The 288,358-nt window shown below is 40.0% G+C and overlaps 1 protein-coding gene and 1 long non-coding RNA gene across 11 annotated transcripts in view; one reads left to right on the top strand and one right to left on the bottom strand.

Moving 5' to 3' along the window:
- Positions 1 to 19,412: 19,412 nt before the first annotated feature.
- TPD52 (tumor protein D52) lies at positions 19,413 to 236,011 on the bottom strand. Of its 10 annotated transcripts, none has more exons than XM_073892922.1 (9): positions 235,639 to 236,011; positions 158,118 to 158,233; positions 152,713 to 152,861; positions 151,073 to 151,174; positions 149,976 to 150,002; positions 141,668 to 141,709; positions 140,139 to 140,187; positions 107,573 to 107,754; positions 19,413 to 20,722 (listed from the first exon to the last, which is right to left on the bottom strand). In XM_073892922.1, the coding sequence occupies exons 1-9, from the start codon at positions 235,655 to 235,657 to the stop codon at positions 20,557 to 20,559; spliced, it is 852 nt and encodes a 283-aa protein (XP_073749023.1). In that variant the 5' UTR covers positions 235,658 to 236,011; the 3' UTR covers positions 19,413 to 20,556. The 10 variants fall into 10 exon arrangements, with proteins under 10 accessions (XP_073749023.1, XP_073749022.1, XP_073749018.1 ...); XM_073892921.1 differs by lacking the exon at positions 235,639 to 236,011 and adding an exon at positions 213,679 to 213,727; XM_073892917.1 differs by lacking the exon at positions 235,639 to 236,011 and adding an exon at positions 172,410 to 172,634.
- A 19,672-nt stretch (positions 236,012 to 255,683) lies between these two features.
- LOC141372736 (uncharacterized) overlaps positions 255,684 to 288,358 on the top strand; it is an 823,585-nt gene continuing 790,910 nt past the window's right edge. The window contains exons 1-2 of the long non-coding RNA XR_012378138.1: positions 255,684 to 255,922; positions 256,365 to 256,908. This is a non-coding gene — a long non-coding RNA (uncharacterized lncRNA). The remainder of the gene's footprint in view (positions 255,923 to 256,364; positions 256,909 to 288,358) is intronic.

Raw genomic sequence — 288,358 nt, forward strand, 5'->3', positions numbered from 1 at the left:
GACGCTGGAGCGTGGGAGCGCGGAGGGAGACAGTGCCCTTCCGCGGCGCAGCGAGGCGTGCGGCGGGCGCTTTCCTGCGGCGCCAGGGGTGCCGAGGTGACGGCGCGGCTGTGCGGCGGCCGCTCGGCGGCCGCGGCTCACGCGGGGCTCCCGTTGCCGGCAGCTCCTCCGAAAGGGCCTCCTCCCCGTGCACCCTCCCCGGGCGGCGCGCCGCCGTAATTGGGCACAGGGGCCTTTTTCAGAGTCGCTCAGTCGGTAAATGAAACGTCAGCTCCCCTGTGATCCCGCGTGTGGGGGGCGGCGGCGGCTGCCGAGCGGGGGCGCGAGGCCGGCCGGCCGGCCGCTGCTGCTCTTTCACAGCCCCGGGGCCTGCGAACCCCGCGGCCGCTGAGGGCCTCCGTGCCCGTCCTCGGGGCGCGCCCCCGCCGCCTCGGATCCCCTCCCCAGTGCTCGGGGGCGCCCAACCCACGCCACGGACTCCTGCAGTCACTTGGCCGGGCGCAACTTGTCTGAAACCCAGAGGCCAAGATGAACCCCGGAGAGAGAACCGTAGAGGGGATCCCCACCCAGGCGTCTAAGTCAGCCTTCGGGAGATAATAACATTCATTGTCGCAGGTGATTAGATTTTCCCTTTATAACGTGCACCTGGAGGGGGGAATTTTCACCCAATTCATTCAGATCCTCATCCCTTCCTCTGAATCATTCCATCGGAAACTGGCCGAGCAGGAGCACGCTGGTCAACCTTCGAGCCTGCCCCGCCTCGACTATGGCTCCCAGTTCGGGGATCAGTGAATTGCCAAGGACTTTCCAGTCTATCTGCGCACCAGCAAAATAGCTTCTTTCATCATTGCCCTCATTCCGCTTCAGGACAGGGAGCTTGAACTCTTGGGAAAGACACGAGGTCCTTGAACCTCTCAACGTCACTCACTCTTTGGGGCGCAAGGGGTCACGACTAATTGCTGTGTGGCATCTGGACTTGCTAACCTGGGTGATGACCTCGGCAACAGGGCATAGCTGGTAGGCCTGAGTGAATCGGGGCTCCCATCCCAAATTGAGGCCCCAGACTCTGCTTCACCTAATAACAAGCACAGGGCGACACCTCTTACTTCGTACCCACCACGTGCATTTATTACCTCATTTATTCCTCACAACAGTCTATTTTATGGACGGTAAAGCGAACTTCTGGAGGTTCACAAGGTTGCCCAAGCTGCAGTTAGTAGGTGTCAAGTTTGTCTCCGTGCTCAAAAGGGTTCCACAGACTTGGGCTGGATAAAGTAGAATAAGTCTTGGATGTGGCAAAGCAGCAGGGAGGACAGAAGGGGAAGCAAGAGGGGAGAGGGCGTTTTATTTTTTGTTAGACATTAGTTTAGAAACGCAGCCTTGTAGAAGCAATATTCACATTCTCACTAGGACCCTGCATTAGCTTTTTCCTCTAAAGGATTTCTCTCAAAGACTTGAGGTTTTATCCGGCATCAGAGGCGCTTCTGTTTCTTAAATACTCAACAGGGAGGATCCCTGTTTTCATTTTTTACCCAAGACTCAGATAAGCTAGGTGAAAAGTGTGAAACTAGTTGTATTAGTCAGCTTGAGTGCCATAACAAAATACCATAGACCGGGTGGCTTAAACAACAGAAATTTACAGCTATGGAGCCTGGAAGAATCAGATCAGTATGCCAGCACCGTTGGGTTCTGGTGAGAACTCTCTTCCTGGCTTAACTGACACCTCTCTCTTCTCCTCGTGTCCTTACAAAGGCAGAAAGAGAACTCTGCCGTCCTCTTCTCATAAAGTCTTGTCAGATTAGGACCCCACCCTTATGACCTCATTTAACCTTAATTACCCTCTAAAGACCCTATCTCTAGGTACAGTCACACTGGGGGTGAGGGCTTCAACATACAAATTGGCGGAGGGGAGACACAATTCAGTCCATAGCACTAGTAATACTGGAAAGGCTAAAAATTCAGCATAGTTCCCAACTGTGGTACCTTCAATAGCAACAAACAATTAGATATTGATTAATGCATTGATATTAATGGAAATGGGGTAGGAGTAACAAGGAGAGAACAAAAATCATGCCCTTGTTGCTGCCATAGAATAATTTTATATTTTGGAATGCATGACTCAATATTCATTATTTTGCATATACCTGAATTGAGGCATGGTGCCATCTTCTGGGTCTGATACCATGAGACCATCTTCAGAATGGAATTGTATCGCAATGCCTTGGACACTTCAAAAATTAGAACTTCTTTCAGGAAAGTCAAAGAAGATCTACTTTATAGAGAACTGTATTTGAAAAAGTTTCTCTCATAACTAGAAGCAACTTATACAAATATTTTTACAAAGTTAAATCATTTCTTTAAACAATTTTTGTTTAAGCCAATGTATCAGAAGAATGCCGTTTTGGTATGGTTTTCATTTATTTGAAAAACAAGTCCAGGGAGTCCAGATTGATCAGGAACTTGATTACCTTTCTCCATATATGAAAGAATAATCCTACTAAGAAGGCTTATCTTGGTCAAACATAAGGACAACAGAGCAATGATTTCCTATTCACTTTCTAGTAACATTTGTGTGGGTTTGGTTAATTGTAGTGAAGAGCTAGGAACTGAGGACTGCCAAGTTTTAATAAAATTCCTCTCTTGACCTTCATGCCTTGAAAAGAAAAATGATGCACTAGACCCAGAGTGGTCATGCACAAGACGAAATGACAACGATAGTACTGGCCTAAGGAATCGCCTCCTTCTGCCAGTAAATCCTTTGGTCATTTACTTCTTAGTATGAATTTGTTTTCCTTTTAAGTGATGGATTTACAAATCACTATATGTTCTATAGTAGAGAGGGTTTCTTTCCACGATCCAGGGCCCCTCTGAAAACGGTCATTAGATCACTGGAAGGTTTGATGGGATAGAGCAAGAGGTGAAAATAGGGATAATTCTGGTTGATTGTGCCAGGCTTCCTGGATAGCAAGCATGGGGGTGGGGTGGGGAATTGATGGCAAGAGGATTAGGGCTTGAAAACTTCAGGACTGGAAGGCATTTAGTGCCCAGTGGGAAGGGGAAATCAGATTTCAGCAGGTGGATAAGGAGCACAAAAAGGGAATTGGAAACTAGATTTAATTTGCTCTAACCGGACTGGGTCTTGGGTGCGGGCAGCAATCTCATACAACAAACCTGAGATGTGGCCGACTCTTGGTAGGAAGGTTCATGTGGCCCACAGTACTATCAAGTCAGAAATAGAGGTCACTAAACTGCTATTGCTATGCATGACTGAGAAAAAATATTGCTCAGAAATAATTAAAACTCTGCATACTATATTATAACAATTCCACTTCCCGGGTCTCTGGGCCATCTATACCCCTAGGTTTATACATTTATCTTTTGTCTCAGTAGATAGGCCCTATTAAGCCACATTTATTTATTTATTTTTAAAGATTTTATTTATTTATTTGAGAGAGAACAGAGGGAGAAGCAGACTCCCTGCTGAGCCGGGAGCCCGATGCGAGACTCCATCCCAGGACCCCTGGGATCATGACCTGAGGCGAAGACAGACGCTTAACCGACTGAGCCACCCAGGCGCCCCAAGCCACATTTATTACTGGGAAGTTTAGGCTCTAGTTCTTGACCAGCAACTACAGATTAATTTTTTTAAATATTTTTATTGTGGTGAAATATACATAACATCCTAAAATTTGCATTTTAACCATTTTTAAAGTGTACAGTTCAGTGGCATTAAGCACATTCATATTGTTGGGCAAGCACCCACCATTCACCTCCAGAACTTCTTCATCCTCCCAAACTGAAATTCGTACCACTTAAACAGTAACTCCTCATTCTCCTCTTCCCAGGCCTCTGGTAACTGTTGGTTTACTTTCTGTGTCTATGTATTTTACTATTTCAGGTATCTCAGGGGAAATAATACAATATTGTCTCTTTGTGTCCGGCTTATTTCACTTGGCACAATGTCTTCAAGTTTCATCCACGTTGTAGCCTGTGTCAGAATTTCCTTCCTGTTTTAAGACTGCGTAATATTGTACCTATATACCACATTTTGTTTATCCATTCATCCATAGGTGGAAGTAAATTACCTTCTAACAAGAACACCAGTACTTACTCGTAAAAATGATACTGCGTTTCAGAATAGGGCACTTGGAAGATTATACACTTACTCAGAGATGACTTGTATTATGAGCTAAATTGTGTTTCCTCAAAATTCATATGTTGAAGCCCTGACTCCAAGTACCTCAGAATGGGACGGCATTTGGAGCTAGAACTTTTCATGTGGTTAAACTTTTCATTAGGTTAAAATGAGGCTGTGAGGGTGGGGCCCTAATCTAATCTGACTGCTGTCCTCATAAGGGTAAAGAACTTGTACTCACAGAGACCCCAGGGATGTCTCCGACCAGGGATGCAAGTGCCGGGGAAAGGCCCCTTGAGGACACAGCAAGAAGGTGACCAACTGCAGGCCAAGGGACAGGTTCCCAGGAGAAACCAACCCTGCCAACACCTTGATCTCGGACTCCTGACCTCCAGAAGTGTGGGGAAATAAATTTCTGTTGTTTAAGCCACCCAGCCTGTGATATTTTGTTATGGCAGCCTTAGCAAACTAACACAACTGGCTACAAAAAAAAAACCATTTTGGTTTTTATGGAATGGCCTCCGCATCAGTTTGAGGCCATGCACCCAAACCAGCCTCATTACTTTATAGTCACAAATAATATTACTCTGCTTGATCACTTGGGGGAGGGGGTGTTTCATCATATTTGGCTTTAAATGGCTTTTTGACTCTTTAACAAAAAATCAAGTCCTCTCTTAAAGGATAAAATTTCTTCTACTGAGGATATTCAAAAGAATGCTCTGCCAACCTTCAAGGAAATTCCTAAAGGAAATTGCTTTGAGCAACTGAAATAAGCATTTGTCTACCATGGAAACTTGCATCAAAGGATATACCGCTCATTAAGATATGGATGTTGTTATATTTGCTAAAGAATCTGTCACTTGACTTTATATTTCTGTGTCTTCTATCTAAATATGAATGTGCATTTGGAACTTGCCTCGCACTTTTTCTCCAAAAGCTCAAGCTCTTCAAAGAGTTCAATGACCTGACTCTTAAACCAAAGCTTCGGAGCCTTCTGTTTCCTTAATCCGCAGCTGGATTGCTTTGATACTTTGGTCAAAAGTATCCAGCTTTCAATGGTCTCAGTTCCCGGGTAAGCTCCAGTGTAGCCCTCTCTCCCCTGCCGCCAGAAGAAACAAGTAAAGGTGGGAGTCATGGCAAAAACACTGAAATGATAAGGAGAAGAGAGCAAGTCCTAGGAAACTAGGCTTTTGTGTCTTGAGGGAAAATAACTGAGTTGGAATTGGAGACCTTGAGCCATTATATGCACCTAGCTTGGTGGAGACTTAACATTTGTCAGACACTTTCCAAAAAGCTTTCAGTTACATTCTCCTATGCAGTTATTTTACTAGGAAAAAGGAGTATGGAATAGGAAGGTATCAATCTCTAAGTCTACTGAGGATCCTTGTCTACAAATATCCCATTGAAAAATTCTCAAAACTGATACCAACTAAGAATCATTTATTTTTCTAAAAAACAAAGTCCTATTTCTTGCTGGGCTAAGCTTTTGAGGATAGTGCCTTTGTCATCTTTACGTAGTTAGCATAGCATTGGGCACCTCATGGCACTCCATAAATGTTGAATGAATGACCAATAGCCCTTCGGTAAGGTCTCAGTTTCTGTAATTCCAAAGTCCACTATCCTCTGTTGTGGTCCTTATTTCTGTCTCATTCCCAGTTGATGGGCTCTCATTCTGTCATCTTCATGTGGAAACCCAAATTTATAGCAAAACTTTGCTCATGGCCAGAATAGCTTTTAGCTTCAATACAGCTCTGAATTTGAACTTGTAAGGTTGGTTAGGGTTTATGAAAAGTAAATGGATGCTACATAAGCCTGGGTCTGAGTCAGGTGGAAATGGACTTGGACTTGGACTGAAGTTCTGTTGTCTTCTTGCTGACCATCTCTCACGCAGGTGAAGAACACTGTCTTGGCCAAAAGAATCCAGATTAATTTTTTTGCTTCCTTAAATTTTTGAAGTCAAATGGCTTTAAGGTACTCCTTCAGACTTCAGATGGTTGATGAAATCAGATTAATGCATGAGAACTCCTACTGCATAATAACAATTCTTTTCATCAGAAAGAGATGAATGGACTAAAAGACCCATTAAAAGAGCTACCTTTCTCTCTCACTGTCTTGGAGCTCAATGGCTGATGTGAAATTCAAAGAACTCATTCCACTGTTACCCCAAAACATGCCATATACAAAATGACTATATGTGGACAGAGACGAAGAAAGATACCCCTATACAGTGAAACAAGTTTGAATTCCCCATCCTTAGGAAAATGCTTTTCCAATGAACCCTCATTCTTTCGGGAGACCACCATGCAGCCTGGCAGGTGGGGGTGCCTCCTTTGTGAACACCAAAGCCCTAAGGAACTTCTTAACTGTGCCTGAACTTGGCAATCATGCCTATTGTGAATGAACTTTCTTTTCTGAAGACCAAGGAATGCAATATGAACAATTTACCTTTTTTCTTCAGGAGCTATTTTATTCCTCATTAATGGCAAGAGAAAGGGCTTATAAGGGCCCTTGACATGTAAACGTCTAATTAGGAAACTTTCAAAGCGTACATCATCTAAAATGCTCACAATTTTTTTTTAAAAGAGAAGAAAAAGAAAAAAAGAATTTAGCATTATACTGCTAAATAAGTCCTCCAATAAAACAAACTTCTTATTTGTACATTCCACTTGAGCTAGGCTGAGCCTGTTGCTCTCATCTATTAAGTTAAATGTTCATATTCTCATTTGGAACAGTCTTGGGATTTTATTTATTTATTTGACAGACAGAGACACAGCGAGAGAGGGAACACAAGCAGGGGGATCAGTCTTGGGGCATGGAGTATTTATTCACACTCTCACTGTTTTAACTTGGGTTTCCCTGAAGGAAGGGCTGATATGAGGGTTTGTGTGCAGATGAGATCATTTGGCTAATCCTAGGGAGGAGAAGACAGATCAGGGAGAGTAGGACAGCAAAGGCGGAAAACACCCTACTATGGGAAGCAGGGGCTTGATTCCTCCCGAGGACCACCTGAGAAGCCCACTAAATGCCTTCCAGAATTGTCTTCTTGAAACCTAGGAAGCAAGTCCATATATCCATCGGCTCCCATCTTATTGGTCAACGTCATCCTCAGGAGTGTTAACTTCCTGATCTATCCAGATGCTTGGGCCAAGCCAACACTCATCAGTATCTGTGGTGCCACAGGGTAGAAAGCACAAATATGTGATATATTATCTATTGCTGCATAATAGATAACCCCAAAGATTAGTGGCTTAAAACCACAAACAATTATTATTTCACAGTTTCTGTGAATCATCAGGGATATAGGAGCAGCTGGGTAGTTCTAGCTCAGGGTCACTCATGATGTTTCAGTCAAGATGTCAACCTGGGCTTCTGTCATCTGATGGCCTGCCTGGGGATGGAGGATCTGCTTCCCAGATGGTGCATTCACATGGCTGATAGCAGAACATCTCAGTTCTTTGCTAGCTGTTCCCAGTAGGCTTTATTTACTCATCACATGGGTCTCTCCATAGGGGAGAGGTGCCCGTGTGTCTTTACAGCATGGCAGCCAGCTTCTCCAAGAATGAGTGATCCAAGGGAGCAAGCAGAAGCCACAATGTCTTTTCTGTCCTAGCCAACAGTATCTGTGCTATTGGTCACACAGACCAAACTTGACACAATGTGGGGAGAGACTATATGAGAATGGGAATACAAGAAAGTAGAGATAATTGGGGGCTATCGTATAGGCTGGCTATCATATACCCATATGTGGGTAAGTGCTTAAGGGGCACTGTCAGCACAAATTGTGCCAAAATCCATACAGAAGCATCCACCGCAACAACAGCTGCAATAATACATGAAGATGTAAGTCATGGCAATCCAGATGCCTGGCTGAGCTATGCCTACTTCATGCTTTTTACCATTCATACTCAATCATTCCCTTGGCTCCTCAAGTTCAACCCAGGAGGATGTTCAGTTAAATGAGGATTTCAGAAAATACTGATGGGAAAAGTTAATCTAGAGTTCTAAAACACAAGTACAATAGATGGTATACAGCTTGGATTGATTAAATCATTTAAAAAGTTTATTTCTTGGTTGTCTTTCACCCCCAAGCCATAACAGACAGGCTACAGAAGCCAACGCATGACTGTCTGCCTTTTAACAGGGGAACAGAACAGATCAGATGCTCCAGTTCTGTGGAACAGGACAAGATACAGCCCTAAGTGAAACTAATCTGTGTTAAACACAAACGTCAATCAAATGCATTCATCACAAGAATATTCATTTTGGTTTAATTGCAGTTAATATTACAACAGACTTCTTTGGACTATAAGGGAGGAAGAACACATTCCCCAAAGTCATGATTTATTAAAACACATGTGACAAGGGGCCCTTGGATGGCTCATTTGGTTGAGTGTCCAACTCTTGATTTTGGTGCAGGTATGATCTCATGGGTTGTGGGATGGAGCCCTCCATCAGGCTCCCTGTTCCGCAGGGAGTCTGTTTCTCTCCTCCCTCTCTTTCTGATCCTGTGTACTCTCTGTCTCTCTAAAATAAATCTTTAAAAAAAATCTTAAAAAAAAAAGAAATAAAACACATGTAACAAAATGATTTTCATGGATATAGAAAAAAGCATTTCCAACCATAGAGTAAGCTAAAAAAAAAACCTTAGGTTGCAAGGACAACTAATTGCCCATCCAATATCCATACTTCTCTTTTTCCTTATTAACAGAAACCAATTTTGATGCCCTGCTTAAAAAACACTTTTCCTCTTCTCTGGCAACTTGGAATGGCCATATGACACTCTTCTGACCAATACAATTCATGTGAAGTCTGTTGGAGTTCCAAGATTTTGCTTTCCTGATACACACATTACTCCTACCCCTGCCTGTAAAGTTGAGATAGTGACTGACACTGGAGCCCAAGTAGCCACCTTGCAGTCATGAGGGAAAGGCCTAGAAAATCATGGAGACCTTGGGCCACCAATAGCCAGCCACTGGTTAGCTTTGTACTTGTGTGAGAAAAAGAAGCCACTCCATGGCTTTAGCCACTGTTGTTGGCTTTTCTCTTACTTGCAGTTGAACTCAATCCCTAGTGAATACAGCTCACACAAATATTTTTGGTTTATCCCTAACCAAGTGGTAATTTTATTGTACTGATTGTTAAATTTTCAAATTTTTCATTATCTTCAAAGAAGCAGTTTCAAAGTCATCAACTTTGTAAAACCATCATTGTTGACTTAGCCCCATGATGGTCCTGACACCTCTGCATATTAGCATTTTCTTCAGTCCTTGCAACAAGTTATCACACACTTCTGGGTCTTCTCATATAGCAGTGCTTCTATCTAGATATCTGACCCCTCTTCCTATTCCCTATTTCCCCTCTCCCTGTCCCATCCCCAATTTCCCCTGATTCCTCCAATCTAAACCAAGTTACGTTCCCATGTAAACTGAGTTTTTCTTTCTGGAACTTACCAAATTTATGCTTATATATTTATTTTTGAGACTAAGTGTACAATTATCTGTTTCCCCACTCAAGTGTAAGCTCAGGGAGACCAGGGCCGTGTTCCCCTTGTACTCCTCACCCCCAGAATAGTGCTAGATGAAATGTTATGTCCACAGTGTCTTTCAAGAAGCCCCTGGAAAATCCATAGTGGAGAGCTCTAAGGACTTATAGAATTTTTAGACATTATCAGAGATGATCCCCATACTGGATTATGCTAATTTAAGCACTTAAGCTTTTCTGCTTGTTTCTCATTTTTTAGAGAGCAGGAATGGGTCCAGGGATAGCAACCTCCCCCCTCACAGTGCAGGCGAACTTTCACACTGTCAAGCCAAACAATAGAGTTTCCAGAATGATAGGCCAGGTTCTAATCCTTCTTAGTTGCCCTAAATGGAGGAAAATACTAATTGTCCACAGTTAGAGGCAAGAAACTCTTAATGCTTTTTTTTTCTCTTTTTTTAAGGGCTGCGTTTTGAAGAGGTAAATACAGACTGGAAAATATCTGTTTACACTCTGGTGGCAAAGCAGGCATCTGGAGAGCATTTAACTATGGTGATACTTTGCTCCCAAGTAAAGGTTCTGTTTGTTACAATATGACACAAAGTTATTTGGCTTCTCAGAAAGGCGCCATTCTCCTTCTGAGTTCTATACAAAACGGAAGGCAAGATTTCAAGATAAGCTATTTTGAGAATATTAAACCAGCGGCGAACCAAAATGAAAAGACCAGGACAAACTGGAAAGAAATCCAACAAGTCATAAGAAAACTTGAAAATATAATACCCGCTTGTAAAATATATTACCGTTTGCTGCTTGTTCTATTTGTTTCCTTTAAGCACTTGCTTCAGTGGAAATGCCTATAGTGAGTCCTGCCTACCCAGAAAGCTGGTTAAGCCAGACCTGTCTGGGGCTTGAATGACATGGCAGCAGGAAGTGGGATAAGAGAGATGGGGAGCTAGAGAGAGGTTGGCTGGAGGCATTTCCAAGCACAGGCTACACTGGGGGATTCTGCAGCCTCCGTAACATTAGGTCAGCTGGAGACAAGGGTTCTGTAATATCTGGGTACCTATATATCCAGATTACTCAGGTCCCAAAGTGGTCAGGTAGAAGGGTTTCTATTGCACAAATATATCTCTGACTCAGCAGATTTAATTGAAAGTACAGTTTTTGTAAGTTACTCATTTGCTATTGGAATTAGGATATAAATCCTTAAAAATTAATGTTTTAAATTACTAAATAAAATTAATATAAAAGTAGACTGAGAAAGGATACAAATAAACTTAATCCTTTAGTCATGATTTGAGAGATATCCACGTTAAGGGTGGAGGGAATTATTACATATATATATATTTTTTCCTGGTTTTTAATGTAACCTCAATACACTAAAAGTACTGTGAGAAAGTGTCATTTTTAAAATTCATAATACTTTTCCATGCCTTCTAAACAAGATCTTTGAAAGTTTACTACTAAGTTATCTAACACAGAGGCAACCCATCATAACTCACCAGGGGCGCCTGGGTGGTGCAGTCAGTGAAGCATGTGACTCTTGGTTTCGGCTCAAGTCATGATCTCAGGGTTGTGAGGCTGAGCCCCAAGTTACTGAGATGCTCTCCCCTCTCTCTCTGACCTTCCCCCACTCATGCTCACTCTCTAAATAAATAAATAAGTAAATGATCTTTAAAAAAAACTTTAAAAAAATAACTGACTAGAAAATATCAGAAACATGGAATTAATAAATCTAAGATAGAGAATTACATACTTTGGTACCTTCTGTATCACCATAACAAGGGTAATAGGTTTAGAGCCAGAAAAAAGGTGTTACTTTGCTAGAGACAGAAATATTATCTTTGAATGTTATTCTACTGGGAAAAAAAAAATCTTGGGGCCAGAATATCCATCTGGAAGTGATGACTTATAATTAATGTCACTTTCAAGTCCACAAAAAACAAGGTGTACTGGTGCCTTCACTTATCTATTCCTTGGGGAATCAGCCTCATAAAGCTGAACTGGAGGTCAGAAAAATGGGTAGCTTCCAGCATAGAGCTTACACTGGTGCTAATAAAGTACATATGACTGTTGAAAATGTTTTTTAAATCACTGTTGCTGTTTTAACTATAACTTAGAATGAACATCGCAGAGAGCAGATCTACTTCTCTGTTCTTAAGTCCTAATAAGTAACTAAATGAACAAATCCCTAGAACTTTCCCATGAAAGTACACGCAAGAGGGCTAGCGCCCAATGTTAGATGATTGAGTCTAGCTGGGCCTTTGTCATAGTTTCCATTGCTTGTGTTTTCATCTTTAGGTAAATAGAAATCTTTCACCTGTTATGTCACAGTTTAATCTGCGGGGCTTGGGCTAGAAGAAACAGATGGAAGTGATGGAAGTTTTACTGTGTGGACAATGTGACTATTCACTCTGTTTGAGTGACACTGTTTTGTGTATATACATGGAGAAAAGTTTAACAAGCCATCACTTACTATGAGAATGGGGGTGTGTGAGTGGTTCTCAAACCAAAGAGCAGAGATTATCTCTTTGTGAGGACAAATTTGATTAAGAGGCACCCCTTGTCCACTTTCTGTGGTACTAGACAGGGAGCCAAATGTTTAGCTTCAATGTAACCATCTTTCCAGCATCCTTGAGGAAAAAGCTGCCTGTCAACACTTGCGTAAACAATATCTATGAGTGATGGAAGGAAAAGAGCTCAGAGGCAGGAAAGCAGTGGGCATTGAAAGTCTGTGAGACCTGCATGCAGTTCATGAAAGAACCAGAAGGCTAAAAAAGGAAAATGGAATTCTATGCCTTCCCTTCTTTGGTCTCCTCAAACTTCCCACAATCTTTAGACTCAAGAAATTCTTTCCTGGCTGCAGTGAATACTCCAGTGTTTGTACGAACAGAGAGATAAAAGAGCACAGTTAACATAAAATAATGAGGTCTCCTTTTGAGTTACACACACAGTCACCTCCTGTTCCTGCCCTGTAGGTCGGCAAAATGCTAAACGTGGAGACACAGGCCCAGCAATTAGCTTTTTGCTATAAAATTACCAGGAGATATGAACCAGACTAAGATGGATACTTGAAATCTGTATGCATGAAATCTGTTCATGTAGCATCATCTTTTAATTTTTGTTCAAAGCTCTCAAACAAAGTGGGGAAACATCATTTACTCAGAAATCATGGGGTGGCAGCAGAGGTGAGGAGTGAAGTGGGTGTGAAGACTGGAAGAAAGGAAGAGAGAAATGGGAGCTCATCTAGAAGATTTGTGCCATCTCATTGCTAAAGATGTCCGCTTCCTACCTGAGGGAGAAGAATTTGCAAAACAATTAATCTTCCTCTTACTGACAGATAATCTTGTACAATTATGGCCACTGGATCAAGCAAATTACTCTCAACAAATATTAATGAATATTTTCTCTGTATTTGACACTGTTGGGCACAGAAGATTTTTTAAAAAATGAGTAAAAAGCAATTCTTTTCTTGGAGATATTTACAATTGATTAGGAAAGCATAAATGACCCTCTAACAGATAAATCTACGGAGTACAAATTGGCTTCAAAGTAGAAATAATCAATGACTCCAACCATTCTTTCATCTACTTTTTTATTTATATACTTAAGGTCAAGGAAATTGTATTAGGACACTCTTAAAAGTGATTTTAAAAATAGTCTATTTTCTTGTTTTCTCTTTCTTCCTAAAGCCTTTCATTTCAGTGATAAACTGAAAACAACTTTTAAAAAAAATCTTTTTATTTATTTATTTGAGAGAGAGAGATAGCGAGATCAGGGAGGAGAGGGAGAAGCAGGCCCCCCGCTGAGCAGGGAGCCCAACACCGGACCCAATCCCAGGACCCCAGGATCATGACCTGCGCCGAAGTCAGACACTTAACCGACTGAGCCACCCAGGTGCCCCTGAAACAACTTTTAACATCTAAAACACAGCCATAGTTCTGAAAATAATGGACAAAAGGCTCTGAAATAGAAAATAGATATCACAAAATTTATGCACACATCTACAATTTTACACAATTACTCCCAATCTTCTTCCAGACTACTGTAAGGCAAGCTTTTAAGTTAGGCACAGAAAAGCACACAGACACTAATAAAAGTGGCAGCTGACAGCAGAGAAAAGAGGTGGCAGAAATGTTTAAAGCCAACAGAAGAACTAAAAAAAGAATAGTTGTTGCGAGTCAATTACTCTATGACCCCAAATTAGATTAACACCGATGAAGAGCCGCAAAGGAAGAACTAGAAGCAGGTATACCAACATGAGCACAAAGTATCAGCTGATAAGCAAAAGGGAGGTAATAGGTAACAAGTTATAAAAAATTCAAAGAGCGCCAAGTTCTGGGGCCATTCAGTAGGAGCTAGTGGCTCTACCCACCTTAAAAATCCCTAGGAAATCACATCATCATGAAATTGTTTTCCATAATGGTAGCCCTGAGTCATCAAGGAAGGCTTTAAATCCTGTTCGGTATTCTCTATTTTAAAAAGCAGGAAATGTTTTGGGGACAGGCAACTGAGTAATACGTTTTAGAGTTTTATAGGCAAGATTTGGTTGGGTAGACATTTACATATTCCTTAGCAGCTGAAATCTCTCTGATTATGCAAGTCTGCAATGTTTTTTTTTTTCAAGATTTTATTTATTTATTTGACAGAGAGAGACACACAGCGAGAGAGGGAACACAAGCAGGGGGAGCAGCAGGGAGAGGGAGAAGCAAGCTTCCCGCCGAGCAGGGGGCTCTATGCGGGGCTCAATCCCAGGACCCTGGGATCATGACCTGAGCCGAAGGCAGACGCTTAACGACTGAGCCACCCAGGCACCCCTGCCATGTTTTTGATCAAGAAAATTTTTAAAGAATTTTTCTCTGATAAATATTGACTGTGCTATATCATTAGAAAAATATATTATATTTTCCATATAGCCCTATAATTATTTTTAAATAACCTGACCTATACTGATAAGGATAACAAGATCCTGGACTTTTGGCGGATATCATGATTAAATGAACTTTTAGGGGGTGGGAGGCAGTGCTGTGGGATGGGAGTGAGTGAGTTTTGCATGCAGGAGGGATGTAAGTAGTTATGACCAAGAGGACAACTCTGAGATTAACTCATTTCTTCACTGCCCTGTAGTAGAACCCTTGCTATGATCTCAGGATGAATAAGGTGTAGTACCCTTGCCACTGGGGAGCTCGTGGTTTATTTAGTTGATGTACATTGAAGATATAAGTAAATTCAGGAAAGGTTTAGATTAATCTATGAATGGTAAATCCAGATTTGCATATTTAAAAAAAAAAAACAACCCAGGGAGTTTGAAACAAATCCCCAAACTTCTGAAGCCAACATTAATGGAATACTATGAGACTTTGAAACCACAGGCTGGTAGACCATTGGGCTGACCCAGTATTGCATTTCTTATATTCATATCATTTGGTTTTTAAAAATAAATACATATTTTAGTATAAATTCCTAAGGGAAACATGCAGTTTATTTGAAAAGACTGTAACTTTTCCCCATGTGTCTTTTAAACTAGTTACAAAGAACTCAGAGATGCTCTGAGCCAAGGGATGTAGGAAATTCTGTGAATAAACATGACTTATTTTACATTCTCACACCTGCATTCTACATATAGGAAATGGAAAAACGGGATTTTAAACATGGGATTTTAGCCTCCAGGTAAGGAACTGTATGGCTCCTGAAATCATCCTGTGGACAGATGGATCTTTAGAAACCAAAAAGTGGCTCAGATTACTACCATTTACTTCACAAAATTGCCTGCTTGAACAAACAATCCAACTCTTTTACCATGCTCTATAAGTCTCAAATCATTATGGTTTGGAAACAATGCACATGAGACCGTGACAGCAATAATTACTTCAAATGAATGAATAAAAGAAAGCAAGATATTGTGTTTTTTCCAGGCAACATTTAAATGCAAAATCTTTCATTTTAGATGCAGTAAATACCACAGAACCCAGTAGATAAAGATGATGTCCCAACTCTCAAAACCATACCAAAAGGAGTGGGAATGCCACTCAGGCAGGCGGCTGAGACAAGGACTGTGGGTAAATGCTGCAAGCTCATCATTGCTCAGAAATAATGGTATGTCTGAGTTATGTTACTGCCTAACTATCTTTTAGATATATTTAGTGATGCCTAATATACTAGTAAATTTCCAAACAGAACCACAAAATGGATGACAATTTAGGGTAATTCCATGCCTATAATTTTGTTTTTTTTAAAAAAAGTCTGGTCCATTAGTCACTTCTGTCTTTGTTTAACACCTTTCCCTTTCCCTTTCACCCTCTGGTGCAGGTGTTAATGAAATTTGAAATGACTAATGGACCAAAAAAAGGCCTGGAAAATCTATCAAATGGATATTATAATCAGCCTCCACACAATCTAACTTAAATGTTACTTGATAGGTGTAGAGCAAGAACTAGAAAAACCAGAAAAGACATTCCACAAAAAGCAAAAAGGAGAGTGATCATAAAGTTCAATTCTCTGGTAAACCAGAAATTAAAGACTTACTCACGCGAGGTGAATTAACATTACAATGGTTATCTTCTGAATAATTCTCTAAGCCTGCCTCAGGGAGGTAGGAAGTCACCTGTCATGGATGCTTATAGACCACCTGAGAAAAGGCTGTAATGGGCAAGGAAGACTCTACAGTTTCCATGGTTCTTACAGACACAGATACACGTGTCTACAAGACACAGAGCTCACCTCTAACAAAGAGCTGTAGCTAATTAGATAAGGCTTGCTCATCCTTATAGGACCCTAGGTTCTGTTTTGGCTTTGTTTCTGCCCTCCTGCCTCAAGACAGAGATCAGCTTCTGCTTTCGTCAGTGTTCCCTCAAGCATCTCTAGATGGCTCCAAGTCAAGGTCCAGAGAAAGTTAGGCGTTCTCTCTCCCCTCTGTAAGGTCCTGTTTGTAGGGCTGATTTCCTATTCCAATGCCATCTCCCTCCACATGAAAGACAGGGCCTGTCCTAGGGTCTGAGCAGGATTTGCATTTTGGGAGAAAACAGTAATCTTCACCTCTGTTGCGGAGAGATATATAGAGGCATGGGGTCATTATCTTATGTTCTCCAAACCCCGTGGCCTCACCTGTGGTGTCTCGTCTCCCCCTTCCACCACAAAATCTCTGTGCAGTCAGTTCATACTAGCGTTTGCGAACGTCCAAGTCACCACATATTCTGCATGCCGTTCCTATTGCTGTCTCCTTTCTCCCTAGCACCTCTCCATCTATATAGATTCTACACAAAATGCTTTCCCCAGTATAGGCCAGGTTTAGTATTTAGAAAGAATTTCAGGGACATACAGAAAACATAATCTATTTTTCTAAGGTTGTACCATGGTCATTTACTAGAGAAAATTCTTTTAACGTTTTATTGATCAAAGACATAAACTCTTGATTAATCATATTTCAGCTGCTCAGGAATATGTAAGTAGCTACACAGCCAAATCTTGCCTGAAAATCTATAAAACCTTGCCCCTTGCCCCTTTATCCCTCCCAGACCCTTCTCCCACAGTTGCACTTCCTACTTTTGGCCCTTGCTTCCCAGAGGACCGGAGTGGACACAAACGCTGAGATCATCACTCTTCATTTGTTTGGCATGATTAGTTGACTTGTAAAAGGAGTATTGACTTGATTCAAATATTTACCTTACTTTAATAGTAAAGGAATAAAGATTGTTCGCTGGAAACCGATTTTCTTGGAAATCTCAACCTGGGTGATTTTAATTAGGTGACTGATGTCTGGGGGGACTGATTCTCTAGATTAAGACCCTGAGGGAGGTTTTCATCAAGGCTGCAAAAGGAAGACATGCCATATAAAGAAGTGAAGCAAGAAAGAATATTACACGCAGAGGAAACTAGAGATACAATACAGGCTGCCAGTAGGATGGTGGGGTCAAAGCATAGGAGTGATGTATAGCTTTGCCTGAGTTGGGCTGGGAAATAAATCAGTGCCTGACATCAGACTTCTCATATATGTCTGGTGTATCCGTTTTCTAGGGCTGCCGTAACACGTTGCCACAAATTGGGTAACTTTAAACAACAAAAAATCATTCTCTCACTGTTTGGGAGGCCAGAAGTCTGAAATCAAGGTGTCATTGGGTTGTTCCCTTTTTGGGACCGCAGATGGAGAATCTGTTCTAGAACTTTCTCCTAGTTTCTAGTGGTTGCCAGCAATTCCTGGCATTCCTTAGCTTGTGGTAGCCTAACTACAATCTCTGCCTCAGTTGTCACGTGACATTCCCCCTGTGTTTCTGTGTTTCTGTATCTCTGTGTCCAAATCTGCCTCTTCTTATAAGGACAACAGTCATATTACATTTAGGACCCACTTTAATCCAGCATGACCTCATCTTGATTACATCTGCAAACTCTTTCAAAAAAGGTCACCTTCACAGATTGAGTGGACATGAATTGGGGGGAGGCACTATTCAACCCAGTATAGCTGGGAACTTGAGTGATTAAAAACTAGCCTTTAGATTGGTGTCATAAGAGATGAAAAGGCATTTTCACTGCTCTCTTTATCACATAACCCATATCCAATGTTAGGAAATACCACTGTCTCTACCTTCAAAATATATCGATTGCAACCGCTTTTCACTGCCTGCATTGCTACGACACTCATCCAAGCTGCCATCACCTCTCATCTGGATTACCTGCAAGTCTCCTCATAAGTCTTGCTACTGCTGTTTGTCTTCAATCTACTCAGAAGGATCCTGCTATAATGTCAGACTATATCCCTCCTCCACTCAGAATCCTTAAAGACCCTCCATCTCAGAGTAAAGGCCAAAGTCCATACCAGGACCTACAAGGCCTCTCCTACTCTCCAGGTTCATCTCCTGCTCCTCTTACTCTCAGCTACTAATGGCTTGCTCCCTCCTTAAGCTGGGCAGGCACAGTCCTGCCTCAGGGCCTTGGCACTAGCCATTTCCTCTGTCAGAATACTCTTCCCCAGAGACTCATGTGCTAGCTCCCTCATTTCCTTCAGATATTATTCAAAAGTGAATTCCTGGAAACTATGGTGACAGATATTAACTAGATTTATTGTGGTGATCATGTCACAACATACACAAATATCAAATCATTATATGTTGTGCATCTGAAACTGATACAATGTTATGTGTTAATTGTACTCAATTAAAAAGACAAGTTCGTAGAAGAGTTTTTTTTTAAGATTTTATTTATTTATTTATTTATTTGAGAGAGAGAGAGAGAGAGAGAGAGAGAGAGAGCACATGCAAGAATGGGGTGGGGCAAAGGGAGACAGAGAGAATCTCAAGCAGACTTCCCGATGAGCATGGAGCCCAATGCCTGGGCTTGATCCCAGCACCCCAAGACCACGACCTGAGCTGAAACCAAGAGAGTCAGATGCCCAACCAACTGAACCACCCAGCCGCCCCAAGGAGAGATTTTTCTAAATACTATTATTATATTACATATTATACTAATATCAGTGGAAAAATAAAAATTATACATTACAAAAAAGCAGATTCTTCTGTGAGGATTTCCATTGACACTACACTTAAATTTCAATCTGTCACTCTGACACCTCACAACCCCATTCCCTGCTTTACTTTTTTTATTGATATAATTAACATATAACATTGTATTAGTTTCAAGTGTATAACATAATTAGATATTCCCTGCAGAATGATCACTACAATAAGTCTAGTTAACATCATCACCATACATAGCTACAAAATTTTTTGTCTGTGATGAAAACTTTTGAGATCTACTCTCTTAGCAACTTTCAAATATACGATATTAACTATAGTCACCATGCTGTATATTATATCCTATGACTTATTTATTTTATAGCTGAAAGTGTGAAGTATGTATTTTTTTAACCACCTTCATTCTGCATACCCCACTCCCACCTCTGGCAACCACTAGTCTGTTCTCTGTATCCATGAGCTCTTTTTTTTTTTCCTGACTCCACATGTGAGATAATATGCTATCTTATCTTTCTTCTTCTTGTTTCATTTAGCATAGTATCTCCAAGGTCCATCCATGTTGTCACAAATGTCAAAATTTCCTTTTTTTAATAGCTGAATTTTATATACACACATTTTCTTTATCTATTCATCCATTGATAGACACTTATGTTGCTTCCACATCTTGGCTATTGTAAATAGCGTTGCAAAGAACATGTGGGTCCAGATATCTTTTCAAGTTAGTGTTTTGTTTTCTTCAGGTAAATACCCAAAAGTGAAATTGCTAGATCATATGGTATTTCCATTCGTAAATTTCTGAGGAAACTCCATACTGTTTTCCGTAGTGGTGGCAGCAATTTACATTCCCACCAATTGTGCAAGAAGGTTCCCTTTTCTCCACATCCTCACCAACACTGGTTATTTCTTATCTTCATGATAACAGCCATTTTAATAGGTGTGAGGTGATCTCACTGTGGTTTAATTTGTATTTCTCTAATGATTAGTGATGTTGAGCATCTTCTCATGTACCTGTTGGCCAACTGTCTTCTTTGGAAGAATGTCTATTCAGGTCCTCTCCTTTCCCTGCTGTATTTTGTCCTTAGCACATATCACTGTCTAACACACTATATATTTTACCCATTTATTTTCTGTTTCCCTAAAATCCAAGGGAAACTCCACAAAGCAAGCAAACTTGTCTAATCGGTTTACTGCTGTTTTGAATAGTGCCGTGCACATAGCAAGCACTCAAAACATATTTACTGAATGACAGAATTTCTTAGAATAGTTTATATTACCCCAATCAAAGGGAAGAAGGGGTGTAAAAGGGAGGGGAGGAGGCGAGAAACAGCTAAAGAAAATTCTAATGAATAAGAGCTATAATTATAGCTTTCATTTATTATGTCTTCTTTCAATCATTTATTCACAATTTTCTAATTGCATTCTTGATGAGTATCTGGGTTTAACAAAAAAGGAGTGAATGCACTAAGCAAAGTTTGTTTCTTATTCACGAGGTTCCTCTTTTGATTTTGCATCTTTACTCTCCTGGACTCCTAAGAGAATTGCATCCGCTTCTAGTATAGTTGTATCTGCAGTCGCTCCCAGGAATCTAGATGTAAGTTCAAGATCTAATAGCCGCAGTCGGACTCTGGTTCCCTTCTGGTATTTCCTAAATAGTAAGAAAAACAATTCCATGAATTCTGCATACACAATATGAACAACTAGTTTAAGGTAAAACTCAAATTCTAATTTTAATGTGGTGGCTCAAAATAAAGGAGGTAATACATCTTTTTTTTTTTTAAACTTTATACCAGTATCTGAGAAATAGTTGTTTTTGACAGAAAAGTAATTTAGATGTATCAGAATTTTTATCTTAAGGTGACTTTTAAAGATTTTATAAGCAAAATAAAAACACAGTCCAAACCAAAATTCAAACAAGTCAATTCTCAAAATTGACATTTATTTTAATATGTCATTCATTTTTTAAAACCAGAGAGTGAAATCAAGGGGAAAAAAAAGATTTTCAGATACTTTTTTCTTCTAAAGTTAAAAATCTTCTTTTAAAGTAAAGGAAATTGTACAAAAGCAAAATGGGAAAAAGTCAAAATGTGAAGCTTAGCGCTGGGGCTTGACCACACTGTAATTAGTGTAATGACAGCCATAACATGCACGATGGCTCACTTTGGTCAATAAAATCATATTTTACGATACCAAATGAAAACCTAAACTCATCTGCCTTCTTCCCTGATCAAGTATTTTAAGAGTATAATACCAACATTACGAAAAGGCACAGGAGAATGAAAATATTGCTACTGATTGAAATCCAAAAATCTTTAAAGATCTAAATATACAGGTATACCTTGTTTCATGTGCTTCCCTTTGCACTTTGCAGATACTACGATTTTTACAAAGATTTGTGGCAACCCTGTGTAAGTGAATGTATTGCTGCCATTTTTTCAAAAGCATTTGCTCACTTTGTGTCTCTTTGTCGCATTTTGGTAATTTGCACAATATTTCAAACTTTGTCACTATTATTTTATTTGTTGTGGTGATCTGTGATCAGTGATTACAACTGGTTGAAAGCTCAGAAGATAGTTGCAGTTTTTAGCAATAAAGTATTTTTTTAATTAAATTATATGCAGCTAACCTTTCAGTAGGGTTTGAACCGCACAGGTCGACTTATATGTGGATTTTTTCCAAGAAATACCGTACAGTACTATAAATATATTTTCTATTCCTTATGATTTTTCTCAATAACATTTTGTTCTGTTTTTTTTTTTTTTTTTTTTTAGAGAGAAAGAGTTAAGTGCAAGCAGGGGAGGTGCAGAGGGAGAGGAAGAGAGAGAATCTTAAGCAGGCTCCACACCCAGAACAGAGCCCGAGGCAGGGCTTGATCTCACGACCCTGAGATCATGACCTGACCTGAAACCAAGAGACAGACACTTAATTGACTGAGCCACCTAGGTGCCCCCAATAACATTTTCTTCTCTCCAGCTTATTTTATTATAAGAATACAGGATATATAATACACATAACATACAAAATACATGTTAATTGACTATATTATCAGTAAGACATAGGACTTCCAGTCAACAGTAGGCTATTGGTAGTTAAGTCTCTGGGGAGTCCAAAAATTATACACAGATTTTCTACTGAATGGGGGCTAGCGCCCCTGTAACTACTTCATCGTTCAAGGGCGAATTGTACATTGCTTTTTTAGACACAATGCTATTATTGCATACTTAGTAGGCTAAAGTATAGTGTAAACATAACTTTTATATGCACTGGGAAACGAAAAAATTCATTTGGCTCACTTTATTGCAATATTTGCTTCCTTGGGGTGGTCTGGAACCAAGCCTGCATTATCTCTGAGGTATGCCTGTGCACTTTTATTCTAAGTTAATTTTAAAAATTAAATAATTTTACATAAATGAAAAGTAAAGAAACACAGTTCTCCAAAAGTCACTGGAAAAGGAATTTTGTAGAACATATAATGAGTAGTCTCCACACGATGTTTGATTAGGTGTTCTGAAGGAATTTATAAATGGTCCATTAAGTAAACATGAAGGCTATTCAGTTTTTTTTTAAAGATTTTATTTATTTATTTGACAGAGAGAGCGAGAGCCCAAGCAACGGAATCTGCAGGTAGAGGGAGAGGCAGGCTCCCCACTGAGCAGGGAGCCCGATGCAGGACTCGATCCCAGGATCCTGGGATCATGACGTGAGCCAAAGGCAGATGCTTAACCAACTGAGCCACCCAGGTGCCCCAGGCTTCTTGGTTTTTTTTAAAACACATTTTTCTTTCTGATTGTAGAAGCAAACGTTCTTTTGTAAAACTGTAAAATAGTGAAGTCAGTCATATTTTCGAGTCCTTCTATATGTATATTTACATGTATGTATACATGAGTGTGTATTTGACAGCACAGATCTTACTTTCTATCTTTGTTTAAAAATTTGAAGAGATATCCTAGAATATTAATTGAGGCATAGCTTTATATTCTTAGAAAACAGCAATTATAAGACATATTCTATATGAATTAACCACTGGGAAAATAAGGTTAGTGCATAGACAAGGTAAGACTGAACACTATTTTCTATATTACTTGGAACTATACCCTATGTTATAACAGATTCTTTCATTTTGTCCTTACAGCATGACTCAGAGTAATTCAACCAATCAGCTTTGATTCATGTTGACCCCTCCTCCCCTCCTTTCCTGCAACATCCAGTTAGCAAGTTTAGTTTATTTCTTTAACAGATATTTCTTGAACTTAACCCTTCAAGTCTCATCACCCCTTAGCTGAAGCTTGAGGTCTGATGTGATCTTCTCAGAGCCCACATTTCTAGCCCACTTCTCAAGATGGGTTCCATATCTTGGCCTAATGTCCACTCCCACATAGTTCTATTCCTCTGTCCCTCTGTACCTTTGCTTCTATTGCCAGCACTGCTTGAACTTCTCATCTATCCCACTGATTCTTAAGTTCTAGGCAGAACTGGTTACATCAAATGCAGCTCCCGAGAACCTTGATATTCTCCTTGTCGTAATGAAGAGTCTGTCACTGGAATTCCCATGGAAGAAAGAGGTTCTGCAGTCATAGACTGAATGTAAATCTGAGCCCTGCTACTTACTAGTTGGGTAATCCTGGGTAACTTGCTTTCTCTGAACCACAATTTCCTTATCTACGATGATAGTGATTCCAACTACTTTGCAGGTGAAGGTTAAATGGGATAATATGTTGAAAACACTTAGCATATGACTGCAAATGTCAGCGCCCCTCACATACTTGTGTTGGTTATCTGTATAAGTCTCTGATTTCTCATTAGTCTGTATGCTCCCCCAAGATCTGGCACTGTTATTTATCTCTGTATCCTTCCAGTACTGATGCACCAGGTACTCAAATGTCTGTCAATAAATTAATATGATAAAAGCCACCAGATCACCAATGATCTAGAATTTCTATTTTCTTGGCTTTAGCAGCTATGTGGACTGGCACATCTACTTAACCTCTCTGAAATTTGCCTGGCACTGTGCCTAGCATATAGTGGTTAATAAATGTTAGTTTTCTTCTTCCATTGTTCAATTGTTGGCTTCTTTCTTTTTACTTAGTTTTAGGAGTATTACTCTTCAGTAGATTATAAACTAATCATGAGGAGATGAACAGTGACTTTTTATAAAAACAGTTGAACATGTCACAAACACTAGAGACAAAAAATTCTGGGCAAAGTCATAGTAAAGAAGAAGTTTGCAGTATAAGTGGTCTGTAAATGATAAAAATCTCCAATTAAAATAAAAACAGAAACACCATGAGTGCCCAGTATGCTTGGTAACTTATGGAGGGCAAAAGTTTGTTCCCATTTTTAGATGTGGTGGCCTTTTTTTTTTTTTAAGATTTGTTTACCTCTTTTAAAGAGAGAGAAAACGAGTGGGAGGGGGAGAGGGAGAAAGAATCTCAAGCCGACTCCGCACTGAGGACAGAGCCCGATACAGGGGTCGATCTCACAACCCTGAGATCACTGCCTGAGCTGAAACCAAGGAGACGACACTTAACCAACTGTGCCACCCAGATGCAGTAGCTTTTAATGATTTTAATGCTTTGCCTTCATCTCTAAAAAATATGGAAATTCTGGGAATTACCCAGTGAGATGGAAATGGGAGATGAAAAGCAAACTGCAGGCCTTTATGTGTGTTGAAAGAATTATCCAAATATATGCATTGTGCACTACATAAAACAGAACAAAACAAAACCTTTAAAAGATTCTCTTATGCTATCTAGAGTAGCTGTTTCTACTTTTATGGTACTTCATTTTTACTCTGTATTCTTACAGTTAATTCCATGTGTTATCTCCTTTATCAGACGATAAGATCCTTAAGGGTGGGGATTTCATATCTGTCTCTTACAGTACCATGACGATATTTCACATAATGTAGCCTTCTGAACAGTGGTTTTCACACTTTCCAGTATATCAGAAACACCTGGGGTACTGGTTAAAATGCAAATAGAGGGAAGCAACCCTGAATATGAGGTGGCAAATCTGAGGTGGAACTTAGGAATTTACCTTTTTAGCCAGCTTCTCAGGTGATTCTGACTCAGGCTCCTCTGGTCACCACTTGAAAAAAATCTGGCCTAGAATGATGTTTATTATATACAGTCAAGTACAGGAGAACAGGACAGTCTACATAAATACAAAAGGCCAGTAAAATGAGGACCTGTGACAAAACTTTGTGGCCACCATTAACAAGCTTCAAGAGTAACAGACGTTTTCCATAAGTGGCGACAGTCTTCTAGGGTAATTTAGATAGGTTAAAAAAAAAAAAAAGAAAAGAAAGAAAGAAAGAAAGAAAGTCAGGAATGTATAATGGAGAAATGCACCTAAAAAGAGTTCCCTGAACGAAGCCCACTGACGGCCTGGAGTGGGGCTGCCACCCCTGCACTCAAGACTGTCCATTCTGGAAAATCCAGGACATGGAAAGGTCAGCATACTTCTCCAACAGAAATAGCAGCATACAATTAATATGGAGTTTATCCTTGCTTTAACTTTGAAACACTTTTTAAAGAAAAAAAAAAAGTAATGTATTTCTGAGAACTCCCATTTCTTCCAGTGTAATTCGAGGTGAACCTTCAGTATTGTAGTCTTTGATAATCACTAGTATTACTTAGTCTTCCCATTTGGGTTTCCATTGTTCCACATTACAAGATTTAAAATGAATATGCCAGGGACACCTGGGTGGCTCAGTCTGTTAAGCGTCTGGCTTCGGCTCAGGTCATGATCTCCCAGGTCCTGGGATCGAGCCTCTAGTCAGGGAGCCTCCTTCTCCCTCTCCCTATATGCCCCTCCTGCCTGCTCGTGTTCTCTCTCTCAAATAAATAAAATCTTTTAAAAAATAAACAAAAAATAAAATGAATATGCCAGTAAACTCTTTTCTCAGATTGTTTATGCAGCCTTTTTTATTTATTTTTTTTATTTATTTGACAGAGACACAGCGAGAGAGGAAACACAAGCAGGGGGAGAGGGAGAGGGAGAAGCAGACTCCCCGCTGAGCAGGGAGCCTGATTCGGGGTTCCATCCCAGGACCCTGGGATCATGACCTGAGCCGAAGGCAGACGCTTAACGACTGAGCCACCAGGTGCCCCTATGCAGACTTTAAATGGTCACTTTATTCAAAGATTTTGGCCTATGTATAAAAATCCAGAAAAGGCAATGTAGTGACTGAGAACATGGACTCTGGAGTCAGAGAACTAGACATGTGCAGTTTTATCACTTATAAATATATAACTCTGAGCTACTTTATCTGTTTCAGTGTCCTCATTTGTAAAATGGGAACCCTTGTCCTAGGTTCTTGTGAGCATGAAATAAATTAACACATGCTGAGCCTTATAAATGCTCATAAATGTTAGCTATCCCCCATCACTCACCACCACTCCCAGCATCATCATCATCAACACAAACCCAGTAAAAACTGATCCTCTATGTTGGAGTGATGCGGAGTACAAGAGCACTTTCACAGTTACAATGAAATCAATAAAAGATTCATACAGAAGGGAAATTTGGAGGTGGGTTTTCTTCCCATATTTGCTTTGATTCAAATTTTACTTATTTTAATGGTACAAGCACTCTTCTTTTTAAAATATATAACAAAAATGTTCTACAAAAATGAAAACCATTTCTTTTGAAATGAATGTTGAATTTCCAATAAGGATGTGAGGCAAAATAGCTCTGAACAAAAGCAAGTAAAATTCAGAGAACTACAGCCTGAACAGTCCGCATTTCCCAGCACTGACCACAACATAACTAAAAACAAGAAAACCACATATACTGTCAGTCACAACAGGGTCACGGTGATTTATCTACTCATGTACTTTCCTTCGGGAGGGGCTCAGGAGGACTGAGGAGCAGCAAGAGGTGTCCCATTTTACCTTTCTGCTATCTCTCTGCTTCATTAACTTTGGGTGGACTTAAGCCTTTTATGAATCTATTTGTATTTTTAGCACATACCATTTCTTAGAAGAGGAAGACAACAATTTCTATAGATTCATTATTTGTTCCTCCAAGAAGCAATCTTTAGCTTCATTTTATATTCAATAGTAGCCTTAACTTCTAAGCCAATCAATCATCCCTTTTCATGATTTTTCTAAACCCGAATCTGTCTCGTCTTCTTTTTATAATGGAGTTTTATTATTCTTTTATCTAGTTCTTCCTCATTCCTTTGATTGTATCAATGGACTCTTCTATAAATTGCACAGATACCTATAATAAAATTTTGCTACAATGTGAAAGGGGTTCACAGATTACCTGAAGGCCAACCATGGACCTGTAAGATTAAGCAGCCCCGCTCTAGATTTTAAGTCTGTTTATCTTTCTTGAAGGAAAAGAAATGGGTTCTCATTTTATTGACACATCATGGCCCTGTGATAATTACTTCTGTTTTATTTCCAAAGTGCTTCGTAAGGAAACCCAGGACTTTACTGCACAAGCTCATGGAGCTAATGCTCAAAGCCATACAAAGCCATACAGATTTATTTTCTAATGGATATACAAATCCATAATAGGGGCGCCTGGGTGGCTCAGTCATTAGGCGTCTGCCTTCGGCTCAGGTCACGGTCCCAGGGTCCTGGGATGGAGCCCCACATCGGGCTCCCTGCTCCGTGGGAAGCCTGTTTCTCCCTCCCCCACTGGCCCTGCTTGTGTTCCCTCTCTCGCTGCGTCTCTCTCTGTCAAATAAATAAATAAAATCTTAAAAAAAAATCCATAATAAATGTAAAGAAAAAATTTTCTTTTATTATTCTTGGTCACTTAATTAAGTCTACCCTAATTAGAAATGAATAAGGGCAGGTGTTAAAAGAAGAATTAGATGCACAGCATTATGTTTTCAAATTAAAAATATGGAAGAAGAAAGATAAATCAATAAAAAGTATCCAACAAAAAACAGGTTTAAGATGATTATCTTAAGAGGCTGGATGGACCCACTGTCTTGAATATTGGGCCCACCATAAAGCACAGGTTTTCTAAAATGTGTTGGAAATGCTTAGAGGTACTTTTTGGTTGTCACAATGATCAGGGTGACATTTAGCAGAGGGTGGGTGGAATGCAGACATTTTGTAATATACAGAACTCTCTGCACAACAGAGTTGTCCTGCATCTGTGCTAGACACTGATGTGGGTGGAAAACCTACTTTTAATTATCTAAGCCTAGAACTATATCTGCTAAAGATAACAAGTTATTTTTTTAAATCAAAGTTTAAGTGTACACTAAATTTCCAGAAGTGTGATTACTGTGTAAATGAAGAGAAGACTGACTTTGTTCAGAATGTTCACTGTTTCAGAAAAATCACATCACCATAAACAACACCGCCATTTCATTTTTGTGTTTTTGCTACATGTGGTAAGTGTATCTTCTTTGTAGTTTAACCTTTGGCCTACTCTTTGCATTGGTAGATCAGTCCCCTCTATACCCGCCATCTAAGATACATGATTTATGTTCTTATATTTCATTGAAATGGACTGATAAAAACTTAACTAAAATATCAATAATACCAAACACCACAGCCCAACATAACTTTTTGTGATAACAGAAACACTTTAGATAAGGCTTGAGCACTTGAAATATGCTAGTGTTGAGTGAGGAACTGAACTTTTAAATTATACTTAATTAATTTAAATTTAAATTTAAATTAAAAAGCCACATCACAGTGCTGCTCTAGACCATTTCAAATTGACAAGTAAGCATACTTGTCCCACAATTTATAAATACACATTGTGGCAGAAAGGCTAGTTTTGCAGGAAAAATAGCATTCCAAAATAATCTGTTATAATAAATACCAGTAATTAGATTCAGCAATAATAAAGTCAGATACCTGTTTGCCATTACTAACCCCTCAAACATTTCTCTCCTTTCTGTTACCTTTTGTATTCTTCCTCAGTTCCACGTGTGACATTGTACTAGACCCATAGGCAGCTGAATTGTCTTATTAGATATTTTGAGGTTGTAGTTAAGTTCTCCATAAAGATAGCTTCCCCCATATTACAGGCATAAAATTAAGATACATGGAAGTAAAATCACTTGCCTAATGCTACAAAGTGGTATGAAAGGATTCACAGATTTTTTTTTTCCTCTTCCTTTTCTCAAGTTCTCAATTACCTGTGACTTCTGGCAAGAACTATAAACTTAATCCCTTTAGGGGTGGTAAGAATTTACCACTTCATATAAGCTTATAATGTCCTCCCTTTTAAATAAAACATAGAACACACTGTTGTCATCTGACTCATTATTTTGACTGCTCCCCCATTAGAAAAATGATGACTTTCAGTGCTAACAAATAATAATATCAAAAAAAAAAGAAAGAAATATCTGTGGCTTCATGCAATTTTGTTTCTTTTTTTTCCTTTTTTTTAATTAGGAAAAACATCCCAGATATTATTTTTCAGAAATCTTATATTTCATAATAAAACCACTGAATAATACTGCGGTCCTGAAAGGCAAATAGGATGTCTCCAATGAGCACATTCAAAATAAAAATAGCCTGTGTTTTTCTACTGCTTGTTGTGTTTCTTTCTTTTAACTTCAAGTGCTTGCCTCTGACTGATCTTTGTGAACTCCAGCCTAAATGGATTCAATCCCAGCCTTCACCAGGACTGCTGTCTTCCACTGTGTGCTTTCTCAGACCATATGCTGTAGTAAATGAGCCTGCATGGCTGAGCTGTTTAGGAAAAGGGCAATTAAATCTGGTTTTGCATTTCTTTATTAAGGACATGCTTTAAAGACTTTCCTTTGGAGAGGTTTTTGACATTCTTTCCATAGACATTCTTTAACATCTGTCAGTGCATGCTAGTGATGGTTCTCATAGACTTAAAATAGAGAGGATCCCTGTGACTAGTTCTTTGACATAAATATACTAATAATACAAAGCTGACAAATATAAGGCTTGGATTAAACCTCAGTATCTAAAGGGAATATTGTGAGGAATTCTGACTTTGCTAGTCAATTTGGCTGTCTTGCTGTAATCACAATTCTCAGAGGTTTTAAAAATAGTTCTTTTGAAATCATTAGACATCTATGTTTTTATTCCAATGAGTTAAAATAGTTTAGAACTTTTTCTGATTTTCATATAATTCTTCATTTAAAGTTTTAAGACTTTAGAAGTAAATTTTTTCTTTTCCTTTTTGAAGAGAAAAAGTTAAAATATTTCTACTGGTTCAACTAACACCTATTTGATTTCTTCTAATTTATACAAATGTTCACAGTAACACTGATCTATATGTGAAGCCAGCAACTTGTCCGTGTGCGTGTGTGTGTGTGTGTGTGAGAGAGAGAGAAAGAGAGAGAGAGAGAGAGCACATGTGGAAATGTGTGTACTTTGTTCTTCAAATGAACTTTGTGGACATCAATTTCCTATCTTTAAAAAGCACAGTGTTATGGGGCGCCTGGGTGGCTCAGTCATTAAGCATCTGCCTTCAGCTCAGGTCATGATCCGAGAGTCCTGGGATCGAGCCCCACATCAGGCTCCCTGCTTGGCGGGAAGCCCGCTTCTCCCTCTCCCATTCCCCCTGCTTGTGTTCCCTCTCTGGCTGTCTCTCTCTCTCTCTATCAAATAAATAAGTAAAAAAATCTTTAAAATAAATCAATAAATAAAATGAAAAGCAGTGTTAGAAAAGATCTAAGATCTTTTGCAGTTCTATGATTTTGTTCTACTTTTATACAATGTTAAGTATTTGAAAACTGATATAGTGTAAAATGACTAAGTGCAAAACATATATACAAAATGCAAGATTTTAATAATCTTTATTAGCTATGTAAAATATATAAAATGTTATTATAGCCTTAAATATTCAATTAACAAGTGAACCCTATGCAAACTACTTGGTGCATTCTGGATTTGTCTCACTTTTCCAAAATACCATCTGCCATGTTTCTCTGACCTATCTGGTCTATTGCTTCTTTCTGTCCAATCTGTCAGATGTCCTTCATGATTTTCTCACCACCATATTATCCACACTGTTATTATCAAGCACAGTAGCTATGGTTAATAAAATGAAGGTAGAAAGTGTTCATAAAGTTCTACAGCTCTCCAATATTTCCACTCATTAAAATTTAAAATGCAGGAGCGCCCGGTGGCTCAGTCGTTAAGCATCTGTCTTCGGTTCAGGTCATGATCCCAGGGTCCTGGGATCGAGCCCCGCATCAGGCTCCCTGCTCGGCGGGAAGCCTGCTTCTCCCTCTCCCACTCCCCCTGCTTGTGTTCCCTCTCTTGCTGTGTCTCTCTCTGTCAAAAAAAAAATTTTTTTTTAAATGCAGCACAAATCTTAAGTTCTAATTTATTATCCCAGGTCATCAGAAGATGTAAATGGGAAACAAAAATTATTATACCTAGAACTTCTGCTACCTGAATTATTGCCAAAGTCCTTTGAAAAAAACTAATGATTATCCCTTAAAAAAAAAAAAAACAAAACTAGAGAGCGAATGTGCTTACTTGCTAGGCCAAAATAAACAATGCAAATCAATTGGCAACTGGAAACCTACTTGCCATTGTGGCCACGAGCAATGGATAGTGTTCCTAATACCAAACTGCATTCTCTCCAGTTGCAATCGTCCTACATAAGGATTTTCATTTTTTTCTGTAATTCAAATATAAATGTATGATTTTGTTTTTCCCCTTAACCAAGTTCTTTTTAACCTTTACTATGCCAGCTAGTATTCTGTGTCACCATAAACGGAAGTTTTGTCTCATTCAAGCATTGATTTATTTTATGCAATGTGAAAACGAAACATCTTTAAATTATAATAACTTTACTTTTTAATGTGGAATATGCATACAATGTAATATATTAGATAGAGAATCAATAATCTTTTCTCAGAGCTACAAAATAAGATGTATCAAGATGTGAGACACCTGAGATATGCTGATGACTCACGCTGGGATCAAACCTGGAGCAAGTACTATGACATCGAAGCAAAAAGCGATATATTTTGGGGTATATAATTTTTAAGCAAATATATGTATTTATTGCCAGAGAAAAGTTCTGTCTGTGTAGAACAGAGGAAGGAGTATGAGCTTCACATAGTTTCACAGAAAGATCTAGGTTTGACTGTGACTGAGTACAGGAAACTTACCTTGAATGGACTGTTAATTTGTCTGTAAAAGGAGGCTAATATATACCACCTGGCAAGGTTGATGTGAAGCTTCATGCATTATAAGGTATGGAATGTGCCTGGCACATAATACATACTCAATAAATACTAGCCATTATGAAATTCACTACATTCAGACAACTGAAAGGATAGTAACGTCAAATATTGATGTACAGAAGACACTAGAACACTGTTCAAATGAACAAGTGTAGAAGCAATCTTCAATGTATATAAACGAAACAAAAGGAACATAAAACTCATTGAAGGCATTCTTCTGAGTTTGAATTTGGAGCTGAGGGAAGGGGCCAATAAAATCCAGAAATTACTTTACAATTTACAGGGACAGATTTGTTGACTCTACCGGGAGTCAGAACTGGAAGGCATAACAGAATTGCTCCTGGAAGCTTTTTACAATTTTTTCCCTTTTCTTCTCTTTTCTTTTCTTAAAAATACTTATGCCAGGGGTCCAACCCAGACCTACCCCATCAAAATCAATGGGGTAGAGCTGGAGATTTATGTACATTTGGGAAAAAGCCCCTCAAAATGTGTTTGGTCCCTGACCTTGTTCAAAAAGCATTGGTTAATGTGTTCCTAAGTTAGATTCTCTGAGTCTTTGTCTCAATCAAATTCCAAATGAATTGTTCATGGTAGTTTCTGGGCCAAGCTGAATCTTGCCCAATTCAAGCTTTAATTTCCTAACAAGTGCATGCAGTACAGATATTATGTAGAAGGTCAAAATTAGAACTGCACTTTTAAATGTCAAATATAAGACGAGCAAAGTTGTTTTGCCATTATGAATACTGAAGAGATTAATATGTATTTTCATCTAAACAAAGGCTGAATCATTTTATGTTAGCTGTATAAGATTTACTGCAGTTAAGGATGTATTTTCATGACCAAAAGATTTTCAAAATCACTTCCACAGTGCTTGAAAACCTAACACTTACTATCATATACAACAAGAGTAAATTTAGCTCAAAAATTACCTTATGGCAGATGTTATCTCCTCATTACCTCAGCTCTAAAACATCTTTGATTATTTCCTCCACTGGTAGAACCTCTGTCTCCAGATTCCTAATTCTCTGCACTTTTGACTACATTAAGAGAACAGAAGACTTCTAAATTCATTGTTCCAACCCATTTTCAGAGTTTCCTTTTTTCTTTTAATCTTCTATCTCTCTAAATTAATTACTTATTAAATAAGTATTGTTGAATTTTCAACAAATACCTACTCAACATCTTTATGAGGTAAGGGGATACCAACAAGAGAGAGAGAAATATCCTGTCTCCCCCCCCCCAACCCACAGAGTCAAAAACAGAGTGACGAGCTATACTCCACCTTGGCGGGACATAGAACTACTTTAGCAGGTTGGTCCTGATTTCTGTGCCCTTTCAACAAGAGATGAGACTATCAGATGCCTTCTGGAAAGCCAAATACTTAAAAGACGATTATTGCAGTAGCTTATGTGGGCTGGCAAGGGTGAGAGGAAAATCTTTTATACAAGAATTGGACCCATACTGCAGATTTCACGCAATCCAGAGTGTTTTAAATTTTTAAACAGTCTCCAGTGTAGGCCAAGAACCAGTGTCAATGAGGAGAGAAGATGGAAGGTACAGGGGCTGGGACATAAAACTCCTATCACAGACCAATCCTGAAGTTAGGCTGGTTTTAAAAAGACTCTCAGACTTGGAATAGAGCTTGCAGTCGACTTGACAATGACAAGCCTTGGTTGATATTTGCCCTTCACACCTCCAAATCTGGGCATATTTATTAAACACTCTAGTTCGTGCCCTTTAATTAAAAACTGAGGTCACAGAAGCTTGGAAATAAAAAATTGGAAATTGGAATTTGGAATTCCAATTTGGAACTGGAATTGGAAATAAAAAAGAAAACTAACTTTAGTTTAAAGGCATTTCAAGTGATAAGGTGGTTTTAGATTAAGTTCAAGCTCAATAAAAGTCAACAACGTGACTTTGCTTCCCCCAAAAGTTAATGGAATTTTCGGCAGAATTAGTACAAATATATATTCCACATAATAATCACAATCTCCTTTCACTTCTCTGACCATATCTAGAGAATTGTCATCTATCTGGGCAACACAGTCATAGGGTCATTGTTATTTGGGGTCTATCCCGAAGAAGAAGGTAAAATAATGTTATGTTGAATGATGAATTAAGGGAAGGAAAACATGTAGCAGGTTGAACAAAAGAAAACAAAAGAATAGAAAGAGGACCTTAATTACATGAGTGAAGAATCTGAAAAGCTTTAATATTAAAGAGGTCACAATATTTATTTTGTGCATCTATTTTGTGTACCTCCAAAAAAGAGAAATAAGAAAAATGGGTAGAAATTATAGGATGGCCAACTTAGCACACTTCAGTTTACCATGAGGAAGAACTTCTAACAGAGTTGGCCGGAAAGAGAATCGGTTGTTTTGTGTATTAATGGAGGAAATCACAGGGAATTTTTTTCCTTCTGATTTAAGAAATTGTTTCTGAGAACACTGGTATCTCTAGAGTGATTCTGCTCTAAATGCTAACAGAGTAAAATATTGTCGAGTCAAAAATCTTGGAATGGAATTCTGCAAAAAAAAAAAGAAATATTACATACTTCAGAGTCTCTGAATCAAAATCAAAGCACCTATTTATGATTAAAATTATAAATAAAAGCTTTTTTGTTTGCGTTTGCTTTTATTTAGTAGGAGGCTGTGATTATTTCCTTGGGGTTAGATAATGATATTATTTTGAAGTTCTTACTACCCAGAATACAACATTCAAAACATACTAAACTTCCAAAAGAACAGTGTTAGGTTAGCATTTTGACTAACATTAAGTATCTTTAAATAAATTCTTATGCTTTTAAGGTAAAGCAAAGCAAGACAGAATAGTGACTTAATTTTTCCCTTTACAATAAAAAGGGATTAGTGGTCCTTAATAAGAAATTCTTAACTTCGGGGAGTCTGGGTGGCTCAGTCGTTAAGCATCTGCCTTTGGCTCAGGTCATGATCCCAGAGTCCTGGGATCGAGCCCACATCAGTCTCCCTGCTTGGTGGAAAGCCTGCTTCTCCAAGCTCTCCCACTCCCCCTGCTCGTGTTCCCTCTCTCTCTGTCAAATAAATGAAATCTTAAAAAAAAGAAATTCTTAACTTTGACAAGTACTCAGTTCTCCTCTCAAATTCTATTTACCTGCATCTAGATTCCCTTGCCCATGTAAATGCACTTCGTAAATCAGTGCCTACAAAATGGGAGAAAAAAAAAAAATCTCAAGATCCTGAAGCTTTTTAACTTGCCAAGAAAACGTGAATGAGTGGCTAAATTCTGTTCAGAGAACAAATGTCATGTCATATTAATAGCTAAAGAAAGCCATAGTTTATCGGTTTCCTGACTAGATAACTAAAACCTTGGAAAACAAACTGACAGCGTTTAAGAACAATTCTGTTTCCCAATTTTCTCATTTTATGTGAACAATTCTATGATCATTATGCAATCTTGGGCAAGGCTATTTCTTTTGTGAAATGGGAATCACCATAGTACCCTACCCTACTAGGATTTCTGGTGAGACTGTACAAGAGAATATGTCCTCACATGGCCCTTCCTCAGTACACACGGAGCAAGTATAACTAGCTACTTTCTGTCACAATTAATGTAGGCCTGGCTGTAAGGTTTACTGTGGCTGGCAAACTGATGTGTCAGGGGGCTGATGCCTGTTGGGGACGGAGAGCAGTTGACAAAAAGTTTCCAAAGATGCCCTGTTCATAGAAATTGGATTTAACTTTTGATGGATGTCAATCAGCTAATCTACTAGATAGGCAATAGCAGCTGGACTTTTGAGGAAGTGTGTTTCTAGACCCTAGAGGGCCTCTCTGTTGAGAGCAGGACCCATGTGACTAAGCACATGGGAACAGAGGACGAGCGCTGAGGGAGACGGGCCTGGCATGACTGCTTGCTCTGGATCTGGTGCTCCAACCTGTCAATTTTTCACTGGTTTATTCATTCAATATGTATTTCTTAAAAGCCCATCTGTGGCAGGTACTCTTCTAGGTGCTGGAGTAGTGTTTGAGACAGGGTTCCAGCACTCAGAGAGTTTACACTGTGGTAGGGAGAAAAGGACAATAAACAAACCAGATAGGAGTAAGTGCTGTACAGAAAATGAAAGCAAGGGGATATGACCGAGAGGGGTGACAGCAGCCTGGGTGGTGAAGGAAGGGGTCTCTGAAGAAGTGACATGTAAATGGATCCCCGAATGACAAGAGAGTCAGCTGTGTGAAGAGCGGGGTAGAGCAAAGGCAGAGGTACAGTTGGTTCAAAGGCTCACAGGTAAGACAAAGCTGGCATGACTGAAGCAGCAGAGAAAACCAGCGTGGCTGGAGAGCCCTGGGTGACAGGGAGACGGGTAGGAGCCAGAGGCAGAGAGGAAGGCAGGAAGGAGGCCAGACAGTGCTTCATATACCAATGTAAAAGGTTTGGGGTTTATTGTAGATGCTCATGAAGAGCCCAAGTAGAAGGGAAATGTGTGATCAGATTTCTTTTTAAGACCACTCTGGCCGCTCTTGGGAAAATGAACTGTAGGGGACAGGGATGGAAAGATGCTGGGTGGGAAGGGCTCAAGGGCTAATCAGGAACTTATCCACGGGCAAATGCATTGCAGGGGGATGTAGGCTGTGCTGGCATACTGAATTGCAGACTTATAACAACCAGATCCAGCTCTATTGATAATACTGCCTGTCTTGGCTATAAGTCATTCAGGACCACGGTAGAGCTGAGCTGATTCTTTAATACACTGCTTGTATTCTTCTTAGTTTAACAAACATTTTAGGCAGGTGCGCAACCATCTATTTCCTATCATAATTGGCATAGGCCTGGCTGTAAGGTTCTCGGGGGAAGGCCAACTGACTTGGCAATAGAGTTGGATCCTTATGAAGACAGACAGCAGTTGACAGCTTTCAAAGATGTGCAGTGGGATCTAGGGATGCAGGACTTTCAAAATTTTCTAAAGCAGTAGTTACTCCTGCACTTACTCATTTATATATGTGTGTCTTAGTCTGCTTGGGCTGCTATAAGAAAATACCACAGGATGGGTGTCTTATTAAACATCAGAAATTTATTTTCTCACAGTTCTGGAAGCTAGAAGTCCAAGATCAAGGTTCTGGTTAATTTGGCTTCTGGAAGAGACTGTGCTCCCAGCTTGCACACTGCTGCCTTCTCACTATGTCCTCACATGGCCCTTCCTCAGTGCACACGTAGCAAGAGAGCACTCACGAGTCTCTTCCCCCTTTTACAAGGACACCAATCCCGTTGGATTAGGATCCCACCGTAATGATCTCACTTACCCTTTATTACTTCCTTATGGGTCCTATTGCCAAATATAGTCGCATTTAAGGGTTAAGGCTTCAACATATAAACTTTGGGGGAACTCAATTCAGTCCATAACAATGTGTTATTGTCATATGAATTCCTATTTGTATGAGTACATGCAAATATCAATTTGAAACATATATTTGTTATAATTATGTACCACACAGATACTCAGGATATGAAGAATAAGTGTGATCTTAAGGAGTTTAGGAGACTAGCAAGAGAGACAAACAACTACAACAAAATATGGAATACTACAGTAGAGGTATATATAAATACAAATAGTTCTATTAAGGAAAACATGTCAGGGAGCGTAGGGAGAATAACTGGTATTTATATTAAAGTTTATAGAGTAAGTGGAAATTCACCAGTGAAGCAGACAAGAAATTCCAAACCTACCTCAAAACCCAATTTCTTTTTTATTTTTTAAAGATTTTTATTTATTTGAGAGAGAGAGAGAGAGAGAGAGAAAGAGAGAGAGAGCATGAGCAGGAGGGAGGGGTAGAGGGAGAGGGAGAAGCAGGCTTCCCGCTGAGCTAGGAGCCTGATGCCGGACTCCATCCCAGGACCCTGGGATCATGACCCGAGCCGAAGGCAGTCACTTAACCGACTGAGCCGCCCAAGTGCCCTCAAAACCCAATTTCTATGAAAAAGGTCTCCCTCTGACTTCCCTAGCCTGAAAATATATATCCTTTTACTGAGTTTCAAGAATAATTATTGTTTACATATTTAAATCTTTCATTACCAACAACTTTGAATGAGTGCATGCCTTGTTTTCTAACTAGAATGTAGGTTGCTTCAAGGTAAGGATCATATCTGATGAATCCTTCAACAGAGTAGGAGCCTAGATAATAAAAGTTGCTTTGATTTGATGAGACTAAAGGATACAGAAGAGAGCTTAAATGTGAGAATCGGAGCTTCACAGTCAATTAGGTTCTGACTCCTCACTAAATGAAGAGAATATTACTGGTTAATTTCTCTGGGTCTCACTTTTTTCTGGCTCTTACAAGCTCTAAACCTCCACGAACATACTAGTTCAAACTCTTATTCAACAACCCCATCTAATTAGGGGTGATTGTAAAGGTTCCAGTCTCTACTACTTTTGATAGTCTCCTTTCTTGTTCAGACTTTATATAACAACTAAAAGGCCACAAAAATTCATTCAATATTATATTTAACATAAAAGGGTAACTAAGAACAATTCAATGATCAATCCTTAGGGTTTAAATTTGAACCTTAAAGTACGGTGAAAATCTTTGTTCACATCTAGTACAGCACAGCTAATTGTCCTACTTCAAGTAAATTACAGAGACTAGGACAGGTAACACCGGCAAGCAAATTAAAAAATACTAACTTTTGCTTTCTAGCGATTAGATTTAAACGTAAACATTTCACAATACAGTATTTATATATAAACAAAAAATACTCTAACGCTAACGTAAAAACATTTAAGTTTTGCACTTTCTATTTTGTAACAAAACCTTACCTAAACGAACAAGTGGGCTAAGAAGAAGCAACTCAATTAAAAAGTATTTTCTTCAACAATTCTGAAATAGACTAGTAATTGTAAAAATGAAAGAAATTAAAAAAAAGAAATAGTTCCATTTGAAAAGTGGTTACAGTTCTAACTTTATAGTGGCAAACTCCTTTGTTAGATCACATTAAATAAATTGGTTGTTAAAAACTAGTGCTAGCAACAAGTAATTCTGATGTCCAAGTATGGGACAGGCTCCATGACCACAAAACGATGCCAGTTCTACCTTTTAAATAGAGTTTGCCAAGAGGAGTGTGTTATTAGCCAGGCTTGGGTGAAACAATCCGCTGCCCACAAAGCTACTTTAATGTACTGTCTCTATTGAAAATCACAGCAATCCAACAATACATGACGATACTTTCCCATCACTGCAGCAATTCCCACCACAGGCAACACTTTGTCTCCAACAAAGAAGGCTCACATTCTATGTCTGCAAAAACCCCAGTCCTGACTAGTACTGTATGGCTGCCAAGAGGAACATCTGTGTGCTCCACAGTACACACAGCGCTGGCTCTTTTTTCCTCTGTTTTCTTCTTTTTTATTTCCTAGACAATAAACTTTGTGATTGCTTGGTAAGGAAATTGTCTTTCATTCCTTTCCTCTTCCTTTTATTTATTTGTTTGTTTGTTTGTTTAACATGACAGGCAAACAACTACATCTGCCATCTATTATTACTTTGAGTCCGAATCCTGAACACATAGTAAAGTTAATTTGTTTTCTGATTTCATTTGATTTTAAGACTTGTGATCCTCTGAAAATTGCTGACTTTAAAGCTGAGATCCCTAATAAAAAGAAGCCATTCAATTCTCAGAATATTCTAGAACTTTATTTATATTTAGAAAGTCATAAACTGAAATAAAATATGAAAGAATGGCAATATAGTCTCAAGAATAAAAAACGTGTAAACTACACATTCCCTATAGAAAACTTACAATATAAGCTGTTAGTTCCATAAGAATATTACATTTTGGTATTTTATACCACAAAAGACTTCTGTTATGTTGACCTTTAGCTCAAATCAACATTTGGGCTTAAAGAAGTAAAAAAAAAATTAAGGCACACCAAGACATAAATGAACACAGAATATAATTGGGAATTTCCCAGAGATAAAGGACATGTTAGACCCCCAACTTCTATCTGCTCCCTAAACAAAAGAAAAAAAATGCTCAATTTTATTAATAATCAAATGGATGCAAATTAAATCTAGATACTTTTTGTATTGATATGATTAATATTTGAAAACGGAATACCTATGTTTGCAAAGGAACAGGCTAGCTGGGATTTTAAACCAGTACTACTACCTTTCTAGAGAGCAATTTGGCAATGAGTGTTTATACCAGTTGGCCCAGAAATTTTACTTTTAGGATTTTAACCAAAACAAGTGAGAAGAGATGGGCATCAAGATGTTTACTATAGCTTAAGAACAAACAATTTAGAAAGAGCCAAGTATCTAACCAGAGCAGATTTGTTAAATAAATTAGGATACATCTCTACGAGGAATACTATACAACCAAGAAAAATATAGTTTCCGAGACTATATGATAAAAGTATTTTTACTGTATAGTTAATAAATGAAAATAGGTTATAAAATATGAGATATGATGGCAACCCACCTTTTAAAAAATATGCTTGCTACGGCGCCTGGATGGTTCAGTCGGTTAAGCATCTGACTCTTAATTTCAGCTCAGGTCATGATCTCAGGGGTCGTAAGACAGAGCCCCGTATCAGGCTCCATGCTCAGCAGGGAGTCTGCTTGAGATTCTCTCCCTCTCCCCTGCCCCTCCCCTCACTCACAAAAATAAATTAAAAAATCTTTTAAAAAATAATATCCTTGCCCAGAAAAAATTAAAATGTTACTAATAGTATTATTCCATGGTGATATGACAAATTTCTCTATTTTGTAATAAATATGCTCTTAGGTTCAGAACCAGTGAAAAGCCCCTAAATTACTGCCTTCTTAAATGATGCCAAAATGTAATTTATTATCATTAATAATAATGAAAATAAAGGGTAACTCATTTCTTCTTAAAGATATATTATATGTTTGGGGTGCTGGGGTGGCTCAGTCGGTTAAGCATCTGCCTTCAGCTCGGGTCATAATCCCAGGGTCCTGGGATGGAGCCCTGTGTCAGGCTCCCTGGTCAGCGGGGAGTCTGCTTATCCCCTTCCCTCTTCCCCTCCCCCCAATTTGTGCGTGCGCGCACTCTCTCTCAAATAAATAAACAAAATCTTTTTTTAAAAAGATACCTTATGTGTTTTCAAAACCTGTTCCACTGAAAATCATATAAAACTTCACATGAAAGCTATAGCAAGAGACAAATAGGAAGAGGGAATTAGTACTTAAGGGACTGGGAATGGAAAAATCTCATAGTTTATCATTTTAAGTAGTAGTGGACAATCACACAATTATAGTTCAGAAAGTTTAATGAAGATAGAGCTGACTCACACTCCTTTACATAGCCTGAAAGACCAGTCTGTGTGACGTGCATCTCTCAGTTTTAGTAGACTGAAACATCAACAGATAACTATAATTTGTGTGTGTCATTACTGACAGAAATGGAGTAAGTCGAAAATAATGAAATTTTTTATTTCTTAAATCAAAGACAATACAGAGTGTATTTTTACCTTTCATAGTTTGATAGTGCCTTACACTATAAAACTGGGTTAGAAAGGAAATCACTTTCTGCTTTTTTTTTTTTTAAAGCTATTCTCTAATACTTTACATTTAATATGCTTACTCTCCTCTCACATCTTGCATAGGAGCCAGGAAGCTACAAAGAGAAAATCTAATGAGTTCTGAAACCATGTAAAATGTGGACTTGATCACTTGATTTATATTGTTCTTTTTCCATGACACATTTTGTAAACTAGTATTAAACCACATAGCTGTTTGTGATTCTGCTAACCTGTCCATGTATTTCTTTTGGAAAAAAATAAAATAATTTTTTTTAAATGGCCAAAAAAAGTGTTTCCAAAGCAGCTGTTAAATAAATGAGAGAGACAGAGCTGTACTCTATTAAGTGATACTGATTTACTACATGGTGTTTAAAAACCATCACCAGAGGGATGCCTGGGTGGTTCAGTCAGTTAAGCATCCGACTTGTGATTTTGGCTCAGTTCACGATATCAGGGTCCTGAGACAGAGCCCTTGTCAGGTTCCATGCTCAGCAGGGAGCCTGCTTGAGATTCTCTCCCTCTCCCTCTGCCCTCGCCCCACTGGCACTCTCTCTCAGGAAAAAAAAAAAAATTAAAGACCATCACCAAAAAAGCAATGAAAAAAAAGTACCTGGTTTGTGATCCGGATTTCTCCTCACTGTATACAAGCAGAGTTTGTGTTATATTTTTTTAAAAAGATTTTATTTATTTATTTGACAGAGAGAGACATAACGAGAGGGAACACAAGCAGGGGGAGTGAAGAAGGAGAAGCAGGCTTCCCGCGGAGCAGGGAGCCCGATGCGGGGCTCCATCCCAGGACCCTGGGATCATGACCTGAGCCGAAGGCGGACGCTTAACGACTGAGCCACCCAGGTGCCCCTATTCATGTTATATTTTTAAAGTATTCTTATTATAGAAGCCAATTAATCTGTTTCCTGTATTCAGTAGTATACCACCAAATCATGTTCATAAATGAAGGCAAACTAGACAAATGAAGACCTGTCAACAAATAATACAACTTTTAAGAATGTATAGACTCCTTCTGATTTAATTACTAAATAAACGTACTGTGGGGGAATGCTTGTCTATCAAGTGAAATGTAATGCCATATTACCAAGACACAGGTGGGGGCTATGCCATAGATACACATATGCTTTCACTGAACATTGAACTTTTTTTTAATGGAGCTTTATTTAACTCCTACTATTTACATGCTATCTCACTTATCTCACACCAACAACTTTAAAGATAGATGTTACTATCACAATTCTCCAAGTGGAAAAACTTTCCCGAAGTCATACAGATAAAAAAATAGTACAGCTCAAGATTCAAACCCTGATCTCTCTGATTCCAATCTGTGTTCTTTTCACTATGTTATTGGGTCAAGAGAAGTAAAATGATTGAATGCTAACATTATGTGACACGTTATGGGTTGAAGTTTTAGCAGTGAATGCCACCAGATTACAAATACTCTATTTGTTGCCAGTGTTTCCTCTCTCCCCAAAGACACTGGTAAAGTCCATTTGTTCAGACAAGTTAAATCCAAACTAAAGTGTTTGACATAAGAAAACTGGTAGAGGGGAATGGGGGAAAAAAAAGAAGAGAGAGAGAGAGGGAGAGAGGGAGGCAAACCGTAAGAAACTCTACCGAGGGGTGATGAAAGGAGGTGAGTGGGGGGATGGGCTGAATGGGTGATGGGTATTAAGGAGGGCACTGGTTGTGATGAGCACTGGGTATTGTATGTAAGTGATGAATCACTAAATTCTACTCCTGAAGCCAGTATTACACTGTATGTTAACCAAGTAGAAGTTAAATATAAGCTTAAAAATTTTTTTTCATAAAAATTTAATGAGAATTGATAGGAAACTGGACAATTTTTTTTTTTTTTGCAAATCTGTCAAAAAGATACATTAATTGGACTGTCAAGTTATGACCTAATTGATTTCTAGAGAAGCTGGACTATCAGTTCAGTGATATAAATGGGTTTTCTGTTTGGGGAACTCTGATACAATCATACACATAAATTAAAAGAAACAAAATAGTGTTTATATGCATGTACAAATATTAAGTGAAGCCAACATTTAACATAAAATCTGTGAGTGGAGGACTCTTTGGATATGCCGAGCCAGCTTATGAGAGTGGGGAGGAGCGTGCTGGGGTGTTCTGTGTTGACTATTGCTTTGACTTTCCGTTTCTACCCACATGTACTAGCAATCACAGTTTCAGAGACACTTACTGAAAGATCAGGGCAGAGTTTCTCTACAAATTCCTAAGAATGGATCACTTACCTCACCTGATTTCACTAATGACTTTCATCCTTCCCTTCAAGAAAATTTTGCTCAGACTGAAAAAAAAAAAAACTTTTGTGGTTACACCTCATCCTTACACATTTGGAAGCAGACACACTCCTTTGACAAAGTTTTTGCTGGCTGAGAGACATATTGATTACTTAAGTATCATCATGATGCAGTCATGCAATCAAACATTTCATATGTCATCAATCAGCCCATTATTTTATTGATCCTTTTGCCTACATGATGGTTTTAAGACAAAAAGTTTACCTAATCAGAGATACACATACTTACTTTTTGCCCTTTTAGATCGCTGTGACCATAACTGCATGCAAAAATTTATTGTGCATGCAATAAATTATTTTTGTAATAAAAATAAACAAAAAATCAGCTTAGGCTCCATCATCATTAAGAAACTGTTACTAAGTATTCTTTTAAGGAAATTCTTTTTAAGGAGGACACCTTTTAGTTTTCTGGTCTCTCCACAATGTTATCAATTCCTCCTGCCATGCTGGAACGGGCCTCAATTTCCCATATGGCTTTTATTTTTTTTTTTTAGTGTTCCGTGATTCATTGTTTGCATGTAACACCCAGTGCTCCATGCAGTAGTGCCCTCTTTAATACCCATCACCAGACTAACCCATCCCCCCAACGCCCTCCCCTCTAGAACCCTCAGTTTGTTTCTCAGAGTCCATAGTCTCTCATGGTTCGTCATCTCCTCCTCCGATTTCCCCCCCTTCATTTTTCCCTTCCTATCTTTTTTTTTTTTAACATAAAATGTATTATTTTTTCAGAGGTACAGGTCTGTGATTCCCACATAGTTTTTAGAAGTACTCCTCTTTGCTGGGAAACCAAATAATCTTATTAAGAAATACATGTTAATGAGGGTTGATGAAGCTCTTTATAAAAAGGGCCAGAAACATCAATTCTTCATTTTTAGCAAGTACTTGAAGTAGTTGGGGGATGTACTGAAGGCTGATTTTGGGGCCTCATCCGCAGATACTCTGTTTCTTTACATTTGGAGTGAGATTAATGGATTACATATCAAGCAGAAATGTCTGGTAAGAAGATACCAGGTTCTAATTCAGAGGCTCTGTGGCCACTGCTTTTAGAACGCCACATTATTTTCAGATTCTTTCCTCTGTTTTGGAGAGCTGTCATTACAGGAGTCTTATTCTAGACAAACTACTTCTAAGGTTTCTCTTATATAGTATGCTTTTGACCTCAGTCTTGCAGGATGGTTATATACTACAAAATTCTGAAAGAACAACAGACAAGTGATTAAGAAGCCCTGCCTTTATTTCACAGCAAAAGCAACGACACAGCAGAGCCTTTCTTTCTTCACCATCTCCAAAGGTGCGTGTAGTTTTCCCACAGTATCGGATTGCTGGTCTAGGTACACACACAACCTAGGTGATAATTCACTTAGATTTAAAACTACTTTTTTCAAAACCGACTTTTCCAAACAATGCATCATCTACGTTTTAAATGCTAGGTGAAATTCTACCACCACTCTCAAAAAAAGGGGACAAGGAGGTGCATTGTATTGGACAAAAGAAATGGAGGAAAGTATTGACAGTACAAGCAATCTACAGTACCCTTGGGTAGAAAGAATTGTTGAAAAGAGTTTTCTCACACATGAAAAAGCAATGAAGCTCACAACATTCATTATATTTCATGATTTTTGGGACCTAGTACTGAAATACCTGAAATGAAGCCATCGTTTGTAAATAGGTATAATCCCTTCTTCCTACTAATAGACAAATCAGTGATATAAACCTATGCTTAAAAATAAAATTTAAATTTTAAATCAGATTAGTGAGATGCTAGTCTCAAGATGCTAGAAAAAAATATGTCTTTGAGAAAAAGTGAGACATATAATCTTTGGTTGTTAATTTATAAATTTTTCTTAAGATTTTATTTATTTATTTGAGAGAGAATGAGAGAGAGAAAGCACATGAGAGGGGGGGAGGGTCAGAGGGAGAAGCAGACTCCCTGCTGAGCAGGAAGCCTGATGCAGGGACTCGACCCAGGGACTCCAGGATCATGACCTGAGCCGAAGGCAGTCGCTTAACCAACTGAGCCACCCAGGTGCCCCGTTAATTTATAAAGTTAATCATTTAGAGAAATACATGAAAGGGGTGCCTGGGTGGCTCAGTCGGATGAGCCTCAGACAACTGATTTCAGCTCAGGTCATGATCTCAGGGTTGTGAGATCGAGCCCCATATCAGGCTCCATGCTCAGAACAGAGATTGCTGGAGATTCTCTCTCCCTCTGCCGCTCCCCTGCGCACACTAACTAAAATTAACTAACTAACTAAATAAATAAATAAATAAATAAAATCTTAAAGTAATACATGAAAATCCTCAAATCTTCTAGTCCTTCCTCAATACCAAATGAGGCAGTATAACATCTTGATCCATTACACCCTCTATTCTTTCAGATCACCAGTTGAAAAAAGATGCTCAAATAGTACAAAGATGTAACTACTATTCTATTTTCTCTGTATATAACACATTGTGTTTGTATAAACGTAAAGCCAGAGATCTTCAACATTCACTTCCCCACACTACACAACTGTTAAGAAAGACATCTGTGGAACAAAACAAACTAAATGTAGTATAAAAATTATATTCCTGAGGCTCTCTGATAAGTCACCTAGTCAAACCTCCTGCCCTTAGTCCTCCTAAATCAACATGCTGCTTATAATGAAACACAGCTCTTCCAAGATTTTAGACTCAACTTTTTAAGTCAAATTTAGCTAGCATGATTTTGAAAGGTTTGGTTTTAAGTGCTAAAAAGTTAAGTTCAGGGGAGCCTGGGTGGCTCAGATGGTTAAGCATCTGCCTTCAGCTCAGGTCATGATCCCAGGTTCTGGGATCGAGTCCCATGTCAGACTCCCAGTTCAGCAGGGAGTCTGCTTCTCCCTCTGCCTCTCTCCTCTGCTCGTGCTTTCTCTCTGTCTCTCTCTCTAAGTGAATAAATAAAATCTTAAAAAAAAAAAAAGTTAAGTTCATTACCAAAGATAAGTCACTTGGAATGAAAGAGAAAACTGTTTCAAGAATTTAATCAGATCTAAAGAGAAGGTAGATATATATATATCTTCCATTTTATTATTTGGCATAATTTATGACTTGAATATTATAAAATAGAGAGAAAGAGATTAAGATGAAAAACATTTTTCATGTTCATGCTGATGCTAATTACTTTGACCAGCTGCTATGGAAGAAGGCAAAGCATATGGGGCGCCTGGGTGGCTCAGTTGGTTAAGCATCCAACTCTTGGTTTTGGCTCAGGTCATGATCTCAGGGTTGGGAGATCAAGCCCCGAGTGGGATGGGCTCCACGCTCTCAGTGCGGAGTCTGCTTGAAATTTTCTCTCCCTTTGTCCCTTCCCCTGTGTGCATGCATTCTATAAATAAATAAATAAATAAATAAATAAATAAATAAATAAATAAAAATTTTTAAAAAGGTAAAGCATAGCATAGTATGTGCATTTAACTTATTTTAATGTGGTCAGCTGGCAAGGAAATTTGTTAAGGAGGTTAATAAGTAAGCTAAATCGGATAAATCACCTGGAGATCTAAGACTCAACTAGTGCACACAGCTTCCTACTGAGGTGACAAGATATCTGAGCACAGTGAACTTAAAATTGCAGGGTAAAAACTAGAACATATTAGAGTTGCTTGAGGAGGTTCAAGGACTATATTTTAATTCCACAGGAAGTGGGTAAACAGATAGCAACAGAGTCCACACTGACTCCCTGGCCGATCCAGGCTGCACACTCAAGGCAGCGTGGTGGGAAAGGGTGGAAATAAAGTCCCATTTTCCAGAGTCACAAGTTGTCAATAGCAGGAACAGTGCTTTATGCTTACCTCAGGGATAGCTCAGTTTCCAGACCTGCCTATGCTCAAATTAAAGACGTGACTGACATCTCTGGGATTTGGAGGATGAGGGCGAGTCTCAAAATCCCAGAATTATCCCCAAATTTCTGGCTAAACGACCAACTGCACACAATGTCTGCATCCATCTGGTTCTGTAACACTAGTTTCTCTCATGAAATTTCTGTCAACAAAGCTGAGAGGACCAGTCCTGGAAGCCTAGAGTCAGAGCTGCTACGAGGTCAATGTGAATTTACCCAACAGTTCTCAAGTGTGTTCCCGGGCTTCATCAAAACTGATCTCCGGACAACACTAGATCAGTATTTGTGTACTTTTATCATTTAAAGTTAATTAAATTGGTCTTTTAAAATATTAAACAATTAATAAATATTCTTAAATTTTCTAATAAGCTATTATAGCCATGGTTAGTATATGAAAAACCCCTCATATGCTGTCCACAGATAAAAGGTTTGACTGTGTAGCCCACCTTTGAATAAAACAAACAAAAAACCCACAGTTGTATGTCCCTGTCCTAAATTAGTCAGGAAGGGGAGATTCTGAAAAAAAGAGAAAGAAAGAGAGAAAGAGAGAAAGAAGAAAAGGAAAGAGAAAGAGAAAGAAAAGAAAAGAAAAGAAAAAAAGGATACCAGGAAACTCAATTAAAACTACTTCAATATCCTTCCATTAATTATCTATATTTTTAGGAGGAATCAATAGCCCCATTTCATTTGAACTGGCCAAGATCTAAGATTAAAAGACTTCCCCCTGCCAATTGTCTTTTTCATACTTCTGTTAAATTTTGTTGCTAATACCAAGTGCTATTTCCCCAGCTGTGAAGTCAGACGAGCAGCTGCCTTAGCAAACCATGCCAACACTACACCAGTACATAAAGACAGCTGCCTTGCCTGTCCTTACAGATGAAAGAAGAGTGCTAAAGGCCTAGAAAAATCTCCAGTACTGGCAATGGCTGCGAAGGCAGCTGCGTGCCCGTCATACTGTTAAAGAGTGTGCTATGTGACAACAGATACAAGAAATGAAGAAAAGAATAAATACAACTAATTTTTATGGATAACACATATTTCCAAATTATTTTATTTATGGCATATTACATTATTTTTGACCATTTTATTTTTAGATTCCTCAGCATTCTATGCACAGAAGCAAAACCTTACCATATATAAACACTTATATATGTCCTAATTTCTACTTTAACAAACTAAGCAATAAAGCATCTTGAAGATTTGTACCCAAAATTTTAAGTTACTAACAGCAATTGATTTTTCTAACATTAGGATTGTTATAAAGCTTCAAAAATCTGAGAATCATACCAAGATACAACAGAATTTGAGGCTGGCAATGATCTGGTGGGAACTAACATTTCCAAGAAAGACTGTTTTGTTTCATTAAAATGGACCTCTTTCCATACATTCAGAATGGATTAAAAGCCTACATAAAGTTTGTAGGCAGATGATATTTGTACTTCTCTTTTAGGAAATATTTTTACTTAAAAAAATACTGACTATACTTGATCATGATGTCTGCGACTTACTTTGACATATTAAAATATATACATTTCAGAGGGTGGTCAATTGTAGTCATAATAAAAAATCCATATTCTAGGGGTGGCTACTATAAGTGCCTCTGTTGTCTGTATTTATGTAGACAACTGAACCTTGGCTAATTACTACATTAAATCTCAGAGAATGTCTCATTGGTGAAAACACTGGGCTGTAACTAGCATGAGTATTAAAAATAGGGCCCCATTTTTTTAAATAAAAAGCATCTGCGAAATATGGACTGGCTAAACAGTATTTTAACAAACTTGCCCCAGCCTTTCATAAAAAAAGCATAGGAATCCACTGGAGCTGGATACTTTTCCCTTATGGATGATGCCCCCCTTTAAATTAAATACTTCTCTATCCAGCCATGAATGTGGAGGATTCTATTTGCCAGCTGCTGGTATGAAGAGGGCAGAATTTTCCCTCATGTGACCCCTTTTCTGCCATGTTGGTCAAAGCCTCTCTGAGGACTCAGAGATGGGGTTTCCTCAGGTTCCAAAAACTGCCTTGTGCCTGCTTGTTAATATTTAGCTAATAAATCTCTATATATGTGTCCGTATGTGCAAAAAATTTGTCTGATACTTGCTTTTAGAATTTGTCTTGAGATTTTGCTAAAAACAGGGCATGACCACACTGGCTTAGGTCAGTGTGGAACAGTAGTAAGATATGTATTAAACACTTAAAAATAACCCTATTTAAAGCCACGATCTTGCCAAACACAAAATTTCAAATAAACGTATGACTATTACTATCAAAGCACATTTATTAATAGTATAGTTAGATTGATCTGCATAAGAACATATGACTTTACACCAAAATGTATAAAGCACAGTAAGTTTCAATGAAGCCAGTATATAATTTTGCAAAGTCTAGCATCCTGGTCACGTGGAAGGTCATTCAGAGATCTGTTCTAGCTTATTAGGGAAAAGAATACATACACACACACACATACACACACAGAAGAACTAAAGAGATGATAAAGCCTGGCCAATAAAGCAATATATTTTATAAATATTAGAGAGAACTGAGAAGAATAAACAGCCCTTAAAAGAACACCTAACTATATGTAGGAAACTTGGTATACAATAGAGAAAGCATTTTGGGGCACCTGGATGGCTCAATCAGTTGGGCATCTGACTGATTTCAGCTCAGGTCATGAGCTCAGGGTCGTGGGATCGGGCCCAGCGTCAGGCTCCGTGCTCAGAGCAGAGTCTGCTTGAGATTCTCTCTCTCCCTCTGCTCCTCCCCCCACTCACACTCTCCCATTCTCTCTAAATGAATGAATAAATAAAATCTTAAAAAAAAAAACAGAGAAAGCATTTTACATTTGTGAAAGAAAGAATGGGTTATTCAATAAATCATACTAGGAAAATTGGCTATATATCTGGAAAAAAAAATTAGGTCCCTATGTCAAACCACACATAAAAATAAGTTACCTAAGGGGTACAGGATTTCCTTTGGGGTGATGAAAACTTTTGGAATTAGACAGTGGTAATGGTTGCATAACACTGTAAATATATTAAATGCCACTAAATTGTATACTTTGCAATGATTAAAATGTTAAATTCTATTTTTTATTACAATAAGAAAAATAAGTTGCAGATATATTACAAAATGAAAAATCAAGCTTTGAATATAATAAAAACAAGGGAAATATCTGTTTGACCTCAGGGTAAGAAAGGCTTTTCCAGATAAGACACAAAATACTATTATTCCAGCTGCATAACAAAATTACCCTAAAACTCAGTGACTTCAAAGAACAACAATCATTAATTTTGTTCAAGAATCTGAAATATGGGCAAGGCTCAGCACGGACAGCTCACCTCTGCTCCATGCCATGTCACTGGGATGGTCTGACTGGAACTAGAGGATCCATTTCCAAGGTGGCTCACTCATGTAGATGGCAAGTTAGTACTGGCTGTTGGTTATTGTCTACGTGTACCCTTCTGCAGGGTTTGGGCTCCCTCACAGTATGATGGCTATAGTCTATCCTAAGAGACAGGAAGTGGAAGAGGCCGGTTTCTTAAAGCCTGGGCCCCCACATCTGGCACAGTGTCACCTCTGCTATATTCTATTATTCAAGAAATCATTTAGCCCAAATTCAAGGGGAGATACAGACTCTCTTGATGGAGGAATATCAAAGGGTTTGGGGGCCATGTTTTAAGACTACACAGCAACTCATAAAGGAAAAGATAGCAGAGCTGACTATATCAAAATTTAAAACCCTTGCATGACAAGTTACTGTGAAAAAGGTAAAATATGAGATAAATTGAAAAGAGGGAATTTGTAACACATGTAGGGAAGAATTAATATGCAGAATACACAAAGAACTATAAATCAGTGAGAAAAAGGTAAACAAATAAAAAATGCATGAAGACTATGAACAGTCAATTCATGGGAGACGGACCTCAATAGCCACCAGACATATGAAAAAGATGTTTAATATCACTTTATAGAGATTAGGAAAAAGCAGATCAAAATATCCCACATTAGACTGTCAAAATAAAGTCTAAAAATTTCCTCAAGTTTGGTGAGTACGTGAGAAGATGTGGACCACCATAAACTCTGGGTGTAAAATGGAGTAAAAAGATTAGAGCACAATTTGGCAGTATCTAATAAAATAGAATATGTATACACAGTCTTCAACCCAACATTTAAGTTTCCAAGTAATAATAGGCAACAAATGCATTTGTCCCTGGAGACATGTATAAAGAATGCTAATGTTCATAATGTTTATAAATAATTAAAGATTAGAAACCACCTAAAGGTTCATCAATAGGGAAAAGTATAAATAATAACTGGGATATATTTATGGAATGGAATTTATATTGCAGTTAAAATGAATGAACTAGATCTCAATGTAGATTCTTAGAGTTCAAAGACGTGTTGATCAAAATGTTACAAAGTGACACAAAATTAAACACAAACAAAAACACATATAAAGCAATATGTATTCTTCATGGTTATGTATACACATAGCAAAAATGTAAGAACCTGAAGTATATGCTACATATTCAAGATGGTAGTCGCCTCTGGAGAGAAAGGTAAATATAAACAGTACAGGGAAGCTGAACAAAGTAAAGATACCAGAGAAAACTAGCTGTTCATCAAAGATTTGTATGCTCTCTTCGTAAGCTGTTGCCAGGAGGCCAAGGATTTTATTTCCAAGCCCCCTTACATCTAGATGGGGTCCTGTGACTTTTCCTCACTAATGGAATATGAACAGAAATGAGGCATGTCACATGAAGACCAAGGACCTTAAACAGTGGGAGTGCCTTCCACAATCTCTCTTTACTTTTCCATCTGCTTATTACGCATGAGCACTATGACCTTGGGAACCATGTGCTGAAGGTGGTAGAGTCCTAAAATGGAAAGAGTCTGGCTCTTTATATCCCCACATGAAATGCCAGCTACCAACCAGGAATAGTTACATGGCAGTGATTATGTGAGTGAGAAATAGTGGTTAAGCCAGTAGAATTCTGGGATTTGTTTCAGTTTAGCTTCACCCAACTATATAAAAGGGGACTTCCATTTTTTTTAACCTACTGATATCTGTTTCTTTGATTAAAAGGAAGTCTGAAGTAAAATCACCACCACCACCACAACCACCACCATCACCAAAAGGTCAGAGTCTGTTAATTCTAGGTGGTGGACATTCAAGCAGCTGTTACACTACTTTCTGTAGTTCTGCAATTAAAAAGAAACTTTATTAAGAAAGATTCAAAAGAGTTGGCCATTCCTCTAATATTTTATAGGAACACTGTATTTTTATTGCAGTTTACATTTCCAGGGTGGCATACTCCTGTTAAGTTACGTTCTCTGCTGTGGCTACCCCAGTTTCCCCCAGATTGTACATAAAGCTTTCATGTCAAGGATTCAACTCAATGCAAATGTGTAGCTCCAGAGCTTTCCTCCTTTACTTCCATGTTTATTTGAATAAGTGTAAAAACCACATTAATTGTTAAAATAATGAGTGACTTAACCATTTTTCCAAACTACATAGAAGAAACTATATGGTCTAAAAAGCTATGAGAGAATAAAAGAAAAAGCAAGTCCATGCATGTAATCCTGTGCAAACTAGAAGAAAAACAGCTAACATTTAATATATGCCAAGTGCTATTATGTCAATATTTTTAATATTAACTCATTAAGTCCTTAAAACAACTCCACAAGGTACATTACTGTAAAGCCCCATTTTACAATGAAAGTGAAAGACAGTAGATGAGAAATCTTCCTAAAACTACTAAACCTAATTTGTGTTAGGGACCAATCCAAAAGGGTCTAACAATTTCAAGACCAAATTTCACTTAAAGATTCTTAAGATGGAAATCTAAAAACCCTCCTTGACCCTAATTGTTCCATTTTAAACACCAATTCCATTGCTTACTATTTTCTAAATATTTCATGAACTCATTCTTTCCTTTACATCCCAATGTCACTGCTCAAAGCTAAATCATCCAAATATCACACCTTGACAATGGCAATAATCTGTTACCTCTCTTTTGGGCTCATCTCATTCTTCTTCCACCTGAAAATTACCAACTAGATCTGTTACTTAAGTAATCTGTATAAAATGCTTACCAGTGGGATTTAACCATATTCTATTACCTTACTTCTCAGGCTTGTTTTGAGACTTAGAGCTACTTAACACATATAACAGAGTGCTTGGCACATTGTAGAAACTCAAGAAATGTTGATGTGTTTGAAAAGCAAGAATTATCAACCCTACTTTATAGAGGAGCTAAGCAGTCCAGAGAAGTTAAATAATTGAACTGAAATAACTTGGTAAGTGGCAGAACCAGGTTTGAACCCAGGTCTGTCTAGCTCCAAAACATATGTATTTCCATTATAACCTCACTGCTTCCTAAATACTTTTTCCCAAATTAAAATTTCAAAAATAAATTTCACTGTAACTTGAGGAGGTAATGAAAATCATGCTGTTATATTTCTTTTCACATTTAGCAACAGAGAGAAGCTTTTTAATAATGAGAAGTGCCATTCTGGCCAATGTATTTAGAAAACAGAAATAAAAAGCATAAAAATTAGGAAGGGGGGGAGATATGTTTTGTTCACAGATGATGGTGGCCCTGGAAAATCCAAAATAATTAAAACAATAAGTAATACAAACTATAAATTTAGGAAGGCAATTAGATACAAAATTAACACAAAATCAAGCAGTCTTCAAAATACGCAAACAAAAATTAGAATAAGACACCACTGGCAATAATAACAACAAAAAGATAAAATACCTGGGAATAAACATAAAACACGTACAAGATCTCCATGAAAACCAACCAGCAGACTCTGGAATGAACTTGTTTTTAAAAAAAAATTATTTTTGGATTGCTAGCATTTTGTTAAGGGTTTTTGCATCCAAGTTCATGAGCGATATTAGCCTGTAGTTCTCTTTTTTGGTGACACTTTTGTCTGATTTTGGTAGCCGATACTTATTTTCTCGTATCATTACGAGCTGGTAGAGAGTGGGAAATCAGACAGGACAGGATAAGCTTGCTTGTGCTTGACAATCCGCAGCAGAGTAAAAAAATTACATCGACGAATCAGTATAAAGTAGTAGTTTGGTTGAACTCTGGAAGCAAAAACAAAGCCCTAAATTTTAATACAGATCCTGTCACCACAATTATATTTTATGAAATATTATCCTTGAATTCTACCTTCTCAGGTATCTCTTAAGATCAGATATTATATAGTATAATAATATGTATATTATAGTTGTTGGCGTAATATATTTACATAAGGGCTAGTTCACCATAATTGTTGTTCTCCTCAAATGACAAAACAATCATTTTTTATGGCCCTCATTTTGTTGATGGGAAAATGATTTGTCAACAAACACCAAGTCTCTGGGATGGGAGGGAGGCTGACTTAATGGAATCACCAACTAGAAATAAAATACTGGATATGATCATAAAATTCGATTCGCATTTCCTTATTTCATCTTCTTGATCTCACTGTTCTACCCCAAGGGTACAACTATAAAAGTTTTCATACTTATACATTCTTTCAAACAATACTTTTATATTATCAATAAACATTTGCTTACTTAATTTTTTGGTGGTGATCTTTACTTTTAAGTAGCTTGAATTAAACAAAGTCCCTGGTCTTCAACGTATTTCTCTAGCGGCCTTTCTCAACTGGGGTTCACCAGAGAATTAAGCCCTACAGAAAATAACTTCAATGACTTTCTTCTCAATTCTCCCAAGGATGATAAGAATAAGAAGTTAATTCATTATATAAAATGTGTTAGGACATTAGGGCATAATTCTCTAGCAAAACCTTTACTGAAAAAAGTTACCTGATAATTCTTTCAAAATGACCTAGGTAATATAGTAATAAGATTTATCTGTAAACTGTAATATATGTAACAATTATTAAATGTCTTAGATATATGAGTGAAAATAAGAATAATTTCACAAAAATCTAAAAGCATCTTTACTAATATAGTTAGAATAAATGTCTTGTGCTATCTGAAGTAAAATTTTGAGTGTAGGGTCTTTTCCTTATCAGACTAAATGACAAGTGTTAACCAATGTTCAATAAATAAATCTTTGCCGCTAACCATCCTGGAGTAGGGCGCCTGGGTGGCTCAGTTGGTTAAGCGACTGCCTTCGGCTCAGGTCATGATCCTGGAGTCCCTGGATCAAGTCCCGCATCGGGCTCCCTGCTCAGTGGGGAGTATGCTTCTCCCTCTGACCCTCTTCCCTCTCGTGCCCCTATCTCTCATTCTCTCTCTCTCAAATAAATAAATAAAATCTTAAAAAAAAAAAAAAAAAACATCCTGGAGTATCCAATGTGAATTCAGACATCTGCCCTTGTGAGTTGTACTTTGGGGCTAATATTCCAAACCACTACATTTTCTCTGGTCATGGTATCTTACAGCAGACACTGTTGATTCCCAACTTACACCTACTCTTCTCTCTCACTTCCATTTCTTCCTTTCTGACAAAGCCCCATTTTGTTCAGGAAGCCACCCTGGTATTTGTCAGGGTGGCTGGCTATAGTCCCAATCCCAAGGAGATCTTAGCACTGGTTTAGTAAGAGTATGACCAGTGCAGTCACTCAGGGCCTCATACACCAAAAGGCCCTGTGCTTGGGGTTTAATGCTCTGTGGTCGCTGACCTGAAATTCTTAAGAACTTTATCTTTGCATTTGTGTTTTATAAGTGAAATATGATGGAACAATGGTGCATGGACTGGAGCCCTGGCTTACATGTGGTCCTCAGCTACCTTCTTCCATCCCAAGACGGGTGGGGAAAGCCCATGTTTCACTGTCACCCACAGTCCATAATGGGGGCCTGAGCACATGCGTAGATTGGACACCTACTCTTAAGAATCTCGGTGCAAGGAGAGTAGGTGGTCATTCCTACCTCACGCTGATGGTGCCATGTCCCATGGGTTAACTGGCTGGCACCTCCCATCCATGCACAATAGAGGTATCTCTGTGCATCCTGGCAGGCAGGCAGCAATCCCTCGTGGTTGCCCTCCATTGTGGACTGGGGTGGTGGGCTCAAGGGAAAAGTAGATTAATTTCCCTACCCCCTGGCTTGGGCACCACATTTTCAGTTTGCACTGAACCCTGTTAATTTTGCAGTGAGCCTTAGAAGATAGTGTCTGAATCAGTCATGGTGGTCTCTCCCCCAGTCCATGACTGTTTTATACCTAGGCATGTGATGAAATTTGGCCATAATATATGAAAAAATATCTGCAGGGGAAGTTCTAGGAAAGTTTTCTTACTCTTAAAGAAGACACAAGAAAGACAGGCCTGCTTTTCTGCATCTGTAAGTTGTCAATTCTGGATGTGATACCTGACATCCACTGCTACTTTGTAACCATAAGAGATCAAGCCTGAGTATAACCTCTCTGTGTAGGACAGCCTGGTTAGACTAGAGTTACAAAGAGGAGGACCCAGGGCTCTTTTCACAACTAAATTACTGCCCCACCTCTGGATTCTTTGTTATGTTGGTTAATAAATTCCCTTATTGTTTAAGATAGTTAAAGTGAGGTTTTCTGTTAATTGCAGCTGAAAGCATTCTAAATGCTGAAAACACCTTGATACATATGATAATATACTTTTAATAGTAATACAGATTTCAAAAGAACCTAGCTTACCAACTTTGGAAAATAACTGTCCATCCCTTTGACATGTTCCCAGCCTCCCTTTCCCCAAGTGAATTTTATATATTACATAGCCCATACTTTAAAATCAAACCATTTAAAAATACCCACTTTCAAAACGTGTTAAGATTATTTTCAGCAGTTTTTAGATCACAGATAAAATTTTATTCATTCAAATTGGGATATATTATCATGATGGACTTAACATGGAATATTAGAAAGAAAACTACATTTCTAGTAAGCCTACTTTCTTTCTCTTCCTACCCAGCCTTCTAATATCCAGCTCATCATCAATGAGCTACATACCATATAAATGGAGAATAGGAACAAACATATTTCCATTGGAAATAGAAATGTCACCACACCCTACTTGGCAAGAGAATGACATTTAATAGTTTTCATGTAGAGGTAGAAATGTTTTTCCTATGGAATATTCTGGTGTCAAGATTCAAAGGGACTGGGGAGCACCTGGATGGCTCAGTTGGTTGAGTGCCTGACTCTTGATTTCCGCTCAGGTCAGAATCTCTGGTTGTGAGATCCAGCCCCGCGTTGGGTTCTGCACTCCACAAGGAGTGTTTGAGATTCTCTCTCTCCCCCTCCCTCGCACAACTACGTTCTCCATCTCTCTCTCACAAAATAAATAAATAAAACCTTAAAAAATACAATAAAAAAGATCCAAATAGGCTGGAACCTCATCACCACATGGCAAAATAACCATCATAGAAAGTGCACCAACAAAGACATCCCAGTTCTCACTAGTGGATTTCTTCCTACCTCCTCCATGGGGAGTTTCTCTGCTATAAGAACCAGCTGTTCAATACAAGGATTGGGCCTCTCTTGAGAGCTGACTAGTTCTGGAAGACAAATTATCTATTCCCAGATAGTAATAAAGAGAAGACTGAATAGTAACAGTTACAATTAGATAAAATTGATAAATTTGTTAGGTAAAGCACACAGGAGCAAGCCAGGGACAAAAATTTCATCGGATTTGGGAGGGGGCATTATAATCTCTTGCAAAAAAACAAAACCAGTTAAAACACATGATTACAGCTTTCTAGGAGATAACTTTTGGTAGTGAGAAAATTATTAAACATTCTTCAGAAGCCACGGAGCTGAAGTCAGTGCACTAACAGAGCAGCTGTTGGTGCAAAGGGGGTTCCTGTTGTAAGCCTGTTCTGACCTCAGATTCAAGCCTGAGAACCTGTCAGAAAGGTGCTCTCACAGTAGAAGACAACAAACAGCAGCTGCTTGCACTCGCAGGCTGCAGCCATTTCCCTCCCTTGTAAAAAACACAATGTCCCTCTGGTTGTGGATTCATGATACAAGGCGTTTGCGCAGTCCTCACTGCTGCAGAGGACAGTGAGTTTTCAATTCCATTAGTACACTGCTCCCAAGGGCAGGGTGTCTACCAGACTCTCTTCAGGATTTGGAGCTGCATCTGTCTGTACAGATGCATACAGTTCTAGCTATAGAGTAGTCAGAGGTAAGAGAGCTATCCTTTCCCAGGTTAGATCTCACTTACAAACTGAAACAAAAATGACTTTTAAAATTCCTTTCAGGACAACTGAGGAAAGAAATGAAATAAAAAAGGTTGACGGAGAGGTCAATCATATACTATAGAGAGCCAGACAGACTGATACATATAAAGAGACAGATATCATCAATTTAGAGAAGCATGACAGAGACATGCTGATACGTCCTTTTCATTTTGTGATGGTCATTTGTGTAACAGTGCTATATGTTGAGTATATTCTCCCCAGTGGCAACATTTCCAATGGTTTCTCTCTGATCCATCCCTTTTATACCTGCCAGTTGAAGGTGAGAAAGTCATGATGAAGAATAATGGAATTAACATGCTTGTGAATTCTTCTTGATACGACTACACAAACCTTTTACAATGCCTGACCCAGAATGGCCGCTCCATGGGTGGTTTCACTGCTACCCGTGCCCCCCGCCCAAAGTCGTCATTTCTCTTGTCTTGTAGGCAATAATGCTATTAAAAATACCTGTGGAGGGGCGCCTGGGTGGCTCAGTTGTTAAGCGTCTGCCTTCGGCTCAGGCCATGATCCCAGGGTCCTGGGATGGAGCCCCGCATCGGGCTCCCTGCTCAGCGCGAAGCCTGCTTCTCCCTCTCCCACTCCCCCTGCTTATGTCCCTCTCTTGCTGTCTCTGTCAAATAAATAAATAAAATCTTTAAAAAAAAATAAAATAAAAAATAAAAATACCTGTGGCTTTACTTCTTCTACACTGATTGGTGTTACATATAGTAGATGGTTAGTTTTATGTGTCAATCTGGCCAGGCTCTAGGACCCAGTTATTTAATCAAACACTAATCTAGGTGTTGCTGTGAAAGTATTGCGTAGAGGTTGGGTTAGCCGCCAGTTTATAATTACCCTCAAAAATGTGAGTGGGCCTCATCTAATCAGCTGAAGATCTTAAGAGCAAACCCTGAGGTTTTCTGAAGAAGAAATTCTGCCTCAAGATCAAGATAAAGTAAGCTAGAGAAAAAAAGGTAATTAAGAAAATCATAAGGAAAAGACATATATGATGTCTTTTGCAGCATCAATTCCTGCATCAGTTTTCAGCCTGCTGACCTGCTCTGCATATTATAGACATGCCAGTCTCCACAATTGTGTGGGCCAATTCCTTAAAATAAATCATCTATAGCTATATCTGTATCTCCAATTGGTTCTTTTTCTCTGAGGAAGCCTGACTCATAGAGATGGTAACACCAACTTCTATTTTGTGAGTGGACAACCTAAATTTCCAATCTATGATGGGTATCCTGTCAGGGCTGGGATACTGATTCCAGGTGCTGTAAGAGACTCAGGGGCATACAGGCTCTGGTCTCATGGGGACTAAGTTCACTATCCTAAGGTTTGATGAAGGTTGGAACCTTTCATGCCTGACCGGCAGCTTTACTTACTGTGCCATCTCAGCTGGATTCCCCCTGGCTGGAAAACTGCAGAGAAGAAGGGCCTTTCCTTTCCCTTTTCCTCCATATCCTTTGCTATATCTGATTCTAATTAAAGCTAAAAAGTATATATCATATACATATGATAGGTACATATACATATATAAATATTATATATCATACATAAAAATATAGATCATATTTAAATAATAAAAATGTTATATATAATTATATATAAATATATAAAAATAATATATAAATAATATATATCATATATATTTTTAATTTTAACTATATATTAAATATACATAGTTATATATAATATACACTTGACCCCTTGAACAACACCAGTTTAAATGGTGTGGGTCCACTTATACGTGGATTATTTTGATAAATACAGTATAGTATTGTATATGTCTTTTCTCTTCCTTACGATTTTCTTAGTTTTTCTCTAGCTTACTTTATTGTAATAATACAGTATATAATACATGTAACATGCAAAATATGTGTTAATTGACTGTTTATGTTACAGCAAGGCTTCCAGTCAACAATAGATTAGTAAAGTTTTTGGGGAGTCAAAAGCTACACACAGATTTTTAGCCGCATAGGGGTTGGTGCCCCTACCCCTGGGCTGTTTCAAGAGTCAACTGTATATATTTTTTATACTTTAATTTTTTAAAAATACACACACACAAAGTGTGGTGCTTTTCTTTCTTGAAAATACAACAGGAAGATATATGCAGCAAAACCTTGATTATATCAAAAACTTAAAGGATGGGGCCCCATTTAACTGAATTTCCTGGGTTACTAGAAAGGTCTACTTTCTTTGTTGGGCATATTTAAAAATAGAAGAGGAGGAGGGAAAAGCAAATAGTAAAATGATTTAAACAGAAATATATGAGTAATTACATGAAATGTAAAAGGTACAATTAAAAGTCAGAGATTGGCAGACTGGATAAACAAAGCCCAAGGAAATGCCGCTAAAAGAGTAACACTTTAAATAAATATAAGACACAGAAAGGTTGAAAGTAAAAGCATGGGAAATGATATACCACATGAATGTTGACTAAAATGAATCTGGTGTAGCATAATGATAAAAGACAAAATAGACTGCAAGGTATGAAGCATGAGTAGAGATTAAAAAAATATTTCATAATGACAAGTAGACCAATTCTACCAGTAAAAATGTTCTAAATTTTTAGGCACCTAATAATATACCCTCAAACTATGTAAATCAATGACACAAATAGAAAGAGAAATGGGCAAATATACAAACACAGTAGCTATTTTATCAGTACCTAACATACCAAGCAACTTAAAATTAAGTAAGATTTTTTTTAAGGATTTGAAGATCTAACCGCAATAAACAGTATTTTACCAATTGACATATGCAAGCCACTGTGCCCAACGAGTTAAGAATACACATCTATTTTTCAAAAGTACATGAGACATTTTCCAAAGCTGACCACATGCTAGGCTACAAAGTAAATTTCAATCAATACAACTATAATATTTAAGATACTAGGGTAATGGTGCAAGGACATATAAACAGACCAATAGTACAGAATAGAGAATCCAGAAACAGACCCACTCACCTACAGCATTTAATTTCTGAAAAAGGCAACATGCACAGAACTAGAGAAAGGAAAGTGTTTTAAAATGGTTCTGGGGGGGCGCCTGGGTGGCTCAGCTGTTAAGCGTCTGCCTTCGGCTCAGGTCATGATCCCAGGGTCAACAGCGTCTGCCTTTGGCTCAGGTCATGATCCCAGGGTCCTGGGATCGAGCCCCACATCGGGCTCCCTGCTCGGCGGGAAGCCTGCTTCTCCCTCTCCCACTCCCCCTGCTTGTGTTCCCTCTCTTGCTGTGTCTCTCTCTTGTCAAATAAATGCATTTTAAAAAAAAGACTTAAAAAAATGGTTCTGGGTAACTGGGTAATCATATAAAAAAATAAAATTTGACTTCTACCTCACACCATACTAAAATCAATCCCAGGTGGATTTTAGAGCTATATGTAAATGGTTAAACAAGGAAACTTCTAGACTATATAATAGGATCTTCTCTTTCAGAGTAAGGAAGGATTCTTAAACTGAAAACAAAGATTACTACATACAGAAGATGAATACATTGGGCGCCTGGGTGGCTCAGTCATTGAGCGTCTGTCTTCAGCTCAGGTCATGATCCCAGGGTGCTGGGATCGAGTCCCACATCGGGCTTCCCGCTCCACGGGAGGCCTGCTTCTCCCTCTCCCACTCCCCCTGCTTGTGTTCCTGTTCTCGCTGTCTCTCTCTCTGTCAAATAAATAAATAAAATCTTTAAAAAAAAAAAAAAGAAGATGAATACATTGAACTACTACCTCTATATACCAAGATGCTGTTAAAAGAGTGAACAGGAGAGCCACAGATATTTTCAACCTATATAACCAACAAAGCGCTGATATCCAGAATATACAAAGAAATCCTACAAATTATTTTTTCAAAATGACAGAAAATCCTATAGGAAAATAGGCAAGTGGCTTAAGTGTCACACACATATACACAAAAAGAATTTCAAAATGGCCAATAAATATATGGAAAGTTCTCAACCTCGAGGAAATACAAATTAAAACTAAAATGAAAAAACACTACCATCCACCAGAGTGGCTAAAATTTTAAAGACTGGTAACAACTATGTGAAGTAACTGGGACTCACATTCATTCCTGGTAGGAGTATAATTGTTATAGCCTTTTTAAAAAAACCATTTGGCATTATCCTCTAAAGTTGAATATATACATACCCTATGATGCAGCAATTTTACTCCTATGTGTGTGTGCACAGATACACTAAAGACCATGTACAACTTTAACAGCAATAATAATCAAAATAAGAAATAACCCAAATGTTCATCAATAAGTTATGGTATATTCATACACTAGTATATTATCCAGTAACAAAAATGAATATACTACTGTCATGCACAGCGACACGGCTCGTCTCAACAGGCTAGCAAAATAATCTAGATATAAAATATACCTACTATATGATTCCACTTAAATAAAGTTAAAAACTATGTATGGTGATTAACATAACAATAAAAAATTAAAAAAAATAAAGTTAAAAACTAGCCAAATTAATCTACATTATTAGATGTCAGGATAAGAAAGATTTTTGCAAAGGAGAAAAGAGGTAGTGACTGGGAGAGGGGCACATGCAAGTCATGTGAGTAATTTCCTCTTTTTTTAAATGGGTGGTGGTAACATGTGTGTTCACTATGGGATAATTTGTTAAGCTAGATACTTAGGATTGGTACACTTTTCTGTATATATGATATTCTTCAATTAAAATGTTCAAGAAAAGAAAAAAAAAGAACAAGAAGAAGAAGTGCCAACCAAAATTAATAACTACTCTGAACAAGCAATTTATCAATGAAAAACCAGCAAGCAGCTCTCACTCCAGGTTCCTTACATGGTGATAATAGTCAGTCGCTGGACCTAAAGTCATTTCAAAGGCTTCCTCTGACACAGGCATGGCAGGTGATACTGGATGTTAGCTGGGCCCTCAGCTGGAGCTGTCACCCACCTCTGTTTGGCCTCTCCACATGGTCTGGAATTCCTCACAGCATGGTGGCTAAATCACAAAAGACAAAAAGCTAGGCGAAGGCTGCACTGCCTTATGACCTGGCCTCAGAAATCATGTCACTTCCTTAGTCACCTCCACTGCATTCTGTTTCTGAAGAGTAAAGCAAGCCTATATTCAAAAGGAAGGAAATTAGACTCCACCTGTAGATGAGAGGATCATCAGAGAATTTGTGGACATGTTTTAAAATCACCACAGTCTGACGCCACTCACAAATTATTCACATTCCTCTCAGAAGCGGAATGCACTCATTCCCTCTTCCAAGATCTTCACAAAGTCTCATTTATAATGATGGCACCAGACTATGGTTCAAGGTCCAAGACCTTATCATCTAAATCAAGTCCAGGTGCAGATGAGGCTTCCTGAGTATAGTTCCATGGGAATAGATCCTTTATTACTATTCCTCTTGATATGAAGATCTATAAACTAAAAAACCATATGCCTGCATACATAAACGCCCAACATGCAATGGTGGGACAGGCATAGGATAACTGCCAAATACACTCTGTTCTACAAAGGGGGAACCAGGAGGCACATAGCAGATTCTAGTCCACAACAACTCTGAAATCCAGCCAATATTGCCAGTTACTTGCTTAGGACTTGGTCTTACTGTCTGGGAATGAATGACTCTCTAGGGCTTTCCTCTGCCCTAGGAGTTCTTGGTTTCATCCTATGAATGATGCTTCCTTGTTCAAAAAGTGTAGCCTGCATTTACAGCTGAGCAGTTCTCTCGGCATGCTTCCTCTCTTTAGAAATTCAGGGATCCAAATACATCTTCATTTTAGACTATTTCTGTACCTTTTAGTCAAAACTGACAGTGCCTTCTTCAGTACAATTCTCTTAAAAACTCCGTGAGTTTTCTATGAGTCATTTTAGGGGCTCACTCCATTATACCAAAGTTAACACCCACAAATCTTGTTGAGATTAGCCCTTCTCTACCTTTACAACTGCTATGGAAAAATGTCCTTGAAAATATTAGAAGCTCTATTTAATCTCTAATGAAAGACAATCTATGAGGCACACCCTTAAGATTTTTAAGATGGCCCTTTTGAAAAAGTCTGTAAGACACCACCTTAAATCATTTTGAGGTCTTGACAAAGGGTTTTACAGTGACATCTTTAACTTCATCTTTAGACCATGTTTTCCTGAGAGCACCCTTGGATTTCATCTTTGCCCATAGCCATTTCTTAATTTTAGATTCATCTACCATCCAGAGAGGCTTGGAATGAGAAAATAAATTTATATTTGAACCCAGGAAGTCCTAGCTGATTCATATTTAACATCTTGTTTTTTTAGTTCATTTCTTTTCTCTCCTCATTTTATTACAGATAGGGTAGAAGAAGAAGCCAGGTGGCACTTGTCACCTCTGCCTGGAAATCTCCTTAGCAAGATCATCTGATTCAGTAGGTACATTTTCTACTTTCCATATTATTGCAGGTAATTATGTTGCTAAGCTTTCCTCTAATGTATAACAAATTCCTCCTTCCCTTCAACTTCCAATTAACATTTAAGCCTTCCTGATGCCCTCTGGGCTTCTGCTAACATACCAAGGTCCTTATAGCTTCTGTCCACTGCCTGGTTCCAAAGCCAAAGCCATATTTCTAGGTTACTTTTATAGCGGCATTCCACTTCCAGGTACTCAAATCTGTGCCAGTTCTATTGCTATATAAAAAACCACTCTAAAACTTAGTGGCTTAGAATAAAAACAATCATACAGTTTATAAACCTATGATTCCAATCAAATTTCAAAACAAATGTTTTGGTTGAAATATTTGTTTTATGTGTAAAGCTGACATTCCATAAATAAGGATGACAATTTTTTAGTACTTCTTAGTTATTACTGGACAGTATTAAAAATATATTTCTGAAAATTAAGAGTAGCTAACATTTACTGAGTGCTGCTAAGCCTTTCAGCCTCCAGTTTTCCAAAAGCAAGCAACATAGGGTCAATGCTGCTGGAATGGGACTCAAGAGTTCTACATTTCAGTCCTGGTTTTACCTCATATTATCTGACTTTTGACAAAATTTAGTTTCGTCATTTAAAAAATAAAATGCTGTACTGAATAATTCCTAATTTCTGTGCTTACATTTGGTACTTATAAATTCATTAGATTAAATAATAATTAAACAGTTCTCACAGCTGTTCCATAATGAATTTAGCAAAGCCTGTAAGGCCCTTGGTAATGGGGCCTGTGCTTGCCTTCCTGGGCAGCTCCCCTCCTGCCACAGCTCCTGTCACATGAATCCTGAGCTCAGAGGTGACCTGGGCTACCTGCAATTCTTGAACGGTCTGGGCTTGTTTTGTTTGTTTTCATCTGGCCCCTATGTCTTGGCATAATCTATTCATCTCTCTACCTAGAGGATCTTTTCTCTCTGGCACATTCTCTTTTCCCTTCAACTTAGACCAAAGTCCTCAAAGAATCTCAAAAAAACACCTTAAGGTAGAGCACAGCACTTTCTTTCCCCAACCCCCAAATGCTAGTCAGCTATAAAAAGAAGAGCCATACCTTTACAACATCAAGTATGATACTGCCACACTTTGTGGCATGCTTTTGCTTTTGTCCGTCCCCTCTATTAATGATGAGACACTAGAGGGCAGGAACTATACTCTGGTCATCTCTGTACCTTCAATATCTAGAATAGTATCTGACATAGACTAGAAAACCAACAAATATTTGCTAAATAAATACATTTTAACTCTCTTAAAAATGTAGCCCAAGAAGCCACAAAGGCTATTAAACAGTCAACTTTCAGGACTATACAGATTAATGCTGTTATATTGTGGGTACTATTATAAGAGATTAAAATCAAGCTAGGTTAATGGTTTAGTTCACATATTTAACATATTTACTACTCTCAAGTAGGGTACACTTTGGGAGAGGTTATACATTTTGCGGATATTTTTAGAACAGCATTCTACTTTCAGGCACTAAAATCTATGCCAGTCACCTGTATAAGAAACCACTCCAAAACTTGGTGGCTTAAAACAAAAACAAGCATATAGTTTACAAATCTATGATTCTAATCAAATTTCAAAACAAAAGTTTATAAGCACAGAATATTAATAATTTTTAAAAAATTATTAATTGAAAGTTCTTCCCATTACTACAACTTTTTAAAACTCTTGAGATATAATTCACATATCATGAAATTTACCCATTTAAAACATATAATTCAGTGATTTAGTATATTCACAGAGTTATAACATTATTACCACAATCTAATTTTAGAACATTTTCATCATCCCAAAGAGAAGCCCTGTACCCATAACAGTCTCTCCCCATTTCCCTCTTTGCTGGCCCCCTGGCAATGACAAATCTATTTTCAGTCTCTATAATTTGCCTATTCTGGACATTTCATAAAAATGAAATCATATAATATACAGTCTTGAAGACTGGCTTCTTTCATTTAGCATAATGTTTTCAGGGTTCAGTCATGTTGTATTACAACTTCTTTATCTTTTGCAATGTTTTCAAAAGTAAGAGCTAGAAGAGAAACAGGTTATCTTCATTTTTGAAAATCTCCCCCAGTTAGCATAATATGAAAAGAGATCCCTGAGTGAAGGAGAAAATCTTGAGATTTAGAGGAACTCAAGAACTGTTTTAAAAATAATTTTTAAAAAACTTCCACTTTTGGGGTGACTTGCTGGCTGGCTCAGTTGGTAGAATGTGCAACTCTTGATCTCAGGGGTGTGAGTTTGAGGAGCCCCATGTTGGGTGCAGAGATTACTTAAAAATAAAATCTTAGAAAAAAAAAAAAAACTCGATCACTTTCTTGACAAATGCAAAAATAAAGACCTAAATGTAAGACCTGAAACCATAAAATTTCTAAACAAAAACATAAGCAGTAAACTCATGGATGTCAGCCTCAGCAATATTTTTCTGGATATGTCTCCCCAGGCAAGGGAAACAAAAACAAAAATAAATAATTGGAACTACTGTAAACTAAAAGGCTTTTGCACAGCAAAGGAAACCATCAACAAAACAAAAAGGCAACCTAATGAAGGGAAAAGATATTTGCAAATGATCTATCTGATAAGGGGTTAATATCCAAAATATATAAAGAACTCAACAACTCAACACCAAAAAACATGTAATTTGATTAAAACTGGGCAGAGGACCTGAATAAACATTTCTCCAAAGAAGACATACAGAAGACATGTGTACAACAGACACATGAAAAGATGTTCAACATCAATAATCATGAGGGAAATGCAAATCAAAACCACAAAGAGACACTACCTCACACCAGTCAGAATGGCTAGTACCAAAGACAGTAAGTAACAAGTGTTGACAAGGATGAGGAGAAAAGGAAACCCTTATTTTGTTGTTAAGTTACCAGCTTTACTGTTGGTAAAAATGTAAATTGGTACAGCTACTATGGAAAACAGCATGGAGGTTCCTTAAAAACTAAAAATAGAAGTACCATACAATCCAGTAATTCCACTTCTAGGTGTTTACCTGAAAACAACAGAAACACTAATTTAAAAAGATATATATGCCCCTATGTTTACTGCAGTATTATTTACAATAGCCAAGATACGGAAGCCACCTAAGGGTCCAGTGATAAATGAATGGATAAAGAAGATGTGGTATAAATACACAATGGAATATTAGTCAGCAACAAAAAAGAATGAGATCTTGCCATTTGTAACAATATGGATAAACCTAGAGGGTATTATGCTAAACGAAGTAAGTCAGACAAAGAAAGGCAAATATCAAATGATTTCACTTACACGTGGAATCTAAAAAGTAAAACTAACAATAACAAAATAGAAACAGACTCATAAATACAGAGAACAAACTGGTAGTTGCTGTGAGAGGCGGTAAGGGAGATATGTGAAATAGGTGAAGGAGATTAAGAGGTACAAACTTCTAGTTACAAAATAAATAAGTCTTAGAAATAAAAAGTACAGGATGGAGAATGTAGTCAACACCGTAAAAACTTTGTATGGTGACAGATGGTGACTACACTTACCATGATGAGCATTTTGTAATGTACATGACTGTCAAATCCTGTTGTACATCTGACACTAATGCAATATTATATGTTAACAATACTTCAATAAAAATCAAAATTGTTTAATAAAAATAATTTGTATTGCTAACTAATTTTACTTGTTACACCAAACAGTTTTTAAAAGACATTTACTGAGAGTCACTAATTGATTCAGTTGAGTTTTTCTTGAATGAGAAAAGGGAGGCTGGAGACTTTGCTGATGAGCATATATCAACACAAACTGATTTAGAGAATGACAGGTGCCCTGTTATTCTATCTACTCTGTCCACACAGCTAACATAATAACAAATGCCATGTGTGCTCTACACCACAGACACTGGATTCTGTTAGTATATGGAATCAGGTGAATTCTTCTTAGATCTTATAAGAAATGTTACATTTAACCCCCAAGGGCCTACCAAAACTAGTTTGGATTTGCTCAGCTCACTTGACTCAAGCAAATTACACAACGAAGTTAATAAGGGTTCACTATGAGTCTTAATACCAACACTGCCTTCAGCATAAACATGGGGTTACAATCTAGTTTTGGAGACTTATGTGAGTTAAAGAAATAATACAAGGCTGTCTACAAATGAGTACCAAAATAAATGCATGGTATGAACAACAGCAGTATGCACCTTAGCAACTGCAGCTACAAAACAGACTTTAAAATGAAATGCTTTTCTATTTTCACATGTAGGCATATAAAACATCAGAATGTACAGGATCATGTTATTTTAATGCAACAAAGCTTACTGAACTAAGAACATTCTATTGTTAACTTGACTTTAATTGTAGCAGTAAATCAGCTCCAAAATACTGTTATTAATTTTCTTATGGTAGTGAAATAGTACTATATTAAGTAATGCTTCAAAAAACAGGTCACTGGATAAGTGCTGGAAATCTTTGTTCTACAAAGGCTATAAAACATGAAAAAAATTATTATTCTCAGGGAGATATTCCACCTATTTTTAAGAGTTATGGGGAAAATTGGCTTTTCTAAATAAAAAGACTACTGAAGCTTTTTCTAAGAACTACAAGACTTTGTTGCATATACATAGTCCTTTAAAGTTGGATTTCATCCTGAAAGATTAAAGAGTACACCTCTAAATAAATGGGACAGATGGAGGTTTCTAATACAAAATGGTTTCCTCTATCTGAAATAATTTTATCCAGAAAAACTTTTCAGCAGATATAAATTCAAGCCCTCAGCATACAGTTTGGTTTTTGGTTTACAGATTACTATGGAAGCTTTATTCCTAAAAACCTGAGTTATGAGCCATCCAAATAGGAAATTGATTTATTTTACCTAGTAAGACACGTAGAAAATATTGAATTACAATCCTTGACCTTTTGGATTTGTAAACTTCACAAAACTAGTGTATATATGTTTTTAAAAGAATATATTTATCATGTTTTATTTCAAAGGCTCCTAATCTTATGACCAATATTATCGATAATAGCAACAATAAAATCATAGTACTTTCCTTTCATGAAAAAACACGGAGGCTAAACGTTGACTGATTGAAACTTCTCCACACTGCCAAATCTCCCCATGGATCCTTCCCAAACTTCAGATCCTGACAACATCCTGCTTTACAGGGAACACTGCTTTCCACACGGTGCAGTCTCAGAGAGACGACAGGGCTTTCCTCAGTGGGTTTAAACTAGCCCTTCCTGAATGGAGCAAAGCATTGAGCAGTGAATCACTACAGAAGTCGTGCTTGATGACAGGTACTCCTGCCTCCTTTTTAAAGAGACAAATACAATAGGAAAGCTGGATGGGAAAATGCCTGGCTGCTTTGTCCCTTGTCTGGACAGCCTCTCACTTTCCCACAACAGGTAGGCACAAGCACAGACTGCTGCTGAATGCTCCAGACCTTGCCAAGATGCTGAAACCCACTGGTTTCTGTGGTTGTCCCATTTTCTACTGATCCTGGCTCTTTGCCAGAGCCTAATTAAGCCACTGAAAATGCCGGATGGTTAACCCTCTCTGCACTACACCCACCTATAATTATTTGCAAAGCACTCTGATATGCTTTCACTTTTTCCAAAGATAAAGGTATGTACCAGACTGTACCAATGTACAATGCGGGGGAGAGTGTGCATGCAGGTACCCAGAGTCCAGGATTTGCTACCAGTACTGTAAAAGATGAGAAACCCAATACCTGAAGCTAGCGTTCAGAAAACTGCTCCAAAATATATGTGCACTTTGGTTTTATTTATTAGGGTTTGGAATAAAGTGCAAAAGAATTCTATATTTTAATCATGTTTAATCTTAGGGAAATAATTTTCCATTAAGAAAAAGAAACCAAGTATTTGATCCCAATGTCTGTGGTGAATCCTTTTTACCATATGAACAAAACATTCTAGAGCTTTTGAAATTCCCAGAGCCACTGCTGTTCATTAAAAAAAGAAAGCACCCTTTTAAGATGTAGGTGCTTTATCTTTTTTACAAAATGAAAAGATCAAACATAAAACCTTATTTGTAAGCAAAGCAATACTGTCTCTGGGTCTCTTGCTAAGATCAACAGCAAAGAGGATGAATGAGGGGAAGCAGTGACAATGGTCAAAATGGGTGAAAGGAAGCTCTCTGTTGAGGCCAGCCTTCCCTGATTGCAATCTTCAGACCCAAGGCCCATAACTCTGTTTAACTACTATATCCTGAATAAAAAGTTAATTTTGCTCTAGTGAGAAGCAAGTAAAGTTACAGAAGAGGAACGCTAAGTAAGCTAATTAAGCCCATACGATCTGATATCAGGGAAGACCTGTATTTGAAGATAATTTAAGAATTTATAAAGTGGATTTAGGAGAAACGCAGGAAACTGATTGGTCAGGCTAATTATTTTCTCTCTTTGACAACAGGGTATCCACTATATATACAACACATAGTTAAGTAGTTTTTTCTCATTCTAGATTCTCGAGCAACAGACATCTGCTACAGATGTTCTGCTTTCATCTTCCTGTCAACAGTGAGACAATTTTAAATGGACCAATTTTAGCTATCCTGTGCCAAATTCATATTCACATTTTATCCCAATAGCTTTTCCCCCTTCTTGTGCTTCGATTACGTGTCCTTGCAATTCCTATTATTTTGTAGGAAACCACACCAAAGTTGCCTGCTCTCCCTAATAACTATGGTGGATACATAGGAATATTCCTATCTGATGGGAGACAGAAAATTTCACACCTGTGCAACACCACAGGATGGCCAAAACAAAAGAGATGCTTAATTAATTGCTGGCCAAGAGCCACATTCTTTCCAAATCAAGGCTTCTGCAAGATGGCATATGGTTTGTTATTTCTCACAAATATGAAAAGCCTTTTGAAGTGATTATACTTGGTATCTGTTAAAATAATTCTGTGTATGAAACAGCAGCATGAAAAAATGAAAAAAAAACCTATTTGTAAAAAAGATTTCATTAAAGAATTTGAAATAGTTTTCACTTCTAAGGGTTAAGACAATGACTGGCATGCATTTTAGTAAATATTTTAATTCCACATAAGGTTCCATGTAGAAGATGCCGAATTTACTTAGAAAACTAAAAGAAAACATTTTTTAATTGGAGGTAAAACATATTTAGTATTTGATTTTTTATTATATTACTTATTCCTTTAAATCTAATCACTATGCCTTTTTCCCCCCCAAAATTGTGCTCATGGTGAGGATGGTAAAAAAAAGAAGGCATTTAATCTGAGTTCCCTGAGGGTAAGGGTTTTCTATTATTCATCATTGTATCTCCAGGACCTAGGATGCAGGAGGTGATGACGAACTGTCGAACTGTCGTGTCGGCCTCTGAATAATACCACAAGCTCACAAAGAGCCCAGCGCAACCAGCCCTAGCAAACTCTGAGTGGCACACGGCAAGAAGGCATGAGCTGAGCCCAGTTTACCAGACTCTGACTCAAAACTCGGCATGATCCGGGCACTCGGGCATCCTGAATGATTGCTCACCAAGGTCCCAGTGGGATTTGTAACTATCCACTTAATGAGCTACTGCAGCAAAACCTGAAGAGATAGAAAGTGCCAAAACATAAAAACCTTCAAGTTACAAGGTCTTAAAATTGTTTTCCTTGATCTCCTGCATCAGATGCACTCCTGATATCCTCATAATGCTACTAGTAACAGTGAATTAGAAAAACTAAGGCAACAGACTTTATTTTTTAACTGCACCCAATACCTAGCACAGACTCTATCACCTACCAGGATTTTAATAAATTTTGTTAAAACAAAGGGTGGAGGTGAACGAAAATATATGAATAGCGTGCTCTAGTGGTAAATGGATTTTCATGGCTGATGGGAACAAATTTCTAAGAATTTTGTTCTTCTACTAACAGAAAAGTAGTGCTTCTCCAGGACTGACTTATTCCTAACTTTTGCTCTTTAGAATACTGAAACTAGGGGCGCCTGGGTGGCTCAGTCATTAAGCGTCTGCCTTCGGCTCAGGTCATGATCCCAGGGTCCTGGGATCGAGCCCCACATCGGGCTCCCTACTCCGCAGGAAGCCTGCTTCTCCCTCTCCCACTCCCCCTGCTTGTGTTCCCTCTCTCGCTGTGTCTCTCTCTGTCAAATAAATAAATAAAATCTTTAAAAAAAATTAGAATACTGAAACTAGAAAGAATAGGCTTTATTAGCATAATCAATTGCCAAAGGCTCAACTCACTCCAGTGTACTTGTCATGACTGGGGACCGTGAATCTCTTGCAAATACCATCCCAGGCTGGGAGAGCAGAGCAATGAAACACAATGGGTAAAATCAGCAGGTGAGCAAGCAAAATGAAGTTATGAGAGGGAAACTTTTCAAAGTGACTTAGTATGATGATGAGATCATGTAGGATGGAGACATAAAAATTTTCTTTACTCCTTAAAAGCTAAAACTGAACCAAGATGACCCAATCTGGAGTCATGGGAAAGCACTGTGTTATCAAAGGAAAACAGATGCCAACAACTGTGGCAGAGGCTATTTTAAAGTATCACCTTGTTGATCTTCGAGTCCTCCTAATCCATGATCTATTTTCAGTTAAAAATCATTAATGTCCAGCATCTAAGAACCTAGGCACAGGACAAAAAAAACACGCATATTTCTTTCCTATGGGGCGGTAACCAGATGTCAGTAGCTGCAGCTGTGACTATCTAATTACCTGTTTGCATTACCGGAGACCACAGTTTAGATTTAATAGGTCAGATGACAATGCAGCAAAATGCATTTAGCCTATGATTACCCCTTTTCAAACATTCTCTCACTCGCAACTTCGACCCTGGGAACATAGCAAGCACAGACTTAGGTCAATAAGAAACACTGGCCAGCACAATAGGCCTTGCCTCAAACAGCGCTGTTGACAGACACCAGCACAAAGGAAATGAATAGAGTCCCCCTCAGTTCTCACACAGAGCGAAGAATGACTCAGTGTACTGCTGCTTTGGTGCTCTGTTTGTACAGTGTATACAGCTTTTGTCCTCAGCCACTGTTCACAGCTCAATGGGGGCTAAAGAGCCGAGGAAGTGAAGGCGGAAGAATGCTCCACACTCTTCCCTGTGGCCAGCACTTGTATCCATATGCACATGACAGGTCAAGTGAGAACTGGAAAGTCACTAGATAAAACTCCTCCTATCCCAGCTTCCATGAGTAAAGTGATTTCTGAGTTAAAATACAAAGAAGGCATTATTTAGAGTGTCTAGAATAGTCATCATTAGTCTGATACTAATATAGTTATCGATCGAATTATTGCTTGGCTTTTTCTGTTCTGTCATTTTTATCTTTCAATGGCTTCATTAAGTGCAAGGAGACATCAGGACTGGGTTAAAGTAGGGAACTCAAGTAATACAGATCAGAACTCAACAGAGACCACTGGAACAGGGCGAGAAAGCAGGTGAAAAGGCGAGAGATCCAGGCAGGGTGTCCACAGCATTAGCAAGACTGGCAGTGGCATTTCACTCCTTGTATATATAAATATCATATTGTCCCAAGTAGATACACAGCTCTCTTTATGCCTACTTCCCAAGGTAATGGGGGTATAACAACAAAGAACCAAACCCAGGGATAAAACAGAATTCTAAGATAATTTAGTGGAGACCATGAACAGACAGCTTCCATAGGCTTAAGACTGGTCTGCTTAATACTGATTTACCTAGCTAGCTAAAGCAAGGGACAAGCTCCAGTGCTGAGTGAAATGTCATTGCCCTAAGCCAAAACGTGCTGGCAGAACTGCATCTGCATTTAAGTGGACATGCTTTGGAATTACAGTGTGTTCAAATTCTAGTTCTGCCAATTACTGCTTTGTGACTTTCTATTACCCCTTGATATCTTAATATCTGCATCTGTAAAATGGGATGTCCACTCATTTCTTTACTCAAAAAATAATTATTGAGATGATAACAGGACCCATTTCACCGGTTGCTGTGAAGAGAGAATAAATTAATACACGCAGGATACCTAGAAGAGGACCTGGTACCATGTAAACGTTCGATGAATATTGCCTATAGTGAGCATAAGCCCCAGTTGCTATTAGCACCACTACAACAATTTTACAAGTACTACTAACACTGCAAACACCAACACCACTCCCGTAGTGAGGTAACTGCTACATTCACAACTCTACATGAAAATTCTTACCAGATGATTGAGATCACTGATCCTTGAGTCCCTGACATTATCCCCTTTACCCAGAGGTTGTTTTTAGTTGTCTCTAGTAAACAGATAAATTCAAGCTTTCTGGATGCTATACATGTAACACATATAGGACAAACCTATTAATATTAAAACTTCTAAAAATGTAGACGATAAGAATTTTCCCCCAAATCTACATCAGTGTACAACCCAATGATTATTATAAGAGGAGAAAACAACAGCAAACAGCTGCTTGCTATTCCAGGGGCAAGATATTCTTCTAAGTGATTTACGTAAGGCACTATTATTTTTACAGTGACAAAACTGAAAGACACGGCATTAAGCAACTCACTTAAGATTACACTGTTAAATACGCAAACCCAGGCAATTTGACTTCTGATCTTGTGTTCATAAACACTACACTACACTGTCTCATTAATATTCTTATGACACCAGCTCTAACAACTTGCTAAGTAGTACTATCATTCTTAGAGTTAGCAAAGAACTCACTTTCTTAGAAGGTTCTGGCATAGAGTCAAGCCGTATATCCACAACAGCCTCATAATGTGCTGTGAATTAAAATATGCTTAAGATATATCTTTTATCACTTCTGAACAACAGGCAGTTGCTGACCACAGCCAGGCTAATAGGAGTCAGAAGTAAAATGCTTTGTTTAATTGCTTTCATAATTCTTTATCACCACACAACCATAATTAGTTTCATGCTTATGAATTTAATCTTATATGTTAATTATATCTGCAGTGATTCTGAGAATGCAAAGAAGTTAATTAATGAAAAAAAAAACTACCTTGAGGGTAGATGCTTTAAGCATATAAGTAATTACTTAAAAGGGAAAAAAAAAAAGTCCCCGTTCCAATAAATTTAGAATGCCTCCCCATGTTTAAATCTCTCATGGTACTGGTCAATGGAACATCAATACCAAGCAAGAACTTAGAAGCTGAAGTAAAATTTTGCGCCTATTTAAATAAAGTTCATTCCATGTGGCTCTGATTTAATTTATTCTTAAAATCGAAACCTATAAACATATACAAATATTCGTGAATGGTCCCCATTACAATTAAATTACAAATAAAGGTAACAGACTTCCATATCTAGCAGTATGTAACATCAAGTAAACTGACCAAAGCTTCTGCTAAAAAGAAATAAACATAGTGGTTTAAATACCAAAAAACATTTTCTTTAATTGTATCATTGAGTCGGTAATTTAGAATTGATTATAGAAAGGCAGAAAACGAAAAGAGAGCTGGAACTCAAAGAATAAACAGACGACTGAAGTCAGGTTTCATAAAACGTGAGATTCTTTCAACATTTCTTTGGTACAAAGGGTCACTACATAGCTGGGGGAGGCCTGTGGGACAGGTGAAATAGGGGAAGGAGATCAAGAGGTACAACGTTCTTATAAAATAAGTAAGTCATGGGGATGTAACAGACAGCATAGGGAATATAGTCACTAATATTGTAATAACTGTATTGGGGACTAGACTTATCATGGGGATCAGTTTGTAATGTATAAAAATACTGAATCGCTATGATACACATCTGAAACTAACAGGATATTGTATGTCAATTATTCTTCAACTAAATAAGCAAATAAAAATAAAACACAAAATAAAAAAAAAAAAACAAAGGGTCACTACATGACAAAAAAAGGAGAAAATTACCCAGAAGATAGGGAAATCCTAAACTTGTATGAAAGTGGTGAGATAGCCTCATTACAAACAGTAAAAATTGAAAGACAAGACAAACCCACCATCAAAACTGTTTTATAAATGGAATAAGTTACAGAAATTGACCAGACACAACTTAAAAAAGAAGTTTTTAACAAATTTCACAAATTGGTGTTACTTCCTGTGATCACAGTATAATGATGCTGAAAATTAATAATAAAAAAACCTCACTTGTTTGGAAATTTTATATCTGTTTCTATATAACCTATGAGTCAAAGAAGAAATAATGGAATTTAGAAAATAGCATGAAAAATACATGAAAGATACGTAACTTAGGAAAGCTCAAATGTACTACGTAACAGCCTAATACACACTAGCAGAGCACTTTGAATTCTTGTGACTTATTTAATAGCCTGCAGTTTGGCTTTAGTTCTCTTACTGTCTAAAAAGAATACTTGGTTAGCACAGTATAATCATGTATGCTATGTATAAAAATGTGACCAATTATTTTTTATTATAATAAATTCTATTCTTTTTTTTAATTTAAATTCAATTCACCAACATATAGTACATCATTAGTTTTTGATATAATGTTCAATGTTCTATTCTATCTCACTTTCTACTTATTAAGAAACTTCCTCGGGGCACCTGGGTGGCCCAGTCGGTTAAGCATCTGCCTTCCGCTCCGGTCATGATCCCAGGACCAGCCTGGACGGGCTGCCTGCTCAGCAAGGAGTCTGCTTCTCCCTCTCCCCCTGCACTCCCCTAGCTTGTGCTCTCTCTCTCTCTCAAATAAATAAATACATAAAATCTTTTTTTTAAAAAAAGAACCTTCTTCAACTAGGCTCTCCCAAAGTATAATTTGTGTAAGTTTGGCATCTTAAAATTTTCTATCTTGAAGGTATGCATTTATGATTTTTTTTACTCCAATGTACATACTCTTTTCTAAATATTGCTGAGCAATTACACAGATGCATTTAAAAGCAATCTTGATTCCTGAATGCTACAGACTGAATATTATCCCTTCAAAATTCATATGTTAAATCCTAACGCCCAAAGGTGATGGCAATAGGAGGTAGGGCCTTTGGGAGGTGATTAGTTATAGTGTAGAACCTCAAGAAGGAGATTACTGACCTTATAAAAGAAACCCCAAAGAGCTCCCTTGCCCCCTCAGCCATGTGAGAATATACAGCAAAAGACAGCCGTCTCTGAACCAGGAGGCGGGCCCTCACTAGATACCAAATCTGCTAGCACTTAGATCACGGGACTTCCCTGCCTCCAGAACTGTGAGAAATAAATGTTTTATTTAAGCCACCCAGTCTGTGGTATTTTTGTTAGAGTAGTCCCAATGGACTAAGATACTGAGTAAGTTCCAATTTCTCTATATTCACAAACTGGCTACAATACTTGGCAAGAATCATTTGAAAATAAGAAGGAAAAGAACAGGAGCGCCTGGGTGGCTCAGTCAATTAAGCGTCCTACTCTTGATTTCAGCTCAGGTCACCATCTCAGGGTCCTGAGACCGAGCTACTCGTCAGGCTCTGTGATGGGCATGGAGACTGCTTAAGATTCTCTCTCTCTCTCCCTCTCCCTCTGCCCACCCCCCTAAAATTAAAAAAAAAAAAATTAAATTTTTAAAAAAGGAAAAGAACAGTAAAATTCAGAACGCTGAATTAAGTTTTAGAGACATACCAGATATGTACCTGAATTTAAAAATTTGTGTTGGAATGCATACCAATGCATTTCCCACTCTAAAGTGCTCATTCTGATAATGTTCAATCCAAACACTTAAACTGGACTAATAATATGAAGGCCTGACCTTCATACATGAGTGCCTTAAGAAACCCTAAAGCAGATTCAACAAGGGCTGGGCCCAGAAACTGAGAAGCCATGAGAGACTGGGACAGTGATCACTCTCTCTCCTGATTCTCACCTCTCTTGGCTCATGTCTGCATAATTCTCTCTTTCTTTGAACCAGCTTTCTCTGTGTTCCAGTCTGCATGGCATATAGTACGGCTGCTCAAAGCCCTTGATTTTATATGGTAGAGCCCCACATGTGAAGAGACTAATTATCTTTCTCTTGTTGCCAATTCCAAACTCCAGAGGAAGAAACTTGGATTGGTTCCAGCTTGGAATACCTACTCTGGTCTCATTCAGATGGAAAAGGCCGCATCGTTTTCAACATGGCTGCTCACAGACCACTGCTTCAGTGGTCGGGAGGTAGCAAAAGGTGCTGTTATATACTGGAAACTGCAACAGGCACTCAGGATGAGCAAGAAACAGGTGCTATACCCCCAAGATGCTGCCAATTCTTCCTCTCTACTTTCTCTACATTTGGCTAGGACAGAGAGATTCTTCTGAAAGAACTGCTAATAAGCCTCTTCTCCCTGCAGCCTTTACTAATAGCCTGAGTTTTTATTTCCCATACTAAACATTGTGCTTTTGCCTCAATTCACTTAATTTGGGATACATACTATCTATAATATCATGACCGTGCAGATTTAAATGAGCAAAAGTTAGTATGGCAAGATGATTTTGCTCATCTCTCAGGTAAAGAATGATTATCCACCCATTTGCTCAGCCTATAAATCCTAACATTATCCGTTATCTCTTTTCTATCTCCTTCCTGCTTCATTATCACTTCTTTCTCTGAAACATCCTCTTAATCAGTTCCCTTAATTTTATCAACAATACTATAATCTTAAGTCAAGATCTTACTATCTTTTCTGAATTTTTAGTATAGCTTCCTAATTGATCTTCCTGCTTCTAAATCTCCAATATGCATTTTACTAGCTTTGATAATTTCCATTTTAAAGCAAAACCCTGTCCTTGTCACATCCCTGTTTATAAGTCTCTACTGGTTCCTCACAGCCTATAGCAGAGCTCCTAGGCATGCCTGTCCATCAGGGCAACCCAGATTCCTAGTCCTCATCCTAAACTTTCTGAATCAGAGTCTCCTAGAATGGGGCTTAGGAATTTGCCTTTTCAATGAACTCCCCACTTGGTTCTGAGGGAACCAGCCCAGCATCAATCTCGGGATTTGTGTTATGGAACTGCTCTATAATATAAAGTCCAGCCCCTGAATAGAACAAAAGTCAATTCACAATCTGATTCCAACCTATCCCCTTCTCTTCTCATCCCCTGCAATTCTCCCTTCCTGGCCTTTCTCTCAAAATACAACCCTTTCACACTGCTGGCTATCCATATATCTGCCGCCTTCTCCTCTTCTCTCCTTTGGGAACTTCTACTCATTTTTCAGGAATCAGCTCAAATGTGACCTCCTCCGCGAAGCCTTCCTTGACTACCTCTAACATTTACTCATTCTTGATTATTGGGGTTAAGCGGTAGTCTAGTGTGATGGTTAAGGGTACAGGCTCTACAACCAGACTGCAAATGTCTGAATCTAGGCTCTGCAAATTACTAATGAGCAAGTGAGAAACGTGGCCTGAGACAAGTTATTCAACCTCTGTGTGCCTTCGATTGCCCTCACTGTAAAACAGGAATAAAAACAGTGTGTGTCCAACATAATTGTGAGGGTTAATGAGTTAATTCATGTAAAGCAGTTGCCTGGATTGTAGCCATTGGTCATTAAATATTAGCTTCCTGTTTAAAACTTATTCCTATCTCTTAAGACTATGAACAAGGCTTTTATATTAAGCCAATCAATTTAAGAATTTTTTTTCTTGGTTGTGGTACAAAACTAAAAGAAAAAAAGTAATGTATATATAAGTTTCAATATAACTTCTTTTCATTTACTTCTCGTAAGGTGACTAAGGATGATGTACTAAACCTATTTAAGAAAAAAAAAAGTCCTTTATATGGGAAATCTTTTGAAGTCATTCACTAGGGAAGCCGAAACAACTTGGGAATCTTAGATATCTATTTGAATTTCAAAAAAGAAAGGAAATATTGATACTAGCTTTGGGCCATTATTTTCCAAATGTATAGAAAAAGATCTGAAAAATCTGGAATGAAATCTTACAGAACAAAATTTCCAAAAGCCAAACTTTTAGCCAAAAACATATTTCAAGAAATCCTGTAATTTTCAAAATAACAAGAGTATAAAAACTATTTATGAAGCTTGCTTTTTCTTTAATTACCAAAGTAATACTTGACATGAAAAGAACAGAATGAGAGAAAAATTTGGTTGTCTACAAATAAGAAAAACAAATTACAGCTGTGCAAGGTGAGAAGTAAACAGCAAAGCTAATTTTGTACTCAAATGCAAAATGAGCATCTTCTGTAATGTTACATCATTACTAGACGCATTCCTATCTATTTTTCTTATTCTGCCTCTAAAATACCAGTTAAGAAAGGGTAGAAACAAAAGAGAGTGAAATTAGCTCTTAAGCAGAACGTATTCCTTCCTTCAATAAATATTTACAGAGCACCTACTATTACACATGCTTGGATACAGCAGTAAACAAAAGGGCCAGGCACATGTGAGGCATTCCTATGCTGCTTATCATGGGAACAACCGCTATCTTCCAACAAGGTCAGCAACATTTTGCATACCTTATACACTACCATATAAGTCACCATCAGTGACTCCAGAAGAGAAAACCTACCTTGTTCCCAGACCTTCAGATCATGGGTTTTAACGTAGGTTCATGGGTCCCTAACAGTTAATGGGTGGTGTGTTGGGGGAATCTGTGAATCCCCTAATACTAAATGCAAAATGTATGCATGGACATACATTTATAAATCTTCCTAGACAGACAATGTGCCTCAGTGCACTCTCAAGTGGGCCTATTACCTAAAAGAGCAAAAACATAAGTTCTCGGTGTAGGAAAATTCCCAAAATCTGTCCTATTGAAAAGGCTGCAGCCATATACCAACACTAAGAACACTTGGCAAATTCCTCCTCTGACATTTTGCCGCACAACGTTCAACAAAGTTACCACTGACAAGTTGTGTTTGCTCCTCTAAAGCCTGCCCTTTAATGTTTTGAGTACCAACCATCTAGTCAGTCTCTTAGACAAAGACTTCTTCTAAAAAAATTGTTTATAGAACTTGGGCTCCAGCAACTCTTGCAATATAATCCTTGTGTATAACTGCACCACAGAAAAATAACTCCTTAATTTGTGGTTAGAATAACCACTGCAGAACAACCTATAGTGGGTGGCATGAAACTATCACAATTATAAAGTAACCAAGCAAATAATATACTATGTCTATAACAGATAAAATGTTATAAATCCAAAACATACATTGCTATAAATAAAGTCTGGTTATTTGCTGGGATACTCTGACTAACCTCCCAGCTACAAGGGCTACTCTTAGCATGTTTTATGAAGAAGTAACTAAAGCTATTACACAGTAGACTCAGTGGCACCACATGTATTGTTTGGGCTAAAAAATGAGGTAAATGCACTGTATAGTAATGTTGGGAAAACGCTGCCTTTAATATAAACAAACAATGGACTTTCCTTTAGAAGCCATGATAAGGGAGAGGAGGACAGCAGGATCAGTCCTACTAAACCAGCATGCCTGCAATTTGGGTAACCATTGAATAAGCAATCAGTGTGTGTAAGTGCATATTTGTTGACAGCTATAATCAGATCATTTCCCCCCAAATTAAAATCAGAGTTTTTAGAGTTGGGAAGCCTCTAAAAATCAACAAGACAACAGGATGAGAACCACAGAGGGTACATGACTTGCTCAAGTTCACAAAGCAGAACAAAGAAACTGCATCTTTTGACTCCCTTATGTTGCCATTCTTGCACGGAAAAGTTCTTCTTTTACTTCCAGTTTTGTTTTGTTTTTTTAAGTAATCTCTACACCTAAGTGGGGCTTGACCTCACGACCCTCAGATCAACAGTTGCATGCTTTACCAACTGAGCCAGCCGGGCACCCCCAAAAGTCTTTTAAAAATTAAAATATAATTCACATACCATAAAATTCACCTACTTAAAGTAAGCACTTCAATGGCTTTAAGTACCCTCACTAAAGAGCTGTGCATCCATTATCACAATGAAATTTTTAACATTTTCATTGCTCCAAAAAAAGTCGGTATCTCTTAGTCAGCACTCCCTTAAGTCCCTCTCCCCATCCTCCCACTCCGAAGCAACCAACTGGTCTACTTTCTGCCTCTAAAAATTAGCCTATGCTGGGACATTTCATACACGTGGAATCATGCAATATGTGATCTTTTGTGACTGGCTTCTTTCACTTGGCATAATGTTTTCAAGGTTCAGGCATGTTATATCGTGATATATCAGTACTTCATTACTTTTTATGACTGAATACTATTCCATTTTATGGACCCATACATATATATCAGTTCATCAGTTGGTAGACATCTGGGTCGTTTCCACCTTTTGGCTCTTATGAATAACCTTGTTTTGTTTCTTTTGTTACATACTTAGGAGTGGAATTGCCAGGTCATATGGTAACTCTAAGTATTTAAGCAATTGCCCATCTATTTTCCATAGTGGCTGAACCACTTCACACGCCTGGGTGGCTCAGTTGGTTAAGCGACTGCCTTCGGCTCAGGTCATGATCCCGGAGTCCCGGAATCGAGTCCCACATCGGGCTCCCTGCTCAGCGGGGAGTCTGCTTCTCCCTCTGACCTTCTTCCCTCTCGTGCTCTCTATCTTTCATTCTCTCTCTCTCAAATAAATAAAATCTTTAAAAAAAAAAAAAAAAGGTTCTTGTTTTAAAACCACAACAGGGGCTCCTGGCTGGCTCAGTCGGTAGAGCATGCAAGGCTTCATGTAGGGGTTGTTAAGTTCGAGCCTCACACTGAGGCTAGAGATCACTTAAAATAAAATCTTTAAAAAAATCATAACAATCAGATCATAAATACAAACTCCTTGTTTTCTGCTAACAGGCAACTGAAGAAAAAAATAAATGTTTTTTAAAAACCACACACTATTAGTACATGAAATTCAGATGCAGAGTTCAGACAGAAAGACAGCTTTAAAAGGGTTACCATGTAGTAAATATTCCCTTTATTATTTCAGCCATATGAAAATGTTATACATGGGCTACAGATATATGGCAAACATTCTAAAATATTGGAAAATCTTAAACATGAATAAAAAAGAACAGATTGAATTTTCTCAAAACTAAATAAGAATTTATCTAATTAGGTAATATCTACATACTTTCATTCATTAGAAGAAAAAAACTATTTAAGAAGGAAGATTGATGGGTGATCCACAGTGCAAAGTAAATGCTATACGCAGATTTGGAAAAGAAAATGAAAGCTAGCTTCTACAACTATTTTGTATAGATAATAAAGAGTTATTGTCCCAATGGATTTGTGGTAAGCCATTTGGGAACAACAACTTTATAAACTATGCTGTAAACTATATATTCTGGACAGTAGGGGCTTTGCTTCTCTCTCCTGGGTGTGCCTCAGGAAGGCTAGGGCAAGTTAGCATCTAGGAGTACTAAGTGTGAAGCACAGATTGGAGGATACTTTGATCAAGCATCATTAACCCCCATCGGTGTTTCTGCCAAGCACAGACCAGAACTTTGGTAACGGCAGCAGGCAGATGAATGGTGAAGAGGAAGGGTGACAGAGCAGAAAGAGAGGGTGAAGATCCTCAGAAGATACAGGCAGCTGGTACATAGAAATCTGAACTTTCATCACATTCCAACTCCAGCCATTTTGTCCTTTCTTGTCAGCAGTGGTTACAATCTTCCATAATTGCCTCTGGCCTCACCATTACAATCTCTGAACAGCACCTACCCAAGTAAGAAACAGTTTGTATCATAACCCAGCTCCCTCACAGAGATCCCTTTCCACACACATATTCACACAACTAAAATAAGTTTCCCAAAAGCAATAGTTTTGCTCTGTATAGTGCATTCTAATATTTCCTAATCTATTTTACTAAAAAAAAAAAAAGCAGTGAATGACCCAATACATAGTTTATCAAGGACAGTATCTCAAAAAAAAAAAAAAAAACAAACCCAAAACAAAACAAAACGATAAAAGGTTTCCCCCCACTACACTATGCAAAAATTTGCCTTACACCATTTCACTTTTACCAAGACCTACATTAGTACCTGCTTTCAGTAACTAAAAGAAATCTGAAGATTTTAGGGGCACCTGGGTGGCTTGGTCGATTAAGCGTCTACCTTCTGCTCAGGTCATGATCCTGGAGTCCTGGGATCAAGTCCAGCATCGGGCTCCCTGCTCAGCGGGGAGTCTGCTTCTCCCTCTGCCCCTCCCCCTGCTCGTGCTCTCCCTCTCTCTCTCAAATGAACGAATGAAATCTTAAAAAAAAAAAAAAACCTGAAGATTTTCAGTTTTATGAAATGGTAATTGCTTCCTCACTTAATGCCATCTTAGCTTACAAAAGGTTTCAAAGAAACAATTTGCATTCAGGTAGCAGGGAGAAACATGTAATATAGTCAAGACTAACTTTGCATAGCGGCAGGCAATGACAACTATGTCACAAGTGTCACCTGGCCAAACAGTGACTTCAAGGAGACAAGAGATTAACATGCAAAGAAATGTGTATCTTAGGAACAATGAAAGAAAGTAATAAGAGTTCAGTGAATATTTGCAATTATTATGATGGGCTGGGGGGTAGATGACTTACTACAAAATAAATTTCAAATAGTTTAAAATAAGTTAAAACTATAATATAAAACTATAAAATACTAGAAGGAAACATGCCAATATTCCCATGGAGGCAATGGTCTAAGTATGACAACCAAACTAGAAACTGTAAAAGGAAAAAAAATACATAAAATTAATTATATAATAAAAGAAAAACTTTGTATGGCAAAAGTAACCAACAATAAACTGAAAGTAAATAATTTCAATCATTACGAAAAGGGGTATAAATTAATAAAGTGATAAATCCAAAAGGTTAATGAGCAACTGGAACGAGCTAATGAAACCAGAATATACAATTCACTTCAGAATTAAAAAAATGGCAAGACGTTCATCATTGCCTCAAAAATGCAAATTAAAACAATGACATAAGATTTTTGTCTATTAGACTGACAAACATAAAAAATAAAGTAGCACGCCTAGTATTAAAAGGAGAAATAGTTACTTCGTGGCAAACTGGAAATATGCATAGATTTTTAAATAAGGTATTTCCTTTCTAGTTCTCTATTCCAAAGAATTTAATTTAAAAAAAATCAGATAATGATACCAAGGTTTACGAACAGAATTGTCACCGAAGTATTGTTTATGAAAACAGTAAAAACTGAAAACAACATCAATATATATAGATAGGGGACTAATTAAATAATTTATAGTAATGGAAACCTATGTAGTCTTTAACAATTTTATGACATATTTACAGATCTATTGGGGGAAAGTAGTTATAAAATGGTATTCAAAACTAAGATTTTTCGGGACGCCTGGGTGGCTCAAGTCATTAAGCATCTGCCTTCGGCTCGGGTCATGATCCCAGGGTCCTGGGATGGAGCCCCGCATCGGGCTCCCTGCTCTGCGGGAAGCCTGCTTCTCCCTCTCCCACTCCCCCTGCTTGTGTTCCCTCTCTCGCTGTGTCTCTCTCTCTCAAATAAATAAATAAAAAATCTTTTAAAAAAATAAGATTTTTTAATGAACTTTTTTACATAGATATTAAAATATTTTTACAAGGTGATCTTTGTTTTCTTCCATTAGTTTATCTTAATTTGTATTTTGCAAGAAGTGTCAATTACTTCTATAATAAACAGTATTTTTAAAATAAAAAGATGAGGGGTGCCTGGGTGGCTCAGTCTGTTAAGCTGCTGACTCTTGATTTGGGCTCAGATCACAATCTCAGAGTTGTGAGACTGAGTCCTGAGTGGGCTCCATGCTCAGCAAGAAGTCTGCTTGAGATTCTTTCCCTTTCTCCCTCCCCCTCTGCTCTCTCTCTCAAATAAAGAAATAAATAAAATCTTAAAAAAAAAAAATCAAGCTCATGTACATTTATCAGGAAGACACTATAATCCCAACAGATAAATAACCTAAGTAAAGAAACTGACAATTTAAAAAAAATACTGTTAATAAACATATAAAGTGTTCAATCTGTTTGCATAAGACTGAAAAATATCAATAACCTTTAATCACAGTTATTCCACTTAAATCTTTTACAAAAAGATAACCCTAGAAGTCTTATTATCCATGAAGATGTCCGTAGCTATGTCACTTATAAGAGATAAAAAGAGAAGAAACAACCTAAATATTTAATAAACAGAAACACTTAAAGAAATTGTCTTCTATTCAGTGAGATACAAAAGCATCCTTTCCAGTGAAAAATGCCAGGCTATAAAATTGAGGAACTCATGATTCAAAATTCTGTGAGAGAGTATGATTAAAACCATATACAAACAGAATAAAAATCCACATCTACATGGAATGACAGGAAGGATTGGTGGACCTATGAAGGTTTTTGTTTTAGAGTTTCAGTATTTTTTTGATTGAGATAATTGAAATATAACATATTCGTTTCAGGTGCACAACATAATGTTTCAATATTTATATATTGCAAAATGATCATCACAGTAAGTCTAGTTAACACCCATCACCACACATAAAAAACTGGGCCTATGAAATTTTAAAATCATCTTACTTAGGGGATTTCCCACAGATTTTTGTGTGTGTGTGTGTGTGTGTGTGTGTGTGTGTGTGTGTGTGTTTAATGAGACTGTGTTACTTTTACAAGTTGAAGCAAAAAAAAAATTAGTAACAGAAATACCAACATAATATAATTTTAGCAATTTGGCTTGATCATTGAAGAATATTAGCTTTGACACTGTATTGATTAATATATAGAGTAAGTGAATTAAAGTTTCAATCTAAAATTAAGAAACGGGATGCCTGGCTGGCTCAGTTGGTGGAGTGTGAGGCTCTTGATCTCGGGGTTGTGAGTTCAAGCCCCATGTTCAGTGTAGAGATTGCTTAAAAATAAAATGAAGAAACCAACAGAATTAACTGGGTTTGGTTTGGTCAATAGTATATCTTTGTAATAAACAAAAGAGCATGCAGTAAAATTAGAACAAAAACTTGCATAAATTAAAATGGATTTTTCAGTAAGATAAAATTTTAATGTAAAAGAATACAGTATTTGTATTTAATATTTATAATGATAAATGTATAAATACTTCTTTAAACTTTCCTTTTTCTTATAAAAATGCAACTAGAAATATTTTGCTTGGTTAATTATCCAATTAAAAAAATGAACCTGAAAATAAAGCTCTACACACTGAATTGTAGACAGACATATCACCATGCCATTAGTTAAAAATTTGAAAGTCAGACTAGAAAGGTCAAACAAGTAACAGTCCATCTGTTTTATTAGTCAATGACAGTTCATGGTTGACAATGATGTGGCTGAATTTAGCTTAACTTAGATAAATATTACCTGATAACATCTCTGGTAAGATGATTGGTAGAAAAAAAATCAGAAAATTGTGGCCTAAGATAAACTATGACTTACAGTTAATTATGTTTCTTAATTATTTTACAAAAGATTATTGCAACAAAAAGTTGTTGAAATGTAAAAAGCGATACGTAGAGGTATACTGCATTTGATAAACACGTCATTTAAATATTTTAAAAGAAACAGAAAGATCTGTCTTAAGTGGAGACCGTTCAAAATTTCAGGCTCACAGTGAGCTCTGGAACAGGTCCGGCTCCAATCCAAACTCTGCGGTGCACCTGCTTATTGACTCTGCCTCAGTCTCATACCTCGCTAGGCCTCAGGCCTCTTGCCTACGAAATGTAGATAATGTTGCCTGGCTCAAAATGGTACTCTATCTTATCCCTTTTTCCTCTACAAAATTCAGTGTAACTTACCTCAAATATAAACAAGACAAAATAAAAGAGTAAGCAATGGTTATGTCTCTGAGGACTGAATAGAGAATCTGAATTATGACCTTAATTTCACCCACTCTTTACCCCTCCCCCATCTCTGAAAAAACAAAACAAAAATAAATATGCAGTTTCCAAGAATTGTGACATAATTTTATTTTCCAGAAAATGAAATCAGTGGATAACCACCCCTTAGGAAATGAGCATAGAACAAACTCATTTACCATGAGTTAAAACATAATAATTAGAACGGAAAGAGGCAAAAACTTATTACTTTAATTATGTACTATGGCTTTTCTTTTTACTGTAGAAAAGTTGAAAAATGTTATCAGAAATCCCCTGAAACAAACATCTTAGTAGTTATTTCTAATACACAAAGCATTCGGTCACTAATTTTTGTTTTGTTTCATATTTTTATTTGAAGATAGGGAGAGACACATAACCTATAACTTCAAAATTCAGCCAGCCTAAAGAGGTAAATAATTTTTATTCTGTAAAATACAAAAGTTTACGAAAAAAAACCGTACCTATATAGGTGTTGGATAATGTTTATTCAAAATGTTTGTAATGTGGGTGTCTTGATTTTTTTTGAGGGGCAGAATTGGGGAAACAGGCCTCCGAAGTGCAGTACAGCTAGCTCTGTAGCTCAGTTCTGCCGCTCAACAGCTGGAGCTCAGGCAAAGGAGCCCAGCCCGCCGGCTTAGGTAACGGGAGAGTTACTCCCCGCTTCTCCCGGGCAGCACTGCACTAAGAAAAGATTAAATGCTTGTTTTCAGAGCTTTCCCTGCAGCTAGGGAGGGGCCAACTTATACAGGTCTGATCAAAGAAAGGTTGGCTCAAGTCTGGAAGAGATTTCTAAAAAAGCTTTTGTTTTCCTGATAAAAAAGAGAAGCTAACAGGCCCACCCCATTCTCTTCCTTCTCTGGAATACAGATCTGTTATCCAGCAGTCTTACTGCACCCGTGATTCAGTAAGTGTGGAGCCCGTGCAGTGCCGATGTGGTCAAGTCACTGAGGCAACCTCCAAAGCCATCAACATCCAGAATTCTTACACAAGAAAAGTAAGTCTCTATATGTTTAAGCCACAGGTTGTCAGGTTTTCTGCTATGTGCAGTTGACACAAGTCCAAGTGATTTGGAAAGTCACTTAAATTCTGAGGCTCACTTTCCTCATCTGTAATGTAGGTGTAATGCTATGTATGTATAGTATCTGTCTGATATGTAGAGAAGGTTCAATGTCAGCTGCTGATGAGGATGATGATGATGACGAAGACGATGACAACTTCATTTAGTTCTCATACCAACCATTTGAGGAAAGTCCGTCCTATCAATTCATTCATCCATTTTAAAGACACGAAAATTGAGACTCCAAAAGTTAAGCAACTTGCCCAAGATCACACAATTAGTAAGTAATATGGCCAGGATTCAAATGCAGGAATTCTTATTTCAAGGCCAATGAGCTTAAACCACAAAGACATTTAGACGTGCCTAAACATGGCAAGAGCTAACAGCTGATAATTACTGGCTAAAATGATCACGATAATATTAGACAACTATGAAGATAAGCAGATATCTACTAATTTCTAATTCTGGAAAATAATAAATGCTCATTGAATTCAACATTAGTTTTATTTTTCTTCCTAACAGTTCTTGTTATTTTACTCAAACAGGAATACTTAAACCTCCTTGACGAATGTAATTTTGTTCCTTTGTAACACCAGTGGAAAACTAAGAACAGTACATCTCAACCAATAATTGCAACACCCTTCTGTTAGCTAAATGCTTAATATTTATGGCAAATTTATAATCTGCAGGGCACTCTGCCAGACACTTAAAAATTATTTTTGCCAGAAGATATAGCATGTTTGTTTTGTTAAAGTGACTTAAAGATTCCTTTGAGAGAGAATTCTGTAACAGTTCTAAAAATTAGGAAGTGGCTGCTACTATAATCAGCCATCACCATAACCACCATCATCACGATTACTAACATATATAGAACTTATATCACAAATTAGCATATCCTAAGCTTTAATTCTGGAACATTTTCCTTCAAACTTCAGATGTTTCCTTCACTGAAACAAATGAAACAAAGAACTTAAAAAATTCATGATGAGGTACAGTACTTGAAAAACAAGCTAAATTCGGGGCGCCTGGGTGGCTCAGTCGGTTAAGCGACTGCCTTCGGCTCAGGTCATGATCTCGGATTCCCGGGATCGAGTCCCGCATGGGGCTCCCTGCTCAGCAGGGAGTCTGCTTCTCCCTCTGACCCAACCCCCTCTCATGCTGTCTCTCTCTCTCATTCTCTCTCTCAAATAAATAAATAAAATCTTTAAAAAAAAAAGAAAAGAAAAGAAAAACAAGCTAAATTCAAAATTAAAGTTTCTAAATAAATTACATTCAGGAAACAGGCAGGCTAAAATATTTGCAACTGCAATTAGGAAAAGATATTTAGTTTCTGGATTAGATTGTGAGATTTAAAGAGTTTATGTTTAGCTGTTAACTTTCAAAACCAGTTTGGCACATCGTATCATCCCAGTAAATAAAAAGTAAATGTAGTGTAAAGGCCAAAACAAAATGGACGGTGAGTAAAACAGAAGTTCTGAGGTAAGGTTACCTCAAGCAAAAATGCTGAGTCTCAAGATACATACATTCATAGCAATACATTCCTGAAGTCAAATAACTTCAAATCCTATATGCCACACTGAAAGAGGGATAGTTCTCTCTACTACATGCCATAACAAGTAACTGATAATTCCATTTTCAAAAAAAAGTACTGTACATAAAGAAAAATGCTTTAAAGGATAATAAATACATCCAGGAAAGAGTCGTTGCTTAATAAATTCAAAAATGACACAGTCAGTAGCATACAATCCACATGAACATTATAATGTGCTCAATCAGTACTAATTAAGGATTTAATTATACCTATTTAATACTAATTTGCATTTTAAAAAAGAACACAAAGTATTCTATTTTAGGTCCAAAATTAAGGTTCTGAATTAAAACTTTAAAAGAAATTTAACTGTAGTATATCTATGAAAATATCTTTCCTTAAGAATTAAAACAAACTAAAAACAAAAGCGTTGTATTTTCAAGTATGGGACTATGTTGAACCTGAATTCCTAATTTACTCACAATTAAAATGAAAGAAAAAGGGATACATATAAATGGAGACATTTATAAGGGTCACTCATAGGCATATAAAGTGTTTTTCAATGATGATCCAGAATTAGAACCACGGCCTCTTGCCCTCCATCCCTATGTTCTTCCTGGTATTTGCCCTGCTCAACTTCCCTGGACATGCCCCAAACTACTGTATCTCCTCCTTACCATCTTTCTTCCCTAAAATTTTATGAAGCACTTTTAGAGGAATGTATAAAAAGAACAGGGAAACAGAAGGATCACCAAGAATATGAAGGTATATGACAGTTTCAGAAAAGGGAAGAGCCACTGGTGTTGACTGAGAGCTTGAGCAAACTGTTGGAGAGATGCCTGGGGTACTGCCAAATTTAAAAGGGTGTTTTCAGTTAGTAGGATGGTAAAGGCAGGCCAGGGGGGCTGACCTGAGGTATGAATGGAAGTCTGGAAAACAGGGGCCATCTCGGGGACAGGGAGGAATAGAACAACAGTCTGAGGGGGGAAACAAGGTAAAACTGTTCCAAATTTTATCAAATTCTCCAGAAAAGATGATTTAAGGTAAAGAATAGGAAATCGAGGGATATTAAGCTGAATCAGATATTCAACTTTTTTACTTAAAAAGCAGTAATTTCATATGGATTAAACTAACGTCTGAACCTGATCTCAATAAAGAAGGAGATAAGGTTATCTGCCTGGGAGGTGGGGGAGAGGAACCAGAGGCCCAAGAGCGAAGAAGGTGAAGTAATGAGAAATCTTCTAAAAGTGAGTGGAAGAATTCTGAGAACTCTGGTCGAAGTTGAACAATATGAACTTCTAACCTGGCAAGGTTACACTACTTCTCCAGGAACTCATCTGTTACCGCTAAATCTGTATTCCACTTTCAGAAATAAAACTGTTTCAGTTCTAAAACGATGCCTGAAGCTGAACACCGCAAGGTTTCTTCACATCAGTCCCTCTTCCTTAATGTGGCACAAACACAAATCTGCACTGATGCTGTTGCCTTTGTTCTGGGGGTTTTTTGTTTTGTTTCGTTTTTGCTGATTAAAACAGAAGATATAGAAACTTACTGTCCAGTATGAACTTGCTAATTCCAGGTCTACTGTTACTCTACAGCCTAATTTTTCATCAATCCAATCCCACATGGCCAAATATCCACAGAAAGCCCGCAACATGTTTAAAACAGAGCTCCATATCCTGCCCTGTGAACAGCAACTCTGCCCAACTTCCTATGCTGTGACCTCTATTTGTCTAGTCCCGCAGGCTGGAAACCTCAAGCACCAGTCATTTCTGTGAACAGTTCCTCCTAGCTTTCCTTTCCCATCTCTCCTCACTCTGGGCCAGCACCTGCCTGGACTACCATGACAGTCTAGAACTGTCCTTGCTGCGTCCATTCCATCTCGCACCTCACTGTGGGTGTCATCACACAAAAATACCACTTCCCAAATGCCACCCTGCTATCTTTCCATTGTCCTAAATTCTTAGCCTGAAATCCAGAGTTTTCTATAAGGATCCTTGCCTGTGTAGCAGAGCAAGTATTTCATTACCCTCCTAGAACTTCATCAAGCCATGGGTTCCTGACCACTGTGGTGATTTTAAAATATGTACACATATTTTGTACACAATTCCCTCTAAAAGGTGGAGTCTAATTCCCTTCCCCTTGAGTGTGGGCTAGGTTTAGAATAGAACAGAATAAGGTAGAAGTGACAATGCATGACTAAGCTATAAGAGGTATCACAACCACCTCAACCTTTCTTAAATTATTCACTCTGGGGGAAGCTAACTACTATGTTGTGAAGACACTCAAGCAGCCCAATGGAGGGGTCCATGGGATGAGAAACTAAGGCCTCCTGCCCACAGCCAGCACTAACTTGCCAGGCACATGAGGGGGCCGCCTTGGAATCATATCCTCCAGCCTCAGTCAAGCCTTCAGAGGACTGCAGCACTAGCCAATATCTTGTCTGAACTCCATAAGAAACTCTGAGCCATAACTGTTCAGCTAAAACTCTTCTGGATTCCTGCCGCACAGCAATTGTGTGAGGGAATAAATTTTTATTGTTTTAAGCCACTCAGTTTTGGAGTAACATGTTACACAGGTGGATATAACTAACACGATCTTGCCAAGCTCATTCTCAATTCCATGCCATTACTCATGCTTTTCCCCCCACAGATGTCCTTTTACTATCCATCTCCTAACACCCCTTCCCCTATCCTTCAGAATCTAGCTAAAGTTTCCTCTCTTTGAGGAGGCCCTTTATTTAATGAAACCATTTCAACTTTCATTTCTCCAGCTTCTCTTCTGATTTCTGTGCTCGACCACATCATTCATGTAGGCATTTATCCCTGTATTTCTGTGTTACCATGCTCTATGCACCCTTCCTCCCAAAGACATCGTACAGTTCATTCAAACTGCATTCAGCACACTGTAATTAAGATACTCGATAAATATTTGCTGAAAAAATTAACAAATCATACACACACACACACACACACACACACACACACACACACACACACACGGGAAGTGTATTTGATCAGTATAAAGTAGTGGTTAACAGTATGGAGCCACACTGTCTCAGGTCTGCTTACTTACTAGCTGCCACCCTTGGGGAATGACTTAAAATCTCTGTAGCCTTTGTTTCTTCAGTGTTTTTTAAATGAAGATTCTAATAGTATCTACCATAGAGTAATAAAAAGATTAAAGAAAATAATACATACAAAACTCAGTAATGTGCTAGCAGAGTGCTTAACAAATGTTAGCTATTATTGCTCTTATTATTAACCACAAATTACAGAATACATACTGAGATCCTGGGTCCCTGAGAGTTTCTAGATGTTATAAAGTGGCAATCTAAATTAATACAAAATTCTACAAACTAAAGTAGAACTCACACTTTCTATTTAAGATAGCTTTTAATTTTTCTAAAGTCTATTCTTAAGTCAATAGAACTACAGCCTGAACCAATTGTAGGGAGTGCAGCCTTGACTTTTTCTCCTCTTCATCCTATTAAAGTATTAACTTCAAAGCTTTTGTGGGAACACTTAATTGCTTACATTCCTTAACAAGCAGCCACCATAGTAGTTTCCAGATTCACTTTTAACCTTTACAGTCCTGGGGAAGCATATATGGCAAACTTATTAGACATTCAATTTACACAATCTCTAGACTAATACAGCTATTCATATGTGAATATGCTATACGAAGCAAATCAATTTTGTACATCAATCAAAATAGAATCTAAGAGAACAAATCAATCCAACAGAACACCGCTATGCCATATATCTGAGGGGGGTAAAAAGAACCTCTAATGCTCTTCATTAAAAACATTTTTTTTTAACTGAGGTATAACTGACATATATAACATATCAATTTCAGGTGTACACATAATGATTTGATATTCGTATATACTGTGAAATGATCACCACAGTAAGTCTAGTTAACGTCGTCACCATACATAGTTACGCAAGACATTTTTTTCCTTGGTGAGAACTTTTAAGATCTACTCTTAGCAACTTTCAAATATGCAATACAATAGTATTAACTATAGTCCCCATGACTTATTTATAACTGAAATTTGTACCTTTTGACCCCCCATCACCCATTTTGCCCACCCCCTACCCCCTGCCTCTGGCAAACCTGTTCTCTTTATCTGTCAGCTTGGTTTTGCTGTTTTTAAGTCTAATGCTAATGCTATTCAAAAGCCTGACTACATGTGTTTCATGAACTTAGAACACTTCTGGGATCATAATTTACACATATTCTTAAGGCTTCTTACTAAAAAGTTAAATATAATAGATGCTCTTTTATCCTAAAAAAAAATAAGCAGAGTTCTGTTAAGAAAATATGATAGAATGATTTTCAATCACAAATCTATTTCAATCAAAATGTTCATACTTTTTAATTGTGTACCATGTCCGCTGGAATAAAGAGAACCACTTAACTCAAAATCTTATTTTCTCTTTTCCCCCACCAACACATCTTGAAAACTTCAGTCTTTGAAACATTCAATATCCATCCCACTCTTTATTTGACCCTATATATCATACAACCTGAAATAGAAACAAAGACTGGGAAATTAGCTCGTTTTTTCCACCTTAGTGTCAAACAAAAGTACAAATAATATTCAGTGCACGTGCTAGTTACCTTAGAACTGCCAATCATGCTTGTTTTGAAACTCTTCAGTTTTCAGAACTGTCAATCATGTGTGTTTTGATAGGGATGCCAATGTAGAAATAATGCTTTAAAAGACATGATCTTCATTAACACATTAATAAATAGACTTCATTTGTAAAACTGGACTTTAGGATTTTACAGAAATATATACAATTCTTGAAAAATCAAAATTAAATAACAATGAAATAAGATTTAGAGAATTTGGCTCTTTAACCAAAAATATAAGCATGGCTTAACCACAAGGATTTTATATTTCAATAAAAAGAGAAATGTTCCTTAACCGATACTAATCAGAAGTATGACTATGAGTGGGAATGAGAGAATCAAAACTGACCTAAATCTGGGCATTTTAATTTTTATTTTTCAAGCAGACAAAAATATCAATATAATCCATTCCCCTTCTACTTACCCCAAACAGCCAGACTTACTATCTACCTAGTCATTCGTGTCTTAAATCAAACACCATTCAAAACTTCTACTTCACTATCCATACTTAGTCATCAAGACCTGTTTCTTCTATCTCCTAAATTGCTAATGAAAGTCTCCTCTTCTGACCCTCAGACTTAATTAACATTCTCATCACTTCCTTCCAGAAGCTTTTTTATTGGCCTAACTCATTTCATTCTTCCAATATATGTTCCACACCACTGCCAGAATGATCTCATTGAAACACAAACCCAGGCCATGTTTTTTTTTTTTTAAAGATTTTATTTATTTATTTATTCATGAGAGACAGAGGGAGAGAGAGAGAGAGAGAGAAGCAGAGGGAGAAGCAGGCTCCCAAGGAGCAGGGAGCCCGATGCGGGACTCGATCCCAGGACTCTGGGATCACGACCTGAGCCGAAGGCAGATGCTTAACCATCTGAGCCACCCAGGCGCCCCCCAGTCCATGTTTTAATGGCTCTTTATCACTTTCAGAATAAAGCCCCAATTTTTTAAAATGATATATAAATCCCTTGAAGATCTGCCTCCTGCCCATCTCCCCACTCTCTCATTACTTCTCAACTTAAGCCAACTAATCCACCTGAGTTCCCAGAAAAGCCAGGCTCTCTCACTTAAAACTTTTCCAAGTGCAGCCATTTTTTGCACTTTGTATCTCCAACCCTCGTCCTTTACAACTCAATTCGATTGCTAGTTCCTCTGGGAAACCTTCTCTGACAACCTAACAGAATCATTGATCCCCTCTTCTCCATTCCTGTAGGATACAGTAAACAGAACTTACACAGTGTAATATATATCGATTTACTTCTATATCCCCCTGACTGAATCATCAACTCCCTGAAAGCAGGCACTGTCTTTAATCTGAACATCAACAGCATTAAACACAGAGGTGACACATGATAGCTGCTCGTTAAATGTTTGCTGACTCAGTGAAAAACTGCACCATGACCTAGTTTATTTAAAAATAAAATGAACTGATACAGAAGATGTGATATATGGAATATGATTCAGCCATAACAAAGAATGAAATCTTGCCATTTGCAACAACACAGATGGAGCAAAAGGGCATTATGATAAGCAAAATAAGTCAGAGAAAGACAAACACTACATGATTTCACTGGTATGTGGAATTTAAGTAACAAGTGAGCAAAGGAAAAAAAGAGAGTAAGAGGGAGAGAAAGAAACCAAGAAACAAGACTCTTAACCAAAGAGAACAAACTGATGGTTCCCAGAGCGGAGGTGGGTGGGAGATGGGTGAAACAGGTGATGGGGATGAAGGAGGGCACTTGTGATGAGCACTGGGGGATGTATGGAATTGCTGAATCATTATATTGTACACCTGAAACTAACATATCACTGTATGTTAACTATACTGGAATCAAAATAAAAACTTAATTAAAAAAATAATAAAATCAACAGCTTAATTCTTGAGACTGATAAAATGTACTACAGGTACAATCCAAGCCAATCAAACTAACCAATGCTATATAAAACAATACTTTAGGTTTAATAATGTTCTTAAGGAATTTACCCATTTACTTACAAATTTACTGTAAGAATTGATACCATCTCAAACAGTATTTGAGGTCCAATAATCCCATCTTATTTTCACTAATGTTCCTACTGGAGGTGTTAAAGTCTCAACCACAATAAATACTCATGTCCAAGACACTCAGCATGTTGACTAGTTCAACAAACACTGTCCCGAGATGTGACAATCCCTATCAAAGACATCAGTGAACAGGCCATCAACAAAGACAAGACCCCAACCTAGTTACACTTCATTTATCAGGAAGTTACTTATCTGGTGACATCAAGTCTCCACAGAACTCAATGAGAACTAAGCAGAGGAGTTTAGGAGCTGCCAAAATACATGTTGAAGTCCATGTACTGAAAGTACATACACTTTACTTATAGAAGAGGCTGAGAGGTCATACTCAAATACTAACTGCTCTTATTTTAAGCACAATGAATTTGGTGGGCAATTTCCTGGGCATCAGAATATTAGAAGAAGAAAATTAAAAAGTTCAAAAAAAGCTAAAAATGGAGACACAGGTGCAACAGCAGAGAAAGAATAATGACATCTAAAGACAAAACACAAAAACTACAAAAATTGGAGGGTTGTGTAGCTAAAAAGCAGTAATTCTATATATTTGAATTATGATACAACACAGAAATTAATGTTTATAATTATGACCTTGGTTCATCAAAAACAAAGACCAAAAAAACAGGGTTAAACTACTTTAAGTCTGACAAGGTTCAAGGAAAGATGACGTATTTATAAAAAGAATCAAAGAGTTAAAAATTGAGTAGTACATGTAAAGAGTCAACTTTCTACAATTTGAAGAATAAACTTTTTTGAAATAAAGCATTCCCAAGCCAGTGACTCTAAGTTATGAATCACTGTCAAACATTAACCAGCTCCTGTGACTACAGGTCTCACCATAATTACGTTACACATCCATTCTGAAACAAAGCCTGGACCCACTGGTCATTAGCTTATCAGTGGTGACACTATCCAAACATACTAGATCATGGACACCACAACCAAGGATATTTTAACAGGCTACCTACCATTCTTTAACAGACCTCCATCGAGACTTCCCACCACACTGTCTTCAGGGTCCCTGGTATAAAAACTGATATGTGAGACCATTTTAGGAGGGTCCTATGATACTTAGTAACTATATGTTGTGGGATCTAGAGGGCAGCACAGTAGAGTGAAAAGAACATTCCAGGGCTGTGTTGGAATACACACAGCCTAAGGTTTGAATCCCTGCCTTATTAATTACCAGTTGTGTCACTGCAGCACATTATGCTTGGAGACTCACTTTCTTCATTTAGAAAATGGAGAAAATATCTCCTCCTTTTTTCTTTTAATTTAAATTCAATTAGCCAACATACAGTACATCATTAGTTTCTGATACAGAGTTCAGTAATTTATCAGTTGCATATAACACCCAGTGCTCATCACATCATGTGCCCTCCTTAATGCCTGTTACCCAGTTACCCCATCCCCCCACCCACCTCCCCTTCAGCAACCCTCAGTTTGTTTCCAGGAGTCCAGAGTCTCTCATGGTTTGTCTCCCTCTCTGATTTCTTCCTATTCCGTTTTCCCTTCTTTCCCCTATGATCCTCTACGCTATTATTTTCCACATATGAGTGAAACCATATGATAACTGTCTTTCTCTGATTGACTTAATTCTCTCAGCATAATACCCTCCAGTTCCATCCATGTCAATGTAAATGGTAAGAGTTCATCCTTTTTGATGACCGTGTAATATTCTAGTGTGTGTGTGTGTGTGTGTGTGTGTGTGTGCATGTGTGTGTGTGTGTATACCACATCTTCTTTATCCAGCTACTGTGGACACGGCTGCTATGAACATTAAAGGGCACTGGATCACCACATTTGTATCTTTGGGGTAAATACCTAGCACAATTGCTGGGTCATAGGGTAGCTCTATTTTTAACTTCCTGAGGAAACTCCATACTGTTTTCCAGAGTGGTCATCAGGCAATACGTATAGAGTGCCAATGTAGGTTTTCAAAAAACTAGCTATTATGTTTATCAGATGGGAATATGGAAAGGGAACAATCTTAATTCACACTAGGACAAATTTTGTGAAATTGTGTGCTGTGTTAATAACAGAAGGAAAAATGTCTAAAGAAAGGGCAGGCAGGTTTCACATGATAGGAAAGTGCTTTATATTTTTAAGTCACAGTAGAAGGCCTCTGACTTGTAGGTTGGCTCATGGAAAAGTAGGTTAAAGTGAGAACCCATTAAAAAAGCATACATATACACTGTGAAGACATTAGTTTAGCAATTAATGCAAATATTCTGATAGAGGTCCAGGCCTTCTCGCTGAGGAGAGGTCCACTCACTGGAGCTCTGCACTGATTTCTTTATATAAGCAATACACTTACTACAATGTCTGGGATTACCAGAATCAGTCACTTTACTTTAAAGCCAAACAGGAACAGAAAGGCATTTGGAAAGCAATTCCTTCCAGATTTTTATGATTACCCCTCCCCATCTTTATGGTTTACTTGCCCAAACTAATTCAATAGTAGTTTCTTTAACAACAACAACAAAAATCCCTTCTTTATGAAGGTCTTTCCAAAATATTAAAATTAACTTTCTTAAGAACAAAAGCACTCTCCATACTCATATTTTATGCATTTATACAATAATCAAAAAATTACTTACCAATAATATAAATAGACTTTGGAACAAACACAACTAACTAGCTTTAACTAAAGATATAGCTGAACTGGAAGAAGCAAAAGTACCAGATATAGTAGAAGACCACCAATTTCTAATTTTCCAGTTAATGTTGCTATCAGTCAGTGGGTTTGAGAGAACAGAATGTTGATTAATTTATCAAGTCAGTTAATTCAATGATAATTGCCAAAGAAGTTAATGCCTGAGTCATTCATTCTAATTTGTCATAATCTGATTTCTGATTTCAAGTCACAATCTGACATGAAAGAAAAACAATATAATGGTTAAAACTTTTAAGGTTGGTATTGTTAGAATTAGGCCCCACCCACACCTCCAAAATCTCTGAATTTACTTATTTCTATTTTGCAACTCAGTCTAAGTAGATCACAATACTACTATTCATGCTTAAATACCATAGCTTATACTCTGAATGTTACTATTTTTTTTAAATAGTTGTTTGTTTGTTTTTTTTTAAGATTTTATCCATTTGACAGACAGAGACACAGCGAGAGAGAGGACACAAGCTTGGAGTGGGAGAGGGAGAAGCAGGCTTCCCGCTGAGCGGGAAGCCCAATATGGGGCTCGAACCCAGGACCCTGGGATCATGACCCGAGCCGAAAGCAGACGCCCAATGACCGAGCCACCCAGGCTCCCCTGAATGTTACTATTAATATAATGTCTTTCTAGAATTAATTTTCCTTTAAAAGTGTTTTTCAAACGTTTTATTTTTTGGGGGTAGGAATACGACCATTTCCCCCCCACACTTTATTTTTAAAGATTTATTTATTCATTTGAGAGAGAGCACGCGAGTGTGTGAGTGGACTGGGGGAGAGGAAGGAGAGAGAGAATCTCCAGCAGACTGAGCATGGAGCCCGAGGTGGGGGCTCGATCTCAGGACTCTTAGATCATGACCTGAGCCAAAATCAAGAGTCAGACATTTACTGACTGAGCCACCCAGGTGCCCCCTGACTCTTCAAACAAAATGTTCCCAGAATTATAATATATAAAATAATGAAGGTAGAGCCACTCTGAAAGTAACTTCTAACTTCCCAGCTACCCCCAGAACAGTCTCTGAAGCTTTTCTGCAGAACTCTAGAGCTTCTTGGGACAAAGGATGAAAAGTGTTCCTTTAAACTATAATCAGGGATGCCTGGCTGGCTCAGTCAGTAGAGCATGTGACTCTTGATCTGAAGGTCATGAGTTCAAGCCCCATGTTGGGCATAGAGCAAGCTATAATCAAAAACAAATACTAAAACAAAAAAGTTATAGAACTTATTAAAAGGATATTACTTAGCTAATTAGAATATTCAGTTAACCAAAATAATTTCTGATTCTTATCAGCTGCTCTAAGTTTGAAATACCACCAACTATATTAAAAGCAATAATGAAAGAAACAACAAGTGTTGGCGAGGATGTGGAGAAAAAGGAACCCTCGTGCACTGTTGGAGGGAATGCAAACTGGTACAGCCATTGTGGAAGATAGTATGGAGGTTCCTCAAAAAGTTCAAAATAAAACTACCCTACGATCTAGTAATTGCACTACTGGGTATTTACCCCCAAACACAAAAAACACTAATTCAAAGGGATATATGCAGCCCTATGTTTACTGCAGTATTGCAACAGCCAAATTATGAAAGTAGTCCAAGATAGATGAATGGATAAAGATGTGGTATATACATATACAGTGGAGTATTATTCAGCCATAAAAAAGAATGAAATCTTGCAATTTGCAACAACATGGATAGAGCTAGAGAGTATAATGTTAAGTGAAATAAGTCACTCAGAGAAAGACAAATACCGTGATTTGACCCACGTGGAATTTAAGAAACAAACGAGCAAAAGGAAAAAAAGAGAGAGAAGAGACAAACCAAGGAACAGACTCTTCACCATAGAGAACAAACGGATGGTTACCAGAGGGGAGGTGGGGGGATGGGTGAAACAGGTGATGGGGATTAAAGATTACACTTACCGTGATGAGCACTGAGGACTGCAGAGAATCACTGAATCACTATATTGTACACCTAAAACTAATATAACACTGTATGTTAACTATACTGGAATTAAAATTAAAAACTTAATAAAAAAATCTTAAAAATAATGAAAAAATTAAAATATTTTGCTAACCTGGGTATTTTATTAAATTTGAGTCATTTTTCTTTGCATTTAATTAAACTGTCCTAAAGTAGAAGAGATTCAATGACACAACAGTAAAACTGAAGAGAAAAAATATGGTTCTCAAAAGGGATTTAAAAAGCAGGTCAGGTTGATGAATGATGAACAAATTATGTAAATATCTACATCTTATTTGTAGTCTCTTAAGTAAATGTATCAAAGCAAGAAGTTCTGCCATTATTCAGTTACCCTCCTAAAATCTACTCAGAGGCAGCCTGACATCAAAGAGGTAGAGAGCAATGTGTCCAGCCCAAAAAGCTGTTCTATCTAGTCATATAATCCAAATTTGTAAGTATGAAAAGGGGATGAGCAGAGACCTAGCTGGATCTCATTACTTTCTCATTCAGTATTAACAACTTTCTGTCACCTAGAAAGGTAACAGGTAAGATCTAAATAAAAGTATTTCCCACCCACCATTTGTCCTGGATACAGGTAGAAAAGCAAAGTAACTGAAACACTAATTATGCTGATCTGACACTTTTCTATAATTCTTTCCTTTTTTATTTTGGCAGGAGTGAGAAGGGGGAGGGGCAGAAGGAGAGGGAGAGAGAATCTAAAGCAGGCTCCATGCACAGTGTGGAGCCCGATGCAGAGCTCAATCTCACAACCCTGAGATCATGACCTGAGCCGAAATCAAAAGTCAGACACTTAACCAACTGACCCACCCAGGCGCCTCAATACTTTCAAAGCATAAGTGACAGGTAGCTATAAGAGACCTAGGGAAGGGTTTGGGAAATAACCTAAGCATTTCTACATATAGAAATCAAGAAATTTAATAAATGTTCTGTGAAAAGCATAAACCTTTCCATGATGAATTAAAAACTGGACAACAAAGGATTTGCTCAGACAGAAAGTTTCTCTCCAGAAAACAATGTATGCAGATATAGAGCTATAATTGTTACCTACATAGCCATTAGGGTATGTATACACATAGAGAGGAAGGGATTGAAAGTCACCGAACTATTCAGTTCAATTCTTGGCTAAAGTGAACTACTCCCCTCAGCACATTAGAAATAACATGACCAGTCTTGTAGGACCAGAGATGAATAGAACTTAAGCCTTGACTCGTTTATTATTAAAAAGAAAAAGAAAAGCACTCTGAGGGTATTTCAGACTTTCAACAATACAAGTAGAAGTCAAAGCCCTTTCCTAACTACTATTATCTTCTACCCGCCATTTTGTCACCACAGTATCCCTTTTTACCCATGTAATTACCAATTTTTTAAACTGTTTTGTGTACTTTTTTACCATATATTCTCCTTCCCTCCAGTAGAAGTTGTTGCCTCAGCTTCATGAGAGCAGACAGAGAGCTAGTCTGACTAGTTTACCAGCCCCTACAACAGTGCCTGCCAAACTGAGAGGTCCAGTAAATATTTACAGAATGAATCAATGAATGGATGAACAAACAAACAAATCAACTCCTGCGCCATAAGACTGCCCCCTCTTCATGATCCTCAGTCATGAATATACTGATTCTGAGTGATTTGGAAGGTGAAGTGGGAGTCTCTGGTGAGAGTGATTGGATCCTAGGCAGTTAGAGGGAAGCAGCAGTGGAAAGGTTAACTGTTGCAGGTAACTACAAAACAAAGAGATGTAAGCATTTAACTCTGCTAAGTACATAAAAAAAGACTCTAATACAGTGACTGCTCCACAGGCTAGACAATTTACTTGCAAAATTATTATGAGCCATCCGTCTGACCCCAAACAAACAGTTGTTAAATAGATCGCTTTGCTGGCAGGAATGCATGTGGAGGTGAGGGCTTCAAGCACATAGTAACTTCTGTAACAGAACATGTGCTTCTATGGTATTAGTTGTCAATGAAAAATTAAGACAATAAACGTTGCAACAAATTCAAGTATTTAACCATTTAAAGCTATACTGTACATAAAATAAATTCAAACCATATTACGGCACTTACTAGAGAAGTATCTAGTCACGAAAATATCTAGTCACGAACACTGGTACTTAAAATTCTGTGACGCAGTAAGTATGGCCTGAGAATCAAATCAGACATTCTAGTCTCTAAGGCATTCTGTAATATTATGCTCAAAAATATAACATAATGACAAAACTAATGTTTTAAAATTGTAATGAAATGGGAAAAAAGAACAGTATACATAAAAGAATATCCACAAAGAAATAAATACCCATGAAATAAATATCATAAAATTCCTTCCACAAACGTAAGGAAACGTGTATACTACACTTGCAACTTGTAATAAATCTGACTGAGCAGGTGAAACATTCATAATTGAGCAGAATTATCTGTAAAATGTATTTTTTGTAAAGTTAATACCTGATGTTCTGGCTGCAAGTTAGGTCAGCTTGTAAAAATAAAGACGGCCATTGCACCTGGGTAGCACCCATGGGAGCATGATGAAAAGCTTATCCATTGCAAGGAAGAGATGAGAAGATTTCTTTGCATAAAATAAAACAGTACTTCATTTTTAAATATAGAAAATTATATATTTTTCTATTAATGAAAAATGTTCTGCCACAGCCACTACTGACAGTATCCAAGAGCTTAGGCTGCCTCTCTTGAAGGATAACTTTAGGACCACAAATCTTCATACTTGCCTCCTGCATAAACCCTCCTCAATAGGAATTCTTGAGGAATTCTATGATGATAGGATTTCTATCATCATTAGTTCACAAAAATCCCAATCACTAGGATTTCAAGAATAGTAATAATAGTAGCATCTGTTTATTATATGCCAGTCACTAATCTTTAACTTTACATACAGTATCTGATTTAATCCCTTTAATGACCCATTACACAATAGACAGTGTTAATATCTGCATTGACAGACTTATTCTACTTAGAAATTTCTTGAGTTCTTACTATTTTTGACTAAGCGTGTATGTTATTCGATATATCAAGACAGGCTATCTTGAGCCATTACCTCTCAACGCCAGGTAGCATAAGCAGCCTGTTTTCTTCCCCAGGTATGACCTGGTTCATGACACTTACCTTGCAAGACACTGTTTAGCTTGTGATTATCCAAGGTAGAGGTGTGCTGGAGCCAGACTGCACCACCTTGAGGGAGCTGACTGTGTACACATATTCCCAACTCTGCATTCAGGGACATTACACTGGTGACTTAAGATTGGCCACGGTGGGAGTATTTTAGACCACAGAAATTGGCAAATCAGGGCCTTTTTTATTGGAGAACTAGTTATTAAATATTCACATGCCACTGATCTGAGGAAATTTGTATTAAGTTTGTTGGGTCCAATTCAGATTCAGGAAGAATGAGTTCATGTCTCCCAATCATTTGAGTCCAGTTATCAACTGGACCTCTAGATATCCAGAACTCTCAGCACAGAGGCAACCCATTTTCATAACTGCTCTCTTAGATCTAGAGCAGATTCTTTCACTATTCATTTCTACAATATGACTCATTCTTAAACATCACAAACTTCTTAATCACCGTAATTCATCCTAAGATGCCACTGAGTACTAGATTCACCATTACTTTATGTACTGTTAAGAATAAAAAACATGGTCAATTAAATCGACATAACATCAACTCTAAGATACGTCCCGGTACCAGAAATACTGAAATTTTTAAAATGGGCACATTAAAAACTGATGGGGAAAAATCATTTCTACACTGCTTACTATTGTTTTCCAATCCCAGAATCTTAGTTCCAAATCTCCTTTCACTCTTGATATTCTACTCCTAGCTCCCCCACCTTAATGGTTTCCCCGTGCATACTTATACTCACAAATAGCTTCATTTATAGCTATAAACAGAATGAATTCTGTTCTATAATAGAAAAACTTATAATCCCGAGAGTAGATACAAAATAAGAAAAGAAAATGATAAAGTGTCGGAATTTGGTAGCAGGAGAAGACAGGAGCGTGAAGAAGTAGAAAGGGAGGCTTCTCTGAAAAGCAGAAGACTGTGGAACAGAGAAAGAGGCAAAAAAGGTTATATGTAAAATGCCCTGAGCAGCATGCACTACTATAAAGCTGGTTTTAATTTTATGTTGGGGAATAGTTTATTACCAGGATGAACATCAAAATCTTCCCCAAAAGCGCTCTCACTGCTTTGAGAAGATATGAATCTAGCCTAATGTGACTAAAATGACATGACATGAATCCCACCTAACTTCCCTAACTAGCATAATGAAGAGAAATAAAACATATTTTGTCTTTTAGCAAATCACCAATTAAAGTTCAATAATACTTTTGAGGTATCTCAACTTTTATCAACACTCTTAAAACATGTGGAAATGATTCTACTTACTCTCCATCCACTTCTGGTCTTCTACATACACAATGAAACTTGCCACCAAAATCTATATAAAGATCATTCTCCACAATATGGAAGATTTGTCCAATGACGAGTTTATCCTTGGCAGGTCCCATCTGTGTAAGAGGAGAATGTCTCAGCATAGATGCAAAGGATTCCACATTTTTTGGAGAGCCCTAAAAAAAGAGGAGAGATTTATATGTATATTATTCAAGATAAAGGTATATGATAGATACAATAAAACTTTACAGGGGAAATTTTTAAAAGTGAATGTGCTGTATATTTATATTTTGTGGCAATACGAAAAAAATTTAAATGGGATTTTGCTTTAAAAAATTAGATATACTCTTCAACCTCCTCTTCCTCCCTTTCCTTCTGGAAGAGGAAACCAAGAACAGTGCTTAGTGATGCTGATGTGGTGGCTCAGAGTAGAATCTGGAATGTGAGCAAAGTAAGGAGCATCCTTAGACAAAACCTCCTACCATGGACACAGAGGGAGATCAGAGTCTGAGCATGTGAGTAGGGCATCCAAGAAAGTGATTAACTTTATTCCTAATACTGATCATCTGGGGGCGGGGGGGAAAGCCTTCAAATTCAAGTTTAGTGGGAGTGACTAAATAGTATGGAGATTCCTCAAAAAATGAAAAATAGAATTACCATATGATTCAGTAATCCCACTACTGGGTATTTAACCAAAGAAAATGAAAACTAATTTGCAAAGATACATGCACCCCTAAGTTTACTCTAGCATTATTTACAAGAGCCAAAGTGTGAAAGCAACCCAAGTGTCCAGTGACAGATGAATGGATAAAGAAGATGTGGTATAAATACACAATGGAATATTATTCAGCCACAAAAAAGAATGAGATCTTGTCATTTGCAACAACATGGCTGGAACCTAGAGCATATAATGCTAAATGAAATAAGTCGGAGAAAGACAATTATTAGATGATTTCACGCAAATGTGGAATTTAGTGATTTCACTCATATGTGAAATCTAAGAAATAAAACAAATGAACAAATAAAAAAAGAGACAAATGAACAAAAAGACTCTAATAAAGAGAACAAACTGGTGGTTGCCAGAGGAAAAAGTGGGGGGCAGGGGGAATGAGTGAAATTGATAAAGGGGATTAAGAGTACACTTACCATATGAGCATTAATGTATAGAATTGCTGAATCATATCACATATCCGAACTAATGTAATACTATATGTTAATTATACTTTAATAAAAAATAGCCCAATAAGAGGGTTTTTTTTAATTTAAATACAGATTAAAATAAAAGTGATTAAGGATCCTTCAATTACCAGGGTGAACATGAGTTCTTGTTATATAATATTTTTAAACAGTTTTGTCATAATTTTCTTCTTTTTCTTGTTTTGTGCTGCTCATTTTCTAGGAGTCTTTTTACATACTGAATTTACTTGAGGTATGACTTAATATAAAATGCAGGCTCCTTACTTCTTTTCTTTTTTAACTTACAAATTTTTTTCCAAACACACACTTTTTCAGAAATCCATGAGTATAGACTTGCACCTTCTACTCATCTTTAATTTGTCTGGTGTGGTATGTGCATTCTTTGGGTCAAACTAAGGGAAGTACTAAGTTTCTGTTTGTGAGAGCTAATTACAGGAGAATACTAACAATTTAATCTACCTACATCCTATATTTGGAATAAGTTTTACATCTGTTATTTCAGGGAGAATTATTAAGAGTCTGATAGTATGCTTACTTTACAAACTATAAAACCATATTTATGACTCATTTTTAATACATGTAGTACTTCAAGGATTACAAACTCAGATGCCGAGTAATAATATGCCGAATAAATGCCGAATAAACTCAGATTACAAACTCAGGCTGGGTGGGGACTTGGTGAGCAGAGAATATGTGCTAGTCTAAAAGGTACAGCCACTACTCAGCTCCAGCTGCAGCTGCAAATCGAGTCCAGTGTTGCCACATCTTTTGATTCTCCAAGAAAAGCCAGAAATCCATGTATTAACATAAAATCCCCAATTTTTCCATGTTTATTAAAAAAAAAAAAAAAGCCTTTTATTTTATCAGTCTGGTAAAATACACTTTGGTCCAAAGACCAAAGGCTTATGACCTCTGCCTCAAGGTAAAGAAAGTCAAAACATTTGGCTGATGCCAAGTCCCTTAGATGCAGGAAGGAGGGCATGGCAATGCATTTGTTTCAGTGAGTTGAAACACACTGGGAAGGAATCCTGAGCACCTAAGTGTCCATTTAAACCAAAAACAAGTCAGTAGATCTAGATGCCAAATAGAGCTGAAAAGGTAGCCAGGAATATTATGCTTTGAGCCATACTACTAGTTTTATAACTCCACAGGGTATAATATTAAAGGTCCCTAAACAAGCACCTCGAAAAAATAGTTCGTTCTTGTAGAGAGCCAAGGATGAAACACACTCTATGCAGACACAGGCTATACGAGTTGCCCTCTAGAGGTAGCGCAAACAGTCAGACCAACCCAGCGGTGCCAAGAGCAGCTACTGTGACACTCCATTCATAACAGCTGCCCCCAGAGCAGCTGAAAAGAGCACCGCTCAAAGGCAAAGCAGAGTATCAGCTTCTGGGTCTCATCCTGCTTGCAGTCAAAGAGGGTCCTTCCCGCCTCTTCCTAGGACCTGCTTTCCCACTACCCCACCCCTATGGTTGACAGTTCCTCCTACCTCTCTCTCCTTCCTTCTCCTCCTCCTCTTCTCCCCCCACCACATTTGGAAGACTTTCAGTTGAAGCCATGGTCTAATTAAAACAGCCTTAGATGACAGGAAGATCCAGTAGTAAATATAATAGTTAAACATTTATTGAAAATAACTTAGCCATCACTAGGGCCTGTTCCTAAAATAACATAATCTCCTTTATAACTGTGAAGAAATGTTTAGCTAAGATTAGTACGACAGTAAAAGGTATTTCCTCCAAAGTTTTAGGAAATAATTGTTAGCAACTAATTATTTAATAAGATCTCTTAAGACTTTTTAGTAAATCTGTTGTAAAATATTTGTAAGTTTCATAAAATTATTATTTTTATATTGAAGTACAATCAACTTATAATATGATGATATTATAACAATTTCAGGTATACAACATAATGATTTGATATTTGTATACACCGTGAAATGATCACCACAATAAGCCTGGTTAACATCCATCACCATATATACTTACAAAAAATTTTTTTTCTTGTGATGAGAACTTTTAAGATCTAGCCCTGCTCGGCGGAGAGCCTGCTTCTCCCTCTCCCTCTGTCTGCCGCTCTGCCTACTTATGCTCTGTCTGTTAAATAAATAAATAAAAATCTTTAAAAAAAAAAAAAAAGATCTGGTCTCTCAGCAACTTTAAAATATACAACACAGTATAATTAACTATAGTCACCATGCTGCATTCCCTTGACCTACTTTGTAAATTTGTAGCTTCTGACCACATACACTCCCCCAACCCCCATCCTACCTCCGGCAACCCCTAATCTGTTCTCTGTATCTGTGAGCTTTTTTTCTTACGAGCTTTGTTTTTGTTTTTTGTTTGTTCAGATTCACATATAAGTGAGATTATATGTATTTGTCCTCCTCTGTCTGACTTATTTCACTTAGCATAATACCCTCAAGGTCCATCAATGTTGTTGCAAATGGCAAGATTTCCTTCTTTTTCATGACTGAACAATACTCCGTTTTATATATATATATATATGTATGTATGTATACGTATGTATATATACACATCACAGTTTCTTTATTCATCCATCAATGGAAATCTAGGTTGTTCCCATAGCTTGGCTATTACAATGTTCATGCTATGAACATGGGGGTGCATATATCTTTTTGAGTTAATGGTTTTATTTTCTTCAGATAAATACCAGAGATGAATTGCTGAGTCATATGGTAGTTCTATTCTTAATTTTTTTTCGAAACCTCTGTACTGTTTTCCACAGTGGCTGTAGCAATTTACATTTCCACAAACAATGTACCGGGTTCCCTTTTCTCTACATCCTCACCAATACTTGTTATTTCTTGTCTTTTTGATAATAGCTATTTTAACAGGTAAGGTGATATCTCACTGTGGTTTTGCTCTGTATTTCCCTTATAATTGATGATGTTGAGCATCTTTTATATACTTGTGGCTCATCCATATGTCTTCTTTAGAAAAATGTCTATTTAGAATTTCTGTCCATCTTTGGGTTTTTTTGCTATTGAGTTATATGAGTTCTTTATATATTTTGAATATTAGCCTCTTATCAGATATGACTTTTTAAATATTTTCTCCCATTCAGTAGGATGCCTTTCATTTTGCTGATGGTTTCCTTCCTCTGCTATAAGAAACTTTTCAGTTTGATGTAGTCTCACTTGTTTATTTTTGCTTTTGCTGTTTTTGCTTTTGGTGTCAAATTAAAAAAATCATCACCAAGACCTATGTCAAGGTCCCTACTACCTATGTTTTCTTCCAGGAGATTTATGGGTTTAGGTCTTATGTTCAAGTCTTTAATCCATTTTGAATTACTTTTTTGTGTATGCTGAAAGACAGTGGTCGAGTTTCATTCTTTTGTATGTGGCTATACAGTTTTCCCATCACCATTTCTTAAAGAGACTATCCTTTCCCCTTGTGTATTCTTGGCTCCTTATCATAAATTAACTGAATATGTATGTGTGGATTTATTTCTAGCTCTCTATTCTGTTCCATTGGTCTATGTGTCTTGTTTTTATGCCAATAACATACTGTTTTGATTACTACAGCTCTGTAATATAGTTTGAAATCAGAGATTATGGTGTCTCCAGGTTTGTTCTTTTTTTTGAAGATTGCTTTGGCTATTCATGGTATGAATAATTATATTTTAAAAGAGATTTTAAATTCAAATAGTAATAGAATGCTATTGTTTTTTGTTCCATTATTTTTGCCTACACTTTGTTACATTTTACAATGGAAGTCAATGTATTTTCAGTGAGTGAAACAGTTTTACCACAAGCATAAGACCCCTGATTAACACCTGAATTTGCTTTTAAACTGTACACTTACTATTCTGTTTGGAAGCTTTGTCAAGTAATCAGACAAAGCTCTCCTTCAAAAATCATAATCTAGAACCATTTCTGAATTCATCATTTACTTGTCAGTGTCTTCTAAAAACAATAACTGTAGCAACTCCCTCAACCCACTTTGACAACAACATTCTTAGCTCCTCTTATGCTGATGCAGACAGCAGAGACGGTGGGCTCCCTGTCACCCACTGGAGCTTAGTGTCCAACCCTGGTTACTGAAAATGTTTCTATAAAGCTCATTCACAGAGTTATCATAGCTAAAGCAGGTACCTTAGAGTTGACTGCTTCCTTTAAGAATAGTCACAGGGCTCAGATTTCCTAAGTATTCCTGTTATTCTACTGTACCATTTTTTCCCTTTGAGGCCTAAAAGTTGAACAGGACTGTCCAGGTAGAATGTGGGAAGGTGAAGGGATTACAAATATAGCGAACAGTATCACTTTAATTTATTCATTTATCAAATGTGTTCAGTATTGAGTGCTTGTCATGTACCAGGCTCTAGTCGAACCTTGATATAAAAATATGTGAAATGGTAGGGAAATAAAGAGTTAAACCAACATGACAACAGAGATTAGAATCCAAAAAGTTGCTGTAAATAACTGCTACCCTCACAAAGGTATAAAGAGTCTTGTACCATAGGGTAAATGGCATCAGACTCAAAAGAGGTGTGTCATTAATGGGGTAACAGTACTTGCTCCTTGTTTTTAAAAAAAAACAAAACAAAACTTTGACAGCACTATGCAAGATGGACCAGAGAGAGTGGAAAAAATGAAAAGAGAACTGTTGAGAGGCTCCTCCAATTAGCTAGGACATAGATGATAAAGGGCTTATGCTGAAGCAGTTGCCATAGAAATATAGCAGAAGGAATAAAGAGCTATTTACTGGGGCGCCTGGGTGGCTCAGGTGATTAAGTGACTGCCGTTGGCTCAGGTCATGATCCTGGAGTCCCAGGATCGAGGCCAGCATTAGGCTCCCTCCTCAGCAGGGAGTCTGCTTTTCCCTTTAACCCTCCCCTCTCTCATGCTCTCTCTCTCAAATAAAGTCTTTTTTTTTTTTTAAAGAGCTATTTACCAAATAGTACAGCAAAGACTTGATCTCCAACTGGCTACAGAAAGTAAGGCAGAAGGGCAGCCACGAATGAGGTGTAAGAGGAGTGCAGTAAAAGTAAGAGAGTAATAGGTTATGATACCTATAACATTTCAGGGAATACTGGCTCTCTGGTAGGTAGTTAAAAATAATCGTGCAAAGGGGTGCCTGAGTGGCTCAGTCGGTTAAGTGTCCAACTCTTGATTTCAGTCAGGTCATGATCTCAGGGTCATGAGACCCGAGCCCTGTGTCAGCTCCTCACTCAGTGGGGAGTCTGCTTGAGATTCTCTCCCTCTCCCTCTGACCTTCTGCGCCCTTCCTCCCCTGCCAAAATAAATAAATAAATCTTAAAAAAAAAGAAATAATTGCACAATTTATATACATACTAACATAAATTTACACGTTTATAGTGATATTATATAAAGATACAAGTTCTTCAAAATAAATATATCAGATGCTAACTGCAATAATTTCTATATAGGACTAATTTTTCTTTATATTACTTGTTACAGAATATCTAGAACAAAGTCTATGTATTACTTTAAAGTTTCAATGTATATTAAATATATATAACTTTCATGCATATGAGGACATTTAATATATAGCTTGGAATTAGAGGCTATTAGTGCCAAAAGAAACATGAAATATCAACTACTAGTCCAACTGCCTCACTTTACATGTGAGTACCATACCTGCTATTCAAAACTACATAATATGGCTAAACAGTGATTCTCTTTTTTTTACATTTTAATTTTTTATTGTTATGTTAATCACCATATATTACATCATTAGTTTTTGATGAAGTGTTCCACGATTCATTGTTTGTGCATAACACCCAGTGCTCCACGCAGAACGTGCCCCCTTGAATACCCAGCACCAGGCTAACCCATCCCCCCACCCTCCTCCCCTCTAGAACCTTCAGTTTGTTTTTCAGAGTCCATCGTCTCTCATGGTTCATCTCCCCCTCTGACTTACTCCCCCTCATTCTTCCCCTCCTGCTATTGTCTTCTTTTTCTTTTTTCTTAACATATGTTGCATTATTTGTCACAGAAGTACAGATCTGCAACTCAACAGTCTTGCACAATTCACAGCGCTCACCATAGCACATACCCTCCCCAATGCCTATCACCCAGCCACCCCATCCCTCCCACCCCCCACCACTCCAGCAACACTCAGTTTGTTTCCTGAGATTAAGAATTCCTCATATCAGTGAGGTCATATGATACATGTCGTTCTCTGATTGACTTATTTCACTCAGCAGGAGAATAATTATGCTAGATAGGGAGAAACAGAATTACAAGAGGAGGATGGATAATCAGTTAGTGTCTGTCTGTCCCTCTCTCTGAGATGAGCTTGAGCCACACCCTCACAGATGCTGGGAGGGAAGTGGAGAAACAGAAAGAACCTGGGACCAAAGGATGCCTTAAAGGTTTCTAGTAAGACAGAGGTTGTCTGACCAAAAGATAAGGCATGCAAGTATACACATGGAACTGTACTTCCAACCATTCTGGGATATGGGATACTTCTAAAACTGAATTAAATGCCATCTTCTAAGATCCTATATAACACAGTATTATACAGTTTCTTTCTTTTAATTGAAGTATAATTAACATACAGTGCTATATTAGTTGCAGGTGCACCATGTAATGATTTGACAGTTCTATACATTACTCAGTGTTCATCATGGTAAGTGCACTCTTAATACCACATATCTATTTCCCCCACCCCCACCCACTTCCCTTTTGGCAACCACCAGTTTGTTCTCTGTATTTAAGAGTCTGGGTTTGTTTGGGGGTTTTTTGTCTCTTTTTTTCTTTGTTCATTTGTTTTGTTTCTTAAACTCCATATGAGTGAAATCATATGGTATTTGTCTTTCTCTGACTTATTTCACTTAGCATTACATCTTCTAGTTCTAGTATTATGCAATTTCTTTAGTAACAGTCATCACATTTAAAATCAGAGTTAAATGTTTGTCTTCTTTGCTATACTTCAAGATGGAAAAGGAGATATCTGTCTTGTTTACTACTAAAAAAAGTTTACATAAGTATATTATCTTAGTTCCTGGAAGACAAATAAATAGGATGGATGTATTTCCTGACTATTCTAAAAAGAACCTTCTGAAATCAATCTTCATTATCCATGGCACCATCCCTTTCTGTTACACAAGTTCTAATGTTTAACAAACTCAATAGTCAAAACATGTTTTCAGGGATCTGCTATAAAATGCACTGCTATTTACTTTCACTTTTTATTCTAACTTTGCGCAACAAAAACACAGGGACAACAAATAAATAAAGTCCAGAAGAACTGCCCAGGACAGGAAGTGGCTCATAAATAGGCACTCAAAAGTCCCTACGGTAAGGCTGTGAACTCAAGATGAGACTACCGAAATGGTTCCACAGGAATACAACTGTAAGAAGGGTTGTCTAAATTAATTCTGAGCTATCTGGGGTTGGTTCTCTTGATTCAATCTAAAGGCACTAGTGATCCCATTTTCACAATAAGGGACACTGTTCGTCCATGGTGTACACTGGCAAAGCAGTTTCTTATATTAATATCTGTAGACACCTATAACCAAGTGCCTATAGAAGGCAAGGCTTTGTCATGGGAAGTAACTTCTGCCTCATATCAATTAGGGTAAAATACAAAAGTATAAAGTTTGCTGTTAAGTGAACTGGAAAATGATAACTTCAGGGCTTTAAATTCCCAGCTAAAGGTTAACATAAGGGATCTGAAAGCATCTATAACTGTCCTAAAAGAAATCTTTATCTCCTTTAGCCTCAGGCCTGAGATTTAAAAAAAAAAAAACAAAAACCCGCAAAGTCTAATTCTGCCAATGGCTGAATGACAAAGCAAACTGAGTTCCCAATTTCACAGACTCTCTAGTTTTAAAATTGGGGCATTGATTAGGAAGGTGGTGGTGAATCCTGAAAATCAGAATGGGAATATGGGCAGATGCTGAAGAACCTGCAGACCCTAAGCCCCTAAACTCTGCCAAGTATCCTTTGCTGGTAGAAGAAGCCCTTCCATACCAATCTGAGGAGGTTAGTCTTCCCTTTCCTGAATTACCTGCAATGGTCTACCCTGAGGTAGTTGCAAGGGCTCATTGATCCTCCTAAGCACGCATCTCTCCCACTTCTCATTGCTTGTAGACCTGCACTGTTCGATACGGTATTCACTAAACACATGTAGCTATTCAAATTTAATTAAAATTAAATAAAATTTAAAATTCAGTTCCTAAATTGCACTAGCCACATTTCAAATGCTCAAAAGGCATATGCAAACAGCCCAGATAGTATAGGAGATTTCCATCATTACAGAAAATTCTATTGGATAGCACTAGATCTATCACCAAATTCAACTCTCAGCAGACCCCAAGGGGTGAGATACAAAGCATAGTCCATGAAGAGGTACAGTACATACCAAAAGAACTGCATGATTTTGTTAATTTATATCAATATAAACTAAGGATCTGTAGGGGAATGGATCCTAAGCATACTGAGTCAGAATGAAGGGAAGACAGTATTGCCTTGGACCAAATTTACTAGTATGGGCTTACTCAGCAGAGATTCAGATACAGTAAGTTAGCCTCAGAGGCTAGGCATGGCTTTTAATAGTTTGCTTGGTTGGCTAAATCAAACCTGAACCCAAAAAAAGACTACACTATATGAAGTTGAGATACCAGAACTTCCTTAGTATACCACAGAGGAAGGTATCCAAATGCCTGGAGAAAATAATAGAATGTTGAAGTGGATTTATCATTTATGACCTTTTCACCTAGCCCTTACTGTGGTCCCTAGCAGGATCTATAAGATACTCAGTTCACGGAAGCTAAGGGGTGAGGGGAGCATCAGCTTTTCTGAATTGCTGTGTGGTGACTATTCTCCGCACTAGGACTGATTGGTGGCAACTGCTTCCAGTAACAGCTCTCTGAATTCAGTGGAGATAATGAGATCATGGTATTCCAGGAGTCAGGTCAGGACTTAACAGCCAATAATATGATGGGCATGGTTATCATAATTCGAGAGTGCCTAAACAATAATCAAAACAGTCTGACTTGAAGAGCTCTTTGGTGTTGGCTGATTGATTAAGGTGTCCCAGAAATGAAATAGATGGGAAAACTCTATAGTTCTAATGAACAGAAGTCTGGCCTACATCACCACAATTGACTGTCAGGGCCACTCAGCAAATTCCCAAACCTGAACAAATTCTCAGACACTGAGTCCTCTGAATGAAGAGAAGATCATGTCACGTTGAGGAAGGATCATGCGACATGGCTAAAAATTATTTTTTAATTTTTTATTAACATATGTATTATTTGTTTCACGGGTACAGGTCTGTGATTCATCAGTCTTACACAATTCACAACACATAGCTAAAAATTTATACTGCCAATCTTCCTACTAGCTGAGAGTGATGACTATTTACCAGGGTGTCCACTGGGGAAGGAGAAATAATGATACTTTTCAAGGATTACATGAACTGACATAACTCTTCAGACTCAATTTGCTTCTAGTCAGAATAGAGGCTTATGGTGGGGGTCACATGATTAATGGGAGTTTTAGCTCAGGCCCACCCCTTGAACTCACTGTGGTTATTTCTCCAGTTCTAGAATGCATAATGGGAATAGATTTACTCAGCAACTGGCAGAATGCCCACCTTAGTTCCTTAATCTGTGGAGTGAGGGCTATTAAGGTAGGAAAGGAGAAGTGGAAAATACTAGAACTTCCCCTGCCTACAGAACAAGTAAATTGAAGGCAATACTACATTCCTGGAGGCACTGCAACGATTAGTGCCAAGGACCTGGAAGATGCAGGGTGGTGATTTCTACCACATCCCCACTTAACTTGTCTATGTGGCCCTAAAGAAAACAAATGGATCCTAGATAATGACAATTTTTTATCACAAACTTAATCAGGTGGTAAGTCCCACTGCAGCTGTTGTTCCAGATGCGGTTTCATGGCTGGAGCAAATCAAATACCCTCCAGCACCTGGTATGTGCTAACTGATCTGACAAATGCTTTCTTTTTCTAGATCTGCTAGTAAAGACTATATACCTCAGAGTTATACCAATTTACCAGTTGTGTGTCATAAACTGGTCGACAAGGACTTTGCCATTTCATTCCACAGGATATCATGTTGGTCTATTACACATACTTATTGGCCCCAGAAGCAGAAAGTTGCAACTACCCTAGACACATGTATTCCAGAGGGTGGGAAATAAATCTCACAAAAATGCTGGGCCTTGGTGAAATTCCTAGGAGGCCAGTGGTCTGGGACATGTCGAGATGCGCATTTTTTCCACTAAGAACAATGCATAGTACTTACTGGGTCTCTTTGAATTTTGGAGGCAATAAAATACCTTATTTGGACATTCTTCTCCAACTCTTTAAGTAACCCAAAAAGCTGCCTGTTTTGAGGAGGGCCCAGAATAAGACAAAGCTCTGCAACAGGTCCAGACTACCAGGCAAGCTACTCTACCACTTGGGCTTTATGACCTGGCAGATGTGGTAGTATTTCAAGTATCTGTAGCAGAAAAAGATGTAGAATGGAGACTTCAACAGACCTCTCTCGGTGAATCATAATGCAGAGCGAGAGTGGTCCTGAAGGACAGTGGTAAAAGAAAAGCCTCCCGATGGGCAGAACTTTGAGTACTGCATGTGATCTCTCTGCCTGGAAGGAAAGACAGCCTAAGGTACAGGTCTATATTAATTTGTGCAAAGTGACGAATGATTTTGCCGGATGGTCAGGGATTTGAAGGCATATGATTGAGAAACAGATGACAAGACAAGGTCTGGGAAAGAGATATGTGGATAGACCTCTCTGAATAGGCAGAGTGAGAAAATAAGTCAGTCACATGTAAATGATTTCTCTAGCAGAAGGAATCTTAATAATCAGAGGATGATAACCAGTCCTGTGGACGTCAACCTCTTTCGCCGGCTATTCCTCTCCCCCACAACTGGGTTCAAGAACAAAGCTGCCACAGCAGCAGGGATGTGCTGTCTTAGTGGTAGGAGGGGTATCTCAGCATGTCCCAGACTGTTAGCCAATGAAAAATTTCACCAAGGTGGCAGGTCCCTGAATTTCTGCGGAATGGAGGTTATGCATGGATTCAGAAACGTTGACTTCTACTCACCCACGTTGATCTAGCCACAGCCACTGCTAAATGACCAATCTGCCAACAGCAGAGACCAAAAAAAAAGCTTCCAATATAGTATCATTCCCTGAAATGATCACATGGCTACCTGCTAGCAGGTTACACTGGGCCATTCTATATAGAAAGGAAAGTGATACAGTATCACCAGAATAAACACTTACTCTAAATATGGATTTGCCTTTCTACCCACAAAACTTCTTTCAAAACCACCATAAACTAAGAGAATCTCTTATTCATTGTCATGGTATTCCACACTTCTAACCAAAGAAATCATTTTACAGGAAATGATGTGTGATAATGGGCTCATCTTTATGGAATTCACTGGTCTTACCAGTGCTGGGCCTGACAGACTAGTGAAATAATCCTTTCTTAAAAATAAATAAACTTTCTATTTGAGATCATTGTAAATTTCCATGTAATTAAAAGAAATAAGACACAGAGATCCCTTCCATCCTTTACCCAGTTCTCTCAAGGCTAACATCTAAGACCAGGTAAGATACCACAACCAAGAAACTGACAACTGATGCAATCCACCAACAGTATTCAAATTTTACCAGTTTTATATGCAATTACTTGTATGTGTATTTAGTTCTACATAATTGTATCATATGTGAAGACTCATGTATTCACCACCATGGTCACGTTAACAGGACAGTTCCGTCACTGCAAGGATCCCTCGTGCTGCCCTTTTGTACCTCCCGATCTTTCTTCTAACCACCACCCCTATCTCTAACTCTTAGCAACCACTGATCTCTTCTCCATCTCAATAATTTTGTCATTTCAAGAATGCCATAAACAGACTTAGACTATATAATCCTTTGGAACTGGCTTTTTTCACTCAGCATAACACCCCTGAGAGTCATTTAAGTTGTTATGTGTATCAATCGTTTGTTTCTTTTTACTTCTAAGTAATATTCCATGGTATGGATGTACCACAGTTTGCTTTAATCATTCAATAGCTGAAGAACATCTGGGCTGTTTCCAGTTTTTGGCTATTACAAATAAAGCTGCTATAGACATTTATGTACAGGTTTTTATATGAACATGAGTTTTCATCTCTCTGGGATAAATACTCTGTGAGCTTGTGTACACATATCTCTTTTGGTAGAACCCAACCATCTCAATTTGGGTAACTGGCCAGAGAGGAGCTGCTGAACTGCTGACTCCAAGAATGGAAGTCCACCACTCATCCGCCGGTGGCCAAGAGTAAAGTGCTTTAAAAAGCAAGGCAAGGGGCACCTGGGTGGCTCAGTTGGTTGGGCGTCTGCCTTTGGCTTGGGTCGTGGTCCCGGGGTCCTGGGATGGAGCCCTGCGTCGGGCTCCCTGCTCAGCGGGGAGCCTGCTTCTCCCTCTCCTCTCTGCTTGTGCTCTCTTTCACTATCTCTGTCTCTCTCTCTCAAATAAATAAATAAAATCTTAAAAAAATAAAAAAACAAAAAGCAAGGCAAAACCCAAAATGAATCAACTATTAAATTTTATTCCCAAATCCCTACAAACCAGGCTCCACTCAACTGTGATAGTTTATTTCTTTTATTATTTAATGCCAACAGATAAAAACAAACTTAAGGGAACATAATCATGTTATAAAAATTATTATTAATAAAGGGGCGCCTGGCCGGCTCAGTTGGTAGAGCATGTGACACTTGATCTTGGGGGTGTGAGTTCCAGCCCCATGTTGGGTGTAGAAATTACTTAAAATAAAAAAACTCTTTGGGGCACTGGGTGGCCCAGTCGGTTAAGTGTCCGACTCTTGATCTCAGCTCAGGTCTCAATCTCAGGGTCCTGAGTTCAAGCCCCACATTGGGCTCTACACTGGCTGTGGAGCTACTTTAAAAAAAAAAAAAAAAAAAAAAGGAGGAAAAAAGTCTTTTTTTTTTTTTTTAAAGATTTTATTTGTTTGACAGAGAGAGACACAGCGAGAGAGGGAACACAAGCAGGGGGAGTAGGAGAGGGAGAAGAAGGCTTCCTGCCAAGCAGGGAGCCCAATGTGGGACTCGATCCCAGGACCCTGAGATCATGACCTGAGCCAAAGGCAGAAGCTTAATAAGGACTGAGCCACCCAGGCGCCCAAGGAGAAAAAAGTCTTAAAAAATGCTTTAAAACATTTTTAAAAATTATTATTATATAATTAAAAGAGCAAATTTTAATATAATCTTTAAAAGAAAAATAAAACCCAAACACCTTAAAAGAATAGAGATTTCTGAGCAAAAGTGAGAGTTAATAAAGATATACAAAGTTAATGCTGACTTGGGAAGTCATAAAAGACTCTCATAGGGTATGATCAGATCATATGACCACCCATGAAACAAACTATATACAGGATATATTCAAAATATATTTATCTTTTCTTTTAGGAAATGTATAGTATTAATTATAAGTATATTATAGGTGATGACTTTTCCCTAGAGATTTATACCTACCTCAATTCACTCTTCCATTGTTTTTATATTAACTGGTAATTTTCTCTAAATATGCTTTGAAAATGTTAGACTCCACTGTGAACTAAACATTTCAAAAGATTTTTCTTACTAACTCAGGGATAACTCACCTAGAATTTCATAATGTAAAAACCAGCTGGCACCACAGCTAAAACCATAAATATTTTTCAACATTCCTTTACAAAATTCATTTTTAAAACATTGGTATAATTCTTAAAGTTGTCAATATAAAACAGTGAGAAAACATAAGTTTAAATAAAATACAGAACATTGCTACTATATGAATATACTAGGCTTAAAACTTACACTAAAAATAAGAATTTTTTCCTTGATATTATGACAAATCCTTTAAATAAGTTATATTTTGGATTTTTCCAGTATTCTGAAAGGACAAAATATCTGATTTATATCCAGCATCTTGAAATAAAAAATATCAATAAGAAATATTCATGAAAAAGTGAAAAATAACATTTTTAAAAATCTGCATGAAACGTAATATATTGCTAAAATAAAACTATAAGCGGTCTTATAACATCAGTATTCTACATAAACAAACTAAAATAGTAAAATGTTATTCTTTACCTTAAAAGAATAAAATGTTCTACTGTGTGGTCTCGAAAACTCTTACAAACCAATTTTCAATGAGCTGCAAGTCATATGCTACCCTCTACCGTTAAGAAACAGTATTAGTCACAAAGCAGAAAAACAATTATTTGCTTAACTATTGCCACCTTGTGGCTATAAGATAGGTCATCTGCTATTGCAGAGCTTCCGATTGGCTTAACAGATTCTACAAATCTCTATTGTCTAAGAGACATAAGAGCATCAGAGGTTTTAAAGTACTTCTTTAAAAAAAAAAAGAGGAAAAAGTATCTAAGTTAAAAAAATATACTTAGGGCGCCTGGGTGGCTCAGTTGGTTAAGCGACTGCCTTCGGCTCAGGTCATGATCCTGGAGTCCCGGGATCGAGTCCCGCATCGGGCTCCCCGCTCAGTGGGGAGTCTGCTTCTCCCTCTGACCCTCTTCCCTCTCGTGCTCTCTATCTCTCATTCTCTCTCTCTCTCAAATAAATAAATAAAATTAAAAAAAAAAAGAGTCTTTAAAAAAAAAAATATATATATATACTTAGCAAACATTTACCTGGTCCTCTATACATAAGAATGTTGTTATGTTGGCTACTAAAATGAAAGGAATTGGTCCCTACCCTCAAAAACCAAACAAATAAAAAACTAATTGAAGAGATAGCTGCACAAACCAGTATTAAAGGTAATAAACCAAAGAAAAACGAAATGGATAAGTGAGCATGGGATGAGTATGGCACCTACAAACCCCCATACCGAACAATGGCATTTGAGGTCATTTAAATTTGAGATCCCTTTAGCTAGTAGCTTCAGTGCAATCTTAGGATAAGTGTTTCATGATGAACTGCCCTTGGTAAAATTCCTGTCTGCAGGGGAAGGTTCCTTTTGAGGATAACTTCCGTAGCTCTTACTGAGTATCACTTACTTCTGAGGTGCCCATACACATAACAAAGTTGGCACTCTAAGGATAAGAATGAAATCAATGGGTAAAACTTCAACCTATATTGTTGACCATACATACATATTGTTAAATCTAATAATAAGCCATCTAAGATACTATAACTGTATAAGTTTAATTCCAATATAAATCAACACATATATATTCAACTCCTAACTTATGTAAAGAGTGAATAAAAAATGACCCCTGATCTCCAGGAACTACAATCTAAAAAACAGGCTAGAACAAGTTCTTAAATGACTTCAGTATAACTTAAGAGTTGTGTGGGTACCATAAAGGGAATATAAAACAAAGCTCCATGACTTCCAAAAGGAGTTTCGTCTGGTTGATGAGATGATAAACACCAATGGAAGAGGTGATTTTTATAATGGAATTTGCAGGCAGAGAAGCTAATTCCAGGGGGAAAAGCAAAGACAAAGAAACAAGGATTTGTTTGGGGAACAGCGAAATATTTATTTTCACACAGAAAAATTTTTGAGCAGAAACCATATATAAATGAAAATTACATAGAACCCCAATATATATGACATAACTGTAGTATTTTGTTAGGATAAGTCTATTTTATGGTTCAAATTGATAGCATTTACTTATTATGAAGTCAAAAAATGTGAACATGCAGTTATTTTGATAAAAAGCACAAGTTGATATCAGCGGTGAGGAATAAAAACCCCAGGTCCCAATTTCGGAATAACAACCCTAGTTCCCAATTTCTCTATTTTGTTTTGAGGGCTCAATATCAAGAAATACCCCACATGGGGGGAAAATAATATCCCACATGGATAGAGGTGAGTAAACACCTCATGCACTCCAAGTGGGAGTGTGGTACAAACGGGTTTTCTCTATCAAAACTGAAACTGTCTGTACACTTTGACGCAGCATATATCCCATAAGTATGCAAAAAATATGTAAATGATCACTGTAGCACTGTCTGTATTAAAAAAAAAAAAAAAGAACAAAACAGAAAACAACCTAAAGTTCATTAATGAAGGCCTGGTTAAATAAATTATGCTACACCCATACCATGGAATACCAAGCAATTTTTTTTCAATGAGGTATACACGCATTATACATAGGCAATGAGGAAAAATATTCAAAGTTATACTTACCTGAAAACAGCAATTTTCAGCAGCAGCAACTAAACTATACTGAGTGCTTATTAAGCATCAGGGACTTGTGCTAAGTGTTTAAATAATAAATTCATTTAATCTCATAATAACTTCATGACAAAGAATTTTTACAAAAAAGGAAACAAAGATATACAGATATTAAGTAATTTCCCAAGAAAACACAGCTAGTAAATGACAGAACCAGGATTCAAACTGAGACTATCTGAATCCAGAGCTTACACACTTGAACAGTAATAATATAATTCAAAACAGTACCAACCAATTTGTGTTTGGGTGTAGAGATTACTCAAAAATAAAATCTTTCAGGGTGCCTGGGTGGCTCATTCGGTTAAGTGTCTGACTTTGGCTCAGGTCATGATCTCAGGGTCCTGGGATTGAGTCCCGCATTGGGCTCCTTGCTCAGCAGGGAGTCTGCTTCTCCCTCTTCCTCTGTCCCTCCCTCTGCTCATTCTCTCTCTGTCTCAAATAAATAAATAAAATCTTTAAAAATCATATCAAAATAAATCAAATCTTTAGGGGCACCTGGGTGGCTCAGTCAGTTAAGTGTCCAACTCTTGATTCTGGCTCAGGTCATGATCTCTGGGTCATGAGATCTTGCCCCATGTTGGGCTCCGCAATGGGCAAAGCCTGCTTAAATTCTCTCTTCCTCTCCCTTTACCCCTCCCCTGTTTTCTCTCTCTTTCTCTCTCAAAAAACAAAAAATAACCATCACCACTACCACCAACAAAAAATACACTCTCAAGTTATTCCCTATGATCTCCTTATTTGAGGCAAATAAAGTTTCTTTTGTGTAACAACTCCAAACAAAACAAAACAAAACAAAACCAAAACCAAAACCAAATCATACACATTCTCCAGCCTGGAAAGCGAAGAAAAGGAAAGGGGGGCTTTTACATTTCCCATTATAATCTTCAATGCTATTTGAATTTCCTTTTTAAAGTAAGCAAATTTTTTTTATACTTTTTCAAAAATTTTGACCATACAACAGTGAACTTGATTCATCTTGCAAACTAAGGATACTCTCCAATTAATTAGATCCAGAAACTTCAAAAAGTGGAAGTTTCTTCACAAAGTTGAATCTCTTTTAACACCTCACAACTGCTCATATTCTTCATCATAAATATGTCAGAAAAGCACTAAAAACTTCCAATAGCACTAAAATTAAAACTAATGTGGTATTTTCAGTTTCATTACCCTTAAAATTGTTTTTGCTCAATTATTATTCTGGATAAGCACACCTAACTGATATGCCTGAACCTGTACTATTCTTAGCTATACAACTGTTTTTGAGCAGTAACACACAGATCTCAACTCAAAGACAACACAGGCAAAATTAATAACACAGGAAACAACAAATGTTGGTGAGGATGTGGAGAAAAAAGAACCCTCTTACACTGTTAGTGGGGATGCAAACTGGTGCAGCCACTCTGGAAAACAGAATGGAGGTTCCTCAAAAACTTAAAAATAGAACTACCCTATGATCTAGCAATTGCACTACTAGGTCTTTACCCAAAGGATACAAAAATACAGATTGGAAGGGGTACATGCACCCCGATGTTTGTAGCAGCATTATCAATTATAACCAAGCCACTGAAATAGCCCAAATCCATAGACTGGTGAATGGATAAAGAAGATGTGGTATATGTATACAATGGAATATTACTCAGCATTCAAAAACAATGAAATCTTGCCATTTGCAAGGACATGGATGGAGCTAGAGTGTATTACGCTAAGCGAAGTCAGTCAGAGAAAAACAAATACCATATGATTTCACTCATATGTGGAATTTAGGCAACAAAACAGATGAACATGTGGGAAGGGAAGAAAAAAAGAGGAGAGAGGGGAAGGCAAATCCTAACAGACTCTTGACAATAGAGAACTGAGGGTTGATAGAGGGAGGTGAGTGGGGAATGGGTTAAATGGGTGATGGGTATTAAGGAGGGCACCTGTTATAAGTGATGAATCACTAAATTCTACTCCTGAAAGCAACATGCTAACTAGAATTTAAATAAAAATTTAGAAGGAAAACAAACAAAGCCCAGGATAATGAAGTTCAAATACGCACTATGTGTACTATTCATTCATTCACCCATTTGGCAAACATTTATTAGTGCCCATTTATTACATCAAGCACTGTGCTAGGTGCTGGGGATATAACAGAACAAGACAAACAAGGTCTCTATCCTCTGAAATTTATATTCTAGTGGGGAAAAAAGCCAGGAAAAGCTTTATTCTGAAGTATGCACACGTTACTCTGAAACCACAAGCTAACATACTAATGATCACAAATGACCTTAAATTAGGATTAAACAGAATGGCATGTGCATGTTTTTTTAAATTAAAGTTTAATTATTATTAATTATTTAGGAAAGCAGTGGATTTCATTCAAAGGACTATGCAATCCTGGAAGCATCTCTCTCTGTGAAACTATTCTCAGAAGGCAGGAGGTTGGAGGAGAAATGGCTGAGGCCACACAAAGCTAAAATGTACTAAGTTAAAGCTTACTCTGCAGCAGTCACCAGACTGAGAGCATTTCAAATATATTATTTCATGTAAACTCCACCATAACCCCAGTTAGAGTATTATGCCCACTTTGAGATAAGAAAGCAAACTAAGATAGGCCAAGTAACTTGCCCAAAGTTAACTAGTAAGATCGCTGCACCAGTCTCTGAATCCTGGCCTTCTGAAACGAAACCTAAACTCTATAATCTCTGCACTGGACTGGGTCCTGAATGGCGGCAGGCTGATGATGGAGAGATGTGTATTTAATCTTGTAGGCAATGTGAAGGAGGGCTTACAAGATTCTCAAGCAAAGCAAAAAGAGCATCTCATTAAGTCTGATTACAGAGCCCAACTTTAGGAAGATAATTCTGTCCACTGTGTATAATGACCCAGATCAGGGAGTCAGTGGCATCAATGAGTAAAGGGATCCACATACCTGGAAATGTTCCGAAGCTAAGAGCTCTCAGAAGGGAGACTATAACCCAGCCTCCTGATACTCTCCTCTCCAGGGAATTTTCCTTCTTTCCACTAAGCCGAAATATTGAAAAATTTTGAATATGTGAACCACATGTCACAACCACATTTTTTTTTAAAAATAGGCTCCACGCCCATCGAGGAGCCCAGCTTGGGGCTCAAACTCACTCTGAGATCATGACCTGAGCTGAGATCAAGAGTCAGCAGACTGAACCACCTAGGCACCCCACAATCAAACACATTTAACCTCCATCTAGTAGAATAATGTTTTCTAAACTGTGTTAGGCAGAGAACAACTGCTCAGAGAGACTATTCAGCGTGAGCTGGACTGAACAATTTTAATAGATGTCCTGGGACTTCCAAGAAACACTCCAGCCTCCTCTTGGAAAAGCCAAAGAGAAAGGAAGGCAATGGAATCCTGATCAGGCTCAAATACCTTGGTTGTTTCCTTCAGTAAACAAACATTGCTTACCACGTGAAACCCCCAAGTATGATCACCATATGGCATTTCAAACACTCTACCTATGATGTTATAATTTCACACTTGCCACAATTAACTCAGCAGATGAGAATTATTTTCTGGTAGTTTCTGAATGTGTTTGGAATGTGGTGATAAGGCATGCAGGAAGGAGTATAAGTGAGACATGTTGGAAGATGAGAAATAAGGAAATCCCTTACCTATAAAAATATTTGGGGGAAGGGAAATGTGAATTATATTTATACTTTTCCTACTTTACCGCACTTAATCCTCAAAGCCATCCACCAAGGATGGATTAGTCAGTTTCAGGTCAGTCACCAGCATCCTTTTAGGACTTTATGACTTCTCCAGGTAAGGTAGACAAAAATGCCCCCCCCCCAAATATGTCCACATCCTAATCCCTGGAATTTGTTATTATGTTACCTTCCATAGCAAAGCAAAATTAAATTGCAGATGGAATTAAGGTTGCTAATCAGTTAACCTTCAAACAGGGAGATTACCCTGCATTATCTAGGTGAGTCCAAAGTAATCACAAGAGGCTTACAACTGAAGAGAGGTTAGAGTGATATGATGTGAAAAGGACTCAATCTACTGTTGTGGGCTTTGAAAATGATAGAAGGGGGGCAGTAAGTCAAGGAACGCAGGCATCCTCTACAAGCTGGAAAGGCAAAGAAACAGATCCTACCCAGAACATACAGAGATGAACAAAACCGTTCCAACATCCTGATTTTAGCCCAGTGAGACATCAATCAGACTTCTCACCTACAGCACTAAAAATAGTAAATCTGTGTTGTCTTAAACCAGTAAATTTGTGGTAACTCGTCATGGGAACAAACAGAAACCTAATACAGCAGGCTTCTTCTAATCCTTGGATTTTAGAAAAATTTTGTCAATAACAACAATTAACAATTACTTATTAAATTCCAGGTAGTTTTCTATAATCCAGGACACTACCAGTCTGTGAACTGTTGGGGGCTGGTCTCCAAAGAAGTAAGTACAGAAATTGAGAGCGTTTATTTTTATATAACTTAACATTGCCAGACATCCAATTTCATGTCTGCTGAATCTAATAAAAAAAATGTGACTCGTATTTATGTCTATCTCTTCCGTTTCACTTATCTAGTAATTTTATCCTATTTTACAAAGTATTGCCTGAGACATGTGGAAACTCTGTCATTTCCAGAAAAGGAAAGCAAAGCACTGACAGGTTAAACGCTTGCTCAACTGCACAGAGACAGTAATTCTCTTTCACCTATTCACTGTTATTAACAAATATTTATAAAAAGCGCTGCACGCCAGACACCAAGCTCCACGTTGGAACTTCTGTGTATGAAGAAAGTAGAGGGCAGAGAGCCCAGCCTTTCCCGGTGGAAGTCCAATTCCTCTCTGAGACCCAGGGGTCGCCCTAGACCGCCTCACTGGCAGCGCTCCCTGCTGGTTTCCCGTCCAGCACTCACCCAGGAAGACGTGCGCAAAGGAGTGTGGACAAAGCAAGTCCAGCACGTAAATGCCGCACAGAAGTACAACAAGGAGAAAAACACCAACCACTAGCTCTCTGCGGACTAGCCCGCTGCAAGGCCAAGACACACCCCTGATCCTAGCCCCACCCGCAGGCCAGGCTCCGCCCCACCTCCACCCACCACGCCGGGGCCCCCTCAAACCCCAGCCCCGTCTATCGCGTCTCTGGCGAGCTCCCGCCACTCACTGCCTTCTGCCCGAGCTCCGCCTTCCGGGACAGCTTCGAATGCCGCTCCAAAGCGCTCGCGAAGCCGCCTTGGCGCATTTTAGGCTCTGTGGAATCGGAACTCTCACTCCCGGAGCTACTCTCGGTGCCTGAGCCTCGACAGGGCCGAGAGAAGAGAAACACTCGCAGGAGATGGCTCTCGGCAGTTACGGCACGGGTCCGACACAGCGCCGCCATGACGGCTCCGCAACCTCTGACCTTGGACCTCTCCGCAAGCGCGCAGGCCACGGGGCGGAGCAACGAATGGTCCACCCACTTGCCGAGCGCTGGCGATCCCGGAGTGCGATGTAGTCGGTGCAGGGGACGGGGTAGGGAGGGATGGTTAAACTGAAATCGGTGAATTAAATCGTTGGTGCCTAGGGGTCACCTACAGGCAGCGATCTGCTAGGTTTTTCGTGGAAAGTGTTTTTGACTTGCAGGAATTTCGTTCCTCAGAGCATCGCTTGGCCCTTGTCCTGCCGCAAATTTTAGTAATGCGACACTTGCTAGCCCCGCCGCCCGGGTTTTACCCCAGATGGCCCCAAGATTTGTTTTTCGGGTCTCTGCTCAGATATGAGGCTCTCCGTGAGTACCTTATTTAGAATTGGAACCCCACACTATCGGACTCCCCGGGTTTCCTTTGTACCATTTAGCATTCTCAATATTGCTATATAGTTTACCTTTAATGTTGTTTTGCGTCTGCTCTCCCGAATTTGTAAACTCCTTGCTGTTGGATCCCTGACACCGGACACACAGTGGAGTTCAATGAATGTGTGTGAAATCCTGGATCCAAGTTTGTGTTTTTTCGCCTCTTCTGAGGTCGGTCCACTGATGTTCAAAAGTTAATCTTTCTGAGACGTTTTTGTCACCTGTAGATAGCTACAGTTCCTTCTAAGTAATTACATTTCGGAATGTGCCTAAACAGACACCACCAGAGACCCCCACCCTCACTCATTATTTTCTCCCTTTTCCTCAATGTTAATTCCCAGAATTCGCCCACCCTTTCAAAACCAAGCCTAACATCATACTTTAAAAATGTTCACAAACTAAGCTGTCCATCGATCTTCTATCAGTTTTGTATTAATTCCTCAGCAAGCCCCTTTACAGTTCATTTGCAAGTACTTTGATGGAAGGAATTTTTATGTATGACCACAGCCCTAATTTTAATAGTATCTAACTACAGATTTTAAGTCTTTCTGATGTTCTCATCAATTGCGTGGTTAGTACACAGAAAACAAGAAGTGCATTAACCTTGGAATGGTGCATAACTGAATGAATCACATACAATTTATTACTACTAGCCAACTGTGGGGTAATCGTTACAAACTCAGTAGGGGGCTTAAGATAGATTCTAATCCAGGGTGTTCTTTCTTGGCACTTAAGCTGTTTATTTCATTTAACCATTAATGATATCTTACCTGAGACATTTTTGCCTTGTTATCTGTGGCTATTGCTACTTATACTTCCCTTCAGGAAAAAGTGGTAAATTTGTAAAGAGCATTAGCCAGTGACTTCATGAACCCTTTAGTTCTAGTTGACTGTAATCCTGATCTCATGCAAACCAATTTAATGTTGATTTGGCTTCCTCACGTGTAAAGCCAAGCCATTAGCCCCCCTGCTAAATTTTAAGTGCTTTGTAAATTTAACTAAATCAAAGCTACAGAACAAATGGGATTACTAAAGTCCCAGCTCTAAAATTAAATAGATATATTCGTGTCCTACCTTAGCCAAATGATAAATTCCTTGAGGATTATGACAGTGGACATTTTGGGACAAATCCTGAGGTTTTTAATGTATAAAAGTTTGTATCAACTGATTTCAAGTTTGCTTAGTTCTTTCCCTTGGGTAGAACATTAGAAGTATGAAATGAGAGGAACTGTAAAGGACTGGGCAAATCAACAAGGAGATATCTACACTTTGTCCTAGCCTGTACGAACACCAACTGTAACCATCAGCTCTTGATGGCACCTTAGGGATTCTGATCCTGCTCTACTTGCACTACACCTTCCTTCTTGTTTTATTAAAAATACAATCCTTTTTCCCCTGTAGCTTGCAAATTGTTAGTACACTTTGTAAAAATATTAGTAATGGGGGATGGCAAGGAAAGTGAACAAAATACAGTTCAAGTCCTGGCTCCACCTCTGATGGCTGTTAATCTCATGAAATGGTTACACTGCCACAACCTTGAGCAAAGACTTAAGAGAAATGAGTCAAAATGCCCAACACTTACTGAAAGCTTAATAAATAGTGGCTATTAATGTCTGTGTGGAGGTGACCAGGAAGTGATTAGAAATTCCTATTTTAAAGCTTACATGAAAACCTAGAAAAAAGAAGAGGACTAGGGATACACTGAGGAGATAATAGTATTACTCTAAAGATACTCATCTCTATGGCTGAAAGGACTAAGATCATTAAGGAGATCATGTGTGGAAGATCAGTAGGGACAGGCAGTAACATTTAAGGAGCTGGAAGAAGAGAATATCAGAAAATAGTCCAACTGGAAAATAAGAATAGAGAATTGATCCGAGAAACCAAGAAGACCAAAGCATGTTGAAATGGAGAGTGTTAAAGCAAAAGATCATACCCACTTACAAATATTCCAACAACAAAATTGTGTTAGGTTTTTACTGTATGCTAGGAAAACCACCAAATTAAAAGAATCACACTACCAACTAAACTTATTCCGTAATCAAAATTGTATATGAGAGTTGGCAAGAAATTTAGTCACCAAGTAGCATTTATATAAGTATGAAATCCTGGCTGGTGATAGGTACATGCAGGCCCTGCCCTCTGAAGGCTTATAAACAAAGAGTTCTTTCTGCTCATTCTGATTTTGGTTCATTTTGATTTCAGAGTCTGAATAATATGGAAATTATCTGTATAAGGTATGCAGGTTTACTTAAAAGTGATACTGCTTTATATTAACTCTAACCCAACACAGTCTCTATAATTAATCCAATTACAATGGGACAGTCCCAAATTAATCGCCAAATGTTTCTTCGCTCTGGGCAAAAAAATCTGATTTTTCATCTGAGTCTTAAGAGCTATAAATAAACACATGTAATGTTGACATAGGACCGTATGCAGCATCCCCTCTATATACATAAAGCAAAAAGTCACTTACAGTCAACATTTAACTTTTTCAGTTTTGATACACTAATTCCATATTGCTACTTATGGGGGTTTTTCCATATCTAGGATATGAAGTGTCTGGAGAGAAGTTGTAATAATGGACTCACCTCTTTCCTTGACACATAATACATACAAAAGAACCCATACCCAAATTACATAATTTTTATTGTTTTCAAATACTATACAAAAAAAAAAAAAATACAGTGCGCACTTAAACAGATCCAGAAACCATGATTCCAAATTAAAGGTGTTTTTTTTCTTCTCTATTTCATAGTTTTGAATTACTAAAAGAATAATCCAGTGAATTCTCTCTTCCAATGATTACTTTGGCCTCATAAGCATGAGAATTCTTGCTTTATTTTCCACAAACTCCATAAATTGAAGACAATCCTTTGTAAAAAGGGATTAATTTCAGGGATTATTTCCTTCTGTCACACTTCTTGTTCACTTAAACATCTGAGATTTCACTCTCAAGTTACTGTTTTCTTACAGTGTCAGACACAAAATTCAACAGAGTGACCAGGAACTCTCTGGTATTTTTAATAATTACTATGTTCCAAATTTCTTAAATATCTGTGAATTCATATTGAATCTTCCACAAAGACTATTTTGAATATTTCAAGTCCATGTGTTTGTTTTTCTAAATTCAACCTCTCACTATTTTTTACTACTACTTTTAAGATGCAGAGTACTTCGCAAAAGATTAAATCATTTAAAATTAAGTATAGGTAGATATCTGGAAAAGCAATTCTCCCAACTTCTTTCACGACCATCACCAATACCCACATACTCCCATCCCATTTTCCACTCCTTATTCTATCATTTCTCATTTTAAAGTAGAGATCTGAATATATTTCACTCAGCTAAGGTTGAAAGACAGGAACAGGGCAGGACACCCAAGAAACAATGTGATGAAAAGATGATTAAAAAAAAAAAATGAAAGACTAGTTGGAAAAAATAATTTAACAGTTATGATGAGTAACCACAGTATTTCTATAAAAAGACAAATTTTTACAGATCCAGTCCTCCAGGACAGCTCTTCAACAACTGGGGCAACTGCCTTAAAGCCTCTTCAAGGAAATAATTTATACGTTAGTCTGACACCATTAAGCAGTGATTTAAAGCAGATAGTAAAAAAAAAAAAAGTTTTTTGCATAGACACCAGTTGATTATTTAATACAATTAAATAATTGTTTCCAGACCATTGGTCTCACAATAAATATTGAGACCTATACTACTGATAGACAGAATTTATTAGGCTTTTCACATTTAATAGAGCATATTTTCAGTTGCATCTAAAGTGCTATAACAAAAGCTCTAGCAAATCAAGAATGGCAGCATGTTACTCATAACAATCAACACTTGTGGCTTTTCAAATTTGGTTTTCATAAGATAATTTATCCTGAAGTTAAATCTAGTCATGCTTTAAAAAAAAAAAAAAATGCCTCAGGTCACTCCAAGCTTGGCAATTAACATTTGGCATAAACAATGCTAAAACAATCACAACTTGATAAATAACAAATACAACATTATAGGCCATAACTATACACAGAATAATGAAAAGGTAACAGTGATGAATAAGTAGCTATTAGAAGAGAGTACCTTGGCCTCCATGCAGATACTTCTAGAGGCTTTGGTTCATTCAGCCCTGCCATTTTTTCAAAGTAGGGGGGGCAACGTATACAGTATTATTTTATAATTTCTAACACATTGAAAACAAATAAGTAGAAAACAATGAGTTGATTTTCATTAATGCATTAAATCCTCAGGAGTTACCTACCACCAATCCCTTAATATAAAATCTTTTCAAGTTACATTAGCCATACTTCGTGTGCTTCTTTTAAAATGGTGCGAAATGAATTAAATGAAGACAGCAACGTCTCCCCTAACGTGATTGATTTTAGCATTTTTACAGCTACTGAGATCTAAAAAACATTCAGGCTTTTGAATGGAACAGGTGATGAGAGTGTTCATATTTCAACCTGCTGGTAATTACAATATGCCTGATTCAAAATGTTATTTTGCAACTTACTCTGAAACTAGAAATTCAGTCTTATGAAAAGTAAGTTGAGAGAAGTGGCATAATAAATATACTGAAATGGTTACTGTCACAAATGGTGACGAGGATGTGAGGGTTCCACTCTCAAGTTACCTAGGACTTTGAACCACCGCACACGTTGTCACTTACCAAACTGTAACAAATTGGATGTAGAGCTGATTTATTTAGTCTGCTGTCTTCAGACACAAAAGATATACCTTCTATCAGAACAATGCTTATTCAAAAATATTTTTTGTAGCTGGTCGTTCTTCCCTCAGAGGTAAAGAAAATTATGCCAAAACTTTTAATAACCAGGATTCAGGAAATTTTAAAGAAAATTTTAGTTAGTAATCGAATACACAGAGGTTCAAGAAGGAAACAAAATCATATTGAAGACAAAAGATCAAAGTGGCATCCCAGATCCAGAGCAATTTTGTAAAGGAGGAAAGCAATTATGATAACCTGAAGCTCCTGAGATCATTCTAATGAGGAACCCCAGGGATTACCTGTGTTTTTATAATGGTGTTTCCTATATCAGGGCCCTTAAATGCACATTAAAGGGTGTTTCCGAGGAACAGAAGTGAACATACTTTTATTTTGTTCAACCCACAAACTATTTGGTCAAATGAATATGTAAAGCTAAGTAAAAGCACATCTGGTGGAAATTCACGGCAACAACTGTTGACAAGATGTGCTTGGATCTTGCTTGCAGCATCTGGCAGTGGGTAGCAGAACAAAGGTAAGAACCTCATGGGCTCCCCTGCGTCTGTTCTGGAAGAGGCTCCGGGGCACTGGCATTTGCAGTTGAATTCAAGACTTCTCCAAAATCCCCGCCAGCCGGCTTGGTTCCCCCTACTTTAGACTTTAAAAAAAGTTCAAAAAGGACGAGACATCATGAAACATAAACTCAGCTGACTCTGCAAAATAGTCACTCAAATTTTACTTTGAAGAACAAATCGATCCAGAACCTAATAGCCCAGTGACAATCATATATGTACAGAATTCAGTACTGTTGCAGTGTTTGGTGCAGTTTAATAGAAAACCGTGTGGGCTCCTCTGCGGAAATATGCAGATTGGTAGATTCTACCCCTCCTCTTTTTTCCCATCTGCTCATAGTTCTTCCCAGAAAAATCTGTCCGAAAAACTTCTTAAGACCTATTATTCTAAAATATCTATTGGAAGTCTCTTTATATTTGGATAACACTTTGTATTCCATCAGATTGTTCACTGCTACACTCATTCAAGAAATACTGAATACAACAAAGGAAAGATATCTGTTTTTCCCAGTTACAGTGTAAATTTCTTAACCCGCTGCTACTTAAAGTGTGGTGCAAGGACCCCCAGACGGACTCAGCGTCACCTGGGACGTTTGTTAGACATGTAGGATCAGACCAACTTCCCCACGCCCATCTACCGAGGTCTCCAGGGGCTTCCTAGACAAGGTATAGTTTGTAAAGCACTACTCCAACTCTGGCCTGAAATTCTGTCAATAAACATGTGTCTGCATGAATAGGTCTGCCTTATATTTGTATCATACTTTATGCTTTTCAAAACCCTTATTATGTCACTTAATCCTTAATATACCTATGCTCTCTCTGTTACATCTCCTTACTGACCAACAGGAGAGCTAACATTAGGAAACCAGTCAGTAACCCACAATGCAACTCACAGTAGGTTTAACTTGACCCTGCTCGTAGTTCAGTCTTAACTGACTAGCCACAGACACATTATCAGTTGGAATTTAGTTGAAATTTTTTCTCACTCGCTTTTGGTTTCCCATCCGAATCTTTGAATTATTTGGAAAATCTGCATGACTTGTGTCTACTGTATATTTATTAAATTTATTAAAACACATGTCTTAATTAGAGGAAAATATTGTCTTGCAATTCAACATGTCTAACACTGAACTCTTCCCACAACTGGTCCCTTCTCTATTCTTAAGACTTTATTTTTTTTTAAGATTTTATTTATTTATTTGACAGAGAAAAAAATAGCGAGAGCATTAACACAAGCAGGGGGAGTGGGAGAGGGAGAAGCAGGCTTCCCACCGAGCAGGGAGCCTGATGTGGGGCTTGATCCCACGACCCTGGGATCATGACCTGAGCCGAAGGCAGATGCTTAATGACTGAGCCACCCAGGCACCCCTTCTTTAAGACTTTAAATGGCTGTAGCACCTACCTAGTTGGCCCAGTCAGATACCTGGGAGTCATCCTTGATCCTTCCCCATCTTGTGCCACATTCAATCAATCACTGACTTTTGGGCTGTCGTTTCTAAATTCTAAATCTCTCTCAACCCATCACATCAGCACTACTTTAATTCATTCCACCACCATCTTTGGCCTGGATTACAACTCCTTCCTCCTAACTAGTCTTCCTGACTCTAATCTTCCTCCCCTCAGATCTGCAGGGCACCAGTGATCTTTCTAAAATGCACAGGATAAACCACCCACATTGCTTAAAATCCTTTAAAGGCTTCCCATTGCCCTAAGTCCAAATTCTTTAGTGTGGCCTACCCGTTGCCCTAGCTTCATCTCCTGCTCACTACCCTATAGCACAGCGAAGTTCCTGGTATTCCTCAAAAGAGCTCCAAAGCTCCAAACATTTCCCTCAACCTAAAGGCCTCCATTTATATTACTGTGTCCTGTGAGAAGCCCTCTCCTACCTTCCCTCCTAGGCTAGGTCAGACATTCCTGGTACTGCTCCCCACTGCATCCCAGAGTTTCCCAGTCATGGCACCTTACCTCACTTTATTTTCTTGGCCATTAAACTGTCTACACATCTTGCATAAAGGGTCTCTGTCTCTTGCTCACTGTGGTATCTCCAGGGCCTACCCCTGGCACATGGCAAATGCTCAATAATCAGATCAATGAATCAATCCAAAATCTAAACCTGAAAGTACACGTAGACCTGATGTTTAATTGAATATGAATGTAATTTAGCAAAAGTATATCCCAAGTGTACAACTATATTTTACAGCCCTTTGGGAGGATATCTGTTCCATAAACTTTACTTTTAAAAATTATAAGTTTGGGGCACCTGGGTGGCTCAGTCGTTAAGCATCTGCCTTCGGCTCAGGTCATGACCCCAGGGTCCTGGGACCGAGCCCGGCATCAGGCTCCCTGCTCGGCGGGCCTGCTTCTCCCTCTCCCACTCCCCCTGCTTGTGTTCCCTCTCTCACTGTCTCTCACTCTGTCAAGTAAATAAATAAAATCTTAAAAAAAAAATTACAAGGTTTTATCTGATTGGCACCTAATCATGTTTCAAAAGCCAAGTTTCACCACAATTTATAGACTCTATACTCAGAGGGAGAATATATAGTAAATGACCAGGATGTTTCTCCTCATCTTCAGTGTCAAAAGAATACAGCTGTCTGGTTTTCCAACCAGTCATTTCAAAAACTAATGCTTAAGGCAGACTTCAAGGAGAGGATTATGACAGACCTCAAACAGTGAGAACTGAATTATAATAAGCCTTGACTTCTACAATGTACCGTTTGTTTTCAAATACATGACCAGGCATTAAAAAGAATAAAGCAGGTCTCATACTGACCTAAAAGAACGACTAAGATATATTTTTTGCTCATCAAATATGTATTAAGTAGCTTCAATGTGCCAAGGACTATTCTAGGCCCTTGAGAAGCATCAGTGAGTAAAAACGGGTCCCCATGTCTGTGGGATCATTGAGCACGTATGCTAGTGGGTCTGAATGAACAAGTTATAGGACTGTGTGTGCAGTATGATTCCTTTCTGAAAAAATGTTTATACATTTAGGTATTAAGACAAAAGGTGTGTATTCGTGTTTGTGCAAGAAAAAAGCTCCAGGTCATGGGACAGTGTTTGGTTTTCTTTCTTTCCATAAGCATCCCCTGCTTCTGCAATTTAAGAAAGATGCATTTAGAAATAAGTGACTCAGTTACAGTTCTGAAAGACTAAATCTGAATATTTGTTTTTAAGCAGATTTATATAAAGCTTTTAAAATAATGCTTTAATCCTTAAAAACATCTATAGTACTTATCAGATTTAGTTGAAGAAGAAAAATACTGGCTTTGCACAAACTCTGTAGAGAAGGCTGGGCAGTGGGTGGGAACTAGACAAACTTTCTGGTCACTTGTGATCCTAAGAGTTGATGATTTTATAATTTTGAGTATAATCTTGAAAATAATACAGTGTACAAATTAATAAAGCTAGTCATGGAAAAATGCCCACCTTCACTGAAATCAAAGCCATCAAAAAATAAAACCATGAATCATCAATAATGATCACCATGGCATCATCATCTTAAATGTTTAAACAAACATCTTAAAGGACTGAACAAACAATATCTGTCATAGGGTACATGCAAGCAACCATTAAATATAATTTTGAAGAAGAATATTTAATGGCATAGGAAAATGTGTATGTTGTATTTGGTTCTTTCTTAAAGCACAAAGGTGTAGTCCTACTACATACATATCACTGACTGTAGGTGGTAGGACCAATGTTTCTGTGTGTTATTTTTTGTGCTTTTATAATGTTCTTGTTAATTTTCGACAATAAATTTTATATTAAATTTTATCTGGTTATAAAAGTATTTGAGTCGCACAAAGTTCTCAAGTACTATAGTGCTTTTGAAATTATACATTTCCTTTCAGCATTTAGCATCTGCCATGCTACAACATACACTCAAAAAATTGATTAAAAGAGAATATATCACCCATAATAATGTAGAGAATAAGGTTATTAAAGCTCTTTAAATACTTTTAGAAAGAAAGAGTAATGAGAATAATTTACCCACAGCAACAAAATTTAAGGTACTAAGTAAGACATCACTATTCATCTCTACTTGCCTTTAAGTTTTCAACCTTTTCTTCAAATGATTTGAAAGTTGGGGAGTTTCTATGGAGAGAAAGAAAAAGAGTTATGTTACAAACACTTAACAAAAACTCACCAGTTTTGCAAACATCATTAGTTGACTGTATTCCTCTTCGCCATTTTTCTCAACGAAGAGACAGATATATTTAACTGTACATATGTGTGCAGGCATACACACAAATTTGATTAGTAAGATGATCAATTTCTGGTCTAAGATTTCTACAACAATGCTTTCAGTTCCACAAACAGCCTGTCTCAGACATACAGGATAACAATGTCAAGTACATGTGTGAGGAGAGAGAACAAAGGCAGGTAAAATATCAGTTCTGTCACTTCAACCACCTAGTCATGCCACTTTAATTTTGGTGAAGGTACTATACTCTAAAAGTCAAGTTTAAATTCCCACGTTGCCTGGCAAGAGTCCTACACAAACCCATATCCCCAAACAGGACAAGCAGACCACGTAAGGTTCCATAAACAGGGATCCTGGTTCCCACGGAGCAGCATTAGAGCTGAGGAAAGAGACACCAAAAGGAAGGGAGACACGAAGAAAGGTGGTTTTGTCTGCATCACAAAGCTGCCCCAGCCGACAGAGCACTCTGAGCCCAGGCAAAGCCTCTCCCACGCCTTCACATCCATCCATATTAATTAAGGAGGATCACAGCACCTTTGTTGTTCACATCTGGGTTTCCAAAACTTCTAGACTATTCACCTGACCTCAAATATCCTTCCTATTACCTAGATGAAAAAGGTGAAGAAGGGAACAAGGGGTTTCCTCCCTCCCGCAGTGGTGATGGGCAGCCAGTCACAAGGGGGGGGGCCCCAGATGCATCAGTAGCTCCTGGGAAGCTGTTGGCAATGCAAGTTCTCAGGTCCCACCTCAGGCCTACAGAAATCAGAAACCAGAGGTGGGGCCCAGTGAGCAGGGAGTTTAACAAGCTCTCCAGGTAGTTCTGATGTATACTGAAGGTTAAGCCAAGCATATATTGTTAAAAATTCTCTGCCTCTCTAGAGAGGTTAAGTGCGGTAATAACATACACCACTTGCACGTGTTTCCTGATGAAAGTGGACTGTGGAATTAAATCACAGTTGGCTCCAAATATCACAACGGGATGAGGGAAGTAGAAACGGAAGAAAAGTGGAGCAACTAAAGCTAATGCAGACAGGTGTGGTGGGACACCTTTTACACAACCTGGGGAAAAGCAGCTTTATTAGATGAGTCGTGTTCACTTTTTCAATGAAGCAGATTAAAGATATGAAACAATGTTATGGGTTTACAAAATGCAATAGAGATAATTCTTTTTTTTTAATCACAAATCTTTAATGGATCTCTTGCACCCATCTTAACATCATAGGAAGAGCGGCTGAATACTGACACAGTGTGGATGCGCAGCTTACTTAGAGCAGAACCCCAGGTCCCTACTTCAGAACAGTTCAAGTTAAACATCTAAATAAAGAATAAGAAAGCATAAGATCAACTACATTTTGTAAAAATATACTTTACCTCATAGCAGGCATGCTAATTGAATGCTGAATGGAGCGGATACTAAGAGGCAGCATTAAAAAGAGATAGACATGAAGTTAGTACAGTGATTAGATGTTACAAAACCTTGCTTTCTAGGAGCTTATTCTTTGGGTATCATGAAGACTTAGTCTACTTTTTGAGGTGGAGGGGATCAAAGTTATTCCAACATTATTTTTATTTTGAGCCAATTTTAAAATTTTTTTAATTTTTTTTTAGTTTGTTTATTTATACAATCTCTACACCCAACATGGGCTTGAACTCATGACCCCAAGATCAAGAGTCACATGCTCCACCAACTGAGCCAGCCAGGCACCCCCTTCATGAGCCAATTTAACCCACATAGTTAATAGAACTAATTATTCACCCTTGTATTTTATAGCACTTTGAAAACTCTACAGTACTTTCCCCTGTGTCTATAGGGCTTCTAGCACCAAGGCTCAGAAGTTAAACGATTAACCAAGGTCACAGCAGAATCCAGAATGGAACCTGGGTCTTCAGGACTCTTTAATTCAATGTTCACCGCCTCCCCTCAAAAAACAAAGCACACACAGGCAAACACACGCACAAGTGAGGCCAGTGAAGGGTTCCAGCAGCTGCCTTTCTCCCACAGATTTGTGATCAGACCAAAATAAATCACCTATTTGACGACTTCAAGTGAGATTCTTAGATCACACCTTAGGAGTAGTATCAGTTTTCTAATAAGAGACACTTGTACTTCAACCCAATTAACTAAATGTTCTTAATGCTCATTCAAATAACATTTGGCCCTTTGTTTTACTGGGACCAACTTCTTTCTCTAGGGCAATGCAGTTCACCGACCATTCAGGTTCAAGGCTATCTACTCTCAGCCATCTCCCATAGAGACCGCCTCACAAGATGAAAGCACTTTAATTTGGGGGCTCACAAAGTCACTTCACTGTAAATTGATGATAATGGTTGCTGTCCTTGAAATATTCTGACGACTGACAGAGAGTTTTTGGTAGGAAATCTTTCCTTCGGTTAGGCTGGACAGTCCAAGGTATTCTCAATTATATTTGAGTATTGCGTGTGTGATTTAGTTTTCTCAAAAAAAAAAAAATCAGTTGTTACAAATGACAATGTGTTTCAAGAGAAGCTCCCCCATCTAGTTTTGCACTAATATGTAATGACATGGGAGTATGATCTTGATATAAATCAAAATATGCTGGCAGTTCACATAGTCAAAATAATTGGTAAAATATTTGGATATCTTCATACTTAAAGTCGTGCATGACACATGCAAAGATCCATATTGCTCACCAGTCTCTGTATACCATAAGAGTGGTAGATACCTTGGGTATAAGACTATTCTAGGAGGAATTTGCTAAATCTTTTCCTGCTTGATCTACTGCAGTGGGCCAGATCCATATTTGAAGGCTAGAGATAAATTAAAATCATCCTTCTTAGTTTACAATTCTAACTGTATTAATTACAGTAGTTTACAAGAGTTTAGACCCTTCCAAAGAGTCTGTCTGCATAATCACATTTCCACAGCCGCTTTCATCATCATCAGTGATAATAACTGGATCAGTAGAGCTCCAACCACCACAACTAACCTCCTGCTCATCTATAAATTGTTTGGACTGAATGAAAAGAAAAAGAAAAAAAAAAAAGAGGACAATTAAGGTTCTTATCCTGGGATTTTGTAATTAGGACGCTAAGCCACTGGTCAGTTAGTGGCTAAGTACACGAGCTTAAAAAGTTATGTAGGCTTAAATGTTGAGGAAGACCTTTTTTGGGACCAGGAAGGGCAAAGTTGCAAGGAAGCAGAGGAAGCCAGTTCCCAAAGAAAGGACTAAATAGAAGCACAGAGAGAGGTAGAGGAAAGGAAGAAGAGATGACCACATGGGGAGTGGGGGGGGGGGGCAGGGTGGGAGAGGAACAGTGGTTTTCTTGGTTTCTGGAAGCAACCTTGATTTCTACCAGCTTTCCAATCAGCAGGGCGAGTCTGGGTGGATCCAGGACTTGCTTCCTTCCCTTCCTTGGATTCCAAAAGAACTCTCTTTCTGTGCACCACATTCCCCTTCTTGGGTCAGCTAATTTACACAATATTTTGCTCCCCATAACCAAGACTCTTCTCTAGAACATTCATTTTGGCAGAAATTACCAAATTCTGGCAAAAGAAGAAGAGTTATGGCTGAATGTGTGATAAACTGCTTTTTCATGGGACTCACAGACTGAATTCAACAGTATCAATAAAATGAAGAAAAAGGTAGAGAAAGGGCAAATTTCAGAAATCCATGGTTAATTTTTAGCCACTGTCCCTAAGCTCCCATGTAAAAGCTCATTCCTTCCAATGGCCATTTGGGGAGCTCTGTGCCCCCTGAACCAGCATACAAGCTAGTTAAGAGGGAACGGGTCAAAGGCAAAGCGGAAGAAATAATCATAAAATGCATTCTCAATGCATCAGGTTGACCACAGGAAATTCAACATCCAGGGCACAAGTTACTTCAGGATTATCCTACAGAAGAAATCAGCCCTGGGGTCATAAAGGTTGAAAAATGGAATTGTAAACGTCACCTGGAATTATCAGGGGATGGAGAATGGAAACAAGAAGGCAGTGGAGAGCTATGCATGAGTTTAATCAAGGGGTCTCCGCCGATTCGGTAAGAGATAGATGGTAGTGGAACATCAATGCAAGGAGACGTCAGGAAGAAAGGGGAAACCGACAAATAAGGCAAATAGGAGAAAACAGTAATACTGGAAATACAGATAATATTTTAGATGTTTGATTTTACAGAAAACCAAGTCAGAAGTTGATAATTTGGGGCACTTAAGTCATTAAGGACCTCACAGGCCCCAACAATTCCTGCAACGTGACTTAAAGAAGAATGTTAAAAATGATCACTCTGAGGGATGCCTGGGTGGCTCAGTCGGTTAAGTGGCTGCCTTCGGCTCAGGTCATGATCCCAGGGTCCTGGGATCGAGTCCCACATGGGGGGGGGGGTCCTTGCTCAGCGGGGAGCCTGCTTCTCCCTCTGCCTGCCTCTCCCCCTGCTTGTGTTGTCTCTCTCTCTGACAAATTAAAAAAAAAAAATGATCACTCTGAGAAGTCTAAGAAACAATGTAGTATCTCTTGTAAAGGACTTTAGGGTCCTACTTGCTAGTGCTGAACTTCAATTAGCAGCAAAGACAAAGTGAAGAATACACACACTTAATGTTTACGTGGGAATACATAAGGAAAAGCAAGGAAGTGGTAACAATAAGCTGTTTATTTTGGGATAAACACTGAGTTGAATTTGGTTGTGAGCACTTTTCTATGTGTTTTATACTTCAGAGTAAGATTCAAAATACACTCACTGAACAGAGAACGAAATCAAATTAATACAGATGCATACAAAGTGCGGGTCTCCCTGCATTTGAGGTAGCCATTTTAGTAGGGAGAACAAGGAGTTCCTAGCAATTTCAAGTCCATTCAGTTATTTGTGAACTTTTCTATAATCCATATGTATATGAAATTCCATTTTGTTGGTGACTAGTTTGTAATTCAACTATAGGGCAGCTGTTCTTGCACTTCTATCTTCCCTATGGAAAGTTACACAAAGCTTCAACTTGCCTCAACTTACCTAACTTCTCCAATTTCACCAAAGTTTAAATATAATACAGAAAACTTCAGAAGCAAAAAGCCATGTTGCTGTTGGACCAGAACCATCTCTAAGAGATATATTGTGAGGATTAGTTAAAACCATACAGCAAATTTTGTTAGAATTTTTCCAGCTTGGTTGGTAACCCTTAAATAGAGTATCAAAAGTAGGAATGTAAATCTGCATTCCTCAAAACACTGACCAAAAAAGAAACCACTCACTAAATGCTTCTCTACTTTACACTTCCTCTTACTTTAGAAAAGTTACTCTTTTTAAACGCTGAATGGATTTTTTTACATTTTCCTTGTTTCTTACACAGTTACTTGATCTCGTCACCCCTAATCACTATAAAGGAGGCATAAAAGGAGGGAGGAGGAGGGAAGGAACAGGTGGGACACACAGAAAGAAGGGGAAGGGTGAACGGTAACATGCTTACTGTGTACCAGGCGCTCTATCTGTGTATTATTATTCCGTTTTGCCCTCACAATAATTTCTTGACTGAAAGTGATAAACCAAAGTAACTGCCGGGCAGTGCCTAGAGAGGCATATTCTTCAACTATCGTTGCTTTGGGGAGGCAAAACAACGCAGAGAAGAAGAATGCAGGCTCCAGAACTAGGGTGTTGCCTGGGTTCAAATCTCAGCCTTCAGCCACTTAGCTGTGTGACCTTGGGGACGTCACTTAATCTCTCTGTGGCTCGGTTTCTTCATCTGGGACAATCAAAAAAACTAACAGCACCTACTTCAGAGGGACTACACAGAGCCTTGCCTGGAACATAATTTTTCACCATTATTACTACTACTACAGATGACTTTAATGGAAACACACATTAACATTTATTTCACATTAGATTATATTCTTTAAAACTTTCACATTGCACATTTCACATTGTTGTTATTTCAGTGGCAACTCGAACCACACAGCCCAGACCAGAGGCTGGCACGTGGTTAGCGTTCAAACAAATATTTCTGAATGAAAGAATGAATAAATGAACAACTGTGGTAACTAAAATTAGGAAATATGGGCATGAGAGGTAGAAAAGTTCAATAAAGCTTCCCAAATTCTAATCAAGAAGTACTCTCTGAAAGAGAAGACGTCATTTCTTTTCCCATTAAGTGGTGGAAATTTTCAGCAAAACAGAATTGTCTGGAGTAACTTTAATGAGCCCAAAACAAACAAAAAATATGTAGAGGTTTATATAAAGAAATAAACACATAAAGAGGAGAAACTTCCTTTGGAAATAAAGGCAAAGTTAATAAGCACTTCCTCCTAAATAAATCAAAGGTACTTGACTAATGAGGCTGCTGAATTATAACACTAAAACTGAGGTTTAACACTGGTACCAAGGAAAATGAGGAGGCTCTTTCAAAGTTTCTCTCAAAAAATTAAAGGCATGAGTCAATGCTCAGCATGTACGTGTAGAAAATAAGCAAACAGGAGAGGGGTGGATATGAACAGACTACCTGGTGGGGCGGGGCGGGGGAAGCTGGCTGTCCCCAAAAGGCCTCCCAGGATATTCTCATTACGCTGACCCATGTCTGGCCCCCAGACACCTAACTCTCAGGGCATTCAAAACAGATCTCTCTGTCTCTCTTGTTTTCTCTGCTTCCTCCTCCTCACACACCCACTTGAGGTGTTAGACAAATATCTAAATCCCAAGTGCCAATTTATTAATTGACAATGTGGCATAAAAACTGTTGCCGAGTCTAATAATTCACGTCAGCAAATCATCCACAATCCTGTCAGAGAGTGAAATCATTGCCTCAAGCTTGCTGGGTAAGCATGGACTCAAAACAAAGGATATTTGACAGGATTAACCAACTATTTCAAGCACTTGGCAAAAGAAGCCTCTCGCATCCATCTCCATGGGAGCAAAGGCCTTGCTGGGACTGAAACCCTCAAAATCTACTGTCCAAGCTCCCTCTCCTTGGACTGTTTCTGGGGCCAGTATTTGCTCCCTTGACTCAATGATCTAAAAGATGTGGTCTTTCTTTATATAGGTTTTCTATTATGTATGTTTTTATGTATTTCTATTATCTATGTTTTCACATATTTGTATGATATATGAATACATTAAATCAAATTACGATCAGGGTTTCTTGACCTAGAAATGATTTAAGTGTCTTTAGCCAACTTTTAATCTGTGAGAATTATAAAATTTAGCTTTCAGAAGATAATCTCATGTCTCTGAATTTCCAGGTTTTAATCAAAAGCCTTACTTTAACCTCAATGTATCAATACATAATATATTATTAATGGAGGATAGCCAGAAGAAAGGCAGGCAGGGGCAAGGGGCCCCGTCCTAAGAGGATTATTCTACACAACCCTGGAAGGAACCCTACACCCTTTCCCATGTGAACAACTCCCTGGTAGGTTGATGAGCACATGGACAAAAACCTGATTGGGTGACAGGTGCAGGGAGGGTTAATCAGATTAAAACAGCCCGCCAACAATCTCATAAAAACCCCTAGATTTAGAAACGCCAACAGCAACCCTCTCAGGTGCCCTCCCCCTATTCTTCAGGATCTTTGTACTAATCCCTCAGTAAACTTAACTATCACTCAATAAACTTTGCTTTGGTGCCCACCACTCTTCATCTGGTCTACCTCTTCATTCTTCAAAGCGGCGTGACCAAGAACCATGGGCACTGAAGGAAAAGAAATCCTGAAACATTATTAGAAACAGGACTACAGGGACACCTGGGTGGCTCAGTCAATTAAGGACCTGCCTTCGGCTCAGGTCATGATCCCAGAGTCTTGGGAGCAAGAAGCCTGCCACTCCCCCTGCTTATGCTCTCTCTCTCTCTCTGTCAAATAAATAAATAAAATCTTTAAAAATCTTTTAAAAAAATAAGAGAGAAAGAAACAGGACTAAAAATGGTAGAGTATAATCTCAGTTATACATATCTGTGTGTATGTATGTATATATATATATATATATATATACACACGCATATATATTTTTTTAAAGATTTCTTTATTTTGAGGGGGGAGGGCAGAGAGAATCCTCTAGCAGACTCCCCACTGAGCATGGAGCCAACTTCGGGCTCAAGTTGGATGACTTGAGCTCCCAGGATCCATGACCTGAGCCAAAATCAAGAGTCTGATGCTTAACCAACTGACCCGCCCAGGTGCCCCTCAATTATATTTTTTAAATGAAGTGAAAAAGTGAAGGCCTAAGGAGCTAGAAAAGATCGGCAATACTCAACCTGTTTTGGTCAATTAATAAGACAGCACATATTGAGCCATCTTATGTACCTTTGCTTAATCTTCTTAAAGATATACAGCAAGAACAGGGACACGTACTGATGAATCATTCCTCAACAGCACTTACATAAATATTCTTCTATTTTTGTTTCTATCACATCTAACATTGTTTTACATAATCCAGTGTTAACAGGGCTCTTCCAACTTCACCCACTCCAGGTCCCCACTTCCTTTCCCCACTGCATCCAAAGATTTGAAGGTCTTTCTGTACAAGAACCATACCTGATTTATGGTTATGTTCCTTGCACCTGTCCACAAAATGCAGTCTAACGTGAGCAGGATGGACTACGTGACGGAATACCTATTCACTCAACTCAAACAACCTTAGATAACGTGGTCTTAATAGCTGCCCAGAGCACATGGGACATTTTTAATTGACTACCAAAGATACAGAATCCCCTACTGTTGCTGATTTTATTTTATTTTTTTAAAGCACAGTTTTAACTTTAAATAATTCAGCATTTAGAGTTGATTTCCTCTGACTTCCAGGGCCAAGTGTCACTAGGATAGATAAAACCTCAGTTCTAAGTACACGTTTCCTGAAGAGGACAGACTATAGCGAGTGACTGCTTGAGAAGACAGCTCGCATTTGCGGGGACAGAGACAGAGACTACTGTGTTGCCTTTCCTGCTTACACCCTGAAGTCCTTCCTCCAACTTCGTTTTCTCTATTAATTGGATAAAACAGTCTGTATGGGAGACAGAGAAGAGCTTTGTTTAACATCACTAAGATTCCTTCTATAAAGCATGGTTTGGGCTGACATCTTTTTAATGGGCTTTTTTTTAGCCTAGATTATTTTTCCTTTTGCAACCATGAAATTTCCTTACACGTATAAAGAATAGAACTAGTGTAAAGAAATTAAAAAATAGTAAAAACTGTAAGCTAGTAAAACAAGCATTGAAAAGTTGTGTATTTTATCTTATGTATACTTTACCACAATAAAAATAATATTCAGAGTAACCTGTGTAAGTCGGGAGACTAACATCACGAGGCAGTACATACGCAGTCTATTACAGATACATAACGGGACCCACGTGAAGGAGAATTCCAACATCCTTACAAAAGCACCAAAGAAATTAAAGCATCAAAAACAAACAAAGTCAGACATTAAAAGGGAGGAATTCTGTATGCCATGGTTAAGCCGCTTCTTTTTACCAAAAAAAAAAAAAGTAAGAAATGTCAAAATCATTTCCATATCCCTGAACCACAGTGTCAAATTATTCTTTTAATTTATCCGTTACCCATGGGATACAAGAAACCCTCCCTTAAAAACAGGTATGCACTAGAGAAAAAGATATTCCAAATGCAAGAAAATGTAGTAGACAAACACAACCATCGAACGTGGCATAATAATCTAATTAAGCACACTTGTTGTCTTAGACACCGGCTAAGCTGCAGGGATGGTTCAAGCTCTCCTTACCTAAAGGAATGTGAAAAGGCTTGCAATCTGCAAGAAGCCGCAGTAAGCATTAAAAAAGAAAGGAAGTTCTGGTAAATCTAAAACAATGAAATAACCTACTTTTTTAAAAGTCGTGTAAGGTTTTAACTTGGACTCTAAAGTGCTATACAATCAAGCGGGCATAAAAAGAAATGAGAGCACCAAAGAGAGGTATATAAATTGTCAAAAAAATCCCCGTGAGCTATGTTTATTACACAATGCTTAAAATGATGACAGTCCAGATATAATAAGCAAGTCATTTGGTTTTTTGGTACAGAGTAAAAATACATTGATTACCAAACTTATTCAACCAATCATTCCCCACAAACGAAAACACAAAGTCATGCAATCTGAGGGTTTTGTTGGTAAAACAAAAAAACTTTCATGCCAACAGAAGCACAGCAAATTTAAACCATGTTTGTCACTTTCAGAGCTATTCTAATCAACATGGGGGGGGGCTGCGGGGGGGGACACACAAAAACACTGTGAAGTGGTTTTATCGAAATTGCCACAAAAATTCTGCAGACTAATCTACAATATAAATGCAAAATGAAAGGCAAAGCTCAATAACAAGATCTGGCCTAAGCGTGGATGTAGAGAGAGCTTACAAATTAGTACACATCAGTACACAGATAAGCATGTCATAATCACACCACGGTATAACAATGTCCCACAGAACTGAAGGCAGGTCTCAGTCCAAGCGTGCAGTCAGTGCTCCTGGACGCGTCCCCAGCAGGACCACAGGCTCGGCCCACAACCACAAACTTGCAACTACGAGAGACATACTTACCCTGCATGATCAGGAAGGACCAAAAGGGCAAAAGTACACAACCAGAATTTTCCAACAACCTTAAATGTATTCGTAAGATGATTATTTTGAATGCTATGCCTAAAAGTTGGAAGGCTACACCTAAAATAATTTAGGCAATATTTCAGGTCTGGTTTGAAGGAGTGGGCTCCCTCACTAGAAAAGAGGAGAATCCAGCATTATCCACAGCCCAAGTCGGGAAATAAATGCAACCACAACATACTTTAATTTGCCTCAGCTACTTAATGAGCAAGGAGAAATGAGGACATACTTTACATCTTCCAGCTTTTTGGTGATGACTGATCCAACAGATGAGAAAGCAGCTGACGCCTTCTGTCCAGCCTGAGATAAGGTTTCAGATGTCTTTTTGTATCTACATTGAATTATAAAAGAACAAAGAAAAGTTAAGCTAACCTTTTCTAATAGCAGTTATTTAAAGCACAATCACCAGCTCTTGGAAAGCTCTCAAAAATTAAACAAATTTTTTTTTAGAACATCCAAACTCCTTCACAATCACCAGGTGGGCATCATCAACTCGCCTGCTCCTCACCCCTCATTCGGGTGCTGTCTTCAGCAGTGCCCTACGATGGCCACATAGACGCCTATAAAGGCAGGGCCAAGGAAATCAGGGTACAGGGCAAAAACAGTCACGGAGAAAAGATGAAAATGAGCCAGAGGCTGAAAGAAATTATACCCCTTATTCTTTTCCACTGAAGCCAAACAAAACAAAAATGAAACCAAATTCCTCACATGCCTTTTATAACTTTATCTCCTAAAAAGGGACCAGAAGCAAGGTAAGGCTCATGTGTACTTTATTATTCAAATAAATTGTATGGGCTATAAAGAATTTTTTTTTTTTTGGCACGTCTGCAGAGCTACCAAATAAGGACTTGTAGACTCTTGGCAGAGAACGTATAAGGTGCGACACTCAAAATGACTTGAGTGCATATCTGCTAGGACATAAAGCTAGCATTTACCACCTCCCTCTCCCCACCTACCCAGGGATTAGTGAAGGGAAAATAAAAACAAACGAATATGGTAGCCACGAAGAGGTTAAGATCCTCACGTCATACAAAGGAATGCTCAGGCATTTTTACTTATCCCATCAAGATGAAACACTAAAAACAAAAAGTTTATGGTGATACACAGTCAAAGAATCGTTTCCTGGACTTCTGTGGGTAGAAAGTGGCTCAAAGGGGATGGACACCCTAGTGCTGTCCTGTCAGGATGCCGTCAGCCTCACTGCTGCTGGTCACCAGTCAGCACCGGGGACTAAAGACACAGATGATAAAGAATACACATCAGAATCTGTTCCTAGAAGCTTGCTCCTCCTGGTGCTGGGAAACACAGCTGCATCGTGATAATGCCATATCAAAATCTGTGTAATCAAAAAGACAAGAAGATTAAGGGGCTTCTGCCACCAGCACCTAGGAGAGGCGATGAGCCAAGAGTCTTATGCTATGTACAGAGCAGATGAAGAAAGACCTGGCTCTGTACTTGGTCAACCCTGAGTTCAAATCCTGCCCCCCACATTTTTGAGTTTTGTGACCTCAAACCTTACCTGATCCTGTTTCCTTATCTCAGGCTACCTCACCTCCCACCCTATTCGGTCATTTTGAGGACTACGTGACACATTTTTGGCAAGTCAATATACAACACTGTTGGCACTTAAATGTTATTACTTCAACTCACAGACGAGGCTGGGTTTTCTTTCTATCCCCTAGAACAGTGTGGAAGACCAGAGTTAGAGAAGAGTCAGGTACACTTGAGGACTGGGCGGGGAGAGCCCTGTGTCGTACAAAGAAAAGTTGCAGAAGCACCCTCATCCCCTTTCAATTCTCCTGCCCAGACAAAAGGAGCAGAAGTGTCCTTTACATTCTCTAGAAAAAGGTAACGATCAAGGGAACGTACGCAGATGTTGCTGTCACATCCTGCCAGCCTTTGGCAATGTTCTGTTTTAGTTCCTGTAGTGAATTGATCCCAAGTTTCCGTTTGATCTCTGCTAGATGCTTCTCTTTTGCTGCTAACACTTGAGACAGAGTCTGGATTTCTTCTTCTACCTATGAGGAAGGGGGGTGGGGTAAAAATACAGCAAGAGTCATTCAATAAGTGAAGATTATTAATGCCAAACTGTGCTCAAACTTCTAGAGTCGTTTAAAACCATTTTTTGATTCATTTATCTGTCTCTTTAAAAACAACATAGAGCGGGGGCTCCTGGGTGGCTCAGATGGCTAAGCGTCTGCTTTCGGCTCAGGTCATGATCTCCAGGTCCTGGGATCGAGCCCCATGTCAGGCTACCAGCTCAGCAGAGGGTCTGCTTCTCCCTCTCCCTCTTCCCCTACTTGTGCTTTCTGTCTCTCAAATGAATAAATAAAATCTTAAAAAAAAAAAACCCAACATATAGCATGTTGTTAAGTAAACTCGTTACATGCCCATCTCTCCTATAGAGCTTCTCTTTTTCTTCTTTTTTATTTATTTATTTTATTTTTTTGGAGAGAGAGCATGCAAGTGGGGGGAGAGGGGCAGAGGGGGAGAGAGAATCTCAAGCAGGCTCCATACCCAGTGCAGAGCCTGACATGGGGCTCCATCTCATGACCCTGAGATCATTACCTGCGCTGAAATCAAGAGTCTTTTCTCTTCTTTATATTTCTATCTTGAGTTGTCCTCAGGCTTCTCTCTCTCTCTCTCTCTATACTTCCTTACTCTGCTATCTCATGGAAGCTTAGGGCTCAAACCTCCACACAGATAATATTCAAATTATTCTAACATCCACTCTTCTGACCCCTGGTCTGCATTTCCAGATGGACACTTCCACTTGAATGCCCACAGAACTCCTATCTGTGTACCAAATCAAACCACTCTCCACTCTCCACTAAAACATGCACAGCCAAGCCAAATCGAAATCCAACCTTCCTGTACATTTCATATGAATTTATACTGGAAATGTCTGTCCCAGGGCCTGCCAAAGCCACAGCCATAAATAAATCAAACTGTCTCCCCTAGAGAGCCCCACAGATGTCCCGTGTGGACCCCTTGATGCCGACCAACCAGCCTTAGCTGGACGGTTAGAGAGGTAAGCCCCTGACCCAAGGGCAGCTAACCAATTGAGTGGCTACCACCAAGTGATGTGCCTGCTGTAAAAAGATGCTCCACTAATCATGGTCTCTCTCATTCAGGAATCCAGTTTGAGAAACTGAGATAACACTGGGAGTAGAAGCTAGAAAGACTTGGATAAAGAAGCCCTAAAGTACAGGTAGGGCACAGTGAGATGAGGAGATATGGAAGCTTAAAAATATTTGAGGAGGCCAAAACTCTAAGCGGAAGCTAGGAAGAATAGAAAATGACTTAGAGAGCAGAAGAAAAGCCCGAGTCAGAAAAACAGAGGGCAAGAGGCAGACCCACCAGGAGAAAGAGAGAGCTCACTCGGAAGAGACCTTTTGTCCCAGGAAGTTGAAAAAGTGAGATGGTCATTAATATTCAAGACCCTTAAGAAAGATGGCTTCTCTTGGCTTGTTGCAAAGCCATATTCTCAGCCTCGATCTCACACTTCTATGATTCCAAAGACAGCACAGCCTTTGAAAACAATAACAGTGGGGGCCGCCTGGTTGGCTCAGTCGGTTAAGTGTCCAACTCTTCATTTCAGCTTAGGTTATTCATGATCTCAGGGTCCTGATATTGAGCCCCACGTTGACAAGAGTTTGCTTGTCCCCCTCCCTATGCCCCTCCCCTCCCCGAATAATTAAAAAATATAAAATAAATAAAAACACATAGCATTGTTAAATAAACTATTTTCACTGCTAATTAAATCTTTACACAAAATGAAGAGAAATAGTACTCAACCAAAGGAGAGAAGAATAAATCAAATGGGAAGTGGCTAGCAAAACATAGTTTGTTTGTTTTTTTAAGATTTTATTTTTATTTATTTGAGAGCACGAGAGAGAGAGCGTGCACAAGCGGAGGGGAGGGGCAGAGGGAGAGGGAGAAGCAGGCTCCCAGCTGAGCAGGGAACTGGGTGATGCGGGGCCTGATGCAGGGCCTGATGTGGAGCCCGATTCCAGGACCCTGGGATCATGACCTGAGCCAAAGGCAGACGCCTAACCAACTGAGCCACCCAGGCGCCCCAACAAACAGTTCTTAAGAGGGCATTAATTAGAAGGTAGGTCCAGGACAAAAATAATCCTCTGTGCTTGTCAGCCAGGACCTCTCATTCTGTACCAGTTTTGGAAGTCACATTTAAGTGGAATATGAAAAGAAAAAGGCAACAATGAATGAATGAGGTTCAAAATCAAGTAAATTAAATGATTTGCCCTAAATCATCAAACTAATAATGTAGGAACCAGAATTTCAAGCCCAGGTCTTCAGGCTCCACTTCTCAGTTTACTGGCTAATCCTCTTTGCACACTATTAGCTTTCCAATATCTCCATCTCTATCCCAACTCCAACTTTTCATACACTCCAAAGAACAGATTTAAAAGATAAATACCCCTTGACACGTCCCTGAAGTTTCCTTTCCCTAATGACAGTTGAAGAGAAAGACCACTATAAATCTTACTGGACAACACATGACCCAGTGCATTCCCCACCTTTGTTGGTTAGATTGTGCTGCCAACATACCTAGCTCAACACAGCACAGCTATCATTCCTTAATTCAACATATATATTACATATTATATATATACAAAATACACATATTTTAAAAATAGGAAAAATATATATATTAAAAGAATGACCTTTAAAGCACAAAGAATATATCTGATAAGGATCTAGTATCTATAACATATGGATAAAATACTTAGGAATAGATGTAAGGAAATATAAGACTTGTACACTGAAAACTACAAAACACAGCTAAAAGCAAAATTAAAGACATCTTAAATAAATGGAAAGATATTCCATGTTCAATGATTGGAAGACCTCATATTGCTAAGATGCCAATACTCCCCTACATCAACCTACAGATTCAATAAAAGCCTTATCAAAATCCCAAGGGCACATTTCGTGGGTAGAAAAGTAGATTCCAAAATTCATAAGAAACTGCAAAGGACCCTAAATAACAATTTTGGAAAAGAATAAAAAGGTAAAGAACCCATACTCCCCAATTTCAAAACTTACTACAAAGCTATAGTAATCAAAATGGTGTGCTACTCTCAGAAGGATAAACACAGAGATGAATGTAATAGAACTGAAGGTCCAGAAATAAACCTTTACATCAATGGCAATTGATTTTTCACAAGGATGCCAAGAGCATTCATTGAAGGTAGTATCTTCAACAAAGGGCACTGAGAAAACTAAATATTTACATGCAAAAGAAAAAAGGTGGACCTCTACCACAAACCATAAATAAAAATTAACTTGAAACAGATCAAAGGCTTAAATATAAGAGCTAAAAATCTTAGATTAAAACATAGGGGTAAATCTTCACGCTCTGAGCTTTGGAAATGGGATTCTTGGATATAAGACCAAGAGCACAAGCAACTAAAGAAAAATTAGATTTCATCAAAACTTAAAACTTACATGAAATAAGACACTGAAGAAAGTAAAAAAACAACATATAGAATAGGAGAGAATATTTGCTAATCATATATCTGATAAGGGTCTAACATCCAGAATATGTAAAGAGCTCTTGTATCTCAACAAGAACAATAACAACAGAAAAGAAACAAAAACAATTAAAAGAAGGGGTGCCTGGGTGGCTCAGTCGTTAAGCGTCTGCCTTCGGCTCACGTCACAATCCCAGGGTCCTGGGATGGAGCCCATGCCGGGCTCTCTGCTCAGGGGGAAGGCTGCTTCTCCCTCTCCTACTCCCCCTGCTTCTGTTCCCTCTCTCACTGTCTCTCTCTGTCAAAATAAATAAATAAAATCTTTAAAAAAAATAAAAGCAATTAAAAGAAAAACTGGGCAAAGGATTTGAATAGACATTTCTCCAAAGAAGACAGACAAACGGCTAATAAGCAGGTGAAGGTTCAATATCACTGGTCATTAGGGAAATACAAATCAAAACTATAATGACATACCACTTAACACTCACTAGGATGGTCATAATCAGAAAGAAAATAACAAATGTTGACAAATATGTAGAGAAATTGCTCACTGGGAAGAAAAATGGTGTCCTTGCTCTGGGAAATAGTTTGGTGGTTCCCCAGAAAAGTTAAACACAGAATTACCACTTGATGCAATTCCAGTTCTAGGTATATACCCAAAGGAACTAAAAATAGGTATTCAAACAAATACTTTTTTTATACAAATGATCCTAGCTCAGTATCCTCAATAGTAAAAATGTATAAACCACCCAAACATCCATCAACACACAAACAGATAAACAAAATATGGTAGACACATATAATGGACTATCATTCAACCATAAGAAATAATAAAAGTACCAGGGGCGCCTGGGTTGCTCGGCCGGTTGAGCATCCATCCAGCTTTTGATTTCGGCTCAGGTCATGATCTCAGGGTCGTGGGATCAAGTCCTGCGTAGGGCTCCACGTGCAGCACGGAGTCTGCTTGTCCCTCTCCCTCCCCTTCTGCCCCTCCCCCTAGATCATGTTTGCACACGTGCTCCTCTCAAATAAATAAATAAAATCTTTAAAAAACATAGTAAAGTACCAACACACAAGAATCATGCTATAAGAATGAACCTCAAAAACACTACACCAAGTGAAAGAGGCCACGTACAAAAAGTAACATGTACGATTCCTCTTAAATAAAATATCCAGAGTAAGTAAATCCAAAGAGACAAGGCATAAAGTAGGTTATTGCTGCCAGGGGATGAGGAGGGGCGAATGAGGATGCCAGTTTAATGAGTGTGGGTCTCCCTTGGGTGCGATGGAAACTACACAGAGGTGACAGCAGCAGAAGACTGTGAAAGTGCTCACTGCCATGGAGTTGTGCACTTTTAAATGGTTAATTTCAAGAAAAAGAGAGAAAGGGAGAGAGGGAAAGAAGGTTGCAAGTGCCCACCTATATGCACAACACAGCAAAGGGGAGAGGCAAACCACTGATGCAGCTGAAAAGCCAAGTGCATCAGACCTAGTGCAGCCCCTCAGGTGATACTCACTAGGGCTCCTCTCACCCGTTTCCTCCTTCACATCCTACTTCTCGACCCACTTCACCCCTTAGATACCTTATTTCATATAAAAACAAACTGATTATCATGCTCTTCTACTTCTTCTCCCCCACTCCAGACCTCTAGGACAAGTAAATATATGTTGCTCTCTCTCCCCTGGAACAGAGGATGAGATGTTACCACGTGCTTTAGAAACACAAATGGCATTGTAGGCGCAAAGCATGAAGTTCCAAAAGGAATGCTTCTTTACCTTTGCAAGTTCTCTTCTCAGCTCTTCTTGCTCCTCCTCTGATAGGGTCTCTGTGGCACTGATCGTGGCAGCAACATCTTCTCCTTCCTCAGGTACTGGGTCTGTTCTCAGCAGACCTTGTTGAGGATTTAAAAAAAAAAAAAAAAAAAAAAAGGCTGTAAGGTACGAAAGCTAAGTAAAATTCTCCTTTAGGCTCTTCCACTACCCCAGCGAGAATAAAAACCAATCAGGTTGGACCCACACATCAACTTTCTGTACCTTCAAATGACCTGGCTCTTCCTGCAAAGAACAAAAGAAAAGTCTCAGCTACCACTAAAAACCACCCAATTATACTCTGCCAAAATATGAATTTAGAAAAGAGAGCATTCACGTAGCTTGTTCTTTTGCTCTGTCACAATATAGTTACTGCAAAGCAGAAGAGTTAAGAGGCCAAGAGTGGGATCTTGCCAAGGCTTTAAATGCTACCCTAGTAAATCAGCATGACTAATAATTCACACTAACAAGGAAAGGGGTTTGTAAATGTCTCTAGCTTCCTCTGCTAATCAAATCCAGCACTTAATCTCAGTCAAGAGCTGAACAAACTCAATACCTACAGAAATTTTATTTTTTTAAAAAAATTATATTACATTTCTTTCCATTGTTAGTGGAGGTAGGAAACTCCCGTAGCTTAAAAAAAAAAAAAAATTATATATCTCATCCGGATAACCCTGAAAAGTTGTAATGTATACAGAAATGACCAACAGCAACATAGAAATTTTCCACGTTATTTAAGATCAACTAGGCACAGCCACTCCCCTGGAATAGAGCCAACCACTATGAGTCCTTCACCTTGAAGAACTTGGTACTTCTCGCGTGGCCAAGGAGGCATGTGACCCTCAATGACTCTCTCCTCTCTTCTGCCTAACCACCCATGCACAAGGCTAGGGTGAAGTCAACAAGCACCCCCCCCAAACCTTGGGTGCAAAAGTTAAGGTGGCACCAAAAACTCAATATAAATAATTTTACTACTTGAATGCAGTATTTTTGAAAAAAATCAAATTCAAAGAGTCTATAATGAACAAAATATCAAAATTTTAAATAGGCTCAGTATCACTGACTTTTCCTTCTGCCTCAGGCTCCAAAATGGCTTTGCACAGTACCATTCCCGATCTTGTTTCTGTTTAAAAAAGTTTAGTATTTTGTTCATCATGCTTTCATTCTGATTTTTCTGAAAATTGCATTAACATACTATTGGTCTTGACCGCAGAGCATCTGGGTGCCCCCTTAAATTTTACAGCTCGGGCAGGTGGCTGCTGGCCTCACTTGCCTTCTCCTAGTCATAGTCCTGCCCAGGCATCCTCCTGTCACAGAGGTCTGGGTTTTCACAGTCTCCTCTGGCAACAGAGCTTTGGCACAGGGAACCAGAGAAAGGTCTCTCCTTTTCCTGCTCTTCGCCTCTTTCCGCCAGCGGGCGTTACAGCAATCGCAGACCGCCACCACCCCCACGTCCATTTCTGAGAAGCGCTAGTTCAGCCATAGCAGGGACATGGCATCCCACCCAGATCAAGATGCCAGGCAGCGGATGACAGACTTCACAGGCAGGTGGAAAGGCAGGAGGGAGAATAACCACGCTGTTCCACAAGCAGCCAGCACCACGGCAAACCTCCAGGAAGTATATGAATCAATGACACAACCTATATGCCCACCGTGTAAAAGGTACGAAGCCACCTGTTACAGGGTCTATCGCATATTAACCGCTAATGTCACGTAATAATTATAACAACATGAGGATAACAGTACCAAAACAGTGCCTACCTGAAAGGTGTTTACAGAACTGTTAAAGGAATAAAAGTAATACAAATAAGACAATTCAAAAACAAACTGGAGTGGGAAACAAAGTATGATTAAGCCTTCTAATGCACAGACAGCATGTGACGGGTACAATCGGTAGCTGGAAAAGCTCAGGAGTAATTGCTTCTGTAGGCCCCCCTCTAAAATATCTTCAGGCTCCCCAAGTAAGACTTCTGTCTTAGAGACAGAACAGAAATCTGATCATGTCACTCTCCAGCTTACAATCCTTTAGTGGTGGGTTCCCTGTTGTTTTCCAGACAAAATTCAACCTCGTCGTTTAGCACACAGGCCTTACTGGGCCCTGGTATCTGTCACTGGAACCCTCATACTCCAACCCCAGCCAAATCGAACTGTGGATAAGGTATGTACTGTCAGAAATCACTGAGAAGGGCCCATGTATGCTTGCAAATGCATCCCCTATGCCAGATCATGTGACGAGAGAGCATGAGACTGAGGATGGGCGAGGAGTACATGGGAGCAATCATATAAGACAATATAATAGGAGGAACCACAACAGAGTTAATTATAAACATTCTTTATTTTATTTTTAAAGTTTTGTTCAGACTTCTCAAGTCTCCAACCAGAACAGGACTCAAAAAAAAAAAAAAAATCCAACAAAACTCTGGTGCTAAACCATGCCTTAAAATACAAAGGCTCTTTCATGCTTTTTCATAAATACTAGCTTGCGAATCTGCTTAAGGGGAAAAATATAATATCTAATTACTAATAACACTTTATGCACAGCTGCTCAATCCCAGAAAGAATCTAGGGGAATTTTGATACTATTCAAGTGTTTAGTTAGGCTACCAGGGAACATAAATTTCTCAGAAAAGGGGATCGTGTAGTTGTCCACAGTTGGCTTCAGGACTTCCAAGATGACCTTGAGATTTTATATTCAGAATCATTAGTAACTTAGTAATTACAGGTTCTGCTTTTCCCATATTAGCCTGTAGGTGGCAGCAAATTATCAACATTCAAATTTTAAGGTGTGGTTTGTTTAAGGGTAATCAAACGGAGGGGTGGGGGATGTAAAATGAACACAAAGGAAGAAGAGAAAGGCAGATATCAAAATCACTGGCAAAACATGACAGTCACGACTTAGGAAAATTATTAATAACCACAGCCACCACCACAGAGTGCATTCTATGTATATTTAAATCAGAACTAAGTGGTCCAAATACATGACATCATTTACGTACACCACTTCTGTGATGCAGGGATCTACCAGTTCGAGGAAGAAACAAAGCTTACAGAGGTTAAGCAACTTGCCCATAGTAACACACCTGAATGCATAGTGGGGTTACAATTTTGAACCCAGACAGCTAGATCTGAAAGTATATGCTTAAAATCATTGATTTCCAAAGGACAAATGAAGACAAGAGCAGGGGCTGAAGCTCAGACTTGTAAGAGACCTAGAAGCAACAGTAATTAAGACTCTGTACAAAGGAAAAGAACTGGCAGAGTAGGTCAAAAGCAATCTCTTCACTTCCAAATGTACAGTTTCTCCAAACTTGGAGCCCTACAAGTTTTTCTAGATACTATCCAATTTCCCCCTATGTTCAGGAAGAGTGTAATATTTATTGTAGAGACAAAGTCTGGCTTTGGGGGAAAAAAAATATTAACTTCTCATTCACAAGTTGGGAAGCAGGAGCATTTTAACATATAATTACTTAAACCATAAGTATGCCAAAAAAATTCTTATTCGATCATTAATTTTAATAGTTCTCCTCAGAATCCGATAAAAAACTGTTTTTAAAAGATGGCAAAGGGCGCCTGGGTGGCTCATTTGGTTAAGCGACTGCCTTCGGCTCAGGTCATGATCCTGGAGTCCCGGGATCGAGTCCCACATCGGGCTCCCTGCTCAGCAGGGAGTCTGCTTCTCCCTCTGACCCTCTTCCCTCTCGTGCTCTCTCTCTCTCATTCTCTCTCTCTCTCAAATAAATAAAATCTTTAAAAAAATAAATAAATAAAAGATGGCAAAGAGGGACAACATATGATTAATATTTATTGAGATCTAATACACCAACCAGGGAGATTCACCTTATCTCATTCTGAAAAAAACATCTTACAGCCAACACCTGATGAAAGGAGTACAATTTATCTCCACTAGGAAAGAGGGACTCTCTGAGGTTAGTAATCTGCCCAGAATCACAGGTGAGATTAAAATGCAGGTTTTTCGGACTCCAAACTCTTGCTCCTTCACAAATACTTTTTCTTAGAGAAATTCCAGCGAGCAGGGAGGACAAAGGGCAAGCTGGAAGCAGGACCAGTGCCTTCTCCCCAGGGATTTCCAACATCCCCCGAGGGTGTAAGAACCCAAGTGGATTCCTGGCTGAAAGTCACAGATACAACTGTAGAGCCCAAGTGACGGAAAATTGGGGATAATTTGTTCCTTCTGGTTGTTCCTATTTTAGCCACCTCCGTAATTCCTGTAGTTGTGCTAAGAGTCTGCCTGTCTCCCCTTTGAAGAGTTACGTAGCAGAGAGAGCCTGGAGCCCAATGACAGGCAAATGGCTAGGTGCCCAGGTGATAGTCCCACTGCCAGGGGAGTGACAGGGAAGATGAACAGAGACCGGGGTATCACACCCCATCAATCCTAAGACACAATTTTTTCCTTTAAATTTACAACTTTGAACTCGAGATGCACTGAACAGCCAATTGGTTAAGCAGTCCTTGTGGCATAGTTGTTTGTCACCTGTAAACGTGCTCCAAAATTTGCAAAATGGGTGTCAGGGACTGAGAACATCACAGACCTCTCTTTCAAGAAAGTCTGCATCACAACATTGTGTGGGAGGAAAATAAAGCAAGACCTGGATTATTCCCAGTTGAAAAGCAATTCCAATAAGTTAGGGAATGCACAGGAAGGTATTTCAGGAAAACTGTAAGTTGGTTTACTCTAAAAAATATGCACAGGAGTGTTATGGTCAACATATACATCTGAGTAAACCGAAAATAATGTTAATAAGCATAAAAAATTTTAAGTAAAATTAAAGCAGTGTCTCTTAATCTTTTAACTTGAAGCAATTTCTCCCCTTAAATACTATAATGGTACATCCTAAAATCCATAGTGTCTTGGAAGAGATGAAATATAATACTCCACACTTCTGAGAATTTGTTAGTAATATGAGGAAAACGAAGTGCTTGGGTCTTTGGCTGCAGTGGAAATGTGTGTGATGAGCAAGCATGGTGGGGAAGAACAAGGAAGAATGGAAAAAGATTTCAGTGTTGAATATGTCCCTAAGTCCAGACTATAAAGTCCTGATGTCAATATCCTTGTCTTTTCATCTCGGTACTCATGGTGCCAAGAACAGAGCAAATGTTAATGCTTTATTTGAACTGATTTACTGGTTAAAGATTTATTCAAATGAAGTTCCTCTTTACTTTCCCACGCATACCCACCTATTCGACATATACTCCCAAAAATTTCAAGCAGAGAAAGCAGCAAAAAAGCCTTTTTTAAATACAAATTTTGAACCTACGATTAAAATTAAGGCATGATTTTGGGGCGCCTGGGTGGCTCAGTTGGTTAAGCGACTGCCTTCGGCTCAGGTCATGATCCTGGAGTCCCGGGATCGAGTCCCACACCAGGCTCCCTGCTCAGCAGGGAGTCTGCTTCTCCCTCTGACCCTCTTCCCTCTCGTGCTCTCTGACTCTCGTTCTCTCTCTCGCAAATAAAGTCTTAAAAAAAGAAAAAAATAAAAATTAAATTAAATTAAGGCATGATTTTGAGTTTGGTGAGTACCTTTCTGCTCAGGTGCTATGGATGCAGCCCATGCCACTGCACCCTGGAGGAGGCACCCGAACATTTCCCTTCGGTTCACCTTTGACCTTGTACCCAATTAAGACCAACTGCTTCTCCTCAAGACTTTCTACAACTATCATTTAAAAACTTTTTAGCCATTTTCACATAATGATCTGAAAAAATTTTGCATTGTGTTATTTAAACACTTTATTCAATAAGATGAGGACATTGGGGTCGGGGATTTTTTTAAAGAGTCGATAAAGCATGAACTTTGAAATCAGATGGCTCTGTAGGTTGACTTGTGTCCCCTAAAAAGATACATTTCATTTCCTAACCCCCAGGACCTGCAAATGTGTTTTCACTTGGAAACAGGCTTTTGCAAATATAGTCAAGATGAAATCATAGTAAATTAGGGTGGGTCCTAATTCAATGTGTCCTTACAAGAAGAAGGAAATTTAGACACAGAAACATACAGGCACACAGAGGCCCGGGGACCACTCCCCGTGATAACGGAGGCAGACTGGAGGGACACAGCTGCAAGGCACAGAACGCCAGGATTGCCAGCAACCACCAGGGACTACGATGAGACAAGGAAGGATTTCCCTACAGAAAGAGCACCGCTGACACCTTCATTTTGGACTTCGAGCCTCCAGAACAGAGATAGAACACATATCTGTTGTTTTAAGTCACTCAATTTGGAGCGCTTTGTCTTGGCAGCCCTAGGAAACTAGCCCCCCCCCGAAAAAAACCCATTACATATTTAAAAAACAACACCCACGCAATACCACCGGGCTCTCCAGGTTTTTGTAAGAACAGTGTAAAGGATTATGAACATGGAGAGTGGGCAGATAGTAGGTGTTCAGTAAGGATGTGCTACTGCCCCACTTTTCCATGTGCTACAAGTCTGCCCAGTTACTTCCTGTCTCCTCTTCCATGAAGCATGGCTCACAGGTCCCCTCATTTCCCATCTCTCTTCAACCCCTGGTTACCTGGCAGCCGCCTCTCCTCTGCATCTCCAACATGACGGCTGTAAATCATGACGGCATTTGACGTCTCCAAGGCATCAGCACTGAACCCTGGTCTGGAATCTCCTCTCCTGTGATACCTCCCCGGATTTTTCTTACCCCTGAGATACGACTTCATCTCACTCTCCCAGGCATCTACTTCATGCCTCCCCTCCAAACTCACCACTCCTGCCTTGATTCGGGCTCTTACAATTTCTTGCTCAGATTCTTGCCCCTAAAGCTCCCTAATGGTGTCTGTCCCTCCAATCCATTCACTACCCTGCCACCAGAGTGAACTTCTAAGGTATGACTCTGACCACGGCACTCCCTTGCCTTAAATCCTTCTAGGGCTTCCCACTTCCCAGTAAAGCTCTTGCTCTTGACAATCTGGAGCCCACCTACTCCATCTCTTGCTACTACCCTTACCCACCCAACACAATCACTACATCTTCCAACCTGCAGTTCCTACGAAGACATGTTTTTTTTTTTTAAGCAAGGTATTAATTCAAAAAGGAAAATAAAGCGCCTCCCATACATTTTCTGCCCATTTTATTTTCTGTTAAATACACAACATAAAAGTTGCCATCCTGACATTGGGGAGGGTATGTGCTATGGTGAGCGCTGTGAGCTGTGTAAGACTGATGAATCACAGACCTGTACCTCTGAAACAAATAATACATTATATGTTAGAAAAGAAAAAGAAGAAGAAGAAGAAGATATTAGGAAGGGAAAAATGAAGGGGGCAAAATTGGAGGGGGAGACGAACCATGAGAGACTATGGACTCTGAGAAACAAACTGAGGGTTCTAGAGGGGAGGGGGTAGGGGGATGGGTTAGCCTGGTGATGGGTATTAAAGAGGGCACTTTCTGTGTGGAGCACTGGGTGTTATATGCAAACACTGAATCATGGAACACTACATCAAAAACTAATGATGTAATGTATGGTGATTAACACATTAAAATAAAATTTTAAAAATAAAAGTTGCCATCCTAACCCATTTTTAAGCATACAATTCCGTGGTATGAACGACATTCACAATGTTGTACAACAACCTCCACCATCTCTTTCCAAATCATGTTTGTTTTTTTTGTTGTTTTTTTTTTTAGTGTCTTTGCACATGTTATTTTCTCTTCCGGAAACCCCCTGCTTATTTCCAAATCCCATTCATTTCAATAAATCAGTTTTAAGTGTCTCCTGCTCTTGGAGGCTTTCCCTGGACCCCGTGCCCAGGCCCTGCTCTGGGTATAACACTCTGTAATGTCTACTGTACTTAGTACACAGCCTGGGGGCGCCTGGGTGGCTCAGTCGTTAAGCGTCTGCCTTCGGCTCAGGTCATGATCCCAGGGTCCTGGGATGGAGCCCCACATCGGGCTCCCTGCTCCGCGGGAAGCCTGCTTCTCCCTCTCCCACTCCCCCTGCTTGTGTTCCCTCTCACTGTGTCTCTCTCTGTCAAATAAATAAATAAAATCTTAAAAAAAAAAAAAGAACACAGCCTGCTGGGCTGGGCGACATCTGACCTTAGCACTGTGTTCCGATCCCGCAACTTCAGCCCAGCGAGGTTTCTGGTACACACAGATGCTCATTAGCACTCTCCGAATAAATCAATTACAGGAAGGTACACAGTTGAGTTAGAGAGATAAGAACTTGGTCTCCCTTCACTGTCTACCTTATATCTCGAGCTTTTTATATCTCACTCTCACTTCACTGTTTCATCTACACAGGTTTTTCTATTTAAAACATAAAATTTTAAAAAAAAAATTTTTAATAAAATAAAAAAATAAAATATATGAAATGACCTTTTTTTTAAAGAAATACAACTTCTGTCTCATACATAATCTACACAAAGATTGTTACATTTGGAGGTCATATACCTTCACGTTACAAAGTGTGTTCACAGCCCAAAGCACCATTCTTTTATGGGGGGGGGTTATGGGGGGGCAGTAGTGATATTACAGAGGGAAGAATATGATGTCAGCTGCTCCCAAGATATGCAGTTAGGAGGGAAGAAGTTGCAGAGGAGGAGTCTAAGATACCTGCCATTTAGTTAACACTGGGTTTAAATAGAGAATTTGGTAGAGTATAATTGAGTGCTAGAAGCATCTCTGGGAAATAAAACTGTATACACCTCTCTCACACAATCTTTAAAGAGGCAACAATGGCTTTAGGACGAGGGTAGGAATAAGAAACTTCAGTCTCTAAGGATTGTTCTACTTAAGCACAAGCAAGAGGAAATGTGTGCCTTTTTAAATCTAGAGACACAAAAAGAGATACAACATATAGTTCGAAACGTCTTTAGTGGTACTGACCAAAAAGGTCAGAAGACAAAGATATTTTTCCTCGTATAAGTCTGTGGTTGGGGCTCCTACTCTCTGGATCTTCTCCGTTTCTGAATGTAATAAAATGCCAGCAGAGTCAGGGGAATATTTGGAGGTCCCCACAACAAAGTAAGATCCTAAACAAGCGAGACCCTTCTCTCTTTTAAGACATTCTAAAAACAGGCGCCTGGGTGGCTCAGTTGGTTAAGCAACTGAGGTCTCAGGTCATGATCCTGGAGTCCCGGGATGGAGTCCCGCATTGGGCTCCCTGCTGGGCACGGAGTCTGCTTCTCCCTCGGACCCTCCCCCCTCTCATGGGCTCGCTCGCTCTCATTCTTGCTCTCTCAAATAAATAAAATCTTAAAAAAAAAAAATTCTAAAAACAAAGGATCTACTTAACACAGGGCTTCTCAACCACAGCATGAGGGGCATTCTGAGCAGGTTAATTCTTTGTGGTGGGGGCTGTCCTGTGCATCATCCCACGTGGCATGGGAGCATGCCCCCCTTCCTCCCCAAAGCCAACTGCAATTGTGACAAACAGAATCATCTATGAATCGGCTCGGCTCTACCCGTGGCCAGAATGCCTGCAGGGGGCAAAACTGCCCTAGGTTGAAAACCACTGACTTAAGGCAAGGGAGTATCTGACACCTGCTATTTGACACAGATTATCTTCAGAAGAAAGAGATGCAGTAGCACAGGCCATGAAAACTTTATATTTCTTAAGGATACAATTTTCCCATATTCACCCATAGTGATAACAATACAACAGTAGGAGAGAAAAAAGGAGTCAAGTAATTGTCATCCATCAAGGCAGCAAGGAGCAAAAAGATGAGGAAACTTGACCCACTCCATTTGGGGAAAGAACCAGAACCCAGGAGATTATCTGGGCAGCATCAGGGCCACTGGAGAGGAATGGAAGTAGGCTGAGGGGGGTAGGTGGGCAGCACTAGGGCCAAAAGGGAAAGAGAACTGGGACCCAGATGGGCCTAGAGTGCTCTGGAGGCTCACCTCTGAAAGCAGGGCCCTGAACAGAGGTCAACCTCCTACCCAAAAAGGTCACCCTCTCAAAATGTCATCAAAAAGAATGGAGGAGGAAGGAAAGGCAGAACACATCAGTGTTCTGTCACAAGTCACAAAGGCAGAACACATCAGTATTTTCAAATGCTTTACTCACCTCCTCCAGAAATTCCTAAACTGACCCTTAAATCTCTTCCATCTTAAAAAAAGCGGGGGGGAGGACCTTCAGTTGATAACTTCAGAACCATCTGTCCTCCCAACCCCAATCAAGTGTAAAATGAGTAACTAGGGCACTCCACAAAAGAGAGATCAAAGGTCAGCCATGGAGAAATTTGGGGATCCCCAGGGAGGAAGTCACTTCCATTCTTAAATTTCCTCTGCAGGAATAAGGAAGTTCTTCATAACTTGGATTCTGCTCTGATTTTTATTTTGTAAACCATACATTTGCTATTTAAGACCCTCATAATTAATTACGCATGACTTTCGAGAAGTAATGATGACCTCCCTAAAAAGAAATCAGAATGACAACAGAGTAGAAACCAAAAAGGGTAATAAAACAGAATGAAAAGCAGGACTCTGAGCTAAGAGAACTCCAGTTTGATTTTTTTCAGTGTTTTTAGAGTTTCAAATATGACAGCATAAAACTAAAATGTCAGATTTTTAAATGGCTCCTGTTCCTATTTCCTGAAGTCACCAGAAATAACCAAAGGTGTTTTATACAACAGGGCTGCATCTTTCCGTACATTAAAAAAAATGTGAAGAGGAGGAGTGGTTCTACATAAATAGGGCTTGGGAAATTATCTTTGTAGGTGCTCACGAAGGGAGAGAAAACGTGACAAAGGACACTAGCTGAGAGGCCTGTGCGTGATGACCAGCAAGCGCAAAGACGGAATGGACGTACACGTCTAAGAATCCAGACACACACACTACTCCCCACGGTAAAGCCCGTGATGGAGGAAAGATGACAGCTAGAATGACGAACCTGTTCTGTAATACCCGTCACCAAAGAGGCCAAGAGAGTGTGACCAAAAAACAAAAAAACGCTGGCTTGAGGACCAACGGATGAGTGTGAGACCCAGTGGGGGCTGACTGAGCTTTGTGATGTGGGGGCTTCACCGCACCTCTCTTGGCCTCAACGTTCACACCTGGAAAACGAACTAGAGTGTGAATTAGTCCTTGTCAGTTTCATTTCATTCACTCACTCGCTCCTTCATTCATCAAGTATTTGTTGAGCCACAGATGTCAAGCACTATTTCCGGTGGTAGGGAAGAACCGTGATCAAAAAAGACTAACATCCCTAAGGGAACTTATATCCCAGATTCTGAAAATTTTAAGTCAGTTTTTCAAACCACGGGCTATGAAATCCATTTAGCAGTACCAAATGAGCATTTTAAAAAGAACAAATGGAATAGTGTAAGATATCAGGGTCCATCACAAAGAGGCAAGGTAAGTTCTGTTCTCACAGAATTCTGCTTCGGTCATTGATACTTGTATTGCTGAGGGTTTTGGGTGGGTCAAGACGTATCAGGGGCTCTGAATGTGGGTTGGTTGTATCAAAGAGTTTAAAATCCCTAATAAAAGACCTCTCTTTGTCCCAGCCACTGGCCCTCATCCTCTCCCTCACTCAGACTGCTTCGCAGGAACATCCTGCCCACAGATTAAATCTCATTACTTTCTCATCTGCCCCATGATGGCCTGGATAAATATCAAAGAATATGTTTTTCAAATCAGTGTTCCCAACCCTTCTGAGTAGGATTCCTTTTAACATCAGTCCCTTTTGTGCAACACTTGTCGGCTGATTAAGAAAATGAACAGTGGGGTGGCTGGATAGCTCAGTCCGTTAGCAGTCGACTCTTGATTTCAGCTCAGATCATGATCTCAGGGTCGTGAGATGGAGCCCTGCAAAGAGTTCTGCGCTCAGTGTAGAGTCTGCATGGAATTCTCCCTCCTTCTCCCTCTGCTCCCTCCAACCCCAGCTCGCTAGCTCTCTCTAAAATAAATCTTTAAAAAAAAAAAAAAAGAGGAAAAAAGAAAATGCATAGTGACCAAAAGCCACATGAACTTTTAAATGTATTTATAATGTATCTGTCCTAAGAGCTCCTACTTAGAAATACAAAGAGTACAAATGCACCCAAGACATAGTATTCCCTCCATCTACACCTCATGCTTGATGTTCAAACAGATTTGCAGGTTTCTTGTGCCCTGAGGGGTCCAGGGCACAGAGCCTGCTGATTACTGTTCTAGATCCTCTTTTATTTGGTTATTTTAAGAATCACCATGTTCTTACTAAATGACTGCTTTGAGTGGTTTCTGTTTAATGCTCCCTCCCCCTCCTTTTTTCCAATTAAAGCAAACTGCTAAACTTGAGCACTAGTGGGTACATGAGTTTGTTTTTAGTATTTGTTATTCACTTGCCTTTTTTTTTTTGTTATATAATTTTGTTTTTAATATCATGAGCCCAGACTCCTACAGATTGCTACTAGGAATTGGAAAGACAATTGTTTGAAATTTGCCTGGAGACATCTTCAACTTTCCCAACTGTTTTATTTTTAACAGAAAACATCCAAAGGCAGCAATTATTGCAGCTGGGAAAAGTGAAAGGAGGTGGAAAGAGACACAAGGAGAGTAGAAGAGAACTAGAACAAGCAGGTAAATCCTTCCATGAATCTCAAACCCATGCACACTGATCACCAAGATCTACCTGAAGTGACAGAACTGCGGCCTCTGCTTCCATGGTCCTTTGTCACCTGGGCTTTACTCTGTCATCCAGCTCCAACTCCCTACTGTGTGTTTTTTTTTTTTTTTAAAGACTGATTTCAGAGAGAGAGAGCATGCGTGAGCACACACAAGCAGGGAGACCGGCAGGCAGAGGGAGAAGCAGGCTCCCCTCTGAGCAGGGAGCCCGATGGGGAACTCGATCCCAGGACCCTGGGATCCTGACCTGAGCCAAAGGCAGCCCCTCAACCGCCTGAGCCAGCCAGGCGCCCCCCGTGTGTTGCTTTTAAGGCATTTTCTATATGTAGGATTTAAAAGTTAGAATGGATGATGTCATCCTTTTAGGGGCCAGGCATAGGGGAGATCCCCTATATTACAGAGGTCCAAGGTAGGACCCGGGGACAGGAGAAGGGCAGCAGGGGACAGGCCTTCCCAGCAGACCTCTAACGGCTGCCTCCCAGTCCCCACTTCTAGAAACCAGCTCTAACCTGGTATCTTCAACATTTTTCCCTGCCTGGAAATCCAAACTATACCCCAAAGGTTGCCACGGCTGCAACCAAAGGTTAAAGGAACGTAGCTTCAGCAGACTCTCTACTGTCAGCAAGTATACAACCAAAAATACACGCAGGTTTCCTGCTGTATCCTTTACCGCTTCCTTCTCAATTACCCACCTTGTAAACTTAAAAAGAACACACTGTGACCTATTCTTCATTAATAAGGAAAAAGTTAACTTCTAGGAAAATCTGCTTACTCCTGGCAAGTTACAGAGCAGGTCATCTAGGGGTCTCCAGGCTTTCGCTGTAGAATGAGAGAACGGTCCTGGACGATGTGCTCAGGCTGCTTCCAGCCTCCTATTGCCTTGTGCGGAGAAACTAAGACGCTCTCTGCCGGTACCCGGCCTTCAGAAGGAAGTCATACTGGGCCCTGTGAAGGAATGACTGCTTCCCAAGGTGCAGCAACACTGAGTTGTTGTTTTTTTTTTTTTATTCTATTTATTTATTTGAGAGAGAGTGAGAGAAAGAGAGCACGAGAGGGGGTAGGGTCAGAGGGAGAAGCAGACTCCCCACTGAGCAGGGAGACGGATGAGGGACTCCATCCTGAGACTCCAGGATCATGACATGAGCTGAAGGTAGTTGCTCAACCGACTGAGCCACCTAGGCACAGAGTTCTTCTATTTAAAAACAAAATCTCTTGCTTAAGTATTTCTGTCTGTCTGCTATGCTCAGGATTCCAGAACAAAATCCAGGACGTACACTAGCAGGGCCTTAAATGTCGTCAGGGCTTTTAGATGCCTAAGCCTCATTTTAACAAAGACAAAATTGGGGGGGGGGTGGGCCTTAATAAATTACACATAGAAGGCCACAAGCAAAGACCTTCAGATTCCCCCTTTTTTGTGATTTATCAGTTCAATGAACTCAAAGTGATCAGAACTCTAGTGTTCATATCAAGAGTACCACCTTTAAAATCAAAGTTCCTGTTTTATGTATAAATAAACATATTCTAAATATTGAACGAGCCATCTCTCTCTGCTTGGATTCTGCCAACAGCTTTGTTTCACTAGTTTCAACACAGAAACACCGTGACACTAATAATTTTAAAGCCAAGCAAACCCCAGGTTTGTGTCCAAGTTTTGTTAAAGCAAATTTAACCTTAGAAAATTAATAGTTACCACATTTCTGAAGAGTAGGTGATCCGGATGGAGACGAATTTCCACTAGGAGACAAGTAAAGATAGTTTTTGTTCACTCCTGTGTCAAAATCAAATGGGGACTGGTAATCTTCATAAAAATCCATCTCTCTACAGTCCATTCCAGACAAATGGAGGACACATCGTTTTATAACCGTCTGGTATTCTTCAGTTGAGTGCCGCTCTGGTCTTATTCCCATGCAACCCCAGGGCTTGAAGATCCTGGCTTCCTGGCCCAGGAGTGATATTTCTTTCTCAGAGCCTTCACACCCTTAGGACAAGCAAGGCTGTTTAATAAATGATTTATCTGTAGCAACCCTAGGGCTCTATTCACCACCTGCTGTCAATTTCGGTCAACAGTGGAACGACCCACGCAGGGGAGCGGAGCTCTCTTTGGTAAACAAAGGAGGACCAGGTTCTGCAGTATCTCCCAGATGTACAAACAGTTCAAGCAAATGTCAGACGCTGGCACAATTACAAGAAACCACAATTTTTTTTTTAAACCAGTCAGCTGACCACAACTACACCAGGGCGGACTTAATCTTCTAGGACAAGGAAGGATTACCAGTCAGTAATCTCCTACAAAAGCCATCTGGGTGATACTTTTTTCCACCCCGGATTACAACAGTCCTAAAAAGCCAAGCTTCCTGGTTTAGCGATCAGCTTTGTAAGTACAACTTCCTATAGAAATAAAGCTGTATTTCCATTATTACTTTATCTAAAGTAAGGTCTGGCTTTAGTGTAACAAAAATTTCAGTCTGTCCTCCCACCCTCCCTCCTGTTCTCTTTCTTTCCCTTTCCTTTCCTGGAAAGATGGTGTTTTAGTGACATATACTGCCAAGAGTCGAGTCAACCATGAAGGGAAAGCTCCCACGGATTCTGCCCTTCCTCGTTTAAGGCCATGCCCCTGCAGGTCTGCAAGGAACCTGCAAACGTGCAGGAGCAACATACTGCCCTTCGCAGAGCATGCCCTGCTGAGTGCCTGGGTCTCAGGGATCTCGGAAGCAAAATTTCTAAGTCACCAAATTTGCCTTCTTTGACACAAGTCTATTAGCAGATCCTTTCTATGTTAACCATGGCCTTTGCTCAAGGGATAGCACTGGAAGGTTCTGCTGCTGTTGAATGAATGGTTCATTTATTAAAGAGGTAAAAATAAAGGCAACCCCCTCTCCTAGGTGGGCAATGGTCTACCACCGCATGACAAAAAAGGCAGTATTCTACCTTTGCAAATTGACCTGATAAAAATATACTCTCCCTGGGATGCCTGGGTGGCTCAGCCAGTTAAGCATCCGACTTCTGCTCAGGTCAGGATCCCAGGATCCTGGGATCAAGTCCCGCATCGGGCTCCTTGCTCAGAAGGGATGTGCTTCTCCCTCTGCCTGACGCTCCCCTGCTCACACACATGCTCTCTCTCTCTCTCTCTCCAATAAATAAATAAAATCTTTCAAAAAATATGTATATAATCCCCCTGGATTGGAAGCAAATATAAAGCCTAAAATATTTTAGACATTAAAAAAACAACTGTGTCTAGTGTATACATCTTTGCACCCGGATAGTCTATATTCATCTCAATTTATGATTCATTTTCTATTTTTTTCTCAAGTTATACTCTATTTTTGGCAAGCCTTTATCTAAGTTTTTAAAAGTTTACTTTCAACAACAAAAATTTGCCTTTTTCTTCTAAAATTTACCAAAATTTGAGCAACTATAAATGTGGTTAAGTTAGAAATAGAATATAATGGCTTCTTTATTATTATTTTTTAAAAAAAATGAATTGTCTGGCTTCTTGAAATCCAAGGTATTTCTTATCTCAATGGGATGGGCATCACATCTCTGGCTAAGAGTGTGGGTGATGGGGCCTCTGGCCCTCTCAATACTCTCTGCATTTGGTCACTAAGTAACTGGTAGAAAAAACAGTTCTCTCTCTCAATGCTTATTCTTCTCCCTGGAGCCACAAGTGTTAGAAAGCGTTAGGGACTGAATGTTTGCGTCTCCTCAAAGTTCATGGGCTGAACCCCTCACCCCAAGTGATGGTAGGTAGTAGGAGGTGAGACCTTTGGGCAGTGATTAGCTTCAGATGAGGCCAAGAGGAGGATGCCCCAGGAGGCGATTAGTGTCCTTGTAAGAAGAGAGCTAGCTCCAGCTCTCTCTCAACCACCATGTGAGGACATAAGATGACAGCACGTGCCAACGAGGAAAAGGGCTCTCACTAGGAATCTAATCAACTGGCACCTTGATTTTGAACTTCCCGGTCTCCAGAACTGTGAGAAATCAACGTCTGCTGGTATAAGCCACCACTCTACAATGATTATTGCAGCCCAAACTAAGACAGAAATTTAATACAGACACACATACAATGCAAGCCACAGCCACCTCCACACTTCTCACTATCCCTCCAAAACCCCACGTCCTTGACCTTCAGTGATCACATTCATGTTACACCCTCTGCCTGAGATGCTGCCTTTTTTCTGCCTAATGTCATTCATCCTTCAAGACTCAGGCAGAAATGCCACCTTTTCTCAGAAGCCCTCCCAGTTTCTGTCCCTCTTCCCCAGCACTCGTTCCAGCAGCAGCACACAGAAGGTGACATGTCCCTTTGCCAGTCCCCCTGTGCCTCCACATCGTCCCCTTCAGGGCAGGCACTGCATTTTCTATTGTGATGCCTATGCTGAAGTTTGGGCTCTCATCAATGTGGAATGAAGAAAGTCAATAATGGCTCATGCGGATGCTGCATACTGTATTTATAAATATGAGGATTTAGAATTTAAGTGAATCTACCCTACCCGCTTAGGTACAATCTTGGTACATCCTTCTCTCTGAGCCAGCTGGAGTTCTCCAGTCAGATCCCAGTCACGGCATTCTAGCATGTAAGAGACGTGGGAATGGAAGACGAGAGGTGGGGGAAAGCACGGGATATGTGAACGGTATGCCAAAAATTCAGTTGACTCAAGATTCATGTACTAAGTAGAAGGAAGTTGTAAGACATAAAAGATGGAAATGCAGCTTGAGGACAAACCATTAAAGACCTTGAGTGACAACTTTTATACTTAATAGAACATGCAAAAAAAACCCGCTGAGGGTGTGTGAGCAAGGTCGAGACAGGGTAAAAAGTTTTACAAAGATGACTCTGGAAATGGTGAACAGGGCGCACTGCAGGTAGAGGCTGAAAAGGAGAGCACTCAGAAAGCGTCTACTGGAACAGGAGGGAACGAGGAGGAGGGAAGCCTTTGTACCGGGGACTACTCTTCATTTCCTGCCGGGGCTACTGGCCCAAGGAAGGAAAAGCCAGGCGAGATTTGGTTCTGTCCTGCTGGATATTTCCACTGGGTATTCAAGAAGAACTTCAAAATCAACAAGCCTAAGACTGAGTTCACCGGTTTTCCTTACCACATTCTCACCTCTAAATGCGCCATCCTAAGTCCCTCGGCCTGACCTCACAGGATCACTGCCAAGTATTCCCGTTCTGTAAGGAGGCACCGCCAGGAGCTATTCATCCAACTTGCACCGTCTGCCTTTTTCCTGCTTTCCCTCTTTCCTTCTCTCACCGACCACACCCTTCTTCAGACCTACCTGGAGTGTTCTGGTAGAGACCAGCCACCATTGTGGGGAAGACGTCCGCAGCGCTTTCTCTTGAGGAATTTCATGTCGCCTGCTCCATGGCGGACAGTCTACCATAGTTCCCACCTACTCCCTGGTTGAGGCTTGGGCTTGGGCTTCAGATCTGGCCCAGGCAGATACCCTGGCCCCTTGTTTACAGGGACTGGCCTAAGGGTAGATATCTGACCCAAAGAGTGCCAACAACAGGTCTTCCCTGAGGTTGACTGGATGAGTAATGGACAAAAGTGACAATTCCTGTAACCTGAGCTATCGGATGCCTGTTGGGAGGGGCCCGGGGTCTCCTCTCCTCATGCCTACAGGGGAGAGAAACACTGCCGAGTCTGGGAAGAGAGGAAAGGAGAAACGAAACAAGGGATGGAGAAGCAGCATCTGAGCCCCCTGACCCGGTTACCCTGGGGTTCCCACGAAACCAACACATTTCTATTCTGCTTCACTTATGGTTGGATTTGGAAAGAGTCCCACAATACCTACTTTCCAACCATTTCCCACCATGGCCCCACCATGTTTCAGCCGAACTTGGTTTTCCTGTTTCTGAAAAACATCCCAAGCTTGTTTTAGGCAATTTTCTCAAACTAGAATGTCTTTTCTCTATATTTTTATACCTGTCAAATTCCTACCCACTAATCAAGCTCAACTTATAAGTCACACGTGAGTGGTATACGTATGAGGAATGTTCATTTTAGTGCTATCTAAAATGGGAAAAAAATAAATACAAATGCCTACTAACACTGAATTATTTAAATGCTAAATTTAATTCATATAATAGGAACTTATCCAAACATTAACATGATGATGTAGAAATGTATAGATTTTATAAGAAAAGATATTTTCGATACATTCAGTAAACAAATTAGGTTCCAAAACTGTTTGTACTGTATGGTCCATAACTGTAATAATCGGAGAGAGACAAAAAAAAAACCGAAAGAAAATGAGTGGAAGAAACCTATCCTACGACCCCAGAAAAGTGTTTATGCGCTGTAGTACCAGCAGAGGGAGCCCATAGGCGGCTCAGAAGTTAATTTAGTGCAGCCAGTAAAATGCACGCAACAGAACAATAACCCATTAGATGACTCATGTTATTGCAAACAGAAATGGAGTAAGTAAAAATGGCTATAAACAATATTAAGTTTCTACCTGCCTATTAACACTTCACTCAAATATGTCTGGGTAGGTTGTCCCTAATTTTAAGAGATAGTTAAGAGAGAGCCTGACGTAAAGGCTGCACAACACATACAACAATTCACTTGGAGGGGCCTTGAAGGGCACACAGACAGATGATGTCATTACCGGCAGGAGAGGCAGGCCACTGATACCGGGCACTGTGGACGTGTCACAGTGACACAGGAGACAGGTGGAAGGAGCTCCACCTGGCCAAATAAACAACAATTTCATCACCAATAGAATTAAGGATAGCAGATTATAAATCACTGAAAAGAGGAATCCAGGAGTCCATATGTGATGCTTAACTTGGTGTGTCATTCAGACTGGGCCACAAAATGCCCAGAGATTTGGTTAAACATTGTTGTAGGTGTATCTGCAAGGGTGTTTGTGGATGGTAGAAACAGTAAAGCAGATTGCCCTCCCCAATATGGATGTGCCTCATCCAGTCTGTTGAAGGCCTGCCCCAAAAGCAAAAAAGAAATTCTATGAAGGACATTACTGGGTCAGTTAGAAAAACTGGAATACAAAAAGGCAGGTTAGATCAAAGCATTATATCAATATCAAATTTACTGAAGTTGAAACTGTCCTGGGGCTATGTAAGAGAGTATCTCTATTCTTAGGAAATACAAACCGAAAAGACTTAGGCGTAAGGGGCCATGATGTATGAAACTTCCTCTCAAATGATTTAGAAACTATTACTGTATGTACACATATTTACACAAATACACCACAAAGAATGATAAAGCAGATGGGGTAAAATGTTGGCAGTGGGGCGCCTGGGTGGCTCAGTCGTTAAGCGTCTGCCTTCAGCTCAGGTCATGATCCCAGGGTCCTGGGATCGAGTCCCACATCGGGCTCCCTGCTCAGCGGGAGGCCTGCTTCTCCCTCTCCCACTCCCCCTGCTTGTGTTCCTGCTCTTGCTGTCTCTCTCTGTCAAATAAATAAATAAAATCTTTAAAAAAAAAAAAATGTTGGCAGTGAATGAATAATATGGGTAGAGCATACAAGTGTTGTTTTTACCATTCTTATTCTTGCAACCTTTCTGCAGCTTTGAAAACAAAAATTTTTTTAATGACTGAGAAGAACTCTGCATAGGATTAAACAGCCTTGAGGGGGCTGGAGCGGAAAGGAGCGGAACCCTCCTCACGACCATGTAAGGGGAAGGTGGCATAACGGGACTTGCTTATGGTCACAGATTACATATCCAGGCCCATCCTGGTTTCTGGCCACTTCGGAGAACTGGAAGGATACTCTCCCGTGCAATACGAAATACGAAGTCTCACCGTTGCATCCTCTGTAGGTCACATCTTTCCTGAGGAAGGCCAGGAGGACCTTGCTCCACAGTGAGGATTGGGAAGAGGGAGATCACAGGGAGGCAAAGGAGTGTCAGTGAACAACACCACCTTCGTTCTCCCATGAGCGCCACCGAAGCAAACCTGGACCCCAAAACACTCACAAAGAGTACCACGAACCAAGAACAAAAAAAGTCCTTAGTTTTGTATGTAAAACTCCATTTAAAATCACAAGGGTAGATGTTCCATTATTTACATAATTTCTCAAGTAAGCCTCAAAACCTCTGTGAGGTGGGTGTTATGGAGTGTGCCCATCTTTCTGATGGGAAACAATGCAAAGAGAGTTTTGTAAACATCCATACCCACATAAAACTACCTGATGAAGTCGCTGGAATTGAGAAACAGGTGATCTGCTTCCAAAGCCTGTGTCCTTTCTGTAGCAGGAGAAAGCTGGCTAAGAACCAGATGATGAGCCAGGACATCGCATTCAAATGACCTGAGGATCTAATTACCAGGCAGAAGTCTGTGTCACTAACAAGCTCCAGGTGACGGAGGCTGCTAGCACATGTGCTATGAGAAATATGTATTTGGTCGCTCACATGACCAGGTAGGTGTATTTGGTCTTCAGCCACAGTTCCTGAAAATGCTTTAGACAGAGCCATAAAGGTGCAATGGATATCTCTCGTTATTAAGGAAGGTAACTTAGGACGCCACCCAAGGGGAGCTGGCTAGTTGCCAAAAGGACCAACCATGGGATTAGAGGGTTGGAACTTTCAGTGCCACCCGCACCCCACCCACGCCCACTGGGGAGTACGGAGGAGCTGGAGGTTGAATCAGATAGGACAGCCTTACCCAATCTTGATATGCAAAGAAGCCTCCATAAAAACCCAGAAAGCTTCCAGGCTGGTAAACACATGGATTTGAGGACAGTGCCATATTTTTTTTTTAAAAGATTTTATTTATTTGACAGAGAGAGACACAGCGAGAGAGGGAACACAAGCAGGGGGAGTGGGAGAGGGAGAAGCAGGCTTCCCACCAAGCAGGGACCCCGATATGGGGCTCGAACCCAGGACCCTGGGATCATGACCTGAGCTGAAGGCAAACGCTTAACAACTGAGCCACCCAAGGTGCCCCGACAGTGCCACATTCTGAGAGCGTGGAAGCTCCATGCCCTTCTCACATACCACACCCTAATTTATCTCATCATCTAGCTGTGATGCATATCCTTTATTGTATCCTTTAATATTGTATCCTTTAATAAACTGATAAATGTGTTTCCCTATGTTTTGTAAGCTGCTCTAGCACGTTACTCAAACCTAAGGAGAAGGCAAACGGAACCTCCAATGTGTAGCCAGGTCAGAAGCACAGGTAACAGCCTGGGGCTTGCAACTGGCATCTAAAGGGGGGGGTGGTTACTGGAGTGACAGCTATCTCTGGGTAGACAGCGTCAGAACTGACTTGAACTCTTGGATACCCTGCTGGTGTGTTTGAGAACCGCTTGGTGCTGTGTGTGGGGAACCTAACCCACACACACTGGAATAGGGTCTGAGAACCCAAAAGGAGCCCAGGACCACATTCGGAGTAACAAAGTGATGGAGGACCTTAAACGGCAGGCTGAGGAATGTGAACGTGATTTTTTATAACAATAAAACTATCGATTTGCATTTATTTCATCCTTATAGCAACATGGGGTAGGTGATCTCCCATTTCCAGATGAGGGAATGCAGGGAACTGAGAAATGAAAGGCAGTGCCCAAAAGTCTCCAGCAGTAATCTCCTCATATTGCACCAGAGCAATGGGGAACCATCTCAAGTTATTAGCAATGGGAGGGAGAGGGTCAGAGCTGCAGTTTGGAAGATCATTCCTGCCTCCATATGAAGATGGATTACAGAGGGGAAAAGGGAAATCAGTGAGACCATCAGCAGCACCAAGGGTGTTAGGAACTGAAGTGTGTCCCACACGAATTTCATTATGTTCAAGCCCTAATCTCCAATGTGACTGTATCTTGGATATAGAGGCTTTAAGGAACTAATTAAGGTTAAATGAAGATATAGGGCCCTAATCCAATAGGAAGAGTAAGTATCCTTATAAGAAGAGGCCAAGGCACCAGGAAAGCTCATATGCACAGAGGAAAGGCCATATAAGGCCACAGCAAGAAGACAGCCATCTGTGAGGCCAAGAGAGAGACCTCACCAGAAATCAACTTTGCTGGCACCTTCATCTTGGACTTCCAGTCTCTAGTGAGAAAATAAATTTCTGTTGTTTAGGCCACCCAGTCGGAGGTAATCTGCTTGGGCAGCCTGAACAAATACAAAGAGTATGTTCCAGGGAACAACAGTGGGAACAGAAAAGGAAAGATATATTGCAAGACACCACAGAGGGATCATCAACAGATCCTGCAATCCAACTGGATGCCTGGGGTGCAAGGGACAAGACCAAACTCTGTGACTCCCCAGCAGGAGCTGTGAAAGTTGGGGGCTACATTAAGAGGATGACAAAAGAGGAGCCATGGAAGGAGGGTGGGGAGGCTCTAGTTGACCAGAGAATGAGTTCCATTTTGGCAGCTTTGGTTTATAATGCTCAGATTTCAGAAGGTAAACCATTAGACTCTGGGGCTCAGAAAAAGGTTAGGGCTAAAGAGATCCATGTGGGAATTCCCAAGACTGTCAAGGAAAAGCCCAAAGAGAAGAGCAGTCCTATGAAAGAAAGAAAAAAGGCCAGAACACCTGCAAGTAGAAAGCAGGTCAAAGAGGCTGCAAAGGGCAAGAAATGCCCTTTGATGATGGTGATGGTGACAGTGATGGTGATGGTGATGGTGATGATGGTGATGATGATGGTGATGATGGAGATGGTGATGATGATGGTGATGATGATGGTGATGATGGTGATGGTGATGATGATGGTGATGATGGAGATGGTGATGATGATGGTGATGATGGAGATGGTGATGATGATGGTGATGATGATGATGGTGGTGGTGATGGTGATGATGACGATGGCAGAAACGACAGTTATGACTCATCCCTAGAAAACTTTTACTATGTGCCAGTCATTCTTCTTTGCCCTTCATACCAACCCTATGATGCAGGGTTTTTATCTTGACTCCTATTTCACAGATGAGAAAACTAAGGCACACAGAAGTTAATTAACTCCCCCAGGCACATAGCGAGTCAATGGTGAAGGTTGGTTTCGAACTTGGGTAGTCTGGCTCAAATGCTCTGTAAAAGCAAAATACATGGAAGAAAAACCCAAGTGACCAATATCACAGAGACAACAGGAGGAAACAAAGTGGACAAGACCAAATGCTACAGAGACTTACAAAGAAGCCACTGGACCTGGTGTCCTGGTGATTTTTCAAGGAAATTTTAGCCAGAATGATGGTGCCAGACAGATAAGGAAAGTAGAGGCCAGAGGAGAGAAAAGAAGGGTAGAACTCCGCGAAGACAAGGGAGGGCCTGTGTGTGTGTAGCGTTTGTGATGGGGAGACACGGGAGGCAGCTCAGGGGCCCATCCCCAGAGAAGGAGGGGCCTTCAATTCTAAACAGAATCATTCTGGCTTTCTTTTACAAATGCTAGCCCTGTGGCGGGGCGGGGGGGGGGGGGGCAGTGTCAGCCCTCAGATTAGAAACCACAAAAGAATTTTAGGAAATACTCCACTATGGAAATGCCACTACTCTCCCCCCACTTTACTTTTTTACCCCAAGAGGAGAAAAGTCCATTGTAGCACAGTACAAGAAAACACTATCCTCTGTGGCATCCCATCTCCAGAATAAAAATGCATAAATTAGCAAACATATTCAAATTATTGAGACCTAAATGCAAATACTCTAAGTGATAAACGAGTTCCGATAAAGTACAAATCCATGTACTTGACCCACTGACTTGCAAAGACATTATCATGTAGCAGGAGCTAATATTCTAGATGAACATTTTTCTGCTCTCTCAAAATAACTGAAATTGAAGTTCATGTCCAACAGACAAGACAGGGACCTTTTTTAGTTCCTAAGAAATTTTTGACATATTAAAGAGCAAGACTTACACTTATAATGACAGTGAGTCTTCAATTTCCTCTCTCAACCTATTTCCACACATGTTTTGGGTGAGCCCTTCACTGAGAACACCACAACCTGTTGAGAAATCTCAAGAATGCCTGAATTTTCTATCATCAAGGAGTCAGAAATTGGACTCCAAAATGTACAAAAAGGTCTCACTCTTTCAAGGAGGTCATCTCTCATCCATTCAGGACGTGTCGCTGCCACTACTGTTCTCAGACTGAAGAGGTTTCATGATTAGCACACACCAGAAAACAATACAAAATAGCTCAACATGCATCATGTACCCAGATAATTCATTTCTAATTGCAGACTTTTCACTTTATAAATAGTTTGAGTTAAAGTTTGATGGCCCCTCACAATGATGAGTGGCGTCTATGATTACGGTCTCAGGTAAAAGGTCTCCAACCAGTGCCTCTCAAACTTTAATATGTTCACAAACTACCTGGGGAGCATGTTAAACTGTAGATTCTGACTTAGGAGTTCCGGGTGGGGCCTGAGACTCTGCCCTCAGGACAACCTCAGGTGTTTACTGAAGCTTGCTTGAGACAGCAGCTGTTAAGTTGGCCTTAGAATAAAAGATTGGACAAATTCTAAACACTTGTCACTCTACATGGCCCTAGCACTTCCAAATATACATTTTGGAAATATAAGAGATTTTGTCGCCAAAGGAGTTTTGCTTTTTGGTGTTGATTTCTGTTTTCCTGCTCTTCTACCAGTGCACAAAGCAAGCAGGTCCAGACAGAAGACAGCATTGGCTATGTCACTGACAGGGTGTACACCTGCTGGGCCTTTTCAAGAGGATAATTACTTCTTAAGCCTGGAATTACGATAGTATAACCAGACTAGAAAAATGGCTCCATAATAAGGGAAGGAAAGGCCATTCCATCTAAGAGTAAGTACTAAGGATTTATTTAAGAGCACAGTGGTCTCCATAGTCAGAGTATTGGAAGATAAAGAGGTTTTGCACCCAAGCTAAATGTTTCCAATTTGCTGACAGAGTTTAAAGAGAGCTCTGTAGGGGTCTATAAACACAACCGACGGTCAGAACCCTAAAAGAAATAAATGAACTGATAGATCAAATTTTAATTTGGAAAAACTTCCACAGTGCCTACACGGCTATTTTCAGCAACTAGAGGCTCAAATGAAACACTTCTCCTTAAGGGAATGAGAGTTGCTTCAGAACAGCACACACTTACTGAAAATTAATATCTGAGTATGAACTTCAATCATCCACAAGCTGAGGCATACCAAACATGCTCAAAATACCCTATCGCCAAGCCAGACATTTAGGCAGCTGAGCTTGCTTCTAACTATAATAGGTTAATTAGGTATATCCGATGGATCAACCATTATAAAAGCACCCGGGGTGGTGGTGGTGGGGAAGCACACAGCACAAATACTGCCCATTTTTTTCCTAAATTTTACTAAGAAATAGTCTAATGCTAAAATGTATAGCATTTCTTTTTTTTTTTAAGATTTTATTTATTTATTTGACAGAGAGAGAGATAGCAAGAGCAGGAACACAAGCAGGGGGAGTGGGAGAGGGAGAAGCAGGCCTCCCGCTGAGCAGGGAGCCCGACATGGGGCTCAATCCCAGAACCCTGGGATCATGGCCTGAGCCGAAGGCAGACGCTTAACTACTGAGCCACCCAGGTGCCCCAATGTATAGCATTTCTATCTGAACCTGCTACTTTGGTTAAGAAAAGCCATCTCTATTTACAAATTTCACGTACTTTCCTTTTTTAAAGACAACAGTAGAATACCAATGCTACAAGTAAATTCAAGGAGAGCCCATTATCTTAAAAGCAAATCAGTAGCTGGAAGGCTTCTAAAAGCAAGCCGGTCTTCTGATTCAAGACTGGGGGGCCAACCAGGGATTTTTTTTTTTTTAAGTATCTCACTTAATAACAACTTTACTTACTGTTGTTAAGGCTTCTTACTGACTTTTCTCGGTTTTAGAAAAAGTCATTACCAAACAGGTATTTATCAAAACAGCATATAGTTTTATTTATTCCAATAAGCTGTCTCAGTGGTAAAAGGATAGGGTAATTCAAGGTGCAATGGGAAAGGAGCATAGAGTAGAAAAATGCTTTCCTGAGAAGTATCCAGAACTATGAAATCATGCAATTTCTGTTCTATTGTCCCTGAAAGATCCAAAATAAAGACCTATGTGTCTGATTCAATAATTGTACTTAATACGGGTAAGACCGCTGACTAATCACTGAACAAATTTCCTTATTCCTGCACACACAGATAGACTACATTTCCCAACTTCCCCTACCATTAGATGTGGCCGTGTGACTCAGCTCCAGCCAAACAAAAATGGTATTTATCTAATATGAGGGGGATATAAAATTGTTGATAGCTACCGAGATTTGGAGGTCCTTACTGCAGCAAAATTTAGAGGAAGCTGATTGATAGAAATACTTTGCCAAATAGAGCTTCAGATGGATTTTTGAAGTTCCTCTTTTTAAAAATGACTGTATCCCTGGATGAGAAAGTTTTGGAAAACAGTGTGATGGTTGCACAGCAATATGAATGTAATTAGTGCTGTAGAACTGTACACTTAAAAATGGTTAATAGAGGGCACCTGGGTAGCTTGGTTGGTTAAGCATCTGCCTTCAGCTCAGGTCATGATCCCAGGGTCCTGGGATTGAGTCCCGAGTCGGGCTCCCTGCTCAGCGGGAGCCTGCTTCTCTCTCTGCCCCTCCCCCCTTATTCTCTCTCTCTGTCTCTCTCTCTCTCTCATGCAAAAATAAATATACTTTTTAAAAAATGGTTAAGAGAAATCACAAATTTTGTGTTAGATATAGATTTTACAATAAAAAAAAGATCATATAATTTTAAGGGTTGAGACAGTCATTCACACTTCAAATTACTACCAGAAAGACTAAAATAAGAAGTCTGAATTGGAGCAACTGGGGGAGATAGGAACACAGCAACCACAAGTGAGGAGTATTTGCTCTTAAACATTTCAAATATTCTTTCCTGAGAACATAGTCAAGACCTCTGTGTCCACACTTGTTCAGAAAATGTTTCCAGTGAAAAATAAGAAGCCCCTGGCAGAGGTGAACTGGTTAGGCTGGCACAGCAGGGAGGCCATGGTCAGCGAGAGAACAGTCCCCAGGGAACAAGAGTGCACCACCGCCAGGCCAATAACCTATTTCAGACCCTGCAATCACGTTCCCTGGTATTTACCTGGATGAGTTGAAAACAGGTCCACACAAAAACCTGCACACAGATGTTTATAGAAGCTTTACTCATAATGGCCCCAAACCATAAGCAGTCAAGATGTCCATCAGTAGGTGAGTGGATAAACTGTGGTACATCTAGACGCTGGAATATTACGCAGCACTAAAAAGAAATGAGGGGCGCCTGGGTGGCTCGGTCGGTTAAGCGTCTGCCTTTGGCTCAGGTCATGATCCCAGGGTCCTGGGATCGAGCCCCACGTCCGGCTCCCTGCTCGGCAGAGAGCCTGCTTCTCCCTCTCCCTCTGCCTACTTGTGCTCTCTCTCTGTCAAATAAATAAATAAAATCTTAAAAAAAAATTAAAAATAAAAATAAATGAGCTGTTAAGCCATGAGAAGACATGGAGGAAGAACCTTCAAGGCATATTGCTCAGTGAAAAGATCCAGTCTGAAGAAGACTGCCTACTGTATGGTTCCAACTGTATCACGTTCTGAAAAAGCCAGAACTAGGGACGCGCCAAAAAGATCAGTGGCTGCCAGGGGTTCCGGAGGAGGCAGGGGTAAACAGGCAGAGCACGGAGGATTTGCATGGCACTGAAACTGCTCTGCGCAATACTGTAACGGTGGGTACGTGACTTCAGGCATTTGTCCAAACCTGCTGAACTGTACGACACAAAGAGTGAGCCCTAATGTAAAGTAGGGAATTTAGTTCATTATAATGTACCAATATTGATTAATCAATTAGAACATGCACCACACAAATGCAAGACGTTAAAAATAAGGGAAACGGGAAGGGAGGGTGGATATGGGAACTCTCTGTACTATCTGCTCAATTTCTGTAAACCTACGACTGCACTAAAAAATCACTATTAATTTAAATTTAAAAAAAACATGTTTCACCTACTCTGTTATTCTGCCCAGGGGAAAAGAGCCAGAGCACTGAAACTCACCTGCTTGGACTGTTATCAAGGCTTCGTAAGTCTCTGAAGGACCACCACACAAAGCACACTTACATACAGTTTCCAGGGCAAGTCTGCGCTCATGATAAAAGAAATGACTTACAAGCTCCATTATTAATGCAAAGTAAACGATCACCTGAGCAGTCTAGTTAAATTCCTCTCATGTATTTAAACAACAACAACAAAAACATAGTGATTTGAATATCGCCTTCTCAGCCAAAGATGCAACAAATTTATGGAGTACTTTCATCATCATCAAAGAATCCCCCACCACAGGTGAAGGTGGCTCACAAACTGGCTAGTGGTCTAACATCTTTCTAAAACTAAACAGAAACTGACAATCTATTCAATACAGAAGGAGGGCACCAAGTTTGAGGCCTATACCTGATCCTCAGAGTCTTTTTTTCTTGGCAAAATTCAGTGAAAACAGCCTAGCAAGATGGTAGACCCATCACAGCCCAATGATACAACTAACATTGGCAGCCCTTGTTGCTTTCTGTGGGTTTCCAGGGAGGCAAGCGAGGCCCCAGTATCTCCATTAAGTAGGGTTCTAAACATTTAACCAGCATGTTGATCAAAACAGAGAGCAATTCAAATTTAGATTCTCCTCCATAAGAGGATTTGATTCAGAGCGATAATCCTCGGGAGAAATCTGGCCTCCGAATTTTGAGAAGTAGAAATCAAAGGCAGGAACTGTACAGGGGCACGATGACACAAGCTCAGAAAGGCCAGACACCATGGTAACCCTTGTCTTCGTAGGAAGATAATTGCTTTAAATAAGCTGATCCGAGCCCTAACGATTTTTCTCTGCCACATTCTCTTACTTTTCAACAAAAACAGAAACACTGTTCCAACTGACTTCTCTTTAGAGAGTTTACTCTGCTGCTTAAGAACTAGCAGAGGGATGGCGCGCCTGCGTGGCTCAGTCGTAAGCGTCTGCCTTCGGCTCAGGTCATGGTCCCAGTGTCCTGGGATCGAGCCCCGCATCAGGCTCCCTGCTCAGCAGGGAGCCTGCTTCTCTCTTTCCTTCTCCCACTCCCCCTGCTTGTGTTCCCTCTCTCGCTGTGTCTCTCTCTGTCAAAAAAATAAATAAAATCTTTAAAAAAAAAAAAAAAAACTAGCAGAGGGAGAAAAGCAAGAAGACAATGTGATGCCTTCAACACTTTCAGCTAAAAACCAATGGAGTTTTTACAACAGAAACTAGAAGCCACTTCATGGAGAAACTACCTGCATCACGGCTCCTTCTGGCCTCTGGGTAAAGGACGGTTCACCATGCGGCACCTCGAAAATGGGTAGGAGTCACCTCCTTCCGGCTGGCTAGCCAGCGGTCTACTGAGTGCTGTGCTGAGTACCACAGTGATATACTTTCTATTCTATATATCTTAGCACCAGAAAGCTGGTCAACAACATATTTAGTGGGGAGAAAGGGAGAAAGCAGAGATGATCTAGATAACAAAGCAACACAAAATAGAAGTAAATTAGGCAACCACGTGAAATATGTGTGTGTGAATGTATGTATGACAGCTGTGGGGCTCCAGGATGTTGGGAATGAATGAGCAAAACTCAGAACTTCAGACTACAAATTATCTAAGGCTTTTTAAACAAATTATTCCAAAATTCAGGAGCTTAAAACATCAACCATTCGTTATGTCACAGTTTGGGAAGGCCAGGTATCAGGGTGCAGCTTAGCTGGGTGCTTCTAACTCGGGGTGTCTCATGATATCGCGGGCAAGGCATCGGCCAGGCTGCAAACTCCAAGGTCCTTACTGGGCTGGAGGAGATGCTTCCAAGCTCTCTCCCGCAGCTGCTGGGGGTCCCACATGGACCCCTCCACAGAGCCACTCACAACATGGCAGCTAGCTGCCCCTAGAGCAAGAGATGGAGAAAGATTGAGAGAGAGAGAGAAAGAGAGAGAGAGAGAAAGAAGCCAGTCTCTTACAACCAAATCTTAGAAGGACATCACATATCATCATTTCTGCCATATGCTAAACCTGGTACCATCTGAGAGATGACTCTACAAACACTGATTACCAGGCTCACGGGAACCATCATGGAGGCTGGCTACCACACAGGGCGTGCTAGTTTTACCACCTCAGTCATGAGCTGTGACGTGCGAAACTTGCAAACAGAAAAGCTTCTAGCACATCTTGTAAAGACAAAATTTCCTTCAATTCTCAATCATGTAGAATAATGCAACTCACCTACCACAAATACAGCACGCCCAATGAGGTTTATCTCCAGTACGGCAGCAGGGAGGTATGCGCACAAATGCATCTGAGTGTAAAGTATACATTTGCAAAGAAAAAGGCTGAGTAACTAGAAGATGATGTTATGGAATGTGTAAGTGCTCTGAAATCGGGCAGAGTGGGGACATCAGTGACAATTCCATGGCTCACTGGCTGTCTCACCTTTGGCAAGTTTCTTCATCAGCATAAGCCTCAGTTTTTCTCGCTTGTAAAAGTGGCTAACATCTATCTCTCTCCACAGGGATGTTGCAAATAGCCTAGAACATGCTTAGCATAGGCACCCAGTAAATAACAGCATTTGTTGCTAATAAACCACTCTATCTAGAAAATTAAAACATTAATTGACTCATATTCTAACAAAAATCACCACACATTATTACTATAGCTTTGGAAGTACTAACATTATATCCTGTAGAACATGGGCAAATGAGCCACACAAGGTGACTACTGAAAATGAAGATTACTGGCCTCACCTTCAGAGATTACAATTCGGTAAAAGCAAAAACAATTGCATCTAAAACTAAATGCTTACAATGTGACAAACAGTGTTCTAAACGCTTCACATAAATTAATGTATTTGATCCTCACAGCACTATGAAATAGATACCATCATTACCATGATCATTATTCCCATTTTACAGATGAAGAAACTGAGGCACAGAAAGGTTGTATATCTTGCCCAAGAACACTCGCCAAGTAAGAAACAGATTTAAGATTTGAACCCAAACAGACTGCTTCAAGCTTGTGTTCTTGACCACCATCCCGTTCTACCTCCAAGATCAGTCTAGGGCAGGGCCCGGCCATCTACATGTTTAACTTGTATCCCAAGTGATTCTGATATAGACAGTTCATGAATACACTTAAAGAAACACTGGGCTATTGGTAATAATAACAGCTTATCAGGCTAGTTAACTACTGGACTTCTTTGCTAACCGAGTGGAAAAGAAATCCCACTTCCAACTGAAGCATCGAATCAGTTCATACAGGTGGTCTTCCTGCCTCCAGACTCTCCACCCCCTCTCTCCATTCAGTGCCAAAGAACCTGACTTCCTAGACCGTTCTCATTAATGTAGTACCAGATTCTATCATGTGCCACCTTCTCACTGAAGCCTACCTTGACTACCCATTTAAAATCACAACTATGATCTTTCCCACCCCTCCCCCCACACACATAACAACTCTCCTTGATTCTGCTCTATTTGATGTTTCAATAGCAAACATTAACACACTATAGAAAATACGTACTATGCATAATGATTATTGATTATCTTTCTCCACTAGAACGTAAGTTACACAGGAGGAATAATTTTTTTTCCTTGTTTGGTTTATTTTGCACAATGTTATATCCCTAAGTGCCTAGAACAGTTCCTGACACAAATGAATATTTATTAAATGAATGTCCAACTCTAAACTTTTCAGTAGCTCCCCACTGGTTATCAAATAAAGTCCAAGCATCCTCTCAAGAATCCTGGACACTAACTGACCTTTCCCCATCCTTAATCCTCTTAAATCAGACCCATAAATCCAGGGAATCAGCATTTGTCTTTGTTCTTTTGTTGTCTTTGTTCAAATACCCCTCCCTCCAGGAATGCCTAGCCCTATACTACAACACCTTCATCCATCAACATCACATGTATTTCGACCATTCTCCAAGACTTCTGAAGTGGTGTCTTTTTCAAATAATTCCCTGAATTCATGGTATAACAAGGTCCACTCCAAGGAGACAATTTCTGGATATTCTATTAATCTACCTGCAGAGAAGAGACCTATGGACTAATTACCAGACTCTATGTGCCAACACCACAACCTGATTATCTAGCTGATCCTATTTTTCCTATTCTCTATGGATTTTTACAATAAAAGCCATCAACTGAGGTAAACCAAGCATATATGTGTCTTTAAGCCTAACAGAGCCTAATAACACAGGAGGCAGCAATGGACAGTAGTTAAGAACATGAAGTCGATACAAGCCACAGCCAGAAAGGAAAAGGTAGACAAATCTAACCACATAAAAATATAAAACTTCTATAAAACAAAAATATCCAACGAGGTTAAAAGAAACCATAAACAGGGAAAACATATTTAGAAAACATATGACAAAGTCTAATTTCCTTAATCTAACAAAACATTTGTTAAGATCAATAACCCAATAAAAAAAGAGTAATGGATATAAAATTAGTTCTCGATAAATATAAATAGCCAATATATGAAAAAAACCTTTAATCTCATTAATGAGTGTAAATCAAAGTCAGACAAAAATGTTCACAAATCATAGGGGCAAATATAAAAGAGTTACATTATTCTCAGTGCTGGCAAGATTCAAAACAACTCTCATACACACTGGTGTAAACTCAGGGAGATTTGTTAATAACTACTAATATTGATCATAACAAACACGACATCCTTTTTACCTAGCAAATCAACTACTAAAAATTTCCCCTCAGACACATAGTATCACCAAAAATATACCAAAATATATTTAAAAATATATTTACTACTTGATGCATTATTTATAAATGTTATTGGTCATAAATTAATTATGGAATACTATGTGTTGTTAAAAAAATTAGCTCAATCATTTTAAATTTCTAACACATAAAGCTTTAAAAAGCTTGCTTAAAAAGCAAGGCAGAACTAAAATGAGGAATGAAAGGTCATTATTACCAACAATAAAAATAAAAAGGATTATAAAGGATACTATGAACAATTATATACCAACAAATTAGAGAACTTAGATGAAAGGAACAAATACCTGGAAAGACTCCAAATCCTCAAACTGATTTAAGAATAAATAGGAAATGTGAAAAAGAACTCTAACAAGTAAAGAGATTAAATTGTAAATAAAATACTACCCCCAAGGAAAACTCCAGGCCCAGATGGCTTCGCTGGTGAATTGTACCAAATATTTAAAGAATTCATACCAATTCTTTATAAACTTTTCTTAAAAAAAAAAAAAAACTGAAGAGGAAGACACACTATCCAATTCATTCTATGAGGACAGTATTACTCCAATACCAAAATCAGACAAGATATCACAAAAAAATTACAGATTAATATCTCTAGAATAAATATGACACAAAAATCCTCAATAAAATACTAGTCAACCATACCTAGCAACATACAAAAGGAATTATTTAACATTAACAAGTGGGGTTTATTCCAGGAATGCAAGGTTGGTTGAACATCCAAAAATCAATATAATATTATTATGCCAACAGTAAAAAGCCTAAAAAACATATATTCATCACAACAGACACAAGAAATACAGAAAAAGCATTTGATAAGATTCATCACCCTTTTATAAAAAAAAACACTAGGAACGGAAGAGAATGTCAACCTGATGAGGAGTACCTATGAAAAAAACACAGCTCCCTCCCCCACTCCCCTTGCTTGTGTTCCCTCTCGCTATATCTCTGTCGAATAAATAAAATCTTAAAAACACAAACAAACAAATAAATAAATAAATAAAAACCACAGCTAACATCTTACTTACTGGTGAAAGACTGAATGGTTTCCCCCTAAGATCAGGAACCAGATAGGATGTCCACTCTCACTACTTCTACTCAAAATTCTACTGGAAGTTCTGGCCAGGATACTTAAGCAAGAAAATGAAATAAAGGACATCCATCTTGGAAATGAAGTAAAACTATCTATACTCACAGATGACATGATCTCAACTAAACAACTGCCTATAAAACTATTAAAATGCTTAAGTGAGTTCGGGGGCGCCTGGGTGGCTCAGTCGTTAAGTGTCTGCCTTCAGCTCAGGTCATGGTCCCAGGGTCCTGGGATTGAGCCCCACATCGGGCTCCCTGCTCAGCGGGAAGCCTGCTTCTCCCTCTCCCACTCCCCCTGTTTGTGTTCCCTCTCTCGCTGTGTGTCTGTCAAATAAATAAATAAAATATTTAACAAAAAAAATGCTTAAATGAGTTCAGTAAGTTTGCAGGATACAAGATCAATATACAAAAATTATCACATTTATATAATTATAGTGAATAATCTGAAAATGAAATTAAGAAAAAAAGTTGCATTTCATTATAGCAGCAAAGGGGCACCTGGCTGGCTCAGTCAGAGAAGCGTGCAACTTTCTCTCGGGCTTGTGAGTTTTGAGTCCCATGTTGGTGTAGAGATCACTAAAAAAAAAATAAAACTATTTTTTAAAGATTTTATTTATTTATTTGAGAGAGAGAGAGAAGGAGCAGGGCAAGGGGCAGAGGGAGAGGGAGAAGCAGACTCCCCGCTGAGCAGAGTGTCTGACATGGGGCTTGATCCTGTGACTCCAGGATCATGACTTGATCCAAAGGCAGAAGTTTGACCAACTGAGCCATCCAGGTACCCCCCAAAAATAAATAAACTTAAAAAAAAAAGAATGCCACTTAAAAAATAGTATCAGCAGAGATAATAAATTTAACAAATGAAGAACTTATACTCTAAGAACAAAAATTTATTGAAAGAAATTAAAGCCAATCTAAATAAATGGGAGGATAGCCCATATTCATGGATCAAAAGACTTAATATTGTGAAGGGAGTGATATGCCCCCCAAATCAATCTACGGATTCCATACAATCCTATCAAAATCATAGAGAAATGCAAGGCACCTTAACAGCCAAAACAATCTTGAAAAAGAAGAATAAGTTGGAAAACTCACACTTTCCGATTTCAAAACTTACTACAAAGTTACAGTAATCAAGATAGTGTGTATGGACATAAGGACAGTGTATTAGCCTGCTAAGGCTGTGTGACATACTAAGAAATATTAGTTAAAAGACTCAGTTCTTGCCACAGAGCTCCTAAAACCCTTGTAATTTCCTGAGTGATGGGGGTGATAGGAGCATCTTACAGTCTTTTCAACAAATGGTACTGGGACTACTAGATATCCACATATAGAGGAATGAAGATGGGCTTTACCTCAAACAACACACTTAGAATAAAAGACTTAAATATAAGAGCTTAAACTATAAAACTCTTAGAAGAAACAGAGACATAAATCTACAGGGCCTTGGATTAGGCAATGGCTTCTTAGATACGACACAGAAGTGCAAGTAAAAAAAGAAAAGATAAACCCAAATAAAAAATAAAAACTTTTATGCTTCAAGAACACTATTATGTAAGTGAAAATCCAACCCACAGAATGGGAAGAAATATTTGCAAATCATGTATCTGATAAAGGATTTGTACCTAGAATATATAAAAATCTCTCACAACTCAATGAGAAGACAACCCAATTTAAAAAATGGACAACGGAGATGAATAAACATTTTTCCAAAGAAGATATACAAATAGCCAATAAGTGCAGAAAAAGGCAGTCAACATCATTAGCCATCAGTGAAATGGATATTAAAACCACAGTGAGATACTACTTCAAACCTACTAGAATGACTATAATCAAAAAGACAATACTAAGTAGTGTTGGTGAAGATATGGAGAACCAGATTCTTCATACATTGCTGGCAGGAATGTAAAATAGTGCAGTCACTTAAGAAGACAGTCTAGTTTCTCAAATGTTAAACAGTGAGTTACCAGATGATTCAGCAATTGCACTCCTAGGTATATCCCCAAAAGAAATGAAAACATACATTCACATAAATATACAGGAATACTCAAAACAGCCAAAAGTGGAACTAGCCCAAATACTCATTAACTGATGAATGGATAAATAAAATGTGGTATATCCTTACAATGGAATATTATTTGACAATAAAGAAATTCAGTACGGATACATGCTATACCATGAATGCATCTTGAAAACAAGCTAAGAGAAAGAGACCAGTGACAAAAGACCACATATGTATAAATTCATTTTTATGAAATGTCCAGAACAGGCAAATCCGTAGGAAGTAGGTTACTGTCTGCCTATGGCTGGGGTAGGAGGGGTGCAGAGTGACTACTACTGGGTAGGAGGTCTATTGTGGGTTGATGTTCTAAAACTGATTGTGTTAGAGACTGCACAAGTATATACTAAAAAACACTAAACTGTATACTAAATGAGTCAGTTGTATGAGAATTTTATCCCAATAACACTGTTATTTTTACTTTTTTTTTAAAGATTTTATTTATTTATTTGAGAGAGAGAATGAGAGATAGAAAGCACGAGAAGGAAGCGGGTCAGAGGGAGAAGCAGACTCCCCGCCAAGCAGGGAGCCCGATGCAGGACTCAATCCCGGGACTCCAGGATCATGACCCAAGCCGAAGGCAGTCGCTTAACCAACTGAGCCACCCAGGCGCCCAACGCTGTTATTTTTAAAAAGCAAGATAAAGAATAATATATAGTACATATAGTATGACCCCATTTGTATACATTTTTACCCATGGATAAGTATGTGTGCTGGAACAGGGATAGAAGTTTTCTGGAGAAAAAAGTCAAGAAATATAACAATAATTAACAATGGGAAGGGAGACTATGATGAATGAACTAAAGAAAGAAGAATTTCAATTTTCATTTTATCCCTTGCTGTTCATTTAAAATTTGCTTTACACCATATAAAAGAAAATGTAAACTTTTTAAAATTAAAAGAGTATGAGTTTTGTATTGTACTTAAAACCACACAGTATGGGCATAAGAATCAACAGATCAATGAAACAAACTGAAGTCCAGAAATATATCTCTATACACAAAGGAATTTAATATAGGACAAGAGTATAACAGAGAAAAGATAAACTGTTCCTTAACTTATGCCAGAAATTCCCGATGAAATATGCCCAATAAAAATGTTAGAAAAACTGTAGGGGGGGAGCACTCTACCCTATAACTATAGACTACTTTAGTAGTAAGGGATGGCTTCTCTAAGATACAAAATCCAAAAGTTACTAAAAGACTGCAAATTTAGTTACATACAAATTTAAACTCTGTTATGATAAAAGATAATGTTAGTTAAAAGACAAGTCATAGCCTGCAAGAAAATATTTACAATAGATGGAAGTTCACATACTTTGCACATACATATAATAAGAATTCAGCTGATGGTACCTTAACATGATAAAATTAAAATTAATTAAAAATTTTAACAAAATGGATGGGCTGAACTACAGGTTCATTGTTAAAGTTATTGATGGGACTTAAATACAATATATGTATACAAGTGCAGCTGTAATCTTAAAAATGGTTTGTATTTTTACCAACACTGTCATCTGACCCTCTTCAGTGAGCAATATATGAATGATTTTTTTTTAAGATTTTATTTATTTATTTGACAGAGAGAGAGAGAGCACAAGTAGGCAGAGAGGCAGGCAGAGGGAGAGGGAGAAGCAGACTCCCCGCTGAGCAGGGAGCCTGACGCGGGGCTCGATCCCAGGACCCTGGGATCATGACCTGAGCCGAAGGCAGCCGCTTAACCAACTGAGCCACCCAGGCGCCCCTTCAGTGAGCAATATAAAACAATGTTTATTACAATCATTTCAGCTAAAAAAAAAATCTAAGAAATATTTCTCAGTAAGCAGGTTTTCTTCAGTTATCATATGCCTCACAATACAAAGATACGCTCATGTGGTGTTAAAAACAAAAAAATCTGCACTAAAATAAACATTCAAATTTGTGTTGGTTTTCTCCTCCACTATCCACACAAATTTATGAATATATCCAGCTAAGTACAAGATCCTTACCAAGATGACTAAGATCAACACTCTTCTATTTCCCACTAAAAACAAATAATCAATTTAAAACAAGTGCTATTTGGGGCGCCTTAGCGGTTCAGTTGGTTAAGCATCGGACTCTTGGTTTCAGCTCAGGTCATGATCTCAGGATTGTGAAATCGAGCCCCAAGTCTGGCTCCACACTGGCATGGAGGCTGCTTGAGATTCCTGCTCTCCCTCTCCCTCGGCCCCTCTCCTGCACTCACTCTCTTTCTCTCTCTCATAAATGAATGAATGAATGAATGAATACTAAGTGTTATTTAAAGTGAACAGAGAAAAACTACCACCCTTCACAGCCCCAGAAAAGGCAAGACATGACAGGAGTCCCAAGAGAGAGCTTCTCCTCTTATTCAATTCAATTCAAAGATTACAGTCACACAGAGTGGAGGTTTTGACTGAACGTTTTTATAATGAGTTCTCAGAAAGTCTTAGGTTTACTCTTATTTAATGCAGTCATTAATCCTCATAAACACCTTACTGCAAAAACTAACAAAAACACTGTATAAGTAGCCAACTCCAAACAGACTAGCCAAACTAATCCCCTGAAACTTCAGGAACCACAGGGAAAAATATAATTGTAATAATCTCCCCCTCCCCCAACTCTGTATGTTTGTTGCAAGGAATTCCTACAGGGATTACATCTGCAGTATAAATCCCTGATTTTAATTTCAAAACACACCAAGCCCAGACCTAACCACGCTGCCTTAAAGACACTAAGGGTGCACTGGTTGATCACTTCCTGTCTCCTTTCAGACAGGCAGCCTGGTTTGCAGACAAGGTTCCAGTCTGACTTTATCCTTTTTATTTTTATTCATTTGGAAGATTTTCATTGGCTTCCAGCTGAGTTCACGGAGCTAAGGGTAATAACACACAGTGAAAGATTTTCTTTTAAATTATTAGTAATTATATAATTAATAATAAAGGAATTAGGTTTAACATTGTTGTTATTTTCTACTTTACATATTCCCCTTGTGCTTTTTTTTTTTTAATTTTTTTTATTGTTATGTTAATCACCATATATTACATCATTAGTTTTTGATGCAGTGTTCCATGATTCATTGTTTGTTCATAACCCCTTGTGCTTTTAATACACTATCTCACGTAAGGCTTCAAAAAAAAAAAAAAAACCCTAGCCAATGATGTTTTAGCATCATTACCATCTTATAGATGGGAAAACGGAAAATCAAATAAATTACTTCGCTGAAATCTCACGGGAGTTCTCTCATCCAACTAGGAATCAGGTCTGGCACCATGACTAGGGCTTTCTCTAACTGCAACTCACTGCATCTCAAAATGAAACAGAAAACAAGATTAAGCCAAGCTAGAGCACACAGGGGAATAAGGCACTGAATCGGAAGCAGGGTCGGGGCTGAATGAACGGCAATAAACAAGGACATGACAGCTCTAAGGACAGTAAGTGAATTTGCTAGATCAGAAAGTAAGGTTTAGGGAACCTTTGGACTTTTGCCGAAGGCGAGTGAAGAGCAAGAACAGAGGACAGGATTACAAGGAAAGCAGGCACGTCGGGTGGTCGGGAACACTAGTAAGGTCTTCTGGGCAGGAGGGCACCAGCTGAGACTCCAGACACAGATGGGGAAAGGAGGAGAAAGGAGATGAGGGGAAAGGAGACGAGGGGAAAGGAGAGCAATGCTGGTGATGTCCAGGTAGAGAGGTAACAATTCAGATCTGCATCTTAGATGGGTCCTCCTGGTGACTACAGAGGAGAAGTTTGAGAGGGACAAGCCGAGAGATAGGGAGACCGCACCAATAGTTTTGAAATGACTCTGCAGCATCCGCATGAGGATGAGGCCCTGAGCTAGGGAGTACTCTGGTGGTCTGTGAGAGAGAAAAAGACACATGCTGAGAAATATTAAGACATAAAATTTGCAGCCCTTATTAGATGACTGCATGAAGAGGAGGGAAAAGAAAAAAAGATGACTCTCAGATTTCTAACAGAGAAAATAGTTGGCGCCAAGAGAACACGGGAGGTTAAACAGCTTTGAAGGAAAATAAATTCCATTTTGGTCAAGTTCATGGGTTTATCCAAGTAGATATGCTGCTTGGGAAGGCGGAAACAAGATTCTGATACTGATGGGAATAGCCAAGAAATCATTAGCACATTAAGCTGAACATTTAAGACGCATAAGTTCTCTGAGGAAGAATATGCAAAGTGACAGGGAAACAGTTACCTTTTTTTTAAGTTATTTAAATTCCAGTTAGTTAACGTACAGTGTAGTATTAGTTCAGGTGTACAATATGGTGATGCAACGCTTCCACACATCACCCAGTGCTCAATCACCACAAGTGCTCTCCTTAGTCCCCATCATCTGTTTAACCCATTCCCCCACCCACCCATCACCTCTCTCTTCCCTTTGCTCATTTGTTTTGGGGAAACAGGCACCTTTAAGAGATGGACAGAGAATCTAGAGTTTTTAAGCACTGGCCAAAGAGGTACAAGGAGGAACACGGGAAAGTTTCAAAACCTGGAAAGAATGGGAAATAGAGTTTCACAACAAGGAATGGACAACAGCACCCAAAATGCAACAGAAATACCCAGTAAAATAAGGAAGGAGAAATCAGTGGCAGGCAGGTGGTGACTGGTGACATCAGCAACAGCACTTCAGCGAAGGGGGGAAAGGAGGAAGCCTCATTACATGGGCTGAACACGACCAAAGGTGAGGAAGTGAAGACTACAAGACACGCCCACTCTGGACAATCATGCAGGAGATGGGGAGGCATCTAGACAATCCTAGAGAGGAACCTATGAGCAAAGAAGGGATACAGGCGTGTTTCACAGGCTAAGGCAAAGGTTCTCAATGTCACTCATTTGTAAAAGCTCCCCTGGTGATCCTAATGTGCAACTGTGTTAAGAACCAGTGGACTCTGGGCGCCTGGGTGGCTCAGTTGGTTAAGCGACTGCCTTCGGCTCAGGTCATGATCCCGGAGTCCCGGGATCGAGTCCCACATCGGGCTCCCTGCTCAGTAAGGGAGCCTGCTTCTCCCTCTGACCCTCCCCCCCTCTCATGTACTCTCTCTCTCTCTCATTCTCTCTCTCTCAAATAAATAAATAAATCTTTAAAAAAAAAAAAAAAAAGAACCAGTGGACTCATGGAGTACCTGGGGGGCTCATTCAGTTGAGCATCCAACTCTCGGTTTCGGCTCAGGTCATGCTGTCAGGGTTGTGAGATCAAGACCCACGTAGGGTTCCACATTTGTGCAGAGTCTGTATGAGAGTCTCTCTCTCCCTCCGCCCCTCCCCCCACTCACACTCATTCTCTCTCTCGGATAAATAAAATCTTAAAAAAAAAAAAAAAGAACTACTGGACTCAGAGGTAACAGTTTATGACGAATGGAAGAACAAAGACTCAAGAAAGAGGCTGAAGTGGAAAAAGAATCTGGAAGAGTACAGAGTCCCAAGTAGAGATGAAGATGCAAATCTAGTACAATTGGAAGGGAGATATATCAGTGTTTCTTTTTCCAAGTGGTTTTTTTTTAAGATTTTATTTATTTATTTGACAGAAAGAGACACAGTGAGAGGGAACACAAGCAGGGGGAGTGGGAGAGGGAGAAGCAGGCTTCCCGTTGAGCAGGGAGCCCGATGTGGTGCTCAATCCCAGCACCCTGAGATGATGACCTGAGTTGAAGGCAGACTCTTACCGACTGAGCCACCCAGGTGCCCCATCCAAGTGGTTATTAATGAGTAGGCCAAGAGTTCTATGAAATTTTGGTTTAAAGAAAATTACTGCATTTCATCTAATCTCAGATACTATGGTACATATTCCAATTTTAGAGTCAATAAAATACAGTATTTTTTAAGTGTTCATTTCTTTTTAAAGATTTTATTTATTTGAGAGAGAGAGAGAGTGAGCGAGAGAAAGATCAGGAGCAGGGGGAGCGGCCGGCAGAGGGAGAAGCAGACTCCCCGCTGAGCAGGGAGCCCAACGCAGGGATCAGTCCCAGGACCCCTGGATCAAGACCTGAGCCAAAGGCAGACGCTTAACCAACTGAACCACCAAGGTGCTCCGTTAAGTTTTCACTTCCGCTACCTCATCCCAATAGCATCAACACCACATGCAATTTGAGTTTCAGGTCCTAAAGACTGCTTAATGATTGAAATTTAAATATGAAATAGGACAATCAGCAACCAAAGTATAAAATTTTTCAAGATAAACTGTTAAACATCACCAGTCTCTAAGGTGATCCAGCAAAGTCCTACATAAAACCACTGCTGGCCCTAGGCTCTGTGAGTTGAGTTAACAAATCCTTTCTCAGAACCACCACCCCCAGTCCCGTGAGTATGTCAGAAGGAAAAGAGCACTCTAAAATGCCAAATTTATTATTATTTCAGGTTTTATTCTTCTCTTCCAAAGGGAAAGTTTTTTCTTTTTGTTTTTATCTTTAAAAAAAGCGGGGGAGGGGGGGACGTGGGTGGCTCAGTTGGTTAAGCGGCTGCCTTCAGCTCAGGTCATGATCCCAGGGTCCTGGGATCTTGTGATCTCTGATGCTCTTTCATATCCCCACCAGTGCAAGTAAAGACACCAGATGAAAGAAGCCTGGCTTCCCAAGTTTCCAACTTAATACAAAGCTGCCAAGGAGTACCACCCAACCAAAGACACCACACACTGAACCATTCTGTGAGTGAGAATTAAAATTTTATTATGTGAAACCGCTAAAATTTTGAGCTTGTTACAGGAGTTAGCTTGTAAACTGTAACCTGACAAACAGGTCACACCAATACACTGTATAAAAATATAAAGATAAATATTAAAACTTTTTCTCTCTCAGAAGTGGGACTAAAGATCAGGGAAGTAGATAAGGGTGCTTTTGCTTTTCACTTTATACTTCTCTGTGCTGTTTGACTTTTGTTATTGTTTTACATTGATTAAAACAGTTCATGAAAACCAGATAGCTGTTGAAATGTCAAAGGTTATCTTAAACAGACGCCACCTGTCCACAACATTACAGACTGCCTGATATCCTTGTTGCAACAGAAGAGGGGCTCCAGGACTCTTGATTTCAGCCCAGGTCATGATCTCAGCGTCATGAGACTGAGCCCCACATCAGGCTCTGCACGCATTGTGGAGTCAGCTTGAGATTCTCTCTCTCTCTCTCTCTGCCACTCCCCCGCTTGTGCACACGAGCTCACATGCTCTCTCAAATAAATAAATAAAATTTAAAAAAACAGAAGAAACAGTTATCTCATTTATAACGCCCTACATTTCAGCCTTTATTTCCCTTGAAATTTCTTCATTTTGTACATATTCGCTTAAGCAAATCTTTTATGAATTTTAAGATTCATAAAATGAAATTTTTTACATTTAGCTTTATTTTTACCTTTAATATTCTAATACTTATCTTTATGCAAAGAAGGAAAAGACATATGACTTAAAATGATAAATTCCATTTTCAATAAATAAAATATTTGAACTAGGAGAACATTCCGATTCTTCTATTTTACATGAATAGATAGTAACTTATTGAATGTTTTACTTTTTCTCTCAAAACTTGCAATAATTTTTAAAACATTCACCTTTTCATCCTTCAATGTTTTCTAAATTTCTCCAGATCATTTTTCCATCTGGATTTTTGGGAGGCAGGGAGGACAGAACACTACCAGAATGACTTCATCCTTTGTAGTGTTATAGTCCAACTATAAAAAATATAAATTATAGGACCTTTATAAAACTTTATTTTTTTTTAAGATTTTATTTATTTGCCAGAGAGAGCACAAAAGCAGAAGGGAGGGGGCAGAGGGAGAAGAAGCAGCAGGCCCCCCGCTCAGCAAGGAGCCGAATGCGGGACTCCATCCCAGGACCCTGGGATCATGACCTCAGCCAAAGGCAGACGCTTAACCAACTTAACCACCCAGGTGTCCACTTTATAAAACTTCAAACCTTTGAGGCTTCCTTGAGTGTCCTGTAACTAGCAAGTAAATTTTGGTTGATATGTTCCTTCATTTATTTTTTGTAATTAAAATGTGTAAATAAGATCCCTGCTTGACACTTCCGCATTCTCATCTCCTTATTTATTTATTTTTTTTAAGATTTTATTTATTTGAGAGAGAGAGAATGAGAGACAGAGAGCACGAGAGGGAAGAGGGTCAGAGGGAGAAGCAGACCCCCCGCTGAGCAGGGAGCCCGATGCGGGACTCGATCCCGGGACTCCAAGATCATGACCCGAGCCGAAGGCAGTCGCCTAACCAACTGAGCCACCCAGGCGCCCCTCCTTATTTATTTTAAATATACATGAGTTTATTACTAGTGAAAAGTTCTTGATTGTTCCTACTACTCCTATCTGCTTGCCTCAGAACATGAACTTTAAAAAAAAGAACAATTCTTAAATAATTGCTATTATTTTAAAAACCAAACCACACACAAAATATTACATAAATTTTTCACTGGAGTATGTAATTTGTATTTTAAAAATTTAAGTTATATTAAATATTATTATTTTAAAAGTTATATATCCACTAAATTTACATGAAATTCGCATATAAGCATTATAAAATCTGTTGAGGCACCAATATGAACAAATTACTGTGCACTACAAACAGAATGTTTTCTTTGCTCTTGTACTCTATCTTTATGTTTTTGATGTTATTTTTTTATTTTTCCCTAAGGAACCACAATTTATATTCCCTGTTTGCCCAGCTGATTTTAGCTAGGGTTGGAAGTGGCAGAAATTCCCCTATATCTCGCGAATCCCAATTCTCTTGCTATATTTCTAAATGTTTACCCTGGATGAGAATGGCCGGCTCATACATGCTCTGAAGAGAGAAAGAGATTCAGCTTTAAAGGCAAATAGCTGAGGAGCTCACACCTGATTGGCTCAAATTTGGGTGAAAGGAGGTAAGAGCATCTGTTGAGAGGAAGAGGGAAAGACTAAATATGGGGCTTGAAAAAGCTGTGTAAGTTTGGCATAGACACTATGAAAAGGAATGATAAGGGCAAGAACTGACACAAAGTAAAGCACAGAAGGTCTGTATTACAGGCTCATGAAACCACTTTTAAAAACTTCTAACTCATTCTGTAATGCTGAGTTGCAAACAAAAGCCAAATCATGTCACTGCACAGCTTAAAACTCTTTAAGGGCTCCCCACTGCTCCTAGGAACAAGTTTACTCCTTTAATGTGGTACGTAAGACCCTTAGCCCCTTATATCCCTCTGGGTTCTGCATATCAGCACTTCTACATGCTAACCATCCTGGTTGGTGAGCAGTTTTCCAAAGAGCTACTAACCTTCAGGACTTTACACATGCTGTTCCTTCTAGAGTACTCTTCTTGCCTATAGCAGGGATTTTTAGTTACCTCCTTAGGTTGAGATGGATGATATGAAGGCTAGAAATCACAAGAAGATACTAGAAAAAAAAACTGCAAGTTTATAGCTTGAAGTTACATTCTATCATATGAGTCAAACATTAAAATGTGGAGTGACCAGATAGACCGTTCAGAGATGTCTAATTGAGGCTAGTTGAACCTTGCCTGCCCTCAAGATAGTTTGACCTTAATCCAATCCACTGGAAATATTTTCTTCCCAAAAACAGTCTTCAATTCACTACAGTATCAACTAAAGGATAGGAAATAAATATCTGATTCCATGATTCTGTTAACCAAAAAAAGAACCATTTTATCATGTTTAAACTATGTTCACCATCAAAATAAATGATTATTCAATCTAAGTACTAAAAAAAAAAAATTTTTTTTTTAAGAGATTAGGGGTGCCTGGCTGGCTTAGTTGGTAGAGCATGCAACTCTTGATCTCACGGTCATGAGTTCAAGCCCCACAATGGGCCCAGAACCTACTTAAAAATAAACAAATAAAAGGTTTTTTGTTTTTTGTTTTTAAGTCTAACTTTCAAAGAAAGAAAGAAAGAGGGGGCGCCTGGGTGGCTCAGTCGTTAAGCGTCTGCCTTCGGCTCAGGTCATGATCCCAGGGTCCTGGGATCGAGTCCCACATCGGGCTCCCTGCTCAGCGGGAAGCCTACTTCTCCCTCTCCCACTCCCCCTGCTTGTGTTCCCCCTCTCGCTGTGTCTCTGTCAAATAAATAAAATCTTTAAAAAAAAAAAAGAAAGAAAGAAAGAACGGACAGACGGACAAAAGGGAGAGAGGGGGAAGGAGGGAGGGAGGGATTGAAGAAAAAAGTATTTTCCCAAAACCTCTCCCAGAGTTTTCCCAAGTCCTTAGGTGGTTTTTTTTTTTCCTTTCCATTCACATAGAGTGTCTCCTGGAAATTGTTGAAGCTGCTGAGGGAAAAGGAGTGATACTTTTAGGAGTCAATGACTGAATGGCATTTAAATCCATTTAGGGAAGGATCACCTAAAGAAAAAGTATAAATAGAAAGGAGAGGAAGGCCAAGAAGAAAGCTTAGTGTTAAAATAATAAGGAAGGCTCAGCGGACCCACTGAGATATCCAAAATGGCTTCCTACTAGAGGAGAAACAGGTGACTGACCAGCCCAATGATTCCATTCTGCCCAACTGTTATGTTTCCCTTGGTATTACTAAATTGTTATTCTGATAAATCTGCTTTGTTAATCCCAGTATACATTTTTCACAGCAAAATACCTAGCACAAATGCTAACTGGTACACTAAGGAAGACAGGCTTGCTTTTAAGTGCTAATCTGATATTAGCTAATATCCAGGTGAAATCCTCTTTTGTCATCAAAAGATCAGGAGGTCTCCAAAATCCTCCATTCCTACTACTCCAGGGCCAGACTCTAGCTGAATTTTCCAGAGTTAATAGGTGGTACTATCAACAAATAGCTTTTGTAGCAAGAGTCCTTGGACCGCTGTTCTCTCTAAAATAAATGAATAAATCTTTTTTTAAAAAAAAGGAAAAAGAAAAAAAGGGGGGTGTGAGGGCGTGCCTGGGTGGCTCAGTCGGTTAAGCCTCAGGCTCTTGATTTTTGCTCAGGTCATGATCTCATGGGTCGTGGGAATGAGGCCCATTCTGCAAGGAGTCTACTTGAAGATTCTCTCCCTCTGTGCCCCTCCCACAGATTCAGACATGCTTTCCTCTCTAAAATAAATAAATCTTCAAAAACAAAACAAAACAAAACAAAAAAAAGAGTCCTTGGACCACTGTTAAACTGTTCATTTTTTCCCAGCCCCACAAAACAGCGTTGACATTTAGCCACATCCAATCTTTCTTGGGACCAGGTACCCTTCAGTGCCGCCTATGAGAAGACTTAACCTAGAGCGACCAGGTCCTCCTTGGCCACTCACAGCCATACATCCCCTTCCAGCTACTCCATGGGGCAACCACCTATCCCAGACAGCGTAAGAGTAGAGATGGATGGGAAAAGCTTTTGTCTGGGGAGAGGCTTTGTGTAAACAGACAATCCAGCATCCTAGTTAAGAACAGAGCTGTCAGGTCAGAAAAACCAGGAATGCGGGCGCCTGGGTGGCTCAGATGGTTAAGTGGCTGCCTTTGGCTCAGGTCATGATCCCAGGGTCTTGGGATCGAGTCCCACATTGGGCTCCCTGCTCCTTGGGAGCCTGCTTCTCCCTCTGCCTCTCTCTCTCTCTCTCACCAAAATAATAAATTCCCCTCAATCTTATGTAAATAAGATTTCCATTTCCCCACATGTATAAAATAGGCATTAAGGCTTAGGTTTCAACCTAATCCAGGATGGCCTCTGGCAGTTTCTATTCAAATATAGATAATTACCCAGGCCCTAAAATTCTTCCAGTCCTACAGCTAATGACTGGAAAATCCACAAACAACCTTCACTAAAATTCCCTTCTCGCTCTTACCAAGTTGGCCTCAAAGGCAAATTTTCAACCTTGTCAAATTTTTTAAAAGGAAGTTAAGAAGGCAGCAAAATAAAACATCAGCAAAAATCTAGATTTGCTTGGACAGAGACCTATAACACATTTTTTTGTACTTCCACAAAATGGACCACTGGTTGCAGTTAAAAAGAGTAAAATCAATCTACGGAGACAGAAAGTAGATTAGTGGTGGCCTAAGGGTGGGAATGCAGAGTGACTGCAAATAGGCACAGCGCTAATGGAAATGTTCCAAAATTGGATTGTGGTGGTAGTGTCACAACTCTGTAAGTTTACTAAAAATTGAATTGTACACTTTAAATAACTGAATTTCAAGGTAATTTGTACGGCAATTATTTATTGCAAATTATATCTCAGTAAAGCTGTTTTTTTTATTTTTTCAAGATTTTATTTTTTTATTTGGGGGGGGGAGAAGCAGGGGGGGAGAGGGAGAAGGAGAAGCAAACTCCCTGCTGAGCAGGGAGCCAGCCGTGGGGCTGGCTCCCAGAGTCCTAGGATCATGCATGACCTGAACCAAAGGCAGAGGCTTAACCAACTGAGCCACGCAGGTGCCCCAGTTTTTTTTTGTTTTGTTTTGTTTTAATTAATAAAGCCGTTTTTTTTTAAAGAAAGATTTATCCATCTGTGTTAGATGAGGAAAAACACCCAAGAAGAAGATACATGTTAGATAAAACAATCAAAGTGCAGAATAATGTGTATGACATGTTCCCATTTGCATTTTTAAATGGTTATACATTTACCATTACCTACACTTCTTAAAGGACATCCAAGGAGCTTGATCATAACAGGTGTCTCTAGGAAATGAGTCAAGGGAAGAAATTTGATTTTTTTTTCTTTTCAAGAAATTTGATTTTAACTGCATTCCCTTTTGTATTGTTCGAATTCTTTTGCCTTGAGCATATGAAAATAAGTTAGTTAGGAGTCCTCAGAAGGAGGACCCTCACAGTGTTAATTACGGTGCTAGTTACTACTGTCTTTTGAGGAAGGGGCTAGCACTGTCCTTCAGAACTTAAGTATTTCTCAGAAGACAATGTTAAAAAGGTGACGGTCTTCAACAGTAAGATACCTAAAGTGACAGAAACCTACTCTGAAACCTCAATGCACAAACCCAACAGGAAGATAATTTGGATGACTTTAAGGAGCAAAATGTGGTTTCTAAAGTTTTAGTAGTCAGCTTCTGCAGGTGCTGGAACAAAATGGAGTGGTTTCTGCTTCGCAATTATACATCTGAAAAGATATTCAATACATTCTGACCAAACATAAGACCAGATGCATCTACAAAATCGAAAATATACTCAACAAAATTTATTAAAAGTAAAAAGAATACACAAGTGAAAAAACTAGAAACGAACCCAAAAGGCCACTGAACACCATACTCCCCAAGTTTGTAACCAGATCTCCGGGAGCTGCCCAGATCCTGGCCTGGCTTCTGCCTTCTTGCCTCACCTCATTTCTTGGCTTTTGTTCGTCTGGGTACCTGATCGAGCTCTTCACCTTGCTACTCAAGGACACAGACACTCCGAAAATTAAGAATCTGTGGCTCCCTGAATCCCCCTCTACCCCACTTTCCCAAAATGCAGCCATCCTCTGGCCTTAAGCCCACTCCGTCATCACAGGGCTTCCTGATTCCGAAGGCCAAGGTCACCAGAATTTGGGCCACAAAATACTAGCATTCCCAACTTCACACCCAAGACACATCTAACTTGCATCCAAGATTACTTGTGGCCCCTCCCACCCAGAGCCTCACTTGCTTACGGAGCATCTTCTTCTTCCTCCCTCCAGAGACATGCCTAACAAACAACCACCAGCAGGGCCAATCTTGCCACAAGCCCCCCAACTACCAACCAAATCCCCCGCTCTGCCCCTCTCTGCAGAGCTCGCCCCCCTGGAGTTTTACCCCCACCACTGCAGCCCCTGTCTCTATCCCCATCTCATGGTGCTACTTGGATGATCTCAACTACACTATTCAACATTCAGTCACCTATATGTACACATCTGCTATGTCCGGGACACTGGCAGGGAGGGAGGAAATGATGGGAGTTTTTGTAGACAACATTTAAGGACAGTGTTTTGTTTTTTAATAGCAGCTTCACTCACACAAAATTCGCATACAATAAAAACCACACTTTTTAACATTTTTCATATACTCACAGTTGTGAAACCATCACTACCATTTAATTTTAGAACTTTTCATTGCCCCCAAAGAAGTCCCATACCTATTAGCATCTAGAGTAGTGTTTTTGTGGAAAAAAAAAATTTTTTTTTGTTTCAGACTTGCAAACTTTCAGAACGTTTAAAATGATAAGGCGCTCATGTTATCCAAACACTGTACAGTATGTGATCTAGATTAATATAGTTAATAATTACCCACTGTTGGGGCCATGCAGCATAAAGGACAGAGGTAAAGTTTTCCCCTGGGGAAAAAACTCAGCACAACTATTAAAATAACAAGCAACAATAAAGAGCAGTTTGTATCTGGAAAGCGCCTCATGGCTTTTAAATGTACTCAAATACAATGGCTTTTTTCTAAGTTTCTAGATAGGCATACAGAGCATTTACAAGGAGGCTGAAGTTCAGAACACGTGCCTGACCCACACGGTCACCTAGGCGGGTCCCCCAGCCCAGCTCTTCTGACCCTCCATCTTTTTCCTGGACACACACTTTCTCACTATTCCGTCACGGGAGAAGTGCACAAGCAGCTCGATGAGAAGGCTGTGTGTTACCATTAAGCAATTCCAATTTCATATCTGAATGGAAAATGAAAAGAAAAGAAGCTATTTATGCTCTCCACACAACAAAACATGCCTTTGTTTTACGCGAAGGCCCTGGAGATTGTCAGCACTGGTCCAGCTGCGACACACAGACACTGGGTCAACAGCCTGTGTAAATGTTCTTTGTTTAGTGGAGAGAACGTGAGCCCTCTCCAAACCCAAATCCTAGGTTCTCCTGAGGTCACCCTCAGAGTCGGTAATGGAATCTGACTGACAAGAAGTACCTGTGCCTCGCTCAACGGTTGCGAAGACAGGTTAGAGTTAGAAAATTTTAATTAAAATGAGGTAAAATTCTAATTACTTAACAGTTGTCTCCAGAATAACATCGTTTCTTATTCACCAAGCGCTTATTATAGCCTGAACCGTTGGGAACACCCAGCTCCACCTTGTTAACCAGAGAAAACAGCTCGCTTTTTCCAGGAACATTAACTCTTTTTTTCAGACGATAAGGCAGTATTTAGTGGGTTTACTCATTAGTCACTAAGCCTTTAATGGCCTTGAAGAGATTAACGAATTCTGAAAAGTAATCTATTGTGGGTAACAATGGCGAAGGTTTCCCTATGGCTACAGAAAACCACCACAATGCAGGACATAGAACATAGATGCTCAGTTTTAGATACCCCCCCCACACACGCACACACAATTCCCCACAGGTACTCTATTTTTATATGCACTGGTTACATACGGCAACAAATTTTATACAACATAAATAAAATGGTTAGTGCACCACACTCGAAGAAATTAAACATTTCTATCATCCCCCATTTTTCCTCAAAAATAGAAAAAAGTTGGAGGGGTCAACACTATCAAACCAACTAGTGAAATTACCTCAAGTTTAACCTTAAAATCCAGTATTCACTACAGGTTCTCTCATCCTGGCAGGAAGAATAAACCAATAAAGAGATTAACAGCAGTCCACAGCATTATAAGGCACAGATGAACCATACCACCTCACCTCAACCTGAGCAACACCTGGACCATTTCCTTCAAACACAAACCCCACCTCTCCAAGAAATCTGACTCTGCTTCCCCCTAGCAATAACCTCTGAACTCTCATATATATAACTCATACCTCTGTATGCATTTTGCCTTCCACCTGGGATCATACTCACATACAAAATATAACTCTCCTACTAGACTAAGCTGTTTGAAGGTTAATTCCACATCACATTCAATCTCATGGAATTCATACCACATCAACATCAACTTCACCTCCCAGGTATGACTCCTCATTGCCTAAGTTCCAGGCACAGAGGCTCTGCAACTTTTCACACCAGGTCGTCTCTATGGTGATCTCCAAGATGGCTTCATTGACTGCTGGAAGTCACACACCTGTACCTGGGACAATCTGTACGACCAATAAAATACAGCTCTTGGGTTCTCCTTCTGTAGGATCGATGAAAATTAGGTCATTGGCAGCCTTATGGAAAGGCCCATGGAGGAAGAAATTGATACCTCCTGCCAAAGACTACCCAAGTCAAGCTTTGAGATGACCAAAGCTCCAGCCAACAGCTTTACTGCAAACTCATGAGAGACCCTGAGCCAGAACTATGTAGCTAGCCAGTCTCAGATTCCTGACCTTCAGAAACTGTGTAAGGTAACAAATGTTTGGTTTTCTTTTTTTAAGCTACTAAGTTTTAGGATAATATGTTAGGCAACAAAAAAAATACATATGAATTTGTTACCATATGTAAGGCAATCTCCATACCACCTTTATCTAGAATATTCTTTCCTAAGCCGACCTATCAAAATTCTAAAGGTTGAGATCCAGTGGGGCTTATCTTTTGTGAAAATGCTTTGGATTCTCCCTCACCAGAATTACTTACTCCTTACCCTTAATTCAAATTGTGTGAGTCACTTTCACAATGAGGTCAGTCTGTCTTATGGTGCCGTGAAGGCTCACAGGCCTGCATCCCAGACAAGCCATTAGCTCCCCAAGGCACAGATTAGGTCTCCATCTTCTCATTAACACCAGTCTGGCCTAGTCAAATCAAGGATTCTCAGCCATCCCACATCAGCGTACAGAAAAAACTAGGGAGTGATATTAATGGACATTAGTTAGGGTTGGGCTGATGCCCAGTAATAAAGACTTGATTAACTGTGGAGAGGCCTGCTGTAGTCAGGGACCGCATTTGGAAAACGGGGAGAGTCAGAAAAAGAGGAAAAAAGAAAAAAAACAAGAAACAGACTGGTCCCGGGCAGAACTCAACTTGTCCTACCTTTCCCTACCCCTACACTTTCTCTTATAACCCCACCAGAAGAGAATGGAGAAGGAGGAATAATTGACGGAAACATGCGTTCACGCATTCACAGAGGAAGTGAGAAAAGCAGGTGGTTCAGGAGTCAACAGAACACCACCCCCAAGTCAGCTGCAATGACTTCCAGCAGCTGATGGCAGTGGTCACAGAGCATGAACTGATCTGGGTTGCATCTTGATTCCACATTTAGGAACCATAAGACCAAGGAAGGAAGCATCCACTTCTTGGGCCTTCACATTTCCCACCTGTAAATTACTATAACTCACTAAGGCAGCTTTTGAAAGGACTAAATGAGACAATCTACAAGTTCATGTGAAACATCTAGAAGGCTGCTTCTTATCTCATTCCTTTCTCTTCCCCTCACCGGAGCCAGCCTTCAGGAGCTGTGCCCCAAAGAGGAGGGTCTAAACCCTAACACGAGGACCCAAAGTCAAGTCATCTCTCTCTTCCTTTGTTGCTATAATTCCCAAAAGAGGCTCTAGGTGGGGCACCTGGGTAGCGCAGTCAGTTAAGCAACCAACCTCTTGGTTTCAGCTCAGGTCATGATCTCAGGATCCTGGGATCCAGCCCCATATCAGGATCCACACTCAAGAGGGGAATCTGCCTAAGGATTCCACCCATCCCCCCACCAGCTCCATCTGCCCCTCCCCCCACTCACACTCTCTCTCTAAAATAAATAAATCTTAAAAAAAAAAAAAAAGAGGCTCTAGCGTTGGAAAAACAACCTTCAAATTCACTTATATACCATATACAGCTCCAATTTAAAAGTCCGGTTACTTTGGGGGCTCCTGGGTGGCTCAGTTGGTTAAGTGTCTGCCTTCAGCTCAGGTCATGATCTCAGGGTCCTAGGACTGAGCCCCACATCGGGCTCCCTGCTCAGCAGGGAGTCTGCTTCTCCCTCTGCCTCTTTCCCCTGGCTTGTTCTCTCAAATAAATAAATAAAATCTTAAAAAAAAAAAAAGGTTTGGTTATTTTGGAACACACATTTTCCCTTTGAACTCATTAAAACTTAGCAAGAGGCCACCCATAAGCACAGTCCAAGCTAATTCTTTTTTTCAGCTTCATAGTTAGCACTGTCTGCCATATTAAAAACAACCAATGATCAATCAACCAAAAATTATCATTTCTAGAATTTACAGGTATCACAAAAACCTACTCCAGGGACTAAGAGTATATAAAGATTAATAAACCTACTAAGGATTGGATAGTTCCACTTTCAACACGAAGGACACATGTTAAATGTTTATTAAGATTCTAATACATTCCACCGTATTAAGCACGAGAGCAGATAAAAAACAAAACATTTTTCAAAAAAATGTTATTTATGCTCCCATAACATTCATGAAACATACATATTAAATTTTTAAACAATCATAAAAGTCAGTTTATTTGTAGACTACTCTGTAAGGTGAATTCCATGGAAAAGACTCCAATATTTTAAGTTATACATAACAAATTCTGTAATTAGCTTTAAAGAAACAAGTTCGAGGAACGGTCAGAACCAACCAGGCCATTTATGCTTCTTCAAATGAAAATAATCCTTGTCAGGCAAATGTTTTGTGTAATATTTTGTCCTTTCCTCTATTATGAAGACTATCATAACAATACAAATAATTAGTAACTAAATTACATCTTAATTTTGCCAACATACAAGGCTAAGATTCTGCAACATGGAAACCAAATTCCAAGTAAAATAAGGAAAACTGTAGACTTTTTACAATATGGAAGACCATAAAGAAACTGATCAATACTCACCAGAACCAACAGGGCTCTTCAAGCTCACTGAGGTTCAATGACCTTCCACTCCTGCTCCCCTTCCTGAAAGGCCTGCGGTGTCTTTTGTCACACACCTGAGACCAGCACCAGCTTTTCCATAGCAACTGCAGCAAGCCCTTTAGCACTAGGAAAAGCCTCAGATGCCTCCCCTTATATTAAATATTTATTAGGTTTCAGGATAGTGGTCTTGGGGGGAAGTTTATGGGATGCACACATGGTTTAGAGCCTATTGCCCTTTCTTCAAAATACCTTTTCTATCAGGTTCACTGAAATAAACCCAGAAGTGGTTCCTTGAGGCTGTGGGGACTGCCTTCCACATGGTGTTCAGTGCCCATTTCAATCAAACCGAAGGGTTTTCAATTTTTTTAGGTCATCTCAATCCCTTCAGCATCTCATCCAATAAGTCGTAACAGAAAAAAAAAAAATCTAATAAAGCACTGCATCTGTTTAAAACCTAATAAGCCCCTTAGATCTCGGTTGTTTGGAAAGAATTAAAACTGTAATGACTTACTCTGTGGGTTACTTTTGAATTTGTTTCCACACATCACATGAGGTTCCAAATGCACAAGTGTCTCGGGCTCTGGTGAAGTTCTCCTAGAGGAGGAGGAGGAGGAGGTTCTCTATTTGGGGGGAGCCCTGCTGTTAAAATCAGCACAAATGTTGTTATCATTTATTGGGTATTTTCACATCCCAAAGCAGAAAAGCACAAAAGTAAGTAATAGATACTCGGGTGTCCTCACAACAGACTTTCTTGGCTTTAAAAGGAGATGCTCCCAAGAAGCTCAGAGATACAACAGCAACCTTATTTAAGCAGAGCTTGTAGCCAAAAGTGACTGATCTAAGTAGCTTTGGACGTCAAGTGATCTCTGAGCACACATGGCAGTTGTCATCACACACATCTGAACACGTTTTCAATACAAAGCAGTTTGCACGGTATGGATGAAGCAGGACTCTCCGGGAGCTGCTGAAACGCAAGAACTCCTTCCTCTGCTTCTTTTTATCTAGAACCTCACTCAATGCCTGGCACCCAGCACGTGCTCAAAGACTGGGGACAAGGGACCAAGGATCCTAAGAATTTTCCTCCTTCGGGAGAGCTGCACAGTAGAGGACCACCCCCACGTCCACCAGTCACTTTGGGGAGCACCATTAGCAGCATGGGAAACTAGGAAAACCTCACAGACACATCACATTTTTTTACTCAAGGAATGGCAGGTTCCTCTATATATATGCTAGGACCACTCCAGACTAATCAATATTTTCACTTGCCAGAGACAGAGGAGAAAAAAAAATTTTTTTTTGAAACTGAACTTAAAAGTAATGCCCTTTACTCTCACATTATGTCCTTCCTGATTTGAGAGGGGGTAGAGGGGTGTTAAAAATCGCACACTTATAAAAAAGATGGTGGGGCTTTATGTTGGTTGAATTTAATGATTTGGCAAAACAAGGAACTGACAACCCAGCGTGAGTTCCCCACCCCTAATTTTAATTTTACCCATCTACGAAATCAAATGTATTAGCAATGGTAGTGCTGAGACGTAACACCCACTTACCCTGCCACCACCTAACTATGACTGCAGCCCCACCCATACCTGCCAGACTCACGCAACACATATCACTGCCCAGAGCAAAACAGGAAAAGAGGAATAACTGGTTTAGAAAGTGGAGGACACAAGAAATGCTACATTTGGTTATCAATATGTAGAGTCTGACAGGAGGGAAGAACATCCAGAATGGAGAAGTCTAACAACGACTTCACATAAAAAGACACATTTGGACTTATATCCTCTAGAAACTTGAAGTAAGTGAGCCATTGTTACTGAGGGCAATTCTTACCCATCGAGTGTACTGAGAGCGGAAAAAACAGTTGAGTATCAGTTTTAGGAAGTCTACAAAAAATGAAAAAAGATTGGCCAGCAGCCCAAAGCCCATCTCAGGCTGAATTTCCAAAGAGCCCAATCAGCACATTTTTACAATTTTCCTAGCAACTCTGGTTTAGGCCCAGCTTAGGAGGATAATAAAACAAATTACTCAGGGCTAGGTGTTAATGTGGTGAACATCATAAAGAGTCAGGGTGACATCATCAATCAGAACAAAAATAAAATAAAATATATACATGCTCAGCAATTTCACTTCTCCATATTACCCTAGGCCAACATGCTTGCCTAAAGGAGGAATAAACAAAGATATTCAGTGCAGCATTTATTTATAACAGTTTTAAAAAAATACTGTAAAGAACCAAAATGCCCATTAACAGAAGTGAAATTAAAGCATATTTATACTCTGAAACACTACGCAGCAGTTAAAAAAAAATGAAATGATCACAGGGTGCCTGGGTAGCTCAGTCAGTTAAGCGTCCAACTCTTGACTTCAGCTCAGGTCATGATCTCAGGATCAAGGGATTGAGCCCCACACGGGGTTCTGCACTGAGCTGAGCATGGAACCTGCTTAAGATTCTCTCTCTCCCTCACCCTCTGCCCCATCCTCCCAACACTCTCTTAAAAAAATTAAAAAAAAAATCACTATTTGAAAGCTCTCCATAAGACAGCCAGATGAAAAATGTAGAAGTGCACATAGTATGAGAGTATTTGCCTTTTTGAAAGTCACACATAGGCAAAAATCCATTCTAGGAGCGCTCCCAACGTGTGGTCCCAGAACCAGAGCGTTGACATCACCTGGCAACTTGCTAAAATGCAAATTCTCAGGCCCCACCCAGAGCACTGAATCAGCAATCTGAGTAAAGCAGTATGTTTGAACAAGCCCTTGGATGCAAGCAAAAGCTTGGGAACTGCTGGTCTACACAGACCTGTATTCAGGTCCCCAAGAAAAGGACAGCGCTCTCACCAACTGAGGTCTCTGAGCAAATATCTTCATCTATATTCTCTCACTCTCCTCCCTGCCTTTTTTTGACAAGGAGAGTGTGTATTCATGCACCGCTCTCATAAATTAAAAGTAACTTTGTTTAGATACTACAGATACTAGGAAGGGATTTGAGGAGTGGTTAACCATACAATTACGGTAGAGGAAAAGCTGATGGAATAGGAGAATGGAGGTCCCCTGTGAGCTACTGAAATGTTGGAGGTCACAAAAACCATGAAAAACAAGCCAAGTAGGAATTTTACTTCAGAACTCTCACTAGTGTCTCAGTGAGTCGGGCTGATCTCAGAGTGTGCACAACAGTCAACTCTAGTACGCTGGACAGCCACCTACCAAAGAATAAAAAAAGAATAATGCAGACATTGTTTTGGAAAAGCTAAAGTGTCACAAAGTCTTTTATTTTCCTGTTTTGTTGATTCCTTAGCCCTACATGCTTGCAGGGGCCAATGCTGCTCCCTGCCCACACTGTCATCTTATATTTGCTGGGGCTGTTTGCCTAGACAGCAGGGAAAAGGAGACAGAAAAGAGGGCTTTGAAATCTAAGTAACAAATGTTAGGGACAAATGATAGTAGCCACTATCCCTCGAAGCCTTGACATCTCCTTTCCAGGTTGTGGGGCCTAGAAATGCATAAACTCTCTCTCTCTCTCTCTCTCTCTCTCTCTCACACACACACACACACACACACACACACACACCTGTATTTTATTTCTCATTAACTTCACAGAAGTAAAATCAACCATTACTGCCAATATTTATGAACATAAACGCACAACTGTAGTCTGGAATCCACTTTAAAATAAGGTAACAGAAACCTGTAACATGAAAATAGGATTAGCTATACTTAATTTTCAGCTGAGAGATGACAGTAAGAGATAACCTTTTAATCTCCCTATTATTGCTACAAGTCATGTTCCAAACTAGGAATAAAAATATGTGGTATTTTATAAAGAATTATGAATTTTCCACTTCTAAATTTTTTAAGCGAACATAGCTGATCTGATGTCAAAAATGCAGGCATCACCCTTGACACATATTCTACAACAGCTTAAAAAGCCAACATCTAAAACAGCCTAGATATTCTTAACTTTGCGATAAGAGATCAAGTAGAAGTTTCACTCTCTATAACAAGTACTCTTCAGTTTCACCGAAGAGAAAAAGCAAAATAAGAGTACATTCTCACTCCTGGGTTTTGGGAACATCAGCTTCTTCAGTTTCAAGCTTTATTCTCTTGGATATTGCGAGGTCATCAGAACCCACTTGTTCTTTGACACAAGCAAAACCCCATGCTCAAAGTGACTGCAGGCCTACAAAGAAACAGCTGTGTACCATTCAATTATCTGGGCCATGCTTCTCCATGGTACAGAGAAAAATCATCTCTTTTTAGCCTGAAAGCAAGCACAGTTTTCCTTCTCATCTCCCACCATTCAGCCAATTTTTCTTCCTTTAACAAGACCAAATTTTTGGTTACATCCATTTAAGAAGCTTGTGTCCTTTACCTAGAGAAGATGAAACAAAAAGTTATAGCCTCATATAACAGAAATACCCAATTTTTTAAAAAGAAAAGATTTAACACTACATCAAAAGTAATAAAGAAAAATATGATTTACCTCTAAAGAGAACAGATTTAACACTTGAGAAAAAGACCATAGTGTAAGGTGTAAGTTATAAGAAGAGATCATTTTGTAACACGCCCCCACTGTAACAGATCTATTCCTAAATGAGTTAGGAAGCCAGTTAAAAGCAAGACGGGGTAGAATGGGCTTCGAGGCCTGAGCATTTACCGATAAGCAGCCTGCAATATAAACAAGAGCCCTGCACCTCTCTGTTACTTCGACAGAAGAATGCTGCAACCCTGGGAAGCCTCTACCTTCCTGCGGCACCTTCTAGAACAGACATTCCTGAATACTCAGGAACCTGCCTCTACCTCCCCCACAGTTGCACACCTCAGAAGCAGGTCAATCCTGAACATGTTTTTCCTTCCCCACTCCCCGCTCCAGCTCCATCCGGAGATGAGGGGCCAGCCTTGATCTTCGGGGGGCTGGGGGGCTGGGGGGCGGGAGAACCAGGCCAGCCTGCAACAGTGACTGACAGAATCACGCGGGCAGAAGCCAACCGCCCCTGGGCTGCCTTGAAGCCACCGAAGGCAGCTGCAGCTCTGGGTCGAGGTCCGAAATGCTCCCTTCCTCAACACTCCCTTCCTCAACACCCACCCCGCCATCCCAACACCAACTGCATTTAATATCCAAAACTGTGACTGGCAAATCCAGCTTTAAAGAAGATCTCTTCTGTGAAAGAAGTCAGGCACAAGCAGGTCTCGGGTTCCCTTTGAACAGAGGAAAGTTGATATCCTGAAGGCCTGCCAAAGAAAGCAGCCTGTGTTTCAAGTCCATGCTTGTGATTAAGAACCTGAATAGTGACTGGACAGGGTGTGTGCAGGGGAGGGGGGGGAGGGCCAGCGGACAAATGTTAGTGAATACAGGAAATGAGATCTGTACTTGGGTTTTTACTTTCATTAAAATGTGCTTATGTTTCCCGTAGTATATGTGTCCCTTAATTAACAGGTATTTTCAAAGAAAGGACGATGCTGAGACACAAACAAATCAATGTGGGAGAAGGGCGCTGAAGAAGACAGGGGTCGCTAGGCCTTTTTACTCAAAAGAAATGTTTTACTGTTTTGCTTTTACACATTTTCGCCCACCAAGATGATGTTTAACTTACGGGGGAAAAAATGGTGAAGAATTACTGCAAAGCACGGGAAAAGACCAAACACACTAAGTACGGCTGCTTGAACCTCGAGATGCCAGGTCACAGAAGGAAGTGAATGACAGCCGTAGCTGCTTCCCAATAAGCCCCAGGGGGGGCTGCCCACTGGCTTCTGCTGGAAGGGAAGAACTAACTCCTCAAAAGGTGTTCCAGTTTCCCCCGGCAGGCCAGACAGGGGTGAGGGGAATGCTTCATTTTCAGCACCTCCCCATCCCAGCATGGCGTTCTCCCCAAAACAGCAATCGCAAGACTGTAACTACAGACCCAAAGGCTCTGCTGGACTGGCATCCAAACACTTCACTCATCCGTGGTGAGCACAAAGATTCGCAGGCAAAATTCCGTACATTGGAGACTTGGTATTATTAAATAAATCTGCATTTTATTTTTTTTAAAGATTTTCTTTTTTTTTTTTTAAGATTTTATTTATTTATTTGAGAGAAAGAACGAGAGAGAGAGAGCACATGAGAGGGGGTATGGTCAGAGGGAGAAGCAGACTCCCTGCCGAGCAGGGAGCCCGATGCGGGACTCGATCCCGGGACTCCAGGATCATGACCTGAGCCGAAGGCAGTCGCTTAACCAACTGAGCCACCCAGGCGCCCAAATAAATCTGCATTTTAAATCCATTTAAGATAAGGTCTCTCCGGGCGCCTGGGTGGCTCAGTGAGTTAGGCGTCCGACTCTTGGTTTCGGGTCAGGTCATGGTCTCAGGGTCCTGGGATGGAGGCCTGGATCAGGCTCCCTGCTCAGCAGGGAGTCTGCTTGAGATGCTCTCTCCCCTTCTCCCCTCCTGGGAATGCACACACTCTCTCTCAAAGTAAATAAATTAAAGTAAAATAAAATAAAATAAGGTTTCTCCACATGACTGAGAGGCAGTGAAATATTGTAAACTATAGGATATTGGGTAGTTCTTTAAGCCCCCCACACTTCACACTCCCTCACTGGTAAGATGGGAAAGGAAGAGTACATCTGAGCAGAGCTGAAGGGAGGCTCAAATAAGGCATTTGCTGCCCTAACTTGCTTGGCTGGGGCCAGGACCAGGGGTGCACTGAACAGACCGTGAGCATCATTGCCAAGTAAAATTCCTCCTTCCCACTCAATACAGGTTGAAAAGAACTAGGAATTTCAAATTCTTCCAAAGCTAAAAGGCCCAAACCATCCCCATCTCACCTTCTGCATCCTTCTAATCACCTCTCCGACCTCTAAAGAAAAGTGCAGAACTACCACATTCTCTGTGGCAGGGTGCACCGTGAAGGGCCCAGTAACATTTTTCTTTTGTTCAGCATAGAAAATACAGATGTGAGGTAGTGGTATTAATGAGAAAATGAACACACATTAAAAACTCCCCAATGCGGGGCGCCTGGGTGGCTCAGGCATTAAGCGTCTGCCTTTGGCTCAGGTCATGATCCCAGGGTCCTGGAATTGAGCCCTGCATCGGGCTCCCTGCTCAGTGGGGAGTCTGCTTCTCCCTCTCCCACTCCCTCTGCTTGTGTTCTCTCTCTCTGTCAAATAAATAAATAAATTAAAAAAAAAACTCCCCAATGGGGCACCTGGGGGGCTCAGTCAATTAAGTATCCCGGCTCCTGATCTCAGCTCAGGTCTTGATCTCAGGGTCACAAGTTCAAGTCCCACAACGGGCTCCACGCTCGGTATGGAGCCTACTTAAAATATTCCCCAAAACTGCCTTTTATTGCCAAAAGTAAAAGGGTAACTGGGTGAATAGGCCCCGAGGTCAAGAGAAGAAGGAGTTCTCAGAGTGCCTGGGGGCTCCTGTTACAGTGCCACGTGGGCAAATGTGGGTGAAAGCCCCCGGAGCCTAGATGGGAGGGGCCACCCACCCCACAGCCTCTTCCTCAGCTCAGGGAGCTGGAGCACTTGCTGGTGGCCAACATGTCCCGTGTTTGGTGGCCAGTCCAAGGTGGAAGTGACAATGTGACAAATGTCCATACCCTGGAATGGCACAGGATTAGAACCGCAAATGAACAACCACTTCCCTCAATTCCTTTAATTGATAAAGAAAAATCAAAAGTTCCTCTTCATCTTCCAGTAAATTTTAAAAATTATGCAGCCTCTAAGTGTTTCTGCTTTGCCGAGCATCCATACAGAGACCCAAAGAGTTAAAAAGTATGAGTTTTGAAAATTCTCAATTAATGATTTGAAATTTTTTCTAAGCTTTGAATCATTACACACATGCCAAAAAGAAAGACTTAAGTTAACGTCACAAAAGCAATGAAATTAATAATAAATGAACAAACTAGGAAATCTGTTTCTCAGGGGTTTTTTTATTTCCACAGGAAAAAAGTTAACACTAATAGGAAACATAAAATATCTTGAATAAATCCCTTAAGTAAAAGCAAAAGCAAAAGAAAAAGAACAACAAAATTCTTGAGTTCCATTTTATGGCCCCAAATGGGGAAAGATAAAAAGAGAAGACAAAAATGGAAATTCAGTGGAGAAGAAAGACAGGAAAAGAGAGAAAAAGCTAAAGGACGGGGGAAGAGCAAAGCTGCATGACAGACCCACGGAAAAATGCAGCACACCAAGAGAAAACGGAAAGGCACTGAAAGATGTGTGATTTGAGGTTTACGCTTCACTTTGGATTTTAGGGAATTATCAAAGTTATCTAGTACACTTTGAAAAGTTGGTTGTTTCAGCAGAGTTCACTGCTTTTCCAAACTTAGCAGCTACAGTTGCCATTATAAATAGAATAATCAGACTAGGAAAACATCATCAGACCAACGGCAGTGACCACAGCCCCAGCCAGAGGCAAACCAGCAAAATAGCAAGACTCCCAGGGCTGGAGTCCCTTCTGGAGGTTAAAAAGAGGAAGTTTGAGAATGGATTATAATTTGCGGAAAAATAAAAGCCCCTAAACCAAGAGAAATCTGTCATGTTATCTTTACTATTAGTCCAAATTTTCATTTAATCCCTGAAGCAATGAGCAATCCATTTAAAAATCACTGGAAGAACCGACTGAAAGGTATGGTTTCCCTTCCAACAATGACCCGAGAGAAATAGCTGATGAATTCCAGTTTGGGACCTGCCACTCTGGACTGAAAATCATTTCTTAAGAGAACCTGGGTGAGAATATTTGACAAATCCAGACACACCGCACACATGAATCCCATAGCCGAGACACTCCATGACAAAAGTGAGCACTCACAACTTCAGATTTGCCCTGAGAAATCACCAGTTTAAAAAAAATCATCATCATCATCACAGCTTCACTAGGATTTGGCTCAAATGTCACCTCTAGGCAAAATTGCTTCTCTGGCTCTCAAACCATCCAGAGAATATATAATACCACACTTTCATTTTGCAAATATTTAATAAGTACTTCTTCTCTGCAAGGCTGTTACCATTAAAGTGAATTATCGCTCACAGACTTGAGCTCCTTGAAGGTCACTCTAGGATATGACTATTAAAATACACTTTGCATTAAAAGCATCTTAACTAAAACCAGTGACATACAGAGTAACAGCTAAGCCAGTTACTCTCCCCAGCCTCTGGTTTCTTCCCTCATTTTACAAATGCGCGCAAAGGTCAAGCTACCACCCTCTCTGCACTCAAAAACAAAAACCAACACTCAATACAGGCAAGCAAAGCCCATCCCACCCCAACCCACAGAGCCTGAATCTCTCAGCATTACCTACCATGGGTACTCAAGCACAGGCCAATATCTACTCTTTCCACCCAATCCATTTGGCCTCTCCACAGCCCTTGAAAGTTGAACTCCCCGTGGCTTAACTTGCACCTTCCTGTCCCGGCCCTGAAATGTTCACGTCCAAGTTCGCTCTCCTTTTACTCCACTTTTTTTCCCTGCGCCATCTCAGCAACTTAATAGCTTCCAGTATCACATGCCTCCCAAACCTCGATATCCTGCCCCACCCCTCCTCTTAGGGATCCGTATTTCACTCCCAAACCTACCCACATAAATGTTCCAGGAGACCTGGGTAGTGGTTTTAAAACCCATGTACACAGTCATGGGCACTCTTCCCACCAAAAGTGGAGTCTCACCTCCCTCTCCTTGAATATGGGTTGGCCTTCGAGGCACATTTCTAACAGAACGAGGAGGAGGTGATGCCCAAGGCTAAGTCATAAAAAGCCACACAGCTTCCGCCTGCCTCTCTCTTAGGAGTCACAGCTTGGGAGCCCTTAGACAACAGGTAAGAAGGCAGGGTCTACAGCACAGCCTGCGGCAAAAAGCAATACTCCACATAGGCAAGCAAATAATGATCATCAAACAGGGTTTCTTTTTCTGCAGACCATGCAGACAGAGACAGGTGCCGAGGAGCCCCAACTGCTTGGGTCTCCCCAGTACAACTGCCCCCTCATGGGAGTGAGTAAACCTTAAGATGATCCCCACCTCATACTTCAAGCCACCCTGGCTGAGGGTGAGCAGAGACAAGCCGTCCCCACCAAGCCCTGCCCAAATGACAGATCTATGACCATAATAAAGGCTGTTATTTTAAACCACTAGGTTGTTTTTTTTTTTTTAAGATTTTATTATTTTTGCTAGAGAGCAAGAGAGAGAGAGAGAAAGAGAGAGAAAAGGAGTACACGAGCGGGGGGGGGGTAGAGGGAGAAGCAGGCCTCCCGCTGAGCAGGGAGTCCGATGCAGGGCTCGATCCCAGAACCCCGGGATCATGACTTGAGCCAAAAGCAGATGTTCAACCGACTGAGCCACCCAGGCACCCCTAAACCACTAGGTTTTAACATGATTTGTTATGCAGCTCTGGACAACTGGAAAGACCTCAAATGTGACATACCCCAAACTAAATTCATTATCTCCCTCCCTCATCTGTTCTTCTTTCTAGATTTTCTATCCCTTTTCCATGCAATCTGAAAGTCCTTCTCTACTCTTCTCTACCCTCAGATCGCCCCCACCCCTGACATCTGACACACTGTAACCCAGTAGTCTCTCAGGAATCCAGCACCCCACCTCTGGTGTGAAAATTAATAAAGGGAAACCTCACTAAAATGGGGTTGGGAGGGTGGGCAAGGGGAGCTCTCTTGCCCTACCACTCTCGTAGTTAATTGCAGACCCAACAAGAAGAGACAGGACCTTGCACACAGATACTACTTTACTATCCCAGCAAAAAGAAGGAAGGTTTCTTCCTGCCCCAACAGCCCAGCCAATGAGGGACAGTCCCAGCTCAGCCAATGAAAAGCCACTATAACTTAGAACTCCCAGTTTAGGGGCACATAGGTGGCTCAGTCCGTTGAGCATCGGACTCTTGGCTTCAGCTCAGGTCATGATCTCAGGGCGGTGGGATGGAGCCCAGTACAGGACTCCGTGCTCAGGGCAGAGTCTGTTTGAGATTCTTTCCCCTCCCTCTCCCTCTGCTTTTCCCCCCTGCTCCTGCACCCGCTCTCTCTCTCTTTAAAATAAATAAATAAATAAAATCTTAAAAAGGAACTCCTAGTTTACTCCAGTGGACTTTTTGTTTATGACAGTCTTCCCAGCTTCCCGCTTTCTTCTACAAGAGTACGCTTCTTCTTTGTTTGGTGGACTTGCCTGGGGTTTTGCCAGTATGCCTGTCCCGGATTGCAATTCTCTGTTATTCCCAAATAAACCCATCTTTTGCTGGTAAAATAACTGGCAGTTTTATTTCTGAAGGTTAACACTGGCTTACAGGAATACAGTGACACCCTTCACCTGGTTTGCTAGTATCTTCTATTCAACTGCCAAAATAATATTCTAAAACTGAACTCCTGCACACCTAACCACCAACTAATTGCCTACAGAATACAGTCCTGATTCTTGATCCTGACACACAAGACTGCTCACACCACCGCCCCTCCCCCACCTGGGTGACTACCAGAGACTCTGGATCCAGGGAAATTCTGAGGATTCACAAACACTTTTTGGCCCTTTCATGCCACAGCACCTTTGCACATGTTGACTCTCCTCCATAAATTCCCTTCTTCATCCTTCTTTCTCTCACTGCTTACAAAGAATCCTGCTTAGCCTTCAAGTCCAAGCTCAAAGGTTATGTACTTTGAGAATCTTTTCTGATGACCCAACCGGACTTGCTCACTTCCTCCGCCATCAGTTATGCAAGCCCTTACAACACCCACTTCACTACAGTGACCTAGTCTCTGTTCCTCTGGTCTGGCCTGTGAGCCTGAGGGCAGGCATCCTATCAGGTTTGCCCCCAAATAAATTAAATGTTTAATTTGAACTGGAAACCACTAAGTGAGCCTTTTACAGAAATATCTAATATTCAGTTTCAGAATCAATACTATTCAGCACCTGAACTGGTCACAGATTTTAACTTCATTTTCTAAGATATTTGGAGTATTATCAGCCTCCAGGAGATGTAGTGACTTATCCAGTGTCTCATAACCCGAAAATGATGAAGTCAAATTTTGAACCCTGATATAACTTCAAGTCCAGCACTCTTTGCCCTAAACATTTACAATCAGTGCTTCGGCACAAGGACAGACACACGGCCATATTCTGGCAAAGATACACCCTTTAGCGCCCCACTCCCATGGCAGCTCCCACAGCACACTGCTCTTTTGAACCACCCCTTTGAAAGGAAAAAGGAGACTGCATATAACTTTTAGGTAGTATAGTATGTTGTGTAAGGACATGTATTCTATAGCCAAATATCTCAAATTTAAGACCAAGATGTGTCTGTATCAAAGCTCTGTGCCCCTGGAGAATTTATTCTTCTAACCCTTTACACCTTGTTTCTTCATATGTAAAGCAGGGATATTAAGAGCACTGCGCATGGGTTTCTTGTGAAGGTATTAGAAAAATAAAACATGAAAAGCATGTAGAACATAACCTGGCATATAAAATACACTCAGCAAACACTGTCGCTGGTGTTAGGAGGAGTATTTCTTAACAGTGATCCAGTAAAAACCCCAGCTGGAAAATTTAGGTAATTATAATGCAGGGCTGAAGCTGTGTCCCTTCAGATTCCAATTTTAATCAGTTAGGGAAAAAAAAAAAAAAAATTTCTAAGAAGTATGAAGTATCCCCAGGGCTTTAAACTGGTTAACAAATGTGGCTTCAATTTTTCCGGGACTCCTGGTGCTTCTCTCAGAGACAAGAGGTGTGGGGCGCAGTTCCTGTAGCACTCACCACATCTGGCACAGTTTGTACGGGGAAGTCGTGATCAATCAGCTTGTTTCCTTGTATGTACAACGAGCATAATACCAGTCCTGACACCCACCAGCATTAAAAGACTCAAATGAAATAACGTGCAGAAAAATTAATAAGAGTTTTGCAAAAGCCAGGTGGTGGCATCACCATCATCACCAACATCATTCTGAGTTCTAATAAGGTGATATACCAAAAGCAATACACTCACTCGACACCAAAACAACAGGTTGGTCATCCTTTTGCTAAGTGCCTCAATGGCCAAAATGTTTGCATTTTTCTGCAGTTTTTTTTTCCAGAATTCTCATTCTGGTTAACGAGTAGCATGTACTTTCCACCACTGTCAACATAACCTTCGCCCTTCTCAACTGTATTCAAAGAGAACTCCCAAAATGTACGGAGACCATCCACGCCTCCTAAGCTCAGGATACAGTCAAAGCAAATAACTAACTTCGGTAGAACAACACAGGAAATGTATTTATGAAAGTACTTATTGAGCACTACATCCAACATGCTTCAGAGAACAGAACTGTAATCCTCACTGCCTCTTCCTCTACCTGTACACGTAGGCACACAGTCAACATAATACTTCAGAAGTAAAATACCAATTTGGCTTCTCTTTACGGATTTTCAGTGATTTTATATAAAACCATAAGCACATTTGGAACATATATTCTTGTCTTCCTGCCAAACCATTATCCTTCCCTAGTTCTTACCCATTCTATCTAATCCCATCGACTATCTATGCTAGAAGTCTTTCTGATTAGTTAGGTACAACAGGACAAACATTTATGGAGCACCTGCTACATACACAGCTGACTGAGTGCCAGGAATACAAATTTAAGAACATTCTTCTGTTCTAGTGACACTTTATTTCTAGCCAAGTACAGGTCCCAGTGGGTTGGGTAAACCACTATCCTTATTCCTACAGCCCTGTTGATTGCACATGTTCCTTTTCACACCGCAATGCCTCCAACAATGCTCAGAATACAAGGGGTGAAGTTTGATCCTAATAGTAAACTCCCAATCCAAAATTTTATCAAGGTCACATTTTATGTAATTTTCTTAAATTTATTTATTTGACAGAGACAGCGAGAGAGGGAACACAAGCAGGGGGAGTGGGAGAGGGAGAAGCAGGCTTCCTGCGGAGCAGGGAGCCTGATGCGGGGCTCGATCCCAGGACCCTGGGATCATGACCTGAGCCGAAGGCAGACGCTTAACGACTGAGCCACCCAGGCGTCCCTTATACAATTTTTTAAACTGACATTTATGTTTGCATAGCTGTAACGTGAAATATACCATGCGTATAAGCCGAGGCATATAAATTAACAGTCCTGCCTAAAACCACTATTTTTAGTACTGACTGATTACAAAAGTGTCTTAAGAGAGAGGACTTAAAGACACAGAAGGAAGAACTGAAAGTTACTCAGAGCCATGCAAATTACTCCAAAAAAACTGTCACCTAGAAAATATTTGCTCTTAATACTGTATTTTGTTAGTAAAAACAACATTATGAAGGTCCAATATAACCAAAATGAAAATAAAAACAGGAAAAATAAATATGTGCCACAAAACACAAAGGTTTAATAAGAGCATGAGGTGGGCATGATGAGAAGGCCAAGACACACCAAGATCCCAAGTGTAAAAAAGTGAGTAACAATCTCAAGAGGGGAAGAAAAATGGTTAATAATATATACAGCCTCTCTAGTAAATGGAGAAATTTTAAATGAAAAGAGATGGCATTTTTCCCCTACAAAGTTCGTAATACTTTTTTTGTTAAGGCAATGATGTCTGTGCAGCAAAGGAAACAACTTACAAGAGTGAAAAGACAACCTACTGAATGGGAGAAAATATGTGCAAACCATTTATCCCATAAGGGCTTAGTATCCATAATATATAAAGAACTCCTACAACTTGACAACAATAACAAAAACAATCCAATCCAAAAATGGGCAAAGGACTTCAACAGACATTTCTCTAGAGAAGACATACAGATGGCCAACAAGCATATAAAAACATACTCTAGGGGCACCTGGGTGGCTCAGTCCTTAAGCATCTGCCTTTGGCTCAGGTCATGATCCCAGGGTCCTGGGACAGAGCCCCAAGTCAGGCTTCCTGCTCAGCGGGAAGCCTGCTTCTCCCTCTCCCACTCCGCCTCTGCTTGTGTTCCCTCTCTCGCTGTGTCTCTCTCTGTAAATAAATAAATAAAATCTTAAAAAAACAAAAACAAAAAAACAGGGCACCTGGGTGGCTCAGTTGGTTAGGCGACTGCCTTCGGCTCAGGTCATGATCCTGGAGTCCCGGGATCGAGTCCCACATCGGGCTCCCTGCTCAGCAGGGAGTCTGCTTCTCCCTCTGACCCTCTTCCCTCTCGTGCTCTCTGTCTCTCATTCTCTCTCTCTCAAATAAATAAATAAAATCTTTTTTAAAAAAATAATAAATAAATAAATAAAAAACATACTCTACATCACTCATCATCAGGGAAGTGCAAATCAAAACCACAGTGAGCTATCACCTCACACCCATTAGGACAGCCACTATAAAAAAAAAAAGTAATTAATTAATGAAATAAAAATGAAAACAAAAAAACAATAACAAGTGTTGCTGAGGATGCAGAGAAATAAGAACCCTTTCAATCTCCCCTGTCCATTTTTTGCTCCCCTCCTCCTGCCTTCCCTTTTCCCTTTAAAACAACTGTTGGTGGGAAGCACCTCAGTGGTTCAGTCAGTTGAGCAACCAACTCTTAGTTTCAGCTCAGATCATGATCTAAGGGTTGTGAGATCAAACCTTCCATCAGCTCCCTGCAGGGTGTGGAGCCTGCTTAAGAGTCTCTCTCTCTCTCCCCCTCTGCCCCTTCCACCCCTCCCTCAGAAAGGAAGGAAGGAAGGAAGGAAGGAAGGAAGGAAGAAAGAGAGGGGGAGAGAGAGAGAGAGAAAGGGAGGGAGAGAAATGGAGGATGGGGATGGGGGCAGGGAGGTAGAGAAGGAGAGGGAGAAAAGCTATGCCATCAGGATTTCTGTTGAATTTTCATCCAGACAAACTGATTCTAATATTCCTTTGGAAATGAAATCTGGCAAGAATAGCTAGGGAAAAAAAAATCTAACAATAAAAAGAAAAACAGAGGGGCGCCTGGCTGGCTCAGTTGGTGGAGCATGTGATTCTTGATCTCAGGGTCATGAGTTCGAGCTCCATGATGGGCATGGGACCTACTTAAAAAAAGAAAGAAAGAAAAAAAGAAAAACAGAGTAAACAGGAGAGACAAGTCCTTCCAGGTATTTTTACATATTATGAAGCTACAATAACTTGTTTGGTTGCTGGGAATGCACAGATAGATCAATGGAAAAGAAAACAGAAATTTAGTATATGACAACAGCAGTATTTCAAATCAGTAGGGGAATAATCCATCATTCAGTGATTGGTATTGCGCAACTGAGTAGCCAATGGAGAGGGGGTAAGAGTCATACCTCACACTTTTTATCAAAATAAACTCCAGATGGATGAAAGATTTAAATATAAAAAATAAAACCATAAAAACAGAAACTCAAAGTGAGGATGTTATTTCTAGGAATGATTCAAAAGCTAGAAGCTAAAAATGAAAACAGCCATCCATTAGTATTTCTACTTGGAAAAAAAATCAGTATCAAGTCAAAAGAGTAAAGACGAATGAGGAAAAAATACATTAGCAATTCATATCGTGGACAGAGGGCTACATTCTGCAAATCGAGGGGAAAAAGTGCAAAACAGAAATTGGGCAAAGTATATGATCTGCCATTTCACAGAAAATGAAATATAAATCTTAAACTTACCAAACCACCTTCATATTAAAATATATATATAATAAAACATATGCTAAGGAACCCCTCTTCCCGGTATAGGATAAGCAGAGAGGAAAAAGTGTGACAACACCCAGGCCGAATTATGGAGGAAAGCAGATGCCCACACATTGCTGGTGGAGTAGAACTGGCAGAACGTCTCCCAAGCAGGATTTCGCACTATCCAAACTGAACAATCACATTCTTCTAAGAATTCTTCCTACAGACATACTGGCACATTTATCAAATGACTTGCATACAAATTTATTTGCTGCAGATTTGTTTTAGAAGCAACATATCAAGGGAAACCTAAATGGCCATCAAAAGGGAACAAATCAAATATCACCTTTTAGGATACACAACATGGTACACCTACAAGCAGCCATTAAAAATGAAGCAGCTCTATATAACATTATGTTGAATAATCTCATATACTGTATTTAAGTGGAGGAAGTCAGGTGCTAAAGGATTTGTATGCTACAGTTTATATAATATACCCACACACATATATATTCAAATATAAGTGCATGGATACCTACATGCATAGGATCTCTCTGGGTGGAAAAGAGTAGAAACTGCTACAAGGATGGCACTGCTATCCAAGGGAAATAGCCCCCCACCCCCGGGGAGACAGGAATGGGAGGGAGATTTACATTTTGCAATCTTTTAGTCCATTTGAATTTTGATCATATGCACTAACTACCTGGTCACAGTAGTCAAAATGATGTTGGAGAAGTATATTTTTAAAATATATTGAGGTTTTTTTTGTTGTTTTTTTTTCAAAAGGAGTTATAAGAGGCACCTGGTGCCAGTCAGAAGAGCATGCGACTCGATCTCTGGGTCATGAGTTCTTGCCCCATGTAGGGTGTAGAGATCACTTAAATAAATTTAAAAAACTTTAAAAAATTTAAAAAGGAGTTATAATATGAAATATTCAATAAGAGATTATTTTGTGATTTGTTTAAAAGGATACATATATGGATGGGTATAAACCTATATGCTAATAATGATATTTCGGAGTAGGATTATGGGTGATTTTTTTTTCTCTGTATTTTCTGATTTTTCTAAAATGAACAACGATTCACAGCTAACAAAAAGTATTTTTAATTTAAACATTTTTTTAATTTCAACTAAACATTAAATCATTTGATCCCTTGGATATTCTTCTAATAAAAATACATTGCTGGGGCGCCTGGGTGGCTCAGTCGTTAAGCGTCTGCCTTCAGCTCAGGTCATGGTCCCAGGGTCCTGGGATCGAGCACTGCATCGGGCTCCCTGCTCTGCGGGAGGCCTGCTTCTCCCTCTCCCACTCCCCCTGCTTGTGTTCCCTCTCTCGCTGTGTCTCTCTCTGTCAAATAAATAAATAAAATTTAAAAAAATAAAACAGAAAACCTATTTAAAAAAAATACATTGCTAAGATTATGGTTTCTCTACCATATGCAAATAAAATTTGGGAGAAACTTTAACAGTCAACAATTAAAACAGAAATAATGGACCCCGAAGGAAAATAAAATAATCTTAGCCTACAATAAAAGGATTAGAAGCACATAAATTCTGGGGATTTTGCTGTTCTTTTTGGTTTCAAACTGAGAGTATATTTGCTTTTACTGTACGCATGGATTAGTCTGTTTTGAGATCCTGCTAAAAGACCACAACCCCTCCTACCACTCAGCTTGTGCCCTAGAGACCAGGCAAGCTGCCGCATAAAAATAAAGGCAGGAAGTGAATTCCAACAACAAAGACATTAGCACCCTATGGAAAGCGAGACTTGACCAAAGAAACCCAGAACCGGGGTGGGTCAAACCCTGGGATCTGCGAGCAGACCCTCCACACTATTATCCATTCATCCCTACCTTTGTTTTACTTTTAAATAAGTGACATCTCACAGTTCTATTATTTCGAAGGCATAATTACAATGCTGAATGACAGTGACATAGCATTGTGTTACTTTTCTTGCAGGCGTCTCCTCTCCCAGGATTTTGGCTGCAGGAGCCTTCCCCCTCTCCCTGAAAAAAAAGTTTTGGGGTGTGTGTGTGTGTGTGTGTGTGTGTGTGTGTGAATTCAAACACAGATAAAATGCACTAACGGTTAAGGGGACTGCCACTTCAATATGGTGTTAAACTACAGGTTATTACTAACATAAGACACTACTCAAGTATAAATATTGATTCAGCACCATAATAGGCAGCCAGGAGGTTTTTTTTTACACAATGTACGCTCTAGTTAGCATGCCACACTACACTTTCAAAGTAGGAAGCACCAGACACATTCAATGTGCTATGCTGGGTTCCTGGGTAAAAACTCCTCAGAGGTACTACAGAGTTTATGGTATGTTTTTATTTATTTATTTTTATTTTTTTAAGGTATGTTTTAAATCAATTACTGTGGACTGAGCTCTCAATATAAACAGAGTATCGTGTAGAAAGTCTGGGTACAGGAGAAGTGGGGAAAACAGAAGAATCTGAGCCAGATACTGAAGAGTATTAGAATACATCATATAAAACATAAGGAAAACTGTTCTAAAACTTTATAGCTCTGTTAAATAAAAAAAGTAGCAAAGGATAGATTTTGATTACTTCATATAAGGAAGATACAAGGAGACATTTTCAATAAAGAAATGCAATTAAGACAAGAGGTAGGGTATTTAATTTTACATACAGAGTTGTATGTTTTTTTTTTCCCCTCAGAGGACAGACAAATGCAACTCCCTGCATACTAAAAAGTAAGTCAAACAAATCCTAAAATGTTCCTATGTGGCTTTAAGTACTTTACAAAAATCACAATTCAAGAGACAATCACAGAGTTTCATAAGCCTTCTTTCAGCCAACATTGTTTGGTAGTGAACATGCAGTTTTACAATCCCAACTTCCTCTTCCTTTAAGCCAGAAGGCTCACTATAGATTCAGTGAAGACTGAGCCACCCACTCTGGCTAGTTCAAAGATCTCAGATGTAAACTTACCCTCCAAGTCCAACAAGACCTTATTAACAACTTTCTCTGCCTAAGCACAAAGTTCTGCTCCTTTAAAATACTGAGGGAAGGGGCGCCTGGGTGGCTCAGTCGTTAAGAGTCTGCCTTTGGCTCAGATCAAGATCCCAGGGTCGGGCTCCCTGCTCCACGGGGAGTCTGCTTTTCTCCCTCTTCCACTCCCCCTGCTTGTGTTCCCTCTCTTGCTGTGTCTCTCTCTGTCAAATAAATAAATAAAATCATTAAAAAAAAAATACTGAGGGGAAAAAAAGAATAGGAGTAAGCGGGAACCAAGGGAGGACATCAGAGGTTCCAACAGCCGGAAGGTGCTCTTGGTCACTTTTCCTTTCCATCTCTGTCAGTCCACAAACATTTCTGAGCACCTTCTTTGTGCCATGGGAACATAAAGGTGAAAATGCAAAAGAGGCAGATGGAACCAAAAGTGTAAGGAAAGGCCACGTGGTTGCAACACAGCAAAGCTGAGTGAGCCAGCTGACCTTCCCAAGGCAGGTGACTCATCTTTCATTCTGAGCTGAGTCTCCAGACTCCCCACTTTAAGGGGAGGACTTCCCTTGCCCTCGAGGAATAACAATTAAAAACAAGAACTAACACGACTACCAAGGAAAACATCTGAAAGTTAGAAACAGAAAGACTCCTCTTATAAGCCAAAGAACTTATAAAATATGTCTTAGCCACATACATGAAAAACTAGTCCTACAAAAACCACACAAGGTGCCATCAGCACAGAGGTACTAATGACTGTGATTCTCACCAGCCAAACTAGAACACCCAATCTAATAAAATTAGTCACTCCATTCACCTAGTCAAACAGCTATTTAATCTAGTTTGACAATTACCAAACACAGCTACTCTAAAAACACCACTATGTTAAATATGACAATGTAAGGTAGATACAAATATGCATGTTTACAGGTTTGGCACCCTGGACACACTCATTAAAAGACAGAATAATACTGGCTTACATGGTGGCTCCTAGGCCTTCTCCTAAAAATACATTTAAGATCTGAGACGAGCTTTCTGACTCAAACATTTAAATATCTACCATGTTCAAATCACCATGTTACCCAACCATGGACAAAGATGAAGTACATGCTTCTAACCTCAATAAGCTCAAAGTCTAAACAACATGGGTGCATATAATATAGAAATATGATATATTGTACATATATATACAATCTAATTACATATTGTATATAATGTTTACAGTATAAGGATTTATATGTTAAGTGTGGATCAATTTGAGGGGTGGGGAGAAAGGAAGGGCTGGAAGGTTCCAAAGATCCCTACAACTTATCAAAAGTAAAATACAAAATAATATATATGGAATATGGTTTCATTTACATAAAAAGTATGCATAAAGGCTAATGCAAAGAGTAGTAAGCAAAAATTAAAACTGTTGTGTTTGAATTCAAAATATAAGCAATTCCTATCCGCACTTCCTAAAATTTACCTTAATATTGTTAACTTGTTTTTAACCACTTATGTATCTTTTAAAAAGCGACCACGCAGGGTACCTGGGTGACTCAGTCGATTAAGGGTCTGCCTTCAGATCAGGTCATGATCCCAGGGTACTGCGATGGAGCCCCGAGCACAGCCCAGCATACGTCTCCCCGCTCACAGGGAGTCTGCTTCTCCCTCTCCCTCTGCCGCTCCCCACCCCCCCATCATGCGCGTGCCCCTCCTCAAATAAATAAAATCTTTAAAAAAATAAAAAGCGTGCCACGCATCTGTATTACTGTTACTGGGTTATTATCACAAAGATGAAGCAATATTTAAATATTGAATATTTAAATCTTTAAGCCATGCCCTCCTGTTTACATCTCTCTTAAACAATAATTCTAGGGGCGCCTGGGTGGCTCAGTCGTTAAGCGTCTGCCTTCAGCTCAGGTCATGCCTGGGATCGAGCCCCACATCGGGCTCCCTGCTCAGTGGGGAGTCCGCTTCTCCCTCTCCCACTCCCCCTGCTTGCGTTCCCTCTCTCGCCGTGTCTCTGCCAAATAAATAAATAAAATCTTAAAAAAAAAAAAACAATAATTCTAGTGGAGACAATTCCACTTGAGATACTGTTTTCAGAAACAAACGCATCCAAAGCAGTAGTTATGAGACTATGGGGTTTCACCTTGATGAGTAAAAGACGACCCTTACTATGAAAAGCTCCCTTCCCCCAAAATAAACCCATAGACACCAGGACATAATGTAGGGACACCTCTCATGTTACATATATACGCCCAAAACCATCGCCATAGGATCAGACGCCACCAAAAACCCTAACCACGGTAACTAGAAGAGGGCAGAAAGTCTCAATATTGGAGGGGGGGCGTAGTCATGTTCCCATCCTGAGCGGCGAAACGACCCACTGTCGTCAGTTCCTCAGTTTCCACCAGTTACAGGAGCTCAGGAATACAGTACAGTATTCCCTTCGTGCTGCCTTCTACCCAAAGCGCATCACGGTCCACATCCCCGGCTCCGCGAGCCTGCTGCCAGCCCCTCCGCCGCCACCCAGAACCTTCCTTCCTTCTCTCCCTCCCCACCCCCTTCTCTGTCTCTCTCCCTCTGTCTCTCGGTCTCCTTGTCTGCACGTTTCTCTCCTCTCTCTCTCTCTCTCTCTCTCTCTCTCTCTCTCACACACACACACACACACACACACACACACACACACACACAGGCGCGCGCGCGCGCGCACACGCGGCCCCATCAGCCCGCTCCGCCCGTCAGAGCCGCTCCCTGCGGCTCGGCCCCACCAGGATGCCAGAACCCGATCCGGAAGATGCAACTTGAAGAAGGCTCGCCTCCCGCTCGGGCGCCGGCCGGGGACGCGGTGCACCTGTTCGGGCGCCGGGCCGCGCGCAGCCCGGCGCAGCACCCGACCCCGCGCCCGCGCCCACCCCGGAGACGCCGCGCCGGCGCTCCCGGCGCCCTCACCTTGCTCGCCGCGGTCCATGTCTCCCGCCCGCCGCCTCGCGTCCTCTGCGCCTCCGCCGCCTGCAGCCCGTCCCGCTCGGATCGCACGCCCGCCCGCCGCTCCGCTCCGCTCAGCGCCGCGCTCCTCCTCGCCTCCGCCCGCGACTCCCGCGAAGTCCCCTCCCCCGGAGGCGTCGGGCGCGGCGGCGCCGCCCGCCCTCGGCTGGGAGAGCTTTCCCGGGGCGTCACCCAACCACCTGACCCGGCCGACCTGTGCGCTCGGCCACGTCGGCGCGGCGGGCGGCGCCCGGCTAGGAGGGCTGGGCCGGCCGGCTCGCCAAACCCGGCGGAACTCAGGCGCCGGGAGGGAAGAGCAGCGTGGCTGCGAGGTGGAATCGACCATGGAGGCTGCGTGCAGACCGCTCGCGAAGCCGACTGGCGTTGGCGTCCCACCCTCAAGTTATTTATAATATCAGAAGTTCCCTCTGAGGCATAGAAGATGCCCTTTCTCTGCCTCCGCAAGCACCTGCTCTTGTGTACTTACTGAGTAGAAAACACAGGAAGGTTACTTAGAAATGCCAATGGCTCTTTCTTCGCTTAGAGTCTTCGTAGTCTCCTACTGCCGAAAACAACATCCTCTTATATCTTCAATAACTAGCAAAACAAGCAAAGAGGGGGAGGTTACAAAGAATCTCTCTTTTCACAGACATTGCGGGTTTTTCGGTGACAAATTAGGAATGTATTTTGAGGCTTCATAGTCACTGATAAACAGTTCGAAGTTCCCGGAATAATACTTTTAATTATTATCATCTGCGCTCTGTCTTCAAAGTGGTTTTTGCTTTTAGTCGTTTCCCAAAGAGCCACTTTGAATATGTCGTTCTGAGGTGGTACGTCAATTTCATAAGCCATCTAGGTCTGCGAGTGAGGCAACCTTCTGTTTGTGTCGTGTCCCTGGAGACTCTGGCTTGACCTTCAACTTTCAGCATAGTATAGTACTCCACACGCACTAGCCTTTTATTAATATACTTTAAAACTATCCATAGTTACCTGAAGCGACTCCACGTCTCCTCCATGCCATTGCACTGTAAGCGAAGTGTAGCTCCTTCTTGCCTGCATCTCCAGCGTCTTCTTGGTGAAGTTTATTCTGTGTACCCCAACCAGAGGAGATCTCTCCTCTTTGATTTCTCCTACTCCCACTGCGCTTGGCCTTCTCTCCGGTGGCACTGACCTAACATTCATCTCTCCGGCCAGCCTGCTACGGCCATAGCTTTGCGTGTTTCACAGCCCTACTAAGTTAGAACCTAGTAGTTTATAAGCTAGAGGAGGTCAAGGATCATTTTGGTCACCTTTTCATCCCTTTCATTAGACTATGCATTTAATAAACATTTTAAGTATAGCTTTCAGGCTTAAATTTTAAAACAAGTTATATTGGATCCACTAACAAGCTAATGTTTGTACAAAGAGGTACAATGATAGGCTTTTTTAAAAGTGATTTTTTAAACGTAAATTTAAAAAAAATTAAGTGATTTTTTAAATGTAAGGTAAATTTTGGCATTGGCAGAAAATTCTATAATCTGGTAAAGAATTTTTTACTAACTGCTGTTTAGATCTCTTGTACAGAGATAAAAATCTGGAGAGATAACCTCTCAACCTATAGACTAACTTGTGGACACATGAACAGCCCTTGAAAATTTGTGTTGTTGAAAACAGTATTTATTCTATTTGTATCTATTTAATTTGCTAGATGACTTTAATTGTATGTTGGAAGAAAAAAATGCCTTGGTTTCTTTTTGAAGAATTTATATGCTTGTTCACATCTGTGGCAGAGATGGCTAATAGCCTACCCAATATCCAGTTTTCCCATGTTCCTTCCTAAAAACCCAAATATTGTTTGGTATAGCAATGTGTCCAGCTGAAACCTCACTGGTCACTTCAGGCTCCCTTGCAGCCGGGCATGCCTCTCTGACACATTAGTGACCAATGAGATACAAGCCATGTTTGCTAGCTGGAACCTTCAAGAAATCATTTTAAAAGAAGACAGGCTTGTCTTCTTTTGCTCTTCACCCTCCCCCTTCCTGCCTGGAAGGGCAGGCGCCATCTTGCAAGCGTGCAGAGGAAAGCCACAGCAAGGATGGCAGAGTAGCAAGGCAGAAAGAACCTGGGTCTTCAGTGGCATTGTGGAGCTTCTTCCAAGAATAAAATAAATGCCTGACCTTTTAAAGCCATGATAGTTAGTTTCCTGTTACATGGAGCCAAAAGCAATCTCAACTGATGCAACGTGCCATTTAAAAGTCCCTGTCTGGCCCGTACCAATATAGGTGGGTTCATGCAATCCTGAGCCTTAGGCAAATATTAACTTAATTTTCTCTATGAGGTTAAATAAGCACTGTTCACATAAACAACCCAGCACATGATATTTCCACATAAGCCTGCTTTTCTCTTGTGTCTTCCTTCTACTTAATTTTTTTCTTCCCTGACAAACAGAATCTGCACTTATAACTCACGCTGTGTTACGTCTGATGTAAACAGAGCTTATGTTTTAGCACTCTGAGGAATCTCTGGAGAATAGCTAGCACTTAGAGCACCTGGGTGCATTTAGCTGAATCATCCCTTAAAAGGCTCACTCAATACAGGAGAGAGACACTAGATTTACTTTGTAGTGGTGCTGTTAATGTTGACATGGATTTTTTTTTTAAGTTTTTTTTTTTCAAATATCCATCCATTGGTGAAATTTATACAAGGAAACTTCCCCAAAAGCAGATGAGTGAAGCAAATGAAAATATTGGAAAGGATAGAAATAGAAGCTCTACATTATAAGTGGAAACTTCTACGCTCTGTCCTCGTCCCCATTCCCCATCAGACAGCCGGCAGAGAGCACACAAAATGTAGGGGTGGTCAGATGCGCTCCGTAGACCCACTCTTCTCATCTGTGGGGCCTGGAACAAGGGTACAAATGGAGGGCGCTGGCTTTCTCTTCGGGCTCTGTCTTTTCACCTAGGGCTCTGTCCTATATCCATGTGGGCCTGGCATGCTTCTCTGTATGAGCAGCTTAGCCACATATCTCTTCTTCATCCACCCTTTCCCATCAGCCACCCCATGGTCATACCTCTGGACTAGGGTTGCGCTCAAAAACACTCTCTTGGGGAAAAGGCCAAAGGCCCGGAAAACATAGGTTTGTTTTTATTTTTTTAAGATTTTTTTTTTAATTTCTTTATTTGACCGAGAGAGAGATAGCAAGAGAGGGAACACAAGCAGGGGGAGTGGGAGAGGGAGAAGCAGGCTTCCCGCCGAGCAGGGAGCCCGATACGGAGCTCGATCCCAGGACCCTGGGATCATGACCTGAGCTGAAGGCAGACGCTTAACGACTGAACCACCCAGGCGCCCTGAAAACATAGGTTTAGATGGGAGATTTTGGAGCTGCAGGTACACAGGGCATGGTCTATAAACAGGGTGCAGGAATGGATGGGTATGTCCACTTGGTGCCAAGGACTCCTCACCCTGAGTTGAGACACTGGTGGGCAGTGTCTAAAGCCCGGGGCCCAGTAAGGGAGTCCTCAGTAGCTTGGGTCTAGGGTTGCCAGGTAAGATATGGGACACCCAGTTCAATTTGAATCTCAGATAAACAACAAATAATTGTTAGTATATCTCCTATAATACTTGCAATATGCTTATACTAAAATAAATTATTCATTATTTATCTGAAATTCTTCACGGGGGCCTTTTATTTGCCAACTCTCTCAATCCAAAGTATTCCTAAGGGCAATTCTGGCTCCCGGATTACTCAAATAACTGAAGGCATATGACACCACAACTTTGAAAAAAGTGATCATATTCCAGCAGAAAGACGGACTCTTAATGCTTGAACTGTGCAAGTAAACTAGATACATATACTGGGGGAGGGTTTGAAAGCCCAAGAAACCAAAAACAAGTTTTGGAGAAATATTGATTTAATGTCTGGTAATTAACACTTAATCGCTTAAGAAAATATTGTGACCATCTATATTCCTAGCCATGTAAAAGACTGACTGTGACTATGAAATAAACACCTTTTAAAATGTGTAAAAATGGGGCGCCTGGATGGCTCAGTCGATTAAGCATCTGCCTTCGGCTCAGGTCATGATCCCAGGGTCCTGGGATCGAGTCCCACATTGGGCTCCCTGCTCAGCCAGAAGCCTGCTTCTCCCTCTCCCTCCACCTGATGCTCCCCCTGCTTGTGCTCGCTCTCCCTCTGTCAAATAAATAAAATCTTTTTTAAAAAATAAATAAAATAAAATATGTAAAAGTGGGTATTGGCAGAAAAGAGTACTTCATACTAATGGAAGGTAGACGTGTAAATCCCTGAATGTTAACAGAAAGTGATCTCACTTTATTGATTTGGGCTATGTTAAGAAAAGCCATAGACCACTTAATCTTCCTTGTATTCTTTTTTAAGTCATTTTGAACTCTGTATGTTTATCAAATTACATCATGGGAGCTGGGTGGAGAGGGAAGAACAGGGGGAGCCACAGTTCTTTTTGCCCTGGACTCTCTGCCATCACTGTTCTCAAATATTTTCATCTATCCTTTAGACTATTGTATGGTATAAACTGTATCGATTATATGTAGATCCAATAATGAAGTGACTAACATTTGTACATTTTTCAGCTGGCATCTGACTCAATGATCCGCAGGCCGTTTCATCCCTGCAAGGATGGTTAGTTCCCCAGAGCACCAGTGCCCCTCTTCTAGAAATGGTGTAGACTAGAATGGCAAGTGCCCAAGGTCAGGGCCAAGGAGCAGAAGTCTGTGTCACTGTCACCAAAAATACAACTCTGCAAGGCCAGATACAACTCAGAACACCTGAGTGGCTTTAGCTGAACTCTCACTTAAAAGTAATCACTTAAAACCATCACCGTTCTGGGCTTCTCAGGCTCACTAATCACACCTCTAAAATTAGGAGGCACGCATTGGGAGAAAGATGGCACATTGTGCACATTCGTTCACTTTAAAATTTTATTTTATTGAGATATAATTCACCTACCATAAAGTTCGCCCTTTTAAAGTACATAATTCAGTGGTCTGAATGAACATTCATTCATTCTTACTTCCTCCCCATGCTACTAAAATTACAATAAAGGGATAAATCCACAAGGACAAAGAGGAGTTGAGAGGCTACATCGTGATAACTGATCTTGCAGATCTGAAAAGGTGGTTGCTAAGCTTGCAGTAGGGAAAGCCAAGAAGAACCTAATTCTAGGGGCGCCTGGGTGGCTCAGTCGTTAGGCGTCTGCCTTCGGCTCAGGTCATGATCCCGGGGTCCTGGGATCGAGCCCCGCGTCGGGCTCCGTGCTCAGCGGGAAGCCTGCTTCTCCCTCTCCCCCTGCTTTGTTCCCTCTCTAGCTGTCTCTCTCTCTGTGTCAAATACATCAATAAAAAAATCTTAAAAAAAAAGACACCAAATGCATAAAAAAAAAAAAAAAGAACCTAATTCTACTACAGAACTTCCAAAACCTCAAGACTTGGCACCAGGTATCTGTGGATACAGAAAGTGAGGTTCAAACTGGGAAGATTGGTTGAAAGTCTACCTAAAAAGGAATTAGCTTGGGGCACCTGGGTGGCTCAGTCGGTTAAGTGTCTGCCTTCGGCCCAGGTCATGATCCCAGGGTCCTGGGATGGATCCCCACATCAGGCTCCCTGCTCAGTGGGGAGCCTGCTTCTCCCTCTCCCTCCGCCTGCTGCTCCCCCTGCTTGTGCTCTGTCAAATAAATAAATAAAATCTTTAAAAATAGATAAATAAAATAAAAACAAGAAGGAATTAGGTTTCAGTTCCCTCCCTAGCTCTGCACAGAAGACTGAGGTGATTTCTCTAGGGAAGGAAACTGGACCATCTCTTAGTACAGGACAGTAGGTACATTTGAAGATGACTTCCTATTGCAAGCAGAGAAATTCATTAGCTGTTTACATCATGAATGGTAAGGTTTCCCACCTTCCCCTTCCTTGGTTCCCAGAATATGGACAGCCAGGCCTATAAAAGCAGGAATACCTAGAAAGCAGGAGACTGAAAGATCCATCTCTCAAGAATTTGACCAACCCAAAAGAAAAACAAAACTAAACTAAAATGTTGATATTGAGTAAGCCAGATCACCTTACCCTCAAACCCAGGACCTACAAGTCTTGTTCAGGAACCCGGAGAGACCGATCAGCTGCTTAATGCCCAATAGCAGGCAGCCCCAAACCAACAGATTGTTTCACAATGGAAGATAGGGACCAAAATAAACACAACAAAAAGGCAACTTACAAGAAACAAACTACACAGGGAGAAGAAAACAAACATTTTTTTTCCTAACTATCATTATTACATTCAGAGAGAGAAGTAAAGATATCCCAAACATGAAACAAAAATTTGCTAACAAAAAAGAACAGGGGCACCTGCGTGACTCAGTCGTTAAGCGTCTGCCTTCGGCTCACGTCATGATCCCAGGGCTCTGGGATCGAGTCCCACATCAGGCTCCCTGTTCAGTGGGAAGCCTGCTTCTCCCTCTCCCGCCTCATTTTGTGCTCTCTCTAGCTATCTCTCTCTCTCTCGAATAAGTAAATAAAAGTCTGCCCTTTTCCTCCCCAACTGCGTGAAGCTTGGCCGCCATCATGAACGACACAGTAACTATCCAGACCAGGAAGTTCATGACCAACCAACTACTTAGCGGAAACAGATGGTCATTGATGTCCTTCACCCTGGAAAGACAACAGTACCTAAGACAGAAATTCGGGAAAAACTAGCCAAAATGTACAAGACCACACCAGATGTCATATTTGTATTTGGATTCAGAACCCATTTTGGTAGTGGCAAGACAACTGGCTTTGGCATGATTTAGGATTCCTTGGATTATGCAAAGAAAAATGAACCCAAACATAGACGTGCAAGACATGACCTGTATGAGAAGAAAAAGATGTCAAGAAAACAGCGAAAGGAATGCAAGAACAGAATGAAGAAAGCCAGGGGGACTGCAAAAGCCAATGTTGGTGCTGGCAAAAAGTGAGCTGGAGATTGGACAACAGAAGGAGTAAACATGCTGCAGTGGCTTTATCTGTGGTGATTGTGCAGATTTTTCATGAGATGACTAATGAACTAAGAACGTTAAATAAATAAATAAATAAATAACCTTAAAAAAGAACAAAGAGTTCCTAGAAATTAAATATATTTTAGTGGACATTGAAACTCCTGTGGTAGGCAGAATAAGGATTCTCAAAGATGTTGACATCCTAAACCTAAACAAAGCTAGGGATTAAGGTTAGGGATTTTGAGATGGGAGATTATTCTGGATTATTAGGTGGGGCCAATTGAGTTACATGAGCTCTTAAAAGCTGGGAACTTTTCCAGCAGGAGACTAAGAGATGCCATGGTAGAAGGAGAGGCATGAGAGATTAGAAGCATGGGAAAGATTCCATTCACAGTTGCTGGCTTTGAAGATGAAGGAAAGGGGCCATGAACCAAGAAATGCAGGTAGCATCTAGAAGCTGGAAAAGCCCTTAATTGACAGCCATCCAGAAAATGCAGACCTCAGTTCTACGATCTCAATGAAACTGAATCTGCCAACAACCTGAATAAGCAAAGAAGGATTCTTCCCAAGAGCCTCCAGAAAGGAACATAGCCCTCCAGATATCTTGACTTTAGTTCCATAAGACTCATGTTAGACTTCTTTTTTTTTTCTAAAGATTTTTATTTATTTATTTGGCAGAAAGAGAGAGTGAGAGCAGGAACACAAGCAGGAGGGAACGGGAGAGGAAGAAAGCTTCCTGCTGAGCAGGGAGCCCGATGAGGGGCTCGATCCCAGGACCCTGGGATCATGACCTGGGCAGAAGGCAGACGCTTAACAACTGAGCCACCCAGGCACCCCTCATGTTAGACTTCCAATCCTCATAAATGTAAGATGATACATTTATGTTAAGTCTCTCCATGGAATATAAAGTCAAGTGAATTTCCTAGAAAATAGAACAAAAAACAAACAGCTGGAAAATAGAGGAGAAAATATAAGAAAATTAAAAGTTTGATTCCAGCAAGCCAATATCCAAAAAAAAAAAAAAAAGAGAGAGAGAGAGAGAGAGAGATGGTGGAAACAGAAGGAAATCACCAGGAAAATAATTCAAGGAACTTCTCCAAGCAGAAGGACGTGATTTTCTGATTTGAAGGGCTCACTGAGGGCCCAGAACATGGCACATATTTATGAAATACAGAGCACTGAAGACAAAGATCCTACAATTTCCAGAGATGAAAAAAAAAATTGAGTCACTTTTAAAGTAAAAGGAATAAGGATGATTTTTGACTTCTAAACAAGACAGAGAGGACAACGAAGACTTACCCTTCATTTGCTTCATTGCACATAACTCGTTGCTTCTGTGAACAATCAGTGCCATGCTTCCAATTGTACAAATAAAAAAGACTGTAAGAAGCATATCACCAACTCTCACAAAAATTATTAATAATACCACCTCTGCCCTTGATGCAATACAGATCAGTCATAACTCTTTGGCACAAATGAAGAGAGACAATACCCTAACTCTAGATTCCCTATTGTGTAGGCATGGGGCCATTTGTACTATCGTTAATACTTCTTGCTGCACTTGGGTCAATAAAGCAGGCAAGATAAATAGACTATGCATCCTGTGAAGGAATAAAGCTACTTGGCTTTCTAAGATTGATCCTCAAGGTCCTTGGGATTTATTCTCTTGTCTTGGGTTGGACAATTGGGGTTCCTGGTATTGAAGCATCTTACAAGTAGTAATAACTGTTCTTGTTTTTATCAGAGTGGTCATGATATTAATCCACCATATTTTCTCATGTTTTAAATGCATCTTCTCAGTGACTCTCTTGCCAGATGATCTCTCAATACACTTGGCTATGGACACAACTGGACAACTTTCTCCTGGAGATGGGGTAAAGATCTGGATCTCAAGCATTCCCTGAGTTGGTTAACTTCTCAAAACTGAGAGAATGACCAAAAGAAGGGCCTGAGAGACTGAGTATAGAAATGGATAGTGGTCAGATTATTTATGACAATAGAATTCTGAACCACAACCAGTTCAGGAAGCCAAATCACAATCCCTGCAGCAAACAGCACAAGAACAGTTAGAATTTGATCAATGACTGCCAGCTTCCCTATTTTTTTGTCCCCGTTTCAAATGCAGTACCAATCAAAGAAAGCCAAATATGCTGACCATATCAATTATGTGATGAAAATCTTTCACTTGTGTGGCTACACATGGCTTTTAACATTTAAACCATACTTCTTAGCGTATCTTGTAGGTTTCGACTGTATTCATCACTTCTCTTCTAATTGCAAGTGATAGAAGCCCAACTCAAGCAGTGCCTGGGTGGCTCAGTCAGTTGGGTTTCCACCTCTCGATTTTGGCTGAGATCATGATCTCAGGGTCATGAGATGGAGCCCTGTGTCAGGCTCCCTGCTCAGAGGTGGGTCTGCTTGGGGTTCTTTCCCTCTCCTTCTCCCTCTCTCCCTTCTTGCTCTCTCTTTCTCTCTAGAATAAATAAATAAATCTTAAAAAAAAAAAAAAAGAAACCCAACTCAAAGTAGTTTAAGTAAAAAATGTAATTACTGGTTCACATAACTGGAAATAATAGGAGTGAAGTAGAATTTGGGCATAATTGAGTCCTGATCAAGCTAATGAGCTTTGGGCATGGTTCAAGGTAGGGAAAGAAGCTAATGTGATCTTCTGGGTAGGATCCTTTGCGCTACTCAACATACTGTATTTTCCAGTGACACTGTGCAATCGATATGGGTATTTCACATGCTTGTACTATGAATGATCATAAATTCGGGGAGATTATCTTCGCAGAGAAAAGCCAGACGTAATCGTTCCCTTGGAACCCCACAACCCTAATAACAACCTTCTGCCGTACGTCTTTTTGATGATTTCACCAATGGGAGTCTTTGACAAAGGGAGGCAGCCTCTTTGTGAAGATATCCCTTTGGTGTTGGAATTATTGTCCCTCTGACTAGAAGCAACTAGAAGCAATTATTTGGCTCCTACAGAAACTGAATACCTGACCTATCGAGGCCTTGGGACTCTTCCCATGATATCTTCTCATTTTGAGGAGGGTCAGCGTGGACTTGATGACTAACAATGTAGGAAGGACCCAACAAGCCTCACTGATGAAATGCGAATGGTATATTCAGTATGCAGCCAGCCTAACCTTAGTAGTATCTTGACCTTACACAAAAAAAGTGGTAGCTATCTCTTTGGATTGACATGGCTTAGATCATAAAGCTAATGACCACTTATTTGAGTACACTGCTTATCATGTCCCCCTATATTAGACATGTGGATCAGAGTAGGGACATAAAGGGTCTCTGTAAGTTTTGAAAAATTTACTTGTAATGAGGAAGGCTATGCATATGTGGGGGTAAGAGATCTATGGGAAATCTCTGTACCTTCTTCTCAATTTTGCTATGAACCCAAAACAAAATACTCTTGTCCTTCTTGCATCTGCTCCTTCTGGATAAGAGGTCTAAATACAAGTAGAGGAGATTTAATAAAGGCAAACTTGTTGCTGCTAAAATAGAGCACATTGATATTTTTGGCGGTGGAAGGAACATCTTAAGATCCAAGGGGCATAGGAGAGGAAGGACATTAATGGTTTTTATGATTTAGAACTGCACCGGAGCCTTCTTCACAAAACTGCTCCCAAACCTTTGCAGGTGTTTTAAATTTAACTGTTGAGTCTAACATCCTCCCCCAGACAGCTCTGACCACTATTCCGGCACCATTCCCTTTAATCCTGTCAAGAAGTCTGTTAGAAACAGCAGAGGATAGCCTCGATTTCTATACCTCCCAGGCAAGAAAACCCTGTCAACGCCTCTGGATGTCTTCTTCACTCCCACTTCTATAGTCATCACTCCGTCATTCAGTGGGGCAGAAGAATGCCACTCGACTGGTCGTATGAACAAACTGAACAGGCTGGACTGACTGCTCTTAGGCCGTCCCTCCAGAAATAATGCCTAGACTGAACTGAACTGGGAACCCTGAAGCCCATCAGACAGTTGGGAGGCCGCACTGGCTACCCTGTCAACCTGGGCTCCCTGACTGTGTTGGTCCCACTTAGGGATCTCGACAATTACACACAACACTTTGAGGGCGCCCGGGTGGCTCAGTCGGTTAAGCGTCTGCCTTCGGCTCAGGTCATGATCCCAGGGTCCTGGGATCGAGCCCTGCATCAGGCTCCCTGCTCAGTGGGGAGTCTGCTTCACCCTTCCCTCTATCCCCTTCCCCCCCCCCCCCCCCGCCGCTCGTTCTCTCTCTCAAGTGCAGGCACTCTCTCTCTCTCTCTCGAATGAATAAAATCTTTTTAAAAAGTTGGGTAAAAAAAATTAGACACAACACTTTTTTTCCAGGGGCACCCTGTGTGCCCTGGGACTGTGCTTCCTATATGGAAACTAGAAGTTAACTTGCTTCTCTTCAAAACACTTGTTGACTTGCACATTAACCATAAGAGACTTATGAGTATTTAAGGAAACACCGTAAGTAGATCATGTAGCCCTCAGACAACAGCAGAGATCTCTCCAAAATGAAGTTTTGTTACTTCAGGAAAATTTCCAGAGAGTTAACAGACTTATCATTGAAATTAGAAAAGTGATTCAAAATTTGTCCTTGACTCTAGCTGAAGTGATCACCGACACCATCCTGACCTTGGAAAGCATTCAGGTTATCTTCAATTCATTGGCGAGGGTTGTCATGGATGAATTGCCCTAGATGTTTTTTTTGCAGATCAAGGCAGAATCTGTGTGTGCTCTAATACTGCACTTGTATTAATACCTCAGGCCAAGTGAAAAAATCAATACAGAAACTAAAGGAGAAAGCCATAAAGCTATGTAAGATACACCCTGATGGCTTTTGGAATTTGTTCAGCTAGTTGTATCCAGGATCCTAGGGGTATGATTGTGGTCAATACTGCAGAATGGCGCCGTCCAGTTGCAACTGGAATGCTGTGGATTGTAGCCTTAGTTAAATGCTGTGCCAGACAGATTAAATGGAGTCAGGGGCACCTGGCTGGCTTAGTCAGTAGAACGTGTGACTCTTGATCTCGAGGTTATAAGTTCGAGCCCCAAGATGTGTGTGGAGATTACTTAAAAATAAAATCTTCATTGAGGCTCCTGGATGGCTCGATCAGTTAGGTATCCAATTCTTGATTTCGGCTCAGGTCATGATCTCAGGGTCGTGAGATCAAGCCCCAAGTCAGGCTCTGTGTCAGCCTCAGGGTCAGGCTCTGTGTCAGGCTCCACGCTTAGCGGGGAGTCTGCTTCTTCCTTCTCCCTCTCCCTCTGCCCGTCCCCCTGCTTGCACTCTCTCTCTAAAATAAATAAATAAATAAAATCTTCAAAAAAAATAAAAACAAATGTCTTCAGCCCTCACCTCTGTAAGTGAAATTAATCAGAGTGGCCAACAGAGTGGCATACTCATCGGACACTTTTCCGTGAGTCCCTCATGTTTCTGCACATCTTGTTCCACACTGTCCTGTAAAAGATGATGGTATAGTGAGCACTCTTGGAAGACAGAGAGATTTTCCTCTGACGCAAAGGGTAGGTTCACTGACAGCCTTGTAAGATAGATAGTATTTCCTTGAAGGCAAAGGTCAGACAAGGTTACTGCCCACGTAGGATTTGGGTGCCCCGAACTCAGGTTTCTTCTCCTGTAATGCCACCCGCTGTACATGCGGGACTCTACATCATCTGGTGGGAGTCCGGACTCAGACTGCTACCACTGCTGAGAAAAAGTAAATGTCAGTGCTGCAGCTACTGTTTCTCTGTGAATAATAAAGACCTTGGTCTCTGATCCAGGAATATTGTAAGAACACCCACAAAACTGTGACTGGCTAATTTGCTAGCTTGTAAGCCGGAGAAAGTTTCACACCTTTCACAGTTCTTACTACCATATTATCAGAATTCTAGGTTTCCTTCTCCTGTATTCAATAATGACTCTCAAGGAAATTGTCAGTAGTAAGAAAGGAACGATTTATCTCCTGGACTAGAAGAGTCAAGAGGGCATCCAAGTGGGGGTGACCAATGAAGAGCTGGATATGGTGGTATTTGGTGTAGGAGTGATCCTCAAGACATAGATTTGGTAAAGGGTGCCCTGAAGAACACACAACATAAGTGATGTGCCTGGCCATCACATCTGCTCACAAAAGTCAATTTTGTCCAGATCTTCCTAATTCTATGTTCAGGGACTTCATCTTGGTAGCTTGAAGTTGGCCATATGAGAGGATTAATGCCATGAAAATTAGCAAATGCTACAAACCAAAGCTTTCCCGTCCCACTCCTGTGAGACCTGGTTGTTACACGCCTCAGACTATGGTATAGCTGACACACAATGGGGGGCAGATTCCTTAATCTATTCTCTTCTTCTGTGAAATGTGGAGAATAATTTGCCTATATCACAGGATTGCTTATGAGGATTGACTGAGGGAAAACATGTAGAACAGCGTTGGTATATATTGTATTCAATCGAATCTGAGATGCTACCAAATTAAAGATGCAGCCTTAATTATGTCATTCAGCCAAGATAGAAAACACACTGCTGATTACATTATTTTTTTTTTACCATATGATTGTAAAACTTGTCTCAACTTCAGTAACGGTAAAATGTGAAAAAAATGTCTGTCTTAGAATGAATGAAATACAGTAGCTTGTTTATAAAATGCTTCACTAATGGTATATTATGACCGTGACTAGCCAAAATGTGTGGGGAGGGGCACCTGGGTAGCCCAGTCGGTTGAGCCTCCAACTGTTGGTTTCAGTTCAGGTCGTGATCTCAGGGTCGTGGGACCGAGCTCAGAGTGGAGTCCGCTTGGGATTCTCTCTCTCCCTCTCCTTCTGCCCCCCCACCTCAGATAAATAAATATCTAACATAACAAATAAATAAATAAATAATAAATAAATAAAATGTGTGTGCATCTGCCTTATTCTACCATTTTAATCATTAATTTATTCAAAAGTTCTAAAAATAAAATTGCTGAGAAATCAGATAGTTTGTATTAATGCACGCACAACATATAAGTAGGAGGGGAGGGGGAGAATGGAAATATGTTTATTTTTCAAAGTAAAACCAAACACAACATTTAACGAATTTTGAATTTCAAAATAGGGTTTCTTTTTGTTTTTTTTATTTGACAGAGAGAGACACCCAGAGAGAGGGAACACAAGCAGGGGGAGTGGGAGAGGGAGAAGCAGGCTTCCCGCTGAGCAAGGACCCCGACGCAGGGCTCGATCCCAGGACCCTGGGATCATGACCCGAGCCGAAGGCAGATGCTTAACAACTGAGCCACCCAGGCGCCCCTCAAAATAGTTTTTTTTAAAGGATTTTGTTTATTTTAGAGAGAGAGAGAGAGAGAGAGTGTGAGGGGGGGTGGGGCAGAGAGAATCTCAAGCTGACTCTGCACTGAATGCAGAACCACGAAGGGCTCAGGGCTCGCTCTCACGACCTTGAGATCATGACCTGAGCCAAAATCATGAATCGGAGGCTTAACAGACTGAGCCACCCAGGTGCCCCTCAAAATAGTTTATTTTTTTTAATGAAGATTTAAACATGCAAGAAACACCAGTGGGACCATACAATAATACTTACAATCATAAATAAGTGAACGCAAAATTCGGAGTCCTCTGAACAATTTTTCCACATTTTAGAACAGCATGTAAACTTATATGAAAATGAGGGGAGTACTAAGTATATTTATTTGACTAATTATGCACGTCCCGAGAAAAGGATAGGGAACTGGTAAATAATTACAAAGGATGGGAATTGTCTAAAGTGTAATTATCTCAGGTCTGTGGGAATGAATTTATATTATATAAAGAAAAGTTCCTGGAAACAAATGAATCAGGCTACCAAACTTGGAGAGAGAAGAGAGACTATTATGTTTGCACAGGAGAACTTCAAAGAGAAATATTGGTTATTTCCTTTTTATACCATTGCAACTAAAAATAAGCTCTAAGAGCCTACCATAATTATGTGAAGAATTTACAGCTATTACACAGAACACAGAGTTTCAAGCAGGCTATAAAAATACAATGACCTTCAGCAAAACTTTACTCCAAACTCCATAGAAGTAATCTCCAATTCCCTCTGCGGAAGCTTAATGTGCAGAATAAGAAGATCTGGCTTTTGACCTCAGAACAATTCCAGAGCTCAGCACACTGTTTCCAGACTCATGGCCTAAATGCATGCTTGCCGGCTGACCACAGCCGGGGAGGGCTGCTCAAAGTAGTTTCCAAATCACTTTTCAGACCTTGATGGGAAGGACGCTCCCAAAGACCAGGGCAATGGACATGGCATGAAATTCTCAATCAGGAGACATATTTCTGGTGTGTCATTTAGACATGTGCCTTGGGCAAAGCAGCCTGTCATGCTCAGAGTTCTTATCCAAAGGAAATAGTAAAACTTGCCCTTTAGGAATCATGAGACTCCTGAAAGAATCTACATGTATTTTTTGAAGTCTTTTTAAGTTGTAAAAATGAATTATTATTACTACGACCACTACTACTTTTGTTTGCCTGCAGAGATGGTAAAGGGGCAATCACCATATCACTGTTTTATGAACTTGGGACAGGATTCCACCCAAATGAGTAGTAAATAACTATTTGATAAGGAAGGTGTGTTAAGATGTCTTCTTAGCCCAGACAAGTATTTCAAGACAGAAATAACACTTTTTGGTATTATAAAGTCTAAAAGAATGCTAGAAAATTCAGGGGCCTTTAATTCAGACAGACTGGGACTTGAATCTGGATTTAACATCTTACTAGTTGTGTGATAGCGGGCAGTTTACTTAACCTCTCTGAGTTTAGGGAGCCCCACCTCCCAGGCTTGTGGCCATTCCGTTGTGTAAAGTGCCGACCTAGCTCAATAAATTCTAGCTTCCTCTCTCTGCTCTTAAATATTTTGTCTTTTTTCCTTACATTTTGCAAGGAGCTCTGGAAGAACTCAGTGGCATTATGGGTGATGCTTTATAGACTGATAACAGCAGTTACTCTATTCTTTCTATATACCAAGCACTGTGTTGAGTCTTCACATAGCTGTTTTCATTTAATCCTTACACAACCCTATCAGGAAGGTACTGTATTAGTTTACTGTTATTGTAACAAATAACCAGAATTTCTGTGGCTTACAGCAATGAAAATTTATTCTCTCACAGTTCTGAAAATCAGAAGTCTAAAATGGGTCTGCAGGGGCTGTGTCCCTCCCGGAGACCCTAGGGGAGAATTCACATGCATGCCTTTTCCAGCTTCTGGAGAATACCCACTTTCCTTGGCTCGAGGCCCCTGCCTCCATCTGACCTCTGCTTCTGCTTTCACTTTGCTCACTTTCCTGCCCCCCTCTTTCATGTGAAGGACCCTAGTGATTACATTGCACCCACCTGGATAACCTCCCCCTCTCAAGATCCTTAGTCACAACCGCAAAGTCCTGTTTGCTGGGTAAGGTCACATCCTCGCAGGTTGTTGGGATTAGGAAGTGGACCTCTTGGAGGAGCCATCATTCTGTCTACCACACGTGCCCGTTTAACAAATGAGGGAGCGGAGGCTTCTCAGCTCGTGCATTTCATAACCAGAACCCAGGTTCTTAGTCTTGACCGCAATCTCCACCTTGACTGTGTACCCAGAAGCAATGTGGCCATTTGGTAACAGCAGGTGTGTTTCATTTTAGGCGTAGTTATGACATTGATTATGGTGACAGCATTTGATAATAAGGATCAGAAGTGAGTTTATTTTGTGCACTGTCTTGAGCCCAGAAGCCATATTTATTATCTACCATCTCACTGATCACCTTCAAGAAAAATTTAGTACGGGGCGCCCAGGTGGCTCAGTAGGTTAAGCATCTGCCTTGGGCTCAGGTCGTGATCTCAGGGTCCTGGGATTGGGCCCCACATCCGGCTCTCTGCTACTCCCTCTCCCTCTGCACATGCTCTCTCACTCTCTCTGGAATAAATAAATAAAATCTTAAAGAAAAAAAAGAAAAATTTAGTACCTAACTGGCATTGTACCAGTTGTTAAGAGAATTAAAGCCCAGTGCATTTTGTCCCTCAGGGGATTTCCAAGACCAACGGTATAAAAGCACAAAAGTATATGTGTCAGACTGAAGCCCAGTGGGGATTGCTGCACCCACTGGGAACGATACTTAACACATTCAGTAAATATGGAATTTTTTTTAAAAGATTCTATTTATTTATTTGACAGAGAGAGCGCAAGAGAGTGCACAAGCAGGGGGAGCCTGCAGAGGCAGAGGGAGAAGCAAACTCCCTGCTGAGCACAGAGCCTGACATGGGGCATCATCCCAGGACCCTGAGATCATGACCTGAGTTGAAGGCAGACACTTAACTGACAGAGCCACCCAGGTGCCCCTAAATATGGAATTCTTTTGTGAGTCTTTTGTAACGGAGCTGTTGATTTACTCCAGTTATTCTATCTTATTTACTATTAGCTCATAAAAATATTGATTGAGGTTGAAACTCTGCTTTAAATTTTTAAAGTTTGGAGGTTCAGCCTACTTACAGGAATTCAAGCAATACTAACTGCACTGGATATGAGTTCTGCTCAAACAAATCACCCAGGTTTTCCTCACTAAAAATTGATGAAAACGTTTCACTAAGATGGGAATTTAGAGGGACACATAAACAAGTCTTCCAATAATGAGTATGCTAAGTCCTTTAAACATTACCTCCTCTCATTGCTTGCTTTGCCGGATTTTAAAGCAGCTTTCTTTCTGGTAAAAATGCTGATGCTATTTATATCTTGTGTGGAGGAAACCTGGAGAGAAGAGGAAGAAACACAGGGATTTGAGGTTTTAGCAACTGCTGGACCTCAGGAAAAGGAAAGAAGCCGAGAAAGGGAAAGCAGAGAGAAAAGGAAGGACACTGGGAAAAGGGGCCTACGGGTGGAAAGGAGGTCCCACAGAACAGCGGTCACTGCCGGTTTCCGTGGGTATGAATGAAAGGATCACAATTTCAATCCTCTGTTGAACACTTTTGATTTTTTTTTTTTAGTTTAGAAGGAGCAAACACGAGACATTTGTAGGTGATCAGGTCCCTAGGGCTGTTTGTCACTGCTCACACAAGGCAACTGACCTCTCATCTCAGGCAACTAAAGTTAGATGAGAATATTCTTGGAAGGAGAGATGGAAGAAAAGACGGGAGGAATTGAGAGAAGGAGGAAGAGAGGAAGAGAGGGACGGAAGGACTTGGCCTTGCTGGGGCCGCTGGTCCGGGGCTGAGCTGGCTGAGTGACCTCCGACCCTTGAGAACAACTCGAATCACTGCTCCCACGCCAGTTTCAGGAATGTTCAGATTGCACATGCATATTCGAAAATGCACGAAGTACATGCAGATGTGGATAAAAATGTGTCTCTTTGACCTGGGGCTCCGAAACCACGTGTCATTCAGGGAATCAGGAAACTGAACCCCAGACCAGGGAGAGGAACTGACCCTCCAGAAGCACCATGAGTTCCTGTCAAAGTCAGTGGTTGGCAAGGAAGTGGGGGTTGGGGGGGCGGATCTGGAAAAACACCACATCTCAGGGCCGGAAGGGGTCAGGGAAAGCCATGTGTGAAAAAGAGAAAGTACTTGATCCTGTACAGGACACATAATGAGGCCATTATTTGTTTATCTGGTTGAATCTGAAGCTTCTCTCTCTCTCTCTGCTGCTTTTCTTCTCCAGTTTGTCCGTGTTTGTCCATGTTTATTGCTTTGAAAACAATTAGTGCCCTGACTCCAACAGGACACTTCTGTTTATATACATCCACACTGCAATTCTATATTCATAATTCTGTTAAGGTATTTGTATCTGGTAAAATTTTTGCTTCGCTCTTTATATAATTCAATGGTAATATATTATCTACTGAAAAACAGAGGAGCGACATAACAAACAGCCTTCCTTTGGGTGATTACCTCTTGCATGTTGCCGGATCTTAAGTGTTCATCTTTCAGTCCTTTCTCTCTAGGACCACAATAAAGTGTTCCAGAAGGATTAGCTAATGGGCCGCTGGCTTCACGTAATTTCCTTTGAGAAGATTTATCTTTATTTGTGTCTGTATCAGTGACTGGATGGCAGCACTTACAGGTTTGTGAAGCACTCTTCTCTTATGTACCATTAACACAATGAGTGAAGAACAAAATGGTATCATTTTTCTCATGTGTCACTGCCAGAAATGAAACATCTGTGAGGTATTTCACTAAGAAAATTTTTTTTACTGACAAAAATCATAAACTGTGGAAATGTCATAATCAGTACATACCTTGTAAAAGAAATTCTCTTTAAAAACATTTTTGCTATTCGGTCTGTTGATATGTGGTCGAGAATGGATCTTTTATTTGCTTATCTTTTTAAGATTTTACTTTTTAAGTAATCTCTACGGCCAGCATGGGGCTTGAACTCACAACCCCGAGACCAAGAGCCGCGCATTCCACCGACTGAGCCAGCCAGGTGCCCCAGGAACGGATCTTTTACATTTAAGTTATTAACCTAGTCCTTTGAGCTGATTAAAGAATGTGTTGGCCTTTCAGGAAGAATCCTCCATGGGCTGATGCAGGGCGTTGAAGATTTGCCTCCTCAGTGACAGAGAAAGAACCTTTGGTATAACTCTTCTCCAATCATTGTGCCCTCTCAGGAGGTTTTCCAGGAGAAGTAATTTGTAAGGTAAGCACCATTTTGAGGCCTGTGAGCCAGACCGAACTGTGCTACACCCTGTAGGTAAGTTACTTGACTCCTCATAGCAATTCTCTGAGGTGAATAATACCCCTATTTTATTTTTACTTGTTTTTTTAAAAAGATTTTATTTATTTGAGAGAGTGGGAGAGGGAGAGAGAGCAAGCAGGGGGTGGGAGCAGAGGGAGAGTGAGAAGCAGGCTCCACGCTGAGCGGGGAGCCTGATGTGGGACTCGATCCGCGGACTCCGGGATCATGACCCCGGCAGAAGACAGACGCCCGACCCACTGAGCCACCCAGGCGTCCCACCCCTGTTTTACTTTGAAACGATACATTCAGATCCCACCAGTCTTCGACCGAAAATAAGGTGGTAATTTTAGATGCTCAGGTTAGGACGCTTTGAACTCCCTCTGACGAGGGACAAGGAACGGCCTGCCATCGCACTGTCCGTGGGATGTGACGAGTGTCCGGTTAATGTCTTGGCCCCGGAGCAGCCCCGGCTCCTCCCTCTGGCTTCCCTGTAAAGTCACCAACCCAGGCGTGTGCTGTGCCGGCCCCTGCGTGGCGGAGAAGCCGGAACAGGGGAGAGAAGAAGAGGAAGAAGAAGAGGAAAGACGAGAGAGAAGGTAGGCTTCATTGAACGTTCGTGCGTGTCAGGGGACAGGTCGTGTGTTTTACCCACGTTAGCCACTTGTCCTCATAAACGCCTGTAAAATAGGTCCCGTTATTATCCCCATTTTACGGGGTGAGGGAAGAAAAGGGGCCTCAGAGGGGCTGAGGATCGTGTTCAGCTAGCCCCCGGCAGGCAGCGGCCGCACATCGCGTTCGTCTCCTCCCACGCACTCCAACTGCGGCGCCAGAGTTCGCGTTACTGCGTTGCTGCTGGATTACGGGAATCCATTTATTGCCCAATACGTGCTCTTAAAATACATGTTTTATTTAATTCTGCCTCAGAGTAGTCACAGCCCATACAAATTCTACTCAACACGATTGTCTTCGTCTGCTCAGGCTGCCGTAACAATACATCATAGACTAAGTGGTTTAACAACAGACATTTATTTCTCACAGTTCTGGAGGCTGACAACTCCAAGCTCAGAGAGCCAGCCCGTTCAGTTCCTCGCGGAGGGCCTACTTCCTGGTTCATGAAAATCTTCCCGCTGATCCTCATACGGCATGGAGGGAGAGAAAGAGCAAGAGAGATCGAGAGACAGAGCTGTATGTATCCCTTCTTAGAAGACACAGTTCCCATTGTGAGGCTTCACCCGCATGACCTAACAGCTCCCAAAGGCCCTACTTCTAAATATCATCACATTGGGAGGTAGGGCTTCAACATACGAATTTTGAGGCAATGCATTCAGTCCAGAACAACGATGAGTAAAGAAAACTGTTTAACAAAACATGCGTGGGGGCGTCTGGGTGGCTCAGTCGTTAAGCGTCTGCCTTCGGCTCAGGTCATGATCCCAGGGTCTTGGGATCGAGCCCCGCATCGGGCTCCCTGCTCCGCGGGAAGCTTGCTTCTCCCTCTGCCGCTCCCCCTGCTTGTGTTCCCTCTCTCGCTGTGTCTCTCTCTGTCAAATAAATAAATAAAATCTTAAAAAAAAACAAGAGATGTGTGTCTTCCTTCACGTCAGAATTATACTGTCTTATATATTCTTACATCTGGGTGTATTTTTAAATACATTTAATATTACAAAACTGAATTGATTCTAGGGCTGATTACATGCCCTGGTTTCCCAAGTACAGATTGGGTTTATGCCTGTTGTCCTGGTGGAATTAATAATAACACCCCTTCTCACTCTCTCAAAAGTGTCCTGGTTTGAATAATAAATTATATGGGCATCCTTTTTATTACCAATATTTCAAAATATTTGCAGATTGGAAAGTTTTGATAATTTTTGAAGCTGGACGATAGGTAGATGGGGATTTATTTAATTCCCATACTAAAAAATCTTAGATATATCCATAGTTAAGTTTTTATAGTTATGGTTTAAACAAATATGGAGAATTCATTTATTTTTAAGGTCAAATAATTATCTCTCTCTTTCAAATATAAAAATATCCTTAATGGAGCAATAACTAAGAGTTCTCTTCTTGTGTACAAAAAATTGTATTCCTGAAGAGTTGTTGTAACTGAAAAGCACGCAAATTGAACTATTATAATTGAAATGTTTTTAGAATGGGCGCCTGGGTGGCTCCTATGGTTGAGCGTCTGCCTTCGGGGCTCGGGTCATGATCCCGGAGTCCTGGGGTCGAGTCCCGCATTGGGCTCCCTGCTCTTTGGGAGCCTGTTTCTCCCTCTGCCTCTCTCTGTGTCTCTCATGAATAAATAAATAAAAATCTTAAAAAAAAATAAAAATAAAATGAAATGTTTTGTAATGAATTAGAAGTATTTGTTATATTAAAAGATTAGAGGGAATATTGTCACTTGATAAAGAATCTCTTTGTAAAAGGATTATTTTTTTTAAGAGAGTAGGGGGAAGATAACACACAAAAATTTCCTGAAGGAGATGACACTTGAACCAAAGATTATAGGATGAATAAGAAATGGTGATGTAGGGAAATACCAGCAAACCAAGTGCATTAGAGGCTTCTAGTAATTTAATGATGAAAAAATGGACATTGAAAGATTGTTCAGTTTAGGAAGAGCTGACTCTTGAGCATGAAGGTGAAATAGAAATAGGACTTCGAGAATTGAATTGGAAGCAAGTTAAGTGGAGACAGCTAGGGGAAATTATCTAAAAGCCAGATCTTTTTTCTTTTTCTTTTATTTTTTTATTTCTATTTTCAACATGACTTGCAGAGTCCTAAATATGGTCTCTGTTTTATTTCTTTTTTTTTTAATTCCAGTATAGTTAACACATAGTGTTATATTGGTTTCATGTACAATATAGTGATTCAACAATTCTACACATAACTCAGTGCTCATTATAATAAGTGTGCTGTCAGTCCCCTTTACCTATTGCATCCACCACTCCCCCCACCTCCCCTCTGGTGACCATCTGTTTGTTCTCTATAGTTAAGAGTCTGTTTTTAGTTTGTCTCTTTTTAATTTGTTCACTTGTTTTGTTTCTTAAATTCCACATATGAATGAGATCATATGGTATTTGTCTTTCTTGGACTGATTTATTTCAAATGGCAACTGCTGTCATAAATGGCAAGATCTCTTCTTTTTTATGGCTGAGTAATATTCCATGGTGTATATATATATATATATATATATATATATATATATATATATATATACCATATCATCTTTATCCATTCATCTGTCAATGGACACTTGGGCTGCTTCCATAATTTGGCCACTGTAAATAATGCTGCAATAAACATAGGGGTGCATGTATCTTTTCAAATTAGTGCTTTCGTATTCTTTGGGCGAATACCCAGTGTAAAGGATTGTTCATGTCCTCGTTTGCGTTCTGTGCAAGCATGTATAATTCATACAACTCAAGAGGCAACAGAGTTTAGAGTTTTCTCATCTGTAAAATAAGAAAAATAATACTGTCTACTTAGAAAGTTGTTGTGGGGCTCCTGGGTGGCCCAGTCGGTTAAGCGTCTGCCTTCAGCACAGGTCATGATCCCAGGGTCCTAGGATTGAGCCCCGCATCGGGCTCCTGGCTCAGCAGGGAGTCTGCTTCTCCCCCTGCCCCTGCCTGACACCCTGCTCGTTCTCTCTCTCTCTATCTCTCAAAAATAAATAAAATCTTAAAAAAAATAAAAGTTGGGGCGCCTGGGTGGCTCAGTTGGTTAAGCGACTGCCTTCGGCTCAGGTCATGATCCTGGAGTCCCGGAATCGAGTCCCACATTGAGCTCCCTGCTCAGCAGGGAGTCTGCTTCTCCCTCTGACCCTCCCCCCTCTCATGTGCTCTCTCTCTCTCTCATTCTCGCTCTCTCAAATAAATAAATAAAATATTTTTAAAAATAAATAAATAAAAATTGTTGTGGAGGATGAATTTTTAAAATTTCTTTTTTTAAAAAAGATTTTATTTATTTATATGACAGAGAGACACAGCGAGAGAGGGAACACAAGCAGGGGGAGTGGGAGAGGGAGAAGCAGGCTTCCCGCTGAGCAGGGAGCCTGATGCGGGGCTCGATCCCAGGACCCTGGGACCATGACCTGAGCCGAAGGCAGACGCTTAGCGACTGAGCCACCCAGGCACCCTGGATTTTTAAAATTTCATGTAAAGAATAAAGCTCATTGCTTGGCACACAGTAAGAACTCAATAAATGTTAAAATTTTTCTTGATGGGAAGGTGTTGTATTATTTCAAGTACAGTATTAAATGACAGCAGCAACAAGCACTCTTGGAACATATTAATTTCTACTACCCTACTTCTTTTTTGTAACTGAAGACAGGGAATCAAAATATTTAACATGTTTAACTGGGCAGCATGGAAGTAAAAATTATATCAAAAAGATACTTACATTGGTTTTGCACTCTCTCATTAATTCAGCCAGCCAGTCAGTCATGAACTATTTACTGAATGCCTAATAAATGCAAGCTGGGACCTGTGCAATTACAGCAGGCAAGGTGTGCGATCTGAACGCGGGACATAGTGGAAACCCGCTATGGTCACAATACTGCAGTCGAGGCTTGCTTGGTGAAATTAAGAAATCCTGGTTAGGGGCTCCTGGCTGGCTCAGAACATGCAACTCTTGATCTCGGGGTTGGGAATTCGAGCCCCACACTCGGTGTAGAGATTACTTACTTAAAAATAAAATCTTAAAAAAAAAAAGAGAAATCCTGGTTAAATTATAAATTTCATCATTAATCAGTAGTATACCTTTCCACCCTGGCCATAGAGTTATTTTCCACATGTTTTAACAAGGAACCAAGATGTCTCTGATGTGCTTTTCACTTGTACATTTTCTCTGCCTGGAGGCTTAATACAGTCTATGAGAAATGTTTCTTTCGTTCTTTTCATTGTCCCTCAAAGCCTCAAGCCTTGGGCCTTTGAGATAAATCAATACTGAATTCATTGACTTAGGCATTCCAACAGAACAAAGAGAACTTCAGAGACTAGACAAAGTATGGAAAACATTTGGAATATTTTCTTCCTAGATGCCCACTTTTTTCTTATTGGAAAGCAAGTTAACAGTATTCCTGCAGCAGAAATTGTCATTGCTTTGCTTGCAAACAAACCAAAAACCTTGTCAATCGTCCCCTTCCCAAATTAATTTTGTAAATAAAGTTAGCATTTCACCATTGAAACAACTAGCCACTAGTTTTGTTTGTTTGTTTGTTTTTTAAGATTTTATTTATTTATTTGACATAGAGAGACACAGCGAGAGGGCACACGAGCAGGGGGAGTGGGAGAGGGAGAAGCAGGCTTCCCGCGGAGCAGGAACCCGATGCGGGGCTAGATCCCAGGACCCTGGGATCATGACCTGAGCCGAAAGCAGACGCTTAACGACTGAGCCACCCAGGCGCCCCGCCACTAGTTTCAAAAAAAGGAAAAAAAGGAGGTAATAATAAAATGCCTAATTTTATATAACCTCCTTTCACTCTACGTTTTGAATAGTTTTCAGACAACATATGTACTCGAGTATACCACAAGCTAAATAATATTTGGGTAATTAAAAATATTTAACAAGTTTTCCTAAATATGCAAAAACACTTTGACTTATTCCTGAAAAGCTTTTGCGTTTCAGAAAGCAAAAACAGGAGAAAATAAGAGTACACCTGTGGTGTTATGCACTCAATAGCTTTGGGGTTGCTAAATACTCTCTTTTGGCTTCTCAATCAATAAACAGCAGGGAACACTGGCTGTCTATTAGCATATTTTCAATTGCAAGACAGAAAGCCCAACTCAAACTGGTTAACAATAACTAGAACTGATTAAACAACACTAGTTTAAAGGTGAGACAGCTTTCAAAATGGATTGATTTAGCAGCTCTGTGGTATCAGAAGAATCCCATTAGGGGAAAACTCAAATGTCACATTTTTTTCTTTTTTTCTTTTCTTTTCTTTCCTAGAGTCTTACTGTCATAATAGATGCAATCCCATAGTGATACAGCCTGTCTAGAATCAAGCCTACTGATAGATGATATGATTTCCAGTAAATCCTCAAATCCCGTTAGCCTCAAAAATCTCACTCACTAACCCATTATCCTCTAAAATCATATTGCCTTAACAATACCTTGCTCAAAGAAACTTTGCATGCTGAGGGGAACAAAGAAGTTGGTATCAGAGGATTACTTCTACTACCCCACTGCATAACTATGGGATTTATGGCAAGCTATTAACCTCAATGCTCTTCAGTTTCCTAATCTGTAAAATGGAGCTTACAAATAATGTGTTCCTAGACTTTATGGAATGTCTGACAAAATCCTACAGCCAACCACGTTACTGAATAATACAGTAGGAGCATTATTTGAATGTCTGGAGTTGAATGTCAAGTTCTTTGTTTATCTGTTGCCTGTGGCTGCTTATATGATATTATGGCACCATGGGGTGGCTGTAAACGAAACTTACAATATTTACTATCTGGCCCTATGGGAGAAGTCTGCCAACCCTTCCCTAGAACAGGAAGGCTTTATTACCAGAGTTGCAGCTTTACAGAGTCTTGTTTTTCTGGATCACTGGGAAAGAGGGAGAGCAATTTAGGAACATCCATATTCTTACCCAAAAGGTATGAGTCAGAGTCCCAATGAGAAACAGATGGCCATTTGAACATAGGTACTTTGAAGAGGGTTTATTTAAAAAGGTACGAATTTGGGAGCTGGGGTTCACCACCTGAAGGGGGGAGGAATCAGTTGCCAGAAACACGGAGAAGAGTTAGTGACCCCGAGAAAAATGAGGACTCCTTGTCGAGGGACATAGCCAACTCCAGGAGACCTCGCAGGGAGGGAGGCAAGGGGATAAATACCCTGACTTTGCTTTCCTCTTCTCTTTTCTTACTGGGACTCCTCACTGGCGGAAACCCAAGGGGCGTGACAGAGGATTTGAGAACACATTATTATAATCCGAACCATTCAGCCTCCTGGGCAGAGGGCAAGGTGGAGCAGGCTATAAACTGGCTACAAAATATCTGGTTCAGAGAGCTATCTTGGGGGTGTCCTTGAGCAAAATGAAGAAATCTAGCAGTAAAACAGGTTGCTACTCAGGCTTCTCTTAACCAGGTTTCTGGATGGAATGACATCCTGGTGGTAATGAGCACACTTAGCGTCCAGATCTCGGTTTCTAAATATCCTCCTCCGATAAAAGGAACTAGTGCTCCTTGGAGAAATGGTCTTGCTGGGACACGTAAATCTGGGACAAGGTAAATACAAGATGAGCATGGAGTATCTTGTTTTGCCGGAGTGAGGAAGAGCTAACACAGGAGACGGGAGTCAGTTGAAAGGGGCTTCCTCTGGCAAACTCTGAAACAATTTGAACATCGAATAATAATAGTTCAGATTGAAGTTCCACTACACTAGGAGTACATGAACACATCACAATATAAATAAGTGGGGAGAAAGGAAAGTTCTACCGTATAGTAAAAGTCTTAATATATATCCCTACAAAGTACCTACTAATAACTTCTTAATTAGTGAACACAAAGTACTCATTAGTTAACTTTATAGTGGAGAAACTTGGCAAACATCACACTGAACAAGGGATAAATGTTGTCATCATCAGTAATGAGACAAATTGGGGTGCCTGGGTAGCTCAGTCGGTTGAGTGTCCGACTTTTGATCTCAGGGTCATGAGTTCAAGCCCCATGTTGGGTTCCACCTTGGGTGTGGAGCCTACCTTAAAAAAAATAAAAGGGGTGCCTGGGTGGCTCATTTGGTTGAGCATCTGGCTTTTGGTTTCGGCTCAGGTCATGATCTTAGGGTCATGGAATCGAGTCCCACATCGAGCTCCACACTTAGCTTGAGATTCTCTCTCTCCCTCTCTCCCTGCCCTCCCCCTGAGATAAATCATGTGCCCCTCATATGATGCAATGAGGAAAACACAGCATCACTTCTAGGATATTCTTACAAATGTGTGTAAATCATGAAGAAATATCAGACTAACCCAAACCAATGAATAATTAAATGATGACTAGACTATACTGTTTACAAAATGACAGGTTTTAGATTTACTTACTTTTAAGTAACCTCTACACTAAACATGGGGCTCAAACTCACAACCCTGAGATCAAGAGTCACATGCTTTGCCAACTGAGCCAGCCAGGCTCCCTAAAAACTGACAGATTAATTAAAGACAAGGAAGGTCTACAAAACAGTTACTTATTGAAGGCAGCTGAAGAGGTGTCATAACTAAACCCAACACGTGACCTGGGGCTGAATCCTGGACCTATAATGAAAATTATGGGGACAGTATTCAGAATCTGAATGAGGGTCTGAGGATTAGGAGACACTTTCGAATCATTATTAATTTTCTGATTTGATGGTGGTACCACAGCTATAATCTTCGCTTTCTTAAGAAATACACATCAAAGTAGTAAGGGGTAATGAAACATCATGGCTAAAACTTAAGGGGGGAAAAGGAATATATGCGTGTTTGCGTGTTTGTGTGTTGGGGGGGCGGTGTAGAGAAGGAGAACCATATGGCATATGTGGTCAAATGCTAACAATAGGCAAATCTGGGAGAAGGGTATATAGTGCTTTTCATATGATTTTGCTAACTTTTCTGTACATTTAAAATAATGTCAAAATAAAGGACTAAAACCTACTTGAAAATGGTGATGTCTAGACACCATCCAAGATCAGTTTAGCCAGAATTTCTGGGGGTAGGGCTTCCAAGGCTCCCCAGGCGAGTCTCAGAGACTGCCCAGCTTGAGCCCCTGCGTGGCTGGTATCTTCTCACTCAGGAGCTATCCGAGCTCCACAGCAAGCACTTCCCATTGGCTTATAATGTGCCAGGCCCTGGATTAGGGACCTTGGACACAGAAAGGAATGGGACCCACATGGTCCTTGGCATATGGCAGCGGCAAAAGTGTACTGGAAACAGGCTGCTGTTGGGCCCTCTGCCTGCCCGAATATGCTCAAGGTTGGAGCCGTGGAACCCTCAAAGTCAAGAGCGGCACCTGAGTTCTGATGCAGGTTATGTTAGAGAGGCACTAGGCCTGGCCCTTGACCCTTCTTCTGCACAGGGCTTGGGCAAGCCTAGGTGTTCTCAGAGGTTCTCCCTCTGATCCCAGGAGAGCCATTACCTGGCCTATTCCTTCACTTTGTTCTTTTTGTCTCCACCCGTGAATCTGCCATTTTACCCATGAATTTTAATTTCATCATAATTTTATATCACTTAATGTCTATGTTTTAATTGCCTAATTGACTTTCAGCACCTTTATTATTCTAAATATTTCTACTTTATTTGACTTTATTTTTAATATATCTTTTTTTTCAGATTCAAGTTCATGGTTAGTGTAAAACTATGCTGGGTTCCTGGGTGGCTCAGTTGGTTAAGCGACTGCCTTCAGCTCAGGTCATGATCCTGGAAGTCTCGGGATCGAGCCCCGCATCGGGCTCCCTGCTCAGCGGGAAGCCTGCTTCTCCCTCTCCCACTCGCCCTGCTTGTGTTCCCTCTCTCACTGTGTCTCTCTCTGTCAAATAAATAAATAAAATCTTTAAAAAAAGAAAAAAGAAAACAACCTAAATGTCTGTCATATATATATCACATTGTATTTCATGTATATATACCACATACCAGATTTTATATATATATTTGTATACATTAAATTATGCAGCTGTAAGAAACAAGGAAATCCTGCCATTTGTGACAACCTGACCTTGAGGGCATTATGTTAAGTGAGATAAGTCAACCAGAGAAAGGCAGCTTTCTATGATATCACTTATATGTGGAATCTAAAAAAGCCTAACTTACAGAAATAGAGAATAGAATGGTGGTTGCCAGGTGCATGGGGGGGGTGGGTAGAGGAATTAGGGAGATGTTGGTTGAAGGGTACAAACTTGTTGGTTTGTAGGTACAAACTTGCACTTAGAGGATGAGTAAGTTTTCCAGAACTTAATGCACAGCATAGGGATTATAATCAATAATAATGTGTTATAATCAATAATAATGTGTTATATACACTTCCAAGTTGCTAAGAAACTAGACCTTAACTGTTCTCTTCACACACACACACAAATGATAATTATGTGGTATGATAGAGATGTTAGCTAACACTACAGTGTTATATTGCGATATATAAATGTATCAAATCAACAGATTATATACCTTAAGCTTATACAATGTTTTATGTCAATTATATCTCCAAAAATACACATCTTTCTTTAAAGATTTTATTTTTTAAGTAATCTCTATACCCAACATGGAGCTCGAATTTACAACCCTGAGATTAAGAGTCACATGTTCTACTGACTAAGCCAGCTAAGCACCCTAATAAAAGTATAAATCTTGAAAATTTTCCCATGGATTCATTCAAATCCTATGTATCATACAAATATAAACATATACTAAGATATTTATTAGTATTAATATTACTGGAACTTTGTACATACCATTTTAAAACTTGCTTTTTCCTTCACTCAGTTAAATATAAAATGACAATTTTTCCAGCATTCATTCAAAAAATACTAACACCTATTATGTAGCAGGCTTTGTTCTACATGCTAGAGAGGCCACAATGAAAATAATGATGTTCCAACCTTAGCATACATGAGTAAGAGGGGGATTAAGAAATCAAACAAGTAAATAAATAAGTGATAAGTGTCACAAGGGAAATAAAATCAGTAAGAGGGTGGGGATAATGGGAGAAGTTTTATTCTCATTGGTCACAAGGGTATCTCCTCAAGAATTTGAACTGGAGCAGATAACTAATAAGAAGGTTGGAGCACATGATGATCTGGGGAAGAACATTCCAGGTAGAGGGCAGAGCTGGTGCTAAGTGCCAGGGATAGGAGCAAACTTGACTTGTTCAAGGAACCCAGAGAAGCCTAGTGGAGTTTGGAATGGAGCTAGTGGGAAGGGAGAATAGTGACTGGTAGGAGAAGTCACTAGGCGCCATCATAAGAGCTTTATAATTTATTCTAGGTGCAACAGAAAGCCCTAAAAGGTTTTAAGCAGGGATGTGATATGAACTTATCTAGGATGTTACCAGATCACTCTGACTGCTAAGTAGCTAATGGATTATAGGGGAGCAAGAACAAAAGAAGGGTGACCAGATAGGAATCTATTCTTGAGAGCTCTAACTCACTGAGGTTCTGGGAATATAGTGAGGAAGGGTCAGATTTGGGTTTTACAGTGAATGTTGAACTCATGGGCTCTGCTGATGGATTGAATGGGAGGAAGGGTGACACTAAGGGAGAAAGAAATCAAGAATGACGCTAGGCTTTTGGCAGGTGTCATCTTTAACGTTTGCATGGCTGGGGGTGACATTGGCTGAGGTGATGAGTTTTGAGAGAGACAAGGGGGAAAAAACTGGAGCACTCTGATTTGGATATGTTGATACTGAATGTGACCTATAAGACGTCCAAGTAGAGATGTTGAGTAGGTGGTTGAGTTCTCCCAGGAGAGATGAGAGGATTATTGGGTTTGGACATACAGATTTAGAAGTCATCAATATATGGGTGTTATTTAAAGCCATGGGACTGGGTGAGGTCATTTTGGAAGAGCATACAAATACAGAAGAGAAGAGGGCTTCCGACATTTAGAAGAGAGAAAGAACAGGAAAGTGGTGAAGAAGGAGCAGTTCTTAGAAATAACAAGAATGTGTCTCATAAAAGTCTCCTCAGTCAAACTCCTTTGATAGGGTAAGATGAGGACTAAGAATTGTTACAGGATCTGGAAAGATGGAGTTCAGTGGAGACCTTGACCTACAGAGAGTGATGGAGATAGAAACTTGAGTTGGGTGTTAAAGAGAAAAGGAAAGTTGGGGAAATAGAAATGTCTGGGAGAGGGGCGCCTGGATGGCTCAGATGGTTAAATATCTGTCTTTGGCTCAGGTCATGATCCCAGGGTCCTGGGATCGAGCCCCACATCGGGCTCCCTGCTCGGCGGGGAACCTGCTTCTCCCTCTCCCTCTGCTCCTCCCCCGTGTTTGCTCTCTCTCCTGCTCTCTCTCCCTCAAATAAATAAATAAAATCTTAAAAAAAGAAATATCTGGGAGAGAAAACACTTTCGAGCTAAGCAGAGAGATGGAGCAATTGGAAAAGGACTAAGTCAAGAAAGAGTTTTGGTTCTTTGTTATCTAAATGATGATGATGATGACATCATGTTTTATAAGAATGGGAATGGTCCAATTGAGAGGGAAATACTGGTGATGTATGAGAGGATAACAGCAGGAGCAAAGTCCTTGAAAATGTGAGAAGGGGTGGGATCTTGAGCATGGATGAAGATGTTAACCTTAGCAAGGGGACTTAACTGGTGCTCAATAAATTTTATAGGAATTTAGATGTGTCTAATTTTTTATTTTTAAATGTAATACTTTGAGGGCACCTGGCTGGCTCAGTCAATGGAACAAGCAACTTGATCTCGGGGTTGTAAGTTCAAGCCCCATGTTGGGTGTGGAGATTATTTAGAAATAAAATCTTTTTAAAAAATGTAATCCTTTGGATATCCTTATACATTTATCTTTATACACTTATGTGACTTACCGAAGGATAAATTCTAATAAGTATATTTCTTGGTCAAATATAGCTTAAATTTATAAGATATTGGAAAATTTCCTTCCAAAATATTTCATTTTTTAATTCTTAAAACTGAATTTGGAAATATCAGCTCTAACCATCTGATCTACTTTCTTTTTAGTCTCTTATAGGTCCAATTTTAAATATTATTGGCTTTATCTATTTAATTTCTGTCCCCTTCTTTATATTGCTTCGTTTCCCCCTTTGTTTTTCCTCTATTCCTTTTGATGATTCATCTTTATACTATTCGGCCAGAACCCGGGCCTGGAGGAGTATGAACCATGGAGCGTTCACATTGTAAACAAGAATTTTTCTCCCAGCTGCTCAGCCACCTGCTCTCTTGGCCTCCGATGAAAACAAGTCCCATGGAGCAGTTTCTGAGATTCTCTCAAAAGAATTTCCTCTGAGGAGATGATAAACTCAAGGGTTAAGCCTCTCCAGAGCCATAAATTCCACTGTGAAGATGACATATTTGATTTCCTTAAAAAGTGTTATTGACATGTTATTGACATGTTACTCTATCTGGTATTTATATTAAAAAATTGCTTACCATTAAAACCCATGGACTCCAGTTGGATTTTAGGCAAATTGTCAATGCTAAGCCACAAGATAGCGGGTGGTGATGGCATGCCTGAGTGGTGACTGGCACCACTTCTACACCAACTGCCTTTACCATTTTATTACCACAATGACTCCCCTCCCTTCCCTGGAAAATCACAGGAGGATTCTCTTAAATGCTAGGTGTTTCCAGCTCTCTTTTCTAATCTTAGGGACCAAGGAGAAGCTGATTAAAGTGAAGGTTATCACTCAAAGATATTTAATGGGCTCATTGTTCTTCTGGTGGATGATTTTTTTCATCTGACAGATTCTGTATCTGGCTGTTTAGAATGGTCTAGAGGGCAAGTTTTAAGGAGAGACTCCCTCTCACTTTCTAATCATTAGCTATGATTCTACCCTAGAAAGTTCTTGGGATATGGGGACAGGGCTGGTGCTGCACTGTTAAAATTTTTTGCCCATTATTTAAGAAAGTATGATGATCTCCAGGGTAAGTAGAGTTTCTGAAGACAGGTTTAAACAAGTTTTAGGATCTAGACCGTACTGAATGTCCCTGATATTTTACAGTTGTCTCCCCAAAGATAATTTGCTGGGTGCATTAGGCAAGAATTTTCTAACTAGTGTCCCCCAAATGGGTTAACCTCAATATTGAATTCCTCTGCCCTCAGGGTAATCGAGCAGAATCTGAATCAGCTCGATGGCCATCTCTGGCATTGAGTAGCATCTTCGGTTTATCTAAATGTGTTATTTAATGAGTGCCAAGATGTGAAAAAATTTAGGAAGTCCTGCCTTTAAGAGTTCAGTCTTTCACCTGGTTGTGTCTTCACGGTACATATGGAAAGACTCAGCATATTCACTCTAACTTGTTCCACAAGTGTCGTGGAAGCTGCTCGTCTTCTTGTGGAGCTGGAACTCGGGCAAGTACTCTTGCTCTGGGCCACATCACAATGGCTACCCCAAAGCTCATGGCCCTTGAATCCCTGTGCCTTTGTTGCTACTGTTTAAGCTTGAGTTGGTGTAGCTGCCCCCTAAAACTCAGGCAACCTCAGGGATGTGGCTCAGATTCTTGTGCCTCAGCCTCTTGTCCAGCTCTGGTCGCTGCTGATGCTATTTCTGCTAATTCTTTTGCACGCTCCAGTCTCTCCTTTCCATCGCAAATTCTGTGAAAGATTTTCCACCCTGGGGTGCCTGGGGGGCTCATTTGGTTGAGTGTCCAACTCTTGGTTTCAGCTCAGGTCCTGACCTCAGTGTCGTGAAATCAAGCCCAACGTTGGGGTCTGTGCTCAGCATGGAGTCTGCTTAGGTTTCTCTCTCCCTCTTCCTCTGCACCCCTCCTCCCAAATAGATAAATAAATCTTTTTAAAAAGAAAAACAAAAAAGATTCTCCACACTGAAATCAGCTTTTAGATGCACTTGAATAATCTTTTCCGGGCACCTGGTGGCTCAGTGGGTTAAGCGTCTGCCTTCAGCTCAGGTCATGATCCTGGAGTCCCGGGATCGAGTCCCGAGTCAGGCTCTGCTCAGCGGGGAGTCTGCTTCTCCCTCTGACCCTCCTCCCTATCATGCTCTCTCTCTTTCTTATTCTCTCTCTCTCAAATAAATAAATAAAATCTTAAAAAATAAACAACCTTTTCCTTCAGGCTCAAGCTTGCCACCAGTTTGTTCCAAATCCAGACCAATAATTGTCCCTTTTCCCCTACAGACCATAGTACAGAAGCCAGCCCACTAGTCTTTTTTTAATTTTTTATTGTTATGTTAATCACCATACATTACATCATTAGTTTTTGATGTAGTGTTCCATGATTCATTGTTTGTGCATAACACCCAGTGCTCCACGCAGAATGTGCCCTCTTTAATACCCATCACCAGGCTAACCCATCCCCCCCACCCTCCTCCCCTCTAGAACCCTCAGTTTGTTTTTCGGAGTCCATCATCTCTCATGGTTCGTCTCCCCCTCCGACTTACTCCCCTTCATTCTTCCCCTCCTGCTATCTTCTTCTTTTTCTTTTTTCTTAACATATGTTGCATTATTTGTTTCAAAAGTACAGATCTGTGATTCAACAGTCTTGCACAATTCACAGCGCTCACCATAGCACATACCCTACCCAATGTCTATCACCCAGCCACCCCATCCCTCCCACCCCCCACCACTCCAGCAACCCTCAGTTTGTTTCCTGAGATTAAGAATTCCTCATATCAGTGAGGTCATATGATACATGTCTTTCTCTGATTGACTTATTTCACTCAGCATAACCCCCTCCAGTTCCATCCACATTGTTGCAAATGGCAAGATCTCATTCCTTTTGATGGCTGCATAATATTCCATTGTGTATATATACCACATCTTCTTTATCCATTCATCTGTCGATGGACATCTTGGCTCTTCCCACAGTTTCCAGCCCACTAGTCTTTTCTCCTCCTCTCCTAGTGGTGAGTTATCCCTTTAGGATCTATTCATGCTTTCCAGCTCTCTGCCTAGCCCAGTCCAGACTTTGAGCCTCAAAGAAAAAGTGTGTGTGTGTGTGTGTGTGTGTGTGTGTGCACGTGCATGCTTACAAGGGAGCAATGAGATCTTCTTAAATATGGATGTTCTATCATGAGTGTTGCTCTACCATTTGCCATCACCTGGAAAACAAATATTATTGGATTATTTGAGCTTTGAATTTTTCTGACCTCTGCTTTTGACTTTGGGTTTGGGAATCTGGTTTAGGCAAAACGGCATGTGCCCCTGTTAGAGCACCATTAGTGGATGATTATATGGAGCTGGAACTGCACAAGTACAGTTTGTGCAGTTTTGAGATCAAAGAGGAGAGCTTCTTGAGGAGGTCCTCTGGCTTTCCAGTGAGTTCTATGTCTCCTCCCTCCTTCCCTTTCTCCTACTTCCTTATTTTTTTAAGCCCATTGTGTATTGACTGATGACGAGTTTTGGAGAAGCTGGATGCATGCCTGTCTTCTAAAGAAACCATAAAGACAGGTGTTCCTCCATTACAAATACTATCTTGAAGCACAAGTAACCCAGAACGATAAATGGCCTACTGGGTAATTATTACCAGAAAGGAACATTAGAGCTCAGTTGTTCTTGCTTTCAGATTTCTCAACTTTTATGGCTTGCCATAAATGGTTGCTTCACTTCTAACTGGTTTATAAGTAACAATTTCATGTTTTGGGTCCCCTCATTTATCTACCTTGGAGTCCATTTTTCAGGGAGTTTATGGTGAATGAAATGCCAGGAAGCAGCAGTACTCAGTGCAGGGTATTGTATGAATGGTTTACTGAAAACGATTCCCTGTTGTTGACAAGGAGGTTTGGGTACAACTGCTTTTAAAATTGCCCAGGCTATAAATATGAAGTAGAGCTCTGGGGATTGGCTGCCCATTCTTCTGTCCAGTGGATATGAGTTGGGCTTTTGGTAAGACCCGACACCCTATTCATCTCCTCGGCCTTCACAAAACTCTATCTTCAAGCTCATTGTCTCTTGGCAAAATCAAGTCACTGAAGAGCAGATGCTCACCAGTAGCTAACTATACAGCAGGTACCAGCTCATTAGCACTCAACAGCTGAGAAAATCAATACTCTTGTAAAGCTACTTGAAGAAAACACAGTCCATTCACTCTTTCTGAAAGTCTATGATCTATCCTTGGACCAAGCCAAGCCAAAAGAGAGCTGGGTCCCATCAGGTCAATTAACATGAGGCACAGAAGGCCTCTGCACAGGGGAAGGTTCCTAACCCAGATTCGAAATGGGGGAGGGGAGGAAGTCTTCCTGAGGAGGTGATGTCTAAGGCAAGAGCTGAAGGATAAGCAGACACAGTAGCAAGGCAAATAAAGAAGATGTAAAAGAGAGCCAAGAGGCAAGGGAGAGAGAGAGAGAGAGAGAGAGAGAGCACACCCAGAACATTGAAGGAACTGAGGACAATTCAGCCTGGCTAGAGCACAGAGTGTGAGGGAGGGCGTGGCAAGAGGGCAACTAGACAGGCAGGAGCCAGATTGCGCAGACACATGAAACGATGTCAAAGGTCTGAATTTTGTCCTAATGGCAATGGGAAGCCACTGAAAAGTTTTATGCAAAGGAGGTGACAAGCTTAGATGTGCCTGTTTGAAAAATCATTCTGGTTGCACTGCAATGATAGAAGGGACCGTTGGGAAAGACAAGGCTGGAAGCTGGAAGACCACTTGGGGAGCTGTCCTGGCAATCCAGGGAAGAGGCGAGAGTAGTTGGAGAGTTGTTCTGTCTGTTGCGGGCCACGCCATCTGGGGGCCCAGGAGCTCCTGCAGTTACAACCTCTCACTTGGCTGCACGTGTTTTTTTTTTTTAAATAAAGATCACACAGAGTGGTCTTTTTTTTTTTTTGAAGATTTATTGATTTATTTATTTGAAAGAGAGAGCGTGTGAGAGTGGGCATGTACACACAGGTGGAGGGGGAGGGGTTGAGGGGGAGGGAGAGGGAGAGAATCTCAAGCAGACTCACGACCCATGAGATCATGACCTGAGCTGAAACAAAGAGTCAGATGTGCAACCGACTGAGCCACCCAGGTGCCCCCAGAGCAATCTATTAAAAACACTAAAACCCCAATACTTAGAGACCACACAAATTACAGGCAACTTAACTTTGTTAGGGATTTTTGAGAAAAGGAAACATTCCACTTTCCCATTTTATTTTTTTTAATTGGGGTTCACCTTTATTCATTATCTACATGGTACTTGAGCTATACACAAATTCCATAATTTGACAACTTAGGAGCTACTTTTGATTCCTGTCTCTCCTTTATCCCTTTATCCGTCACCTCTGAGGAATCACTGAGTCCTGTAGACTCTGTGTCACACTTTCTACTTTCTTTTCCACCGCCCTACCTCCCACCCCCTCAGCGCCCCTCATTGTAGTCTGGATCACATCATCTTTCACTTCAAAGGCCCCCTGACTGGTTTCCTTTCTTTGTGTTGCTCTCTTCTATCCACTTCCCTCCATACAGCTAGTGATTCTTTCACAAGTAAACCATTCATGCCCCCCATGCCTCCCATCACTCTTTCAATGCCCACAAAAGCTCCTCATTGTCCTTGAGACAGAAGTAGGCCCTACCTTGCATCCTTCTCCGGACTCAACTTTTACCGCTCTACTCTTGTGCTTTCTACTAAAGGTTTTCTGAACTTTGTTCTCTTCTTACAGCTGTACCCCCATCCCAGGATGCACAAAAGTTATTCCTTGAAATGGCTTGGCATGTGGCATATTATCTCTCTTCCTGCCCAGCTTTCAGTCTGAACCTCGTCTCTTTAGTCCATCTTTCATAATTCCCAGATTTGGCTAAGTCTCCCTGTTACGTTTTTATAAGTATCTTTAATTCTCCTATCACAATCTCCATCACATTGTTAATTCTTCTCTAAGTGTATCTTTCTCCTGGCCGGCCAATCCTGTCGTGTTCCCCTCACATATTTCCTGGTATATAGAACAGAAAAGCATGTTTCAAATTAAAAAATGAATTATAAAACAATCCTGAAAAAGAAGAAAAAAGTTGGAGGACCCACACATCCCAATTTCAAAACTTAATAAAGTAATGGTAATCAAGACAGTGTGATTCTGGCATAGGGGTAGATATACAGTTCAAAGGAATATGACTGGGAGTCCAGAAATAAACCCATGTATCTATGGTTAACCGATTTTTTGGCAAGTGTGCTAAGACTATTCAATGGGCAACAGACAGTCTTTTCAACAAGTGAGGTTAAGACAAGAAGAGATCCACATGCAAAAGGATGAAGTTAAATATCTACCTCATGCCATATAAAAATTTAACTAAAAATGGATCAAAGATCTAAATATAAGAGCCGAAACCATAACATTCTTAGAAGAAAACCTAAGAGTAAATCTCCATGACCTTGGATTTGGCAATGGTTTCTTAAGATACGACACCAAAAGCCTAAGCAACAAAAGAAAAAATAAACAGGACTTCTTTTTTTTTTCTTTTAAGATTTTATTTATTTTTTAACAGAGAGAGAGAGAGACAGCGAGAGAGGGAACACACGCAGGGAGAGTGGGAGAGGGAGAAGCAGGCTTCCCGCCGAGCAGGGAGCCCAATGTGGGACTCGATCCCGGGACCCTGGGATCATGACCTGAGCCGAAGGCAGACGCTTAAAGACTGAGCCACCCAGGTGCCCCTAAACAGGACTTCTTCAAAATTAAAAACTTTTGTGCTTCAAAGGACAAATGAAGAAAGTGAAAAGACAATACACAAAATGAGAGAAGACTTTTGCAAATTATATATCAGATAAGAAACTTGGATCTAGAATATATATATTTTTAAAACTTCTTATAACTCAATAATAAAAAAAAATTTTAAAAATGGGCAAAATATCTGACTAGACATTTCTCCAAAGATGATATAAAAATGACCCATAATGACATGAAAAGGTGCTTGACGTCATTAGTCATCAGGAAAACACAAATCAAAACCACGGTGAATTACAATTTAATACCCACTAGGATGTCCATAATCAAAAAGACAGATGGGGCGCCTAGGTGGCTCAGTTGGTTGAGCGTCCAACTTTTGGCTTGGCTCAGGTCAAGATCTTGGGGTGGTGAGACTGAGCCCCACGTTGGACTCTGCACTCAGTACAGAATCTGCTTGGGATTCTCTCCCTCTCCTTCCCTCTCTGCCCCTCCCCCTGCTTGCACACATGCACCCTGCTCTTGCTTGCCCTCAAATAAATAAATAAATAAATAAATAAATAAAACCTTTAAAAAAAAATACAGAGGGCGCCCGGGTGGCTCTGTCGGTTAGGCGTCAGCCTTCCACTCAGGTTGTGATCCCGAAGTCCCAGGATCAGCCCTGTATTGGGCTCCCTGCTCAGCAGGGAGTCTGCTTCTCCCTCTGCCCCTCATGCCACTCGCTGTCTCTCTCTCTCTCAAATAAATGAATAAAATCTTTTATAAATAAATAAATAAATAAATAAATAAATAAATAAATAAATAAATGACAGATAATAACAAGTGTGGGTGAGGATATGGAGAAATCAAACCTCTCATACACTGCTGGCGGGAATATGAAGTGGTAAAGACACTTTGGAAAACAGTTTGGTGATTCCTCAAGAAGTTTAACATAGAGTTATCATATGATCCAGCAATTCTACTCCTAGAGAAATAAAAATATACATCCACACAAATATTCATAGCAGCATTATTTGTAATAGCAAAACAGTGAAACAATCCAAATATCCATTAGGTGATAAATGGATACACAAAATGTGGTATATCCAAATAATGGACTATCACTTGGCCATAAGAAGAAATGAAGTTCTGATACATACTACAATTTTAACGAACGCTGAGAACATTATGCGAAGTGCTAAGTAAAAGAAGCCAGTCACAAAAGACCACATATACGATTCCATTTATTTGAAATGTCTGTAAAAGCAAATGTGTAGAAACAAGAAGTAGATTAGTATTTGCCTAGGGCTGGGAGAAATGGGAGGATTGGCAAGAGATAGAGCTAAAGGGCGAAGGGTTTCTTTTGGGCATAATAGAAATATTCTAAAATTGACTGCAGCATTAGTTGTCCAGTTTTATGAATATAGTAAAAACCATTGACTTGTTCGTGTTAAATAAGTGAATTGTATGGTGTGTGAATTATAGCTCAATGAAGCTGGTCCAAAAATTGAATTATAGGGCGCCTGGGTGGCTCAGTCAAAGTTAAGTGTCTGCCTTTGGTTCAGGTCATGATCCCAGGGTCCTGGGATCGAGTCCTGTATCAGGACTGCTCAGCAGAGAGCCTGCTTCTCCCTCTGCCTGCAGCTCCCCCTGCTTGTGCTCTCTGTCAAATGAATAAAAAAAAAAAAATTTTTTTAAACTTAAAAAAAAATTAAGGGGGCGCCTGGGTGGCTCATTTGGTTAAGCAACTGCCTTCGGCTCGGGTCATGGTCCCAGGGTTCTGGGATCGAGCCCCACATTGGGCTCCCTGCTCCTTGGGGAGCCTGCTTCTCCCTCTCCCTCTGCCTATCGCTCCCTCCCTCTGCTTGTGCGCTCTGTCAAATAAATAAATACAATCTTAAAAAAAAAAATGAGGTGGACATGTTTATTATGTCCACTTTACGCATTTGAGGGGAGAAGATAAAGAACAAAAAAAGTTAAGCGATATGAATAAGAGCATGACCCTGAGTTAAAAATCCCAACTTTGTACTAGGCAAGTTATTTAACTTCTCTTTGACTCAGTTTCCCTCTTTGTTTATTTTTTTAAGATTTTACCCATTTATTTGACAGACAGAGAGAGAGCACAAGCTCCCTCCTGAGCAGGGAGCCTGATGTGGGGCTCTATCCCAGGACCCCAGGATCAGGACCCGAGCAGAAGGCAGAAGGACTGAGCCACACAGGCGCCCCTCAGTTTCCTCTTTAAAATGGACATAATAATAGTACCTGTGTCGCAGGGTGGTTACGGATATTGAGTAAGACAATACATGATAGAGGAGTGCCTCTGAAACTTTAATGTGCACACAAATCTCTTTCAAATGCAGATTCCAGGGTGCCCCCTGAGATTCTGCATGAGTGACCATCTCCCAGTGAGGCCAGAGATGCTGGCCCACAGACCATGCCTTCATATCGAGGTTGTAAAGCATTTAGAACAATGCCTGGCACACAGTAGGCGCTACATAAATTAGGCTATGATGCTTTCACGCCGTTTAGCTGGCAGGGAAACGAGATGAAAAAGCCAACAATTTTCCCTCCTTTTCTATCAGATGTTTCCTGACAATACTGCGTCCTTGAATAGAAGTCTACTGGATTCTGCGTTCAAGTGATGAATATGGATATGGATTATATGGTTTTCATTTTTTAAATCTGTCAAGAGCAGCACTCGGGTCTCTCTTTGAATTTACAGTTTTAAGCTGTATCAAAGTACACTACACAGTAAGCGTTCAGTAAGCTCTTACTGGTTGAAAGAAATATCCGGACACTCTAAATAAATCATCCCACTAGGAATCAGCAGTGCTGCTGGAGTTTGGTTTTATTTTAATGCAGTGGCATGTGTGCCAAATCATTATTTCAAGAATGTGGCACTTGTGTTCTAAAATCCAAAGTATGTTGTTCCAGTCTCAGAGCATCAGATTCTAACGCCCTGCAGACTAACTCAGCTACTTCCGCCTTCCTGTGCCCTTCAGCGCAGACTTTACGTGCTAACAGCGCCCTCTACTGCTCAGGAACAAATCTTTGCTTCCAAATCCAATACCTAGGCCTGCAAATCGGAATTCAGAAAACCGGATCCACAGGAAAGTGGTTCGCACCGGCCTTGAAAGGAGAGAGGGTGGCAGTCTAGCAGCTGTCCACGCCAGGAGAAGCTGGTCGCTAAGTGGGCTACTAGGGAGCCCACCAAGACCCACGGAGAGGAGAGAAGAGTTGCTTGCCGTTTGTTGCCAGATCCCTTTCCTTCCCTGACAAGCCCTAATTTACTCTACTCCCCTCCCTCTCTTCCACATTAACCTGATACTCATGCTCCTCCTCCCCAAGGTTAGTTGCACTGTCAGCCCTTTCCACCTGCCCCCTCTTTCACCTGCCAAACCATGATTCTCATTGGGAGAAATAGGGGGACACAAGCCCATCCTGGGGGGAAAGCCCCTGCCTGCTGAGCAGGAACAGCTCTTCCTTCACTGTGATCTGATCTTTTCATTTGTAGCAGCATCTTAACTTGTTTTCCATGACTTTGAGTATATTCACAGAGCTGTGCAACTGTCACCATAATCTGACTTTAGAACATTTCATCATCTCCGAAGGAAATTCCTCACCCATTACCATTCGCTCCCCATTTCCCCCCCACGCCCCTCAGCCCTAGGCAACCATTAATTGCTCGCCCTCCATAAATCTGACTGTTCTACCCATTTCATAGAAATGGAGTCATACAATAAATATGTGGTCTCTTACCAATGACTTGGCTCACTAACATGGTTCATGCTTTCGAGCTGTAGCGTGTACGGGTACTTCAGTGCTTTCTACTGCTGAAAAATGTTCCATTGTATGGATGTACCATCTCTTATCCATTTGCCAGTTTGTGTACATTTGGGTGGTTTCCGCTTTTTGGCTAACATACGTAAGGATGCTATGAATATTCATATATTTTTGTGTGGATGTATGTTTCAATTTTGCTTGGGTAGATACGTAGCAATGGAATTACTGGGTCATACGGTAACTTTATGTTTAACATTTTGAAGGACTGCAGGGTGGTCATATTCCTTCACCTTTAAGTGGAACTTCGTAATCCACCCCCACCTAAGAATAAAGAAATATTAATAAGGGGGAAGTTTTTGTTGCCCTGACAGAATGTACTAGAATTATGATCAGGTTTCTAACATACAAATTAGTCAGTCTTGATTCTTGAAGAGCAAAAGTCCAAGTCTTAACCCAGAGACTTGTTCTTCCATATCATTCACCTCTTGAGACTATCTGATCTTTCCTTTCTTGACAGTTCTGAACATGACCACCAGCATAAATCTTTTCACGTTCCTCTGAAGCATTTTTTTTTCTGACCCATCACTTAGAGTTATTCCCACCTGGAATTGTATGATTTCTTTTTTTTATTATTTTTTAAATTTTTTATTCATTTGTCAGAGAGAGAGAGAGCACAAGCCGGGGAGTGGCAGGCAGAGAGAGAAGCAGGCTCCCCAAAGCAAGGAGCCCATGCGGGACTTGATCCCGGCACCCGGGATCATGACCTGAGCCAAAGGTGGACGCTTAACCAACTGCGCCACCCAGGCGTCCTGGAATTGTATGATTTCTAGGCCTTCCTGGAAGCAAGAAGAGTAGTCATTCCTAATAGGTGATTTGTGATGTTTGGTTTGTTTATTTTTCAACACTGAGTTTGAACTCACAACTCTGAGATTAAGACTTGAGCTGAGCTCAAAAGTTGGACACTTAACTGACTGAGCCACCCAGGAACTCCTAGTGATGCTTAGTTTTTTAAAGCTGTAATATTCATTTAATCAAATAATCAAGAATTTCTTGAGCACTTACTCCCCGCACAGCAAAGTGGGGACAACAGAAGAAAGGTAACAGAGTTCCTGTTTTGGAGAAGTTTAGGCCCAGTTGGGGAGGAAAATAAAATTATAACACAAAATATCACACAAGTGCCCAAATATCTTCATTGATGCATTGCCTATAGGGCAGTGACAGCCAAACATTTCCAAGTCATGGCAAACATAGACTATGCTATTTGTATGGAGACAGGGATAAATGTGTTTGGACACTGGGATGTTCAGGTACCTGCATCCTCCCTGACTGTGGGGCACACCAGTGGGACCAGCATACTTGTGTGAAACTTTGGCCCTTGGGATAAATTCCAAACTTTTTTGCTCGGCATTCAAGGCCCTCAGCAAACTGGCTTTACTCTACCTTTCTAACCATTTCTCCTATGAGCCTTTAATATCGAACAACCTGCTGAGCTTGCCACCTTCAGAATACTCAGTGCACTCCTTAGAATGTTTACCTTCTCCAGAATGAGGCCACAGTAGGTATTTCTTGATGGTGTGTTTGATTCTTACCCCCACGTCTTCTCTCACATGATTTATGCCAACCACTGAGACCTTCCCCATCCCGTCAAGTGCCCACTAATTTCCCTGTCCTTGGAGACATCCCCTGACCCCTCCAGCCCACAGGGTTGCTCCTTTCTCTGCAGGCCCAGGTCTCTCAGTATTTAAGCCACATGTTTGACTCGTGACAGTACGTTGCCTCATAGTTATTAAACTATGCCAGGCACATAACTGTGGTCTGTCTAGCTCCTTCGGGGCAGATAAGGTGCTCCCTTTGGGTGTATGTAGCACCCTCAGCAACTCTGCAGAAAAGGGTGGATGAAGGAAAGGCTGCCCCGGGGGTGCTTACTGCAATGGTAGCACATTGTTATACAATCTCCTTTCCACCTTGTACCTATTACTTCAGTGCTTAGGTATTTCTGTGCTTTCTCTGAATCTTTAAGCAAAAACAAAAACATGATCTTGAAGGAATAGTATAAATTGACCCTACTCTTGACTGCACCAGGATACAAGGCAATGATACGAACCCACGGAAGGCCTAGGACAGCTCCTCAGCCTGCTCTGCGGTAGCCGGACAGGAAGAGGGAGAGGAGGAAGGGCAGGAGTTGGGAGAGTAGCAGGAGGACTCAGAAGTTAAAAGGAATCGTCAAGCAACCGAAATAAGTGCTCTCCCTGCATTTTATAATGCTATTACAAATCACACCTCTCTGTTCCTGGCAGATTAATATCCTCATATGTTTCTGTGTTTTAGTGTCATTTTAGGCCATTTCAGGAACATATAATATTCCATTTAATTTCAGCTTTACTACAGCTGACATTTTAAACAGCAATTTGTTTTCTATTACTTGTTCTAAAGCTGGCCCAGGGTGCTCTGGAGACCCTAGGCACCCCAGAACCATCTCAGGCTGGCCACCTCAATCCTAGCATCTTCAGTGACTGGAGGCCTTATACTATAGTTTCTCATTTCTCCCCCAGCATGGCTAAAAGATGTTGACTCAAAAAGGAAATTAAAGACTTTAAACAGTAGATTAAAGAAATGTAGAGAAACCAGAAGGGAAACGACGCTGATTTAGTACATGCTCCTGCATTTACTCTGGGTCACCCGTGCGCTGCGGCGGGACCAGGGAGACCAGTGTGAAGAGGGGCCGCGATGAGCTCACGGCGAAGACAGGTGGGGAGACGACGATGGCAAGAAGACGTTTTAGCCAGGGAAGAACGGGATCGAGAGCTTGACCCCTTTCCTTTTTATGTCAAATGCCTTAAACTTTGATGCAGGAAATGGGGCTGCCAGGAAGCCCCTGAGGCGGGGCGGGGGGTGGGGTGGGTGTTGGTGGCTTCTGCACCCAAAAGTTGGGTTCAGAACTGGGATGGGGGCTTGGACTCTGCAGCCGTCCATGGAACCCCCTCCCCATGTGCCCCCTAAGAGCTGCATTGAAAATTCTGTAATGCCAGGATCCCTAGCCAACGTGGCTGACCGAGACACTGAGGGAAGTAGCATCCCACCTGCCCATGTCAAGGAAACATTGCCTTGCTCGGCACGGGTGATGGTTACTGCGGCTGAGCAGGAAGCCCAGCCCGAGCATCCTCCCCCCACACTTGTCACACCTCATCAGCCACATTGGCCCTTTGGCTTCAGTGATCACGGTGGAGGCCACAGCCATGTGGAGGCAACTCGAGCCATCAGCCTCAGTGTCAGGGGTCATCCAGCCTCAGTTCCTGCATCAGCAGCAAGGCGAGAGTAACCAGGGCTACCCCTTTCTACACACGTGTGCATCTGTGGCACTCAGGTTCACAGTCAGAGGCCAAGGCTGAGGAAGCCTGGAGTTCCTAGTAATCAGGGATGAAGGGACACCATGTGGAATGACATCATTTCTGCCCCAAGTAGGGGAAGCAGGACATAATGATGACATATAGATAGATAGATAGATAGATAGATAGATAGATAGATAGATAGATCTCAAACACAATATATTACACTCGTTAATATCCTACAGCATCACGTAGTCAGGGCCATGACAACTACGTACAGGACCCTACAGCTGCTCAAAGGAGGTGGACCTAATCCAGGCTGCCGTGCATGACCAAGTAAGTTGAGCACAGCTTGGGCAGGGGGAGACATTCAGAAAAACTATGGTGTGGTTGGAGCCCCCAGACTGTGCAGGGTACAAGGTGGACCTACACCTAACCAGGTATTTATACCCTAAGAGGTAAAGCAGGTAAAGTAGCCCCATGTTGAGAGGTGGCGGCAAATTATAGCAGATATTATGCATATTCTGAAATTTAAAAAAAAAAAAAAAGGAGCAACAAGTTTTGGGGTTGAATCCTGATTCTGACATGTATTCATTGTGCGATCTTGGGCAGATTATAATTTACGTTCTGTAAAATGGGTGGATGGGGCGGGGGGATAATGTAAAATGCTGGAGAAGAGAGCGAGAGAAAGAACCAACCTGGCATTAAAAACTAACATTACATAGCATCTCATCACGGGATTACAGGGTTCTTTGCAAGGATCATGCCTGTTGGCATGATGTTGTAAGTAGGAGTAAAAGACGTGGGAGTCACATGAAGGGAATGAAAGAGGGAGATTGTATGTCGATTAAACACCAATTCTTTGTATATAAGATTGTTTTATGTACGTACATCCTGTCCAATAAACCCTAACACACTTGTCTGGGCTGAGATTTGATTTCTGAAATGTGTACTTTATTTTATTATTATTATTATTATTTAGAGAGAAAGAGAGCCTGTGTGAGCAGGGGGGAGGGACAAAGGGAGGAGAGAGAAAATCATAAGCAGCCTCCACGCTCAGCACGGAGCCCCACACTGGGCTCAATCTCACAACCCTGAGATCATGAGCTGTGCTGAAATCAAGAGTCGGATGCTCAACCGACTGAGCCACCCAGGCACCCCTAAAAATTGTACTTTAAGTTTAAATATGGGTATGTAAAAATTTCTATTCTTATTTCTAGGATTATCTTTTCCCCCAACACTTCTTCCCTTTTTCAATTACAGATTTTTTTATTTTCAATTTTCCTATACCTGCCTCAATTTCCTATTTCCTTGTGAAAAAATACTCCTTTCTCTTGGAACCCAGAAGTCTTCAGATTATATTTTGATTTCTTTCAGCTCCTCCTTCACTTGGTTGTGCTTTAGGTATCTGGATTTGGTTGCTCTTGTCTTTATTTGCAAATCAGTAACCCAAACTCTTTGTTGGCTTTGCTCATCTCTGAATGTTCACCAAAATGTTGGTCATTAGGAGATACTCTCATTGATGAGAAAGTAATGTGTGTGATCTATATCATTTTCACTGAATTTTTTGTGTGGATTCCTTACTCTTACAGCCTGGAAGTCAAGATGCCTAGCTTATCCTTTATTCCATTAAAAAAACATTTGATTCCCTTGCTAGCTTTCTTGGTCATACTGATCTGACTTTACCTCATCCATATCACCTCATAATTTATGATAATCAGAAAAAGCACCTGCAAAGTGCCCCCCCATTCCTAACAGGCCGGGGACAACAATTTGCCAGGACTGAAATTAACATCACTTCAGTAGAAAATCACAGTGAAATGCAAAAGGGAAGAAAGAATTTTAAAAATATGCCTTCCCTATAGAAATTCAGACAGTAATGTATCGACAGATGGAGAGCCATGGGCATCAGTTAGAGGAAAATTACTCAGAACCTCTGCTGTGCGAGGGGCTGGCACATAAACTGCAGTTTTGCACATTGAGGGCTTGAACAATGAACAATTTTTACAGGCTATTGTACATTGGTTTCTCTAACTAACAGCTAATTAAATGTCTATTTTATTGCGCATCTAGTTTTTCAAGTCTCTCAGAATTTCCCCAAATCTGTATAGCTACTTATACCGAATAATCTAAGCATCAACTCAGATGTATACATATATATTTTTATGCTTTATATATTCCACTATTTAGGATGGAAAGATAATTTTGAAAAAGAGCCTATAAGCCAAAGCGTAGGACCAAAAATGTACATAGTTTATGAATATATGAATATTCCAAGATCCCAAGTATAATATCAATCTTCCCATGTGCCATAATCAATTGCTAGTGATGAGAAGGCCTATTATTTTTTAATAAAAAATAAGGAGTATAAAGTAAAACTCATAATAATAAATAAGAGAGCAGAAGGAAACTTTTGGACGTGATAGCAAGATTAAAGGCATAGATTGTGGCAATGGTTGCAAAGATGTGTACTTGTCTCCAAGCTCATCAGGTTGTATACATTAATTCCATACACCTTTTTGTATGTCAAAAAATTAAAATAAAAGTAAAATTTTTTAAAAATTAAAATTTTAACCCCCCCAAATGTAAAGGGATGGAGGTGTGTGTGTGTGTGTGTGTGTGTGTGTGTGTGTGTGTGTAAACTCCAAGGTAAATGAAACAGTCTGACAGGACTTTTGATTAGCAATCAAAGGGATGGAGCCTTCTGTTGTCTTCCTGATGTATGAAAGAAATTAACCTATGAACCCAGGCCCCTCATCTCAGCCCTTACCATTCCTCAGGTGGACCTTCCATTGGTGCCTCATCAAATTACAGTGCTTGCGTTTCTCCAACTTGACATGCCTCCAACTCCTTCCTTAAATTGCTCCCTCTGTTCAAAATGCAAAAGAGTCCTTGCTTTGCTCTAAATCTGGCATGCCTCCAAGACTTCCTCAAACTGTTCTTTTCCCAGTATTGTTCACCTGGCCGATCTAGCACGGATTTTTGAACCATTACTGGCTTAGTACTGCCAGTTCTCCCCCAAAATGCTGGCTGGATTAATGAAATGTCTCAGGGGAAACATACTGTCACTGTCGTAATCAATATACTTCTATAGATCAAGACATTGAGATAACAAGGTGCCAAGTTACCAAGACATCTACCTGAAAAGATCCATGATAACAAAATGACAGAACAAATAAAAGCGACAGTCATTTGGAAACATTCTGAGAGTCAGGGCGGTTAGAGGACCATACAAGAAAGAGGAAAGTACCGCTTCTTAAGGGTTATGTCTGCGGGCACTCTAAACTGCTTACTGCATCCGATGCCAAACCCAGGGAGAAAAAAGATTATTTAAAAACAGGAGGGACCTCGGGGCGCCTGCGTGGCTCAGTCCTTAAGCGTCTGCCTTCGGCTCGGGTCATGATCCCGGGGTCCTGGGATGGAGCCCCGCATCGGGCTCCCTGCTCGGCGGGAAGCCTGCTTCTCCCTCTGCCTCTCTCTCTCTCTCTCTCTCTCTCTCTCTCTCTCTGACTTTCATGAATAAATAAATAAAACATTAAAAAATAAATAAATACATAAAAATAAAACCAGGAGGGAACTCTCAGGCCTGGGGTTGAGGATTCAGAGGGCCAGACAGGGAGACTGTAAAAGCGCAATCACCAAGCTTTGCACAGGGAAGATTTAACCAGGGAGCCCCATGTTCCGTCAGGCTTTACCTCTTCCCTGTGCCTTACTAACGTTTTGTGGCTCCATTTCCTCCAGAAGAACAGCAGACCACAAACAGGTAATCCTGAACGATCTAAGGAAGGAGAACAGAGTGAAGTGTTGGCATTATCAGACCATGTCGTAATTTTTTAAAAAGCACTTTAGAAGCCTGCTCTGGTCATTTTCTATTTTCTAATCAGTTAGTTCTACAAAATGCTTGTAGCCATTTTCAGATTCAATAAAAACACATTAAGCCGTGTCCTGCTGTTTGGAAGGCAAGTGGCCCGCGGGGTAACAAACGGAAGGCTGGGCGGACAGAGGCTGCGGTCGGGGTCAGGTCCACACTGGTCCCTAGGCCGTCCCTAAGGACAGTGGTGCACCGGGGCCTGAGTCTTAACAGTGCATTTCCTACACGTTTTCTGGGAGCCTGACAGGCAGCTTTCTAAGTCAGCCGGCAGCTGGGCCTGTCAAACTGAGCAACTCTCTTCTGATTCAGCCCAACTCTAGGAGGCAGAGTCATCTTGACCAAATATTCTTCCAGACTTTGTGTGAATTGAAGTGGTTTCAGGCGCTCTGCTCGCTCGCCGCCGGCCAACCTGCGCCTGCCCTCAGAGGAGAAGGGCAGGAGGGGGTGAGGAAACACATGTCCCTTCCGGGGAGGAAGCAACAGGCTGGCTGACAGGGCCTCTGACAATGTGAAGACCCTGCCTTGGCCCATTCAGAGGAGATGGCAACATCCTTCCGACCTCACACACAAAGGGCAGCCTCTTCCTCCGGGGAGGTAATCCAATATTCTCTGTCCCACAGACCACTGGGCATCAGCCACACCATGGAACCCTCTCCAGAGCGCCTCTTCCCAGCTTCTTGGAAATGACGGTTTACTGTGAAAGCATAAGGAAGCCCACATATCCTCTAACATGATGAGATTTGTGTCATATAAAAAATGATACAAATTTCTTGGATGTACATGATCAGTACGAGCCTCACCGGTTAACCCACTGCCGCGCAGGGTAAGAGCTGAAGGGTACTTGATGGTTTTTCCCTTTTAAGGGCACTCTGACTGAGCAAGGACTGTCAGAGTCTGAGAATCTGTGGAAATGCCCACATGGTATTTTTACCTGTGTGCCCTGCTAGAGACGCTTCGGTATTGTTACCAACTTTTAGAACAAAATAGAGATGATAATTGACAGAACATGCCAACGAGGACGTCCTATACTGATTGTCCTTCTTGACGCTTCCTGCACAGCCCTGTGCCGTGGGGAGAGACAGTTTTAGATTCAGAAAGGCAGAGAATTAAATCCTAGCTAGCCCCACTGCTCACGCGCTTGCTCACAATTGAGTTCAGCTGAGCTTGAACTAAATACTTAACCTCTCAGAGCCTGTGGAATGGGCAAGATCGTCGGTAGTTGTAAACGATGGGACCGCTCTCAGCCCATTTTCTGGTTTTCGTTTCTTGACAGCATTTTTCACTGCCTGAAATACAATAGTACTTGTTTATATTCTCTCGCTTGCTGTTTCTGCCCTGATGTAAGTTCAGTGCTGTTTTCCCATTGTCTGGGAACAGTGCTTGGCACATAGTAACTGCTTAGTAAATATTTACTGTATGAATAAAGGTGAAATTCACGCTTCTGTAAAGCACAGACTAGAGACTCAGTAACTGGTAGTTTTCCTCCTCCTTAAGAGTTTACGTTTACCTCTGTGTTCAATGTCACAATGTCTAGCTCAGAAATGACCTGGACTCCACACTGCACAAGTCAGGCCATGGAATTCAGCAGAGTCCTCATTGTTTGGGCCAAACGGGTCTTTTCCAGATTCTCTAACCTCTTACAAAGAAGGCTTCCCGAGTTATTACCATCTGCATGGTCTGGATAAGAACTTAGCTTTAGGTTCAAGACCGTTTGTTGGGGAATTGGCTTTCTTGTCTTAGGTCCATTTCTGTAGCTGTTCTGTCCTCTCTCCCATTGTCTTGGGTGGCCTGGATGAAACTCCCCAGCTGTGGTGATGGTCATTCAATAGGTGGCACTCTCTCCCAGAACACCATCCTTCTTCACTGCCCAGATGATCTTATTGATAAATCATTAGACTCCTGTTAGATGAGTAGCAGAGTTACGAGTACAAAATAGTCACGCCGACGATTTTGCAACTTTTCTTCCCCTCCCATACACCATATCCCATTCCCTGCTCTTGTTTCCTCACCTCCTTTAGAACTTCATCAATGTGCTAAGACCTTGAACTTAAGGACAAAGGGCTGGCTCTTCCTAAGAGGAGGAGGGGACAGACGGGAGACATGCATGCGAAGTCTTGCGCTTGAAATCCAAGCGCAGTTGATTCTTTTTTCATTCATTCATTTACTCACTCGTTCATTTATTCACCCACCATTTCCTGTAGGTCAACACATACCTTAGTGATGAGAAGAACAGACGCCAAGGGCAATGACCGGAGTTTGAAGCTTAGATCTGCTACTTATTGACAAATTTCTTAACCGCTCAATGCCTCAGTCTCCTGATCTGTAAAGTGGGGGTGACAACAGTACTTATCTCACAGGTTTCTTTCAAGGATTTCAATAATTAACTTTAATTATTATTTATAAAATAGTAAGAACTGTGCTTGGCACACAGTAGCATTCAATGAGGGTTTGTTCAATGAATACTAGCTGTCTAATACGTTGTTAATGACGACTTGCTTGACCTTCACGTGGACCTGGTCGTGCTTTTTAAATATTCCCCACTGTAACATCTCTGAAATCAGGACAGGATGTCATAATGCGGCAACATCTCTTCCTTCTTAGTGATACACAAAATAGTCATTCACCTTCAAATTGAGAGCCTGTTGGGTTTGATGAAACATGACAATTATAAATAGCATGTCTCCCTTTTTGCTGGTCCCTCTCTCAGTTTACCATGTATACTCATATTTTCCCAATTAAAATAAGAAAGGAAGAGAGAGAGAAAGACAGAGGGAGGGATAGATGAGGGAGGGAGGGAGGAAGGGAAGGGAGG

The sequence above is a fragment of the Callorhinus ursinus genome, unplaced genomic scaffold (assembly GCF_003265705.2).
Source record: "Callorhinus ursinus isolate GAN/ISIS: 27379988/994484 unplaced genomic scaffold, GSC_fseal_2.0 scaffold5, whole genome shotgun sequence".
In the NCBI taxonomy this organism is placed as follows: Eukaryota; Metazoa; Chordata; class Mammalia; order Carnivora; family Otariidae; genus Callorhinus; species Callorhinus ursinus.

What these genes read in the sequence shown, in the direction of transcription:
- TPD52 (XM_073892917.1), bottom strand. Translation starts at nt 172,626, where the DNA reads ATGGGAATAAGACCAGAGCGGCACTCAACTGAAGAATACCAGACGGTT. An exon ending in TGAGAAGAGAACTTGCAAAG is followed by an intron (nt 152,862 to 158,117) that starts GTAAAGAAGCAT and finishes CCTTCCTCATAG; the next exon opens with GTAGAAGAAGAAATCCAGAC. An exon ending in GCCTTTTCACATTCCTTTAG is followed by an intron (nt 141,710 to 149,975) that starts GTAAGGAGAGCT and finishes GCTGCCTCTTAG; the next exon opens with TATCCGCTCCATTCAGCATT.